Source organism: Rhynchophorus ferrugineus, unplaced genomic scaffold (genome assembly GCF_030347505.1).
Source record: "Rhynchophorus ferrugineus isolate W39M unplaced genomic scaffold, kcgeb_rfMv2 rfM9, whole genome shotgun sequence".
Classification (NCBI taxonomy): Eukaryota; Metazoa; Arthropoda; class Insecta; order Coleoptera; family Curculionidae; genus Rhynchophorus; species Rhynchophorus ferrugineus.
In genome coordinates this window covers 23124126-23412483 of record NW_027472588.1, presented here as the reverse complement: position 1 = coordinate 23412483, position 288358 = coordinate 23124126, and positions in this window count along the sequence as shown.

Here is a 288358-nt window from a genome sequence, read left to right as displayed (position 1 = left end):
AAATCGCTAATTCATAGGGCCATTTTACAGTTTTGGCACAAGTTAGAAGAAGAGCCAAATTGTAAAATTTCGATAGTTCATATCTCGAAAACTATAAGAGATAATGCAATTTGACAATCGGCAACGTAATTAGCATGCCGAATATTACTTGGAATGTGAATTGGAACGAAATCGGCAATACATAAGACCATTTTACAATTTTGGAACAAGTTAGAAGAAGAGCCAAATTGTAAAATTTCGATAGTCCATATCTCGTAAACTATAAGAGATAATTCAATTTGACAATCGGCAACGTAATTAGCATGCCGAATATTACTTGGAGTGTGAATTGGAGCGAAATCGGTAATTCACAAGATCAATTAACAATTTCACCCTAAGTTAGAAATAGAACCTAAAGCGTAAAGTTTCGATAGTCCATATGTGGGAAACTATAAGAGATAGTGCAATTCCGTAATCCATAACGTGATTTGCTTGCCGAATATTACTTGGAATGTGATTTGGAACGAAATCGCTACTTCATAAGACCATTTTACAATTATGGCCCAAGTTAGAAGCAGAGCCAATATTGTAAGATGTCGATAGTCCATATCTCGGAAACTATAAGAGATAATGATGCAATTTGGCAAACGGCAATGTAATTAGCATGCTGAATATTACTAGGAATGTGAATTGGAACGAAATCGCTAATTCATAAGACCATTTTACAATTTTGGACCAAGTTAGAAACAGAGTGTAAAGTGTAAAATTTCGATTGCCCATATCTCGGAAACTATAAGAGATAATGCAATTAGGCAATTGGCAGTGTAATTAGCATGCTGAATATTACTTGGAGTGTGAATTGGAACGAAATCGCTAATTCATAAGACCATTTTACAACTTTGGCACAAGTTGAAAGAAGAGCCAAATTGTAAAATTTCGATATTTCATATCTCGGAAACTATAAGAGATAATGCAATTTGGCAATCGGCAACGTAATTAGCATACCGTATATTACTAGGAATGTGAATTGGAACGAAATCGCTAATTCATAAGACCATTTTACAATTTTGGCCCAAGTTAGAAGCCGAGCCAATATTGTAAGATGTCGATAGTCCATATCTCGGAAACTATAAGAGATAATGATGCAATTTGGCAATCGGCAACGTAATTAGCATGCCGAATATTACTTGGAATGTGATTTGGAACGAAATCGCTAATTCATAAGACCATTTTACAATTTTGGCACAAGTTAGAAGCAGAGCCAATATTGTAAGATGTCGTAAGATGTCGATAGTCCATATCTCGGAAACTATAAGAGGTAATGATGCAATTTCGTAAACGGCAATGTAATTAGCATGCCGAATATTACTTGGAATGTGAGTTGGAACGAAATCGCTAATTCATAAGACCATTTTACAATTTTGGCCCAAGTTAGAAACAGAGTTTAAAGTGTAAAATTTCGATTGCCCATATCTCGGAAACTATAAGAGATAATGCAATTTGGCAATCGGCTATGTAATTAGCATGCCGAATATTACTTGGAATGTGAATTGTAACGAAATCGCTAATTCATAAGGCCATTTTACAATTTTGGCACAAGTTAGAAGAAGAGCCAATTGTAAAATTTCGATAGTCCATATCTCGGAAACTATAAGAGATAATGCAATTTGACAATCGGCAACGTAATTAGCATGCCGAATATTACTTGGAATGTGAATTGGAACGAAATCGCTAATTCATAGGGCCTTTATACAATTTTGGCCCAAGTTAGAAGCCGAGCCAATATTGTAAGATGTCGATAGTCCATGTCTCGGAAACTCTAAGAGATAATGATGTAATTTGGCAATCGGAAACGTAATTAGCATCCCGAATATTACTTGGAATGTGAATAGAAATCGCTAATTCATAGGGCCTTTATACAATTTTGGCCCAAGTTAGAAGAGCCAATTTGTAAAATTTCGATAGTCAATATCTCGGAAACTATAAGAGATAATGATGCAATTTGGCAATCGGCATCGTAATTAGCATGCCGAATATTACTTGGAATGTGAATTGGAACGAAATCGCTAATTCACAAGACCATTTAACAATTTTGGCCCAAGTTAGGAGCAGAGCCAATATTGTAAGATGTCGATAGTCCATGTCTCGGAAACTCTAAGAGATAATGATGTAATTTGGCAATCGGAAACGTAATTAGCATCCCGAATATTACTTGGAATGTGAATAGAAGAAGAGCTAAATTGTAAAATTTCGATAGTCCATATCTCGGAAGCTATAAGAGATAATGCAATTTGACTATCGGCAACGTAATAAGCATGCTGAATATTATATGGAATGTGAGTTGGAACGAAATCGCTAATTCATAAGGCTATTTTACAATTTTGGCACAAGTTAGAAGAAGAGCCAATTGTAAAATTTCGATAGTCCATATCTCGGAAACTATAAGAGATAATGCAATTTGACAATCGGCAACGTAATTAGCATGCCGAATATTACTTGGAATATGAATTGGAACGAAATCGGTAATACATAAGACTATTTTACAATTTTGGAACAAGTTAGAAGAAGAGCCAAATTGTAAAATTTCGATAGTCCATATCTCGGAAACTATAAGAGATAATTCAGTTTGGCAATCGGCAACGTAATTAGCATGCCGAGTATTACTTGGAATCTGAATTGGAACGAAGTCGTTAATTCATAAGACCATTTTACAATTTTGGCCCAGGTTAGAAACAGAGTCTAAAGTGTAAAATTTCGATTGCCCATATCTCGGAAACCATAAGGTATAATTCAATTTGGCAATCGGCAACGTAATTAGCATGCCTAATATTACAGGGAATGTGGATTGGAACGAAATCGCTAATTCATAAGACCATTTTACAATTTTGGAACAAGTTAGAAGAAGAGCCAAATTGTAAAATTTCGATAGTCCATATCTCGGAAACTATAAGAGATAATTCAATTTGGCAATCGGCAACGTAATTAGCACGCCGAATATTACTTGGAATATGAATTTGAACGAAATCGGTAATACATAAGACCATTTTACAATTTTGGAACAAGTTAGAAGAAGAGCCAAATTGTAAAATTTCGATAGTCCATATCTCGGAAACTATAAGAGATAATTCAATTTGGCAATCGGCAACGTAATTAGCACGCCGAATATTACTTGGAATCTGAATTGGAACGAAATCGTTAATTCATAAGACCATTTTACAATTTTGGCCCAAGTTAGAAACAGAGTCTAAAGTGTAAAATTTCGATTGCCCATATCTCGGAAACCATAAGGTATAATTCAATTTGGCAATCGGCAACGTAATTAGCATGCCGAATATTACATGGAATGTGGATTGGAACGAAATCGCTAATTCATAAGACCATTTTACAATTTTGGAACAAGTTAGAAGAAGAGCCAAATTGTAAAATTTCGATAGTCCATATCTCGGAAACTATAAGAGATAATTCAATTTGGCAATCGGCAACGTAATTAGCACGCCGAGTATTACTTGGAATCTGAATTGGAACGAAATCGTTAATTCATAAGACCATTTTACAATTTTGGCCCAAGTTAGAAACAGAGTCTAAAGTGTAAAATTTCGATTGCCCATATCTCGGAAGCTATAAGAAATAATGCGATTTGACAATCGGCAGCGTAATTAGCATGCCGAATATTACCTGGAATGTGAATTGGAAAGCCCAAGTTAGAAACAGAGACAAAATTGTAAAATTTCGATAGCCCATATCTCAGAGACTATAAGAGATAATGCAATTTGTTAATCGACAACATAATTAGCATGCCGAATATTACTTGGAGTGTGAATTGTAACGAAATCGCTAATTCATAGGGCCATTTTACAATTTTGGCACAAGTTAGAAGAAGAGCAAAATTGTAAAATTTCGATAGTTCATATCTCGAAAACTATAAGAGATAATGCAATTTGACAATCGGCAACGTAATTAGCATGCCGAATATTACTTGGAATGTGAATTGGAACGAAATCGGCAAAACATAAGACCATTTTCCAATTTTGGAACAAGTTAGAAGAAGAGCCAAATTGTAAAATTTCGATAGTCCATATCTCGTAAACTATAAGAGATAATTCAATTTGGCAATCGGCAACGTAATTAGCATGCCGAATATTACTTGGAATGTGAATTGGAACGAAATTGCTAATTCATAAATTACAATTTTGGAACAAGTTAGAAGAAGAGCCAAATTGAAAAATTTCGATAGTCAATATCTCGGAAACTATAAGAGATAACGCAATTTGGCAATCGGCTATGTAATTAGCATGCCGAATATTACTTGTAATGTGAATTGGAACGAAATCGCTAATTCATAAGGTCATTTTACGATTTTGGCACAAGTTAGGAGAAGAGCCAAATTGTAAAATTTCGATAGTCCATATCTCGGAAACTATAAGAGATAATGCAATTTGACAATCGGCAACGTAATTAACATGCCGAATATTACTTGGAATGTGAATTGGAACGTAATCGCTTATTCATAAGACCATTTTACAATTTTGGCCCAAGTTAGAAACAGAGTCTAAAGTGTAAAATTTCGATTGCCCATATCTCGGAAACTATAAGGGATAGTGAAATTTGACAATCGGCAACGTAATTAGCATGCCGAATATTACTTGGAATGTGAATTGTAACGAAATCGCTAATTCATAAGGCCATTTTACAATTTTGCCCAAGTTAGAAACAGAGACAAAATTATAAAATTTCGATAGCCCATATCTCAGAAACTATAAGAGATAATGCAATTTGGCAATCGGCAATGTAGTTAGCGTGCCGAATGTTACTTGGATTGTGAATTGGAACGAAATCGCTAATTCATAAGACCATTTTACAATTTTGGCCCAAGTTAGAAGCATAGCCAATATTGTAAGATGTCGATAGTTCATATATCGGAAACTATAAGAGATAATGCAATTTGGCAATCGGCAACGTAGTTAGCATGCCGAATATTACTTGGAATGTGAATTGTAACGAAATCGCTAATTCATAAGGCCATTTTACAATTTTGCCCAAGTTAGAAACAGAGACAAAATTGTAAAATTTCGATAGCCCATATCTCAGAAACTATAAGAGATAATGCAATTTATTAATCGACATCGTAATTAGCATGCCGAATATTACTTGGAATGTGAATTGGAACGAAATCGCTAATTCATAAGACCATTTTACAATTTTGGCACAAGTTAGAAGAAGAGCCAAATTGTAAAATTTCGTTAGTCAATATCTTGGAAACTATAAGAGATAATACAATTTGACAATCGGCAACGTAATTAGCATGCCGAATATTACTTGGAGTGTGAATTGGAGCGAAATCGGTAATTCACAAGATCAATTAACAATTTCACCCTAAGTTAGAAATAGAACCTAAAGCGTAAAGTTTCGATAGTCCATATGTGGGAAACTATAAGAGATAGTGCAATTCCGTAATCCATAACGTGATTAGCTTGCCGAATATTACTTGGAATGTGATTTGGAACGAAATCGCTACCTCATAAGACCATTTTACAATTTTGGCCCAAGTTAGAAGCAGAGCCAATATTGTAAGATGTCGATAGACCATATCTCGGAAATATAAGAGATAATGATGCAATTTCGCAAACGGCAATGTAATTAGCTTGCCGAATATTACTTGGAATGTGAATTGGAACGAAATCGCTAATTCATAAGACCATTTTACAATTTTGGCCCAAGTTAGAAACAGAGTCTAAAGTGTAAAATTTCGATTGCCCATATCTCGGAAACTATAAGAGATAATGCAATTAGGCAATTGGTAGTGTAATTAGCATGCTGAATATTACTTGGAATGTGAATTGGAACGAAATCGCTAATTCATAAGTCCATTTTACAATTTTGGCCCAAGTAGAAGCAGAGCCAATATTGTAAGATGCCGATAGTCCATATCTCGGAAACTATAAGAGATAATGCAATTTGGCAATCGGCAACGTAATTAGCATGCCGAATATTACTTGGAATGTGAATTGGAACGAAATCGCTAATTCATAAGACCATTTTACAATTTTGGCCCAAGTAGAAGCAGAGTCAATATTATAAGATGCCGGAAAACCATATCTCGGAAACTATAAGAGATAAGGCAATTTGGCAATCGGCAACGTAATTAGCATGCCGAATATTACTTGGAATGTGAATTGGAACGAAATCGCTAATTCATAAGGCCATTTTACAATTTTGGCACAAGTTAGAAGAAGAGCCAAATTGTAAAATTTCGATAGTCCATATCTCGGAAACTATAAGAGATAATGCAATTTGACAATCGGCAACGTAATTAGCATGCCGAATATTACTTGGAATGTGAATTGGAACGAAATCGCTAACTCATAAGACCATTTTACAATTTTGGCCCAAGTTAGAAGCCGAGCCAATATTGTAAGATGTCGATAGTCCATATCTCGGAAACTATAAGAGATAATGATGCAATTTGGCAATCGGCATCGTAATTAGCATGCCCAATATTACTTGGAATGTGAATTGGAACGAAATCGCTAATTCACAAGACCATTTAACAATTTTGGCCCAAGTTAGGAGCAGAGCCAATATTGTAAGATGTCGATAGTCCATGTCTCGGAAACTCTAAGAGATAATGATGCAATTTGGCAATCGGAACGTAATTAGCATCCCGAATATTACTTGGAATGTGAATAGAAGAAGAGCTAAATTGTAAAATTTCGATAGTCCATATGCCCATATCTCGGAAACTATAAGAGATAATGCAATTTGGCAACCGGCAACGTAATAAGCATGCTGAATATTATATGGAATGTGAGTTGGAACGAAATCGCTAATTCATAAGGCTATTTTACAATTTTGGCACAAGTTAGAAGAAGAGCCAATTGTAAAATTTCGATAGTCCATATCTCGGAAACTATAAGAGATAATGCAATTTGACAATCGGCAACGTAATTAGCATGCCGAATATTACTTGGAATGTGAATTGGAACGAAATCGGTAATACATAAGACTATTTTACAATTTTGGAACAAGTTAGAAGAAGAGCCAAATTGTAAAATTTCGATAGTCCATATCTCGGAAACTATAAGAGATAATTCAATTTGGCAATCGGCAACGTAATTAGCATGCCGAGTATTACTTGGAATCTGAATTGGAACGAAGTCGTTAATTCATAAGACCATTTTACAATTTTGGCCCAGGTTAGAAACAGAGTCTAAAGTGTAAAATTTCGATTGCCCATATCTCGGAAACCATAAGGTATAATTCAATTTGGCAATCGGCAACGTAATTAGCATGCCTAATATTACATGGAATGTGGATTGGAACGAAATCGCTAATTCATAAGACCATTTTACAATTTTGGAACAAGTTAGAAGAAGAGCCAAATTGTAAAATTTCGATAGTCCATATCTCGGAAACTATAAGAGATAATTCAATTTGGCAATCGGCAACGTAATTAGCACGCCGAATATTACTTGGAATATGAATTTGAACGAAATCGGTAATACATAAGACCATTTTACAATTTTGGAACAAGTTAGAAGAAGAGCCAAATTGTAAAATTTCGATAGTCCATATCTCGGAAACTATAAGAGATAATTCAATTTGGCAATCGGCAACGTAATTAGCACGCCGAATATTACTTGGAATCTGAATTGGAACGAAATCGTTAATTCATAAGACCATTTTACAATTTTGGCCCAAGTTAGAAACAGAGTCTAAAGTGTAAAATTTCGATTGCCCATATCTCGGAAACCATAAGGTATAATTCAATTTGGCAATCGGCAACGTAATTAGCATGCCGAATATTACATGGAATGTGGATTGGAACGAAATCGCTAATTCATAAGACCATTTTACAATTTTGGAACAAGTTAGAAGAAGGGCCAAATTGTAAAATTTCGATAGTCCATATCTCGGAAACTATAAGAGATAATTCAATTTGGCAATCGGCAACGTAATTAGCACGCCGAGTATTACTTGGAATCTGAATTGGAACGAAATCGTTAATTCATAAGACCATTTTACAATTTTGGCCCAAGTTAGAAACAGAGTCTAAAGTGTAAAATTTCGATTGCCCATATCTCGGAAGCTATAAGAAATAATGCGATTTGACAATCGGCAACGTAATTAGCATGCCGAATATTACCTGGAATGTGAATTGGAAAGCCCAAGTTAGAAACAGAGACAAAATTGTAAAATTTCGATAGCCCATATCTCAGAGACTATAAGAGATAATGCAATTTGTTAATCGACAACATAATTAGCATGCCGAATATTACTTGGAGTGTGAATTGTAACGAAATCGCTAATTCATAGGGCCATTTTACAATTTTGGCACAAGTTAGAAGAAGAGCAAAATTGTAAAATTTCGATAGTTCATATCTCGAAAACTATAAGAGATAATGCAATTTGACAATCGGCAACGTAATTAGCATGCCGAATATTACTTGGAATGTGAATTGGAACGAAATCGGCAAAACATAAGACCATTTTCCAATTTTGGAACAAGTTAGAAGAAGAGCCAAATTGTAAAATTTCGATAGTCCATATCTCGTAAACTATAAGAGATAATTCAATTTGGCAATCGGCAACGTAATTAGCATGCCGAATATTACTTGGAATGTGAATTGGAACGAAATTGCTAATTCATAAATTACAATTTTGGAACAAGTTAGAAGAAGAGCCAAATTGAAAAATTTCGATAGTCAATATCTCGGAAACTATAAGAGATAACGCAATTTGGCAATCGGCTATGTAATTAGCATGCCGAATATTACTTGGAATGTGAATTGGAACGAAATCGCTAATTCATAAGGTCATTTTACGATTTTGGCACAAGTTAGGAGAAGAGCCAAATTGTAAAATTTCGATAGTCCATATCTCGGAAACTATAAGAGATAATGCAATTTGACAATCGGCAACGTAATTAACATGCCGAATATTACTTGGAATGTGAATTGGAACGTAATCGCTAATTCATAAGACCATTTTACAATTTTGGCCCAAGTTAGAAACAGAGTCTAAAGTGTAAAATTTCGATTGCCCATATCTCGGAAACTATAAGGGATAATGCAATTTGACAATCGGCAACGTAATTAGCATGCCGAATATTACTTGGAATGTGAATTGGAACGAAATCGCTAATTCATAAGGCCATTTTACAATTTTGCCCAAGTTAGAAACAGAGACAAAATTATAAAATTTCGATAGCCCATATCTCAGAAACTATAAGAGATAATGCAATTTGGCAATCGGCAATGTAGTTAGCGTGCCGAATGTTACTTGGATTGTGAATTGGAACGAAATCGCTAATTCATAAGACCATTTTACAATTTTGGCCCAAGTTAGAAGCATAGCCAATATTGTAAGATGTCGATAGTTCATATATCGGAAACTATAAGAGATAATGCAATTTGGCAATCGGCAACGTAATTAGCATGCCGAATATTACTTGGAATGTGAATTGTAACGAAATCGCTAATTCATAAGGCCATTTTACAATTTTGCCCAAGTTAGAAACAGAGACAAAATTGTAAAATTTCGATAGCCCATATCTCAGAAACTATAAGAGATAATGCAATTTATTAATCGACATCGTAATTAGCATGCCGAATATTACTTGGAATGTGAATTGGAACGAAATCGCTAATTCATAAGACCATTTTACAATTTTGGCACAAGTTAGAAGAAGAGCCAAATTGTAAAATTTCGTTAGTCAATATCTTGGAAACTATAAGAGATAATACAATTTGACAATCGGCAACGTAATTAGCATGCCGAATATTACTTGGAGTGTGAATTGGAGCGAAATCGGTAATTCACAAGATCAATTAACAATTTCACCCTAAGTTAGAAATAGAACCTAAAGCGTAAAGATTCGATAGTCCATATGTGGGAAACTATAAGAGATAGTGCAATTCCGTAATCCATAACGTGATTAGCTTGCCGAATATTACTTGGAATGTGATTTGGAACGAAATCGCTACTTCATAAGACCATTTTACAATTTTGGCCCAAGTTAGAAGCAGAGCCAATATTGTAAGATGTCGATAGACCATATCTCGGAAATATAAGAGATAATGATGCAATTTCGCAAACGGCAATGTAATTAGCTTGCCGAATATTACTTGGAATGTGAATTGGAACGAAATCGCTAATTCATAAGACCATTTTACAATTTTGGCCCAAGTTAAAAACAGAGTCTAAAGTGTAAAATTTCGATTGCCCATATCTCGGAAACTATAAGATATAATGCAATTTGACAATCGGCAACGTAATTAGCATGCCGAATATTATTTGGAATGTGAATTGGAACGAAATCGCTAATTACTAAGACCATTTTACAATTTTGGCCCAAGTTAGAAGCAGAGCCAATATTGTAAGATGTCGATAGTCCATATCTCGGAAACTATAAGAGATAATGATGCAAATTGGCAAACGGCAATATAATTAGCATGCTGAATATTACTAGGAATGTGAATTGGAACGAAATCGCTAATTCATAAGACCATTTTACAATTTTGGCCCAAGTTAGAAACAGAGTCTAAAGTGTAAAATTTCGATTGCCCATATCTCGGAAACTATAAGAGATAATGCAATTAGGCAATCGGCAATGTAATTAGCATGCTGAATATTACTTGGAATGTGAATTGGAACGAAATCGCTAATTCATAAGACAGAGTCTAAGGTGTAAAATTTCGATTGCCCATATCTCGGAAACTATACGAGATAATGCAATTTGGCAATCGGCAATGTAATTAGCGTGCTGAATATTACTTGGAATGTGAATTGGAACGAAATCGCTAATTCATAAGACCATTTTACAATTTTGGCTCAAGTTAGAAGAAGAGCCAAATTGTAAAATTTCGATAGCCCATATCTCGGAAACTATAAGAGATAATTCAATTTGACAATCGGCAACGTAATTAGCATGCCGAATATTACTTGGAGTGTGAATTGTAACGAAATCGCTAATTCATAGGGCCATTTTACAATTTTGGCACAAGTTAGAAGAAGAGCCAAATTGTAAAATTTCGATAGTTCATATCTCGAAAACTATAAGAGATAATGCAATTTGACAATCGGCAACGTAATTAGCATGCCGAATATTACTTGGAATGTGAATTGGAACGAAATCGGCAAAACATAAGACCATTTTCCAATTTTGGAACAAGTTAGAAGAAGAGCCAAATTGTAAAATTTCGATAGTCCATATCTCGTAAACTATAAGAGATAATTCAATTTGGCAATCGGCAACGTAATTAGCATGCCGAATATTACTTGGAATGTGAATTGGAACGAAATTGCTAATTCATAAATTACAATTTTGGAACAAGTTAGAAGAAGAGCCAAATTGAAAAATTTCGATAGTCAATATCTCGGAAACTATAAGAGATAACGCAATTTGGCAATCGGCTATGTAATTAGCATGCCGAATATTACTTGGAATGTGAATTGGAACGAAATCGCTAATTCATAAGGTCATTTTACAATTTTGGCACAAGTTAGGAGAAGAGCCAAATTGTAAAATTTCGATAGTCCATATCTCGGAAACTATAAGAGATAATGCAATTTGACAATCGGCAACGTAATTAACATGCCGAATATTACTTGGAATGTGAATTGGAACGTAATCGCTAATTCATAAGACCATTTTACAATTTTGGCCCAAGTTAGAAACAGAGTCTAAAGTGTAAAATTTCGATTGCCCATATCTCGGAAACTATAAGGGATAGTGAAATTTGACAATTGGCAACGTAATTAGCATGCCGAATATTACTTGGAATGTGAATTGTAACGAAATCGCTAATTCATAAGGCCATTTTACAATTTTGCCCAAGTTAGAAACAGAGACAAAATTATAAAATTTCGATAGCCCATATCTCAGAAACTATAAGAGATAATGCAATTTGGCAATCGGCAACGTAGTTAGCGTGCCGAATATTACTTGGATTGTGAATTGGAACGAAATCGCTAATTCATAAGACCATTTTACAATTTTGGCCCAAGTTAGAAGCATAGCCAATATTGTAAGATGTCGATAGTTCATATATCGGAAACTATAAGAGATAATGCAATTTGGCAATCGGCAACGTAGTTAGCATGCCGAATATTACTTGGAATGTGAATTGTTAAAATGAATGTGAGAGTTAAAGCGTAAAGATTCGATAGTCCATATGTGGGAAACTATAAGAGATAGTGCAATTCCGTAATCCATAACGTGATTAGCTTGCCGAATATTACTTGGAATGTGATTTGGAACGAAATCGCTACTTCATAAGACCATTTTACAATTTTGGCCCAAGTTAGAAGCAGAGCCAATATTGTAAGATGTCGATAGACCATATCTCGGAAATATAAGAGATAATGATGCAATTTCGCAAACGGCAATGTAATTAGCATGCCGAATATTACTTGGAATGTGAATTGGAACGAAATCGCTAATTCATAAGACCATTTTACAATTTTGGCCCAAGTTAAAAACAGAGTCTAAAGTGTAAAATTTCGATTGCCCATATCTCGGAAACTATAAGATATAATGCAATTTGACAATCGGCAACGTAATTAGCATGCCGAATATTATTTGGAATGTGAATTGGAACGAAATCGCTAATTAGTAAGACCATTTTACAATTTTGGCCCAAGTTAGAAGCAGAGCCAATATTGTAAGATGTCGATAGTCCATATCTCGGAAACTATAAGAGATAATGATGCAATTTGGCAAACGGCAATGTAATTAGCATGCTGAATATTACTAGGAATGTGAATTGGAACGAAATCGCTAATTCATAAGACCATTTTACAATTTTGGCCCAAGTTAGAAACAGAGTCTAAAGTGTAAAATTTCGATTGCCCATATCTCGGAAACTATACGAGATAATGCAATTTGGCAATCGGCAATGTAATTAGCGTGCTGAATATTACTTGGAATGTGAATTGGAACGAAATCGCTAATTCATAAGACCAATTTACAATTTTGACACAAGTTAGAAGAAGAGCCAAATTGAAAAATTTCGATAGTCAATATCTCGGAAACTATAAGAGATAATGCAATTTGACAATCGGCAACGTAATTAGCATGCCGAATATTACTTATAGTGTGAATTGTAACGAAATCGCTAATTCATAGGGCCATTTTACAATTTTGGCACAAGTTAGAAGAAGAGCCAAATTGTAAAATTTCGATAGTTCATATCTCGAAAACTATAAGAGATAATGCAATTTGACAATCGGCAACGTAATTAGCATGCCGAATATTACTTGGAATGTGAATTGGAACGAAATCGGCAAAACATAAGACCATTTTCCAATTTTGGAACAAGTTAGAAGAAGAGCCAAATTGTAAAATTTCGATAGTCCATATCTCGTAAACTATAAGAGATAATTCAATTTGGCAATCGGCAACGTAATTAGCATGCCGAATATTACTTGGAATGTGAATTGGAACGAAATTGCTAATTCATAAATTACAATTTTGGAACAAGTTAGAAGAAGAGCCAAATTGAAAAATTTCGATAGTCAATATCTCGGAAACTATAAGAGATAACGCAATTTGGCAATCGGCTATGTAATTAGCATGCCGAATATTACTTGGAATGTGAATTGGAACGAAATCGCTAATTCATAAGGTCATTTTACAATTTTGGCACAAGTTAGGAGAAGAGCCAAATTGTAAAATTTCGATAGTCCATATCTCGGAAACTATAAGAGATAATGCAATTTGACAATCGGCAACGTAATTAACATGCCGAATATTACTTGGAATGTGAATTGGAACGTAATCGCTAATTCATAAGACCATTTTACAATTTTGGCCCAAGTTAGAAACAGAGTCTAAAGTGTAAAATTTCGATTGCCCATATCTCGGAAACTATAAGGGATAGTGAAATTTGACAATCGGCAACGTAATTAGCATGCCGAATATTACTTGGAATGTGAATTGGAACGAAATCGCTAATTCATAAGGCCATTTTACAATTTTGCCCAAGTTAGAAACAGAGACAAAATTATAAAATTTCGATAGCCCATATCTCAGAAACTATAAGAGATAATGCAATTTGGCAATCGGCAACGTAGTTAGCGTGCCGAATATTACTTGGATTGTGAATTGGAACGAAATCGCTAATTCATAAGACCATTTTACAATTTTGGCCCAAGTTAGAAGCATAGCCAATATTGTAAGATGTCGATAGTTCATATATCGGAAACTATAAGAGATAATGCAATTTGGCAATCGGCAACGTAATTAGCATGCCGAATATTACTTGGAATGTGAATTGTAACGAAATCGCTAATTCATAAGGCCATTTTACAATTTTGCCCAAGTTAGAAACAGAGACAAAATTGTAAAATTTCGATAGCCCATATCTCAGAAACTATAAGAGATAATGCAATTTATTAATCGACATCGTAATTAGCATGCCGAATATTACTTGGAATGTGAATTGGAACGAAATCGCTAATTCATAAGACCATTTTACAATTTTGGCACAAGTTAGAAGAAGAGCCAAATTGTAAAATTTCGTTAGTCAATATCTTGGAAACTATAAGAGATAATACAATTTGACAATCGGCAACGTAATTAGCATGCCGAATATTACTTGGAGTGTGAATTGGAGCGAAATCGGTAATTCACAAGATCAATTAACAATTTCACCCTAAGTTAGAAATAGAACCTAAAGCGTAAAGTTTCGATAGTCCATATGTGGGAAACTATAAGAGATAGTGCAATTCCGTAATCCATAACGTGATTAGCTTGCCGAATATTACTTGGAATGTGATTTGGAACGAAATCGCTACTTCATAAGACCATTTTACAATTTTGGCCCAAGTTAGAAGCAGAGCCAATATTGTAAGATGTCGATAGACCATATCTCGGAAATATAAGAGATAATGATGCAATTTCGCAAACGGCAATGTAATTAGCATGCCGAATATTACTTGGAATGTGAATTGGAACGAAATCGCTAATTCATAAGACCATTTTACAATTTTGGCCCAAGTTAAAAACAGAGTCTAAAGTGTAAAATTTCGATTGCCCATATCTCGGAAACTATAAGATATAATGCAATTTGACAATCGGCAACGTAATTAGCCTGCTGAATATTATTTGGAATGTGAATTGGAACGAAATCGATAATTACTAAGACCATTTTACAATTTTGGCCCAAGTTAGAAGCAGAGCCAATATTGTAAGATGTCGATAGTCCATATCTCGGAAACTATAAGAGATAATGATGCAATTTGGCAAACGGCAATGTAATTAGCATGCTGAATATTACTAGGAATGTGAATTGGAACGAAATCGCTAATTCATAAGACCATTTTACAATTTTGGCCCAAGTTAGAAACAGAGTCTAAAGTGTAAAATTTCGATTGCCCATATCTCGGAAACTATAAGAGATAATGCAATTAGGCAATCGGCAATGTAATTAGCATGCTGAATATTACTTGGAATGTGAATTGGAACGAAATCGCTAATTCATAAGACAGAGTCTAAGGTGTAAAATTTCGATTGCCCATATCTCGGAAACTATACGAGATAATGCAATTTGGCAATCGGCAATGTAATTAGCGTGCTGAATATTACTTGGAATGTGAATTGGAACGAAATCGCTAATTCATAAGACCATTTTACAATTTTGGCCCAAGTTAGAAACAGAGTCTAAAGTGTAAAATTTCGATTGCCCATATCTCGGAAACTATAAGAGATAATGCAATTTGGCAATCGGCTATGTAATTAGCATGCCGAATATTACTTGGAATGTGAAATGTAACGAAATCGCTAATTCATAAGGCCATTTTACAATTTTGCCCAAGTTAGAAACAGAGACAAAATTGTAAAATTTCGATAGCCCATATCTCAGAGACTATAAGAGATAATGCAATTTGTTAATCGACAACATAATTAGCATGCCGAATATTACTTGGAGTGTGAATTGTAACGAAATCGCTAATTCATAGGGCCATTTTACAACTTTGGCACAAGTTAGAAGAAGAGCCAAATTGTAAAATTTCGATAGTCCATATCTCGAAAACTATAAGAGATAATGCAATTTGACAATCGGCAACGTAATTAGCATGCCGAATATTACTTGGAATGTGAATTGGAACGAAATCGCTAATTCATAAGACCATTTTACAATTTTGGCACAAGTTAGAAGAAGAGCCAAATTGTAAAATTTCGTTAGTCAATATCTTGGAAACTATAAGAGATAATACAATTTGACAATCGGCAACGTAATTAGCATGCCGAATATTACTTGGAGTGTGAATTGGAGCGAAATCGGTAATTCACAAGATCAATTAACAATTTCACCCTAAGTTAGAAATAGAACCTAAAGCGTAAAGATTCGATAGTCCATATGTGGGAAACTATAAGAGATAGTGCAATTCCGTAATCCATAACGTGATTAGCTTGCCGAATATTACTTGGAATGTGATTTGGAACGAAATCGCTACTTCATAAGACCATTTTACAATTTTGGCCCAAGTTAGAAGCAGAGCCAATATTGTAAGATGTCGATAGACCATATCTCGGAAATATAAGAGATAATGATGCAATTTCGCAAACGGCAATGTAATTAGCATGCCGAATATTACTTGGAATGTGAATTGGAACGAAATCGCTAATTCATAAGACCATTTTACAATTTTGGCCCAAGTTAAAAACAGAGTCTAAAGTGTAAAATTTCGATTGCCCATATCTCGGAAACTATAAGATATAATGCAATTTGACAATCGGCAACGTAATTAGCCTGCTGAATATTATTTGGAATGTGAATTGGAACGAAATCGCTAATTACTAAGACCATTTTACAATTTTGGCCCAAGTTAGAAGCAGAGCCAATATTGTAAGATGTCGATAGTCCATATCTCGGAAACTAGAAGAGATAATGATGCAATTAGTCAAACGGCAATATAATTAGCATGCTGAATATTACTAGGAATGTGAATTGGAACGAAATCGCTAATTCATAAGACCATTTTACAATTTTGGCCCAAGTTAGAAACAGAGTCTAAAGTGTAAAATTTCGATTGCCCATATCTCGGAAACTATAAGAGATAATGCAATTAGGCAATCGGCAATGTAATTAGCATGCTGAATATTACTTGGAATGTGAATTGGAACGAAATCGCTAATTCATAAGACAGAGTCTAGGGTGTAAAATTTCGATTGCCCATATCTCGGAAACTATACGAGATAATGCAATTTGGCAATCGGCAATGTAATTAGCGTGCTGAATATTACTAGGAATGTGAATTGGAACGAAATCGCTAATTCATAAGACCATTTTACAATTTTGGCCCAAGTTAGAAGAAGAGCCAAATTGTAAAATTTCGATAGCCCATATCTCGGAAACTATAAGAGATAATGCAATTTGGCAATCGGCAACGTAATTAGCATACCGAATATTACTAGGAATGTGAATTGGAACGAAATCGCTAATTCATAAGACCATTTTACAATTTTGGCCCAAGTTAGAAGAAGAGCCAAATTGTAAAATTTCGATAGTCCATATCTCGGAAACTATAAGAGATAATTCAATTTGGCAATCGGCAACGTAATTAGCATGTCGAGTATTACTTGGAATATGAATTGGAACAAAATCGTTAATTCATAAGACCATTTTAAAATTTTGGCCCAAGTTAGAAACAGAGTCTAAAGTGTAAAATTTCGATTGCCCATATCTCGGAAACCATAAGGGATAATTCAATTTGGCAATCGGCAACGTAATTAGCATGCCGAATATTACCTGGAATGTGAATTGGAAAGCCCAAGTTAGAAACAGAGACAAAATTGTAAAATTTCGATAGCCCATATCTCAGAAACTATAAGAGATAATGCAATTTGATAATCGACAACATAATTAGCATGCCGAATATTACTTGGAGTGTGAATTGTAACGAAATCGCTAATTCATAGGGCCATTTTACAACTTTGGCACAAGTTAGAAGAAGAGCCAAATTGTAAAATTTCGATAGTCCATATCTCGAAAACTATAAGAGATAATTCAATTTGACGATCGGCAACGTAATTAGCATGCCGAATATTACTTGGAGTGTGAATTGGAGCGAAATCGGTAATTCACAAGATCAATTAACAATTTCACCCTAAGTTAGAAATAGAACCTAAAGCGTAAAGTTTCGATAGTCCATATGTGGGAAACTATAAGAGATAGTGCAATTCCGTAATCCATAACGTGATTAGCTTGCCGAATATTACTTGGAATGTGATTTGGAACGAAATCGCTACTTCATAAGACCATTTTACAATGTTGGCCCAAGTTAGAAGCAGAGCCAATATTGTAAGATGTCGATAGTCCATATCTCGGAAACTATAAGAGATAATGATGCAATTTGGCAAACGGCAATGTAATTAGCATGCTGAATATTACTAGGAATGTGAATTGGAACGAAATCGCTAATTTATAAGACCATTTTACAATTTTGGCCCAAGTTAGAAACAGAGTCTAAAGTGTAAAATTTCGATTGCCCATGTCTCGGAAACTATAAGAGATAATGCAATTAGGCAATTGGCAGTGTAATTAGCATGCTGAATATTACTTGGAGTGTGAATTGGAACGAAATCGCTAATTCATAAGACCATTTTACAACTTTGGCACAAGTTGAAAGAAGAGCCAAATTGTAAAATTTCGATATTCCATATCTCGAAAACTATAAGAGATAATGCAATTTGGCAATCGGCAACGTAATTAGCATACCGAATATTACTAGGAATGTGAATTGGAACGAAATCGCTAATTCATAAGACCAATTTACAATTTTGGCCCAAGTTAGAAGCCGAGCCAATATTGTAAGATGTCGATAGTCCATATCTCGGAAACTATAAGAGATAATGATGCAATTTGGCAATCGGAAATGTAATTAGCATGCCGAATATTACTTGGAATGTGAATTGGAGCGAAATCGCTAATTCATAAGACCATTTTACAATTTTGGCACAAGTTAGAAGCAGAGCCAATAGTGTAAGATGTCGATAGTCCATATCTCGGAAACTATAAGAGGTAATGATGCAATTTCGCAAACGGCAATGTAATTAGCATGCCGAATATTACTTGGAATGTGAGTTGGAACGAAATCGCTAATTCATAAGACCATTTTACAATTTTGGCCCAAGTTAGAAACAGAGTCTAAAGTGTAAAATTTCGATTGCCCATGTCTCGGAAACTATAAGAGATAATGCAATTAGGCAATTGGCAGTGTAATTAGCATGCTGAATATTACTTGGAGTGTGAATTGGAACGAAATCGCTAATTCATAAGACCATTTTACAACTTTGGCACAAGTTGAAAGAAGAGCCAAATTGTAAAATTTCGATATTCCATATCTCGGAAACTATAAGAGATAATGCAATTTGGCAATCGGCTATGTAATTAGCATGCCGAATATTACTTGGAATGTGAATTGTAACGAAATCGCTAATTCATAAAGCCATTTTACAATTTTGGCACAAGGTAGAAGAAGAGCCAAATTGTAAAATTTCGATAGTCCATATCTCGGAAACTATAAGAGATAAAGCAATTTGACAATCGGCAACGTAATTAGCATGCCGAATATTACTTGGATTGTGAATTGGAACGAAATCGCTAATTCATAAGACCATTTTACAATTTTGGCACAAGTTAGAAGAAGAGCCAAATTGTAAAATATCGAAGGTCCATATCGCGGAAACTATAAGAGATAATTCAATTTGGCAATCGGCAGCGTAATTAGCATGCCTAGTATTACTTGGAATGTGAATTGGAACAAAATCGTTAATTCATAAGACCATTTTACAATTTTGGCCCAAGTTAGAAACAGAGTCTAAAGCGTAAAATTTCGATTGCCCATACCTCGGAAACCATAAGGGATAATTCAATTTGGCAATCGGCAACGTAATTAGCATGCCGAATATTACTTGGAATGTGAATTGGAACGAAATCGCTAATTCATAAGACCATTTTACAATTATGGCACAAGTTAGAAGAAGAGCTAAATTGTAAAGTTTCGATAGTCCATATCTCGGAAGCTATAAGAGATAATGCGATTTGACAATCGGCAACGTAATTAGCATGCCGAATATTACCTGGAATGTAAATTGGAAAGCCCAAGTTAGAAACAGAGACAAAATTGTAAAATTTCGATAGCCCATATCTCAGAGACTATAAGAGGTAATGCAATTTGTTAATCGACAACATAATTAGCATGCCGAATATTACTTGGAATGTGAATTGAAACGAAATCGCTAATTCATAAGACCATTTTACAATTTTGGCACAAGTTAGAAGAAGAGCCAAATTGTAAAATTTCGTTAGTCAATATCCTGGAAACTATAAGAGTTAATACAATTTGACAATCGGCAACGTAATTAGCATGCCGAATATTACTTGGAGTGTGAATTGGAGCGAAATCGGTAATTCACAAGATCAATTAACAATTTCACCCTAAGTTAGAAATAGAACCTAAAGCGTAAAGTTTCGATAGTCCATATGTGGGAAACTATAAGAGATAGTGCAATTCCGTAATCCATAACGTGATTAGCTTGCCGAATATTACTTGGAATGTGATTTGGAACGAAATCGCTAATTAGTAAGACCATTTTACAATTTTGGCACAAGTTAGAAGCAGAGCCAATATTGTAAGATGTCGATAGTCCGTATCTCGGAAACTATAAGAGATAATGATGCAATTTGGCAAACGGCAATATAATTAGCATGCTGAATATTACTAGGAATGTGAATTGGAACGTAATCGCTAATTCATAAGACCATTTTACAATTTTGGCCCAAGTTAGAAACAGAGTCTAAAGTGTAAAATTTCGATTGCCCATATCTCGGAAACTCTAAGAGATAATGCAATTTGGCAATCGGCAATGTAATTAGCATGCTGAATATTACTTGGAATGTGAATTGGAACGAAATCGCTAATTCATAAGACAGAGTCTAAGGTGTAAAATTTCGATTGCCCATATCTCGGAAAATATACGAGATAATGCAATTTGGCAATCGGCAATGTAATTAGCGTGCTGAATATTACTTGGAATGTGAATTGGAACGAAATCGCTAATTCATAAGACCATTTTACAATTTTGGCACAAGTTAGAAACAGAGTCTAAAGTGTAAAATTTCGATTGCCCATACCTCGGAAACAATAAGAGATAATGCCATTAGGCAATCGGCAATGTAATTTGCATGCCGAATATTACTTGGAATGTGAATTGGAACGAAATCGCTAATTCATAAGACCAATTTACAATTTTGGCACAAGTTAGAAGAAGAGCCAAATTGAAAAATTTCGATAGTCAATATCTCGGAAACTATAAGAGATAATGCAATTTGGCAATCGGCAACGTAATTAGCATACTGAATATTACTAGGAATGTGAATTGGAACGAAATCGCTAATTCATAAGACCATTTTACAATTTTGGCCCAAGTTAGAAACAGAGTCTAAAGTGTAAAATTTCGATTGCCCATATCTCGGAAACTATAAGAGATAATGCCATTAGGCAATCGGCAATGTAATTTGCATGCCGAATATTACTTGGAATGTGAATTGGAACGAAATCGCTAATTCATAAGACCAATTTACAATTTTGGCACAAGTTAGAAGAAGAGCCAAATTGAAAAACTTCGATAGTCAATATCTCGAAAACTATAAGAGATAACGCAATTTGGCAATCGCCTATGTAATTAGCATGCCGAATATTACTTGGAATGTGAATTGGAACGAAATCGCTAATTCATAAGGTCATTTTACAATTTTGGCACAAGTTAGAAGAAGAGCCAAATTGTAAAATTTCGATAGTCCATATCTCGGAAACTATAAGAGATAATGCAATTTGACAATCGGCAACGTAATTAACATGCCGAATATTACTTGGAATGTGAATTGGAACGTAATCGCTAATTCATAAGACCATTTTACAATTTTGGCCCAAGTTAGAAACAGAGTCTAAAGTGTAAAATTTCGATTGCCCATATCTCGGAAACTATAAGGGATAGTGCAATTTGACAATCGGCAATGTAATTAGCATGCCGAATATTACTTGGAATGTGAATTGGAACGAAATCGCTAATTCATAAGTCCATTTTACAATTTTGGCACAAATTAGAAGAAGAGCCAATTTGTAAAATTTCGATAGTCAATATCTCGGAAACTATAAGAGATAACACAATTTGACAATCGGCAACGTAATTAGCATGCCGAATATTACTTGGAATGTGAATTGGAACGAAATCGCTAATTCATAGGGCCTTTATACAATTTTGGCCCAAGTTAGAAGCCGAGCCAATATTGTAAGATGTCGATAGTCCATATCTCGGAAACTATAAGAGATAATGATGCAATTTGGCAATCGGCAACATAATTAGCATGCCGAATATTACTTGGAATGTGAATTGGAACGAAATCGCTAATTCACAAGACCATTTAACAATTTTGGCCCAAGTTAGGAGCAGAGCCAATATTGTTAGATGTCGATTGCCCATACCTCGGAAACTATAAGAGATAATGCCATTAGGCAATCGGCAATGTAATTTGCATGCCGAATATTACTTGGAATGTGAATTGGAACGAAATCGCTAATTCATAAGACCAATTTACAATTTTGGCACAAGTTAGAAGAAGAGCCAAATTGAAAAATTTCGATAGTCAATATCTCGGAAACTATAAGAGATAATGCAATTTGGCAATCGGCAACGTAATTAGCATACCGAATATTACTAGGAATGTGAATTGGAACGAAATCGCTAATTCATAAGACCATTTTACAATTTTGGCCCAAGTTAGAAACAGAGTCTAAAGTGTAAAATTTCGATTGCCCATATCTCGGAAACTATAAGAGATAATGCCATTAGGCAATCGGCAATGTAATTTGCATGCCGAATATTACTTGGAATGTGAATTGGAACGAAATCGCTAATTCATAAGACCAATTTACAATTTTGGCACAAGTTAGAAGAAGAGCCAAATTGAAAAATTTCGATAGTCAATATCTCGGAAACTATAAGAGATAACGCAATTTGGCAATCGGCTATGTAATTAGCATGCCGAATATTACTAGGAATGTGAATTGGAACGAAATCGCTAATTCATAAGACCATTTTACAATTTTGGCCCAAGTTAGAAACAGAGTCTAAAGTGTAAAATTTCGATTGCCCATATCTCGGAAACTATAAGAGATAATGCCATTAGACAATCGGCAATGTAATTTGCATGCCGAATATTACTTGGAATGTGAATTGGAACGAAATCGCTAATTCATAAGACCAATTTACAATTTTGGCACAAGTTAGAAGAAGAGCCAAATTGAAAAATTTCGATAGTCAATATCTCGAAAACTATAAGAGATAACGCAATTTGGCAATCGCCTATGTAATTAGCATGCCGAATATTACTTGGAATGTGAATTGGAACGAAATCGCTAATTCATAAGGTCATTTTACACTTTTGGCACAAGTTAGAAGAAGAGCCAAATTGTAAAATTTCGATAGTCCATATCTCGGAAACTATAAGAGATAATGCAATTTGACAATCGGCAACGTAATTAACATGCCGAATATTACTTGGAATGTGAATTGGAACGAAATCGCTAATTCATAAGACCATTTTACAATTTTGGCACAAGTTAGAAGAAGAGCCAAATTGAAAAATTTCGATAGTCAATATCTCGAAAACTATAAGAGATAACGCAATTTGGCAATCGCCTATGTAATTAGCATGCCGAATATTACTTGGAATGTGAATTGGAACGAAATCGCTAATTCATAAGGTCATTTTACACTTTTGGCACAAGTTAGAAGAAGAGCCAAATTGTAAAATTTCGATTGCCCATATCTCGGAAACTATAAGGGATAGTGCAATTTGACAATCGGCAATGTAATTAGCATGCCGAATATTACTTGGAATGTGAATTGGAACGAAATCGCTAATTCATAAGTCCATTTTACAATTTTGGCCCAAGTTAGAAGAAGAGCCAATTTGTAAAATTTCGATAGTCAATATCTCATAAACTATAAGAGATAACACAATTTGACAATCGGCAACGTAATTAGCATGCCGAATATTACTTGGAATGTGAATTGGAACGAAATCGCTAATTCATAGGGCCTTTATACAATTTTGGCCCAAGTTAGAAGCCTATCCAATATTGTAAGATGTCGATAGTCCATATCTCGGAAACTATAAGAGATAATGATGCAATTTGGCAATCGGCATCGTAATTAGCATGCCGAATATTACTTGGAATGTGAATTGGAACGAAATCGCTAATTCACAAGACCATTTAACAATTTTGGCCCAAGTTAGGAGCAGAGCCAATATTGTAAGATGTCGATAGTCCATGTCTCGGAAACTCTAAGAGATAATGATGTAATTTGGCGATCGGAAACGTAATTAGCATCCCGAATATTACTTGGAATGTGAATAGAAGAAGAGCTAAATTGTAAAATTTCGATAGTCCATATCTCGGAAGCTATAAGAGATAATGCAATTTGACTATCGGCAACGTAATAAGCATGCTGAATATTATATGGAATGTGAGTTGGAACGAAATCGCTAATTCATAAGGCTATTTTACAATTTTGGCACAAGTTAGAAGAAGAGCCAATTGTAAAATTTCGATAGTCCATATCTCGGAAACTATAAGAGATAATGCAATTTGACAATCGGCAACGTAATTAGCATACCGAATATTACTTGGAATATGAATTGGAACGAAATCGGTAATACATAAGACTATTTTACAATTTTGGAACAAGTTAGAAGAAGAGCCAAATTGTAAAATTTCGATAGTCCATATCTCGGAAACTATAAGAGATAATTCAATTTGGCAATCGGCAACGTAATTAGCATGCCGAGTATTACTTGGAATCTGAATTGGAACGAAATCGTTAATTCATAAGACCATTTTACAATTTTGGCCCAAGTTAGAAACAGAGTCTAAAGTGTAAAATTTCGATTGCCCATATCTCGGAAACCATAAGGTATAATTCAATTTGGCAATCGGCAACGTAATTATCATGCCGAATATTACATGGAATGTGGATTGGAACGAAATCGCTAATTCATAAGACCATTTTACAATTTTGGAACAAGTTAGAAGAAGAGCCAAATTGTAAAATTTCGATAGTCCATATCTCGGAAACTATAAGAGATAATTCAATTTGGCAATCGGCAACGTAATTAGCACCCCGAATATTACTTGGAATGTGGATTGGAACGAAATCGCTAATTCATAAGACCATTTTACAATTTTGGAACAAGTTAGAAGAAGAGCCAAATTGTAAAATTTCGATAGTCCATATCTTGGAAACTATAAGAGATAATGCAATTTGACAACCGGCAACGTAATTAGCATGCCGAATATTACTTGGAATATGAATTGGAACAAAATCGGTAATACATAAGACTATTTTACAATTTTGGAACAAGTTAGAAGAAGAGCCAAATTGTAAAATTTCGATAGTCCATATCTCGGAAACTATAAGAGATAATTCAGTTTGGCAATCGGCAACGTAATTAGCATGCCGAGTATTACTTGGAATCTGAATTGGAACGAAATCGTTAATTCATAAGACCATTTTACAATTTTGGCCCAAGTTAGAAACAGAGTCTAAAGTGTAAAATTTCGATTGCCCATATCTCGGAAACCATAAGGTATAATTCAATTTGGCAATCGGCAACGTAATTAGCATGCCGAATATTACATGGAATGTGGATTGGAACGAAATCGCTAATTCATAAGACCATTTTACAATTTTGGAACAAGTTAGAAGAAGAGCCAAATTGTAAAATTTCGATAGTCCATATCTCGGAAACTATAAGAGACAATTCAATTTGGCAATCGGCAACGTAATTAGCACGCCGAGTATTACTTGGAATCTGAATTGGAACGATATCGTTAATTCATAAGACCATTTTACAATTTTGGCCCAAGTTAGAAACAGAGTCTAAAGTGTAAAATTTCGATTGCCCATATCTCGGAAGCTATAAGAAATAATGCGATTTGACAATCGGCAACGTAATTAGCATGCCGAATATTACCTGGAATGTGAATTGGAAAGCCCAAGTTAGAAACAGAGACAAAATTGTAAAATTTCGATAGCCCATATCTCAGAGACTATAAGAGATAATGCAATTTGTTAATCGACAACATAATTAGCATGCCGAATATTACTTGGAGTGTGAATTGTAACGAAATCGCTAATTCATAGGGCCATTTTACAATTTTGGCACAAGTTAGAAGAAGAGCCAAATTGTAAAATTTCGATAGTTCATATCTCGAAAACTATAAGAGATAATGCAATTTGACAATCGGCAACGTAATTAGCATGCCGAATATTACTTGGAATGTGAATTGGAACGAAATTGCTAATTCATAAATTACAATTTTGGAACAAGTTAGAAGAAGAGCCAAATTGAAAAATTTCGATAGTCAATATCTCGGAAACTATAAGAGATAACGCAATTTGGCAATCGGCTATGTAATTAGCATGCCGAATATTACTTGTAATGTGAATTGGAACGAAATCGCTAATTCATGAGGTCATTTTACAATTTTGGCACAAGTTAGGAGAAGAGCCAAATTGTAAAATTTCGATAGTCCATATCACGGAAACTATAAGAGATAAGGCAATTTGACAATCGGCAACGTAATTAGCATGCCGAATATTACTTGGAATGTGAATTGGAACGAAATCGCTAATTCATAAGACCATTTTACAATTTTGGCCCAAGTTAGAAGCAGAGCCAATATTGTAATATTTCGATTGCCCATATCTCGGAAACTATAAGAGATAATGCAATTTGGCAATCGGCAACGTAATTAGCATGCCGAATATTACTTGGAATGTGAATTGGAACGAAATCGCTAATTCATAAGACCATTTTACAATTTTGGCACAAGTTAGAAGCAGAGCCAATATTGTAAGATGTCGATAGTCCATATCTCGGAAACTATAAGAGATAATGATGCAATTTGGCAAACGGCAACGTAGTTAGCATGCCGAATATTACTTGGAATGTGAAATGTAACGAAATCGCTAATTCATAAGGCCATTTTACAATTTTGCCCAAGTTAGAAACAGAGACAAAATTGTAAAATTTCGATAGCCCATATCTCAGAAACTATAAGAGATAATGCAATTTATTAATCGACAACGTAATTAGCATGCCGAATATTACCTGGAATGTGAATTGGAACGAAATCGCTAATTCATAAGACCATTTTACAATTTTGGCACAAGTTAGAAGAAGAGCCAAATTGTAAAATTTCGTTAGTCAATATCTTGAAAACTATAAGAGATAATACAATTTGACAATCGGCAACGTAATTAGCATGCCGAATATTACTTGGAGTGTGAATTGGAGCGAAATCGGTAATTCACAAGATCAATTAACAATTTCACCCTAAGTCAGAAATAGAACCTAAAGCGTAAAGATTCGATAGTCCATATGTGGGAAACTATAAGAGATAGTGCAATTCCATAATCCATAACGTGATTAGCTTGCCGAATATTACTTGGAATGTGATTTGGAACGAAATCGCTACTTCATAAGACCATTTTACAATTTTGGCCCAAGTTAGAAGCAGAGCCAATATTGTAAGATGTCGATAGACCATATCTCGGAAATATAAGAGATAATGATGCAATTTCGCAAACGGCAATGTAATTAGCATGCCGAATATTACTTGGAATGTGAATTGGAACGAAATCGCTAATTCATAAGACCATTTTACAATTTAGGCCCAAGTTAAAAACAGAGTCTAAAGTGTAAAATTTCGATTGCCCATATCTCGGAAACTATAAGATATAATGCAATTTGACAATCGGCAACGTAATTAGCCCGCCGAATATTATTTGGAATGTGAATTGGAACGAAATCGCTAATTACTAAGACCATTTTACAATTTTGGCCCAAGTTAGAAGCAGAGCCAATATTGTAAGATGTCGATAGTCCATATCTCGGAAACTATAAGAGATAATGATGCAATTTGGCAATCGGCAACGTAATTAGCATACCGAATATTACTAGGAATGTGAATTGGAACGAAATCGCTAATTCATAAGACCATTTTACAATTTTGGCCCAAGTTAGAAGAAGAGCCAAATTGTAAAATTTCGATAGCCCATATCTCGGAAACTATAAGAGATAATTCAATTTGGCAATCGGCAACGTAATTAGCATGTCGAGTATTACTTGGAATATGAATTGGAACAAAATCGTTAATTCATAAGACCATTTTAAAATTTTGGCCCAAGTTAGAAACAGAGTCTAAAGTGTAAAATTTCGATTGCCCATATCTCGGAAACCATAAGGGATAATTCAATTTGGCAATCGGCAACGTAATTAGCATTCCGAATATTACCTGGAATGTGAATTGGAAAGCCCAAGTTAGAAACAGAGACAAAATTGTAAAATTTCGATAGCCCATATCTCAGAGACTATAAGAGATAATGCAATTTGTTAATCGACAACATAATTAGCATGCCGAATATTACTTGGAGTGTGAATTGTAACGAAATCGCTAATTCATAGGGCCATTTTACAACTTTGGCACAAGTTAGAAGAAGAGCCAAATTGTAAAATTTCGATAGTCCATATCTCGAAAACTATAAGAGATAATGCAATTTGACAATCGGCAACGTAATTAGCATTCCGAATATTACTTGGAATGTGAATTGGAACGAAATCGGCAATACATAAGACCATTTTACAATTTTGGAACAAGTTAGAAGAAGAGCCAAATTGTAAAATTTCGATAGTCCATATCTCGTAAACTATAAGAGATAATTCAATTTGACGATCGGCAACGTAATTAGCATGCCGAATATTACTTGGAGTGTGAATTGGAGCGAAATCGGTAATTCACAAGATCAATTAACAATTTCACCCTAAGTTAGAAATAGAACCTAAAGCGTAAAGTTTCGATAGTCCATATGTGGGAACCTATAAGAGATAGTGCAATTCCGTAATCCATAACGTGATTAGCTTGCCGAATATTACTTGGAATGTGATTTGGAACGAAATCGCTACTTCATAAGACCATTTTACAATTATGGCCCAAGTTAGAAGCAGAGCCAATATTGTAAGATGTCGATAGTCCATATCTCGGAAACTATAAGAGATAATGATGCAATTTGGCAAACGGCAATGTAATTAGCATGCTGAATATTACTAGGAATGTGAATTGGAACGAAATCGCTAATTCATAAGACCATTTTACAATTTTGGCCCAAGTTAGAAACAGAGTCTAAAGTGTAAAATTTCGATTGCCCATATCTCGGAAACTATAAGAGATAATGCAATTAGGCAATTGGCAATGTAATTAGCATGCTGAATATTACTTGGAATGTGAATTGGAACGAAATCGCTAATTCATAAGACAGAGTCTAGGGTGTAAAATTTCGATTGCCCATATCTCGGAAACTATACGAGATAATGCAATTTGGCAATCGGCAATGTAATTAGCGTGCTGAATATTACTTGGAGTGTGAATTGGAACGAAATCGCTAATTCATAAGACCATTTTACAACTTTGGCACAATTTGAAAGAAGAGCCAAATTGTAAAATTTCGATATTCCATATCTCGGAAACTATAAGAGATAATGCAATTTGGCAATCGGCAACGTAATTAGCATACCGAATATTACTAGGAATGTGAATTGGAACGAAATCGCTAATTCATAAGACCAATTTACAATTTTGGCCCAAGTTAGAAGCCGAGCCAATATTGTAAGATGTCGATAGTCCATATCTCGGAAACTATAAGAGATAATGATGCAATTTGGCAATCGGCAACGTAATTAGCATGCCGAATATTACTTGGAATGTGAATTGGAGCGAAATCGCTAATTCATAAGACCATTTTACAATTTTGGCACAAGTTTGAAGCAGAGCCAATAGTGTAAGATGTCGATAGTCCATATCTCGGAAACTATAAGAGGTAATGATGCAATTTCGCAAACCTCAATGTAATTAGCATGCCGAATATTACTTGGAATGTGAATTGGAACGAAATCGCTAATTCATAAGACCATTTTACAATTTTGGCACAAGTTAGAAGAAGAGCCAAATTGTAAAATTTCGTTAGTCAATATCCTGGAAACTATAAGAGATAATACAATTTGACAATCGGCAACGTAATTAGCATGCCGAATATTACTTGGAGTGTGAATTGGAGCGAAATCGGTAATTCACAAGATCAATTAACAATTTCACCCTAAGTCAGAAATAGAACCTAAAGCGTAAAGATTCGATAGTCCATATGTGGGAAACTATAAGAGATAGTGCAATTCCATAATCCATAACGTGATTAGCTTGCCGAATATTACTTGGAATGTGATTTGGAACGAAATCGCTACTTCATAAGACCATTTTACAATTTTGGCCCAAGTTAGAAGCAGAGCCAATATTGTAAGATGTCGATAGACCATATCTCGGAAATATAAGAGATAATGATGCAATTTCGCAAACGGCAATGTAATTAGCATGCCGAATATTACTTGGAATGTGAATTGGAACGAAATCGCTAATTCATAAGACCATTTTACAATTTAGGCCCAAGTTAAAAACAGAGTCTAAAGTGTAAAATTTCGATTGCCCATATCTCGGAAACTATAAGATATAATGCAATTTGACAATCGGCAACGTAATTAGCCCGCCGAATATTATTTGGAATGTGAATTGGAACGAAATCGCTAATTACTAAGACCATTTTACAATTTTGGCCCAAGTTAGAAGCAGAGCCAATATTGTAAGATGTCGATAGTCCATATCTCGGAAACTATAAGAGATAATGATGCAATTTGGCAATCGGCAACGTAATTAGCATACCGAATATTACTAGGAATGTGAATTGGAACGAAATCGCTAATTCATAAGACCATTTTACAATTTTGGCCCAAGTTAGAAGAAGAGCCAAATTGTAAAATTTCGATAGCCCATATCTCGGAAACTATAAGAGATAATTCAATTTGGCAATCGGCAACGTAATTAGCATGTCGAGTATTACTTGGAATATGAATTGGAACAAAATCGTTAATTCATAAGACCATTTTAAAATTTTGGCCCAAGTTAGAAACAGAGTCTAAAGTGTAAAATTTCGATTGCCCATATCTCGGAAACCATAAGGGATAATTCAATTTGGCAATCGGCAACGTAATTAGCATTCCGAATATTACCTGGAATGTGAATTGGAAAGCCCAAGTTAGAAACAGAGACAAAATTGTAAAATTTCGATAGCCCATATCTCAGAGACTATAAGAGATAATGCAATTTGTTAATCGACAACATAATTAGCATGCCGAATATTACTTGGAGTGTGAATTGTAACGAAATCGCTAATTCATAGGGCCATTTTACAACTTTGGCACAAGTTAGAAGAAGAGCCAAATTGTAAAATTTCGATAGTCCATATCTCGAAAACTATAAGAGATAATGCAATTTGACAATCGGCAACGTAATTAGCATTCCGAATATTACTTGGAATGTGAATTGGAACGAAATCGGCAATACATAAGACCATTTTACAATTTTGGAACAAGTTAGAAGAAGAGCCAAATTGTAAAATTTCGATAGTCCATATCTCGTAAACTATAAGAGATAATTCAATTTGACGATCGGCAACGTAATTAGCATGCCGAATATTACTTGGAGTGTGAATTGGAGCGAAATCGGTAATTCACAAGATCAATTAACAATTTCACCCTAAGTTAGAAATAGAACCTAAAGCGTAAAGTTTCGATAGTCCATATGTGGGAACCTATAAGAGATAGTGCAATTCCGTAATCCATAACGTGATTAGCTTGCCGAATATTACTTGGAATGTGATTTGGAACGAAATCGCTACTTCATAAGACCATTTTACAATTATGGCCCAAGTTAGAAGCAGAGCCAATATTGTAAGATGTCGATAGTCCATATCTCGGAAACTATAAGAGATAATGATGCAATTTGGCAAACGGCAATGTAATTAGCATGCTGAATATTACTAGGAATGTGAATTGGAACGAAATCGCTAATTCATAAGACCATTTTACAATTTTGGCCCAAGTTAGAAACAGAGTCTAAAGTGTAAAATTTCGATTGCCCATATCTCGGAAACTATAAGAGATAATGCAATTAGGCAATTGGCAGTGTAATTAGCATGCTGAATATTACTTGGAATGTGAATTGGAACGAAATCGCTAATTCATAAGACAGAGTCTAGGGTGTAAAATTTCGATTGCCCATATCTCGGAAACTATACGAGATAATGCAATTTGGCAATCGGCAATGTAATTAGCGTGCTGAATATTACTTGGAATGTGAATTGGAACGAAATCGCTAATTCATAAGACCATTTTACAACTTTGGCACAATTTGAAAGAAGAGCCAAATTGTAAAATTTCGATATTCCATATCTCGGAAACTATAAGAGATAATGCAATTTGGCAATCGGCAACGTAATTAGCATACCGAATATTACTAGGAATGTGAATTGGAACGAAATCGCTAATTCATAAGACCAATTTACAATTTTGGCCCAAGTTAGAAGCCGAGCCAATATTGTAAGATGTCGATAGTCCATATCTCGGAAACTATAAGAGATAATGATGCAATTTGGCAATCGGCAACGTAATTAGCATGCCGAATATTACTTGGAATGTGAATTGGAACGAAATCGCTAATTCATAAGACCATTTTACAATTTTGGCACAAGTTAGAAGCAGAGCCAATAGTGTAAGATGTCGATAGTCCATATCTCGGAAACTATAAGAGGTAATGATGCAATTTCGCAAACGGCAATGTAATTAGCATGCCGAATATTACTTGGAATGTGAATTGGAACGAAATCGCCAATAGATAAGACCATTTTACAATTTGGGCCCAAGTTAGAAGCAGAGCCTAAGGTGTAAATTATCGATAGTCCATATCTCGGAAACTATAAGAGATAATGCAATTTGGCAACCGGCAATGTAATTAGCATGCCGAATATTACTTGGAATGTGAATTGGAACGAAATCGCCAATAGATAAGACCATTTTACAATTTGGGCCCAAGTTAGAAGAAGAGCCAAATTGTAAAATTTCGTTAGTCAATATCTTGAAAACTATAAGAGATAATACAATTTGACAATCGGCAACGTAATTAGCATGCCGAATATTACTTGGAGTGTGAATTGGAGCGAAATCGGTAATTCACAAGATCAATTAACAATTTCACCCTAAGTTAGAAATAGAACCTAAAGCGTAAAGTTTCGATAGTCCATATGTGGGAAACTATAAGAGATAGTGCAATTCCGTAATCCATAACGTGATTAGCTTGCCGAATATTACTTGGAATGTGATTTGGAACGAAATCGCTACTTCATAAGACCATTTTACAATTTTGGCCCAAGTTAGAAGCAGAGCCAATATTGTAAGATGTCGATAGTCCATATCTCGGAAACTATAAGAGATAATGATGCAATTTCGCAAACGGCAATGTAATTAGCATGCTGAATATTACTAGGAATGTGAAATGGAACGAAATCGCTAATTCATAAGACCATTTTACAATTTTGGCCCAAGTTAGAAACAGAGTCTAAAGTGTAAAATTTCGATTGCCCATATCTCGGAAACTATAAGAGATAATGCAATTAGGCAATCGGCAATGTAATTAGCATGCTGAATATTACTTGGAATGTGAATTGGAACGAAATCGCTAATTACTAAGACCATTTTACAATTTTGGCCCAAGTTAGAAGCAGAGCCAATATTGTAAGATGTCGATAGTCCATATCTCGGAAACTATAAGAGATAATGATGCAATTTGGCAAACGGCAATATAATTAGCATGCTGAATATTACTAGGAATGTGAATTGGAACGAAATCGCTAATTCATAAGACCATTTTACAATTTTGGCCCAAGTTAGAAACAGAGTCTAAAGTGTAAAATTTCGATTGCCCATATCTCGGAAACTATAAGAGATAATGCAATTAGGCAATCGGCAATGTAATTAGCATGCTGAATATTACTTGGAATGTGAATTGGAACGAAATCGCTAATTCATAAGACAGAGTCTAAGGTGTAAAATTTCGATTGCCCATATCTCGGAAACTATACGAGATAATGCAATTTGGCAATCGGCAATGTAATTAGCGTGCTGAATATTACTTGGAATGTGAATTGGAACGAAATCGCTAATTCATAAGACCATTTTACAATTTTGGCACAAGTTAAAAGAAGAGCCAAATTGTAAAATTTCGATAGTCCATATCTCGGAAACTATAAGAGATAATGCAATTTGGCAATCGGCAACGTAATTAGCATACCGAATATTACTAGGAATGTGAATTGGAACGAAATCGCTAATTCATAAGACCATTTTACAATTTTGGCCCAAGTTAGAAGAAGAGCCAAATTGTAAAATTTCGATAGTCCATATCTCGGAAACTATAAGAGATAATTCAATTTGGCAATCGGCAACGTAATTAGCATGTCGAGTATTACTTGGAATATGAATTGGAACAAAATCGTTAATTCATAAGACCATTTTAAAATTTTGGCCCAAGTTAGAAACAGAGTCTAAAGTGTAAAATTTCGATTGCCCATATCTCGGAAACCATAAGGGATAATTCAATTTGGCAATCGGCAACGTAATTAGCATGCCGAATATTACCTGGAATGTGAATTGGAAAGCCCAAGTTAGAAACAGAGACAAAATTGTAAAATTTCGATAGCCCATATCTCAGAGACTATAAGAGATAATGCAATTTGTTAATCGACAACATAATTAGCATGCCGAATATTACTTGGAGTGTGAATTGTAACGAAATCGCTAATTCATAGGGCCATTTTACAACTTTGGCACAAGTTAGAAGAAGAGCCAAATTGTAAAATTTCGATAGTCCATATCTCGAAAACTATAAGAGATAATGCAATTTGACAATCGGCAACGTAATTAGCATTCAGAATATTACTTGGAATGTGAATTGTAACGAAATCGGCAATACATAAGACCATTTTACAATTTTGGAACAAGTTAGAAGAAGAGCCAAATTGTAAAATTTCGATAGTCCATATCTCGTAAACTATAAGAGATAATTCAATTTGACGATCGGCAACGTAATTAGCATGCCGAATATTACTTGGAGTGTGAATTGGAGCGAAATCGGTAATTCACAAGATCAATTAACAATTTCACCCTAAGTTAGAAATAGAACCTAAAGCGTAAAGTTTCGATAGTCCATATGTGGGAAACTATAAGAGATAGTGCAATTCCGTAATCCATAACGTGATTAGCTTGCCGAATATTACTTGGAATGTGATTTGGAACGAAATCGCTAATTAGTAAGACCATTTTACAATTTTGGCCCAAGTTAGAAGCAGAGCCAATATTGTAAGATGTCGATAGTCCATATCTCGGAAACTATAAGAGATAATGATGCAATTTGGCAAACGGCAATGTAATTAGCATGCTGAATATTACTAGGAATGTGAATTGGAACGAAATCGCTAATTCATAAGACCATTTTACAATTTTGGCCCAAGTTAGAAACAGAGTCTAAAGTGTAAAATTTCGATTGCCCATATCTCGGAAACTATAAGAGATAATGCAATTTGGCAATCGGCTATGTAATTAGCATGCCGAATATTACTTGGAATGTGAAATGTAACGAAATCGCTAATTCATAAGGCCATTTTACAATTTTGCCCAAGTTAGAAAGAGAGATAAAATTGTAAAATTTCGATAACCCATATCTCAGAAACTATAAGAGATAATGCAATTTATTAATCGACAACGTAATTAGCATGCCGAATATTACTTGGAGTGTGAATTGGAGCGAAATCGGTAATTCACAAGATCAATTAACAATTTCACCCTAAGTTAGAAATAGAACCTAAAGCGTAAAGTTTCGATAGTCCATATGTGGGAAACTATAAGAGATAGTGCAATTCCGTAATCCATAACGTGATTAGCTTGCCGAATATTACTTGGAATGTGATTTGGAACGAAATCGCTAATTAGTAAGACCATTTTACAATTTTGGCCCAAGTTAGAAGCAGAGCCAATATTGTAAGATGTCGATAGTCCATATCTCGGAAACTATAAGAGATAATGATGCAATTTGGCAAACGGCAATATAATTAGCATGCTGAATATTACTAGGAATGTGAATTGGAACGAAATCGCTAATTCATAAGACCATTTTACAATTTTGGCCCAAGTTAGAAACAGAGTCTAAAGTGTAAAATTTCGATTGCCCATATTTCGGAAACTCTAAGAGATAATGCAATTTGGCAATCGGCAATGTAATTAGCATGCTGAATATTACTTGGAATGTGAATTGGAACGAAATCGCTAATTCATAAGACAGAGTCCAAGGTGTAAAATTTCGATTGCCCATATCTCGGAAAGTATACGAGATAATGCCATTAGGCAATCGGCAATGTAATTTGCATGCCGAATATTACTTGGAATGTGAATTGGAACGAAATCGCTAATTCATAAGACCAATTTACAATTTTGGCACAAGTTAGAAGAAGAGCCAAATTGAAAAATTTCGATAGTCAATATCTCGGAAACTATAAGAGATAATGCAATTTGGCAATCGGCAACGTAATTAGCATACCGAATATTACTAGGAATGTGAATTGGAACGAAATCGCTAATTCATAAGACCATTTTACAATTTTGGCCCAAGTTAGAAACAGAGTCTAAAGTGTAAAATTTCGATTGCCCATATCTCGGAAACTATAAGAGATAATGCCATTAGGCAATCGGCAATGTAATTAGCATGCCGAATATTACTTGGAATGTGAATTGGAACGAAATCGCTAATTCATAAGACCAATTTACAATTTTGGCACAAGTTAGAAGAAGAGCCAAATTGAAAAATTTCGATAGTCAATATCTCGAAAACTATAAGAGATAACGCAATTTGGTAATCGGCTATGTAATTAGCATGCCGAATATTACTTGGAATGTGAATTGGAACGAAATCGCTAATTCATAAGGTCATTTTACAATTTTGGCACAAGTTAGAAGAAGAGCCAAATTGTAAAATTTCGATAGTCCATATCTCGGAAACTATAAGAGATAATGCAATTTGACAATCGGCAACGTAATTAACATGCCGAATATTACTTGGAATGTGAATTGGAACGTAATCGCTAATTCATAAGACCATTTTACAATTTTGGCCCAAGTTAGAAACAGAGTCTAAAGTGTAAAATTTCGAATGCCCATATCTCGGAAACTATAAGGGATAATGTAATTTGACAATCGGCAACGTAATTAGCATGCCGAATATTACTTGGAATGTGAATTGGAACGAAATCGCTAATTCATAGGGCCATTTTACAATTTTGGCCCAAGTTAGAAGCCGAGCCAATATTGTAAGATGTCGATAGTCCATATCTCGGAAACTATAAGAGATAATGATGCAATTTGGCAATCGGCATCGTAATTAGCATGCCGAATATTACTTGGAATGTGAATTGGAACGAAATCGCTAATTCACAAGACCATTTAACAATTTTGGCCCAAGTTAGGAGCAGAGCCAATATTGTAAGATGTCGATAGTCCATATCTCGGAAACTCTAAGAGATAATGATGCAATTTGGCAATCGGAAACGTAATTAGCATCCCGAATATTACTTGGAATGTGAATAGAAGAAGAGCTAAATTGTAAAATTTCGATAGTCCATATCTCGGAAGCTATAAGAGATAATGCAATTTGACTATCGGCAACGTAATAAGCATGCTGAATATTATATGGAATGTGAGTTGGAACGAAATCGCTAATTCATAAGGCTATTTTACAATTTTGACACAAGTTAGAAGAAGAGCCAATTGTAAAATTTCGATAGTCCATATCTCGGAAACTATAAGAGATAATGCAATTTGACAATCGGCAACGTAATTAGCATGCCGAATATTACTTGGAATATGAATTGGAACGAAATCGGTAATACATAAGACTATTTTACAATTTTGGAACAAGTTAGAAGAAGAGCCAAATTGTAAAATTTCGATAGCCCATATCTCGGAAACTATAAGAGATAATTCAATTTGGCAATCGGCAACGTAATTAGCATGTCGAGTATTACTTGGAATATGAATTGGAACAAAATCGATAATTCATAAGACCATTTTAAAATTTTGGCCCAAGTTAGAAACAGAGTCTAAAGTGTAAAATTTCGATTGCCCATACCTCGGAAACTATAAGAGATAATGCCATTAGGCAATCGGCAACGTAATTAGCATGCCGAATATTACCTGGAATGTGAATTGGAAAGCCCAAGATAGAAACAGAGACAAAATTGTAAAATTTCGATAGCCCATATCTCAGAGACTATAAGAGATAATGCAATTTGTTAATCGACAACATAATTAGCATGCCGAATATTACTGGGAGTGTGAATTGTAACGAAATCGCTAATTCATAGGGCCATTTTACAACTTCGGCACAAGTTAGAAGAAGAGCCAAATTGTAAAATTTCGATAGTCCATATCTCGAAAACTATAAGAGATAATGCATTTTGACAATCGGCAACGTAATTAGCATTCCGAATATTACTTGGAATGTGAATTGGAACGAAATCGGCAATACATAAGACCATTTTATAATTTTGGAACAAGTTAGAAGAAGAGCCAAATTGTAAAATTTCGATAGTCCATATCTCGTAAACTATAAGAGATAATTCAATTTGACGATCGGCAACGTAATTAGCATGCCGAATATTACTTGGAGTGTGAATTGGAGCGAAATCGGTAATTCACAAGATCAATTAACAATTTCACCCTAAGTTAGAAATAGAACCTAAAGCGTAAAGTTTCGATAGTCCATATGTGGGAAACTATAAGAGATAGTGCAATTCCGTAATCCATAACGTGATTAGCTTGCCGAATATTACTTGGAATGTGATTTGGAACGAAATCGCTACTTCATAAGACCATTTTACAATTTTGGCCCAAGTTAGAAGCAGAGTCAATATTGTAAGATGTCGATAGTTCATATCTCGGAAACTATAAGAGATAATGATGCAATTTCGCAAACGGAAATGTAATTAGCATGCCGAATATTACTTGGAATGTGAATTGGAACGAAATCGCTAATTCATAAGACCATTTTACAATTTTGGCCCAAGTTAAAAACAGAGTCTAAAGTGTAAAATTTCGATTGCCCATATCTCGGAAACTATAAGATATAATGCAATTTGACAATCGGCAACGTAATTAGCATGCCGAATATTATTTGGAATGTGAATTGGAACGAAATCGCTAATTAGTAAGACCATTTTACAATTTTGGCCCAAGTTAGAAGCAGAGCCAATATTGTAAGATGTCGATAGTCCATATCTCGGAAACTATAAGAGATAATGATGCAATTTGGCAAACGGCAATATAATTAGCATGCTGAATATTACTAGGAATGTGAATTGGAACGAAATCGCTAATTCATAAGACCATTTTACAATTTTGGCCCAAGTTAGAAACAGAGTCTAAAGTGTAAAATTTCGATTGCCCATATCTCGGAAACTATAAGAGATAATGCAATTAGGCAATCGGCAATGTAATTAGCATGCTGAATATTACTTGGAATGTGAATTGGAACGAAATCGCTAATTCATAAGACAGAGTCTAAGGTGTAAAATTTCGATTGCCCATATCTCGGAAACTATACGAGATAATGCAATTTGGCAATCGGCAATGTAATTAGCGTGCTGAATATTACTTGGAATGTGAATTGGAACGAAATCGCTAATTCATAAGACCATTTTACAATTTTGGCCCAAGTTAGAAGAAGAGCCAAATTGTAAAATTTCGATAGCCCATATCTCGGAAACTATAAGAGATAATGCAATTTGGCAATCGGCAACGTAATTAGCATACCGAATATTACTAGGAATGTGAATTGGAACGAAATCGCTAATTCATAAGACCATTTTACAATTTTGGCCCAAGTTAGAAGAAGAGCCAAATTGTAAAATTTCGATAGCCCATATCTCGGAAACTATAAGAGATAATTCAATTTGGCAATCGGCAACGTAATTAGCATGTCGAGTATTACTTGGAATATGAATTGGAACAAAATCGTTAATTCATAAGACCATTTTAAAATTTTGGCCCAAGTTAGAAACAGAGTCTAAAGTGTAAAATTTCGATTGCCCATATCTCGGAAACCATAAGGGATAATTCAATTTGGCAATCGGCAACGTAATTAGCATGCCGAATATTGCCTGGAATGTGAATTGGAAAGCCCAAGTTAGAAACAGAGACAAAATTGTAAAATTTCGATAGCCCATATCTCAGAGACTATAAGAGATAATGCAATTTGTTAATCGACAACATAATTAGCATGCCGAATATTACTTGGAGTGTGAATTGTAACGAAATCGCTAATTCATAGGGCCATTTTACAACTTTGGCACAAGTTAGAAGAAGAGCCAAATTGTAAAATTTCGATAGTCCATATCTCGAAAACTATAAGAGATAATGCAATTTGACAATCGGCAACGTAATTAGCATGCCGAATATTACTTGGAATGTGAATTGGAACGAAATCGGCAATACATAAGACCATTTTACAATTTTGGAACAAGTTAGAAGAAGAGCCAAATTGTAAAATTTCGATAGTCCATATCTCGTAAACTATAAGAGGCAATTCAATTTGACGATCGGCAACGTAATTAGCATGCCGAATATTACTTGGAGTGTGAATTGGAGCGAAATCGGTAATTCACAAGATCAATTAACAATTTCACCCTAAGTTAGAAATAGAACCTAAAGCGTAAAGTTTCGATAGTTCATATGTGGGAAACTATAAGAGATAGTGCAATTCCGTAAACCATAACGTGATTAGCTTGCCGAATATTACTTGGAATGTGATTTGGAACGAAATCGCTATTTAGTAAGACCATTTTACAATTTTGGCACAAGTTAGAAGCAGAGCCAATATTGTAAGATGTCGATAGTCCGTATCTCGGAAACTATAAGAGATAATGATGCAATTTGGCAAACGGCAATATAATTAGCATGCTGAATATTACTAGGAATGTGAATTGGAACGAAATCGCTAATTCATAAGACCATTTTACAATTTTGGCCCAAGTTAGAAACAGAGTCTAAAGTGTAAAATTTCGATTGCCCATATCTCGGAAACTCTAAGAGATAATGCAATTTGGCAATCGGCAATGTAATTAGCATGCTGAATATTACTTGGAATGTGAATTGGAACGAAATCGCTAATTCATAAGACAGAGTCTAAGGTGTAAAATTTCGATTGCCCATATCTCGGAAAATATACGAGATAATGCAATTTGGCAATCGGCAATGTAATTAGCGTGCTGAATATTACTTGGAATGTGAATTGGAACGAAATCGCTAATTCATAAGACCATTTTACAATTTTGGCAAAAGTTAGAAACAGAGTCTAAAGTGTAAAATTTCGATTGCCCATACCTCGGAAACTATAAGAGATAATGCCATTAGGCAATCGGCAATGTAATTTGCATGCCGAATATTACTTGGAATGTGAATTGGAACGAAATCGCTAATTCATAAGACCAATTTACAATTTTACCACAAGTTAGAAGAAGAGCCAAATTGAAAAATTTCGATAGTCAATATCTCGAAAACTATAAGAGATAACGCAATTTGGCAATCGCCTATGTAATTAGCATGCCGAATATTACTTGGAATGTGAATTGGAACGAAATCGCTAATTCATAAGGTCATTTTACACTTTTGGCACAAGTTAGAAGAAGAGCCAAATTGTAAAATTTCGATAGTCCATATCTCGGAAACTATAAGAGATAATGCAATTTGACAATCGGCAACGTAATTAACATGCCGAATATTACTTGGAATGTGAATTGGAACGTAATCGCTAATTCATAAGACCATTTTACAATTTTGGCCCAAGTTAGAAACAGAGTCTAAAGTGTAAAATTTCGATTGCCCATATCTCGGAAACTATAAGGGATAGTGCAATTTGACAATCGGCAATGTAATTAGCATGCCGAATATTACTTGGAATGTGAATTGGAACGAAATCGCTAATTCATAAGTCCATTTTACAATTTTGGCACAAGTTAGAAGAAGAGCCAATTTGTAAAATTTCGATAGTCAATATCTCGGAAACTATAAGAGATAACACAATTTGACAATCGGCAACGTAATTAGCATGCCGAATATTACTTGGAATGTGAATTGGAACGAAATCGCTAATTCATAGGGCCTTTATACAATTTTGGCCCAAGTTAGAAGCCGAGCCAATATTGTAAGATGTCGATAGTCCATATCTCGGAAACTATAAAAGATAATGATGCAATTTGGCAATCGGCATCGTAATTAGCATTCCGAATATTACTTGGAATGTGAATTGGAACGAAATCGCTAATTCACAAGACCATTTAACAATTTTGGCCCAAGTTAGGAGCAGAGCCAATATTGTAAGATGTCGATTGCCCATACCTCGGAAACTATAAGAGATAATGCCATTAGGCAATCGGCAATGTAATTTGCATGCCGAATATTACTTGGAATGTGAATTGGAACGAAATCGCTAATTCATAAGACCAATTTACAATTTTGGCACAAGTTAGAAGAAGGGCCAAATTGAAAAATTTCGATAGTCAATATCTCGGAAACTATAAGAGATAATGCAATTTGGCAATCGGCAACGTAATTAGCATACCGAATATTACTAGGAATGTGAATTGGAACGAAATCGCTAATTCATAAGACCATTTTACAATTTTGGCCCAAGTTAGAAACAGAGTCTAAAGTGTAAAATTTCGATTGCCCATATCTCAGAAACTATAAGAGATAATGCCATTAGGCAATCGGCAATGTAATTTGCATGCCGAATATTACTTGGAATGTGAATTGGAACGAAATCGCTAATTCATAAGACCAATTTACAATTTTGGCACAAGTTAGAAGAAGAGCAAAATTGAAAAATTTCGATAGTCAATATCTCGAAAACTATAAGAGATAACGCAATTTGGCAATCGCCTATGTAATTAGCATGCCGAATATTACTTGGAATGTGAATTGGAACGAAATCGCTAATTCATAAGGTCATTTTACACTTTTGGCACAAGTTAGAAGAAGAGCCAAATTGTAAAATTTCGATAGTCCATATCTCGGAAACTATAAGAGATAATGCAATTTGACAATCGGCAACGTAATTAACATGCCGAATATTACTTGGAATGTGAATTGGAACGTAATCGCTAATTCATAAGACCATTTTACAATTTTGGCCCAAGTTAGAAACAGAGTCTAAAGTGTAAAATTTCGATTGCCCATATCTCGGAAACTATAAGGGATAGTGCAATTTGACAATCGGCAATGTAATTAGCATGCCGAATATTACTTGGAAAGTGAATTGGAACGAAATCGCTAATTCATAAGTCCATTTTACAATTTAGGCCCAAGTTAGAAGAAGAGCCAATTTGTAAAATTTCGAGAGTCAATATCTCGGAAACTATAAGAGATAACACAATTTGACAATCGGCAACGTAATTAGCATGCCGAATATTACTTGGAATGTGAATTGGAACGAAATCGCTAATTCATAGGGCCTTTATACAATTTTGGCCCAAGTTAGAAGCCTATCCAATATTGTAAGATGTCGATAGTCCATATCTCGGAAACTATAAGAGATAATGATGCAATTTGGCAATCGGCATCGTAATTAGCATGCCGAATATTACTTGGAATGTGAATTGGAACGAAATCGCTAATTCACAAGACCATTTAACAATTTTGGCCCAAGTTAGAAGCAGAGCCAATATTGTAAGATTTCGATAGTCCATGTCTCGGAAACTCTAAGAGATAATGATGTAATTTGGCGATCGGAAACGTAATTAGCATCCCGAATATTACTTGGAATGTGAATAGAAGAAGAGCTAAATTGTAAAATTTCGATAGTCCATATCTCGGAAGCTATAAGAGATAATGCAATTTGACTATCGGCAACGTAATAAGCATGCTGAATATTATATGGAATGTGAGTTGGAACGAAATCGCTAATTCATAAGGCTATTTTACAATTTTGGCACAAGTTAGAAGAAGAGCCAATTGTAAAATTTCGATAGTCCATATCTCGGAAACTATAAGAGATAATGCAATTTGACAATCGGCAACGTAATTAGCATGCCGAATATTACTTGGAATGTGAATTGGAACGAAATCGGTAATACATAAGACTATTTTACAATTTTGGAAAAAGTTAGAAGAAGAGCCAAATTGTAAAATTTCGATAGTCCATATCTCGGAAACTATAAGAGATAATTCAATTTGGCAATCGGCAACGTAATTAGCATGCCGAGTATTACTTGGAATCTGAATTGGAACGAAATCGTTAATTCATAAGACCATTTTACAATTTTGGCCCAAGTTAGAAACAGAGTCTAAAGTGTAAAATTTCGATTGCCCATATCTCGGAAACCATAAGGTATAATTCAATTTGGCAATCGGCAACGTAATTAGCATGCCGAATATTACATGGAATGTGGATTGGAACGAAATCGCTAATTCATAAGACCATTTTACAATTTTGGAACAAGTTAGAAGAAGAGCCAAATTGTAAAATTTCGATAGTCCATATCTCGGAAACTATAAGAGATAATTCAATTTGGCAATCGGCAACGTAATTAGCACGCCGAATATTACTTGGAATATGAATTGGAACGAAATCGGTAATACATAAGACCATTTTACAATTTTGGAACAAGTTAGAAGAAGAGCCAAATTGTAAAATTTCGATAGTCCATATCTCGGAAACTATAAGAGATAATTCAATTTGGCAATCGGCAACGTAATTAGCACCCCGAATATTACTTGGAATGTGGATTGGAACGAAATCGCTAATTCATAAGACCATTTTACAATTTTGGAACAAGTTAGATGAAGAGCCAAATTGTAAAATTTCGATAGTCCATATCTCGGAAACTATAAGAGATAATGCAATTTGACAACCGGCAACGTAATTAGCATGCCGAATATTACTTGGAATATGAATTGGAACGAAATCGGTAATACATAAGACTATTTTACAATTTTGAAACAAGTTAGAAGAAGAGCCAAATTGTAAAATTTCGATAGTCCATATCTCGGAAACTATAAGAGATAATTCAGTTTGGCAATCGGCAACGTAATTAGCATGCCGAGTATTACTTGGAATCTGAATTGGAACGAAATCGTTAATTCATAAGACCATTTTACAATTTTGGCCCAAGTTAGAAACAGAGTCTAAAGTGTAAAATTTCGATTGCCCATATCTCGGAAACCATAAGGTATAATTCAATTTGGCAATCGGCAACGTAATTAGCATGCCGAATATTACATGGAATGTGGATTGGAACGAAATCGCTAATTCATAAGACCATTTTACAATTTTGGAACAAGTTAGAAGAAGAGCCAAATTGTAAAATTTCGATAGTCCATATCTCGGAAACTATAAGAGATAATTCAATTTGGCAATCGGCAACGTAATTAGCACGCCGAGTATTACTTGGAATCTGAATTGGAACGAAATCGTTAATTCATAAGACCATTTTACAATTTTGGCCCAAGTTAGAAACAGAGTCTAAAGTGTAAAATTTCGATTGCCCATATCTCGGAAGCTATAAGAACTAATGCGATTTGACAATCGGCAACGTAATTAGCATGCCGAATATTACCTGGAATGTGAATTGGAAAGCCCAAGTTAGAAACAGAGACAAAATAGTAAAATTTCGATAGCCCATATCTCAGAGACTATAAGAGATAATGCAATTTGTTAATCGACAACATAATTAGCATGCCGAATATTACTTGGAGTGTGAATTGGAACGAAATTGCTAATTCATAAATTACAATTTTGGAACAAGTTAGAAGAAGAGCCAAATTGTAAAATTTCGATAGTCCATATCTCGTAAACTATAAGAGATAATTCAATTTGGCAATCGGCAACGTAATTAGCATGCCGAATATTACTTGGAATGTGAATTGGAACGAAATTGCTAATTCATAAATTACAATTTTGGAACAAGTTAGAAGAAGAGCCAAATTGAAAAATTTCGATAGTCAATATCTCGAAAACTATAAGAGATAACGCAATTTGGCAATCGGCTATGTAATTAGCATGCCGAATATTACTTGTAATGTGAATTGGAACGAAATCGCTAATTCATAAGGTCATTTTACAATTTTGGCACAAGTTAGGAGAAGAGCCAAATTGTAAAATTTCGATAGTCCATATCTCGGAAACTATAAGAGATAATGCAATTTGACAATCGGCAACGTAATTAGCATGCCGAATATTACTTGGAATGTGAATTGGAACGAAATCGCTAATTCATAAGACCATTTTACAATTTTGGCCCAAGTTAGAAACAGAGTCTAAAGTGTAAAATTTCGATTGCCCATATCTCGGAAACTATAAGGGATAGTGAAATTTGACAATCGGCAATGTAATTAGCATGCCGAATATTACTTGGAATGTGAAATGTAACGAAATCGCTAATTCATAAGGCCATTTTACAATTTTGCCCAAGTTAGAAACAGAGACAAAATTGTAAAATTTCGATAGCCCATATCTCAGAAACTATAAGAGATAATGCAATTTGGCAATCGGCAACGTAGTTAGCGTGCCGAATATTACTTGGATTGTGAATTGGAACGAAATCGCTAATTCATAAGACCATTTTACAATTTTGGCCCAAGTTAGAAGCATAGCCAATATTGTAAGATGTCGATAGTTCATATATCGGAAACTATAAGAGATAATGCAATTTGGCAATCGGCAACGTAGTTAGCATGCCGAATATTACTTGGAATGTGAATTGTAACGAAATCGCTAATTCATAAGGCCATTTTACAATTTTGCCCAAGTTAGAAACAGAGACAAAATTGTAAAATTTCGATAGCCCATATCTCAGAAACTATAAGAGATAATGCAATTTATTAATCGACATCGTAATTAGCATGCCGAATATTACTTGGAATGTGAATTGGAACGAAATCGCTAATTCATAAGACCATTTTACAATTTTGGCACAAGTTAGAAGAAGAGCCAAATTGTAAAATTTCGTTAGTCAATATCTTGGAAACTATAAGAGATAATACAATTTGACAATCGGCAACGTAATTAGCATGCCGAATATTACTTGGAGTGTGAATTGGAGCGAAATCGGTAATTCACAAGATCAATTAACAATTTCACCCTAAGTCAGAAATAGAACCTAAAGCGTAAAGATTCGATAGTCCATATGTGGGAAACTATAAGAGATAGTGCAATTCCGTAATCCATAACGTGATTAGCTTGCCGAATATTACTTGGAATGTGATTTGGAACGAAATCGCTACTTCATAAGACCATTTTACAATTTTGGCCCAAGTTAGAAGCAGAGCCAATATTGTAAGATGTCGATAGACCATATCTCGGAAATATAAGAGATAATGATGCAATTTCGCAAACGGCAATGTAATTAGCATGCCGAATATTACTTGGAATGTGAATTGGAACGAAATCGCTAATTCATAAGACCATTTTACAATTTTGGCTCAAGTTAAAAACAGAGTCTAAAGTGTAAAATTTCGATTGCCCATATCTCGGAAACTATAAGATATAATGCAATTTGACAATCGGCAACGTAATTAGCCTGCCGAATATTATTTGGAATGTGAATTGGAACGAAATCGCTAATTACTAAGACCATTTTACAATTTTGGCCCAAGTTTGAAGCAGAGCCAATATTGTAAGATGTCGATAGTCCATATCTCGGAAACTATAAGAGATAATGATGCAATTTGGCAAACGGCAATATAATTAGCATGCTGAATATTACTAGGAATGTGAATTGGAACGAAATCGCTAATTCATAAGACCATTTTACAATTTTGGCCCAAGTTAGAAACAGAGTCTAAAGTGTAAAATTTCGATTGCCCATATCTCGGAAACTATAAGAGATAATGCAATTAGGCAATCGGCAATGTAATTAGCATGCTGAATATTACTTGGAATGTGAATTGGAACGAAATCGCTAATTCATAAGACCATTTTACAATTTTGGCACAAGTTAAAAGAAGAGCCAAATTGTAAAATTTCGATAGTCCATATCTCGGAAACTATAAGAGATAATGCAATTTGGCAATCGGCAACGTAATTAGCATACCGAATATTACTAGGAATGTGAATTGGAACGAAATCGCTAATTCATAAGACCATTTTACAATTTTGGCCCAAGTTAGAAGAAGAGCCAAATTGTAAAATTTCGATAGCCCATATCTCGGAAACTATAAGAGATAATTCAATTTGGCAATCGGCAACGTAATTAGCATGCCGAGTATTACTTGGAATATGAATTGGAACAAAATCGTTAATTCATAAGACCATTTTAAAATTTTGGCCCAAGTTAGAAACAGAGTCTAAAGTGTAAAATTTCGATTGCCCATATCTCGGAAACCATAAGGGATAATTCAATTTGGCAATCGGCAACGTAATTAGCATGCCGAATATTACCTGGAATGTGAATTGGAAAGCCCAAGTTAGAAACAGAGACAAAATTGTAAAATTTCGATAGTCCATATCTCAGAGACTATAAGAGATAATGCAATTTGTTAATCGACAACATAATTAGCATGCCGAATATTACTTGGAGTGTGAATTGTAACGAAATCGCTAATTCATAGGGCCATTTTACAACTTTGGCACAAGTTAGAAGAAGAGCCAAATTGTAAAATTTCGATAGTCCATATCTCGAAAACTATAAGAGATAATGCAATTTGACAATCGGCAACGTAATTAGCATTCCGAATATTACTTGGAATGTGAATTGGAACGAAATCGGCAATACATAAGACCATTTTACAATTTTGGAACAAGTTAGAAGAAGAGCCAAATTGTAAAATTTCGATAGTCCATATCTCGTAAACTATAAGAGATAATTCAATTTGACGATCGGCAACGTAATTAGCATGCCGAATATTACTTGGAGTGTGAATTGGAGCGAAATCGGTAATTCACAAGATCAATTAACAATTTCACCCTAAGTTAGAAATAGAACCTAAAGCGTAAAGTTTCGATAGTCCATATGTGGGAAACTATAAGAGATAGTGCAATTCCGTAATCCATAACGTGATTAGCTTGCCGAATATTACTTGGAATGTGATTTGGAACGAAATCGCTACTTCATAAGACCATTTTACAATTATGGCCCAAGTTAGAAGCAGAGCCAATATTGTAAGATGTCGATAGTCCATATCTCGGAAACTATAAGAGATAATGATGCAATTTGGCAAACGGCAATGTAATTAGCATGCTGAATATTACTAGGAATGTGAATTGGAACGAAATCGCTAATTCATAAGACCATTTTACAATTTTGGCCCAAGTTAGAAACAGAGTCTAAAGTGTAAAATTTCGATTGCCCATATCTCGGAAACTATAAGAGATAATGCAATTAGGCAATTGGCAGTGTAATTAGCATGCTGAATATTACTTGGAATGTGAATTGGAACGAAATCGCTAATTCATAAGACAGAGTCTAGGGTGTAAAATTTCGATTGCCCATATCTCGGAAACTATACGAGATAATGCAATTTGGCAATCGGCAATGTAATTAGCGTGCAGAATATTACTTGGAGTGTGAATTGGAACGAAATCGCTAATTCATAAGACCATTTTACAACTTTGGCACAATTTGAAAGAAGAGCCAAATTGTAAAATTTCGATATTCCATATCTCGGAAACTATAAGAGATAATGCAATTTGGCAATCGGCAACGTAATTAGCATACCGAATATTACTAGGAATGTGAATTGGAACGAAATCGCTAATTCATAAGACCAATTTACAATTTTGGCCCAAGTTAGAAGCCGAGCCAATATTGTAAGATGTCGATAGTCCATATTTCGGAAACTATAAGAGATAATGATGCAATTTGGCAATCGGCAACGTAATTAGCATGCCGAATATTACTTGGAATGTGAATTGGAGCGAAATCGCTAATTCATAAGACCATTTTACAATTTTGGCACAAGTTTGAAGCAGAGCCAATAGTGTAAGATGTCGATAGTCCATATCTCGGAAACTATAAGAGGTAATGATGCAATTTCGCAAACCTCAATGTAATTAGCATGCCGAATATTACTTGGAATGTGAATTGGAACGAAATCGCCAATAGATAAGACCATTTTACAATTTGGGCCCAAGTTAGAAGCAGAGCCTAAGGTGTAAATTATCGATAGTCCATATCTCGGAAACTATAAGAGATAATGCAATTTGGCAACCGGCAATGTAATTAGCATGCCGAATATTACTTGGAATGTGAATTGGAACGAAATCGCCAATAGATAAGACCATTTTACAATTTTGGCACAAGTTAGAAGAAGAGTCAAATTGTAAAATTTCGTTAGTCAATATCTTGGAAACTATAAGAGATAATACAATTTGACAATCGGCAACGTAATTAGCATGCCGAATATTACTTGGAGTGTGAATTGGAGCGAAATCGGTAATTCACAAGATCAATTAACAATTTCACCCTAAGTTAGAAATAGAACCTAAAGCGTAAAGTTTCGATAGTCCATATGTGGGAAACTATAAGAGATAGTGCAATTCCGTAATCCATAACGTGATTAGCTTGCCGAATATTACTTGGAATGTGATTTGGAACGAAATCGCTACTTCATAAGACCATTTTACAATTTTGGCCCAAGTTAGAAGCAGAGCCAATATTGTAAGATGTCGATAGTCCATATCTCGGAAACTATAAGAGATAATGATGCAATTTCGCAAACGGCAATGTAATTAGCATGCCGAATATTACTTGGAATGTGAATTGGAACGAAATCGCTAATTCATAAGACCATTTTACAATTTTGGCCCAAGTTAAAAACAGAGTCTAAAGTGTAAAATTTCGATTGCCCATATCTCGGAAACTATAAGATATAATGCAATTTGACAATCGGCAACGTAATTAGCATGCCGAATATTATTTGGAATGTGAATTGGAACGAAATCGCTAATTAGTAAGACCATTTTACAATTTTGGCCCAAGTTAGAAGCAGAGCCAGTATTGTAAGATGTCGATAGTCCATATCTCGGAAACTATAAGAGATAATGATGCAATTTGGCAAACGGCAATATAATTAGCATGCTGAATATTACTAGGAATGTGAATTGGAACGAAATCGCTAATTCATAAGACCATTTTACAATTTTGGCCCAAGTTAGAAACAGAGTCTAAAGTGTAAAATTTCGATTGCCCATATCTCGGAAACTATAAGAGATAATGCAATTAGGCAATCGGCAATGTAATTAGCATGCTGAATATTACTTGGAATGTGAATTGGAACGAAATCGCTAATTCATAAGACAGAGTCTAAGGTGTAAAATTTCGATTGCCCATATCTCGGAAACTATACGAGATAATGCAATTTGGCAATCGGCAATGTAATTAGCGTGCTGAATATTACTTGGAATGTGAATTGGAACGAAATCGCTAATTCATAAGACCATTTTACAATTTTGGCACAAGTTAAAAGAAGAGCCAAATTGTAAAATTTCGATAGTCCATATCTCGGAAACTATAAGAGATAATGCAATTTGGCAATCGGCAACGTAATTAGCATACCGAATATTACTAGGAATGTGAATTGGAACGAAATCGCTAATTCATAAGACCATTTTACAATTTTGGCCCAAGTTAGAAGAAGAGCCAAATTGTAAAATTTCGATAGTCCATATCTCGGAAACTATAAGAGATAATTCAATTTGGCAATCGGCAACGTAATTAGCATGTCGAGTATTACTTGGAATATGAATTGGAACAAAATCGTTAATTCATAAGACCATTTTAAAATTTTGGCCCAAGTTAGAAACAGAGTCTAAAGTGTAAAATTTCGATTGCCCATATCTCGGAAACCATAAGGGATAATTCAATTTGGCAATCGGCAACGTAATTAGCATGCCGAATATTACCTGGAATGTGAATTGGAAAGCCCAAGTTAGAAACAGAGACAAAATTGTAAAATTTCGATAGCCCATATCTCAGAGACTATAAGAGATAATGCAATTTGTTAATCGACAACATAATTAGCATGCCGAATATTACTTGGAGTGTGAATTGTAACGAAATCGCTAATTCATAGGGCCATTTTACAACTTTGGCACTAGTTAGAAGAAGAGCCAAATTGTAAAATTTCGATAGTCCATATCTCGAAAACTATAAGAGATAATGCAATTTGACAATCGGCAACGTAATTAGCATTCAGAATATTACTTGGAATGTGAATTGTAACGAAATCGGCAATACATAAGACCATTTTACAATTTTGGAACAAGTTAGAAGAAGAGCCAAATTGTAAAATTTCGATAGTCCATATCTCGTAAACTATAAGAGATAATTCAATTTGACGATCGGCAACGTAATTAGCATGCCGAATATTACTTGGAGTGTGAATTGGAGCGAAATCGGTAATTCACAAGATCAATTAACAATTTCACCCTAAGTTAGAAATAGAACCTAAAGCGTAAAGTTTCGATAGTCCATATGTGGGAAACTATAAGAGATAGTGCAATTCCGTAATCCATAACGTGATTAGCTTGCCGAATATTACTTGGAATGTGATTTGGAACGAAATCGCTACTTCATAAGACCATTTTACAATTATGGCCCAAGTTAGAAGCAGAGCCAATATTGTAAGATGTCGATAGTCCATATCTCGGAAACTATAAGAGATAATGATGCAATTTGGCAAACGGCAATGTAATTAGCATGCTGAATATTACTAGGAATGTGAATTGGAACGAAATCGCTAATTCATAAGACCATTTTACAATTTTGGCCCAAGTTAGAAACAGAGTCTAAAGTGTAAAATTTCGATTGCCCATATCTCGGAAACTATAAGAGATAATGCAATTAGGCAATTGGCAGTGTAATTAGCATGCTGAATATTACTTGGAGTGTGAATTGGAACGAAATCGCTAATTCATAAGACCATTTTACAACTTTGGCACAAGTTGAAAGAAGAGCCAAATTGTAAAATTTCGATATTCCATATCTCGGAAACTATAAGAGATAATGCAATTTGGCAATCGGCAACGTAATTAGCATACCAAATATTACTAGGAATGTGAATTGGAACGAAATCGCTAATTCATAAGACCATTTTACAATTTTGGCACAAGTTAGAAGCAGAGCCAATAGTGTAAGATATCGATAGTCCATATCTCGGAAACTATAAGAGGTAATGATGCAATTTCGCAATCGGCAACGTAATTAGCATGCCGAATATTACTTGGAATGTGAGTTGGAACGAAATCGCTAATTCATAAGACCATTTTACAATTTTGGCCCAAGTTAGAAACAGAGTTTAAAGTGTAAAATTTCGATTGCCCATATCTCGGAAACTATAAGAGATAATGCAATTTGGCAATCGGCTATGTAATTAGCATGCCGAATATTACTTGGAATGTGAATTGTAACGAAATCGCTAATTCATAAGGCCATTTTACAATTTTGGCACAAGTTAGAAGAAGAGCCAAATTGTAAAATTTCGATAGTCCATATCTCGGAAACTATAAGAGATAATGCAATTTGACAATCGGCAACGTAATTAGCATGCCGAATATTACTTGGAATGTCAATTGGAACGAAATCGGTAATACATAAAACTATTTTACAATTTTGGAACAAGTTAGAAGAAGAGCCAAATTGTAAAATTTCGATGGTCCATATCTCGGAAACTATACGAGATAATGCAATTTGGCAATCGGCAATGTAATTAGCATGCCGAGTATTACTTGGAATGTGAATTGGAACAAAATCGTTAATTCATAAGACCATTTTACAATTTTGGCCCAAGTTAGAAACAGAGTCTAAAGTGTAAAATTTCGATTGCCCATATCTCGGAAACCATAAGGGATAATTCAATTTGGCAATCGGCAACGTAATTAGCATGCCGAATATTACTTGGAATGTGAATTGGAACGAAATCGCTAATTCATAAGACCATTTTACAATTTTGGCACAAGTTAGAAGAAGAGCTAAATTGTAAAATTTCGATAGTCCATATCTCGGAAGCTATAAGAGATAATGCGATTTGACAATCGGCAACGTAATTAGCATGCCGAATATTACCTGGAATGTGAATTGGAAAGCCCAAGTTAGAAACAGAGACAAAATTGTAAAATTTCGATAGCCCATATCTCAGAGACTATAAGAGATAATGCAATTTGTTAATCGACAACATAATTAGCATGCCGAATATTACTTGGAATGTGAATTGGAACGAAATCGCTAATTCATAAGACCATTTTACAATTTTGGCACAAGTTAGAAGAAGAGCCAAATTGTAAAATTTCGTTAGTCAATATCCTGGAAACTATAAGAGATAATACAATTTGACAATCGGCAACGTAATTAGCATGCCGAATATTACTTGGAGTGTGAATTGGAGCGAAATCGGTAATTCACAAGATCAATTAACAATTTCACCCTAAGTTAGAAATAGAACCTAAAGCGTAAAGTTTCGATAGTCCATATGTGGGAAACTATAAGAGATAGTGCAATTCCGTAATCCATAACGTGATTAGCTTGCCGAATATTACTTGGAATGTGATTTGGAACGAAATCGCTAATTAGTAAGACCATTTTACAATTTTGGCCCAAGTTAGAAGCAGAGCCAATATTGTAAGATGTCGATAGTCCATATCTCGGAAACTATAAGAGATAATGATGCAATTTGGCAAACGGCAATATAATTAGCATGCTGAATATTACTAGGAATGTGAATTGGAACGAAATCGCTAATTCATAAGACCATTTTACAATTTTGGCCCAAGTTAGAAACAGAGTCTAAAGTGTAAAATTTCGATTGCCCATATCTCGGAAACTCTAAGAGATAATGCAATTTGGCAATCGGCAATGTAATTAGCATGCTGAATATTACTTGGAATGTGAATTGGAACGAAATCGCTAATTCATAAGACAGAGTCTAAGGTGTAAAATTTCGATTGCCCATATCTCGGAAACTATACGAGATAATGCCATTAGGCAATCGGCAATGTAATTTGCATGCCGAATATTACTTGGAATGTGAATTGGAACGAAATCGCTAATTCATAAGACCAATTTACAATTTTGGCACAAGTTAGAAGAAGAGCCAAATTGAAAAATTTCGATAGTCAATATCTCGGAAACTATAAGAGATAATGCAATTTGGCAATCGGCAACGTAATTAGCATACCGAATATTACTAGGAATGTGAATTGGAACGAAATCGCTAATTCATAAGACCATTTTACAATTTTGGCCCAAGTTAGAAACAGAGTCTAAAGTGTAAAATTTCGATTGCCCATATCTCCGAAACTATAAGAGATAATGCCATTAGGCAATCGGCAATGTAATTTGCATGCCGAATATTACTTGGAATGTGAATTGGAACGAAATCGCTAATTCATAAGACCAATTTACAATTTTGGCACAAGTTAGAAGAAGAGCCAAATTGAAAAATTTCGATAGTCAATATCTCGGAAACTATAAGAGATAACGCAATTTGGCAATCGGCTATGTAATTAGCATGCCGAATATTACTTGGAATGTGAATTGGAACGAAATCGCTAATTCATAAGGTCATTTTACACTTTTGGCACAAGTTAGAAGAAGAGCCAAATTGTAAAATTTCGATAGTCCATATCTCGGAAACTATAAGAGATAATGCAATTTGACAATCGGCAACGTAATTAACATGCCGAATATTACTTGGAATGTGAATTGGAACGTAATCGCTAATTCATAAGACCATTTTACAATTTTGGCCCAAGTTAGAAACAGAGTCTAAAGTGTAAAATTTCGATTGCCTATATCTCGGAAACTATAAGGGATAGTGCAATTTGACAATCGGCAACGTAATTAGCATGCCGAATATTACTTGGAATGTGAATTGGAACGAAATCGCTAATTCATAGGGCCTTTATACAATTTTGGCCCAAGTTAGAAGCCGAGCCAATATTGTAAGATGTCGATAGTCCATATCTCGGAAACTCTAAGAGATAATGATGTAATTTGGCAATCGGAAACGTAATTAGCATGCCGAATATTACTTGGAATGTGAATTGGAACGAAATCGCTAATTCACAAGACCATTTAACAATTTTGGCCCAAGTTAGGAGCAGAGCCAATATTGTAAGATGTCGATAGTCCATATCTCGGAAACTATAAGAGATAATGATGCAATTTGGCAATCGGAAACCTAATTAGCATCCCGAATATTACTTGGAATGTGAATAGAAGAAGAGCTAAATTGTAAAATTTCGATAGTCCATATCTCGGAAGCTATAAGAGATAATGCAATTTGACTATCGGCAACGTAATAAGCATGCTGAATATTATATGGAATGTGAGTTGGAACGAAATCGCTAATTCATAAGGCTATTTTACAATTTTGACACAAGTTAGAAGAAGAGCCAATTGTAAAATTTCGATAGTCCATATCTCGGAAACTATAAGAGATAATGCAATTTGACAATCGGCAACGTAATTAGCATGCCGAATATTACTTGGAATGTGAATTGGAACGAAATCGGTAATACATAAGACTATTTTACAATTTTGGAACAAGTTAGAAGAAGAGCCAAATTGTAAAATTTCGATAGTCCATATCTCGGAAACTATAAGAGATAATTCAGTTTGGCAATCGGCAACGTAATTAGCATGCCGAGTATTACTTGGAATCTGAATTGGAACGAAATCGTTCATTCATAAGACCATTTTACAATTTTGGCCCAAGTTAGAAGAAGAGCCAAATTGTAAAATTTCGATAGCCCATATCTCGGAAACTATAAGAGATAATTCAATTTGGCAATCGGCAACGTAATTAGCATGTCGAGTATTACTTGGAATATGAATTGGAACAAAATCGTTAATTCATAAGACCATTTTAAAATTTTGGCCCAAGTTAGAAACAGAGTCTAAAGTGTAAAATTTCGATTGCCCATACCTCGGAAACTATAAGAGATAATGCCATTAGGCAATCGGCAACGTAATTAGCATGCCGAATATTACCTGGAATGTGAATTGGAAAGCCCAAGATAGAAACAGAGACAAAATTGTAAAATTTCGATAGCCCATATCTCAGAGACTATAAGAGATAATGCAATTTGTTAATCGACAACATAATTAGCATGCCGAATATTACTTGGAGTGTGAATTGTAACGAAATCGCTAATTCATAGGGCCATTTTACAACTTCGGCACAAGTTAGAAGAAGAGCCAAATTGTAAAATTTCGATAGTCCATATCTCGAAAACTATAAGAGATAATGCAATTTGACAATCGGCAACGTAATTAGCATTCCGAATATTACTTGGAATGTGAATTGGAACGAAATCGGCAATACATAAGACCATTTTACAATTTTGGAACAAGTTAGAAGAAGAGCCAAATTGTAAAATTTCGATAGTCCATATCTCGTAAACTATAAGAGATAATTCAATTTGACGATCGGCAACGTAATTAGCATGCCGAATATTACTTGGAGTGTGAATTGGAGCGAAATCGGTAATTCACAAGATCAATTAACAATTTCACCCTAAGTTAGAAATAGAACCTAAAGCGTAAAGTTTTGATAGTCCATATGTGGGAAACTATAAGAGATAGTGCAATTCCGTAATCCATAACGTGATTAGCTTGCCGAATATTACTTGGAATGTGATTTGGATAGAAGCAGAGCCAATATTGTAAGATGTCGATAGTCCATATCTCGGAAACTATAAGAGATAATGATGCAATTTCGCAAACGGAAATGTAATTAGCATGCCGAATATTACTTGGAATGTGAATTGGAACGAAATCGCTAATTCATAAGACCATTTTACAATTTTGGCCCAAGTTAAAAACAGAGTCTAAAGTGTAAAATTTCGATTGCCCATATCTCGGAAACTATAAGATATAATGCAATTTGACAATCGGCAACGTAATTAGCCTGCCGAATATTATTTGGAATGTGAATTGGAACGAAATCGCTAATTACTAAGACCATTTTACAATTTTGGCCCAAGTTAGAAGCAGAGCCAATATTGTAAGATGTCGATAGTCCATATCTCGGAAACTATAAGAGATAATGATGCAATTTGGCAAACGGCAATATAATTAGCATACTGAATATTACTAGGAATGTGAATTGGAACGAAATCGCTAATTCATAAGACCATTTTACAATTATGGCCCAAGTTAGAAACAGAGTCTAAAGTGTAAAATTTCGATTGCCCATATCTCGGAAACTATAAGAGATAATGCAATTAGGCAATCGGCAATGTAATTAGCATGCTGAATATTACTTGGAATGTGAATTGGAACGAAATCGCTAATTCATAAGACAGAGTCTAAGGTGTAAAATTTCGATTGCCCATATCTCGGAAACTATACGAGATAATGCAATTTGGCAATCGGCAATGTAATTAGCGTGCTGAATATTACTTGGAATGTGAATTGGAACGAAATCGCTAATTCATAAGACCATTTTACAATTTTGGCCCAAGTTAGAAGAAGAGCCAAATTGTAAAATTTCGATAGCCCATATCTCGGAAACTATAAGAGATAATGCAATTTGGTAATCGGCAACGTAATTAGCATACCGAATATTACTAGGAATGTGAATTGGAACGAAATCGCTAATTCATAAGGCCATTTTACAATTTTGGCCCAAGTTAGAAGAAGAGCCAAATTGTAAAATTTCGATAGCCCATATCTCGGAAACTATAAGAGATAATTCAATTTGGCAATCGGCAACGTAATTAGCATGTCGAGTATTACTTGGAATATGAATTGGAACAAAATCGTTAATTCATAAGACCATTTTAAAATTTTGGCCCAAGTTAGAAACAGAGTCTAAAGTGTAAAATTTCGATTGCCCATATCTCGGAAACCATAAGGGATAATTCAATTTGGCAATCGGCAACGTAATTAGCATGCCGAATATTACCTGGATTGTGAATTGGAAAGCCCAAGTTAGAAACAGAGACAAAATTGTAAAATTTCGATAGCCCATATCTCAGAGACTATAAGAGATAATGCAATTTGTTAATCGACATAGGGCCATTTTACAACTTCGGCACAAGTTAGAAGAAGAGCCAAATTGTAAAATTTCGATAGTCCATATCTCGAAAACTATAAGAGATAATGCAATTTGACAATCGGCAACGTAATTAGCATGCCGAATATTACTCGGAATGTGAATTGGAACGAAATCGGCAATACATAAGACCATTTTACAATTTTGGAACAAGTTAGAAGAAGAGCCAAATTGTAAAATTTCGATAGTCCATATCTCGTAAACTATAAGAGATAATTCAATTTGACAATCGGCAACGTAATTAGCATGCCGAATATTACTTGGAGTGTGAATTGGAGCGAAATCGGTAATTCACAAGATCAATTAACAATTTCACCCTAAGTTAGAAATAGAACCTAAAGCGTAAAGTTTCGATAGTCCATATGTGGGAAACTATAAGAGATAGTGCAATTCCGTAATCCATAACGTGATTAGCTTGCCGAATATTACTTGGAATGTGATTTGGAACGAAATCGCTACTTCATAAGACCATTTTACAATTTTGGCCCAAGTTAGAAGCAGAGCCAATATTGTAAGATGTCGATAGTCCATATCTCGGAAACTATAAGAGATAATGATGCAATTTCGCAAACGGAAATGTAATTAGCATGCCGAATATTACTTGGAATGTGAATTGGAACGAAATCGCTAATTCATAAGACCATTTTACAATTTTGGCCCAAGTTAAAAACAGAGTCTAAAGTGTAAAATTTCGATTGCCCATATCTCGGAAACTATAAGATATAATGCAATTTGACAATCGGCAACGTAATTAGCCTGCCGAATATTATTTGGAATGTGAATTGGAACGAAATCGCTAATTACTAAGACCATTTTACAATTTTGGCCCAAGTTAGAAGCAGAGCCAATATTGTAAGATGTCGATAGTCCATATCTCGGAAACTATAAGAGATAATGATGCAATTTGGCAAACGGCAATATAATTAGCATGCTGAATATTACTAGGAATGTGAATTGGAACGAAATCGCTAATTCATAAGACCATTTTACAATTTTGGCCCAAGTTAGAAACAGAGTCTAAAGTGTAAAATTTCGATTGCCCATATCTCGGAAACTATAAGAGATAATGCAATTAGGCAATCGGCAATGTAATTAGCATGCCGAATATTACTTGGAATGTGAATTGGAACGAAATCGCTAATTCATAAGACCATTTTACAATTTTGGACCAAGTTAGAAACAGAGTCTAAAGTGTAAAATTTCGATTGCCCATATCTCGGAAACTATACGAGATAATGCAATTTGGCAATCGGCAATGTAATTAGCGTGCAGAATATTACTTGGAATGTGAATTGGAACGAAATCGCTAATTCATAAGACCATTTTACAATTTTGGCCCAAGTTAGAAGATGAGCCAAATTGTAAAATTTCGATAGCCCATATCTCGGAAACTATAAGAGATAATGCAATTTGGTAATCGGCAACGTAATTAGCATACCGAATATTACTAGGAATGTGAATTGGAACGAAATCGCTAATTCATAAGGCCATTTTACAATTTTGGCCCAAGTTAGAAGAAGAGCCAAATTGTAAAATTTCGATAGCCCATATCTCGGAAACTATAAGAGATAATTCAATTTGGCAATCGGCAACGTAATTAGCATGTCGAGTATTACTTGGAATATGAATTGGAACAAAATCGTTAATTCATAAGACCATTTTAAAATTTTGGCCCAAGTTAGAAACAGAGTCTAAAGTGTAAAATTTCGATTGCCCATATCTCGGAAACCATAAGGGATAATTCAATTTGGCAATCGGCAACGTAATTAGCATGCCGAATATTACCTGGATTGTGAATTGGAAAGCCCAAGTTAGAAACAGAGACAAAATTGTAAAATTTCGATAGCCCATATCTCAGAGACTATAAGAGATAATGCAATTTGTTAATCGACAACATAATTAGCATGCCGAATATTACTTGGAGTGTGAATTGTAACGAAATCGCTAATTCATAGGGCCATTTTACAGTTTTGGCACAAGTTAGAAGAAGAGCCAAATTGTAAAATTTCGATAGTTCATATCTCGAAAACTATAAGAGATAATGCAATTTGACAATCGGCAACGTAATTAGCATGCCGAATATTACTTGGAATGTGAATTGGAACGAAATCGGCAATACATAAGACCATTTTACAATTTTGGAACAAGTTAGAAGAAGAGCCAAATTGTAAAATTTCGATAGTCCATATCTCGTAAACTATAAGAGATAATTCAATTTGACAATCGGCAACGTAATTAGCATGCCGAATATTACTTGGAGTGTGAATTGGAGCGAAATCGGTAATTCACAAGATCAATTAACAATTTCACCCTAAGTTAGAAATAGAACCTAAAGCGTAAAGTTTCGATAGTCCATATATGGGAAACTATAAGAGATAGTGCAATTCCGTAATCCATAACGTGATTTGCTTGCCGAATATTACTTGGAATGTGATTTGGAACGAAATCGCTACTTCATAAGACCATTTTACAATTATGGCCCAAGTTAGAAGCAGAGCCAATATTGTAAGATGTCGATAGTCCATATCTCGGAAACTATAAGAGATAATGATGCAATTTGGCAAACGGCAATGTAATTAGCATGCTGAATATTACTAGGAATGTGAATTGGAACGAAATCGCTAATTCATAAGACCATTTTACAATTTTGGACCAAGTTAGAAACAGAGTGTAAAGTGTAAAATTTCGATTGCCCATATCTCGGAAACTATAAGAGATAATGCAATTAGGCAATTGGCAGTGTAATTAGCATGCTGAATATTACTTGGAGTGTGAATTGGAACGAAATCGCTAATTCATAAGACCATTTTACAACTTTGGCACAAGTTGAAAGAAGAGCCAAATTGTAAAATTTCGATATTCCATATCTCGGAAACTATAAGAGATAATGCAATTTGGCAATCGGCAACGTAATTAGCATACCGTATATTACTAGGAATGTGAATTGGAACGAAATCGCTAATTCATAAGACCAATTTACAATTTTGGCCCAAGTTAGAAGCCGAGCCAATATTGTAAGATGTCGATAGTCCATATCTCGGAAACTATAAGAGATAATGATGCAATTTGGCAATCGGCAACGTAATTAGCATGCCGAATATTACTTGGAATGTGAATTGGAGCGAAATCGCTAATTCATAAGACCATTTTACAATTTTGGCACAAGTTAGAAGCAGAGCCAATAGTGTAAGATGTCGATAGTCCATATCTCGGAAACTATAAGAGGTAATGATGCAATTTCGTAAACGGCAATGTAATTAGCATGCCGAATATTACTTGGAATGTGAGTTGGAACGAAATCGCTAATTCATAAGACCATTTTACAATTTTGGCCCAAGTTAGAAACAGAGTTTAAAGTGTAAAATTTCGATTGCCCATATCTCGGAAACTATAAGAGATAATGCAATTTGGCAATCGGCTATGTAATTAGCATGCCGAATATTACTTGGAATGTGAATTGTAACGAAATCGCTAATTCATAAGGCCATTTTACAATTTTGGCACAAGTTAGAAGAAGAGCCAAATTGTAAAATTTCGATAGTCCATATCTCGGAAACTATAAGAGATAATGCAATTTGACAATCGGCAACGTAATTAGCATGCCGAATATTACTTGGAATGTGAATTGGAACGAAATCGCTAATTCATAAGACCATTTTACAATTTTGGCCCAAGTTAGAAGCCGAGCCAATATTGTAAGATGTCGATAGTCCATATCTCGGAAACTATAAGAGATAATGATGCAATTTGGCAATCGGCATCGTAATTAGCATGCCGAATATTACTTGGAATGTGAATTGGAACGAAATCGCTAATTCACAAGACCATTTAACAATTTTGGCCCAAGTTAGGAGCAGAGCCAATATTGTAAGATGTCGATAGTCCATATCTCGGAAACTATAAGAGATAATGCAATTTGACAATCGGCAACGTAATTAGCATGCCGAATATTACTTGGAATGTGAATAGAAGAAGAGCTAAATTGTAAAATTTCGATAGTCCATATCTCGGAAGCTATAAGAGATAATGCAATTTGACTATCGGCAACGTAATAAGCATGCTGAATATTATATGGAATGTGAGTTGGAACGAAATCGCTAATTCATAAGGCTATTTTACAATTTTGGCACAAGTTAGAAGAAGAGCCAATTGTAAAATTTCGATAGTCCATATCTCGGAAACTATAAGAGATAATGCAATTTGACAATCGGCAACGTAATTAGCATACCGAATATTACTTGGAATATGAATTGGAACGAAATCGGTAATACATAAGACTATTTTACAATTTTGGAACAAGTTAGAAGAAGAGCCAAATTGTAAAATTTCGATAGTCCATATCTCGGAAACTATAAGAGATAATTCAGTTTGGCAATCGGCAACGTAATTAGCATGCCGAGTATTACTTGGAATCTGAATTGGAACGAAGTCGTTAATTCATAAGACCATTTTACAATTTTGGCCCAGGTTAGAAACAGAGTCTAAAGTGTAAAATTTCGATTGCCCATATCTCGGAAACCATAAGGTATAATTCAATTTGGCAATCGGCAACGTAATTAGCATGCCTAATATTACATGGAATGTGGATTGGAACGAAATCGCTAATTCATAAGACCATTTTACAATTTTGGAACAAGTTAGAAGAAGAGCCAAATTGTAAAATTTCGATAGTCCATATCTCGGAAACTATAAGAGATAATTCAATTTGGCAATCGGCAACGTAATTAGCACGCCGAATATTACTTGGAATATGAATTTGAACGAAATCGGTAATACATAAGACCATTTTACAATTTTGGAACAAGTTAGAAGAAGAGCCAAATTGTAAAATTTCGATAGTCCATATCTCGGAAACTATAAGAGATAATTCAATTTGGCAATCGGCAACGTAATTAGCACGCCGAATATTACTTGGAATCTGAATTGGAACGAAATCGTTAATTCATAAGACCATTTTACAATTTTGGCCCAAGTTAGAAACAGAGTCTAAAGTGTAAAATTTCGATTGCCCATATCTCGGAAACCATAAGGTATAATTCAATTTGGCAATCGGCAACGTAATTAGCATGCCCAATATTACATGGAATGTGGATTGGAACGAAATCGCTAATTCATAAGACCATTTTACAATTTTGGAACAAGTTAGAAGAAGAGCCAAATTGTAAAATTTCGATAGTCCATATCTCGGAAACTATAAGAGATAATTCAATTTGGCAATCGGCAACGTAATTAGCACGCCGAGTATTACTTGGAATCTGAATTGGAACGAAATCGTTAATTCATAAGACCATTTTACAATTTTGGCCCAAGTTAGAAACAGAGTCTAAAGTGTAAAATTTCGATTGCCCATATCTCGGAAGCTATAAGAAATAATGCGATTTGACAATCGGCAACGTAATTAGCATGCCGAATATTACCTGGAATGTGAATTGGAAAGCCCAAGTTAGAAACAGAGACAAAATTGTAAAATTTCGATAGCCCATATCTCAGAGACTATAAGAGATAATGCAATTTGTTAATCGACAACATAATTTGCATGCCGAATATTACTTGGAGTGTGAATTGTAACGAAATCGCTAATTCATAGGGCCATTTTACAATTTTGGCACATGTTAGAAGAAGAGCAAAATTGTAAAATTTCGATAGTTCATATCTCGAAAACTATAAGAGATAATGCAATTTGACAATCGGCAACGTAATTAGCATGCCGAATATTACTTGGAATGTGAATTGGAACGAAATCGGCAAAACATAAGACCATTTTCCAATTTTGGAACAAGTTAGAAGAAGAGCCAAATTGTAAAATTTCGATAGTCCATATCTCGGAAACTATAAGAGATAATTCAATTTGGCAATCGGCAACGTAATTAGCATGCCGAATATTACTTGGAATGTGAATTGGAACGAAATCGCTAATTCACAAGACCATTTAACAATTTTGGCCCAAGTTAGGAGCAGAGCCAATATTGTAAGATGTCGATAGTTCATATCTCGAAAACTATAAGAGATAATGATGTAATTTGTCAATCGGAAACGTAATTAGCATCCCGAATATTACTTGGAATGTGAATAGAAGAAGAGCTAAATTGTAAAATTTCGATAGTCCATATCTCGGAAGCTATAAGAGATAATGCAATTTGACTATCGGCAACGTAATAAGCATGCTGAATATTATATGGAATGTGAGTTGGAACGAAATCGCTAATTCATAAGGCTATTTTACAATTTTGGCACAAGTTAGAAGAAGAGCCAATTGTAAAATTTCGATAGTCCATATCTCGGAAACTATAAGAGATAATGCAATTTGACAATCGGCAACGTAATTAGCATACCGAATATTACTTGGAATATGAATTGGAACGAAATCGGTAATACATAAGACTATTTTACAATTTTGGAACAAGTTAGAAGAAGAGCCAAATTGTAAAATTTCGATAGTCCATATCTCGGAAACTATAAGAGATAATTCAGTTTGGCAATCGGCAACGTAATTAGCATGCCGAGTATTACTTGGAATCTGAATTGGAACGAAGTCGTTAATTCATAAGACCATTTTACAATTTTGGCCCAGGTTAGAAACAGAGTCTAAAGTGTAAAATTTCGATTGCCCATATCTCGGAAACCATAAGGTATAATTCAATTTGGCAATCGGCAACGTAATTAGCATGCCTAATATTACATGGAATGTGGATTGGAACGAAATCGCTAATTCATAAGACCATTTTACAATTTTGGAACAAGTTAGAAGAAGAGCCAAATTGTAAAATTTCGATAGTCCATATCTCGGAAACTATAAGAGATAATTCAATTTGGCAATCGGCAACGTAATTAGCACGCCGAATATTACTTGGAATATGAATTTGAACGAAATCGGTAATACATAAGACCATTTTACAATTTTGGAACAAGTTAGAAGAAGAGCCAAATTGTAAAATTTCGATAGTCCATATCTCGGAAACTATAAGAGATAATTCAATTTGGCAATCGGCAACGTAATTAGCACGCCGAATATTACTTGGAATCTGAATTGGAACGAAATCGTTAATTCATAAGACCATTTTACAATTTTGGCCCAAGTTAGAAACAGAGTCTAAAGTGTAAAATTTCGATTGCCCATATCTCGGAAACCATAAGGTATAATTCAATTTGGCAATCGGCAACGTAATTAGCATGCCCAATATTACATGGAATGTGGATTGGAACGAAATCGCTAATTCATAAGACCATTTTACAATTTTGGAACAAGTTAGAAGAAGAGCCAAATTGTAAAATTTCGATAGTCCATATCTCGGAAACTATAAGAGATAATTCAATTTGGCAATCGGCAACGTAATTAGCATGCCGAGTATTACTTGGAATCTGAATTGGAACGAAATCGTTAATTCATAAGACCATTTTACAATTTTGGCCCAAGTTAGAAACAGAGTCTAAAGTGTAAAATTTCGATTGCCCATATCTCGGAAACTATAAGATATAATGCAATTTGACAATCGGCAACGTAATTAGCATGCCGAATATTATTTGGAATGTGAATTGGAACGAAATCGCTAATTAGTAAGACCATTTTACAATTTTGGCCCAAGTTAGAAGCAGAGCCAATATTGTAAGATGTCGATAGTCCATATCTCGGAAACTATAAGAGATAATGATGCAATTTGGCAAACGGCAATATAATTAGCATGCTGAATATTACTAGGAATGTGAATTTTAACGAAATCGCTAATTCATAAGACCATTTTACAATTTTGGCCCAAGTTAGAAACAGAGTCTAATGTGTAAAATTTCGATTGCCCATATCTCGGAAACTATAAGAGATAATGCAATTAGGCAATCGGCAATGTAATTAGCATGCTGAATATTACTTGGAATGTGAATTGGAACGAAATCGCTAATTCATAAGACAGAGTCTAAGGTGTAAAATTTCGATTGCCCATATCTCGGAAACTATACGAGATAATGCAATTTGGCAATCGGCAATGTAATTAGCGTGCTGAATATTACTTGGAATGTGAATTGGAACGAAATCGCTAATTCATAAGACCATTTTACAATTTTGGCCCAAGTTAGAAGAAGAGCCAAATTGTAAAATTTCGATAGCCCATATCTCGGAAACTATAAGAGATAATGCAATTTGGTAATCGGCAACGTAATTAGCATACCGAATATTACTAGGAATGTGAATTGGAACGAAATCGCTAATTCATAAGGCCATTTTACAATTTTGGCCCAAGTTAGAAGAAGAGCCAAATTGTAAAATTTCGATAGCCCATATCTCGGAAACTATAAGAGATAATTCAATTTGGCAATCGGCAACGTAATTAGCATGTCGAGTATTACTTGGAATATGAATTGGAACAAAATCGTTAATTCATAAGACCATTTTAAAATTTTGGCCCAAGTTAGAAACAGAGTCTAAAGTGTAAAATTTCGATTGCCCATATCTCGGAAACCATAAGGGATAATTCAATTTGGCAATCGGCAACGTAATTAGCATGCCGAATATTACCTGGATTGTGAATTGGAAAGCCCAAGTTAGAAACAGAGACAAAATTGTAAAATTTCGATAGCCCATATCTCAGAGACTATAAGAGATAATGCAATTTGTTAATCGACATAGGGCCATTTTACAACTTCGGCACAAGTTAGAAGAAGAGCCAAATTGTAAAATTTCGATAGTCCATATCTCGAAAACTATAAGAGATAATGCAATTTGACAATCGGCAACGTAATTAGCATTCCGAATATTACTTGGAATGTGAATTGGAACGAAATCGGCAATACATAAGACCATTTTACAATTTTGGAACAAGTTAGAAGAAGAGCCAAATTGTAAAATTTCGATAGTCCATATCTCGTAAACTATAAGAGATAATTCAATTTGACGATCGGCAACGTAATTAGCATGCCGAATATTACTTGGAGTGTGAATTGGAGCGAAATCGGTAATTCACAAGATCAATTAACAATTTCACCCTAAGTTAGAAATAGAACCTAAAGCGTAAAGTTTCGATAGTCCATATGTGGGAAACTATAAGAGATAGTGCAATTCCGTAATCCATAACGTGATTAGCTTGCCGAATATTACTTGGAATGTGATTTGGAACGAAATCGCTACTTCATAAGACCATTTTACAATTTTGGCCCAAGTTAGAAGCAGAGCCAATATTGTAAGATGTCGATAGTCCATATCTCGGAAACTATAAGAGATAATGATGCAATTTCGCAAACGGAAATGTAATTAGCATGCCGAATATTACTTGGAATGTGAATTGGAACGAAATCGCTAATTCATAAGACCATTTTACAATTTTGGCCCAAGTTAAAAACAGAGTCTAAAGTGTAAAATTTCGATTGCCCATATCTCGGAAACTATAAGATATAATGCAATTTGACAATCGGCAACGTAATTAGCCTGCCGAATATTATTTGGAATGTGAATTGGAACGAAATCGCTAATTACTAAGACCATTTTACAATTTTGGCCCAAGTTAGAAGCAGAGCCAATATTGTAAGATGTCGATAGTCCATATCTCGGAAACTATAAGAGATAATGATGCAATTTGGCAAACGGCAATATAATTAGCATGCTGAATATTACTAGGAATGTGAATTGGAACGAAATCGCTAATTCATAAGACCATTTTACAATTTTGGCCCAAGTTAGAAACAGAGTCTAAAGTGTAAAATTTCGATTGCCCATATCTCGGAAACTATAAGAGATAATGCAATTAGGCAATCGGCAATGTAATTAGCATGCTGAATATTACTTGGAATGTGAATTGGAACGAAATCGCTAATTCATAAGACAGAGTCTAAGGTGTAAAATTTCGATTGCCCATATCTCGGAAACTATACGAGATAATGCAATTTGGCAATCGGCAATGTAATTAGCGTGCTGAATATTACTTGGAATGTGAATTGGAACGAAATCGCTAATTCATAAGACCATTTTACAATTTTGGCCCAAGTTAGAAGAAGAGCCAAATTGTAAAATTTCGATAGCCCATATCTCGGAAACTATAAGAGATAATGCAATTTGGTAATCGGCAACGTAATTAGCATACCGAATATTACTAGGAATGTGAATTGGAACGAAATCGCTAATTCATAAGGCCATTTTACAATTTTGGCCCAAGTTAGAAGAAGAGCCAAATTGTAAAATTTCGATAGCCCATATCTCGGAAACTATAAGAGATAATTCAATTTGGCAATCGGCAACGTAATTAGCATGTCGAGTATTACTTGGAATATGAATTGGAACAAAATCGTTAATTCATAAGACCATTTTACAATTTTGGCCCAAGTTAGAAACAGAGTCTAAAGTGTAAAATTTCGATTGCCCATATCTCGGAAACCATAAGCGATAATTCAATTTGGCAATCGGCAACGTAATTAGCATGCCGAATATTACCTGGATTGTGAATTGGAAAGCCCAAGTTAGAAACAGAGACAAAATTGTAAAATTTCGATAGCCCATATCTCAGAGACTATAAGAGATAATGCAATTTGTTAATCGACAACATAATTAGCATGCCGAATATTACTTGGAGTGTGAATTGTAACGAAATCGCTAATTCATAGTGCCATTTTACAGTTTTGGCACAAGTTAGAAGAAGAGCCAAATTGTAAAATTTCGATAGTCCATATCTCGAAAACTATAAGAGATAATGCAATTTGACAATCGGCAACGTAATTAGCATGCCGAATATTACTTGGAATGTGAATTGGAACGAAATCGGCAATACATAAGACCATTTTACAATTTTGGAACAAGTTAGAAGAAGAGCCAAATTGTAAAATTTCGATAGTCCATATCTCGTAAACTATAAGAGATAATTCAATTTGACGATCGGCAACGTAATTAGCATGCCGAATATTACTTGGAGTGTGAATTGGAGCGAAATCGGTAATTCACAAGATCAATTAACAATTTCACCCTAAGTTAGAAATAGAACCTAAAGCGTAAAGTTTCGATAGTCCATATATGGGAAACTATAAGAGATAGTGCAATTCCGTAATCCATAACGTGATTTGCTTGCCGAATATTACTTGGAATGTGATTTGGAACGAAATCGCTACTTCATAAGACCATTTTACAATTATGGCCCAAGTTAGAAGCAGAGCCAATATTGTAAGATGTCGATAGTCCATATCTCGGAAACTATAAGAGATAATGATGCAATTTGGCAAACGGCAATGTAATTAGCATGCTGAATATTACTAGGAATGTGAATTGGAACGAAATCGCTAATTCATAAGACCATTTTACAATTTTGGACCAAGTTAGAAACAGAGTGTAAAGTGTAAAATTTCGATTGCCCATATCTCGGAAACTATAAGAGATAATGCAATTAGGCAATTGGCAGTGTAATTAGCATGCTGAATATTACTTGGAGTGTGAATTGGAACGAAATCGCTAATTCATAAGACCATTTTACAACTTTGGCACAAGTTGAAAGAAGAGCCAAATTGTAAAATTTCGATATTCCATATCTCGGAAACTATAAGAGATAATGCAATTTGGCAATCGGCAACGTAATTAGCATACCGTATATTACTAGGAATGTGAATTGGAACGAAATCGCTAATTCATAAGACCAATTTACAATTTTGGCCCAAGTTAGAAGCCGAGCCAATATTGTAAGATGTCGATAGTCCATATCTCGGAAACTATAAGAGATAATGATGCAATTTGGCAATCGGCAACGTAATTAGCATGCCGAATATTACTTGGAATGTGAATTGGAGCGAAATCGCTAATTCATAAGACCATTTTACAATTTTGGCACAAGTTAGAAGCAGAGCCAATAGTGTAAGATGTCGATAGTCCATATCTCGGAAACTATAAGAGGTAATGATGCAATTTCGCAAACGGCAATGTAATTAGCATGCCGAATATTACTTGGAATGTGAGTTGGAACGAAATCGCTAATTCATAAGACCATTTTACAATTTTGGCCCAAGTTAGAAACAGAGTTTAAAGTGTAAAATTTCGATTGCCCATATCTCGGAAACTATAAGAGATAATGCAATTTGGCAATCGGCTATGTAATTAGCATGCCGAATATTACTTGGAATGTGAATTGTAACGAAATCGCTAATTCATAAGGCCATTTTACAATTTTGGCACAAGTTAGAAGAAGAGCCAAATTGTAAAATTTCGATAGTCCATATCTCGGAAACTATAAGAGATAATGCAATTTGACAATCGGCAACGTAATTAGCATGCCGAATATTACTTGGAATGTGAATTGGAACGAAATCGCTAATTCATAAGACCATTTTACAATTTTGGCCCAAGTTAGAAGCCGAGCCAATATTGTAAGATGTCGATAGTCCATATCTCGGAAACTATAAGAGATAATGATGCAATTTGGCAATCGGCATCGTAATTAGCATGCCGAATATTACTTGGAATGTGAATTGGAACGAAATCGCTAATTCACAAGACCATTTAACAATTTTGGCCCAAGTTAGAAGAAGAGCCAATATTGTAAGATGTCGATAGTCCATGTCTCGGAAACTCTAAGAGATAATGATGTAATTTGGCAATCGGAAACGTAATTAGCATCCCGAATATTACTTGGAATGTGAATTGGAACGAAATCGTTAATTCATAAGACCATTTTACAATTTTGGCCCAAGTTAGAAGAGCTAAATTGTAAAATTTCGATAGTCCATATCTCGGAAGCTATAAGAGATAATGCAATTTGACTATCGGCAACGTAATAAGCATGCTGAATATTATATGGAATGTGAGTTGGAAGGAAATCGCTAATTCATAAGGCTATTTTACAATTTTGGCACAAGTTAGAAGAAGAGCCAATTGTAAAATTTCGATAGTCCATATCTCGGAAACTATAAGAGATAATGCAATTTGACAATCGGCAACGTAATTAGCATACCGAATATTACTTGGAATATGAATTGGAACGAAATCGGTAATACATAAGACTATTTTACAATTTTGGAACAAGTTAGAAGAAGAGCCAAATTGTAAAATTTCGATAGTCCATATCTCGGAAACTATAAGAGATAATTCAGTTTGGCAATCGGCAACGTAATTAGCATGCCGAGTATTACTTGGAATCTGAATTGGAACGAGCCCAGGTTAGAAACAGAGTCTAAAGTGTAAAATTTCGATTGCCCATATCTCGGAAACCATAAGGTATAATTCAATTTGGCAATCGGCAACGTAATTAGCATGCCTAATATTACATGGAATGTGGATTGGAACGAAATCGCTAATTCATAAGACCATTTTACAATTTTGGAACAAGTTAGAAGAAGAGCCAAATTGTAAAATTTCGATAGTCCATATCTCGGAAACTATAAGAGATAATTCAATTTGGCAATCGGCAACGTAATTAGCACGCCGAATATTACTTGGAATATGAATTTGAACGAAATCGGTAATACATAAGACCATTTTACAATTTTGGAACAAGTTAGAAGAAGAGCCAAATTGTAAGATTTCGATAGTCCATATCTCGGAAACTATAAGAGATAATTCAATTTGGCAATCGGCAACGTAATTAGCACGCCGAATATTACTTGGAATCTGAATTGGAACGAGCCCAAGTTAGAAACAGAGTCTAAAGTGTAAAATTTCGATTGCCCATATCTCGGAAACCATAAGGTATAATTCAATTTGGCAATCGGCAACGTAATTAGCATGCCCAATATTACATGGAATGTGGATTGGAACGAAATCGCTAATTCATAAGACCATTTTACAATTTTGGAACAAGTTAGAAGAAGAGCCAAATTGTAAAATTTCGATAGTCCATATCTCGGAAACTATAAGAGATAATTCAATTTGGCAATCGGCAACGTAATTAGCACGCCGAGTATTACTTGGAATCTGAATTGGAACGAAATCGTTAATTCATAAGACCATTTTACAATTTTGGCCCAAGTTAGAAACAGAGTCTAAAGTGTAAAATTTCGATTGCCCATATCTCGGAAGCTATAAGAAATAATGCGATTTGACAATCGGCAACGTAATTAGCATGCCGAATATTACCTGGAATGTGAATTGGAAATCGCTAATTCATAAGGCCATTTTACAATTTTGCCCAAGTTAGAAACAGAGACAAAATTGTAAAATTTCGATAGCCCATATCTCAGAGACTATAAGAGATAATGCAATTTGTTAATCGACAACATAATTTGCATGCCGAATATTACTTGGAGTGTGAATTGTAACGAAATCGCTAATTCATAGGGCCATTTTACAATTTTGGCACATGTTAGAAGAAGAGCAAAATTGTAAAATTTCGATAGTTCATATCTCGAAAACTATAAGAGATAATGCAATTTGACAATCGGCAACGTAATTAGCATGCCGAATATTACTTGGAATGTGAATTGGAACGAAATCGGCAAAACATAAGACCATTTTCCAATTTTGGAACAAGTTAGAAGAAGAGCCAAATTGTAAAATTTCGATAGTCCATATCTCGTAAACTATAAGAGATAATTCAATTTGGCAATCGGCAACGTAATTAGCATGCCGAATATTACTTGGAATGTGAATTGGAACGAAATCGCTAATTCACAAGACCATTTAACAATTTTGGCCCAAGTTAGGAGCAGAGCCAATATTGTAAGATGTCGATAGTCCATGTCTCGGAAACTCTAAGAGATAATGATGTAATTTGGCAATCGGAAACGTAATTAGCATCCCGAATATTACTTGGAATGTGAATAGAAGAAGAGCTAAATTGTAAAATTTCGATAGTCCATATCTCGGAAGCTATAAGAGATAATGCAATTTGACTATCGGCAACGTAATAAGCATGCTGAATATTATATGGAATGTGAGTTGGAACGAAATCGCTAATTCATAAGGCTATTTTACAATTTTGGCACAAGTTAGAAGAAGAGCCAATTGTAAAATTTCGATAGTCCATATCTCGGAAACTATAAGAGATAATGCAATTTGACAATCGGCAACGTAATTAGCATACCGAATATTACTTGGAATATGAATTGGAACGAAATCGGTAATACATAAGACTATTTTACAATTTTGGAACAAGTTAGAAGAAGAGCCAAATTGTAAAATTTCGATAGTCCATATCTCGGAAACTATAAGAGATAATTCAGTTTGGCAATCGGCAACGTAATTAGCATGCCGAGTATTACTTGGAATCTGAATTGGAACGAAGTCGTTAATTCATAAGACCATTTTACAATTTTGGCCCAGGTTAGAAACAGAGTCTAAAGTGTAAAATTTCGATTGCCCATATCTCGGAAACCATAAGGTATAATTCAATTTGGCAATCGGCAACGTAATTAGCATGCCTAATATTACATGGAATGTGGATTGGAACGAAATCGCTAATTCATAAGACCATTTTACAATTTTGGAACAAGTTAGAAGAAGAGCCAAATTGTAAAATTTCGATAGTCCATATCTCGGAAACTATAAGAGATAATTCAATTTGGCAATCGGCAACGTAATTAGCACGCCGAATATTACTTGGAATATGAATTTGAACGAAATCGGTAATACATAAGACCATTTTACAATTTTGGAACAAGTTAGAAGAAGAGCCAAATTGTAAAATTTCGATAGTCCATATCTCGGAAACTATAAGAGATAATTCAATTTGGCAATCGGCAACGTAATTAGCACGCCGAATATTACTTGGAATCTGAATTGGAACGAAATCGTTAATTCATAAGACCATTTTACAATTTTGGCCCAAGTTAGAAACAGAGTCTAAAGTGTAAAATTTCGATTGCCCATATCTCGGAAACCATAAGGTATAATTCAATTTGGCAATCGGCAACGTAATTAGCATGCCCAATATTACATGGAATGTGGATTGGAACGAAATCGCTAATTCATAAGACCATTTTACAATTTTGGAACAAGTTAGAAGAAGAGCCAAATTGTAAAATTTCGATAGTCCATATCTCGGAAACTATAAGAGATAATTCAATTTGGCAATCGGCAACGTAATTAGCACGCCGAGTATTACTTGGAATCTGAATTGGAACGAAATCGTTAATTCATAAGACCATTTTACAATTTTGGCCCAAGTTAGAAACAGAGTCTAAAGTGTAAAATTTCGATTGCCCATATCTCGGAAGCTATAAGAAATAATGCGATTTGACAATCGGCAACGTAATTAGCATGCCGAATATTACCTGGAATGTGAATTGGAAAGCCCAAGTTAGAAACAGAGACAAAATTGTAAAATTTCGATAGCCCATATCTCAGAGACTATAAGAGATAATGCAATTTGTTAATCGACAACATAATTTGCATGCCGAATATTACTTGGAGTGTGAATTGTAACGAAATCGCTAATTCATAGGGCCATTTTACAATTTTGGCACATGTTAGAAGAAGAGCAAAATTGTAAAATTTCGATAGTTCATATCTCGAAAACTATAAGAGATAATGCAATTTGACAATCGGCAACGTAATTAGCATGCCGAATATTACTTGGAATGTGAATTGGAACGAAATCGGCAAAACATAAGACCATTTTCCAATTTTGGAACAAGTTAGAAGAAGTGCCAAATTGTAAAATTTCGATAGTTCATATCTCGAAAACTATAAGAGATAATTCAATTTGGCAATCGGCAACGTAATTAGCATGCCGAATATTACTTGGAATGTGAATTGGAACGAAATTGCTAATTCATAAATTACAATTTTGGAACAAGTTAGAAGAAGAGCCAAATTGAAAAATTTCGATAGTCAATATCTCGGAAACTATAAGAGATAACGCAATTTGGCAATCGGCTATGTAATTAGCATGCCGAATATTACTTGTAATGTGAATTGGAACGAAATCGCTAATTCATAAGGTCATTTTACGATTTTGGCACAAGTTAGGAGAAGAGCCAAATTGTAAAATTTCGATAGTCCATATCTCGGAAACTATAAGAGATAATGCAATTTGACAATCGGCAACGTAATTAACATGCCGAATATTACTTGGAATGTGAATTGGAACGTAATCGCTAATTCATAAGACCATTTTACAATTTTGGCCCAAGTTAGAAACAGAGTCTAAAGTGTAAAATTTCGATTGCCCATATCTCGGAAACTATAAGAGATAAGGCAATTTGACAATCGGCAACGTAATTAGCATGCCGAATATTACTTGGAATGTGAATTGGAACGAAATCGCTAATTCATAAGGCCATTTTACAATTTTGCCCAAGTTAGAAACAGAGACAAAATTATAAAATTTCGATAGCCCATATCTCAGAAACTATAAGAGATAATGCAATTTGGCAATCGGCAACGTAGTTAGCGTGCCGAATGTTACTTGGATTGTGAATTGGAACGAAATCGCTAATTCATAAGACCATTTTACAATTTTGGCCCAAGTTAGAAGCATAGCCAATATTGTAAGATGTCGATAGTTCATATATCGGAAACTATAAGAGATAATGCAATTTGGCAATCGGCAACGTAGTTAGCATGCCGAATATTACTTGGAATGTGAATTGTAACGAAATCGCTAATTCATAAGGCCATTTTACAAATTTGCCCAAGTTAGAAACAGAGACAAAATTGTAAAATTTCGATAGCCCATATCTCAGAAACTATAAGAGATAATGCAATTTATTAATCGACATCGTAATTAGCATGCCGAATATTACTTGGAATGTGAATTGGAACGAAATCGCTAATTCATAAGACCATTTTACAATTTTGGCACAAGTTAGAAGAAGAGCCAAATTGTAAAATTTCGTTAGTCAATATCTTGGAAACTATAAGAGATAATACAATTTGACAATCGGCAACGTAATTAGCATGCCGAATATTACTTGGAGTGTGAATTGGAGCGAAATCGGTAATTCACAAGATCAATTAACAATTTCACCCTAAGTTAGAAATAGAACCTAAAGCGTAAAGATTCGATAGTCCATATGTGGGAAACTATAAGAGATAGTGCAATTCCGTAATCCATAACGTGATTAGCTTGCCGAATATTACTTGGAATGTGATTTGGAACGAAATCGCTACTTCATAAGACCATTTTACAATTTTGGCCCAAGTTAGAAGCAGAGCCAATATTGTAAGATGTCGATAGACCATATCTCGGAAATATAAGAGATAATGATGCAATTTCGCAAACGGCAATGTAATTAGCTTGCCGAATATTACTTGGAATGTGATTTGGAACGAAATCGCTAATTCATAAGACCATTTTACAATTTTGGCCCAAGTTAAAAACAGAGTCTAAAGTGTAAAATTTCGATTGCCCATATCTCGGAAACTATAAGATATAATGCAATTTGACAATCGGCAACGTAATTAGCCTGCCGAATATTATTTGGAATGTGAATTGGAACGAAATCGCTAATTAGTAAGACCATTTTACAATTTTGGCCCAAGTTAGAAGCAGAGCCAATATTGTAAGATGTCGATAGTCCATATCTCGGAAACTATAAGAGATAATGATGCAAATTGGCAAACGGCAATATAATTAGCATGCTGAATATTACTAGGAATGTGAATTGGAACGAAATCGCTAATTCATAAGACCATTTTACAATTTTGGCCCAAGTTAGAAACAGAGTCTAAAGTGTAAAATTTCGATTGCCCATATCTCGGAAACTATAAGAGATAATGCAATTTGGCAATCGGCAACGTAATTAGCATGCTGAATATTACTTGGAATGTGAATTGGAACGAAATCGCTAATTCATAAGACAGAGTCTAAGGTGTAAAATTTCGATTGCCCATATCTCGGAAACTATACGAGATAATGCAATTTGGCAATCGGCAATGTAATTAGCGTGCTGAATATTACTTGGAATGTGAATTGGAACGAAATCGCTAATTCATAAGACCATTTTACAATTTTGGCTCAAGTTAGAAGAAGAGCCAAATTGTAAAATTTCGATAGCCCATATCTCGGAAACTATAAGAGATAATTCAATTTGGCAATCGGCAACGTAATTAGCATGCCGAATATTACTTGGAGTGTGAATTGTAACGAAATCGCTAATTCATAGGGCCATTTTACAATTTTGGCACAAGTTAGAAGAAGAGCCAAATTGTAAAATTTCGATAGTTCATATCTCGAAAACTATAAGAGATAATGCAATTTGACAATCGGCAACGTAATTAGCATGCCGAATATTACTTGGAATGTGAATTGGAACGAAATCGGCAAAACATAAGACCATTTTCCAATTTTGGAACAAGTTAGAAGAAGAGCCAAATTGTAAAATTTCGATAGTCCATATCTCGTAAACTATAAGAGATAATTCAATTTGGCAATCGGCAACGTAATTAGCATGCCGAATATTACTTGGAATGTGAATTGGAACGAAATTGCTAATTCATAAATTACAATTTTGGAACAAGTTAGAAGAAGAGCCAAATTGAAAAATTTCGATAGTCAATATCTCGGAAACTATAAGAGATAATGCAATTTGGCAATCGGCAACGTAATTAGCATACCGAATATTACTAGGAATGTGAATTGGAACGAAATCGCTAATTCATAAGGCCATTTTACAATTTTGGCCCAAGTTAGAAGAAGAGCCAAATTGTAAAATTTCGATAGTCCATATCTCGGAAACTATAAGAGATAATGCAATTTGGCAATCGGCAACGTAATTAGCATACCGAATATTACTAGGAATGTGAATTGGAACGAAATCGCTAATTCATAAGGCCATTTTACAATTTTGGCCCAAGTTAGAAGAAGAGCCAAATTGTAAAATTTCGATAGCCCATATCTCGGAAACTATAAGAGATAATGCAATTTGGCAATCGGCAACGTAATTAGCATACCGAATATTACTAGGAATGTGAATTGGAACGAAATCGCTAATTCATAAGACCATTTTACAATTTTGGCCCAAGTTAGAAGAAGAGCCAAATTGTAAAATTTCGATAGCCCATATCTCGGAAACTATAAGAGATAATTCAATTTGGCAATCGGCAACGTAATTAGCATGTCGAGTATTACTTGGAATATGAATTGGAACAAAATCGTTAATTCATAAGACCATTTTAAAATTTTGGCCCAAGTTAGAAACAGAGTCTAAAGTGTAAAATTTCGATTGCCCATATCTCGGAAACCATAAGGGATAATTCAATTTGGCAATCGGCAACCTAATTAGCATGCCGAATATTACCTGGAATGTGAATTGGAAAGCCCAAGTTAGAAACAGAGACAAAATTGTAAAATTTCGATAGCCCATATCTCAGAGACTATAAGAGATAATGCAATTTGATAATCGACAACATAATTAGCATGCCGAATATTACTTGGAGTGTGAATTGTAACGAAATCGCTAATTCATAGGGCCATTTTACAACTTTGGCACAAGTTAGAAGAAGAGCCAAATTGTAAAATTTCGATAGTCCATATCTCGAAAACTATAAGAGATAATTCAATTTGACGATCGGCAACGTAATTAGCATGCCGAATATTACTTGGAGTGTGAATTGGAGCGAAATCGGTAATTCACAAGATCAATTAACAATTTCACCCTAAGTTAGAAATAGAACCTAAAGCGTAAAGTTTCGATAGTCCATATGTGGGAAACTATAAGAGATAGTGCAATTCCGTAATCCATAACGTGATTAGCTTGCCGAATATTACTTGGAATGTGATTTGGAACGAAATCGCTACTTCATAAGACCATTTTACAATTATGGCCCAAGTTAGAAGCAGAGCCAATATTGTAAGATGTCGATAGTCCATATCTCGGAAACTATAAGAGATAATGATGCAATTTGGCAAACGGCAATGTAATTAGCATGCTGAATATTACTAGGAATGTGAATTGGAACGAAATCGCTAATTCATAAGACCATTTTACAATTTTGGCCCAAGTTAGAAACAGAGTCTAAAGTGTAAAATTTCGATTGCCCATGTCTCGGAAACTATAAGAGATAATGCAATTAGGCAATTGGCAGTGTAATTAGCATGCTGAATATTACTTGGAGTGTGAATTGGAACGAAATCGCTAATTCATAAGACCATTTTACAACTTTGGCACAAGTTGAAAGAAGAGCCAAATTGTAAAATTTCGATATTCCATATCTCGAAAACTATAAGAGATAATGCAATTTGGCAATCGGCAACGTAATTAGCATACCGAATATTACTAGGAATGTGAATTGGAACGATATCGCTAATTCATAAGACCAATTTACAATTTTGGCCCAAGTTAGAAGCCGAGCCAATATTGTAAGATGTCGATAGTCCATATCTCGGAAACTATAAGAGATAATGATGCAATTTGGCAATCGGAAATGTAATTAGCATGCCGAATATTACTTGGAATGTGAATTGGAGCGAAATCGCTAATTCATAAGACCATTTTACAATTTTGGCACAAGTTAGAAGCAGAGCCAATAGTGTAAGATGTCGATAGTCCATATCTCGGAAACTATAAGAGGTAATGATGCAATTTCGCAAACGGCAATGTAATTAGCATGCCGAATATTACTTGGAATGTGAGTTGGAACGAAATCGCTAATTCATAAGACCATTTTACAATTTTGGCCCAAGTTAGAAACAGAGTCTAAAGTGTAAAATTTCGATTGCCCATGTCTCGGAAACTATAAGAGATAATGCAATTAGGCAATTGGCAGTGTAATTAGCATGCTGAATATTACTTGGAGTGTGAATTGGAACGAAATCGCTAATTCATAAGACCATTTTACAACTTTGGCACAAGTTGAAAGAAGAGCCAAATTGTAAAATTTCGATATTCCATATCTCGGAAACTATAAGAGATAATGCAATTTGGCAATCGGCTATGTAATTAGCATGCCGAATATTACTTGGAATGTGAATTGTAACGAAATCGCTAATTCATAAAGCCATTTTACAATTTTGGCACAAGTTAGAAGAAGAGCCAAATTGTAAAATTTCGATAGTCCATATCTCGGAAACTATAAGAGATAATGATGCAATTTGACAATCGGCAACGTAATTAGCATGCCGAATATTACTTGGATTGTGAATTGGAACGAAATCGCTAATTCATAAGACCATTTTACAATTTTGGCACAAGTTAGAAGAAGAGCCAAATTGTAAAATATCGAAGGTCCATATCGCGGAAACTATAAGAGATAATTCAATTTGGCAATCGGCAGCGTAATTAGCATGCCGAATATTACTTGGAATGTGAATTGGAACGAAATCGCTAATTCATAAGACCATTTTACAATTATGGCACAAGTTAGAAGAAGAGCTAAATTGTAAAGTTTCGATAGTCCATATCTCGGAAGCTATAAGAAATAATGCGATTTGACAATCGGCAACGTAACTAGCATGCCGAGTATTACTTGGAATGTGAATTGGAACAAAATCGTTAATTCATAAGACCATTTTACAATTATGGCACAAGTTAGAAGAAGAGCTAAATTGTAAAGTTTCGATAGTCCATATCTCGGAAGCTATAAGAGATAATGCGATTTGACAATCGGCAACGTAATTAGCATGCCGAATATTACTTGGAATGTGAATTGGAACGAAATCGCTAATTCATAAGACCATTTTACAATTATGGCACAAGTTAGAAGAAGAGCTAAATTGTAAAGTTTCGATAGTCCATATCTCGGAAGCTATAAGAGATAATGCGATTTGACAATCGGCAACGTAATTAGCATGCCGAATATTACCTGGAATGTAAATTGGAAAGCCCAAGTTAGAAACAGAGTCTAAAGCGTAAAATTTCGATTGCCCATACCTCGGAAACCATAAGGGATAATTCAATTTGGCAATCGGCAACGTAATTAGCATGCCGAATATTACTTGGAATGTGAATTGGAACGAAATCGCTAATTCATAAGACCATTTTACAATTATGGCACAAGTTAGAAGAAGAGCTAAATTGTAAAGTTTCGATAGTCCATATCTCGGAAGCTATAAGAGATAATGCGATTTGACAATCGGCAACGTAATTAGCATGCCGAATATTACCTGGAATGTAAATTGGAAAGCCCAAGTTAGAAACAGAGACAAAATTGTAAAATTTCGATAGCCCATATCTCAGAGACTATAAGAGGTAATGCAATTTGTTAATCGACAACATAATTAGCATGCCGAATATTACTTGGAATGTGAATTGAAACGAAATCGCTAATTCATAAGACCATTTTACAATTTTGGCACAAGTTAGAAGAAGAGCCAAATTGTAAAATTTCGTTAGTCAATATCCTGGAAACTATAAGAGATAATACAATTTGACAATCGGCAACGTAATTAGCATGCCGAATATTACTTGGAGTGTGAATTGGAGCGAAATCGGTAATTCACAAGATCAATTAACAATTTCACCCTAAGTTAGAAATAGAACCTAAAGCGTAAAGTTTCGATAGTCCATATGTGGGAAACTATAAGAGATAGTGCAATTCCGTAATCCATAACGTGATTAGCTTGCCGAATATTACTTGGAATGTGATTTGGAACGAAATCGCTAATTAGTAAGACCATTTTACAATTTTGGCACAAGTTAGAAGCAGAGCCAATATTGTAAGATGTCGATAGTCCGTATCTCGGAAACTATAAGAAATAATGATGCAATTTGGCAAACGGCAATATAATTAGCATGCTGAATATTACTAGGAATGTGAATTGGAACGTAATCGCTAATTCATAAGACCATTTTGCAATTTTGGCCCAAGTTAGAAACAGAGTCTAAAGTGTAAAATTTGATTGCCCATATCTCGGAAACTCTAAGAGATAATGCAATTTGGCAATCGGCAATGTAATTAGCATGCTGAATATTACTTGGAATGTGAATTGGAACGAAATCGCTAATTCATAAGACAGAGTCTAAGGTGTAAAATTTCGATTGCCCATATCTCGGAAAATATACGAGATAATGCAATTTGGCAATCGGCAATGTAATTAGCGTGCTGAATATTACTTGGAATGTGAATTGGAACGAAATCGCTAATTCATAAGACCATTTTACAATTTTGGCACAAGTTAGAAACAGAGTCTAAAGTGTAAAATTTCGATTGCCCATACCTCGGAAACAATAAGAGATAATGCCATTAGGCAATCGGCAATGTAATTTGCATGCCGAATATTACTTGGAATGTGAATTGGAACGAAATCGCTAATTCATAAGACCAATTTACAATTTTGGCACAAGTTAGAAGAAGAGCCAAATTGAAAAATTTCGATAGTCAATATCTCGGAAACTATAAGAGATAATGCAATTTGGCAATCGGCAACGTAATTAGCATACTGAATATTACTAGGAATGTGAATTGGAACGAAATCGCTAATTCATAAGACCATTTTACAATTTTGGCCCAAGTTAGAAACAGAGTCTAAAGTGTAAAATTTCGATTGCCCATATCTCGGAAACTATAAGAGATAATGCCATTAGGCAATCGGCAATGTAATTTGCATGCCGAATATTACTTGGAATGTGAATTGGAACGAAATCGCTAATTCATAAGACCAATTTACAATTTTGGCACAAGTTAGAAGAAGAGCCAAATTGAAAAATTTCGATAGTCAATATCTCGAAAACTATAAGAGATAACGCAATTTGGCAATCGGCTATGTAATTAGCATGCCGAATATTACTTGGAATGTGAATTGGAACGAAATCGCTAATTCATAAGGTCATTTTACAATTTTGGCACAAGTTAGAAGAAGAGCCAAATTGTAAAATTTCGATAGTCCATATCTCGGAAACTATAAGAGATAATGCAATTTGACAATCGGCAACGTAATTAACATGCCGAATATTACTTGGAATGTGAATTGGAACGTAATCGCTAATTCATAAGACCATTTTACAATTTTGGCCCAAGTTAGAAACAGAGTCTAAAGTGTAAAATTTCGATTGCCCATATCTCGGAAACTATAAGGGATAGTGCAATTTGACAATCGGCAATGTAATTAGCATGCCGAATATTACTTGGAATGTGAATTGGAACGAAATCGCTAATTCATAAGTCCATTTTACAATTTTGGCACAAGTTAGAAGAAGAGCCAATTTGTAAAATTTCGATAGTCAATATCTCGGAAACTATAAGAGATAACACAATTTGACAATCGGCAACGTAATTAGCATGCCGAATATTACTTGGAATGTGAATTGGAACGAAATCGCTAATTCATAGGGCCATTTTACAATTTTGGCCCAAGTTAGAAGCCGAGCCAATATTGTAAGATGTCGATAGTCCATATCTCGGAAACTATAAGAGATAATGATGCAATTTGGCAATCGGCATCGTAATTAGCATGCCGAATATTACTTGGAATGTGAATTGGAACGAAATCGCTAATTCACAAGACCATTTAACAATTTTGGCCCAAGTTAGGAGCAGAGCCAATATTGTTAGATGTCGATTGCCCATACCTCGGAAACTATAAGAGATAATGCCATTAGGCAATCGGCAATGTAATTTGCATGCCGAATATTACTTGGAATGTGAATTGGAACGAAATCGCTAATTCATAAGACCAATTTACAATTTTGGCACAAGTTAGAAGAAGAGCCAAATTGAAAAATTTCGATAGTCAATATCTCGGAAACTATAAGAGATAATGCAATTTGGCAATCGGCAACGTAATTAGCATACCGAATATTACTAGGAATGTGAATTGGAACGAAATCGCTAATTCATAAGACCATTTTACAATTTTGGCCCAAGTTAGAAACAGAGTCTAAAGTGTAAAATTTCGATTGCCCATATCTCGGAAACTATAAGAGATAATGCCATTAGGCAATCGGCAATGTAATTTGCATGCCGAATATTACTTGGAATGTGAATTGGAACGAAATCGCTAATTCATAAGACCAATTTACAATTTTGGCACAAGTTAGAAGAAGAGCCAAATTGAAAAATTTCGATAGTCAATATCTCGGAAACTATAAGAGATAACGCAATTTGGCAATCGGCTATGTAATTAGCATGCCGAATATTACTTGGAATGTGAATTGGAACGAAATCGCTAATTCATAAGACCATTTTACAATTTTGGCCCAAGTTAGAAACAGAGTCTAAAGTGTAAAATTTCGATTGCCCATATCTCGGAAACTATAAGAGATAATGCCATTAGGCAATCGGCAATGTAATTTGCATGCCGAATATTACTTGGAATGTGAATTGGAACGAAATCGCTAATTCATAAGACCAATTTACAATTTTGGCACAAGTTAGAAGAAGAGCCAAATTGTAAAATTTCGATAGTCCATATCTCGGAAACTATAAGAGATAATGCAATTTGACAATCGGCAACGTAATTAACATGCCGAATATTACTTGGAATGTGAATTGGAACGAAATCGCTAATTCATAAGACCAATTTACAATTTTGGCACAAGTTAGAAGAAGAGCCAAATTGAAAAATTTCGATAGTCAATATCTCGGAAACTATAAGAGATAACGCAATTTGGCAATCGGCTATGTAATTAGCATGCCGAATATTACTTGGAATGTGAATTGGAACGAAATCGCTAATTCATAAGACCATTTTACACTTTTGGCACAAGTTAGAAGAAGAGCCAATTTGTAAAATTTCGATTGCCCATATCTCGGAAACTATAAGGGATAGTGCAATTTGACAATCGGCAATGTAATTAGCATGCCGAATATTACTTGGAATGTGAATTGGAACGAAATCGCTAATTCATAAGTCCATTTTACAATTTTGGCCCAAGTTAGAAGAAGAGCCAATTTGTAAAATTTCGATAGTCAATATCTCATAAACTATAAGAGATAACACAATTTGACAATCGGCAACGTAATTAGCATGCCGAATATTACTTGGAATGTGAATTGGAACGAAATCGCTAATTCATAGGGCCTTTATACAATTTTGGCCCAAGTTAGAAGCCTATCCAATATTGTAAGATGTCGATAGTCCATATCTCGGAAACTATAAGAGATAATGATGCAATTTGGCAATCGGCATCGTAATTAGCATGCCGAATATTACTTGGAATGTGAATTGGAACGAAATCGCTAATTCACAAGACCATTTAACAATTTTGGCCCAAGTTAGGAGCAGAGCCAATATTGTAAGATGTCGATAGTCCATGTCTCGGAAACTCTAAGAGATAATGATGTAATTTGGCGATCGGAAACGTAATTAGCATCCCGAATATTACTTGGAATGTGAATAGAAGAAGAGCTAAATTGTAAAATTTCGATAGTCCATATCTCGGAAGCTATAAGAGATAATGCAATTTGACTATCGGCAACGTAATAAGCATGCTGAATATTATATGGAATGTGAGTTGGAACGAAATCGCTAATTCATAAGGCTATTTTACAATTTTGGCACAAGTTAGAAGAAGAGCCAATTGTAAAATTTCGATAGTCCATATCTCGGAAACTATAAGAGATAATGCAATTTGACAATCGGCAACGTAATTAGCATGCCGAATATTACTTGGAATGTGAATTGGAACGAAATCGGTAATACATAAGACTATTTTACAATTTTGGAACAAGTTAGAAGAAGAGCCAAATTGTAAAATTTCGATAGTCCATATCTCGGAAACTATAAGAGATAATTCAATTTGGCAATCGGCAACGTAATTAGCATGCCGAGTATTACTTGGAATCTGAATTGGAACGAAATCGTTAATTCATAAGACCATTTTACAATTTTGGCCCAAGTTAGAAACAGAGTCTAAAGTGTAAAATTTCGATTGCCCATATCTCGGAAACCATAAGGTATAATTCAATTTGGCAATCGGCAACGTAATTAGCATGCCGAATATTACATGGAATGTGGATTGGAACGAAATCGCTAATTCATAAGACCATTTTACAATTTTGGAACAAGTTAGAAGAAGAGCCAAATTGTAAAATTTCGATAGTCCATATCTCGGAAACTATAAGAGATAATTCAATTTGGCAATCGGCAACGTAATTAGCACCCCGAATATTACTTGGAATGTGGATTGGAACGAAATCGCTAATTCATAAGACCATTTTACAATTTTGGAACAAGTTAGAAGAAGAGCCAAATTGTAAAATTTCGATAGTCCATATCTCGGAAACTATAAGAGATAATGCAATTTGACAATCGGCAACGTAATTAGCATGCCGAATATTACTTGGAATGTGAATTGGAACGAAATCGGTAATACATAAGACTATTTTACAATTTTGGAACAAGTTAGAAGAAGAGCCAAATTGTAAAATTTCGATAGTCCATATCTCGGAAACTATAAGAGATAATTCAATTTGGCAATCGGCAACGTAATTAGCATGCCGAGTATTACTTGGAATCTGAATTGGAACGAAATCGTTAATTCATAAGACCATTTTACAATTTTGGCCCAAGTTAGAAACAGAGTCTAAAGTGTAAAATTTCGATTGCCCATATCTCGGAAACCATAAGGTATAATTCAATTTGGCAATCGGCAACGTAATTAGCATGCCGAATATTACATGGAATGTGGATTGGAACGAAATCGCTAATTCATAAGACCATTTTACAATTTTGGAACAAGTTAGAAGAAGAGCCAAATTGTAAAATTTCGATAGTCCATATCTCGGAAACTATAAGAGACAATTCAATTTGGCAATCGGCAACGTAATTAGCACGCCGAGTATTACTTGGAATCTGAATTGGAACGATATCGTTAATTCATAAGACCATTTTACAATTTTGGCCCAAGTTAGAAACAGAGTCTAAAGTGTAAAATTTCGATTGCCCATATCTCGGAAGCTATAAGAAATAATGCGATTTGACAATCGGCAACGTAATTAGCATGCCGAATATTACCTGGAATGTGAATTGGAAAGCCCAAGTTAGAAACAGAGACAAAATAGTAAAATTTCGATAGCCCATATCTCAGAGACTATAAGAGATAATGCAATTTGTTAATCGACAACATAATTAGCATGCTGAATATTACTTGGAGTGTGAATTGTAACGAAATCGCTAATTCATAGGGCCATTTTACAATTTTGGCACAAGTTAGAAGAAGAGCCAAATTGTAAAATTTCGATAGTTCATATCTCGAAAACTATAAGAGATAATGCAATTTGACAATCGGCAACGTAATTAGCATGCCGAATATTACTTGGAATGTGAATTGGAACGAAATTGCTAATTCATAAATTACAATTTTGGAACAAGTTAGAAGAAGAGCCAAATTGAAAAATTTCGATAGTCAATATCTCGGAAACTATAAGAGATAACGCAATTTGGCAATCGGCTATGTAATTAGCATGCCGAATATTACTTGTAATGTGAATTGGAACGAAATCGCTAATTCATGAGGTCATTTTACAATTTTGGCACAAGTTAGGAGAAGAGCCAAATTGTAAAATTTCGATAGTCCATATCACGGAAACTATAAGAGATAAGGCAATTTGACAATCGGCAACTTAATTAGCATGCCGAATATTACTTGGAATGTGAATTGGAACGAAATCGCTAATTCATAAGACCATTTTACAATTTTGGCCCAAGTTAGAAGCAGAGCCAATATTGTAAGATGTCGATAGTTCATATATCGGAAACTATAAGAGATAATGCAATTTGGCAATCGGCAACGTAGTTAGCATGCCGAATATTACTTGGAATGTGAATTGGAACGAAATCGCTAATTCATAAGACCATTTTACAATTTTGGCACAAGTTAGAAGCAGAGCCAATATTGTAAGATGTCGATAGTCCATATCTCGGAAACTATAAGAGATAATGATGCAATTTGGCAAACGGCAACGTAGTTAGCATGCCGAATATTACTTGGAATGTGAAATGTAACGAAATCGCTAATTCATAAGGCCATTTTACAATTTTGCCCAAGTTAGAAACAGAGACAAAATTGTAAAATTTCGATAGCCCATATCTCAGAAACTATAAGAGATAATGCAATTTATTAATCGACAACGTAATTAGCATGCCGAATATTACCTGGAATGTGAATTGGAACGAAATCGCTAATTCATAAGACCATTTTACAATTTTGGCACAAGTTAGAAGAAGAGCCAAATTGTAAAATTTCGTTAGTCAATATCTTGAAAACTATAAGAGATAATACAATTTGACAATCGGCAACGTAATTAGCATGCCGAATATTACTTGGAGTGTGAATTGGAGCGAAATCGGTAATTCACAAGATCAATTAACAATTTCACCCTAAGTCAGAAATAGAACCTAAAGCGTAAAGATTCGATAGTCCATATGTGGGAAACTATAAGAGATAGTGCAATTCCATAATCCATAACGTGATTAGCTTGCCGAATATTACTTGGAATGTGATTTGGAACGAAATCGCTACTTCATAAGACCATTTTACAATTTTGGCCCAAGTTAGAAGCAGAGCCAATATTGTAAGATGTCGATAGACCATATCTCGGAAATATAAGAGATAATGATGCAATTTCGCAAACGGCAATGTAATTAGCATGCCGAATATTACTTGGAATGTGAATTGGAACGAAATCGCTAATTCATAAGACCATTTTACAATTTAGGCCCAAGTTAAAAACAGAGTCTAAAGTGTAAAATTTCGATTGCCCATATCTCGGAAACTATAAGATATAATGCAATTTGACAATCGGCAACGTAATTAGCCCGCCGAATATTATTTGGAATGTGAATTGGAACGAAATCGCTAATTACTAAGACCATTTTACAATTTTGGCCCAAGTTAGAAGCAGAGCCAATATTGTAAGATGTCGATAGTCCATATCTCGGAAACTATAAGAGATAATGATGCAATTTGGCAATCGGCAACGTAATTAGCATACCGAATATTACTAGGAATGTGAATTGGAACGAAATCGCTAATTCATAAGACCATTTTACAATTTTGGCCCAAGTTAGAAGAAGAGCCAAATTGTAAAATTTCGATAGCCCATATCTCGGAAACTATAAGAGATAATTCAATTTGGCAATCGGCAACGTAATTAGCATGTCGAGTATTACTTGGAATATGAATTGGAACAAAATCGTTAATTCATAAGACCATTTTAAAATTTTGGCCCAAGTTAGAAACAGAGTCTAAAGTGTAAAATTTCGATTGCCCATATCTCGGAAACCATAAGGGATAATTCAATTTGGCAATCGGCAACGTAATTAGCATTCCGAATATTACCTGGAATGTGAATTGGAAAGCCCAAGTTAGAAACAGAGACAAAATTGTAAAATTTCGATAGCCCATATCTCAGAGACTATAAGAGATAATGCAATTTGTTAATCGACAACATAATTAGCATGCCGAATATTACTTGGAGTGTGAATTGTAACGAAATCGCTAATTCATAGGGCCATTTTACAACTTTGGCACAAGTTAGAAGAAGAGCCAAATTGTAAAATTTCGATAGTCCATATCTCGAAAACTATAAGAGATAATGCAATTTGACAATCGGCAACGTAATTAGCATTCCGAATATTACTTGGAATGTGAATTGGAACGAAATCGGCAATACATAAGACCATTTTACAATTTTGGAACAAGTTAGAAGAAGAGCCAAATTGTAAAATTTCGATAGTCCATATCTCGTAAACTATAAGAGATAATTCAATTTGACGATCGGCAACGTAATTAGCATGCCGAATATTACTTGGAGTGTGAATTGGAGCGAAATCGGTAATTCACAAGATCAATTAACAATTTCACCCTAAGTTAGAAATAGAACCTAAAGCGTAAAGTTTCGATAGTCCATATGTGGGAACCTATAAGAGATAGTGCAATTCCGTAATCCATAACGTGATTAGCTTGCCGAATATTACTTGGAATGTGATTTGGAACGAAATCGCTACTTCATAAGACCATTTTACAATTATGGCCCAAGTTAGAAGCAGAGCCAATATTGTAAGATGTCGATAGTCCATATCTCGGAAACTATAAGAGATAATGATGCAATTTGGCAAACGGCAATGTAATTAGCATGCTGAATATTACTAGGAATGTGAATTGGAACGAAATCGCTAATTCATAAGACCATTTTACAATTTTGGCCCAAGTTAGAAACAGAGTCTAAAGTGTAAAATTTCGATTGCCCATATCTCGGAAACTATAAGAGATAATGCAATTAGGCAATTGGCAATGTAATTAGCATGCTGAATATTACTTGGAATGTGAATTGGAACGAAATCGCTAATTCATAAGACAGAGTCTAGGGTGTAAAATTTCGATTGCCCATATCTCGGAAACTATACGAGATAATGCAATTTGGCAATCGGCAATGTAATTAGCGTGCAGAATATTACTTGGAATGTGAATTGGAACGAAATCGCTAATTCATAAGACCATTTTACAACTTTGGCACAATTTGAAAGAAGAGCCAAATTGTAAAATTTCGATATTCCATATCTCGGAAACTATAAGAGATAATGCAATTTGGCAATCGGCAACGTAATTAGCATACCGAATATTACTAGGAATGTGAATTGGAACGAAATCGCTAATTCATAAGACCAATTTACAATTTTGGCCCAAGTTAGAAGCCGAGCCAATATTGTAAGATGTCGATAGTCCATATCTCGGAAACTATAAGAGATAATGATGCAATTTGGCAATCGGCAACGTAATTAGCATGCCGAATATTACTTGGAATGTGAATTGGAACGAAATCGCTAATTCATAAGACCATTTTACAATTTTGGCACAAGTTTGAAGCAGAGCCAATAGTGTAAGATGTCGATAGTCCATATCTCGGAAACTATAAGAGGTAATGATGCAATTTCGCAAACCTCAATGTAATTAGCATGCCGAATATTACTTGGAATGTGAATTGGAACGAAATCGCTAATTCATAAGACCATTTTACAATTTTGGCACAAGTTAGAAGAAGAGCCAAATTGTAAAATTTCGTTAGTCAATATCCTGGAAACTATAAGAGATAATACAATTTGACAATCGGCAACGTAATTAGCATGCCGAATATTACTTGGAGTGTGAATTGGAGCGAAATCGGTAATTCACAAGATCAATTAACAATTTCACCCTAAGTCAGAAATAGAACCTAAAGCGTAAAGATTCGATAGTCCATATGTGGGAAACTATAAGAGATAGTGCAATTCCATAATCCATAACGTGATTAGCTTGCCGAATATTACTTGGAATGTGATTTGGAACGAAATCGCTACTTCATAAGACCATTTTACAATTTTGGCCCAAGTTAGAAGCAGAGCCAATATTGTAAGATGTCGATAGACCATATCTCGGAAATATAAGAGATAATGATGCAATTTCGCAAACGGCAATGTAATTAGCATGCCGAATATTACTTGGAATGTGAATTGGAACGAAATCGCTAATTCATAAGACCATTTTACAATTTAGGCCCAAGTTAAAAACAGAGTCTAAAGTGTAAAATTTCGATTGCCCATATCTCGGAAACTATAAGATATAATGCAATTTGACAATCGGCAACGTAATTAGCCCGCCGAATATTATTTGGAATGTGAATTGGAACGAAATCGCTAATTACTAAGACCATTTTACAATTTTGGCCCAAGTTAGAAGCAGAGCCAATATTGTAAGATGTCGATAGTCCATATCTCGGAAACTATAAGAGATAATGATGCAATTTGGCAATCGGCAACGTAATTAGCATACCGAATATTACTAGGAATGTGAATTGGAACGAAATCGCTAATTCATAAGACCATTTTACAATTTTGGCCCAAGTTAGAAGAAGAGCCAAATTGTAAAATTTCGATAGCCCATATCTCGGAAACTATAAGAGATAATTCAATTTGGCAATCGGCAACGTAATTAGCATGTCGAGTATTACTTGGAATATGAATTGGAACAAAATCGTTAATTCATAAGACCATTTTAAAATTTTGGCCCAAGTTAGAAACAGAGTCTAAAGTGTAAAATTTCGATTGCCCATATCTCGGAAACCATAAGGGATAATTCAATTTGGCAATCGGCAACGTAATTAGCATTCCGAATATTACCTGGAATGTGAATTGGAAAGCCCAAGTTAGAAACAGAGACAAAATTGTAAAATTTCGATAGCCCATATCTCAGAGACTATAAGAGATAATGCAATTTGTTAATCGACAACATAATTAGCATGCCGAATATTACTTGGAGTGTGAATTGTAACGAAATCGCTAATTCATAGGGCCATTTTACAACTTTGGCACAAGTTAGAAGAAGAGCCAAATTGTAAAATTTCGATAGTCCATATCTCGAAAACTATAAGAGATAATGCAATTTGACAATCGGCAACGTAATTAGCATTCCGAATATTACTTGGAATGTGAATTGGAACGAAATCGGCAATACATAAGACCATTTTACAATTTTGGAACAAGTTAGAAGAAGAGCCAAATTGTAAAATTTCGATAGTCCATATCTCGTAAACTATAAGAGATAATTCAATTTGACGATCGGCAACGTAATTAGCATGCCGAATATTACTTGGAGTGTGAATTGGAGCGAAATCGGTAATTCACAAGATCAATTAACAATTTCACCCTAAGTTAGAAATAGAACCTAAAGCGTAAAGTTTCGATAGTCCATATGTGGGAACCTATAAGAGATAGTGCAATTCCGTAATCCATAACGTGATTAGCTTGCCGAATATTACTTGGAATGTGATTTGGAACGAAATCGCTACTTCATAAGACCATTTTACAATTATGGCCCAAGTTAGAAGCAGAGCCAATATTGTAAGATGTCGATAGTCCATATCTCGGAAACTATAAGAGATAATGATGCAATTTGGCAAACGGCAATGTAATTAGCATGCTGAATATTACTAGGAATGTGAATTGGAACGAAATCGCTAATTCATAAGACCATTTTACAATTTTGGCCCAAGTTAGAAACAGAGTCTAAAGTGTAAAATTTCGATTGCCCATATCTCGGAAACTATAAGAGATAATGCAATTAGGCAATTGGCAGTGTAATTAGCATGCTGAATATTACTTGGAATGTGAATTGGAACGAAATCGCTAATTCATAAGACAGAGTCTAGGGTGTAAAATTTCGATTGCCCATATCTCGGAAACTATACGAGATAATGCAATTTGGCAATCGGCAATGTAATTAGCGTGCTGAATATTACTTGGAGTGTGAATTGGAACGAAATCGCTAATTCATAAGACCATTTTACAACTTTGGCACAATTTGAAAGAAGAGCCAAATTGTAAAATTTCGATATTCCATATCTCGGAAACTATAAGAGATAATGCAATTTGGCAATCGGCAACGTAATTAGCATACCGAATATTACTAGGAATGTGAATTGGAACGAAATCGCTAATTCATAAGACCAATTTACAATTTTGGCCCAAGTTAGAAGCCGAGCCAATATTGTAAGATGTCGATAGTCCATATCTCGGAAACTATAAGAGATAATGATGCAATTTGGCAATCGGCAACGTAATTAGCATGCCGAATATTACTTGGAATGTGAATTGGAACGAAATCGCTAATTCATAAGACCATTTTACAATTTTGGCACAAGTTTGAAGCAGAGCCAATAGTGTAAGATGTCGATAGTCCATATCTCGGAAACTATAAGAGGTAATGATGCAATTTCGCAAACCTCAATGTAATTAGCATGCCGAATATTACTTGGAATGTGAATTGGAACGAAATCGCCAATAGATAAGACCATTTTACAATTTGGGCCCAAGTTAGAAGCAGAGCCTAAGGTGTAAATTATCGATAGTCCATATCTCGGAAACTATAAGAGATAATGCAATTTGGCAACCGGCAATGTAATTAGCATGCCGAATATTACTTGGAATGTGAATTGGAACGAAATCGCCAATAGATAAGACCATTTTACAATTTTGGCCCAAGTTAGAAGAAGAGCCAAATTGTAAAATTTCGTTAGTCAATATCTTGAAAACTATAAGAGATAATACAATTTGACAATCGGCAACGTAATTAGCATGCCGAATATTACTTGGAGTGTGAATTGGAGCGAAATCGGTAATTCACAAGATCAATTAACAATTTCACCCTAAGTTAGAAATAGAACCTAAAGCGTAAAGTTTCGATAGTCCATATGTGGGAAACTATAAGAGATAGTGCAATTCCGTAATCCATAACGTGATTAGCTTGCCGAATATTACTTGGAATGTGATTTGGAACGAAATCGCTACTTCATAAGACCATTTTACAATTTTGGCCCAAGTTAGAAGCAGAGCCAATATTGTAAGATGTCGATAGTCCATATCTCGGAAACTATAAGAGATAATGATGCAATTTCGCAAACGGCAATGTAATTAGCATGCTGAATATTACTAGGAATGTGAAATGGAACGAAATCGCTAATTCATAAGACCATTTTACAATTTTGGCCCAAGTTAGAAACAGAGTCTAAAGTGTAAAATTTCGATTGCCCATATCTCGGAAACTATAAGAGATAATGCAATTAGGCAATCGGCAATGTAATTAGCATGCTGAATATTACTTGGAATGTGAATTGGAACGAAATCGCTAATTACTAAGACCATTTTACAATTTTGGCCCAAGTTAGAAGCAGAGCCAATATTGTAAGATGTCGATAGTCCATATCTCGGAAACTATAAGAGATAATGATGCAATTTGGCAAACGGCAATATAATTAGCATGCTGAATATTACTAGGAATGTGAATTGGAACGAAATCGCTAATTCATAAGACCATTTTACAATTTTGGCCCAAGTTAGAAACAGAGTCTAAAGTGTAAAATTTCGATTGCCCATATCTCGGAAACTATAAGAGATAATGCAATTAGGCAATCGGCAATGTAATTAGCATGCCGAATATTACTTGGAATGTGAATTGGAACGAAATCGCTAATTCATAAGACAGAGTCTAAGGTGTAAAATTTCGATTGCCCATATCTCGGAAACTATACGAGATAATGCAATTTGGCAATCGGCAATGTAATTAGCGTGCTGAATATTACTTGGAATGTGAATTGGAACGAAATCGCTAATTCATAAGACCATTTTACAATTTTGGCACAAGTTAAAAGAAGAGCCAAATTGTAAAATTTCGATAGTCCATATCTCGGAAACTATAAGAGATAATGCAATTTGGCAATCGGCAACGTAATTAGCATACCGAATATTACTAGGAATGTGAATTGGAACGAAATCGCTAATTCATAAGACCATTTTACAATTTTGGCCCAAGTTAGAAGAAGAGCCAAATTGTAAAATTTCGATAGTCCATATCTCGGAAACTATAAGAGATAATTCAATTTGGCAATCGGCAACGTAATTAGCATGTCGAGTATTACTTGGAATATGAATTGGAACAAAATCGTTAATTCATAAGACCATTTTAAAATTTTGGCCCAAGTTAGAAACAGAGTCTAAAGTGTAAAATTTCGATTGCCCATATCTCGGAAACCATAAGGGATAATTCAATTTGGCAATCGGCAACGTAATTAGCATGCCGAATATTACCTGGAATGTGAATTGGAAAGCCCAAGTTAGAAACAGAGACAAAATTGTAAAATTTCGATAGCCCATATCTCAGAGACTATAAGAGATAATGCAATTTGTTAATCGACAACATAATTAGCATGCCGAATATTACTTGGAGTGTGAATTGTAACGAAATCGCTAATTCATAGGGCCATTTTACAACTTTGGCACAAGTTAGAAGAAGAGCCAAATTGTAAAATTTCGATAGTCCATATCTCGAAAACTATAAGAGATAATGCAATTTGACAATCGGCAACGTAATTAGCATTCAGAATATTACTTGGAATGTGAATTGTAACGAAATCGGCAATACATAAGACCATTTTACAATTTTGGAACAAGTTAGAAGAAGAGCCAAATTGTAAAATTTCGATAGTCCATATCTCGTAAACTATAAGAGATAATTCAATTTGACGATCGGCAACGTAATTAGCATGCCGAATATTACTTGGAGTGTGAATTGGAGCGAAATCGGTAATTCACAAGATCAATTAACAATTTCACCCTAAGTTAGAAATAGAACCTAAAGCGTAAAGTTTCGATAGTCCATATGTGGGAAACTATAAGAGATAGTGCAATTCCGTAATCCATAACGTGATTAGCTTGCCGAATATTACTTGGAATGTGATTTGGAACGAAATCGCTACTTCATAAGACCATTTTACAATTATGGCCCAAGTTAGAAGCAGAGCCAATATTGTAAGATGTCGATAGTCCATATCTCGGAAACTATAAGAGATAATGATGCAATTTGGCAAACGGCAATGTAATTAGCATGCTGAATATTACTAGGAATGTGAATTGGAACGAAATCGCTAATTCATAAGACCATTTTACAATTTTGGCCCAAGTTAGAAACAGAGTCTAAAGTGTAAAATTTCGATTGCCCATATCTCGGAAACTATAAGAGATAATGCAATTAGGCAATTGGCAGTGTAATTAGCATGCTGAATATTACTTGGAGTGTGAATTGGAACGAAATCGCTAATTCATAAGACCATTTTACAACTTTGGCACAAGTTGAAAGAAGAGCCAAATTGTAAAATTTCGATAGTCCATATCTCGGAAACTATAAGAGATAATGCAATTTGGCAATCGGCAACGTAATTAGCATACCGAATATTACTAGGAATGTGAATTGGAACGAAATCGCTAATTCATAAGACCAATTTACAAATTTGGCCCAAGTTAGAAGCCGAGCCAATATTGTAAGATGTCGATAGTCCATATCTCGGAAACTATAAGAGATAATGATGCAATTTGGCAATCGGCAACGTAATTAGCATGCCGAATATTACTTGGAATGTGAATTGGAGCGAAATCGCTAATTCATAAGACCACTTTACAATTTTGGCACAAGTTAGAAGCAGAGCCAATAGTGTAAGATATCGATAGTCCATATCTCGGAAACTATAAGAGGTAATGATGCAATTTCGCAAACGGCAATGTAATTAGCATGCCGAATATTACTTGGAATGTGAGTTGGAACGAAATCGCTAATTCATAAGACCATTTTACAATATTGGCCCAAGTTAGAAACAGAGTTTAAAGTGTAAAATTTCGATTGCCCATATCTCGGAAACTATAAGAGATAATGCAATTTGGCAATCGGCTATGTAATTAGCATGCCGAATATTACTTGGAATGTGAATTGTAACGAAATCGCTAATTCATAAGGCCATTTTACAATTTTGGCACAAGTTAGAAGAAGAGCCAAATTGTAAAATTTCGATAGTCCATATCTCGGAAACTATAAGAGATAATGCAATTTGACAATCGGCAACGTAATTAGCATGCCGAATATTACTTGGAATGTGAATTGGAACGAAATCGGTAATACATAAAACTATTTTACAATTTTGGAACAAGTTAGAAGAAGAGCCAAATTGTAAAATATCGATGGTCCATATCTCGGAAACTATAAGAGATAATTCAATTTGGCAATCGGCAACGTAATTAGCATGCCGAGTATTACTTGGAATGTGAATTGGAACAAAATCGTTAATTCATAAGACCATTTTACAATTTTGGCCCAAGTTAGAAACAGAGTCTAAAGTGTAAAATTTCGATTGCCCATATCTCGGAAACCATAAGCGATAATTCAATTTGGCAATCGGCAACGTAATTAGCATGCCGAATATTACTTGGAATGTGAATTGGAACGAAATCGCTAATTCATAAGACCATTTTACAATTTTGGCACAAGTTAGAAGAAGAGCCAAATTGTAAAATTTCGTTAGTCAATATCCTGGAAACTATAAGAGATAATACAATTTGACAATCGGCAACGTAATTAGCATGCCGAATATTACTTGGAGTGTGAATTGGAGCGAAATCGGTAATTCACAAGATCAATTAACAATTTCACCCTAAGTTAGAAATAGAACCTAAAGCGTAAAGTTTCGATAGTCCATATGTGGGAAACTATAAGAGATAGTGCAATTCCGTAATCCATAACGTGATTAGCTTGCCGAATATTACTTGGAATGTGATTTGGAACGAAATCGCTAATTAGTAAGACCATTTTACAATTTTGGCCCAAGTTAGAAGCAGAGCCAATATTGTAAGATGTCGATAGTCCATATCTCGGAAACTATAAGAGATAATGATGCAATTTGGCAAACGGCAATATAATTAGCATGCTGAATATTACTAGGAATGTGAATTGGAACGAAATCGCTAATTCATAAGACCATTTTACAATTTTGGCCCAAGTTAGAAACAGAGTCTAAAGTGTAAAATTTCGATTGCCCATATTTCGGAAACTCTAAGAGATAATGCAATTTGGCAATCGGCAATGTAATTAGCATGCTGAATATTACTTGGAATGTGAATTGGAACGAAATCGCTAATTCATAAGACAGAGTCCAAGGTGTAAAATTTCGATTGCCCATATCTCGGAAAATATACGAGATAATGCCATTAGGCAATCGGCAATGTAATTTGCATGCCGAATATTACTTGGAATGTGAATTGGAACGAAATCGCTAATTCATAAGACCAATTTACAATTTTGGCACAAGTTAGAAGAAGAGCCAAATTGAAAAATTTCGATAGTCAATATCTCGGAAACTATAAGAGATAATGCAATTTGGCAATCGGCAACGTAATTAGCATACCGAATATTACTAGGAATGTGAATTGGAACGAAATCGCTAATTCATAAGACCATTTTACAATTTTGGCCCAAGTTAGAAACAGAGTCTAAAGTGTAAAATTTCGATTGCCCATATCTCGGAAACTATAAGAGATAATGCCATTAGGCAATCGGCAATGTAATTTGCATGCCGAATATTACTTGGAATGTGAATTGGAACGAAATCGCTAATTCATAAGACCAATTTACAATTTTGGCACAAGTTAGAAGAAGAGCCAAATTGAAAAATTTCGATAGTCAATATCTCGGAAACTATAAGAGATAACGCAATTTGGCAATCGGCTATGTAATTAGCATGCCGAATATTACTTGGAATGTGAATTGGAACGAAATCGCTAATTCATAAGGTCATTTTACAATTTTGGCACAAGTTAGAAGAAGAGCCAAATTGTAAAATTTCGATAGTCCATATCTCGGAAACTATAAGAGATAATGCAATTTGACAATTGGCAACGTAATTAACATGCCGAATATTACTTGGAATGTGAATTGGAACGTAATCGCTAATTCATAAGACCATTTTACAATTTTGGCCCAAGTTAGAAACAGAGTCTAAAGTGTAAAATTTCGATTGCCCATATCTCGGAAACTATAAGGGATAATGCAATTTGACAATCGGCAACGTAATTAGCATGCCGAATATTACTTGGAATGTGAATTGGAACGAAATCGCTAATTCATAGGGCCATTTTACAATTTTGGCCCAAGTTAGAAGCCGAGCCAATATTGTAAGATGTCGATAGTCCATATCTCGGAAACTATAAGAGATAATGATGCAATTTGGCAATCGGCATCGTAATTAGCATGCCGAATATTACTTGGAATGTGAATTGGAACGAAATCGCTAATTCACAAGACCATTTAACAATTTTGGCCCAAGTTAGGAGCAGAGCCAATATTGTAAGATGTCGATAGTCCATATCTCGGAAACTCTAAGAGATAATGATGTAATTTGGCAATCGGAAACGTAATTAGCATCCCGAATATTACTTGGAATGTGAATTGGAACGAAATCGCTAATTCATAAGGTCATTTTACACTTTTGGCACAAGTTAGAAGAAGAGCTAAATTGTAAAATTTCGATAGTCCATATCTCGGAAGCTATAAGAGATAATGCAATTTGACTATCGGCAACGTAATAAGCATGCTGAATATTATATGGAATGTGAGTTGGAACGAAATCGCTAATTCATAAGGCTATTTTACAATTTTGACACAAGTTATAAGAAGAGCCAATTGTAAAATTTCGATAGTCCATATCTCGGAAACTATAAGAGATAATGCAATTTGACAATCGGCAACGTAATTAGCATGCCGAATATTACTTGGAATATGAATTGGAACGAAATCGGTAATACATAAGACTATTTTACAATTTTGGAACAAGTTAGAAGAAGAGCCAAATTGTAAAATTTCGATAGCCCATATCTCGGAAACTATAAGAGATAATTCAATTTGGCAATCGGCAACGTAATTAGCATGTCGAGTATTACTTGGAATATGAATTGGAACAAAATCGATAATTCATAAGACCATTTTAAAATTTTGGCCCAAGTTAGAAACAGAGTCTAAAGTGTAAAATTTCGATTGCCCATACCTCGGAAACTATAAGAGATAATGCCATTAGGCAATCGGCAACGTAATTAGCATGCCGAATATTACCTGGAATGTGAATTGGAAAAATCGCTAATTCACAAGACCATTTAACAATTTTGGCCCAAGATAGAAACAGAGACAAAATTGTAAAATTTCGATAGCCCATATCTCAGAGACTATAAGAGATAATGCAATTTGTTAATCGACAACATAATTAGCATGCCGAATATTACTGGGAGTGTGAATTGTAACGAAATCGCTAATTCATAGGGCCATTTTACAACTTCGGCACAAGTTAGAAGAAGAGCCAAATTGTAAAATTTCGATAGTCCATATCTCGAAAACTATAAGAGATAATGCATTTTGACAATCGGCAACGTAATTAGCATTCCGAATATTACTTGGAATGTGAATTGGAACGAAATCGGCAATACATAAGACCATTTTATAATTTTGGAACAAGTTAGAAGAAGAGCCAAATTGTAAAATTTCGATAGTCCATATCTCGTAAACTATAAGAGATAATTCAATTTGACGATCGGCAACGTAATTAGCATGCCGAATATTACTTGGAGTGTGAATTGGAGCGAAATCGGTAATTCACAAGATCAATTAACAATTTCACCCTAAGTTAGAAATAGAACCTAAAGCGTAAAGTTTCGATAGTCCATATGTGGGAAACTATAAGAGATAGTGCAATTCCGTAATCCATAACGTGATTAGCTTGCCGAATATTACTTGGAATGTGATTTGGAACGAAATCGCTACCTCATAAGACCATTTTACAATTTTGGCCCAAGTTAGAAGCAGAGTCAATATTGTAAGATGTCGATAGTTCATATCTCGGAAACTATAAGAGATAATGATGCAATTTCGCAAACGGAAATGTAATTAGCATGCCGAATATTACTTGGAATGTGAATTGGAACGAAATCGCTAATTCATAAGACCATTTTACAATTTTGGCCCAAGTTAAAAACAGAGTCTAAAGTGTAAAATTTCGATTGCCCATATCTCGGAAACTATAAGATATAATGCAATTTGACAATCGGCAACGTAATTAGCATGCCGAATATTATTTGGAATGTGAATTGGAACGAAATCGCTAATTAGTAAGACCATTTTACAATTTTGGCCCAAGTTAGAAGCAGAGCCAATATTGTAAGATGTCGATAGTCCATATCTCGGAAACTATAAGAGATAATGATGCAATTTGGCAAACGGCAATATAATTAGCATGCTGAATATTACTAGGAATGTGAATTGGAACGAAATCGCTAATTCATAAGACCATTTTACAATTTTGGCCCAAGTTAGAAACAGAGTCTAAAGTGTAAAATTTCGATTGCCCATATCTCGGAAACTATAAGAGATAATGCAATTAGGCAATCGGCAATGTAATTAGCATGCTGAATATTACTTGGAATGTGAATTGGAACGAAATCGCTAATTCATAAGACAGAGTCTAAGGTGTAAAATTTCGATTGCCCATATCTCGGAAACTATACGAGATAATGCAATTTGGCAATCGGCAATGTAATTAGCGTGCTGAATATTACTTGGAATGTGAATTGGAACGAAATCGCTAATTCATAAGACCATTTTACAATTTTGGCCCAAGTTAGAAGAAGAGCCAAATTGTAAAATTTCGATAGCCCATATCTCGGAAACTATAAGAGATAATGCAATTTGGCAATCGGCAACGTAATTAGCATACCGAATATTACTAGGAATGTGAATTGGAACGAAATCGCTAATTCATAAGACCATTTTACAATTTTGGCCCAAGTTAGAAGAAGAGCCAAATTGTAAAATTTCGATAGCCCATATCTCGGAAACTATAAGAGATAATTCAATTTGGCAATCGGCAACGTAATTAGCATGTCGAGTATTACTTGGAATATGAATTGGAACAAAATCGTTAATTCATAAGACCATTTTAAAATTTTGGCCCAAGTTAGAAACAGAGTCTAAAGTGTAAAATTTCGATTGCCCATATCTCGGAAACCATAAGGGATAATTCAATTTGGCAATCGGCAACGTAATTAGCATGCCGAATATTGCCTGGAATGTGAATTGGAAAGCCCAAGTTAGAAACAGAGACAAAATTGTAAAATTTCGATAGCCCATATCTCAGAGACTATAAGAGATAATGCAATTTGTTAATCGACAACATAATTAGCATGCCGAATATTACTTGGAGTGTGAATTGTAACGAAATCGCTAATTCATAGGGCCATTTTACAACTTTGGCACAAGTTAGAAGAAGAGCCAAATTGTAAAATTTCGATAGTCCATATCTCGAAAACTATAAGAGATAATGCAATTTGACAATCGGCAACGTAATTAGCATGCCGAATATTACTTGGAATGTGAATTGGAACGAAATCGGCAATACATAAGACCATTTTACAATTTTGGAACAAGTTAGAAGAAGAGCCAAATTGTAAAATTTCGATAGTCCATATCTCGTAAACTATAAGAGGCAATTCAATTTGACGATCGGCAACGTAATTAGCATGCCGAATATTACTTGGAGTGTGAATTGGAGCGAAATCGGTAATTAACAAGATCAATTAACAATTTCACCCTAAGTTAGAAATAGAACCTAAAGCGTAAAGTTTCGATAGTTCATATGTGGGAAACTATAAGAGATAGTGCAATTCCGTAAACCATAACGTGATTAGCTTGCCGAATATTACTTGGAATGTGATTTGGAACGAAATCGCTATTTAGTAAGACCATTTTACAATTTTGGCACAAGTTAGAAGCAGAGCCAATATTGTAAGATGTCGATAGTCCGTATCTCGGAAACTATAAGAGATAATGATGCAATTTGGCAAACGGCAATATAATTAGCATGCTGAATATTACTAGGAATGTGAATTGGAACGTAATCGCTAATTCATAAGACAGAGTCTAAAGTGTAAAATTTCGATTGCCCATATCTCGGAAACTCTAAGAGATAACGCAATTTGGCAATCGGCAATGTAATTAGCATGCTGAATGTTACTTGGAATGTGAATTGGAACGAAATCGCTAATTCATAAGGTCATTTTACAATTTTGGCAAAAGTTAGAAACAGAGTCTAAGGTGTAAAATTTCGATTGCCCATATCTCGGAAAATATACGAGATAATGCAATTTGGCAATCGGCAATGTAATTAGCGTGCTGAATATTACTTGGAGTGTGAATTGGAACGAAATCGCTAATTCATAAGACCATTTTACAATTTTGGCAAAAGTTAGAAACAGAGTCTAAAGTGTAAAATTTCGATTGCCCATACCTCGGAAACTATAAGAGATAATGCCATTAGGCAATCGGCAATGTAATTTGCATGCCGAATATTACTTGGAATGTGAATTGGAACGAAATCGCTAATTCATAAGACCAATTTACAATTTTACCACAAGTTAGAAGAAGAGCCAAATTGAAAAATTTCGATAGTCAATATCTCGAAAACTATAAGAGATAACGCAATTTGGCAATCGCCTATGTAATTAGCATGCCGAATATTACTTGGAATGTGAATTGGAACGAAATCGCTAATTCATAAGGTCATTTTACAATTTTGGCACAAGTTAGAAGAAGAGCCAAATTGTAAAATTCCGATAGTCCATATCTCGGAAACTATAAGAGATAATGCAATTTGACAATTGGCAACGTAATTAACATGCCGAATATTACTTGGAATGTGAATTGGAACGTAATCGCTAATTCATAAGACCATTTTACAATTTTGGCCCAAGTTAGAAACAGAGTCTAAAGTGTAAAATTTCGATTGCCCATATCTCGGAAACTATAAGGGATAGTGCAATTTGACAATCGGCAATGTAATTAGCATGCCGAATATTACTTGGAATGTGAATTGGAACGAAATCGCTAATTCATAAGTCCATTTTACAATTTTGGCACAAGTTAGAAGAAGAGCCAATTTGTAAAATTTCGATAGTCAATATCTCGGAAACTATAAGAGATAACACAATTTGACAATCGGCAACGTAATTAGCATGCCGAATATTACTTGGAATGTGAATTGGAACGAAATCGCTAATTCATAGGGCCTTTATACAATTTTGGCCCAAGTTAGAAGCCGAGCCAATATTGTAAGATGTCGATAGTCCATATCTCGGAAACTATAAAAGATAATGATGCAATTTGGCAATCGGCATCGTAATTAGCATTCCGAATATTACTTGGAATGTGAATTGGAACGAAATCGCTAATTCACAAGACCATTTAACAATTTTGGCCCAAGTTAGGAGCAGAGCCAATATTGTAAGATGTCGATTGCCCATACCTCGGAAACTATAAGAGATAATGCCATTAGGCAATCGGCAATGTAATTTGCATGCCGAATATTACTTGGAATGTGAATTGGAACGAAATCGCTAATTCATAAGACCAATTTACAATTTTGGCACAAGTTAGAAGAAGGGCCAAATTGAAAAATTTCGATAGTCAATATCTCGGAAACTATAAGAGATAATGCAATTTGGCAATCGGCAACGTAATTAGCATACCGAATATTACTAGGAATGTGAATTGGAACGAAATCGCTAATTCATAAGACCATTTTACAATTTTGGCCCAAGTTAGAAACAGAGTCTAAAGTGTAAAATTTCGATTGCCCATATCTCAGAAACTATAAGAGATAATGCCATTAGGCAATCGGCAATGTAATTTGCATGCCGAATATTACTTGGAATGTGAATTGGAACGAAATCGCTAATTCATAAGACCAATTTACAATTTTGGCACAAGTTAGAAGAAGAGCAAAATTGAAAAATTTCGATAGTCAATATCTCGAAAACTATAAGAGATAACGCAATTTGGCAATCGCCTATGTAATTAGCATGCCGAATATTACTTGGAATGTGAATTGGAACGAAATCGCTAATTCATAAGGTCATTTTACACTTTTGGCACAAGTTAGAAGAAGAGCCAAATTGTAAAATTTCGATAGTCCATATCTCGGAAACTATAAGAGATAATGCAATTTGACAATCGGCAACGTAATTAACATGCCGAATATTACTTGGAATGTGAATTGGAACGTAATCGCTAATTCATAAGACCATTTTACAATTTTGGCCCAAGTTAGAAACAGAGTCTAAAGTGTAAAATTTCGATTGCCCATATCTCGGAAACTATAAGGGATAGTGCAATTTGACAATCGGCAATGTAATTAGCATGCCGAATATTACTTGGAAAGTGAATTGGAACGAAATCGCTAATTCATAAGTCCATTTTACAATTTAGGCCCAAGTTAGAAGAAGAGCCAATTTGTAAAATTTCGATAGTCAATATCTCGGAAACTATAAGAGATAACACAATTTGACAATCGGCAACGTAATTAGCATGCCGAATATTACTTGGAATGTGAATTGGAACGAAATCGCTAATTCATAGGGCCTTTATACAATTTTGGCCCAAGTTAGAAGCCTATCCAATATTGTAAGATGTCGATAGTCCATATCTCGGAAACTATAAGAGATAATGATGCAATTTGGCAATCGGCATCGTAATTAGCATGCCGAATATTACTTGGAATGTGAATTGGAACGAAATCGCTGATTCACAAGACCATTTAACAATTTTGGCCCAAGTTAGGAGCAGAGCCAATATTGTAAGATTTCGATAGTCCATGTCTCGGAAACTCTAAGAGATAATGATGTAATTTGGCGATCGGAAACGTAATTAGCATCCCGAATATTACTTGGAATGTGAATAGAAGAAGAGCTAAATTGTAAAATTTCGATAGTCCATATCTCGGAAGCTATAAGAGATAATGCAATTTGACTATCGGCAACGTAATAAGCATGCTGAATATTATATGGAATGTGAGTTGGAACGAAATCGCTAATTCATAAGGCTATTTTACAATTTTGGCACAAGTTAGAAGAAGAGCCAATTGTAAAATTTCGATAGTCCATATCTCGGAAACTATAAGAGATAATGCAATTTGACAATCGGCAACGTAATTAGCATGCCGAATATTACTTGGAATGTGAATTGGAACGAAATCGGTAATACATAAGACTATTTTACAATTTTGGAACAAGTTAGAAGAAGAGCCAAATTGTAAAATTTCGATAGTCCATATCTCGGAAACTATAAGAGATAATTCAATTTGGCAATCGGCAACGTAATTAGCATGCCGAGTATTACTTGGAATCTGAATTGGAACGAAATCGTTAATTCATAAGACCATTTTACAATTTTGGCCCAAGTTAGAAACAGAGTCTAAAGTGTAAAATTTCGATTGCCCATATCTCGGAAACCATAAGGTATAATTCAATTTGGCAATCGGCAACGTAATTAGCATGCCGAATATTACATGGAATGTGGATTGGAACGAAATCGCTAATTCATAAGACCATTTTACAATTTTGGAACAAGTTAGAAGAAGAGCCAAATTGTAAAATTTCGATAGTCCATATCTCGGAAACTATAAGAGATAATTCAATTTGGCAATCGGCAACGTAATTAGCACGCCGAATATTACTTGGAATATGAATTGGAACGAAATCGGTAATACATAAGACCATTTTACAATTTTGGAACAAGTTAGAAGAAGAGCCAAATTGTAAAATTTCGATAGTCCATATCTCGGAAACTATAAGAGATAATTCAATTTGGCAATCGGCAACGTAATTAGCACCCCGAATATTACTTGGAATGTGGATTGGAACGAAATCGCTAATTCATAAGACCATTTTACAATTTTGGAACAAGTTAGATGAAGAGCCAAATTGTAAAATTTCGATAGTCCATATCGCGGAAACTATAAGAGATAATGCAATTTGACAACCGGCAACGTAATTAGCATGCCGAATATTACTTGGAATATGAATTGGAACGAAATCGGTAATACATAAGACTATTTTACAATTTTGAAACAAGTTAGAAGAAGAGCCAAATTGTAAAATTTCGATAGTCCATATCTCGGAAACTATAAGAGATAATTCAGTTTGGCAATCGGCAACGTAATTAGCATGCCGAGTATTACTTGGAATCTGAATTGGAACGAAATCGTTAATTCATAAGACCATTTTACAATTTTGGCCCAAGTTAGAAACAGAGTCTAAAGTGTAAAATTTCGATTGCCCATATCTCGGAAACCATAAGGTATAATTCAATTTGGCAATCGGCAACGTAATTAGCATGCCGAATATTACATGGAATGTGGATTGGAACGAAATCGCTAATTCATAAGACCATTTTACAATTTTGGAACAAGTTAGAAGAAGAGCCAAATTGTAAAATTTCGATAGTCCATATCTCGGAAACTATAAGAGATAATTCAATTTGGCAATCGGCAACGTAATTAGCACGCCGAGTATTACTTGGAATCTGAATTGGAACGAAATCGTTAATTCATAAGACCATTTTACAATTTTGGCCCAAGTTAGAAACAGAGTCTAAAGTGTAAAATTTCGATTGCCCATATCTCGGAAGCTATAAGAAATAATGCGATTTGACAATCGGCAACGTAATTAGCATGCCGAATATTACCTGGAATGTGAATTGGAAAGCCCAAGTTAGAAACAGAGACAAAATAGTAAAATTTCGATAGCCCATATCTCAGAGACTATAAGAGATAATGCAATTTGTTAATCGACAACATAATTAGCATGCCGAATATTACTTGGAGTGTGAATTGGAACGAAATTGCTAATTCATAAATTACAATTTTGGAACAAGTTAGAAGAAGAGCCAAATTGTAAAATTTCGATAGTCCATATCTCGTAAACTATAAGAGATAATTCAATTTGGCAATCGGCAACGTAATTAGCATGCCGAATATTACTTGGAATGTGAATTGGAACGAAATTGCTAATTCATAAATTACAATTTTGGAACAAGTTAGAAGAAGAGCCAAATTGAAAAATTTCGATAGTCAATATCTCGAAAACTATAAGAGATAACGCAATTTGGCAATCGGCTATGTAATTAGCATGCCGAATATTACTTGTAATGTGAATTGGAACGAAATCGCTAATTCATAAGGTCATTTTACAATTTTGGCACAAGTTAGGAGAAGAGCCAAATTGTAAAATTTCGATAGTCCATATCTCGGAAACTATAAGAGATAATGCAATTTGTCAATCGGCAACGTAATTAGCATGCCGAATATTACTTGGAATGTGAATTGGAACGAAATCGCTAATTCATAAGACCATTTTACAATTTTGGCCCAAGTTAGAAACAGAGTCTAAAGTGTAAAATTTCGATTGCCCATATCTCGGAAACTATAAGAGATAATGCAATTTGGCAATCGGCAATGTAATTAGCATGCCGAATATTACTTGGAATGTGAAATGTAACGAAATCGCTAATTCATAAGGCCATTTTACAATTTTGCCCAAGTTAGAAACAGAGACAAAATTGTAAAATTTCGATAGCCCATATCTCAGAAACTATAAGAGATAATGCAATTTGGCAATCGGCAACGTAGTTAGCGTGCCGAATATTACTTGGATTGTGAATTGGAACGAAATCGCTAATTCATAAGACCATTTTACAATTTTGGCCCAAGTTAGAAGCATAGCCAATATTGTAAGATGTCGATAGTTCATATATCGGAAACTATAAGAGATAATGCAATTTGGCAATCGGCAACGTAGTTAGCATGCCGAATATTACTTGGAATGTGAATTGTAACGAAATCGCTAATTCATAAGGCCATTTTACAATTTTGCCCAAGTTAGAAACAGAGACAAAATTGTAAAATTTCGATAGCCCATATCTCAGAAACTATAAGAGATAATGCAATTTATTAATCGACAACGTAATTAGCATGCCGAATATTACTTGGAATGTGAATTGGAACGAAATCGTTAATTCATAAGACCATTTTACAATTTTGGCACAAGTTAGAAGAAGAGCCAAATTGTAAAATTTCGATAGTCAATATCTCGGAAACTATAAGAGATAATACAATTTGGCAATCGGCAACGTAATTAGCATGCCGAATATTACTTGGAGTGTGAATTGGAGCGAAATCGGTAATTCACAAGATCAATTAACAATTTCACCCTAAGTCAGAAATAGAACCTAAAGCGTAAAGATTCGATAGTCCATATGTGGGAAACTATAACAGATAGTGCAATTCCGTAATCCATAACGTGATTAGCTTGCCGAATATTACTTGGAATGTGATTTGGAACGAAATCGCTACTTCATAAGACCATTTTACAATTTTGGCCCAAGTTAGAAGCAGAGCCAATATTGTAAGATGTCGATAGACCATATCTCGGAAATATAAGAGATAATGATGCAATTTCGCAAACGGCAATGTAATTAGCATGCCGAATATTACTTGGAATGTGAATTGGAACGAAATCGCTAATTCATAAGACCATTTTACAATTTTGGCTCAAGTTAAAAACAGAGTCTAAAGTGTAAAATTTCGATTGCCCATATCTCGGAAACTATAAGATATAATGCAATTTGACAATCGGCAACGTAATTAGCCTGCCGAATATTATTTGGAATGTGAATTGGAACGAAATCGCTAATTACTAAGACCATTTTACAATTTTGGCCCAAGTTAGAAGCAGAGCCAATATTGTAAGATGTCGATAGTCCATATCTCGGAAACTATAAGAGATAATGATGCAATTTGGCAAACGGCAATATAATTAGCATGCTGAATATTACTAGGAATGTGAATTGGAACGAAATCGCTAATTCATAAGACCATTTTACAATTTTGGCCCAAGTTAGAAACAGAGTCTAAAGTGTAAAATTTCGATTGCCCATATCTCGGAAACTATAAGAGATAATGCAATTAGGCAATCGGCAATGTAATTAGCATGCTGAATATTACTTGGAATGTGAATTGGAACGAAATCGCTAATTCATAAGACCATTTTACAATTTTGGCACAAGTTAAAAGAAGAGCCAAATTGTAAAATTTCGATAGTCCATATCTCGGAAACTATAAGAGATAATGCAATTTGGCAATCGGCAACGTAATTAGCATACCGAATATTACTAGGAATGTGAATTGGAACGAAATCGCTAATTCATAAGACCATTTTACAATTTTGGCCCAAGTTAGAAGAAGAGCCAAATTGTAAAATTTCGATAGCCCATATCTCGGAAACTATAAGAGATAATTCAATTTGGCAATCGGCAACGTAATTAGCATGTCGAGTATTACTTGGAATATGAATTGGAACAAAATCGTTAATTCATAAGACCATTTTAAAATTTTGGCCCAAGTTAGAAACAGAGTCTAAAGTGTAAAATTTCGATTGCCCATATCTCGGAAACCATAAGGGATAATTCAATTTGGCAATCGGCAACGTAATTAGCATGCCGAATATTACCTGGAATGTGAATTGGAAAGCCCAAGTTAGAAACAGAGACAAAATTGTAAAATTTCGATAGTCCATATCTCAGAGACTATAAGAGATAATGCAATTTGTTAATCGACAACATAATTAGCATGCCGAATATTACTTGGAGTGTGAATTGTAACGAAATCGCTAATTCATAGGGCCATTTTACAACTTTGGCACAAGTTAGAAGAAGAGCCAAATTGTAAAATTTCGATAGTCCATATCTCGAAAACTATAAGAGATAATGCAATTTGACAATCGGCAACGTAATTAGCATTCCGAATATTACTTGGAATGTGAATTGGAACGAAATCGGCAATACATAAGACCATTTTACAATTTTGGAACAAGTTAGAAGAAGAGCCAAATTGTAAAATTTCGATAGTCCATATCTCGTAAACTATAAGAGATAATTCAATTTGACGATCGGCAACGTAATTAGCATGCCGAATATTACTTGGAGTGTGAATTGGAGCGAAATCGGTAATTCACAAGATCAATTAACAATTTCACCCTAAGTTAGAAATAGAACCTAAAGCGTAAAGTTTCGATAGTCCATATGTGGGAAACTATAAGAGATAGTGCAATTCCGTAATCCATAACGTGATTAGCTTGCCGAATATTACTTGGAATGTGATTTGGAACGAAATCGCTACTTCATAAGACCATTTTACAATTATGGCCCAAGTTAGAAGCAGAGCCAATATTGTAAGATGTCGATAGTCCATATCTCGGAAACTATAAGAGATAATGATGCAATTTGGCAAACGGCAATGTAATTAGCATGCTGAATATTACTAGGAATGTGAATTGGAACGAAATCGCTAATTCATAAGACCATTTTACAATTTTGGCCCAAGTTAGAAACAGAGTCTAAAGTGTAAAATTTCGATTGCCCATATCTCGGAAACTATAAGAGATAATGCAATTAGGCAATTGGCAGTGTAATTAGCATGCTGAATATTACTTGGAATGTGAATTGGAACGAAATCGCTAATTCATAAGACAGAGTCTAGGGTGTAAAATTTCGATTGCCCATATCTCGGAAACTATACGAGATAATGCAATTTGGCAATCGGCAATGTAATTAGCGTGCTGAATATTACTTGGAGTGTTAATTGGAACGAAATCGCTAATTCATAAGACCATTTTACAACTTTGGCACAATTTGAAAGAAGAGCCAAATTGTAAAATTTCGATATTCCATATCTCGGAAACTATAAGAGATAATGCAATTTGGCAATCGGCAACGTAATTAGCATACCGAATATTACTAGGAATGTGAATTGGAACGAAATCGCTAATTCATAAGACCAATTTACAATTTTGGCCCAAGTTAGAAGCCGAGCCAATATTGTAAGATGTCGATAGTCCATATCTCGGAAACTATAAGAGATAATGATGCAATTTGGCAATCGGCAACGTAATTAGCATGCCGAATATTACTTGGAATGTGAATTGGAGCGAAATCGCTAATTCATAAGACCATTTTACAATTTTGGCACAAGTTTGAAGCAGAGCCAATAGTGTAAGATGTCGATAGTCCATATCTCGGAAACTATAAGAGGTAATGATGCAATTTCGCAAACCTCAATGTAATTAGCATGCCGAATATTACTTGGAATGTGAATTGGAACGAAATCGCCAATAGATAAGACCATTTTACAATTTGGGCCCAAGTTAGAAGCAGAGCCTAAGGTGTAAATTATCGATAGTCCATATCTCGGAAACTATAAGAGATAATGCAATTTGGCAACCGGCAATGTAATTAGCATGCCGAATATTACTTGGAATGTGAATTGGAACGAAATCGCCAATAGATAAGGCCATTTTACAATTTGGGCACAAGTTAGAAGAAGAGTCAAATTGTAAAATTTCGTTAGTCAATATCTTGAAAACTATAAGAGATAATACAATTTGACAATCGGCAACGTAATTAGCATGCCGAATATTACTTGGAGTGTGAATTGGAGCGAAATCGGTAATTCACAAGATCAATTAACAATTTCACCCTAAGTTAGAAATAGAACCTAAAGCGTAAAGATTCGATAGTCCATATGTGGGAAACTATAAGAGATAGTGCAATTCCGTAATCCATAACGTGATTAGCTTGCCGAATATTACTTGGAATGTGATTTGGAACGAAATCGCTACTTCATAAGACCATTTTACAATTTTGGCCCAAGTTAGAAGCAGAGCCAATATTGTAAGATGTCGATAGTCCATATCTCGGAAACTATAAGAGATAATGATGCAATTTCGCAAACGGCAATGTAATTAGCATGCCGAATATTACTTGGAATGTGAATTGGAACGAAATCGCTAATTCATAAGACCATTTTACAATTTTGGCCCAAGTTAAAAACAGAGTCTAAAGTGTAAAATTTCGATTGCCCATATCTCGGAAACTATAAGATATAATGCAATTTGACAATCGGCAACGTAATTAGCCTGCCGAATATTATTTGGAATGTGAATTGGAACGAAATCGCTAATTACTAAGACCATTTTACAATTTTGGCCCAAGTTAGAAGCAGAGCCAGTATTGTAAGATGTCGATAGTCCATATCTCGGAAACTATAAGAGATAATGATGCAATTTGGCAAACGGCAATATAATTAGCATGCTGAATATTACTAGGAATGTGAATTGGAACGAAATCGCTAATTCATAAGACCATTTTACAATTTTGGCCCAAGTTAGAAACAGAGTCTAAAGTGTAAAATTTCGATTGCCCATATCTCGGAAACTATAAGAGATAATGCAATTAGGCAATCGGCAATGTAATTAGCATGCTGAATATTACTTGGAATGTGAATTGGAACGAAATCGCTAATTCATAAGACAGAGTCTAAGGTGTAAAATTTCGATTGCCCATATCTCGGAAACTATACGAGATAATGCAATTTGGCAATCGGCAATGTAATTAGCGTGCTGAATATTACTTGGAATGTGAATTGGAACGAAATCGCTAATTCATAAGACCATTTTACAATTTTGGCACAAGTTAAAAGAAGAGCCAAATTGTAAAATTTCGATAGTCCATATCTCGGAAACTATAAGAGATAATGCAATTTGGCAATCGGCAACGTAATTAGCATACCGAATATTACTAGGAATGTGAATTGGAACGAAATCGCTAATTCATAAGACCATTTTACAATTTTGGCCCAAGTTAGAAGAAGAGCCAAATTGTAAAATTTCGATAGTCCATATCTCGGAAACTATAAGAGATAATTCAATTTGGCAATCGGCAACGTAATTAGCATGTCGAGTATTACTTGGAATATGAATTGGAACAAAATCGTTAATTCATAAGACCATTTTAAAATTTTGGCCCAAGTTAGAAACAGAGTCTAAAGTGTAAAATTTCGATTGCCCATATCTCGGAAACCATAAGGGATAATTCAATTTGGCAATCGGCAACGTAATTAGCATGCCGAATATTACCTGGAATGTGAATTGGAAAGCCCAAGTTAGAAACAGAGACAAAATTGTAAAATTTCGATAGCCCATATCTCAGAGACTATAAGAGATAATGCAATTTGTTAATCGACAACATAATTAGCATGCCGAATATTACTTGGAGTGTGAATTGTAACGAAATCGCTAATTCATAGGGCCATTTTACAACTTTGGCACTAGTTAGAAGAAGAGCCAAATTGTAAAATTTCGATAGTCCATATCTCGAAAACTATAAGAGATAATGCAATTTGACAATCGGCAACGTAATTAGCATTCAGAATATTACTTGGAATGTGAATTGTAACGAAATCGGCAATACATAAGACCATTTTACAATTTTGGAACAAGTTAGAAGAAGAGCCAAATTGTAAAATTTCGATAGTCCATATCTCGTAAACTATAAGAGATAATTCAATTTGACGATCGGCAACGTAATTAGCATGCCGAATATTACTTGGAGTGTGAATTGGAGCGAAATCGGTAATTCACAAGATCAATTAACAATTTCACCCTAAGTTAGAAATAGAACCTAAAGCGTAAAGTTTCGATAGTCCATATGTGGGAAACTATAAGAGATAGTGCAATTCCGTAATCCATAACGTGATTAGCTTGCCGAATATTACTTGGAATGTGATTTGGAACGAAATCGCTACTTCATAAGACCATTTTACAATTATGGCCCAAGTTAGAAGCAGAGCCAATATTGTAAGATGTCGATAGTCCATATCTCGGAAACTATAAGAGATAATGATGCAATTTGGCAAACGGCAATGTAATTAGCATGCTGAATATTACTAGGAATGTGAATTGGAACGAAATCGCTAATTCATAAGACCATTTTACAATTTTGGCCCAAGTTAGAAACAGAGTCTAAAGTGTAAAATTTCGATTGCCCATATCTCGGAAACTATAAGAGATAATGCAATTAGGCAATTAGCAACGTAATTAGCATGCTGAATATTACTTGGAATGTGAATTGGAACGAAATCGCTAATTCATAAGACCATTTTACAACTTTGGCACAAGTTGAAAGAAGAGCCAAATTGTAAAATTTCGATATTCCATATCTCGGAAACTATAAGAGATAATGCAATTTGGCAATCGGCAACGTAATTAGCATACCGAATATTACTAGGAATGTGAATTGGAACGAAATCGCTAATTCATAAGACCATTTTACAATTTTGGCACAAGTTAGAAGCAGAGCCAATAGTGTAAGATATCGATAGTCCATATCTCGGAAACTATAAGAGGTAATGATGCAATTTCGCAAACGGCAATGTAATTAGCATGCCGAATATTACTTGGAATGTGAGTTGGAACGAAATCGCTAATTCATAAGACCATTTTACAATTTTGGCCCAAGTTAGAAACAGAGTTTAAAGTGTAAAATTTCGATTGCCCATATCTCGGAAACTATAAGAGATAATGCAATTTGGCAATCGGCTATGTAATTAGCATGCCGAATATTACTTGGAATGTGAATTGTAACGAAATCGCTAATTCATAAGGCCATTTTACAATTTTGGCACAAGTTAGAAGAAGAGCCAAATTGTAAAATTTCGATAGTCCATATCTCGGAAACTATAAGAGATAATGCAATTTGACAATCGGCAACGTAATTAGCATGCCGAATATTACTTGGAATGTTAATTGGAACGAAATCGGTAATACATAAAACTATTTTACAATTTTGGAACAAGTTAGAAGAAGAGCCAAATTGTAAAATATCGATGGTCCATATCTCGGAAACTATAAGAGATAATTCAATTTGGCAATCGGCAACGTAATTAGCATGCCGAGTATTACTTGGAATGTGAATTGGAACAAAATCGTTAATTCATAAGACCATTTTACAATTTTGGCCCAAGTTAGAAACAGAGTCTAAAGTGTAAAATTTCGATTGCCCATATCTCGGAAACCATAAGGGATAATTCAATTTGGCAATCGGCAACGTAATTAGCATGCCGAATATTACTTGGAATGTGAATTGGAACGAAATCGCTAATTCATAAGACCATTTTACAATTTTGGCACAAGTTAGAAGAAGAGCTAAATTGTAAAATTTCGATAGTCCATATCTCGGAAGCTATAAGAGATAATGCGATTTGACAATCGGCAACGTAATTAGCATGCCGAATATTACCTGGAATGTGAATTGGAAAGCCCAAGTTAGAAACAGAGACAAAATTGTAAAATTTCGATAGCCCATATCTCAGAGACTATAAGAGGTAATGCAATTTGTTAATCGACAACATAATTAGCATGCCGAATATTACTTGGAATGTGAATTGGAACGAAATCGCTAATTCATAAGACCATTTTACAATTTTGGCACAAGTTAGAAGAAGAGCCAAATTGTAAAATTTCGTTAGTCAATATCCTGGAAACTATAAGAGATAATACAATTTGACAATCGGCAACGTAATTAGCATGCCGAATATTACTTGGAGTGTGAATTGGAGCGAAATCGGTAATTCACAAGATCAATTAACAATTTCACCCTAAGTTAGAAATAGAACCTAAAGCGTAAAGTTTCGATAGTCCATATGTGGGAAACTATAAGAGATAGTGCAATTCCGTAATCCATAACGTGATTAGCTTGCCGAATATTACTTGGAATGTGATTTGGAACGAAATCGCTAATTAGTAAGACCATTTTACAATTTTGGCCCAAGTTAGAAGCAGAGCCAATATTGTAAGATGTCGATAGTCCATATCTCGGAAACTATAAGAGATAATGATGCAATTTGGCAAACGGCAATATAATTAGCATGCTGAATATTACTAGGAATGTGAATTGGAACGAAATCGCTAATTCATAAGACCATTTTACAATTTTGGCCCAAGTTAGAAACAGAGTCTAAAGTGTAAAATTTCGATTGCCCATATCTCGGAAACTCTAAGAGATAATGCAATTTGGCAATCGGCAATGTAATTAGCATGCTGAATATTACTTGGAATGTGAATTGGAACGAAATCGCTAATTCATAAGACAGAGTCTAAGGTGTAAAATTTCGATTGCCCATATCTCGGAAACTATACGAGATAATGCCATTAGGCAATCGGCAATGTAATTTGCATGCCGAATATTACTTGGAATGTGAATTGGAACGAAATCGCTAATTCATAAGACCAATTTACAATTTTGGCACAAGTTAGAAGAAGAGCCAAATTGAAAAATTTCGATAGTCAATATCTCGGAAACTATAAGAGATAATGCAATTTGGCAATCGGCAATGTAATTAGCATGCCGAATATTACTAGGAATGTGAATTGGAACGAAATCGCTAATTCATAAGACCATTTTACAATTTTGGCCCAAGTTAGAAACAGAGTCTAAAGTGTAAAATTTCGATTGCCCATATCTCCGAAACTATAAGAGATAATGCCATTAGGCAATCGGCAATGTAATTTGCATGCCGAATATTACTTGGAATGTGAATTGGAACGAAATCGCTAATTCATAAGACCAATTTACAATTTTGGCACAAGTTAGAAGAAGAGCCAAATTGAAAAATTTCGATAGTCAATATCTCGAAAACTATAAGAGATAACGCAATTTGGCAATCGCCTATGTAATTAGCATGCCGAATATTACTTGGAATGTGAATTGGAACGAAATCGCTAATTCATAAGGTCATTTTACACTTTTGGCACAAGTTAGAAGAAGAGCCAAATTGTAAAATTTCGATAGTCCATATCTCGGAAACTATAAGAGATAATGCAATTTGACAATCGGCAACGTAATTAACATGCCGAATATTACTTGGAATGTGAATTGGAACGTAATCGCTAATTCATAAGACCATTTTACAATTTTGGCCCAAGTTAGAAACAGAGTCTAAAGTGTAAAATTTCGATTGCCTATATCTCGGAAACTATAAGGGATAGTGCAATTTGACAATCGGCAACGTAATTAGCATGCCGAATATTACTTGGAATGTGAATTGGAACGAAATCGCTAATTCATAGGGCCTTTATACAATTTTGGCCCAAGTTAGAAGCCGAGCCAATATTGTAAGATGTCGATAGTCCATATCTCGGAAACTCTAAGAGATAATGATGTAATTTGGCAATCGGCAACGTAATTAGCATGCCGAATATTACTTGGAATGTGAATTGGAACGAAATCGCTAATTCACAAGACCATTTAACAATTTTGGCCCAAGTTAGGAGCAGAGCCAATATTGTAAGATGTCGATAGTCCATATCTCGGAAACTCTAAGAGATAATGATGTAATTTGGCAATCGGAAACGTAATTAGCATCCCGAATATTACTTGGAATGTGAATAGAAGAAGAGCTAAATTGTAAAATTTCGATAGTCCATATCTCGGAAGCTATAAGAGATAATGCAATTTGACTATCGGCAACGCAATAAGCATGCTGAATATTATATGGAATGTGAGTTGGAACGAAATCGCTAATTCATAAGGCTATTTTACAATTTTGACACAAGTTAGAAGAAGAGCCAATTGTAAAATTTCGATAGTCCATATCTCGGAAACTATAAGAGATAATGCAATTTGACAATCGGCAACGTAATTAGCATGCCGAATATTACTTGGAATATGAATTGGAACGAAATCGGTAATACATAAGACTATTTTACAATTTTGGAACAAGTTAGAAGAAGAGCCAAATTGTAAAATTTCGATAGTCCATATCTCGGAAACTATAAGAGATAATTCAGTTTGGCAATCGGCAACGTAATTAGCATGCCGAGTATTACTTGGAATCTGAATTGGAACGAAATCGTTCATTCATAAGACCATTTTACAATTTTGGCCCAAGTTAGAAGAAGAGCCAAATTGTAAAATTTCGATAGCCCATATCTCGGAAACTATAAGAGATAATTCAATTTGGCAATCGGCAACGTAATTAGCATGTCGAGTATTACTTGGAATATGAATTGGAACAAAATCGTTAATTCATAAGACCATTTTAAAATTTTGGCCCAAGTTAGAAACAGAGTCTAAAGTGTAAAATTTCGATTGCCCATACCTCGGAAACTATAAGAGATAATGCCATTAGACAATCGGCAACGTAATTAGCATGCCGAATATTACCTGGAATGTGAATTGGAAAGCCCAAGATAGAAACAGAGACAAAATTGTAAAATTTCGATAGCCCATATCTCAGAGACTATAAGAGATAATGCAATTTGTTAATCGACAACATAATTAGCATGCCGAATATTACTTGGAGTGTGAATTGTAACGAAATCGCTAATTCATAGGGCCATTTTACAACTTCGGCACAAGTTAGAAGAAGAGCCAAATTGTAAAATTTCGATAGTCCATATCTCGAAAACTATAAGAGATAATGCAATTTGACAATCGGCAACGTAATTAGCATGCCGAATATTACTTGGAATGTGAATTGGAACGAAATCGGCAATACATAAGACCATTTTACAATTTTGGAACAAGTTAGAAGAAGAGCCAAATTGTAAAATTTCGATAGTCCATATCTCGTAAACTATAAGAGATAATTCAATTTGACGATCGGCAACGTAATTAGCATGCCGAATATTACTTGGAGTGTGAATTGGAGCGAAATCGGTAATTCACAAGATCAATTAACAATTTCACCCTAAGTTAGAAATAGAACCTAAAGCGTAAAGTTTCGATAGTCCATATGTGGGAAACTATAAGAGATAGTGCAATTCCGTAATCCATAACGTGATTAGCTTGCCGAATATTACTTGGAATGTGATTTGGAACGAAATCGCTACTTCATAAGACCATTTTACAATTTTGGCCCAAGTTAGAAGCAGAGCCAATATTGTAAGATGTCGATAGTCCATATCTCGGAAACTATAAGAGATAATGATGCAATTTCGCAAACGGAAATGTAATTAGCATGCCGAATATTACTTGGAATGTGAATTGGAACGAAATCGCTAATTCATAAGACCATTTTACAATTTTGGCCCAAGTTAAAAACAGAGTCTAAAGTGTAAAATTTCGATTGCCCATATCTCGGAAACTATAAGATATAATGCAATTTGACAATCGGCAACGTAATTAGCCTGCCGAATATTATTTGGAATGTGAATTGGAACGAAATCGCTAATTACTAAGACCATTTTACAATTTTGGCCCAAGTTAGAAGCAGAGCCAATATTGTAAGATGTCGATAGTCCATATCTCGGAAACTATAAGAGATAATGATGCAATTTGGCAAACGGCAATATAATTAGCATGCTGAATATTACTAGGAATGTGAATTGGAACGAAATCGCTAATTCATAAGACCATTTTACAATTATGGCCCAAGTTAGAAACAGAGTCTAAAGTGTAAAATTTCGATTGCCCATATCTCGGAAACTATAAGAGATAATGCAATTAGGCAATCGGCAATGTAATTAGCATGCTGAATATTACTTGGAATGTGAATTGGAACGAAATCGCTAATTCATAAGACAGAGTCTAAGGTGTAAAATTTCGATTGCCCATATCTCGGAAACTATACGAGATAATGCAATTTGGCAATCGGCAATGTAATTAGCGTGCTGAATATTACTTGGAATGTGAATTGGAACGAAATCGCTAATTCATAAGACCATTTTACAATTTTGGCCCAAGTTAGAAGAAGAGCCAAATTGTAAAATTTCGATAGCCCATATCTCGGAAACTATAAGAGATAATGCAATTTGGTAATCGGCAACGTAATTAGCATACCGAATATTACTAGGAATGTGAATTGGAACGAAATCGCTAATTCATAAGGCCATTTTACAATTTTGGCCCAAGTTAGAAGAAGAGCCAAATTGTAAAATTTCGATAGCCCATATCTCGGAAACTATAAGAGATAATTCAATTTGGCAATCGGCAACGTAATTAGCATGTCGAGTATTACTTGGAATATGAATTGGAACAAAATCGTTAATTCATAAGACCATTTTAAAATTTTGGCCCAAGTTAGAAACAGAGTCTAAAGTGTAAAATTTCGATTGCCCATATCTCGGAAACCATAAGGGATAATTCAATTTGGCAATCGGCAACGTAATTAGCATGCCGAATATTACCTGGATTGTGAATTGGAAAGCCCAAGTTAGAAACAGAGACAAAATTGTAAAATTTCGATAGCCCATATCTCAGAGACTATAAGAGATAATGCAATTTGTTAATCGACATAGGGCCATTTTACAACTTCGGCACAAGTTAGAAGAAGAGCCAAATTGTAAAATTTCGATAGTCCATATCTCGAAAACTATAAGAGATAATGCAATTTGACAATCGGCAACGTAATTAGCATTCCGAATATTACTTGGAATGTGAATTGGAACGAAATCGGCAATACATAAGACCATTTTACAATTTTGGAACAAGTTAGAAGAAGAGCCAAATTGTAAAATTTCGATAGTCCATATCTCGTAAACTATAAGAGATAATTCAATTTGACGATCGGCAACGTAATTAGCATGCCGAATATTACTTGGAGTGTGAATTGGAGCGAAATCGGTAATTCACAAGATCAATTAACAATTTCACCCTAAGTTAGAAATAGAACCTAAAGCGTAAAGTTTCGATAGTCCATATGTGGGAAACTATAAGAGATAGTGCAATTCCGTAATCCATAACGTGATTAGCTTGCCGAATATTACTTGGAATGTGATTTGGAACGAAATCGCTACTTCATAAGACCATTTTACAATTTTGGCCCAAGTTAGAAGCAGAGCCAATATTGTAAGATGTCGATAGTCCATATCTCGGAAACTATAAGAGATAATGATGCAATTTCGCAAACGGAAATGTAATTAGCATGCCGAATATTACTTGGAATGTGAATTGGAACGAAATCGCTAATTCATAAGACCATTTTACAATTTTGGCCCAAGTTAAAAACAGAGTCTAAAGTGTAAAATTTCGATTGCCCATATCTCGGAAACTATAAGATATAATGCAATTTGACAATCGGCAACGTAATTAGCCTGCCGAATATTATTTGGAATGTGAATTGGAACGAAATCGCTAATTACTAAGACCATTTTACAATTTTGGCCCAAGTTAGAAGCAGAGCCAATATTGTAAGATGTCGATAGTCCATATCTCGGAAACTATAAGAGATAATGATGCAATTTGGCAAACGGCAATATAATTAGCATGCTGAATATTACTAGGAATGTGAATTGGAACGAAATCGCTAATTCATAAGACCATTTTACAATTTTGGCCCAAGTTAGAAACAGAGTCTAAAGTGTAAAATTTCGATTGCCCATATCTCGGAAACTATAAGAGATAATGCAATTAGGCAATCGGCAATGTAATTAGCATGCTGAATATTACTTGGAATGTGAATTGGAACGAAATCGCTAATTCATAAGACAGAGTCTAAGGTGTAAAATTTCGATTGCCCATATCTCGGAAACTATACGAGATAATGCAATTTGGCAATCGGCAATGTAATTAGCGTGCTGAATATTACTTGGAATGTGAATTGGAACGAAATCGCTAATTCATAAGACCATTTTACAATTTTGGCCCAAGTTAGAAGAAGAGCCAAATTGTAAAATTTCGATAGCCCATATCTCGGAAACTATAAGAGATAATGCAATTTGGTAATCGGCAACGTAATTAGCATACCGAATATTACTAGGAATGTGAATTGGAACGAAATCGCTAATTCATAAGGCCATTTTACAATTTTGGCCCAAGTTAGAAGAAGAGCCAAATTGTAAAATTTCGATAGCCCATATCTCGGAAACTATAAGAGATAATTCAATTTGGCAATCGGCAACGTAATTAGCATGTCGAGTATTACTTGGAATATGAATTGGAACAAAATCGTTAATTCATAAGACCATTTTACAATTTTGGCCCAAGTTAGAAACAGAGTCTAAAGTGTAAAATTTCGATTGCCCATATCTCGGAAACCATAAGGGATAATTCAATTTGGCAATCGGCAACGTAATTAGCATGCCGAATATTACCTGGATTGTGAATTGGAAAGCCCAAGTTAGAAACAGAGACAAAATTGTAAAATTTCGATAGCCCATATCTCAGAGACTATAAGAGATAATGCAATTTGTTAATCGACAACATAATTAGCATGCCGAATATTACTTGGAGTGTGAATTGTAACGAAATCGCTAATTCATAGGGCCATTTTACAATTTTGGCACAAGTTAGAAGAAGAGCCAAATTGTAAAATTTCGATAGTTCATATCTCGAAAACTATAAGAGATAATGCAATTTGACAATCGGCAACGTAATTAGCATGCCGAATATTACTTGGAATGTGAATTGGAACGAAATCGGCAATACATAAGACCATTTTACAATTTTGGAACAAGTTAGAAGAAGAGCCAAATTGTAAAATTTCGATAGTCCATATCTCGTAAACTATAAGAGATAATTCAATTTGACGATCGGCAACGTAATTAGCATGCCGAATATTACTTGGAGTGTGAATTGGAGCGAAATCGGTAATTCACAAGATCAATTAACAATTTCACCCTAAGTTAGAAATAGAACCTAAAGCGTAAAGTTTCGATAGTCCATATATGGGAAACTATAAGAGATAGTGCAATTCCGTAATCCATAACGTGATTTGCTTGCCGAATATTACTTGGAATGTGATTTGGAACGAAATCGCTACTTCATAAGACCATTTTACAATTTTGGCACAAGTTAGAAGCAGAGCCAATATTGTAAGATGTCGATAGTCCATATCTCGGAAACTATAAGAGATAATGATGCAATTTGGCAAACGGCAATGTAATTAGCATGCTGAATATTACTAGGAATGTGAATTGGAACGAAATCGCTAATTCATAAGACCATTTTACAATTTTGGACCAAGTTAGAAACAGAGTGTAAAGTGTAAAATTTCGATTGCCCATATCTCGGAAACTATAAGAGATAATGCAATTAGGCAATTGGCAGTGTAATTAGCATGCTGAATATTACTTGGAGTGTGAATTGGAACGAAATCGCTAATTCATAAGACCATTTTACAACTTTGGCACAAGTTGAAAGAAGAGCCAAATTGTAAAATTTCGATATTCCATATCTCGGAAACTATAAGAGATAATGCAATTTGGCAATCGGCAACGTAATTAGCATACCGTATATTACTAGGAATGTGAATTGGAACGAAATCGCTAATTCATAAGACCAATTTACAATTTTGGCCCAAGTTAGAAGCCGAGCCAATATTGTAAGATGTCGATAGTCCATATCTCGGAAACTATAAGAGATAATGATGCAATTTGGCAATCGGCAACGTAATTAGCATGCCGAATATTACTTGGAATGTGAATTGGAACGAAATCGCTAATTCATAAGACCATTTTACAATTTTGGCACAAGTTAGAAGCAGAGCCAATAGTGTAAGATGTCGATAGTCCATATCTCGGAAACTATAAGAGGTAATGATGCAATTTCGCAAACGGCAATGTAATTAGCATGCCGAATATTACTTGGAATGTGAGTTGGAACGAAATCGCTAATTCATAAGACCATTTTACAATTTTGGCCCAAGTTAGAAACAGAGTTTAAAGTGTAAAATTTCGATTGCCCATATCTCGGAAACTATAAGAGATAATGCAATTTGGCAATCGGCTATGTAATTAGCATGCCGAATATTACTTGGAATGTGAATTGTAACGAAATCGCTAATTCATAAGGCCATTTTACAATTTTGGCACAAGTTAGAAGAAGAGCCAAATTGTAAAATTTCGATAGTCCATATCTCGGAAACTATAAGAGATAATGCAATTTGACAATCGGCAACGTAATTAGCATGCCGAATATTACTTGGAATGTGAATTGGAACGAAATCGCTAATTCATAAGACCATTTTACAATTTTGGCCCAAGTTAGAAGCCGAGCCAATATTGTAAGATGTCGATAGTCCATATCTCGGAAACTATAAGAGATAATGATGCAATTTGGCAATCGGCATCGTAATTAGCATGCCGAATATTACTTGGAATGTGAATTGGAACGAAATCGCTAATTCACAAGACCATTTAACAATTTTGGCCCAAGTTAGGAGCAGAGCCAATATTGTAAGATGTCGATAGTCCATGTCTCGGAAACTCTAAGAGATAATGATGTAATTTGGCAATCGGAAACGTAATTAGCATCCCGAATATTACTTGGAATGTGAATAGAAGAAGAGCTAAATTGTAAAATTTCGATAGTCCATATCTCGGAAGCTATAAGAGATAATGCAATTTGACTATCGGCAACGTAATAAGCATGCTGAATATTATTTGGAATGTGAGTTGGAACGAAATCGCTAATTCATAAGGCCATTTTACAATTTTGGCACAAGTTAGAAGAAGAGCCAATTGTAAAATTTCGATAGTCCATATCTCGGAAACTATAAGAGGTAATGCAATTTGACAATCGGCTACGTAATTAGCATACCGAATATTACTTGGAATATGAATTGGAACGAAATCGGTAATACATAAGACTATTTTACAATTTTGGAACAAGTTAGAAGAAGAGCCAAATTGTAAAATTTCGATAGTCCATATCTCGGAAACTATAAGAGATAATTCAATTTGGCAATCGGCAACGTAATTAGCATGCCGAATATTACTTGGAATGTGAATTGGAACGAAATCGGCAAAACATAAGACCATTTTCCAATTTTGGAACAAGTTAGAAGAAGAGCCAAATTGTAAAATTTCGATAGTCCATATCTCGTAAACTATAAGAGATAATTCAATTTGGCAATCGGCAACGTAATTAGCATGCCGAATATTACTTGGAATGTGAGTTGGAACGAAATCGCTAATTCACAAGACCATTTAACAATTTTAGCCCAAGTTAGGAGCAGAGCCAATATTGTAAGATGTCGATAGTCCATGTCTCGGAAACTCTAAGAGATAATGATGTAATTTGACAATCGGCAACGTAATTAGCATGCCGAATATTACTTGGAATGTGAATAGAAGAAGAGCTAAATTGTAAAATTTCGATAGTCCATATCTCGGAAGCTATAAGAGATAATGCAATTTGACTATCGGCAACGTAATAAGCATGCTGAATATTATATGGAATGTGAGTTGGAACGAAATCGCTAATTCATAAGGCTATTTTACAATTTTGGCACAAGTTAGAAGAAGAGCCAATTGTAAAATTTCGATAGTCCATATCTCGGAAACTATAAGAGATAATGCAATTTGACAATCGGCAACGTAATTAGCATACCGAATATTACTTGGAATATGAATTGGAACGAAATCGGTAATACATAAGACTATTTTACAATTTTGGAACAAGTTAGAAGAAGAGCCAAATTGTAAAATTTCGATAGTCCATATCTCGGAAACTATAAGAGATAATTCAGTTTGGCAATCGGCAACGTAATTAGCATGCCGAGTATTACTTGGAATCTGAATTGGAACGAAGTCGTTAATTCATAAGACCATTTTACAATTTTGGCCCAGGTTAGAAACAGAGTCTAAAGTGTAAAATTTCGATTGCCCATATCTCGGAAACCATAAGGTATAATTCAATTTGGCAATCGGCAACGTAATTAGCATGCCTAATATTACATGGAATGTGGATTGGAACGAAATCGCTAATTCATAAGACCATTTTACAATTTTGGAACAAGTTAGAAGAAGAGCCAAATTGTAAAATTTCGATAGTCCATATCTCGGAAACTATAAGAGATAATTCAATTTGGCAATCGGCAACGTAATTAGCACGCCGAATATTACTTGGAATATGAATTTGAACGAAATCGGTAATACATAAGACCATTTTACAATTTTGGAACAAGTTAGAAGAAGAGCCAAATTGTAAAATTTCGATAGTCCATATCTCGGAAACTATAAGAGATAATTCAATTTGGCAATCGGCAACGTAATTAGCACGCCGAATATTACTTGGAATCTGAATTGGAACGAAATCGTTAATTCATAAGACCATTTTACAATTTTGGCCCAAGTTAGAAACAGAGTCTAAAGTGTAAAATTTCGATTGCCCATATCTCGGAAACCATAAGGTATAATTCAATTTGGCAATCGGCAACGTAATTAGCATGCCCAATATTACATGGAATGTGGATTGGAACGAAATCGCTAATTCATAAGACCATTTTACAATTTTGGAACAAGTTAGAAGAAGAGCCAAATTGTAAAATTTCGATAGTCCATATCTCGGAAACTATAAGAGATAATTCAATTTGGCAATCGGCAACGTAATTAGCACGCCGAGTATTACTTGGAATCTGAATTGGAACGAAATCGTTAATTCATAAGACCATTTTACAATTTTGGCCCAAGTTAGAAACAGAGTCTAAAGTGTAAAATTTCGATTGCCCATATCTCGGAAGCTATAAGAAATAATGCGATTTGACAATCGGCAACGTAATTAGCATGCCGAATATTACCTGGAATGTGAATTGGAAAGCCCAAGTTAGAAACAGAGACAAAATTGTAAAATTTCGATAGCCCATATCTCAGAGACTATAAGAGATAATGCAATTTGTTAATCGACAACATAATTTGCATGCCGAATATTACTTGGAGTGTGAATTGTAACGAAATCGCTAATTCATAGGGCCATTTTACAATTTTGGCACATGTTAGAAGAAGAGCAAAATTGTAAAATTTCGATAGTTCATATCTCGAAAACTATAAGAGATAATGCAATTTGACAATCGGCAACGTAATTAGCATGCCGAATATTACTTGGAATGTGAATTGGAACGAAATCGGCAAAACATAAGACCATTTTCCAATTTTGGAACAAGTTAGAAGAAGTGCCAAATTGTAAAATTTCGATAGTTCATATCTCGAAAACTATAAGAGATAATGCAATTTGGCAATCGGCAACGTAATTAGCATGCCGAATATTACTTGGAATGTGAATTGGAACGAAATTGCTAATTCATAAATTACAATTTTGGAACAAGTTAGAAGAAGAGCCAAATTGAAAAATTTCGATAGTCAATATCTCGGAAACTATAAGAGATAACGCAATTTGGCAATCGGCTATGTAATTAGCATGCCGAATATTACTTGTAATGTGAATTGGAACGAAATCGCTAATTCATAAGGTCATTTTACGATTTTGGCACAAGTTAGGAGAAGAGCCAAATTGTAAAATTTCGATAGTCCATATCTCGGAAACTATAAGAGATAATGCAATTTGACAATCGGCAACGTAATTAACATGCCGAATATTACTTGGAATGTGAATTGGAACGTAATCGCTAATTCATAAGACCATTTTACAATTTTGGCCCAAGTTAGAAACAGAGTCTAAAGTGTAAAATTTCGATTGCCCATATCTCGGAAACTATAAGGGATAGTGAAATTTGACAATCGGCAACGTAATTAGCATGCCGAATATTACTTGGAATGTGAATTGTAACGAAATCGCTAATTCATAAGGCCATTTTACAATTTTGCCCAAGTTAGAAACAGAGACAAAATTATAAAATTTCGATAGCCCATATCTCAGAAACTATAAGAGATAATGCAATTTGGCAATCGGCAACGTAGTTAGCGTGCCGAATGTTACTTGGATTGTGAATTGGAACGAAATCGCTAATTCATAAGACCATTTTACAATTTTGGCCCAAGTTAGAAGCATAGCCAATATTGTAAGATGTCGATAGTTCATATATCGGAAACTATAAGAGATAATGCAATTTGGCAATCGGCAACGTAGTTAGCATGCCGAATATTACTTGGAATGTGAATTGTAACGAAATCGCTAATTCATAAGGCCATTTTACAATTTTGCCCAAGTTAGAAACAGAGACAAAATTGTAAAATTTCGATAGCCCATATCTCAGAAACTATAAGAGATAATGCAATTTATTAATCGACATCGTAATTAGCATGCCGAATATTACTTGGAATGTGAATTGGAACGAAATCGCTAATTCATAAGACCATTTTACAATTTTGGCACAAGTTAGAAGAAGAGCCAAATTGTAAAATTTCGTTAGTCAATATCTTGGAAACTATAAGAGATAATACAATTTGACAATCGGCAACGTAATTAGCATGCCGAATATTACTTGGAGTGTGAATTGGAGCGAAATCGGTAATTCACAAGATCAATTAACAATTTCACCCTAAGTTAGAAATAGAACCTAAAGCGTAAAGATTCGATAGTCCATATGTGGGAAACTATAAGAGATAGTGCAATTCCGTAATCCATAACGTGATTAGCTTGCCGAATATTACTTGGAATGTGATTTGGAACGAAATCGCTACTTCATAAGACCATTTTACAATTTTGGCCCAAGTTAGAAGCAGAGCCAATATTGTAAGATGTCGATAGACCATATCTCGGAAATATAAGAGATAATGATGCAATTTCGCAAACGGCAATGTAATTAGCTTGCCGAATATTACTTGGAATGTGAATTGGAACGAAATCGCTAATTCATAAGACCATTTTACAATTTTGGCCCAAGTTAAAAACAGAGTCTAAAGTGTAAAATTTCGATTGCCCATATCTCGGAAACTATAAGATATAATGCAATTTGACAATCGGCAACGTAATTAGCATGCCGAATATTATTTGGAATGTGAATTGGAACGAAATCGCTAATTAGTAAGACCATTTTACAATTTTGGCCCAAGTTAGAAGCAGAGCCAATATTGTAAGATGTCGATAGTCCATATCTCGGAAACTATAAGAGATAATGATGCAAATTGGCAAACGGCAATATAATTAGCATGCTGAATATTACTAGGAATGTGAATTGGAACGAAATCGCTAATTCATAAGACCATTTTACAATTTTGGCCCAAGTTAGAAACAGAGTCTAAAGTGTAAAATTTCGATTGCCCATATCTCGGAAACTATAAGAGATAATGCAATTAGGCAATCGGCAATGTAATTAGCATGCTGAATATTACTTGGAATGTGAATTGGAACGAAATCGCTAATTCATAAGACAGAGTCTAAGGTGTAAAATTTCGATTGCCCATATCTCGGAAACTATACGAGATAATGCAATTTGGCAATCGGCAATGTAATTAGCGTGCTGAATATTACTTGGAATGTGAATTGGAACGAAATCGCTAATTCATAAGACCATTTTACAATTTTGGCTCAAGTTAGAAGAAGAGCCAAATTGTAAAATTTCGATAGCCCATATCTCGGAAACTATAAGAGATAATTCAATTTGGCAATCGGCAACGTAATTAGCATGCCGAATATTACTTGGAGTGTGAATTGTAACGAAATCGCTAATTCATAGGGCCATTTTACAATTTTGGCACAAGTTAGAAGAAGAGCCAAATTGTAAAATTTCGATAGTTCATATCTCGAAAACTATAAGAGATAATGCAATTTGACAATCGGCAACGTAATTAGCATGCCGAATATTACTTGGAATGTGAATTGGAACGAAATCGGCAAAACATAAGACCATTTTCCAATTTTGGAACAAGTTAGAAGAAGAGCCAAATTGTAAAATTTCGATAGTCCATATCTCGTAAACTATAAGAGATAATTCAATTTGGCAATCGGCAACGTAATTAGCATGCCGAATATTACTTGGAATGTGAATTGGAACGAAATTGCTAATTCATAAATTACAATTTTGGAACAAGTTAGAAGAAGAGCCAAATTGAAAAATTTCGATAGTCAATATCTCGGAAACTATAAGAGATAACGCAATTTGGCAATCGGCTATGTAATTAGCATGCCGAATATTACTTGGAATGTGAATTGGAACGAAATCGCTAATTCATAAGGTCATTTTACAATTTTGGCACAAGTTAGGAGAAGAGCCAAATTGTAAAATTTCGATAGTCCATATCTCGGAAACTATAAGAGATAATGCAATTTGACAATCGGCAACGTAATTAACATGCCGAATATTACTTGGAATGTGAATTGGAACGTAATCGCTAATTCATAAGACCATTTTACAATTTTGGCCCAAGTTAGAAACAGAGTCTAAAGTGTAAAATTTCGATTGCCCATATCTCGGAAACTATAAGGGATAGTGCAATTTGACAATCGGCAACGTAATTAGCATGCCGAATATTACTTGGAATGTGAATTGGAACGAAATCGCTAATTCATAAGGCCATTTTACAATTTTGCCCAAGTTAGAAACAGAGACAAAATTATAAAATTTCGATAGCCCATATCTCAGAAACTATAAGAGATAATGCAATTTGGCAATCGGCAACGTAGTTAGCGTGCCGAATATTACTTGGATTGTGAATTGGAACGAAATCGCTAATTCATAAGACCATTTTACAATTTTGGCCCAAGTTAGAAGCATAGCCAATATTGTAAGATGTCGATAGTTCATATATCGGAAACTATAAGAGATAATGCAATTTGGCAATCGGCAACGTAGTTAGCATGCCGAATATTACTTGGAATGTGAATTGTAACGAAATCGCTAATTCATAAGGCCATTTTACAATTTTGCCCAAGTTAGAAACAGAGACAAAATTGTAAAATTTCGATAGCCCATATCTCAGAAACTATAAGAGATAATGCAATTTATTAATCGACATCGTAATTAGCATGCCGAATATTACTTGGAATGTGAATTGGAACGAAATCGCTACTTCATAAGACCATTTTACAATTTTGGCACAAGTTAGAAGAAGAGCCAAATTGTAAAATTTCGTTAGTCAATATCCTGGAAACTATAAGAGATAATACAATTTGACAATCGGCAACGTAATTAGCATGCCGAATATTACTTGGAGTGTGAATTGGAGCGAAATCGGTAATTCACAAGATCAATTAACAATTTCACCCTAAGTTAGAAATAGAACCTAAAGCGTAAAGTTTCGATAGTCCATATGTGGGAAACTATAAGAGATAGTGCAATTCCGTAATCCATAACGTGATTAGCTTGCCGAATATTACTTGGAATGTGATTTGGAACGAAATCGCTACTTCATAAGACCATTTTACAATTTTGGCCCAAGTTAGAAGCAGAGCCAATATTGTAAGATGTCGATAGTCCATATCTCGGAAACTATAAGAGATAATGATGCAATTTCGCAAACGGCAATGTAATTAGCATGCCGAATATTACTTGGAATGTGAATTGGAACGAAATCGCTAATTCATAAGACAGAGTCTAAGGTGTAAAATTTCGATTGCCCATATCTCGGAAACTATACGAGATAATGCAATTTGGCAATCGGCAATGTAATTAGCGTGCTGAATATTACTTGGAATGTGAATTGGAACGAAATCGCTAATTCATAAGACCATTTTACAATTTTGGCCCAAGTTAGAAGAAGAGCCAAATTGTAAAATTTCGATAGCCCATATCTCGGAAACTATAAGAGATAATGCAATTTGGCAATCGGCAACGTAATTAGCATACCGAATATTACTAGGAATGTGAATTGGAACGAAATCGCTAATTCATAAGACCATTTTACAATTTTGGCCCAAGTTAGAAGAAGAGCCAAATTGCAAATTTCGATAGCCCATATCTCGGAAACTATAAGAGATAATTCAATTTGGCAATCGGCAACGTAATTAGCATGTCGAGTATTACTTGGAATATGAATTGGAACAAAATCGTTAATTCATAAGACCATTTTAAAATTTTGGCCCAAGTTAGAAACAGAGTCTAAAGTGTAAAATTTCGATTGCCCATATCTCGGAAACCATAAGGGATAATTCAATTTGGCAATCGGCAACGTAATTAGCATGCCGAATATTACCTGGAATGTGAATTGGAAAGCCCAAGTTAGAAACACAGACAAAATTGTAAAATTTCGATAGCCCATATCTCAGAGACTATAAGAGATAATGCAATTTGATAATCGACAACATAATTAGCATGCCGAATATTACTTGGAGTGTGAATTGTAACGAAATCGCTAATTCATAGGGCCATTTTACAACTTTGGCACAAGTTAGAAGAAGAGCCAAATTGTAAAATTTCGATAGTCCATATCTCGAAAACTATAAGAGATAATTCAATTTGACGATCGGCAACGTAATTAGCATGCCGAATATTACTTGGAGTGTGAATTGGAGCGAAATCGGTAATTCACAAGATCAATTAACAATTTCACCCTAAGTTAGAAATAGAACCTAAAGCGTAAAGTTTCGATAGTCCATATGTGGGAAACTATAAGAGATAGTGCAATTCCGTAATCCATAACGTGATTAGCTTGCCGAATATTACTTGGAATGTGATTTGGAACGAAATCGCTACTTCATAAGACCATTTTACAATTTTGGCCCAAGTTAGAAGCAGAGCCAATATTGTAAGATGTCGATAGTCCATATCTCGGAAACTATAAGAGATAATGATGCAATTTGGCAAACGGCAATGTAATTAGCATGCTGAATATTACTAGGAATGTGAATTGGAACGAAATCGCTAATTCATAAGACCATTTTACAATTTTGGCCCAAGTTAGAAACAGAGTCTAAAGTGTAAAATTTCGATTGCCCATGTCTCGGAAACTATAAGAGATAATGCAATTAGGCAATTGGCAGTGTAATTAGCATGCTGAATATTACTTGGAGTGTGAATTGGAACGAAATCGCTAATTCATAAGACCATTTTACAACTTTGGCACAAGTTAGAAACAGAGTCTAAAGTGTAAAATTTCGATTGCCCATGTCTCGGAAACTATAAGAGATAATGCAATTAGGCAATTGGCAGTGTAATTAGCATGCTGAATATTACTAGGAATGTGAATTGGAACGAAATCGCTAATTCATAAGACCATTTTACAATTTTGGCCCAAGTTAGAAACAGAGTCTAAAGTGTAAAATTTCGATTGCCCATGTCTCGGAAACTATAAGAGATAATGCAATTAGGCAATTGGCAGTGTAATTAGCATGCTGAATATTACTTGGAGTGTGAATTGGAACGAAATCGCTAATTCATAAGACCATTTTACAACTTTGGCACAAGTTGAAAGAAGAGCCAAATTGTAAAATTTCGATATTCCATATCTCGAAAACTATAAGAGATAATGCAATTTGGCAATCGGCAACGTAATTAGCATACCGAATATTACTAGGAATGTGAATTGGAACGAAATCGCTAATTCATAAGACCAATTTACAATTTTGGCCCAAGTTAGAAGCCGAGCCAATATTGTAAGATGTCGATAGTCCATATCTCGGAAACTATAAGAGATAATGATGCAATTTGGCAATCGGAAATGTAATTAGCATGCCGAATATTACTTGGAATGTGAATTGGAGCGAAATCGCTAATTCATAAGACCATTTTACAATTTTGGCACAAGTTAGAAGCAGAGCCAATAGTGTAAGATGTCGATAGTCCATATCTCGGTAACTATAAGAGGTAATGATGCAATTTCGCAAACGGCAATGTAATTAGCATGCCGAATATTACTTGGAATGTGAGTTGGAACGAAATCGCTAATTCATAAGACCATTTTACAATTTTGGCCCAAGTTAGAAACAGAGTCTAAAGTGTAAAATTTCGATTGCCCATGTCTCGGAAACTATAAGAGATAATGCAATTAGGCAATTGGCAGTGTAATTAGCATGCTGAATATTACTTGGAGTGTGAATTGGAACGAAATCGCTAATTCATAAGACCATTTTACAACTTTGGCACAAGTTGAAAGAAGAGCTAAATTGTAAAATTTCGATAGTCCATATCTCGGAAACTATAAGAGATAATGCAATTTGGCAATCGGCTATGTAATTAGCATGCGGAATATTACTTGGAATGTGAATTGTAACGAAATCGCTAATTCATAAAGCCATTTTACAATTTTGGCACAAGGTAGAAGAAGAGCCAAATTGTAAAATTTCGATAGTCCATATCTCGGAAACTATAAGAGATAAAGCAATTTGACAATCGGCAACGTAATTAGCATGCCGAATATTACTTGGATTGTGAATTGGAACGAAATCGCTAATTCATAAGACCATTTTACAATTTTGGCACAAGTTAGAAGAAGAGCCAAATTGTAAAATATCGATGGTCCATATCTCGGAAACTATAAGAGATAATTCAATTTGGCAATCGGCAACGTAATTAGCATGCCGAGTATTACTTGGAATGTGAATTGGAACAAAATCGTTAATTCATAAGACCATTTTACAATTTTGGCCCAAGTTAGAAACAGAGTCTAAAGCGTAAAATTTCGATTGCCCATACCTCGGAAACCATAAGGGATAATTCAATTTGGCAATCGGCAACGTAATTAGCATGCCGAATATTACTTGGAATGTGAATTGGAACGAAATCGCTAATTCATAAGACCATTTTACAATTATGGCACAAGTTAGAAGAAGAGCTAAATTGTAAAGTTTCGATAGTCCATATCTCGGAAGCTATAAGAGATAATGCGATTTGACAATCGGCAACGTAATTAGCATGCCGAATATTACCTGGAATGTAAATTGGAAAGCCCAAGTTAGAAACAGAGACAAAATTGTAAAATTTCGATAGCCCATATCTCAGAGACTATAAGAGGTAATGCAATTTGTTAATCGACAACATAATTAGCATGCCGAATATTACTTGGAATGTGAATTGAAACGAAATCGCTAATTCATAAGACCATTTTACAATTCTGGCACAAGTTAGAAGAAGAGCCAAATTGTAAAATTTCGTTAGTCAATATCCTGGAAACTATAAGAGATAATACAATTTGACAATCGGCAACGTAATTAGCATGCCGAATATTACTTGGAGTGTGAATTGGAGCGAAATCGGTAATTCACAAGATCAATTAACAATTTCACCCTAAGTTAGAAATAGAACCTAAAGCGTAAAGTTTCGATAGTCCATATGTGGGAAACTATAAGAGATAGTGCAATTCCGTAATCCATAACGTGATTAGCTTGCCGAATATTACTTGGAATGTGATTTGGAACGAAATCGCTAATTAGTAAGACCATTTTACAATTTTGGCACAAGTTAGAAGCAGAGCCAATATTGTAAGATGTCGATAGTCCGTATCTCGGAAACTATAAGAGATAATGATGCAATTTGGCAAACGGCAATATAATTAGCATGCTGAATATTACTAGGAATGTGAATTGGAACGTAATCGCTAATTCATAAGACCATTTTGCAATTTTGGCCCAAGTTAGAAACAGAGTCTAAAGTGTAAAATTTCGATTGCCTATATCTCGGAAACTCTAAGAGATAATGCAATTTGGCAATCGGCAATGTAATTAGCATGCTGAATATTACTTGGAATGTGAATTGGAACGAAATCGCTAATTCATAAGACAGAGTCTAAGGTGTAAAATTTCGATTGCCCATATCTCGGAAAATATACGAGATAATGCAATTTGGCAATCGGCAATGTAATTAGCGTGCTGAATATTACTTGGAATGTGAATTGGAACGAAATCGCTAATTCATAAGACCATTTTACAATTTTGGCACAAGTTAGAAACAGAGTCTAAAGTGTAAAATTTCGATTGCCCATACCTCGGAAACAATAAGAGATAATGCCATTAGGCAATCGGCAATGTAATTTGCATGCCGAATATTACTTGGAATGTGAATTGGAACGAAATCGCTAATTCATAAGACCAATTTACAATTTTGGCACAAGTTAGAAGAAGAGCCAAATTGAAAAATTTCGATAGTCAATATCTCGGAAACTATAAGAGATAATGCAATTTGGCAATCGGCAACGTAATTAGCATACCGAATATTACTAGGAATGTGAATTGGAACGAAATCGCTAATTCATAAGACCATTTTACAATTTTGGCCCAAGTTAGGAACAGAGTCTAAAGTGTAAAATTTCGATTGCCCATATCTCGGAAACTATAAGAGATAATGCCATTAGGCAATCGGCAATGTAATTTGCATGCCGAATATTAGTTGGAATGTGAATTGGAACGAAATCGCTAATTCATAAGACCAATTTACAATTTTGGCACAAGTTAGAAGAAGAGCCAAATTGAAAAATTTCGATAGTCAATATCTCGAAAACTATAAGAGATAACGCAATTTGGCAATCGCCTATGTAATTAGCATGCCGAATATTACTTGGAATGTGAATTGGAACGAAATCGCTAATTCATAAGGTCATTTTACACTTTTGGCACAAGTTAGAAGAAGAGCCAAATTGTAAAATTTCGATAGTCCATATCTCGGAAACTATAAGAGATAATGCAATTTGACAATCGGCAACGTAATTAACATGCCGAATATTACTTGGAATGTGAATTGGAACGTAATCGCTAATTCATAAGACCATTTTACAATTTTGGCCCAAGTTAGAAACAGAGTCTAAAGTGTAAAATTTCGATTGCCCATATCTCGGAAACTATAAGGGATAGTGCAATTTGACAATCGGCAATGTAATTAGCATGCCGAATATTACTTGGAATTTGAATTGGAACGAAATCGCTAATTCATAAGTCCATTTTACAATTTTGGCACAAGTTAGAAGAAGAGCCAATTTGTAAAATTTCGATAGTCAATATCTCGGAAACTATAAGAGATAACACAATTTGACAATCGGCAACGTAATTAGCATGCCGAATATTACTTGGAATGTGAATTGGAACGAAATCGCTAATTCATAGGGCCATTTTACAATTTTGGCCCAAGTTAGAAGCCGAGCCAATATTGTAAGATGTCGATAGTCCATATCTCGGAAACTATAAGAGATAATGATGCAATTTGGCAATCGGCATCGTAATTAGCATGCCGAATATTACTTGGAATGTGAATTGGAACGAAATCGCTAATTCACAAGACCATTTAACAATTTTGGCCCAAGTTAGGAGCAGAGCCAATATTGTAAGATGTCGATTGCCCATACCTCGGAAACTATAAGAGATAATGCCATTAGGCAATCGGCAATGTAATTTGCATGCCGAATATTACTTGGAATGTGAATTGGAACGAAATCGCTAATTCATAAGACCAATTTACAATTTTGGCACAAGTTAGAAGAAGAGCCAAATTGAAAAATTTCGATAGTCAATATCTCGGAAACTATAAGAGATAATGCAATTTGGCAATCGGCAACGTAATTAGCATACCGAATATTACTAGGAATGTGAATTGGAACGAAATCGCTAATTCATAAGACCATTTTACAATTTTGGCCCAAGTTAGAAACAGAGTCTAAAGTGTAAAATTTCGATTGCCCATATCTCGGAAACTATAAGAGATAATGCCATTAGGCAATCGGCAATGTAATTTGCATGCCGAATATTACTTGGAATGTGAATTGGAACGAAATCGCTAATTCATAAGACCAATTTACAATTTTGGCACAAGTTAGAAGAAGAGCCAAATTGAAAAATTTCGATAGTCAATATCTCGGAAACTATAAGAGATAACGCAATTTGGCAATCGGCTATGTAATTAGCATGCCGAATATTACTTGGAATGTGAATTGGAACGAAATCGCTAATTCATAAGACCATTTTACAATTTTGGCCCAAGTTAGAAACAGAGTCTAAAGTGTAAAATTTCGATTGCCCATATCTCGGAAACTATAAGAGATAATGCCATTAGGCAATCGGCAATGTAATTTGCATGCCGAATATTACTTGGAATGTGAATTGGAACGAAATCGCTAATTCATAAGACCAATTTACAATTTTGGCACAAGTTAGAAGAAGAGCCAAATTGAAAAATTTCGATAGTCAATATCTCGGAAACTATAAGAGATAACGCAATTTGGCAATCGCCTATGTAATTAGCATGCCGAATATTACTTGGAATGTGAATTGGAACGAAATCGCTAATTCATAAGGTCATTTTACAATTTTGGCACAAGTTAGAAGAAGAGCCAAATTGTAAAATTTCGATAGTCCATATCTCGGAAACTATAAGAGATAATGCAATTTGACAATCGGCAACGTAATTAACATGCCGAATATTACTTGGAATGTGAATTGGAACGAAATCGCTAATTCATAAGACCAATTTACAATTTTGGCACAAGTTAGAAGAAGAGCCAAATTGAAAAATTTCGATAGTCAATATCTCGGAAACTATAAGAGATAACACAATTTGGCAATCGGCTATGTAATTAGCATGCCGAATATTACTTGGAATGTGAATTGGAACGAAATCGCTAATTCATAAGGTCATTTTACACTTTTGGCACAAGTTAGAAGAAGAGCCAAATTGTAAAATTTCGATTGCCCATATCTCGGAAACTATAAGGGATAGTGCAATTTGACAATCGGCAATGTAATTAGCATGCCGAATATTACTTGGAATGTGAATTGGAACGAAATCGCTAATTCATAAGTCCATTTTACAATTTTGGCCCAAGTTAGAAGAAGAGCCAATTTGTAAAATTTCGATAGTCAATATCTCATAAACTATAAGAGATAACACAATTTGACAATCGGCAACGTAATTAGCATGCCGAATATTACTTGGAATGTGAATTGGAACGAAATCGCTAATTCATAGGGCCTTTATACAATTTTGGCCCAAGTTAGAAGCCTATCCAATATTGTAAGATGTCGATAGTCCATATATCGGAAACTATAAGAGATAATGCAATTTGGCAATCGGCAACGTAGTTAGCATGCCGAATATTACTTGGAATGTGAATTGTAACGAAATCGCTAATTCATAAGGCCATTTTACAATTTTGCCCAAGTTAGAAACAGAGACAAAATTGTAAAATTTCGATAGCCCATATCTCAGAAACTATAAGAGATAATGCAATTTATTAATCGACATCGTAATTAGCATGCCGAATATTACTTGGAATGTGAATTGGAACGAAATCGCTAATTCATAAGACCATTTTACAATTTTGGCACAAGTTAGAAGAAGAGCCAAATTGTAAAATTTCGTTAGTCAATATCTTGGAAACTATAAGAGATAATACAATTTGACAATCGGCAACGTAATTAGCATGCCGAATATTACTTGGAGTGTGAATTGGAGCGAAATCGGTAATTCACAAGATCAATTAACAATTTCACCCTAAGTTAGAAATAGAACCTAAAGCGTAAAGTTTCGATAGTCCATATGTGGGAAACTATAAGAGATAGTGCAATTCCGTAATCCATAACGTGATTAGCTTGCCGAATATTACTTGGAATGTGATTTGGAACGAAATCGCTACTTCATAAGACCATTTTACAATTTTGGCCCAAGTTAGAAGCAGAGCCAATATTGTAAGATGTCGATAGACCATATCTCGGAAATATAAGAGATAATGATGCAATTTCGCAAACGGCAATGTAATTAGCATGCCGAATATTACTTGGAATGTGAATTGGAACGAAATCGCTAATTCATAAGACCATTTTACAATTTTGGCCCAAGTTAAAAACAGAGTCTAAAGTGTAAAATTTCGATTGCCCATATCTCGGAAACTATAAGATATAATGCAATTTGACAATCGGCAACGTAATTAGCATGCTGAATATTACTTGGAATGTGAATTGGAACGAAATCGCTAATTACTAAGACCATTTTACAATTTTGGCCCAAGTTAGAAGCAGAGCCAGTATTGTAAGATGTCGATAGTCCATATCTCGAAAACTATAAGAGATAATGATGCAATTTGGCAAACGGCAATATAATTAGCATGCTGAATATTACTAGGAATGTGAATTGGAACGAAATCGCTAATTCATAAGACCATTTTACAATTTTGGCCCAAGTTAGAAACAGAGTCTAAAGTGTAAAATTTCGATTGCCCATATCTCGGAAACTATAAGAGATAATGCAATTAGGCAATCGGCAATGTAATTAGCATGCTGAATATTACTTGGAATGTGAATTGGAACGAAATCGCTAATTCATAAGACAGAGTCTAAGGTGTAAAATTTCGATTGCCCATATCTCGGAAACTATACGAGATAATGCAATTTGGCAATCGGCAATGTAATTAGCGTGCTGAATATTACTTGGAATGTGAATTGGAACGAAATCGCTAATTCATAAGACCATTTTACAATTTTGGCCCAAGTTAGAAGAAGAGCCAAATTGTAAAATTTCGATAGTCCATATCTCGGAAACTATAAGAGATAATGCAATTTGGCAATCGGCAACGTAATTAGCATACCGAATATTACTAGGAATGTGAATTGGAACGAAATCGCTAATTCATAAGACCATTTTACAATTTTGGCCCAAGTTAGAAGAAGAGCCAAATTGTAAAATTTCGATAGTCCATATCTCGGAAACTATAAGAGATAATTCAATTTGGCAATCGGCAACGTAATTAGCATGTCGAGTATTACTTGGAATATGAATTGGAACAAAATCGTTAATTCATAAGACCATTTTAAAATTTTGGCCCAAGTTAGAAACAGAGTCTAAAGTGTAAAATTTCGATTGCCCATATCTCGGAAACTATAAGAGATAATTCAATTTGGCAATCGGCAACGTAATTAGCATGCCGAATATTACCTGGAATGTGAATTGGAAAGCCCAAGTTAGAAACACAGACAAAATTGTAAAATTTCGATAGCCCATATCTCAGAGACTATAAGAGATAATGCAATTTGATAATCGACAACATAATTAGCATGCCGAATATTACTTGGAGTGTGAATTGTAACGAAATCGCTAATTCATAGGGCCATTTTACAACTTTGGCACAAGTTAGAAGAAGAGCCAAATTGTAAAATTTCGATAGTCCATATCTCGAAAACTATAAGAGATAATTCAATTTGACGATCGGCAACGTAATTAGCATGCCGAATATTACTTGGAGTGTGAATTGGAGCGAAATCGGTAATTCACAAGATCAATTAACAATTTCACCCTAAGTTAGAAATAGAACCTAAAGCGTAAAGTTTCGATAGTCCATATGTGGGAAACTATAAGAGATAGTGCAATTCCGTAATCCATAACGTGATTAGCTTGCCGAATATTACTTGGAATGTGATTTGGAACGAAATCGCTACTTCATAAGACCATTTTACAATTTTGGCCCAAGTTAGAAGCAGAGCCAATATTGTAAGATGTCGATAGTCCATATCTCGGAAACTATAAGAGATAATGATGCAATTTGGCAAACGGCAATGTAATTAGCATGCTGAATATTACTAGGAATGTGAATTGGAACGAAATCGCTAATTCATAAGACCATTTTACAATTTTGGCCCAAGTTAGAAACAGAGTCTAAAGTGTAAAATTTCGATTGCCCATGTCTCGGAAACTATAAGAGATAATGCAATTAGGCAATTGGCAGTGTAATTAGCATGCTGAATATTACTTGGAGTGTGAATTGGAACGAAATCGCTAATTCATAAGACCATTTTACAACTTTGGCACAAGTTAGAAACAGAGTCTAAAGTGTAAAATTTCGATTGCCCATGTCTCGGAAACTATAAGAGATAATGCAATTAGGCAATTGGCAGTGTAATTAGCATGCTGAATATTACTAGGAATGTGAATTGGAACGAAATCGCTAATTCATAAGACCATTTTACAATTTTGGCCCAAGTTAGAAACAGAGTCTAAAGTGTAAAATTTCGATTGCCCATGTCTCGGAAACTATAAGAGATAATGCAATTAGGCAATTGGCAGTGTAATTAGCATGCTGAATATTACTTGGAGTGTGAATTGGAACGAAATCGCTAATTCATAAGACCATTTTACAACTTTGGCACAAGTTGAAAGAAGAGCCAAATTCTAAAATTTCGATATTCCATATCTCGAAAACTATAAGAGATAATGCAATTTGGCAATCGGCAACGTAATTAGCATACCGAATATTACTAGGAATGTGAATTGGAACGAAATCGCTAATTCATAAGACCAATTTACAATTTTGGCCCAAGTTAGAAGCCGAGCCAATATTGTAAGATGTCGATAGTCCATATCTCGGAAACTATAAGAGATAATGATGCAATTTGGCAATCGGAAATGTAATTAGCATGCCGAATATTACTTGGAATGTGAATTGGAGCGAAATCGCTAATTCATAAGACCATTTTACAATTTTGGCACAAGTTAGAAGCAGAGCCAATAGTGTAAGATGTCGATAGTCCATATCTCGGAAACTATAAGAGGTAATGATGCAATTTCGCAAACGGCAATATAATTAGCATGCCGAATATTACTTGGAATGTGAGTTGGAACGAAATCGCTAATTCATAAGACCATTTTACAATTTTGGCCCAAGTTAGAAACAGAGTCTAAAGTGTAAAATTTCGATTGCCCATGTCTCGGAAACTATAAGAGATAATGCAATTAGGCAATTGGCAGTGTAATTAGCATGCTGAATATTACTTGGAGTGTGAATTGGAACGAAATCGCTAATTCATAAGACCATTTTACAACTTTGGCACAAGTTGAAAGAAGAGCCAAATTGTAAAATTTCGATATTCCATATCTCGGAAACTATAAGAGATAATGCAATTTGGCAATCGGCTATGTAATTAGCATGCCGAATATTACTTGGAATGTGAATTGTAACGAAATCGCTAATTCATAAGGCCATTTTACAATTTTGGCACAAGGTAGAAGAAGAGCCAAATTGTAAAATTTCGATAGTCCATATCTCGGAAACTATAAGAGATAAAGCAATTTGACAATCGGCAACGTAATTAGCATGCCGAATATTACTAGGATTGTGAATTGGAACGAAATCGCTAATTCATAAGACCATTTTACAATTTTGGCACAAGTTAGAAGAAGAGCCAAATTGTAAAATATCGAAGGTCCATATCTCGGAAACTATAAGAGATAATTCAATTTGGCAATCGGCAGCGTAATTAGCATGCCTAGTATTACTTGGAATGTGAATTGGAACAAAATCGTTAATTCATAAGACCATTTTACAATTTTGGCCCAAGTTAGAAACAGAGTCTAAAGCGTAAAATTTCGATTGCCCATACCTCGGAAACCATAAGGGATAATTCAATTTGGCAATCGGCAACGTAATTAGCATGCCGAATATTACTTGGAATGTGAATTGGAACGAAATCGCTAATTCATAAGACCATTTTACAATTATGGCACAAGTTAGAAGAAGAGCTAAATTGTAAAGTTTCGATAGTCCATATCTCGGAAGCTATAAGAGATAATGCGATTTGACAATCGGCAACGTAATTAGCATGCCGAATATTACCTGGAATGTAAATTGGAAAGCCCAAGTTAAAAACAGAGACAAAATTGTAAAATTTCGATAGCCCATATCTCAGAGACTATAAGAGGTAATGCAATTTGTTAATCGACAACATAATTAGCATGCCGAATATTACTTGGAATGTGAATTGAAACGAAATCGCTAATTCATAAGACCATTTTACAATTCTGGCACAAGTTAGAAGAAGAGCCAAATTGTAAAATTTCGTTAGTCAATATCCTGGAAACTATAAGAGATAATACAATTTGACAATCGGCAACGTAATTAGCATGCCGAATATTACTTGGAGTGTGAATTGGAGCGAAATCGGTAATTCACAAGATCAATTAACAATTTCACCCTAAGTTAGAAATAGAACCTAAAGCGTAAAGTTTCGATAGTCCATATGTGGGAAACTATAAGAGATAGTGCAATTCCGTAATCCATAACGTGATTAGCTTGCCGAATATTACTTGGAATGTGATTTGGAACGAAATCGCTAATTAGTAAGACCATTTTACAATTTTGGCACAAGTTAGAAGCAGAGCCAATATTGTAAGATGTCGATAGTCCGTATCTCGGAAACTATAAGAGATAATGATGCAATTTGGCAAACGGCAATATAATTAGCATGCTGAATATTACTAGGAATGTGAATTGGAACGTAATCGCTAATTCATAAGACCATTTTGCAATTTTGGCCCAAGTTAGAAACAGAGTCTAAAGTGTAAAATTTCGATTGCCTATATCTCGGAAACTCTAAGAGATAATGCAATTTGGCAATCGGCAATGTAATTAGCATGCTGAATATTACTTGGAATGTGAATTGGAACGAAATCGCTAATTCATAAGACAGAGTCTAAGGTGTAAAATTTCGATTGCCCATATCTCGGAAAATATACGAGATAATGCAATTTGGCAATCGGCAATGTAATTAGCGTGCTGAATATTACTTGGAATGTGAATTGGAACGAAATCGCTAATTCATAAGACCATTTTACAATTTTGGCACAAGTTAGAAACAGAGTCTAAAGTGTAAAATTTCGATTGCCCATACCTCGGAAACAATAAGAGATAATGCCATTAGGCAATCGGCAATGTAATTTGCATGCCGAATATTACTTGGAATGTGAATTGGAACGAAATCGCTAATTCATAAGACCAATTTACAATTTTGGCACAAGTTAGAAGAAGAGCCAAATTGAAAAATTTCGATAGTCAATATCTCGGAAACTATAAGAGATAATGCAATTTGGCAATCGGCAACGTAATTAGCATACCGAATATTACTAGGAATGTGAATTGGAACGAAATCGCTAATTCATAAGACCATTTTACAATTTTGGCCCAAGTTAGGAACAGAGTCTAAAGTGTAAAATTTCGATTGCCCATATCTCGGAAACTATAAGAGATAATGCCATTAGGCAATCGGCAATGTAATTTGCATGCCGAATATTAGTTGGAATGTGAATTGGAACGAAATCGCTAATTCATAAGACCAATTTACAATTTTGGCACAAGTTAGAGGAAGAGCCAAATTGAAAAATTTCGATAGTCAATATCTCGGAAACTATAAGAGATAACGCAATTTGGCAATCGGCTATGTAATTAGCATGCCGAATATTACTTGGAATGTGAATTGGAACGAAATCGCTAATTCATAAGGTCATTTTACACTTTTGGCACAAGTTAGAAGAAGAGCCAAATTGTAAAATTTCGATAGTCCATATCTCGGAAACTATAAGAGATAATGCAATTTGACAATCGGCAACGTAATTAACATGCCGAATATTACTTGGAATGTGAATTGGAACGTAATCGCTAATTCATAAGACCATTTTACAATTTTGGCCCAAGTTAGAAACAGAGTCTAAAGTGTAAAATTTCGATTGCCCATATCTCGGAAACTATAAGGGATAGTGCAATTTGACAATCGGCAATGTAATTAGCATGCCGAATATTACTTGGAATGTGAATTGGAATGAAATCGCTAATTCATAAGTCCATTTTACAATTTTGGCCCAAGTTAGAAGAAGAGCCAATTTGTAAAATTTCGATAGTCAATATCTCGGAAACTATAAGAGATAACACAATTTGACAATCGGCAACGTAATTAGCATGCCGAATATTACTTGGAATGTGAATTGGAACGAAATCGCTAATTCATAGGGCCATTTTACAATTTTGGCCCAAGTTAGAAGCCGAGCCAATATTGTAAGATGTCGATAGTCCATATCTCGGAAACTATAAGAGATAATGATGCAATTTGGCAATCGGCATCGTAATTAGCATTCCGAATATTACTTGGAATGTGAATTGGAACGAAATCGCTAATTCACAAGACCATTTAACAATTTTGGCCCAAGTTAGGAGCAGAGCCAATATTGTAAGATGTCGATTGCCCATACCTCGGAAACTATAAGAGATAATGCCATTAGGCAATCGGCAATGTAATTTGCATGCCGAATATTACTTGGAATGTGAATTGGAACGAAATCGCTAATTCATAAGACCAATTTACAATTTTGGCACAAGTTAGAAGAAGAGCCAAATTGAAAAATTTCGATAGTCAATATCTCGGAAACTATAAGAGATAATGCAATTTGGCAATCGGCAACGTAATTAGCATACCGAATATTACTAGGAATGTGAATTGGAACGAAATCGCTAATTCATAAGACCATTTTACAATTTTGGCCCAAGTTAGAAACAGAGTCTAAAGTGTAAAATTTCGATTGCCCATATCTCGGAAACTATAAGAGATAATGCCATTAGGCAATCGGCAATGTAATTTGCATGCCGAATATTACTTGGAATGTGAATTGGAACGAAATCGCTAATTCATAAGACCAATTTACAATTTAGGCACAAGTTAGAAGAAGAGCCAAATTGAAAAATTTCGATAGTCAATATCTCGAAAACTATAAGAGATAACGCAATTTGGCAATCGCCTATGTAATTAGCATGCCGAATATTACTAGGAATGTGAATTGGAACGAAATCGCTAATTGATAAGACCATTTTACAATTTTGGCCCAAGTTAGAAACAGAGTCTAAAGTGTAAAATTTCGATTGCCCATATCTCGGAAACTATAAGAGATAATGCCATTAGGCAATCGGCAATGTAATTTGCATGCCGAATATTACTTGGAATGTGAATTGGAACGAAATCGCTAATTCATAAGACCAATTTACAATTTTGGCACAAGTTAGAAGAAGAGCCAAATTGAAAAATTTCGATAGTCAATATCTCGGAAACTATAAGAGATAACGCAATTTGGCAATCGCCTATGTAATTAGCATGCCGAATATTACTTGGAATGTGAATTGGAACGAAATCGCTAATTCATAAGGTCATTTTACACTTTTGGCACAAGTTAGAAGAAGAGCCAAATTGTAAAATTTCGATAGTCCATATCTCGGAAACTATAAGAGATAATGCAATTTGACAATCGGCAACGTAATTAACATGCCGAATATTACTTGGAATGTGAATTGGAACGAAATCGCTAATTCATAAGACCATTTTACAATTTTGGCACAAGTTAGAAGAAGAGCCAAATTGAAAAATTTCGATAGTCAATATCTCGAAAACTATAAGAGATAACGCAATTTGGCAATCGCCTATGTAATTAGCATGCCGAATATTACTTGGAATGTGAATTGGAACGAAATCGCTAATTCATAAGGTCATTTTACACTTTTGGCACAAGTTAGAAGAAGAGCCAAATTGTAAAATTTCGATTGCCCATATCTCGGAAACTATAAGGGATAGTGCAATTTGACAATCGGCAATGTAATTAGCATGCCGAATATTACTTGGAATGTGAATTGGAACGAAATCGCTAATTCATAAGTCCATTTTACAATTTTGGCCCAAGTTAGAAGAAGAGCCAATTTGTAAAATTTCGATAGTCAATATCTCATAAACTATAAGAGATAACACAATTTGACAATCGGCAACGTAATTAGCATGCCGAATATTACTTGGAATGTGAATTGGAACGAAATCGCTAATTCATAGGGCCTTTATACAATTTTGGCCCAAGTTAGAAGCCTATCCAATATTGTAAGATGTCGATAGTCCATATCTCGGAAACTATAAGAGATAATGATGCAATTTGGCAATCGGCATCGTAATTAGCATGCCGAATATTACTTGGAATGTGAATTGGAACGAAATCGCTAATTCACAAGACCATTTAACAATTTTGGCCCAAGTTAGGAGCAGAGCCAATATTGTAAGATGTCGATAGTCCATGTCTCGGAAACTCTAAGAGATAATGATGTAATTTGGCGATCGGAAACGTAATTAGCATCCCGAATATTACTTGGAATGTGAATAGAAGAAGAGCTAAATTGTAAAATTTCGATAGTCCATATCTCGGAAGCTATAAGAGATAATGCAATTTGACTATCGGCAACGTAATAAGCATGCTGAATATTATATGGAATGTGAGTTGGAACGAAATCGCTAATTCATAAGGCTATTTTACAATTTTGGCACAAGTTAGAAGAAGAGCCAATTGTAAAATTTCGATAGTCCATATCTCGGAAACTATAAGAGATAATGCAATTTGACAATCGGCAACGTAATTAGCATGCCGAATATTACTTGGAATGTGAATTGGAACGAAATCGGTAATACATAAGACTATTTTACAATTTTGGAACAAGTTAGAAGAAGAGCCAAATTGTAAAATTTCGATAGTCCATATCTCGGAAACTATAAGAGATAATTCAATTTGGCAATCGGCAACGTAATTAGCATGCCGAGTATTACTTGGAATCTGAATTGGAACGAAATCGTTAATTCATAAGACCATTTTACAATTTTGGCCCAAGTTAGAAACAGAGTCTAAAGTGTAAAATTTCGATTGCCCATATCTCGGAAACCATAAGGTATAATTCAATTTGGCAATCGGCAACGTAATTAGTGTGCCGAATATTACTTGGATTGTGAATTGGAACGAAATCGCTAATTCATAAGACCATTTTACAATTTTGGCCCAAGTTAGAACAAGAGCCAAATTGTAAAATTTCGATAGTCCATATCTCGGAAACTATAAGAGATAATTCAATTTGGCAATCGGCAACGTAATTAGCACCCCGAATATTACTTGGAATGTGGATTGGAACGAAATCGCTAATTCATAAGACCATTTTACAATTTTGGCCCAAGTTAGAACAAGAGCCAATTGTAAAATTTCGATAGTCCATATCTCGGAAACTATAAGAGATAATGCAATTTGACAATCGGCAACGTAATTAGCATGCCGAATATTACTTGGAATGTGAATTGGAACGAAATCGGTAATACATAAGACTATTTTACAATTTTGGAACAAGTTAGAAGAAGAGCCAATATTGTAAGATGTCGATAGTCCATATCTCGGAAACTCTAAGAGATAATGATGTAATTTGGCAATCGGCAACGTAATTAGCATGCCGAATATTACTTGGAATGTGAATTGGAGCGAAATCGCTAATTCATAAGACCATTTTACAATTTGGGCACAAGTTAGAAGCAGAGCCAATAGTGTAAGATGTCGATAGTCCATATCTCGGAAACTATAAGAGGTAATGATGCAATTTCGCAAACGGCAATGTAATTAGCATGCCGAATATTACTTGGAATGTGAGTTGGAACGAAATCGCTAATTCATAAGACCATTTTACAATTTTGGCCCAAGTTAGAAACAGAGTCTAAAGTGTAAAATTTCGATTGCCCATGTCTCGGAAACTATAAGAGATAATGCAATTAGGCAATTGGCAGTGTAATTAGCATGCTGAATATTACTTGGAGTGTGAATTGGAACGAAATCGCTAATTCATAAGACCATTTTACAACTTTGGCACAAGTTGAAAGAAGAGCTAAATTGTAAAATTTCGATAGTCCATATCTCGGAAACTATAAGAGATAATGCAATTTGGCAATCGGCTATGTAATTAGCATGCGGAATATTACTTGGAATGTGAATTGTAACGAAATCGCTAATTCATAAGGCCATTTTACAATTTTGGCACAAGGTAGAAGAAGAGCCAAATTGTAAAATTTCGATAGTCCATATCTCGGAAACTATAAGAGATAAAGCAATTTGACAATCGGCAACGTAATTAGCATGCCGAATATTACTAGGATTGTGAATTGGAACGAAATCGCTAATTCATAAGACCATTTTACAATTTTGGCACAAGTTAGAAGAAGAGCCAAATTGTAAAATATCGATGGTCCATATCTCGGAAACTATAAGAGATAATTCAATTTGGCAATCGGCAACGTAATTAGCATGCCGAGTATTACTTGGAATGTGAATTGGAACAAAATCGTTAATTCATAAGACCATTTTACAATTTTGGCCCAAGTTAGAAACAGAGTCTAAAGCGTAAAATTTCGATTGCCCATACCTCGGAAACCATAAGGGATAATTCAATTTGGCAATCGGCAACGTAATTAGCATGCCGAATATTACTTGGAATGTGAATTGGAACGAAATCGCTAATTCATAAGACCATTTTACAATTATGGCACAAGTTAGAAGAAGAGCTAAATTGTAAAGTTTCGATAGTCCATATCTCGGAAGCTATAAGAGATAATGCGATTTGACAATCGGCAACGTAATTAGCATGCCGAATATTACCTGGAATGTAAATTGGAAAGCCCAAGTTAAAAACAGAGACAAAATTGTAAAATTTCGATAGCCCATATCTCAGAGACTATAAGAGGTAATGCAATTTGTTAATCGACAACATAATTAGCATGCCGAATATTACTTGGAATGTGAATTGAAACGAAATCGCTAATTCATAAGACCATTTTACAATTCTGGCACAAGTTAGAAGAAGAGCCAAATTGTAAAATTTCGTTAGTCAATATCCTGGAAACTATAAGAGATAATACAATTTGACAATCGGCAACGTAATTAGCATGCCGAATATTACTTGGAGTGTGAATTGGAGCGAAATCGGTAATTCACAAGATCAATTAACAATTTCACCCTAAGTTAGAAATAGAACCTAAAGCGTAAAGTTTCGATAGTCCATATGTGGGAAACTATAAGAGATAGTGCAATTCCGTAATCCATAACGTGATTAGCTTGCCGAATATTACTTGGAATGTGATTTGGAACGAAATCGCTAATTAGTAAGACCATTTTACAATTTTGGCACAAGTTAGAAGCAGAGCCAATATTGTAAGATGTCGATAGTCCGTATCTCGGAAACTATAAGAGATAATGATGCAATTTGGCAAACGGCAATATAATTAGCATGCTGAATATTACTAGGAATGTGAATTGGAACGTAATCGCTAATTCATAAGACCATTTTGCAATTTTGGCCCAAGTTAGAAACAGAGTCTAAAGTGTAAAATTTCGATTGCCTATATCTCGGAAACTCTAAGAGATAATGCAATTTGGCAATCGGCAATGTAATTAGCATGCTGAATATTACTTGGAATGTGAATTGGAACGAAATCGCTAATTCATAAGACAGAGTCTAAGGTGTAAAATTTCGATTGCCCATATCTCGGAAAATATACGAGATAATGCAATTTGGCAATCGGCAATGTAATTAGCGTGCTGAATATTACTTGGAATGTGAATTGGAACGAAATCGCTAATTCATAAGACCATTTTACAATTTTGGCACAAGTTAGAAACAGAGTCTAAAGTGTAAAATTTCGATTGCCCATACCTCGGAAACAATAAGAGATAATGCCATTAGGCAATCGGCAATGTAATTTGCATGCCGAATATTACTTGGAATGTGAATTGGAACGAAATCGCTAATTCATAAGACCAATTTACAATTTTGGCACAAGTTAGAAGAAGAGCCAAATTGAAAAATTTCGATAGTCAATATCTCGGAAACTATAAGAGATAATGCAATTTGGCAATCGGCAACGTAATTAGCATACCGAATATTACTAGGAATGTGAATTGGAACGAAATCGCTAATTCATAAGACCATTTTACAATTTTGGCCCAAGTTAGGAACAGAGTCTAAAGTGTAAAATTTCGATTGCCCATATCTCGGAAACTATAAGAGATAATGCCATTAGGCAATCGGCAATGTAATTTGCATGCCGAATATTAGTTGGAATGTGAATTGGAACGAAATCGCTAATTCATAAGACCAATTTACAATTTTGGCACAAGTTAGAAGAAGAGCCAAATTGAAAAATTTCGATAGTCAATATCTCGGAAACTATAAGAGATAACGCAATTTGGCAATCGGCTATGTAATTAGCATGCCGAATATTACTTGGAATGTGAATTGGAACGAAATCGCTAATTCATAAGGTCATTTTACAATTTTGGCACAAGTTAGAAGAAGAGCCAAATTGTAAAATTTCGATAGTCCATATCTCGGAAACTATAAGAGATAATGCAATTTGACAATCGGCAACGTAATTAACATGCCGAATATTACTTGGAATGTGAATTGGAACGTAATCGCTAATTCATAAGACAGAGTCTAAAGTGTAAAATTTCGATTGCCCATATCTCGGAAACTATAAGGGATAGTGCAATTTGACAATCGGCAATGTAATTAGCATGCCGAATATTACTTGGAATGTGAATTGGAATGAAATCGCTAATTCATAAGTCCATTTTACAATTTTGGCCCAAGTTAGAAGAAGAGCCAATTTGTAAAATTTCGATAGTCAATATCTCGGAAACTATAAGAGATAACACAATTTGACAATCGGCAACGTAATTAGCATGCCGAATATTACTTGGAATGTGAATTGGAACGAAATCGCTAATTCATAGGGCCTTTATACAATTTTGGCCCAAGTTAGAAGCCGAGCCAATATTGTAAGATGTCGATAGTCCATATCTCGGAAACTATAAGAGATAATGATGCAATTTGGCAATCGGCATCGTAATTAGCATTCCGAATATTACTTGGAATGTGAATTGGAACGAAATCGCTAATTCACAAGACCATTTAACAATTTTGGCCCAAGTTAGGAGCAGAGCCAATATTGTAAGATGTCGATTGCCCATACCTCGGAAACTATAAGAGATAATGCCATTAGGCAATCGGCAATGTAATTTGCATGCCGAATATTACTTGGAATGTGAATTGGAACGAAATCGCTAATTCATAAGACCAATTTACAATTTTGGCACAAGTTAGAAGAAGAGCCAAATTGAAAAATTTCGATAGTCAATATCTCGGAAACTATAAGAGATAATGCAATTTGGCAATCGGCAACGTAATTAGCATACCGAATATTACTAGGAATGTGAATTGGAACGAAATCGCTAATTCATAAGACCATTTTACAATTTTGGCCCAAGTTAGAAACAGAGTCTAAAGTGTAAAATTTCGATTGCCCATATCTCGGAAACTATAAGAGATAATGCCATTAGGCAATCGGCAATGTAATTTGCATGCCGAATATTACTTGGAATGTGAATTGGAACGAAATCGCTAATTCATAAGACCAATTTACAATTTTGGCACAAGTTAGAAGAAGAGCCAAATTGAAAAATTTCGATAGTCAATATCTCGGAAACTATAAGAGATAACGCAATTTGGCAATCGGCTATGTAATTAGCATGCCGAATATTACTAGGAATGTGAATTGGAACGAAATCGCTAATTCATAAGACCATTTTACAATTTTGGCCCAAGTTAGAAACAGAGTCTAAAGTGTAAAATTTCGATTGCCCATATCTCGGAAACTATAAGAGATAATGCCATTAGGCAATCGGCAATGTAATTTGCATGCCGAATATTACTTGGAATGTGAATTGGAACGAAATCGCTAATTCATAAGACCAATTTACAATTTTGGCACAAGTTAGAAGAAGAGCCAAATTGAAAAATTTCGATAGTCAATATCTCGAAAACTATAAGAGATAACGCAATTTGGCAATCGCCTATGTAATTAGCATGCCGAATATTACTTGGAATGTGAATTGGAACGAAATCGCTAATTCATAAGGTCATTTTACACTTTTGGCACAAGTTAGAAGAAGAGCCAAATTGTAAAATTTCGATAGTCCATATCTCGGAAACTATAAGAGATAATGCAATTTGACAATCGGCAACGTAATTAGCATGCCGAATATTACTTGGAATGTGAATTGGAACGAAATCGCTAATTCATAAGACCAATTTACAATTTTGGCACAAGTTAGAAGAAGAGCCAAATTGAAAAATTTCGATGGTGAATATCTCGGAAACTATAAGAGATAACACAATTTGGCAATCGGCTATGTAATTAGCATGCCGAATATTACTTGGAATGTGAATTGGAACGAAATCGCTAATTCATAAGATCATTTTACACTTTTGGCACAAGTTAGAAGAAGAGCCAAATTGTAAAATTTCGATAGTCCATATCTCGGAAACTATAAGGGATAGTGCAATTTGACAATCGGCAATGTAATTAGCATGCCGAATATTACTTGGAATGTGAATTGGAACGAAATCGCTAATTCATAAGACCATTTTACAATTTTGGCCCAAGTTAGAAGCCGAGCCAATATTGTAAGATGTCGATAGTCCATATCTCGGAAACTATAAGAGATAATGATGCAATTTGGCAATCGGCATCGTAATTAGCATGCCGAATATTACTTGGAATGTGAATTGGAACGAAATCGCTAATTCACAAGACCATTTAACAATTTTGGCCCAAGTTAGGAGCAGAGCCATTATTGTAAGATGTCGATAGTCCATATCTCGGAAACTATAAGAGATAATGATGTAATTTGGCGATCGGAAACGTAATTAGCATCCCGAATATTACTTGGAATGTGAATAGAAGAAGAGCTAAATTGTAAAATTTCGATAGTCCATATCTCGGAAGCTATAAGAGATAATGCAATTTGACTATCGGCAACGTAATTAGCATGCTGAATATTATATGGAATGTGAGTTGGAACGAAATCGCTAATTCATAAGGCCATTTTACAATTTTGGCACAAGTTAGAAGAAGAGCCAATTGTAAAATTTCGATAGTCCATATCTCGGAAACTATAAGAGATAATGCAATTTGACAATCGGCAACGTAATTAGCATGCCGAATATTACTTGGAATGTGAATTGGAACGAAATCGGTAATACATAAGACTATTTTACAATTTTGGAACAAGTTAGAAGAAGAGCCAAATTGTAAAATTTCGATAGTCCATATCTCGGAAACTATAAGAGATAATTCAATTTGGCAATCGGCAACGTAATTAGCATGCCGAGTATTACTTGGAATCTGAATTGGAACGAAATCGTTAATTCATAAGACCATTTTACAATTTTGGCCCAAGTTAGAAACAGAGTCTAAAGTGTAAAATTTCGATTGCCCATATCTCGGAAACCATAAGGTATAATTCAATTTGGCAATCGGCAACGTAATTAGCATGCCGAATATTACATGGAATGTGGATTGGAACGAAATCGCTAATTCATAAGACCATTTTACAATTTTGGAACAAGTTAGAAGAAGAGCCAAATTGTAAAATTTCGATAGTCCATATCTCGGAAACTATAAGAGATAATTCAATTTGGCAATCGGCAACGTAATTAGCACCCCGAATATTACTTGGAATGTGGATTGGAACGAAATCGCTAATTCATAAGACCATTTTACAATTTTGGAACAAGTTAGAAGAAGAGCCAAATTGTAAAATTTCGATAGTCCATATCTCGGAAACTATAAGAGATAATGCAATTTGACAATCGGCAACGTAATTAGCATGCCGAATATTACTTGGAATGTGAATTGGAACGAAATCGGTAATACATAAGACTATTTTACAATTTTGGAACAAGTTAGAAGAAGAGCCAAATTGTAAAATTTCGATAGTCCATATCTCGGAAACTATAAGAGATAATTCAATTTGGCAATCGGCAACGTAATTAGCATGCCGAGTATTACTTGGAATCTGAATTGGAACGAAATCGTTAATTCATAAGACCATTTTACAATTTTGGCCCAAGTTAGAAACAGAGTCTAAAGTGTAAAATTTCGATTGCCCATATCTCGGAAACCATAAGGTATAATTCAATTTGGCAATCGGCAACGTAATTAGCATGCCGAATATTACATGGAATGTGGATTGGAACGAAATCGCTAATTCATAAGACCATTTTACAATTTTGGAACAAGTTAGAAGAAGAGCCAAATTGTAAAATTTCGATAGTCCATATCTCGGAAACTATAAGAGACAATTCAATTTGGCAATCGGCAACGTAATTAGCACGCCGAGTATTACTTGGAATCTGAATTGGAACGAGCCCAAGTTAGAAACAGAGTCTAAAGTGTAAAATTTCGATTGCCCATATCTCGGAAGCTATAAGAAATAATGCGATTTGACAATAGGCAACGTAATTAGCATGCCGAATATTACCTGGAATGTGAATTGGAAAGCCCAAGTTAGAAACAGAGACAAAATAGTAAAATTTCGATAGCCCATATCTCAGAGACTATAAGAGATAATGCAATTTGTTAATCGACAACATAATTAGCATGCCGAATATTACTTGGAGTGTGAATTGTAACGAAATCGCTAATTCATAGGGCCATTTTACAATTTTGGCACAAGTTAGAAGAAGAGCCAAATTGTAAAATTTCGATAGTTCATATCTCGAAAACTATAAGAGATAATGCAATTTAACAATCGGCAACGTAATTAGCATGCCGAATATTACTTGGAATGTGAATTGGAACGAAATCGGCAAAACATAAGACCATTTTCCAATTTTGGAACAAGTTAGAAGAAGAGCCAAATTGTAAAATTTCGATAGTCCATATCTCGTAAACTATAAGAGATAATTCAATTTGGCAATCGGCAACGTAATTAGCATGCCGAATATTACTTGGAATGTGAATTGGAACGAAATTGCTAATTCATAAATTACAATTTTGGAACAAGTTAGAAGAAGAGCCAAATTGTAAAATTTCGATAGTCCATATCTCGTAAACTATAAGAGATAATTCAATTTGGCAATCGGCAACGTAATTAGCATGCCGAATATTACTTGGAATGTGAATTGGAACGAAATTGCTAATTCATAAATTACAATTTTGGAACAAGTTAGAAGAAGAGCCAAATTGAAAAATTTCGATAGTCAATATCTCGGAAACTATAAGAGATAATGCAATTAGGCAATCGTCAATGTTATTAGCATGCCGAATATTACTTGTAATGTGAATTGGAACGAAATCGCTAATTCATGAGGTCATTTTACAATTTTGGCACAAGTTAGGAGAAGAGCCAAATTGTAAAATTTCGATAGTCCATATCACGGAAACTATAAGAGATAATGCAATTTGACAATCGGCAACGTAATTAGCATGCCGAATATTACTTGGAATGTGAATTGGAACGAAATCGCTAATTCATAAGACCATTTTACAATTTTGGCACAAGTTAGAAGCCAAGCCAATATTGTAAGATGTCGATAGTTCATATATTGGAAACTATAAGAGATAATGCAATTTGGCAATCGGCAACGTAATTAGCATGCCGAATATTACTTGGAATGTGAATTGTAACGAAATCGCTAATTCATAAGACCATTTTACAATTTTGGCACAAGTTAGAAGCAGAGCCAATATTGTAAGATGTCGATAGTCCATATCTCGGAAACTATAAGAGATAATGATGCAATTTGGCAAACGGCAACGTAGTTAGCATGCCGAATATTACTTGGAATGTGAATTGTAACGAAATCGCTAATTCATAAGGCCATTTTACAATTTTGCCCAAGTTAGAAACAGAGACAAAATTGTAAAATTTCGATAGCCCATATCTCAGAAACTATAAGAGATAATGCAATTTATTAATCGACATCGTAATTAGCATGCCGAATATTACTTGGAATGTGAATTGGAACGAAATCGCTAATTCATAAGACCATTTTACAATTTTGGCACAAGTTAGAAGAAGAGCCAAATTGTAAGATGTCGATAGTCCATATCTCGGAAACTATAAGAGATAATGATGCAATTTGGCAATCGGCAATGTAATTAGCATACCGAATATTACTAGGAATGTGAATTGGAACGAAATCGCTAATTCATAAGACCATTTTACAATTTTGGCCCAAGTTAGAAGAAGAGCCAAATTGTAAAATTTCGATAGTCCATATCTCGGAAACTATAAGAGATAATGCAATTTGACAATCGGCAACGTAATTAGCATGCCGAATATTACTTGGAATGTGAATTGGAACGAAATCGGCAATACATAAGACCATTTTACAATTTTGGAACAAGTTAGAAGAAGAGCCAAATTGTAAAATTTCGATAGTCCATATCTCGTAAACTATAAGAGATAATTCAATTTGACGATCGGCAACGTAATTAGCATGCCGAATATTACTTGGAGTGTGAATTGGAGCGAAATCGGTAATTCACAAGATCAATTAACAATTTCACCCTAAGTTAGAAATAGAACCTAAAGCGTAAAGTTTCGATAGTCCATATGTAGGAAACTATAAGAGATAGTGCAATTCCGTAATCCATAACGTGATTAGCTTGCCGAATATTACTTGGAATGTGATTTGGAACGAAATCGCTACCTCATAAGACCATTTTACAATTTTGGCCCAAGTTAGAAGCAGAGCCAATATTGTAAGATGTCGATAGTCCATATCTCGGAAACTATAAGAGATAATGATGCAATTTGGCAAACGGCAATGTAATTAGCATGCTGAATATTACTAGGAATGTGAATTGGAACGAAATCGCTAATTCATAAGACCATTTTACAATTTTGGCCCAAGTTAGAAACAGAGTCTAAAGTGTAAAATTTCGATTGCCCATATCTCGGAAACTATAAGAGATAATGCAATTAGGCAATTGGCAGTGTAATTAGCATGCTGAATATTACTTGGAATGTGAATTGGAACGAAATCGCTAATTCATAAGACAGAGTCTAGGGTGTAAAATTTCGATTGCCCATATCTCGGAAACTATACGAGATAATGCAATTTGGCAATCGGCAATGTAATTAGCGTGCAGAATATTACTTGGAATGTGAATTGGAACGAAATCGCTAATTCATAAGACCATTTTACAACTTTGGCACAATTTGAAAGAAGAGCCAAATTGTAAAATTTCGATATTCCATATCTCGGAAACTATAAGAGATAATGCAATTTGGCAATCGGCAACGTAATTAGCATACCGAATATTACTTGGAATGTGAATTGGAACGAAATCGCTAATTCATAAGACCAATTTACAATTTTGGCCCAAGTTAGAAGCCGAGCCAATATTGTAAGATGTCGATAGTCCATATCTCGGAAACTATAAGAGATAATGATGCAATTTGGCAATCGGCAACGTAATTAGCATGCCGAATATTACTTGGAATGTGAATTGGAACGAAATCGCTAATTCATAAGACCATTTTACAATTTTGGCACAAGTTAGAAGCAGAGCCAATAGTGTAAGATGTCGATAGTCCATATCTCGGAAACTATAAGAGGTAATGATGCAATTTCGCAAACGTCAATGTAATTAGCATGCCGAATATTACTTGGAATGTGAATTGGAACGAAATCGCCAATAGATAAGACCATTTTACAATTTGGGCCCAAGTTAGAAGCAGAGCCTAAGGTGTAAATTATCGATAGTCCATATCTCGGAAACTATAAGAGATAATGCAATTTGGCAACCGGCAATGTAATTAGCATGCCGAATATTACTTGGAATGTGAATTGGAACGAAATCGCCAATAGATAAGGCCATTTTACAATTTTGGCACAAGTTAGAAGAAGAGCCAAATTGTAAAATTTCGTTAGTCAATATCTTGAAAACTATAAGAGATAATACAATTTGACAATCGGCAACGTAATTAGCATGCCGAATATTACTTGGAGTGTGAATTGGAGCGAAATCGGTAATTCACAAGATCAATTAACAATTTCACCCTAAGTTAGAAATAGAACCTAAAGCGTAAAGTTTCGATAGTCCATATGTGGGAAACTATAAGAGATAGTGCAATTCCGTAATCCATAACGTGATTAGCTTGCCGAATATTACTTGGAATGTGATTTGGAACGAAATCGCTACTTCATAAGACCATTTTACAATTTTCGCCCAAGTTAGAAGCAGAGCCAATATTGTAAGATGTCGATAGTCCATATCTCGGAAACTATAAGAGATAATGATGCAATTTCGCAAACGGCAATGTAATTAGCATGCCGAATATTACTTGGAATGTGAATTGGAACGAAATCGCTAATTCATAAGACCATTTTACAATTTTGGCCCAAGTTAAAAACAGAGTCTAAAGTGTAAAATTTCGATTGCCCATATCTCGGAAACTATAAGATATAATGCAATTTGACAATCGGCAACGTAATTAGCCTGCCGAATATTATTTGGAATGTGAATTGGAACGAAATCGCTAATTAGTAAGACCATTTTACAATTTTGGCCCAAGTTAGAAGCAGAGCCAGTATTGTAAGATGTCGATAGTCCATATCTCGGAAACTATAAGAGATAATGATGCAATTTGGCAAACGGCAATGTAATTAGCATGCTGAATATTACTAGGAATGTGAATTGGAACGAAATCGCTAATTCATAAGACAGAGTCTAAAGTGTAAAATTTCGATTGCCCATATCTCGGAAACTATAAGAGATAATGCAATTAGGCAATCGGCAATGTAATTAGCATGCTGAATATTACTTGGAATGTGAATTGGAACGAAATCGCTAATTCATAAGACAGAGTCTAAGGTGTAAAATTTCGATTGCCCATATCTCGGAAACTATATGAGATAATGCAATTTGGCAATCGGCAATGTAATTAGCGTGCTGAATATTACTTGGAATGTGAATTGGAACGAAATCGCTAATTCATAAGACCATTTTACAATTTTGGCACAAGTTAAAAGAAGAGCCAAATTGTAAAATTTCGATAGTCCATATCTCGGAAACTATAAGAGATAATGCAATTTGGCAATCGGCAACGTAATTAGCATACCGAATATTACTAGGAATGTGAATTGGAACGAAATCGCTAATTCATAAGACCATTTTACAATTTTGGCCCAAGTTAGAAGAAGAGCCAAATTGTAAAATTTCGATAGCCCATATCTCGGAAACTATAAGAGATAATTCAATTTGGCAATCGGCAACGTAATTAGCATGTCGAGTATTACTTGGAATATGAATTGGAACAGCCCAAGTTAGAAACAGAGTCTAAAGTGTAAAATTTCGATTGCCCATATCTCGGAAACCATAAGGGATAATTCAATTTGGCAATCGGCAACGTAATTAGCATGCCGAATATTACCTGGAATGTGAATTGGAAAGCCCAAGTTAGAAACAGAGACAAAATTGTAAAATTTCGATAGCCCATATCTCAGAGACTATAAGAGATAATGCAATTTGTTAATTGACAACATAATTAGCATGCCGAATATTACTTGGAGTGTGAATTGTAACGAAATCGGCAATACATAAGAACATTTTACAATTTTGGAACAAGTTAGAAGAAGAACCAAATTGTAAAATTTCGATAGTCCATATCTCGTAAACTATAAGAGATAATTCAATTTGACAATCGGCAACGTAATTAGCATGCCGAATATTACTTGGAGTGTGAATTGGAGCGAAATCGGTAATTCACAAGATGAATTAACAATTTCACCCTAAGTTAGAAATAGAACCTAAAGCGTAAAGTTTCGATAGTCCATATGTGGGAAACTATAAGAGATAGTGCAATTCCGTAATCCATAACGTGATTAGCTTGCCGAATATTACTTGGAATGTGATTTGGAACGAAATCGCTACTTCATAAGACCATTTTACAATTTTGGCCCAAGTTAGAAGCAGAGCCAATATTGTAAGATGTCGATAGTCCATATCTCGGAAACTATAAGAGATAATGATGCAATTTGGCAAACGGCAATGTAATTAGCATGCTGAATATTACTAGGAATGTGAATTGGAACGAAATCGCTAATTCATAAGACCATTTTACAATTTTGGCCCAAGTTAGAAACAGAGTCTAAAGTGTAAAATTTCGATTGCCCATATCTCGGAAACTATAAGAGATAATGCAATTAGGCAATTGGCAGTGTAATTAGCATGCTGAATATTACTTGGAGTGTGAATTGGAACGAAATCGCTAATTCATAAGACCATTTTACAACTTTGGCACAAGTTGAAAGAAGAGCCAAATTGTAAAATTTCGATATTCCATATCTCGGAAACTATAAGAGATAATGCAATTTGGCAATCGGCAACGTAATTAGCATACCGAATATTACTAGGAATGTGAATTGGAACGAAATCGCTAATTCATAAGACCAATTTACAAATTTGGCCCAAGTTAGAAGCCGAGCCAATATTGTAAGATGTCGATAGTCCATATCTCGGAAACTATAACAGGTAATGATGCAATTTGGCAATCGGCAACGTAATTAGCATGCCGAATATTACTTGGAATGTGAATTGGAGCGAAATCGCTAATTCATAAGACCATTTTACAATTTTGGCACAAGTTAGAAGCAGAGCCAATAGTGTAAGATATCGATAGTCCATATCTCGGAAACTATAAGAGGTAATGATGCAATTTGGCAATCGGCAACGTAATTAGCATGCCGAATATTACTTGGAATGTGAGTTGGAACGAAATCGCTAATTCATAAGACCATTTTACAATTTTGGCCCAAGTTAGAAACAGAGTTTAAAGTGTAAAATTTCGATTGCCCATATCTCGGAAACTATAAGAGATAATGCAATTTGGCAATCGGCTATGTAATTAGCATGCCGAATATTACTTGGAATGTGAATTGTAACGAAATCGCTAATTCATAAGGCCATTTTACAATTTGGGCACAAGTTAGAAGAAGAGCCAAATTGTAAAATTTCGATAGTCCATATCTCGGAAACTATAAGAGATAATGCAATTTGACAATCGGCAACGTAATTAGCATGCCGAATATTACTTGGAATGTGAATTGGAACGAAATCGGTAATACATAAAACTATTTTACAATTTTGGAACAAGTTAGAAGAAGAGCCAAATTGTAAAATATCGATGGTCCATATCTCGGAAACTATAAGAGATAATTCAATTTGGCAATCGGCAACGTAATTAGCATGCCGAGTATTACTTGGAATGTGAATTGGAACAAAATCGTTAATTCATAAGACCATTTTACAATTTTGGCCCAAGTTAGAAACAGAGTCTAAAGTGTAAAATTTCGATTGCCCATATCTCGGAAACCATAAGGGATAATTCAATTTGGCAATCGGCAACGTAATTAGCATGCCGAATATTACCTGGAATGTGAATTGGAACGAAATCGCTAATTCATAAGACCATTTTACAATTTTGGCACAAGTTAGAAGAAGAGCTAAATTGTAAAATTTCGATAGTCCATATCTCGGAAGCTATAAGAGATAATGCGATTTGACAATCGGCAACGTAATTAGCATGCCGAATATTACCTGGAATGTGAATTGGAAAGCCCAAGTTAGAAACAGAGACAAAATTGTAAAATTTCGATAGCCCATATCTCAGAAACTATAAGAGATAATGCAATTTATTAATCGACAACGTAATTAGCATGCCGAATATTACTTGGAGTGTGAATTGGAGCGAAATCGGTAATTCACAAGATCAATTAACAATTTCACCCTAAGTTAGAAATAGAACCTAAAGCGTAAAGTTTCGATAGTCCATATGTGGGAAACTATAAGAGATAGTGCAATTCCGTAATCCATAACGTGATTAGCTTGCCGAATATTACTTGGAATGTGATTTGGAACGAAATCGCTAATTAGTAAGACCATTTTACAATTTTGGCCCAAGTTAGAAGCAGAGCCAATATTGTAAGATGTCGATAGTCCATATCTCGGAAACTATAAGAGATAATGATGCAATTTGGCAAACGGCAATATAATTAGCATGCTGAATATTACTAGGAATGTGAATTGGAACGTAATCGCTAATTCATAAGACCATTTTACAATTTTGGACCAAGTTAGAAACAGAGTCTAAAGTGTAAAATTTCGATTGCCCATATCTCGGAAACTCTAAGAGATAATGCAATTTGGCAATCGGCAATGTAATTAGCATGCTGAATATTACTTGGAATGTGAATTGGAACGAAATCGCTAATTCATAAGACAGAGTCTAAGGTGTAAAATTTCGATTGCCCATATCTCGGAAAATATACGAGATAATGCCATTAGGCAATCGGCAATGTAATTTGCATGCCGAATATTACTTGGAATGTGAATTGGAACGAAATCGCTAATTCATAAGACCAATTTACAATTTTGGCACAAGTTAGAAGAAGAGCCAAATTGAAAAATTTCGATAGTCAATATCTCTTAAACTATAAGAGATAATGCAATTTGGCAATCGGCAACGTAATTAGCATACCGAATATTACTAGGAATGTGAATTGGAACGAAATCACTAATTCATAAGACCATTTTACAATTTGGGCCCAAGTTAGAAACAGAGTCTAAAGTGTAAAATTTCGATTGCCCATATCTCGGAAACTATAAGAGATAATGCCATTAGGCAATCGGCAATGTAATTTGCATGCCGAATATTACTTGGAATGTGAATTGGAACGAAATCGCTAATTCATAAGACCAATTTACAATTTTGGCACAAGTTAGAAGAAGAGCCAAATTGAAAAATTTCGATAGTCAATATCTCGGAAACTATAAGAGATAACGCAATTTGGCAATCGCCTATGTAATTAGCATGCCGAATATTACTTGGAATGTGAATTGGAACGAAATCGCTAATTCATAAGGTCATTTTACAATTTTGGCACAAGTTAGAAGAAGAGCCAAATTGTAAAATTTCGATAGTCCATATCTCGGAAACTATAAGAGATAATGCAATTTGACAATCGGCAACGTAATTAACATGCCGAATATTACTTGGAATGTGAATTGGAACGTAATCGCTAATTCATAAGACCATTTTACAATTTTGGCCCAAGTTAGAAACAGAGTCTAAAGTGTAAAATTTCGATTGCCCATATCTCGGAAACTATAAGGGATAGTGCAATTTGACAATCGGCAACGTAATTAGCATGCCGAATATTACTTGGAATGTGAATTGGAACGAAATCGCTAATTCATAGGGCCATTTTACAATTTTGGCCCAAGTTAGAAGCCGAGCCAATATTGTAAGATGTCGATAGTCCATATCTCGGAAACTATAAGAGATAATGATGCAATTTGGCAATCGGCATCGTAATTAGCATGCCGAATATTACTTGGAATGTGAATTGGAACGAAATCGCTAATTCACAAGACCATTTAACAATTTTGGCCCAAGTTAGGAGCAGAGCCAATATTGTAAGATGTCGATAGTCCATATCTCGGAAACTATAAGAGATAATGATGCAATTTGGCAATCGGAAACGTAATTAGCATCCCGAATATTACTTGGAATGTGAATAGAAGAAGAGCTAAATTGTAAAATTTCGATAGTCCATATCTCGGAAGCTATAAGAGATAATGCAATTTGACTATCGGCAACGTAATAAGCATGCTGAATATTACCTGGAATATGAATTGGAACGAAATCGCTAATTCATAAGACCATTTTACAATTTTGGCCCAAGTTAGAAGCAGAGCCAATATTGTAAGATGTCGATAGTCCATATCTCGGAAACTATAAGAGATAATGATGCAATTTGGCAAACGGCAATATAATTAGCATGCTGAATATTACTAGGAATGTGAATTGGAACGAAATCGCTAATTCATAAGACCATTTTACAATTTTGGCCCAAGTTAGAAGAAGAGCCAAATTGTAAAATTTCGATAGCCCATATCTCGGAAACTATAAGAGATAATTCAATTTGGCAATCGGCAACGTAATTAGCATGTCGAGTATTACTTGGAATATGAATTGGAACAAAATCGTTAATTCATAAGACCATTTTAAAATTTTGGCCCAAGTTAGAAACAGAGTCTAAAGTGTAAAATTTCGATTGCCCATATCTCGGAAACCATAAGGGATAATTCAATTTGGCAATCGGCAACGTAATTAGCATGCCGAATATTGCCTGGAATGTGAATTGGAAAGCCCAAGTTAGAAACAGAGACAAAATTGTAAAATTTCGATAGCCCATATCTCAGAGACTATAAGAGATAATGCAATTTGTTAATCGACAACATAATTAGCATGCCGAATATTACTTGGAGTGTGAATTGTAACGAAATCGCTAATTCATAGGGCCATTTTACAACTTTGGCACAAGTTAGAAGAAGAGCCAAATTGTAAAATTTCGATAGTCCATATCTCGAAAACTATAAGAGATAATGCAATTTGACAATCGGCAACGTAATTAGCATTCCGAATATTACTTGGAATGTGAATTGGAACGAAATCGGCAATACATAAGACCATTTTACAATTTTGGGACAAGTTAGAAGAAGAGCCAAATTGTAAAATTTCGATAGTCCATATCTCGTAAACTATAAGAGGCAATTCAATTTGACGATCGGCAACGTAATTAGCATGCCGAATATTACTTGGAGTGTGAATTGGAGCGAAATCGGTAATTCACAAGATCAATTAACAATTTCACCCTAAGTTAGAAATAGAACCTAAAGCGTAAAGTTTCGATAGTCCATATGTGGGAAACTATAAGAGATAGTGCAATTCCGTAAACCATAACGTGATTAGCTTGCCGAATATTACTTGGAATGTGATTTGGAACGAAATCGCTATTTAGTAAGACCATTTTACAATTTTGGCACAAGTTAGAAGCAGAGCCAATATTGTAAGATGTCGATAGTCCGTATCTCGGAAACTATAAGAGATAATGATGCAATTTGGCAAACGGCAATATAATTAGCATGCTGAATATTACTAGGAATGTGAATTGGAACGAAATCGCTAATTCATAAGACCATTTTACAATTTTGGCCCAAGTTAGAAACAGAGTCTAAAGTGTAAAATTTCGATTGCCCATATCTCGGAAACTCTAAGAGATAATGCAATTTGGCAATCGGCAATGTAATTAGCATGCTGAATATTACTTGGAATGTGAATTGGAACGAAATCGCTAATTCATAAGACAGAGTCTAAGGTGTAAAATTTCGATTGCCCATATCTCGGAAAATATACGAGATAATGCAATTTGGCAATCGGCAATGTAATTAGCGTGCTGAATATTACTTGGAATGTGAATTGGAACGAAATCGCTAATTCATAAGACCATTTTACAATTTTGGCAAAAGTTAGAAACAGAGTCTAAAGTGTAAAATTTCGATTGCCCATACCTCGGAAACTATAAGAGATAATGCCATTAGGCAATCGGCAATGTAATTTGCATGCCGAATATTACTTGGAATGTGAATTGGAACGAAATCGCTAATTCATAAGACCAATTTACAATTTTACCACAAGTTAGAAGAAGAGCCAAATTGAAAAATTTCGATAGTCAATATCTCGAAAACTATAAGAGATAACGCAATTTGGCAATCGCCTATGTAATTAGCATGCCGAATATTACTTGGAATGTGAATTGGAACGAAATCGCTAATTCATAAGGTCATTTTACACTTTTGGCACAAGTTAGAAGAAGAGCCAAATTGTAAAATTTCGATAGTCCATATCTCGGAAACTATAAGAGATAATGCAATTTGACAATCGGCAACGTAATTAACATGCCGAATATTACTTGGAATGTGAATTGGAACGTAATCGCTAATTCATAAGACCATTTTACAATTTTGGCCCAAGTTAGAAACAGAGTCTAAAGTGTAAAATTTCGATTGCCCATATCTCGGAAACTATAAGGGATAGTGCAATTTGACAATCGGCAATGTAATTAGCATGCCGAATATTACTTGGAATGTGAATTGGAACGAAATCGCTAATTCATAGGGCCTTTTTACAATTTTGGCCCAAGTTAGAAGCCGAGCCAATATTGTAAGATGTCGATAGTCCATATCTCGGAAACTATAAGAGATAATGATGCAATTTGGCAATCGGCATCGTAATTAGCATTCCGAATATTACTTGGAATGTGAATTGGAACGAAATCGCTAATTCACAAGACCATTTAACAATTTTGGCCCAAGTTAGAAGAAGAGCCAATTTGTAAAATTTCGATAGTCAATATCTCGGAAACCATAAGAGATAACACAATTTGACAATCGGCAACGTAATTAGCATGCCGAATATTACTTGGAATGCGAATTGGAACGAAATCGCTAATTCATAGGGCCATTTTACAATTTTGGCCCAAGTTAGTAGCCGAGCCAATATTGTAAGATGTCGATAGTCCATATCTCGGAAACTATAAGAGATAATGATGCAATTTGGCAATCGGCATCGTAATTAGCATGCCGAATATTACTTGGAATGTGAATTGGAACGAAATCGCTAATTCATAAGGCCATTTTACAATTTTGGCACAAGTTAGAAGAAGAGCCAATTGTAAAATTTCGATAGTCCATATCTCGGAAACTATAAGAGATAACACAATTTGACAATCGGCAACGTAATTAGCATGCCGAATATTACTTGGAATGTGAATTGGAACGAAATCGCTAATTCATAGGGCCTTTATACAATTTTGGCCCAAGTTAGAAGCCGAGCCAATATTGTAAGATGTCGATAGTCCATATCTCGGAAACTATAAGAGATAATGATGCAATTTGGCAATCGGCATCGTAATTAGCATTCCGAATATTACTTGGAATGTGAATTGGAACGAAATCGCTAATTCACAAGACCATTTAACAATTTTGGCCCAAGTTAGGAGCAGAGCCAATATTGTAAGATGTCGATTGCCCATACCTCGGAAACTATAAGAGATAATGCCATTAGGCAATCGGCAATGTAATTTGCATGCCGAATATTACTTGGAATGTGAATTGGAACGAAATCGCTAATTCATAAGACCAATTTACAATTTTGGCACAAGTTAGAAGAAGGGCCAAATTGAAAAATTTCGATAGTCAATATCTCGGAAACTATAAGAGATAATGCAATTTGGCAATCGGCAACGTAATTAGCATACCGAATATTACTAGGAATGTGAATTGGAACGAAATCGCTAATTCATAAGACCATTTTACAATTTTGGCCCAAGTTAGAAACAGAGTCTAAAGTGTAAAATTTCGATTGCCCATATCTCAGAAACTATAAGAGATAATGCCATTAGGCAATCGGCAATGTAATTTGCATGCCGAATATTACTTGGAATGTGAATTGGAACGAAATCGCTAATTCATAAGACCAATTTACAATTTTGGCACAAGTTAGAAGAAGAGCCAAATTGAAAAATTTCGATAGTCAATATCTCGGAAACTATAAGAGATAACGCAATTTGGCAATCGGCTATGTAATTAGCATGCCGAATATTACTTGGAATGTGAATTGGAACGAAATCGCTAATTCATAAGGTCATTTTACACTTTTGGCACAAGTTAGAAGAAGAGCCAAATTGTAAAATTTCGATAGTCCATATCTCGGAAACTATAAGAGATAATGCAATTTGACAATCGGCAACGTAATTAACATGCCGAATATTACTTGGAATGTGAATTGGAACGTAATCGCTAATTCATAAGACCATTTTACAATTTTGGCCCAAGTTAGAAACAGAGTCTAAAGTGTAAAATTTCGATTGCCCATATCTCGGAAACTATAAGGGATAGTGCAATTTGACTATCGGCAATGTAATTAGCATGCCGAATATTACTTGGAAAGTGAATTGGAACGAAATCGCTAATTCATAAGTCCATTTTACAATTTAGGCCCAAGTTAGAAGAAGAGCCAATTTGTAAAATTTCGATAGTCAATATCTCGGAAACTATAAGAGATAACACAATTTGACAATCGGCAACGTAATTAGCATGCCGAATATTACTTGGAATGTGAATTGGAACGAAATCGCTAATTCATAGGGCCTTTATACAATTTTGGCCCAAGTTAGAAGCCTATCCAATATTGTAAGATGTCGATAGTCCATATCTCGGAAACTATAAGAGATAATGATGCAATTTGGCAATCGGCATCGTAATTAGCATGCCGAATAATACTTGGAATGTGAATTGGAACGAAATCGCTAATTCACAAGACCATTTAACAATTTTGGCCCAAGTTAGGAGCAGAGCCAATATTGTAAGATTTCGATAGTCCATGTCTCGGAAACTCTAAGAGATAATGATGTAATTTGGCGATCGGAAACGTAATTAGCATCCCGAATATTACTTGGAATGTGAATAGAAGAAGAGCTAAATTGTAAAATTTCGATAGTCCATATCTCGGAAGCTATAAGAGATAATGCAATTTGACTATCGGCAACGTAATAAGCATGCTGAATATTATATGGAATGTGAGTTGGAACGAAATCGCTAATTCATAAGGCTATTTTACAATTTTGGCACAAGTTAGAAGAAGAGCCAATTGTAAAATTTCGATAGTCCATATCTCGGAAACTATAAGAGATAATGCAATTTGACAATCGGCAACGTAATTAGCATGCCGAATATTACTTGGAATGTGAATTGGAACGAAATCGGTAATACATAAGACTATTTTACAATTTTGGAACAAGTTAGAAGAAGAGCCAAATTGTAAAATTTCGATAGTCCATATCTCGGAAACTATAAGAGATAATTCAATTTGGCAATCGGCAACGTAATTAGCATGCCGAGTATTACTTGGAATCTGAATTGGAACGAAATCGTTAATTCATAAGACCATTTTACAATTTTGGCCCAAGTTAGAAACAGAGTCTAAAGTGTAAAATTTCGATTGCCCATATCTCGGAAACCATAAGGTATAATTCAATTTGGCAATCGGCAACGAAATTAGCATGCCGAATATTACATGGAATGTGGATTGGAACGAAATCGCTAATTCACAAGACCATTTTACAATTTTGGAACAAGTTAGAAGAAGAGCCAAATTGTAAAATTTCGATAGTCCATATCTCGGAAACTATAAGAGATAATTCAATTTGGCAATCGGCAACGTAATTAGCACGCCGAATATTACTTGGAATATGAATTGGAACGAAATCGGTAATACATAAGACCATTTTACAATTTTGGAACAAGTTAGAAGAAGAGCCAAATTGTAAAATTTCGATAGTCCATATCTCGGAAACTATAAGAGATAATTCAATTTGGCAATCGGCAACGTAATTAGCACCCCGAATATTACTTGGAATATGAATTGGAACGAAATCGGTAATACATAAGACTATTTTACAATTTTGAAACAAGTTAGAAGAAGAGCCAAATTGTAAAATTTCGATAGTCCATATCTCGGAAACTATAAGAGATAATTCAGTTTGGCAATCGGCAACGTAATTAGCATGCCGAGTATTACTTGGAATCTGAATTGGAACGAAATCGTTAATTCATAAGACCATTTTACAATTTTGGCCCAAGTTAGAAACAGAGTCTAAAGTGTAAAATTTCGATTGCCCATATCTCGGAAACCATAAGGTATAATTCAATTTGGCAATCGGCAACGTAATTAGCATGCCGAATATTACATGGAATGTGAATTGGAACGAAATCGCAAATTCATAAGACCATTTTACAATTTTGGAACAAGTTAGAAGAAGAGCCAAATTGTAAAATTTCGATAGTCCATATCTCGGAAACTATAAGAGATAATTCAATTTGGCAATCGGCAACGTAATTAGCACGCCGAGTATTACTTGGAATCTGAATTGGAACGAAATCGTTAATTCATAAGACCATTTTACAATTTTGGCCCAAGTTAGAAACAGAGTCTAAAGTGTAAAATTTCGATTGCCCATATCTCGGAAGCTATAAGAAATAATGCGATTTGACAATCGGCAACGTAATTAGCATGCCGAATATTACCTGGAATGTGAATTGGAAAGCCCAAGTTAGAAACAGAGACAAAATTGTAAAATTTCGATAGCCCATATCTCAGAGACTATAAGAGATAATGCAATTTGTTAATCGACAACATAATTAGCATGCCGAATATTACTTGGAGTGTGAATTGGAACGAAATTGCTAATTCATAAATTACAATTTTGGAACAAGTTAGAAGAAGAGCCAAATTGAAAAATTTCGATAGTCAATATCTCGAAAACTATAAGAGATAACGCAATTTGGCAATCGGCTATGTAATTAGCATGCCGAATATTACTTGGAATGTGAATTGGAACGAAATCGCTAATTCATAAGACCATTTTACAATTTTGGCACAAGTTAGGAGAAGAGCCAAATTGTAAAATTTCGATAGTCCATATCTCGGAAACTATAAGAGATAATGCAATTTGACAATCGGCAACGTAATTAGCATGCCGAATATTACTTGGAATGTGAATTGGAACGTAATCGCTAATTCATAAGACCATTTTACAATTTTGGCCCAAGTTAGAAACAGAGTCTAAAGTGTAAAATTTCGATTGCCCATATCTCGGAAACTATAAGAGATAGTGAAATTTGACAATCGGCTATGTAATTAGCATGCCGAATATTACTTGGAATGTGAAATGTAACGAAATCGCTAATTCATAAGGCCATTTTACAATTTTGCCCAAGTTAGAAAGAGAGATAAAATTGTAAAATTTCGATAACCCATATCTCAGAAACTATAAGAGATAATGCAATTTGGCAATCGGCAACGTAGTTAGCGTGCCGAATATTACTTGGATTGTGAATTGGAACGAAATCGCTAATTCATAAGACCATTTTACAATTTTGGCCCAAGTTAGAAGCATAGCCAATATTGTAAGATGTCGATAGTTCATATATCGGAAACTATAAGAGATAATGCAATTTGGCAATCGGCAACGTAGTTAGCATGCCGAATATTACTTGGAATGTGAATTGTAACGAAATCGCTAATTCATAAGGCCATTTTACAATTTTGCCCAAGTTAGAAACAGAGACAAAATTGTAAAATTTCGATAGCCCATATCTCAGAAACTATAAGAGATAATGCAATTTATTAATCGACATCGTAATTAGCATGCCGAATATTACTTGGAATGTGAATTGGAACGAAATCGCTAATTCATAAGACCATTTTACAATTTTGGCACAAGTTAGAAGAAGAGCCAAATTGTAAAATTTCGTTAGTCAATATCTTGGAAACTATAAGAGATAATACAATTTGACAATCGGCAACGTAATTAGCATGCCGAATATTACTTGGAGTGTGAATTGGAGCGAAATCGGTAATTCACAAGATCAATTAACAATTTCACCCTAAGTCAGAAATAGAACCTAAAGCGTAAAGATTCGATAGTCCATATGTGGGAAACTATAAGAGATAGTGCAATTCCGTAATACATAACGTGATTAGCTTGCCGAATATTACTTGGAATGTGATTTGGAACGAAATCGCTACTTCATAAGACCATTTTACAATTTTGGCCCAAGTTAGAAGCAGAGCCAATATTGTAAGATGTCGATAGACCATATCTCGGAAATATAAGAGATAATGATGCAATTTCGCAAACGGCAATGTAATTAGCATGCCGAATATTACTTGGAATGTGAATTGGAACGAAATCGCTAATTCATAAGACCATTTTACAATTTTGGCTCAAGTTAAAAACAGAGTCTAAAGTGTAAAATTTCGATTGCCCATATCTCGGAAACTATAAGATATAATGCAATTTGACAATCGGCAACGTAATTAGCATGCCGAATATTATTTGGAATGTGAATTGGAACGAAATCGCTAATTACTAAGACCATTTTACAATTTTGGCCCAAGTTAGAAGCAGAGCCAATATTGTAAGATGTCGATAGTCCATATCTCGGAAACTATAAGAGATAATGATGCAATTTGGCAAACGGCAATATAATTAGCATGCTGAATATTACTAGGAATGTGAATTGGAACGAAATCGCTAATTCATAAGACCATTTTACAATTTTGGCCCAAGTTAGAAACAGAGTCTAAAGTGTAAAATTTCGATTGCCCATATCTCGGAAACTATAAGAGATAATGCAATTAGGCAATCGGCAATGTAATTAGCATGCTGAATATTACTTGGAATGTGAATTGGAACGAAATCGCTAATTCATAAGACCATTTTACAATTTTGGCACAAGTTAAAAGAAGAGCCAAATTGTAAAATTTCGATAGTCCATATCTCGGAAACTATAAGAGATAATGCAATTTGGCAATCGGCAACGTAATTAGCATACCGAATATTACTAGGAATGTGAATTGGAACGAAATCGCTAATTCATAAGACCATTTTACAATTTTGGCCCAAGTTAGAAGAAGAGCCAAATTGTAAAATTTCGATAGCCCATATCTCGGAAACTATAAGAGATAATTCAATTTGGCAATCGGCAACGTAATTAGCATGTCGAGTATTACTTGGAATATGAATTGGAACAAAATCGTTAATTCATAAGACCATTTTAAAATTTTGGCCCAAGTTAGAAACAGAGTCTAAAGTGTAAAATTTCGATTGCCCATATCTCGGAAACCATAAGGGATAATTCAATTTGGCAATCGGCAACGTAATTAGCATGCCGAATATTACCTGGAATGTGAATTGGAAAAAATCGTTAATTCATAAGACCATTTTAAAATTTTGGCCCAAGTTAGAAACAGAGACAAAATTGTAAAATTTCGATAGTCCATATCTCAGAGACTATAAGAGATAATGCAATTTGTTAATCGACAACATAATTAGCATGCCGAATATTACTTGGAGTGTGAATTGTAACGAAATCGCTAATTCATAGGGCCATTTTACAACTTTGGCACAAGTTAGAAGAAGAGCCAAATTGTAAAATTTCGATAGTCCATATCTCGAAAACTATAAGAGATAATGCAATTTGACAATCGGCAACGTAATTAGCATTCCGAATATTACTTGGAATGTGAATTGGAACGAAATCGGCAATACATAAGACCATTTTACAATTTTGGAACAAGTTAGAAGAAGAGCCAAATTGTAAAATTTCGATAGTCCATATCTCGGAAACTATAAGAGATAATGCAATTTGGCAATCGGCAACGTAATTAGCATACCGAATATTACTAGGAATGTGAATTGGAACGAAATCGCTAATTCATAAGACCATTTTACAATTTTGGCACAAGTTAGAAGAAGAGCCAAATTGTAAAATTTCGTTAGTCAATATCCTGGAAACTATAAGAGATAATACAATTTGACAATCGGCAACGTAATTAGCATGCCGAATATTACTTGGAGTGTGAATTGGAGCGAAATCGGTAATTCACAAGATCAATTAACAATTTCACCCTAAGTTAGAAATAGAACCTAAAGCGTAAAGTTTCGATAGTCCATATGTGGGAAACTATAAGAGATAGTGCAATTCCGTAATCCATAACGTGATTAGCTTGCCGAATATTACTTGGAATGTGATTTGGAACGAAATCGCTACTTCATAAGACCATTTTACAATTTTGGCCCAAGTTAGAAGCAGAGCCAATATTGTAAGATGTCGACAGTCCATATCTCGGAAACTATAAGAGATAATGATGCAATTTCGCAAACGGCAATGTAATTAGCATGCCGAATATTACTTGGAATGTGAATTGGAACGAAATCGCTAATTCATAAGACCATTTTACAATTTTGGCCCAAGTTAAAAACAGAGTCTAAAGTGTAAAATTTCGATTGCCCATATCTCGGAAACTATAAGATATAATGCAATTTGACAATCGGCAACGTAATTAGCATGCCGAATATTATTTGGAATGTGAATTGGAACGAAATCGCTAATTACTAAGACCATTTTACAATTTTGGCCCAAGTTAGAAGCAGAGCCAGTATTGTAAGATGTCGATAGTCCATATCTCGGAAACTATAAGAGATAATGATGCAATTTGGCAAACGGCAATATAATTAGCATGCTGAATATTACTAGGAATGTGAAATGGAACGAAATCGCTAATTCATAAGACCATTTTACAATTTTGGCCCAAGTTAGAAACAGAGTCTAAAGTGTAAAATTTCGATTGCCCATATCTCGGAAACTATAAGAGATAATGCAATTAGGCAATCGGCAATGTAATTAGCATGCTGAATATTACTTGGAATGTGAATTGGAACGAAATCGCTAATTCATAAGACAGAGTCTAAGGTGTAAAATTTCGATTGCCCATATCTCGGAAACTATACGAGATAATGCAATTTGGCAATCGGCAATGTAATTAGCGTGCTGAATATTACTTGGAATGTGAATTGGAACGAAATCGCTAATTCATAAGACCATTTTACAATTTTGGCACAAGTTAAAAGAAGAGCCAAATTGTAAAATTTCGATAGTCCATATCTCGGAAACTATAAGAGATAATGCAATTTGGCAATCGGCAACGTAATTAGCATACCGAATATTACTAGGAATGTGAATTGGAACGAAATCGCTAATTCATAAGACCATTTTACAATTTTGGCCCAAGTTAGAAGAAGAGCCAAATTGTAAAATTTCGATAGTCCATATCTCGGAAACTATAAGAGATAATTCAATTTGGCAATCGGCAACGTAATTAGCATGTCGAGTATTACTTGGAATATGAATTGGAACAAAATCGTTAATTCATAAGACCATTTTAAAATTTTGGCCCAAGTTAGAAACAGAGTCTAAAGTGTAAAATTTCGATTGCCCATATCTCGGAAACCATAAGGGATAATTCAATTTGGCAATCGGCAACGTAATTAGCATGCCGAATATTACCTGGAATGTGAATTGGAAAGCCCAAGTTAGAAACAGAGACAAAATTGTAAAATTTCGATAGCCCATATCTCAGAGACTATAAGAGATAATGCAATTTGTTAATCGACAACATAATTAGCATGCCGAATATTACTTGGAGTGTGAATTGTAACGAAATCGCTAATTCATAGGGCCATTTTACAACTTTGGCACTAGTTAGAAGAAGAGCCAAATTGTAAAATTTCGATAGTCCATATCTCGAAAACTATAAGAGATAATGCAATTTGACAATCGGCAACGTAATTAGCATTCAGAATATTACTTGGAATGTGAATTGTAACGAAATCGGCAATACATAAGACCATTTTACAATTTTGGAACAAGTTAGAAGAAGAGCCAAATTGTAAAATTTCGATAGTCCATATCTCGTAAACTATAAGAGATAATTCAATTTGACGATCGGCAACGTAATTAGCATGCCGAATATTACTTGGAGTGTGAATTGGAGCGAAATCGGTAATTCACAAGATCAATTAACAATTTCACCCTAAGTTAGAAATAGAACCTAAAGCGTAAAGTTTCGATAGTCCATATGTGGGAAACTATAAGAGATAGTGCAATTCCGTAATCCATAACGTGATTAGCTTGCCGAATATTACTTGGAATGTGATTTGGAACGAAATCGCTACTTCATAAGACCATTTTACAATTATGGCCCAAGTTAGAAGCAGAGCCAATATTGTAAGATGTCGATAGTCCATATCTCGGAAACTATAAGAGATAATGATGCAATTTGGCAAACGGCAATGTAATTAGCATGCTGAACATTACTAGGAATGTGAATTGGAACGAAATCGCTAATTCATAAGACCATTTTACAATTTTGGCCCAAGTTAGAAACAGAGTCTAAAGTGTAAAATTTCGATTGCCCATATCTCGGAAACTATAAGAGATAATGCAATTAGGCAATTGGCAGTGTAATTAGCATGCTGAATATTACTTGGAGTGTGAATTGGAACGAAATCGCTAATTCATAAGACCATTTTACAACTTTGGCACAAGTTGAAAGAAGAGCCAAATTGTAAAATTTCGATAGTCCATATCTCGGAAACTATAAGAGATAATGCAATTTGGCAATCGGCAACGTAATTAGCATACCGAATATTACTTGGAATGTGAATTGGAACGAAATCGCTAATTCATAAGACCATTTTACAATTTTGGCACAAGTTAGAAGCAGAGCCAATAGTGTAAGATATCGATAGTCCATATCTCGGAAACTATAAGAGGTAATGATGCAATTTCGCAAACGGCAATGTAATTAGCATGCCGAATATTACTTGGAATGTGAGTTGGAACGAAATCGCTAATTCATAAGACCATTTTACAATTTTGGCCCAAGTTAGAAACAGAGTTTAAAGTGTAAAATTTCGATTGCCCATATCTCGGAAACTATAAGAGATAATGCAATTTGGCAATCGGCTATGTAATTAGCATGCCGAATATTACTTGGAATGTGAATTGTAACGAAATCGCTAATTCATAAGGCCATTTTACAATTTTGGCACAAGTTAGAAGAAGAGCCAAATTGTAAAATTTCGATAGTCCATATCTCGGAAACTATAAGAGATAATGCAATTTGACAATCGGCAACGTAATTAGCATGCCGAATATTACTTGGAATGTGAATTGGAACGAAATCGGTAATACATAAAACTATTTTACAATTTTGGAACAAGTTAGAAGAAGAGCCAAATTGTAAAATATCGATGGTCCATATCTCGGAAACTATAAGAGATAATTCAATTTGGCAATCGGCAACGTAATTAGCATGCCGAGTATTACTTGGAATGTGAATTGGAACAAAATCGTTAATTCATAAGACCATTTTACAATTTTGGCCCAAGTTAGAAACAGAGTCTAAAGTGTAAAATTTCGATTGCCCATATCTCGGAAACCATAAGGGATAATTCAATTTGGCAATCGGCAACGTAATTAGCATGCCGAATATTACTTGGAATGTGAATTGGAACGAAATCGCTAATTCATAAGACCATTTTACAATTTTGGCACAAGTTAGAAGAAGAGCTAAATTGTAAAATTTCGATAGTCCATATCTCGGAAGCTATAAGAGATAATGCGATTTGACAATCGGCAACGTAATTAGCATGCCGAATATTACCTGGAATGTGAATTGGAAAGCCCAAGTTAGAAACAGAGACAAAATTGTAAAATTTCGATAGCCCATATCTCAGAGACTATAAGAGGTAATGCAATTTGTTAATCGACAACATAATTAGCATGCCGAATATTACTTGGAATGTGAATTGGAACGAAATCGCTAATTCATAAGACCATTTTACAATTTTGGCACAAGTTAGAAGAAGAGCCAAATTGTAAAATTTCGTTAGTCAATATCCTGGAAACTATAAGAGATAATACAATTTGACAATCGGCAACGTAATTAGCATGCCGAATATTACTTGGAGTGTGAATTGGAGCGAAATCGGTAATTCACAAGATCAATTAACAATTTCACCCTAAGTTAGAAATAGAACCTAAAGCGTAAAGTTTCGATAGTCCATATGTGGGAAACTATAAGAGATAGTGCAATTCCGTAATCCATAACGTGATTAGCTTGCCGAATATTACTTGGAATGTGATTTGGAACGAAATCGCTAATTAGTAAGACCATTTTACAATTTTGGCCCAAGTTAGAAGCAGAGCCAATATTGTAAGATGTCGATAGTCCATATCTCGGAAACTATAAGAGATAATGATGCAATTTGGCAAACGGCAATATAATTAGCATGCTGAATATTACTAGGAATGTGAATTGGAACGAAATCGCTAATTCATAAGACCATTTTACAATTTTGGCCCAAGTTAGAAACAGAGTCTAAAGTGTAAAATTTCGATTGCCCATATCTCGGAGACTCTAAGAGATAATGCAATTTGGCAATCGGCAATGTAATTAGCATGCTGAATATTACTTGGAATGTGAATTGGAACGAAATCGCTAATTCATAAGACAGAGTCTAAGGTGTAAAATTTCGATTGCCCATATCTCGGAAACTATACGAGATAATGCCATTAGGCAATCGGCAATGTAATTTGCATGCCGAATATTACTTGGAATGTGAATTGGAACGAAATCGCTAATTCATAAGACCAATTTACAATTTTGGCACAAGTTAGAAGAAGAGCCAAATTGAAAAATTTCGATAGTCAATATCTCGGAAACTATAAGAGATAATGCAATTTGGCAATCGGCAACGTAATTAGCATACCGAATATTACTAGGAATGTGAATTGGAACGAAATCGCTAATTCATAAGACCATTTTACAATTTTGGCCCAAGTTAGAAACAGAGTCTAAAGTGTAAAATTTCGATTGCCCATATCTCCGAAACTATAAGAGATAATGCCATTAGGCAATCGGCAATGTAATTTGCATGCCGAATATTACTTGGAATGTGAATTGGAACGAAATCGCTAATTCATAAGACCAATTTACAATTTTGGCACAAGTTAGAAGAAGAGCCAAATTGAAAAATTTCGATAGTCAATATCTCGAAAACTATAAGAGATAACGCAATTTGGCAATCGGCTATGTAATTAGCATGCCGAATATTACTTGGAATGTGAATTGGAACGAAATCGCTAATTCATAAGGTCATTTTACACTTTTGGCACAAGTTAGAAGAAGAGCCAAATTGTAAAATTTCGATAGTCCATATCTCGGAAACTATAAGAGATAATGCAATTTGACAATCGGCAACGTAATTAACATGCCGAATATTACTTGGAATGTGAATTGGAACGTAATCGCTAATTCATAAGACCATTTTACAATTTTGGCCCAAGTTAGAAACAGAGTCTAAAGTGTAAAATTTCGATTGCCCATATCTCGGAAACTATAAGGGATAGTGCAATTTGACAATCGGCAACGTAATTAGCATGCCGAATATTACTTGGAATGTGAATTGGAACGAAATCGCTAATTCATAGGGCCTTTATACAATTTTGGCCCAAGTTAGAAGCCGAGCCAATATTGTAAGATGTCGATAGTCCATATCTCGGAAACTCTAAGAGATAATGATGTAATTTGGCAATCGGAAACGTAATTAGCATGCCGAATATTACTTGGAATGTGAATTGGAACGAAATCGCTAATTCACAAGACCATTTAACAATTTTGGCCCAAGTTAGGAGCAGAGCCAATATTGTAAGATGTCGATAGTCCATATCTCGGAAACTCTAAGAGATAATGATGTAATTTGGCAATCGGAAACGTAATTAGCATCCCGAATATTACTTGGAATGTGAATAGAAGAAGAGCTAAATTGTAAAATTTCGATAGTCCATATCTCGGAAGCTATAAGAGATAATGCAATTTGACTATCGGCAACGTAATAAGCATGCTGAATATTATATGGAATGTGAGTTGGAACGAAATCGCTAATTCATAAGGCTATTTTACAATTTTGACACAAGTTAGAAGAAGAGCCAATTGTAAAATTTCGATAGTCCATATCTCGGAAACTATAAGAGATAATGCAATTTGACAATCGGCAACGTAATTAGCATGCCGAATATTACTTGGAATATGAATTGGAACGAAATCGGTAATACATAAGACTATTTTACAATTTTGGAACAAGTTAGAAGAAGAGCCAAATTGTAAAATTTCGATAGTCCATATCTCGGAAACTATAAGAGATAATTCAGTTTGGCAATCGGCAACGTAATTAGCATGCCGAGTATTACTTGGAATCTGAATTGGAACGAAATCGTTCATTCATAAGACCATTTTACAATTTTGGCCCAAGTTAGAAGAAGAGCCAAATTGTAAAATTTCGATAGCCCATATCTCGGAAACTATAAGAGATAATTCAATTTGGCAATCGGCAACGTAATTAGCATGTCGAGTATTACTTGGAATATGAATTGGAACAAAATCGTTAATTCATAAGACCATTTTAAAATTTTGGCCCAAGTTAGAAACAGAGTCTAAAGTGTAAAATTTCGATTGCCCATACCTCGGAAACTATAAGAGATAATGCCATTAGGCAATCGGCAACGTAATTAGCATGCCGAATATTACCTGGAATGTGAATTGGAAAGCCCAAGATAGAAACAGAGACAAAATTGTAAAATTTCGATAGCCCATATCTCAGAGACTATAAGAGATAATGCAATTTGTTAATCGACAACATAATTAGCATGCCGAATATTACTTGGAGTGTGAATTGTAACGAAATCGCTAATTCATAGGGCCATTTTACAACTTCGGCACAAGTTAGAAGAAGAGCCAAATTGTAAAATTTCGATAGTCCATATCTCGAAAACTATAAGAGATAATGCAATTTGACAATCGGCAACGTAATTAGCATGCCGAATATTACTTGGAATGTGAATTGGAACGAAATCGGCAATACATAAGACCATTTTACAATTTTGGAACAAGTTAGAAGAAGAGCCAAATTGTAAAATTTCGATAGTCCATATCTCGTAAACTATAAGAGATAATTCAATTTGACGATCGGCAACGTAATTAGCATGCCGAATATTACTTGGAGTGTGAATTGGAGCGAAATCGGTAATTCACAAGATCAATTAACAATTTCACCCTAAGTTAGAAATAGAACCTAAAGCGTAAAGTTTCGATAGTCCATATGTGGGAAACTATAAGAGATAGTGCAATTCCGTAATCCATAACGTGATTAGCTTGCCGAATATTACTTGGAATGTGATTTGGAACGAAATCGCTACTTCATAAGACCATTTTACAATTTTGGCCCAAGTTAGAAGCAGAGCCAATATTGTAAGATGTCGATAGTCCATATCTCGGAAACTATAAGAGATAATGATGCAATTTCGCAAACGGAAATGTAATTAGCATGCCGAATATTACTTGGAATGTGAATTGGAACGAAATCGCTAATTCATAAGACCATTTTACAATTTTGGCCCAAGTTAAAAACAGAGTCTAAAGTGTAAAATTTCGATTGCCCATATCTCGGAAACTATAAGATATAATGCAATTTGACAATCGGCAACGTAATTAGCCTGCCGAATATTATTTGGAATGTGAATTGGAACGAAATCGCTAATTAGTAAGACCATTTTACAATTTTGGCCCAAGTTAGAAGCAGAGCCAATATTGTAAGATGTCGATAGTCCATATCTCGGAAACTATAAGAGATAATGATGCAGTTTGGCAAACGGCAATATAATTAGCATGCTGAATATTACTAGGAATGTGAATTGGAACGAAATCGCTAATTCATAAGACCATTTTACAATTTTGGCCCAAGTTAGAAACAGAGTCTAAAGTGTAAAATTTCGATTGCCCATATCTCGGAAACTATAAGAGATAATGCAATTAGGCAATCGCAATGTAATTAGCATGCTGAATATTACTTGGAATGTGAATTGGAACGAAATCGCTAATTCATAAGACAGAGTCTAAGGTGTAAAATTTCGATTGCCCATATCTCGGAAACTATACGAGATAATGCAATTTGGCAATCGGCAATGTAATTAGCGTGCTGAATATTACTTGGAATGTGAATTGGAACGAAATCGCTAATTCATAAGACCATTTTACAATTTTGGCCCAAGTTAGAAGAAGAGCCAAATTGTAAAATTTCGATAGCCCATATCTCGGAAACTATAAGAGATAATGCAATTTGGTAATCGGCAACGTAATTAGCATACCGAATATTACTAGGAATGTGAATTGGAACGAAATCGCTAATTCATAAGGCCATTTTACAATTTTGGCCCAAGTTAGAAGAAGAGCCAAATTGTAAAATTTCGATAGTCCATATCTCGGAAACTATAAGAGATAATTCAATTTGGCAATCGGCAACGTAATTAGCATGTCGAGTATTACTTGGAATATGAATTGGAACAAAATCGTTAATTCATAAGACCATTTTAAAATTTTGGCCCAAGTTAGAAACAGAGTCTAAAGTGTAAAATTTCGATTGCCCATATCTCGGAAACCATAAGGGATAATTCAATTTGGCAATCGGCAACGTAATTAGCATGCCGAATATTACCTGGAATGTGAATTGGAAAGCCCAAGTTAGAAACAGAGACAAAATTGTAAAATTTCGATAGCCCATATCTCAGAGACTATAAGAGATAATGCAATTTGTTAATCGACAACATAATTAGCATGCCGAATATTACTTGGAGTGTGAATTGTAACGAAATCGCTAATTCATAGGGCCATTTTACAACTTTGGCACAAGTTAGAAGAAGAGCCAAATTGTAAAATTTCGATAGTCCATATCTCGAAAACTATAAGAGATAATGCAATTTGACAATCGGCAACGTAATTAGCATTCCGAATATTACTTGGAATGTGAATTGGAACGAAATCGGCAATACATAAGACCATTTTACAATTTTGGAACAAGTTAGAAGAAGAGCCAAATTGTAAAATTTCGATAGTCCATATCTCGTAAACTATAAGAGACAATTCAATTTGACGATCGGCAACGTAATTAGCATGCCGAATATTACTTGGAGTGTGAATTGGAGCGAAATCGGTAATTCACAAGATCAATTAACAATTTCACCCTAAGTTAGAAATAGAACCTAAAGCGTAAAGTTTCGATAGTCCATATGTGGGAAACTATAAGAGATAGTGCAATTCCGTAATCCATAACGTGATTAGCTTGCCGAATATTACTTGGAATGTGATTTGGAACGAAATCGCTACTTCATAAGACCATTTTACAATTATGGCCCAAGTTAGAAGCAGAGCCAATATTGTAAGATGTCGATAGTCCATATCTCGGAAACTATAAGAGATAATGATGCAATTTGGCAAACGGCAATGTAATTAGCATGCTGAATATTACTAGGAATGTGAATTGGAACGAAATCGCTAATTCATAAGACCATTTTACAATTTCGGCCCAAGTTAGAAACAGAGTCTAAAGTGTAAAATTTCGATTGCCCATGTCTCGGAAACTATAAGAGATAATGCAATTAGGCAATTGGCAGTGTAATTAGCATGCTGAATATTACTTGGAGTGTGAATTGGAACGAAATCGCTAATTCATAAGACCATTTTACAACTTTGGCACAAGTTGAAAGAAGAGCCAAATTGTAAAATTTCGATATTCCATATCTCGGAAACTATAAGAGATAATGCAATTTGGCAATCGGCAACGTAATTAGCATACCGAATATTACTAGGAATGTGAATTGGAACGAAATCGCTAATTCATAAGACCAATTTACAATTTTGGCCCAAGTTAGAAGCCGAGCCAATATTGTAAGATGTCGATAGTCCATATCTCGGAAACTATAAGAGATAATGATGCAATTTGGCAATCGGTAATGTAATTAGCATGCCGAATATTACTTGGAATGTGAATTGGAGCGAAATCGCTAATTCATAAGACCATTTTACAATTTTGGCACAAGTTAGAAGCAGAGCCAATAGTGTAAGATGTCGATAGTCCATATCTCGGTAACTATAAGAGGTAATGATGCAATTTCGCAAACGGCAATGTAATTAGCATGCCGAATATTACTTGGAATGTGAGTTGGAACGAAATCGCTAATTCATAAGACCATTTTACAATTTTGGCCCAAGTTAGAAACAGAGTTTAAAGTGTAAAATTTCGATTGAACATATCTCGGAAACTATAAGAGATAATGCAATTTGGCAATCGGCTATGTAATTAGCATGCCGAATATTACTTGGAATGTGAATTGTAACGAAATCGCTAATTCATAAAGCCATTTTACAATTTTGGCACAAGGTAGAAGAAGAGCCAAATTGTAAAATTTCGATAGTCCATATCTCGGAAACTATAAGAGATAAAGCAATTTGACAATCGGCAACGTAATTAGCATGCCGAATATTACTTGGAATGTGAATTGGAACGAAATCGCTAATTCATAAGACCATTTTACAATTTTGGCACAAGTTAGAAGAAGAGCCAAATTGTAAAATATCGAAGGTCCATATCTCGGAAACTATAAGAGATAATTCAATTTGGCAATCGGCAACGTAATTAGCATGCCGAGTATTACTTGGAATGTGAATTGGAACAAAATCGTTAATTCATAAGACCATTTTACAATTTTGGCCCAAGTTAGAAACAGAGTCTAAAGCGTAAAATTTCTATTGCCCATATCTCGGAAACCATAAGGGATAATTCAATTTGGCAATCGGCAACGTAATTAGCATGCCGAATATTACTTGGAATGTGAATTGGAACGAAATCGCTAATTCATAAGACCATTTTACAATTATGGCACAAGTTAGAAGAAGAGCTAAATTGTAAAATTTCGATAGTCCATATCTCGGAAGCTATAAGAGATAATGCGATTTGTCAATCGGCAACGTAATTAGCATGCCGAATATTACCTGGAATGTAAATTGGAAAAATCGCTAATTCATAGGGCCTTTATACAATTTTGGCCCAAGTTAGAAACAGAGACAAAATTGTAAAATTTCGATAGCCCATATCTCAGAGACTATAAGAGGTAATGCAATTTGTTAATCGACAACATAATTAGCATGCCGAATATTACTTGGAATGTGAATTGAAACGAAATCGCTAATTCATAAGACCATTTTACAATTTTGGCACAAGTTAGAAGAAGAGCCAAATTGTAAAATTTCGTTAGTCAATATCCTGGAAACTATAAGAGATAATACAATTTGACAATCGGCAACGTAATTAGCATGCCGAATATTACTTGGAGTGTGAATTGGAGCGAAATCGGTAATTCACAAGATCAATTAACAATTTCACCCTAAGTTAGAAATAGAACCTAAAGCGTAAAGTTTCGATAGTCCATATGTGGGAAACTATAAGAGATAGTGCAATTCCGTAATCCATAACGTGATTAGCTTGCCGAATATTACTTGGAATGTGATTTGGAACGAAATCGCTACTTCATAAGACCATTTTACAATTTTGGCCCAAGTTAGAAGCAGAGTCTAAAGTGTAAAATTTCGATTGCCCATATCTCGGAAACTATAAGAGATAATGCAATTAGGCAATCGGCAATGTAATTAGCATGCTGAATATTACTTGGAATGTGAATTGGAACGAAATCGCTAATTCATAAGACAGAGTCTAGGGTGTAAAATTTCGATTGCCCATATCTCGGAAACTATACGAGATAATGCAATTTGGCAATCGGCAATGTAATTAGCGTGCTGAATATTACTAGGAATGTGAATTGGAACGAAATCGCTAATTCATAAGACCATTTTACAACTTTGGCACAATTTGAAAGAAGAGCCAAATTGTAAAATTTCGATATTCCATATCTCGGAAACTATAAGAGATAATGCAATTTGGCAATCGGCAACGTAATTAGCATACCGAATATTACTAGGAATGTGAATTGGAACGAAATCGCTAATTCATAAGACCAATTTACAATTTTGGCCCAAGTTAGAAGCCGAGCCAATATTGTAAGATGTCGATAGTCCATATCTCGGAAACTATAAGAGATAATGATGCAATTTGGCAATCGGCAACGTAATTAGCATGCCGAATATTACTTGGAATGTGAATTGGAACGAAATCGCTAATTCATAAGACCATTTTACAATTTTGGCACAAGTTTGAAGCAGAGCCAATAGTGTAAGATGTCGATAGTCCATATCTCGGAAACTATAAGAGGTAATGATGCAATTTCGCAAACCTCAATGTAATTAGCATGCCGAATATTACTTGGAATGTGAATTGGAACGAAATCGCCAATAGATAAGACCATTTTACAATTTGGGCCCAAGTTAGAAGCAGAGCCTAAGGTGTAAATTATCGATAGTCCATATCTCGGAAACTATAAGAGATAATGCAATTTGGCAACCGGCAATGTAATTAGCATGCCGAATATTACTTGGAATGTGAATTGGAACGAAATCGCCAATAGATAAGGCCATTTTACAATTTTGGCACAAGTTAGAAGAAGAGTCAAATTGTAAAATTTCGTTAGTCAATATCTTGAAAACTATAAGAGATAATGCAATTTGGCAATCGGCAACGTAATTAGCATACCGAATATTACTAGGAATGTGAATTGGAACGAAATCGCTAATTCATAAGACCAATTTACAATTTTGGCCCAAGTTAGAAGCCGAGCCAATATTGTAAGATGTCGATAGTCCATATCTCGGAAACTATAAGAGATAATGATGCAATTTGGCAATCGGCAACGTAATTAGCATGCCGAATATTACTTGGAATGTGAATTGGAGCGAAATCGCTAATTCATAAGACCATTTTACAATTTTGGCACAAGTTTGAAGCAGAGCCAATAGTGTAAGATGTCGATAGTCCATATCTCGGAAACTATAAGAGGTAATGATGCAATTTCGCAAACCTCAATGTAATTAGCATGCCGAATATTACTTGGAATGTGAATTGGAACGAAATCGCCAATAGATAAGACCATTTTACAATTTGGGCCCAAGTTAGAAGCAGAGCCTAAGGTGTAAATTATCGATAGTCCATATCTCGGAAACTATAAGAGATAATGCAATTTGGCAACCGGCAATGTAATTAGCATGCCGAATATTACTTGGAATGTGAATTGGAACGAAATCGCCAATAGATAAGGCCATTTTACAATTTTGGCACAAGTTAGAAGAAGAGTCAAATTGTAAAATTTCGTTAGTCAATATCTTGAAAACTATAAGAGATAATACAATTTGACAATCGGCAACGTAATTAGCATGCCGAATATTACTTGGAGTGTGAATTGTAACGAAATCGCTAATTCATAGGGCCATTTTACAACTTCGGCACAAGTTAGAAGAAAAGCCAAATTGTAAAATTTCGATAGTCCATATCTCGAAAACTATAAGAGATAATGCAATTTGACAATCGGCAACGTAATTAGCATGCCGAATATTACTTGGAATGTGAATTGGAACGAAATCGGCAATACATTAGACCATTTTACAATTTTGGAACAAGTTAGAAGAAGAGCCAAATTGTAAAATTTCGATAGTCCATATCTCGTAAACTATAAGAGATAATTCAATTTGACGATCGGCAACGTAATTAGCATGCCGAATATTACTTGGAGTGTGAATTGGAGCGAAATCGGTAATTCACAAGGTCAATTAACAATTTCACCCTAAGTTAGAAATAGAACCTAAAGCGTAAAGTTTCGATAGTCCATATGTGGGAAACTATAAGAGATAGTGCAATTCCGTAATCCATAACGTGATTAGCTTGCCGAATATTACTTGGAATGTGATTTGGAACGAAATCGCTACTTCATAAGACCATTTTACAATTTTGGCCCAAGTTAGAAGCAGAGCCAGTATTGTAAGATGTCGATGGTCCATATCTCGGAAACTATAAGAGATAATGCAATTTGGCAATCGGCAACGTAATTAGCATGCCGAGTATTACTTGGAATGTGAATTGGAACAAAATCGTTAATTCATAAGACCATTTTACAATTTTGGCCCAAGTTAGAAACAGAGTCTAAAGTGTAAAATTTCGATTGCCCATATCTCGGAAACCATAAGCGATAATTCAATTTGGCAATCGGCAACGTAATTAGCATGCCGAATATTACTTGGAATGTGAATTGGAACGAAATCGCTAATTCATAAGACCATTTTACAATTTTGGCACAAGTTAGAAGAAGAGCCAAATTGTAAAATTTCGATAGTCCATATCTCGGAAACTATAAGAGATAATGCAATTTGACAATCGGCAACGTAATTAGCATGCCGAATATTACTTGGAATGTGAATTGGAACGAAATCGCTAATTCATAAGACCATTTTACAATTTTGGCACAAGTTAGAAGAAGAGCCAAATTGTAAAATTTCGATGGTCCATATCTCGGAAACTATAAGAGATAATTCAATTTGGCAATCGGCAACGTAATTAGCATGCCGAGTATTACTTGGAATGTGAATTGGAACAAAATCGTTAATTCATAAGACCATTTTACAATTTTGGCCCAAGTTAGAAACAGAGTCTAAAGCGTAAAATTTCTATTGCCCATATCTCGGAAACCATAAGGGATAATTCAATTTGGCAATCGGCAACGTAATTAGCATGCCGAATATTACTTGGAATGTGAATTGGAACGAAATCGCTAATTCATAAGACCATTTTACAATTATGGCACAAGTTAGAAGAAGAGCTAAATTGTAAAATTTCGATAGTCCATATCTCGGAAGCTATAAGAGATAATGCGATTTGTCAATCGGCAACGTAATTAGCATGCCGAATATTACCTGGAATGTAAATTGGAAAGCCCAAGTTAGAAACAGAGACAAAATTGTAAAATTTCGATAGCCCATATCTCAGAGACTATAAGAGGTAATGCAATTTGTTAATCGACAACATAATTAGCATGCCGAATATTACTTGGAATGTGAATTGAAACGAAATCGCTAATTCATAAGACCATTTTACAATTTTGGCACAAGTTAGAAGAAGAGCCAAATTGTAAAATTTCGTTAGTCAATATCCTGGAAACTATAAGAGATAATACAATTTGACAATCGGCAACGTAATTAGCATGCCGAATATTACTTGGAGTGTGAATTGGAGCGAAATCGGTAATTCACAAGATCAATTAACAATTTCACCCTAAGTTAGAAATAGAACCTAAAGCGTAAAGTTTCGATAGTCCATATGTGGGAAACTATAAGAGATAGTGCAATTCCGTAATCCATAACGTGATTAGCTTGCCGAATATTACTAGGAATGTGAATTGGAACAAAATCGCTAATTCATAAGACCATTTTACAATTTTGGCCCAAGTTAGAAACAGAGTCTAAAGTGTAAAATTTCGATTGCCCATATCTCGGAAACTATAAGAGATAATGCAATTAGGCAATTGGCAGTGTAATTAGCATGCTGAATATTACTTGGAATGTGAATTGGAACGAAATCGCTAATTCATAAGACAGAGTCTAGGGTGTAAAATTTCGATTGCCCATATCTCGGAAACTATACGAGATAATGCAATTTGGCAATCGGCAATGTAATTAGCGTGCTGAATATTACTTGGAATGTGAATTGGAACGAAATCGCTAATTCATAAGACCATTTTACAACTTTGGCACAATTTGAAAGAAGAGCCAAATTGTAAAATTTCGATATTCCATATCTCGGAAACTATAAGAGATAATGCAATTTGGCAATCGGCAACGTAATTAGCATACCGAATATTACTAGGAATGTGAATTGGAACGAAATCGCTAATTCATAAGACCAATTTACAATTTTGGCCCAAGTTAGAAGCCGAGCCAATATTGTAAGATGTCGATAGTCCATATCTCGGAAACTATAAGAGATAATGATGCAATTTGGCAATCGGCAACGTAATTAGCATGCCGAATATTACTTGGAATGTGAATTGGAACGAAATCGCTAATTCATAAGACCATTTTACAATTTTGGCACAAGTTAGAAGCAGAGCCAATAGTGTAAGATGTCGATAGTCCATATCTCGGAAACTATAAGAGGTAATGATGCAATTTCGCAAACGGCAATGTAATTAGCATGCCGAATATTACTTGGAATGTGAATTGGAACGAAATCGCCAATAGATAAGACCATTTTACAATTTGGGCCCAAGTTAGAAGCAGAGCCTAAGGTGTAAATTATCGATAGTCCATATCTCGGAAACTATAAGAGATAATGCAATTTGGCAACCGGCAATGTAATTAGCATGCCGAATATTACTTGGAATGTGAATTGGAACGAAATCGCCAATAGATAAGGCCATTTTACAATTTTGGCACAAGTTAGAAGAAGAGTCAAATTGTAAAATTTCGTTAGTCAATATCTTGAAAACTATAAGAGATAATACAATTTGACAATCGGCAACGTAATTAGCATGCCGAATATTACTTGGAGTGTGAATTGGAGCGAAATCGGTAATTCACAAGATCAATTAACAATTTCACCCTAAGTTAGAAATAGAACCTAAAGCGTAAAGTTTCGATAGTCCATATGTGGGAAACTATAAGAGATAGTGCAATTCCGTAATCCATAACGTGATTAGCTTGCCGAATATTACTTGGAATGTGATTTGGAACGAAATCGCTACTTCATAAGACCATTTTACAATTTTGGCCCAAGTTAGAAGCAGAGCCAATATTGTAAGATGTCGATAGTCCATATCTCGGAAACTATAAGAGATAATGATGCAATTTCGCAAACGGCAATGTAATTAGCATGCCGAATATTACTTGGAATGTGAATTGGAACGAAATCGCTAATTCATAAGACCATTTTACAATTTTGGCCCAAGTTAAAAACAGAGTCTAAAGTGTAAAATTTGGATTGCCCATATCTCGGAAACTATAAGATATAATGCAATTTGACAATCGGCAACGTAATTAGCCTGCCGAATATTATTTGGAATGTGAATTGGAACGAAATCGCTAATTACTAAGACCATTTTACAATTTTGGCCCAAGTTAGAAGCAGAGCCAGTATTGTAAGATGTCGATAGTCCATATCTCGGAAACTATAAGAGATAATGATGCAATTTGGCAAACGGCAATATAATTAGCATGCTGAATATTACTAGGAATGTGAATTGGAACGAAATCGCTAATTCATAAGACCATTTTACAATTTTGGCCCAAGTTAGAAACAGAGTCTAAAGTGTAAAATTTCGATTGCCCATATCTCGGAAACTATAAGAGATAATGCAATTAGGCAATCGGCAATGTAATTAGCATGCTGAATATTACTTGGAATGTGAATTGGAACGAAATCGCTAATTCATAAGACAGAGTCTAAGGTGTAAAATTTCGATTGCCCATATCTCGGAAACTATACGAGATAATGCAATTTGGCAATCGGCAATGTAATTAGCGTGCTGAATATTACTTGGAATGTGAATTGGAACGAAATCGCTAATTCATAAGACCATTTTACAATTTTGGCACAAGTTAAAAGAAGAGCCAAATTGTAAAATTTCGATAGTCCATATCTCGGAAACTATAAGAGATAATGCAATTTGGCAATCGGCAACGTAATTAGCATACCGCATATTACTAGGAATGTGAATTGGAACGAAATCGCTAATTCATAAGACCATTTTACAATTTTGGCCCAAGTTAGAAGAAGAGCCAAATTGTAAAATTTCGATAGTCCATATCTCGGAAACTATAAGAGATAATTCAATTTGGCAATCGGCAACGTAATTAGCATGTCGAGTATTACTTGGAATATGAATTGGAACAAAATCGTTAATTCATAAGACCATTTTAAAATTTTGGCCCAAGTTAGAAACAGAGTCTAAAGTGTAAAATTTCGATTGCCCATATCTCGGAAACCATAAGGGATAATTCAATTTGGCAATCGGCAACGTAATTAGCATGCCGAATATTACCTGGAATGTGAATTGGAAAGCCCAAGTTAGAAACAGAGACAAAATTGTAAAATTTCGATAGCCCATATCTCAGAGACTATAAGAGATAATGCAATTTGTTAATCGACAACATAATTAGCATGCCGAATATTACTTGGAGTGTGAATTGTAACGAAATCGCTAATTCATAGGGCCATTTTACAACTTTGGCACTAGTTAGAAGAAGAGCCAAATTGTAAAATTTCGATAGTCCATATCTCGAAAACTATAAGAGATAATGCAATTTGACAATCGGCAACGTAATTAGCATTCAGAATATTACTTGGAATGTGAATTGTAACGAAATCGGCAATACATAAGACCATTTTACAATTTTGGAACAAGTTAGAAGAAGAGCCAAATTGTAAAATTTCGATAGTCCATATCTCGTAAACTATAAGAGATAATTCAATTTGACGATCGGCAACGTAATTAGCATGCCGAATATTACTTGGAGTGTGAATTGGAGCGAAATCGGTAATTCACAAGATCAATTAACAATTTCACCCTAAGTTAGAAATAGAACCTAAAGCGTAAAGTTTCGATAGTCCATATGTGGGAAACTATAAGAGATAGTGCAATTCCGTAATCCATAACGTGATTAGCTTGCCGAATATTACTTGGAATGTGATTTGGAACGAAATCGCTACTTCATAAGACCATTTTACAATTATGGCCCAAGTTAGAAGCAGAGCCAATATTGTAAGATGTCGATAGTCCATATCTCGGAAACTATAAGAGATAATGATGCAATTTGGCAAACGGCAATGTAATTAGCATGCTGAATATTACTAGGAATGTGAATTGGAACGAAATCGCTAATTCATAAGACCATTTTACAATTTTGGCCCAAGTTAGAAACAGAGTCTAAAGTGTAAAATTTCGATTGCCCATATCTCGGAAACTATAAGAGATAATGCAATTAGGCAATTGGCAGTGTAATTAGCATGCTGAATATTACTTGGAGTGTGAATTGGAACGAAATCGCTAATTCATAAGACCATTTTACAACTTTGGCACAAGTTGAAAGAAGAGCCAAATTGTAAAATTTCGATATTCCATATCTCGGAAACTATAAGAGATAATGCAATTTGGCAATCGGCAACGTAATTAGCATACCGAATATTACTTGGAATGTGAATTGGAACGAAATCGCTAATTCATAAGACCATTTTACAATTTTGGCACAAGTTAGAAGCAGAGCCAATAGTGTAAGATATCGATAGTCCATATCTCGGAAACTATAAGAGGTAATGATGCAATTTCGCAAACGGCAATGTAATTAGCATGCCGAATATTACTTGGAATGTGAGTTGGAACGAAATCGCTAATTCATAAGACCATTTTACAATTTTGGCCCAAGTTAGAAACAGAGTTTAAAGTGTAAAATTTCGATTGCCCATATCTCGGAAACTATAAGAGATAATGCAATTTGGCAATCGGCTATGTAATTAGCATGCGGAATATTACTTGGAATGTGAATTGTAACGAAATCGCTAATTCATAAGGCCATTTTACAATTTTGGCACAAGTTAGAAGAAGAGCCAAATTGTAAAATTTCGATAATCCATATCTCGGAAACTATAAGAGATAATGCAATTTGACAATCGGCAACGTAATTAGCATGCCGAATATTACTTGGAATGTCAATTGGAACGAAATCGGTAATACATAAAGCTATTTTACAATTTTGGAACAAGTTAGAAGAAGAGCCAAATTGTAAAATATCGATGGTCCATATCTCGGAAACTATAAGAGATAATTCAATTTGGCAATCGATCGATGGACGAACCTGGCAACGTAATTAGCATGCCGAGTATTACTTGGAATGTGAATTGGAACAAAATCGTTAATTCATAAGACCATTTTACAATTTTGGCCCAAGTTAGAAACAGAGTCTAAAGTGTAAAATTTCGATTGCCCATATCTCGGAAACCATAAGGGATAATTCAATTTGGCAATCGGCAACGTAATTAGCATGCCGAATATTACTTGGAATGTGAATTGGAACGAAATCGCTAATTCATAAGACCATTTTACAATTTTGGCACAAGTTAGAAGAAGAGCTAAATTGTAAAATTTCGATAGTCCATATCTCGGAAGCTATAAGAGATAATGCGATTTGACAATCGGCAACGTAATTAGCATGCCGAATATTACCTGGAATGTGAATTGGAAAGCCCAAGTTAGAAACAGAGACAAAATTGTAAAATTTCGATAGCCCATATCTCAGAGACTATAAGAGGTAATGCAATTTGTTAATCGACAACATAATTAGCATGCCGAATATTACTTGGAATGTGAATTGGAACGAAATCGCTAATTCATAAGACCATTTTACAATTTTGGCACAAGTTAGAAGAAGAGCCAAATTGTAAAATTTCGTTAGTCAATATCCTGGAAACTATAAGAGATAATACAATTTGACAATCGGCAACGTAATTAGCATGCCGAATATTACTTGGAGTGTGAATTGGAGCGAAATCGGTAATTCACAAGATCAATTAACAATTTCACCCTAAGTTAGAAATAGAACCTAAAGCGTAAAGTTTCGATAGTCCATATGTGGGAAACTATAAGAGATAGTGCAATTCCGTAATCCATAACGTGATTAGCTTGCCGAATATTACTTGGAATGTGATTTGGAACGAAATCGCTAATTAGTAAGACCATTTTACAATTTTGGCCCAAGTTAGAAGCAGAGCCAATATTGTAAGATGTCGATAGTCCATATCTCGGAAACTATAAGAGATAATGATGCAATTTGGCAAACGGCAATATAATTAGCATGCTGAATATTACTAGGAATGTGAATTGGAACGAAATCGCTAATTCATAAGACCATTTTACAATTTTGGCCCAAGTTAGAAACAGAGTCTAAAGTGTAAAATTTCGATTGCCCATATCTCGGAAACTCTAAGAGATAATGCAATTTGGCAATCGGCAATGTAATTAGCATGCTGAATATTACTTGGAATGTGAATTGGAACGAAATCGCTAATTCATAAGACAGAGTCTAAGGTGTAAAATTTCGATTGCCCATATCTCGGAAACTATAAGAGATAATGCCATTAGGCAATCGGCAATGTAATTTGCATGCCGAATATTACTTGGAATGTGAATTGGAACGAAATCGCTAATTCATAAGACCAATTTACAATTTTGGCCCAAGTTAGAAGAAGAGCCAAATTGAAAAATTTCGATAGTCAATATCTCGGAAACTATAAGAGATAATGCAATTTGGCAATCGGCAGCGTAATTAGCATACCGAATATTACTAGGAATGTGAATTGGAACGAAATCGCTAATTCATAAGACCATTTTACAATTTTGGCCCAAGTTAGAAACAGAGTCTAAAGTGTAAAATTTCGATTGCCCATATCTCCGAAACTATAAGAGATAATGCCATTAGGCAATCGGCAATGTAATTTGCATGCCGAATATTACTTGGAATGTGAATTGGAACGAAATCGCTAATTCATAAGACCAATTTACAATTTTGGCACAAGTTAGAAGAAGAGCCAAATTGAAAAATTTCGATAGTCAATATCTCGAAAACTATAAGAGATAACGCAATTTGGCAATCGCCTATGTAATTAGCATGCCGAATATTACTTGGAATGTGAATTGGAACGAAATCGCTAATTCATAAGGTCATTTTACAATTTTGGCACAAGTTAGAAGAAGAGCCAAATTGTAAAATTTCGATAGTCCATATCTCGGAAACTATAAGAGATAATGCAATTTGACAATCGGCAACGTAATTAACATGCCGAATATTACTTGGAATGTGAATTGGAACGTAATCGCTAATTCATAAGACCATTTTACAATTTTGGCCCAAGTTAGAAACAGAGTCTAAAGTGTAAAATTTCGATTGCCCATATCTCGGAAACTATAAGGGATAGTGCAATTTGACAATCGGCAACGTAATTAGCATGCCGAATATAACTTGGAATGTGAATTGGAACGAAATCGCTAATTCATAGGGCCTTTATACAATTTTGGCCCAAGTTAGAAGCCGAGCCAATATTGTAAGATGTCGATAGTCCATATCTCGGAAACTCTAAGAGATAATGATGTAATTTGGCAATCGGAAACGTAATTAGCATGCCGAATATTACTTGGAATGTGAATTGGAACGAAATCGCTAATTCACAAGACCATTTAACAATTTTGGCCCAAGTTAGGAGCAGAGCCAATATTGTAAGATGTCGATAGTCCATATCTCGGAAACTCTAAGAGATAATGATGTAATTTGGCAATCGGAAACGTAATTAGCATCCCGAATATTACTTGGAATGTGAATAGAAGAAGAGCTAAATTGTAAAATTTCGATAGTCCATATCTCGGAAGCTATAAGAGATAATGCAATTTGACTATCGGCAACGTAATAAGCATGCTGAATATTATATGGAATGTGAGTTGGAACGAAATCGCTAATTCATAAGGCTATTTTACAATTTTGACACAAGTTAGAAGAAGAGCCAATTGTAAAATTTCGATAGTCCATATCTCGGAAACTATAAGAGATAATGCAATTTGACAATCGGCAACGTAATTAGCATGCCGAATATTACTTGGAATGTGAATTGGAACGAAATCGGTAATACATAAGACTATTTTACAATTTTGGAACAAGTTAGAAGAAGAGCCAAATTGTAAAATTTCGATAGTCCATATCTCGGAAACTATAAGAGATAATTCAGTTTGGCAATCGGCAACGTAATTAGCATGCCGAGTATTACTTGGAATCTGAATTGGAACGAAATCGTTCATTCATAAGACCATTTTACAATTTTGGCCCAAGTTAGAAGAAGAGCCAAATTGTAAAATTTCGATAGCCCATATCTCGGAAACTATAAGAGATAATTCAATTTGGCAATCGGCAACGTAATTAGCATGTCGAGTATTACTTGGAATATGAATTGGAACAAAATCGTTAATTCATAAGACCATTTTAAAATTTTGGCCCAAGTTAGAAACAGAGTCTAAAGTGTAAAATTTCGATTGCCCATACCTCGGAAACTATAAGAGATAATGCCATTAGGCAATCGGCAACGTAATTAGCATGCCGAATATTACCTGGAATGTGAATTGGAAAGCCCAAGATAGAAACAGAGACAAAATTGTAAAATTTCGATAGCCCATATCTCAGAGACTATAAGAGATAATGCAATTTGTTAATCGACAACATAATTAGCATGCCGAATATTACTTGGAGTGTGAATTGTAACGAAATCGCTAATTCATAGGGCCATTTTACAACTTCGGCACAAGTTAGAAGAAGAGCCAAATTGTAAAATTTCGATAGTCCATATCTCGAAAACTATAAGAGATAATGCAATTTGACAATCGGCAACGTAATTAGCATTCCGAATATTACTTGGAATGTGAATTGGAACGAAATCGGCAATACATAAGACCATTTTACAATTTTGGAACAAGTTAGAAGAAGAGCCAAATTGTAAAATTTCGATAGTCCATATCTCGTAAACTATAAGAGATAATTCAATTTGACGATCGGCAACGTAATTAGCATGCCGAATATTACTTGGAGTGTGAATTGGAGCGAAATCGGTAATTCACAAGATCAATTAACAATTTCACCCTAAGTTAGAAATAGAACCTAAAGCGTAAAGTTTCGATAGTCCATATGTGGGAAACTATAAGAGATAGTGCAATTCCGTAATACATAACGTGATTAGCTTGCCGAATATTACTTGGAATGTGATTTGGAACGAAATCGCTACTTCATAAGACCATTTTACAATTTTGGCCCAAGTTAGAAGCAGAGCCAATATTGTAAGATGTCGATAGTCCATATCTCGGAAACTATAAGAGATAATGATGCAATTTCGCAAACGGAAATGTAATTAGCATGCCGAATATTACTTGGAATGTGAATTGGAACGAAATCGTTAATTCATAAGACCATTTTACAATTTTGGCCCAAGTTAAAAACAGAGTCTAAAGTGTAAAATTTCGATTGCCCATATCTCGGAAACTATAAGATATAATGCAATTTGACAATCGGCAACGTAATTAGCATGCCGAATATTATTTGGAATGTGAATTGGAACGAAATCGCTAATTACTAAGACCATTTTACAATTTTGGCCCAAGTTAGAAGCAGAGCCAATATTGTAAGATGTCGATAGTCCATATCTCGGAAACTATAAGAGATAATGATGCAATTTGGCAAACGGCAATATAATTAGCATGCTGAATATTACTAGGAATGTGAATTGGAACGAAATCGCTAATTCATAAGACCATTTTACAATTTTGGCCCAAGTTAGAAACAGAGTCTAAAGTGTAAAATTTCGATTGCCCATATCTCGGAAACTATAAGAGATAATGCAACTAGGCAATCGGCAATGTAATTAGCATGCTGAATATTACTTGGAATGTGAATTGGAACGAAATCGCTAATTCATAAGACAGAGTCTAAGGTGTAAAATTTCGATTGCCCATATCTCGGAAACTATACGAGATAATGCAATTTGGCAATCGGCAATGTAATTAGCGTGCTGAATATTACTTGGAATGTGAATTGGAACGAAATCGCTAATTCATAAGACCATTTTACAATTTTGGCCCAAGTTAGAAGAAGAGCCAAATTGTAAAATTTCGATAGCCCATATCTCGGAAACTATAAGAGATAATGCAATTTGGTAATCGGCAACGTAATTAGCATACCGAATATTACTAGGAATGTGAATTGGAACGAAATCGCTAATTCATAAGGCCATTTTACAATTTTGGCCCAAGTTAGAAGAAGAGCCAAATTGTAAAATTTCGATAGCCCATATCTCGGAAACTATAAGAGATAATTCAATTTGGCAATCGGCAACGTAATTAGCATGTCGAGTATTACTTGGAATATGAATTGGAACAAAATCGTTAATTCATAAGACCATTTTAAAATTTTGGCCCAAGTTAGAAACAGAGTCTAAAGTGTAAAATTTCGATTGCCCATATCTCGGAAACCATAAGGGATAATTCAATTTGGCAATCGGCAACGTAATTAGCATGCCGAATATTACCTGGAATGTGAATTGGAAAGCCCAAGTTAGAAACAGAGACAAAATTGTAAAATTTCGATAGCCCATATCTCAGAGACTATAAGAGATAATGCAATTTGTTAATCGACAACATAATTAGCATGCCGAATATTACTTGGAGTGTGAATTGTAACGAAATCGCTAATTCATAGGGCCATTTTACAACTTTGGCACAAGTTAGAAGAAGAGCCAAATTGTAAAATTTCGATAGTCCATATCTCGAAAACTATAAGAGATAATGCAATTTGACAATCGGCAACGTAATTAGCATTCCGAATATTACTTGGAATGTGAATTGGAACGAAATCGGCAATACATAAGACCATTTTACAATTTTGGAACAAGTTAGAAGAAGAGCCAAATTGTAAAATTTCGATAGTCCATATCTCGTAAACTATAAGAGACAATTCAATTTGACGATCGGCAACGTAATTAGCATGCCGAATATTACTTGGAGTGTGAATTGGAGCGAAATCGGTAATTCACAAGATCAATTAACAATTTCACCCTAAGTTAGAAATAGAACCTAAAGCGTAAAGTTTCGATAGTCCATATGTGGGAAACTATAAGAGATAGTGCAATTCCGTAATCCATATCGTGATTAGCTTGCCGAATATTACTTGGAATGTGATTTGGAACGAAATCGCTACTTCATAAGACCATTTTACAATTATGGCCCAAGTTAGAAGCAGAGCCAATATTGTAAGATGTCGATAGTCCATATCTCGGAAACTATAAGAGATAATGATGCAATTTGGCAAACGGCAATGTAATTAGCATGCTGAATATTACTAGGAATGTGAATTGGAACGAAATCGCTAATTCATAAGACCATTTTACAATTTCGGCCCAAGTTAGAAACAGAGTCTAAAGTGTAAAATTTCGATTGCCCATGTCTCGGAAACTATAAGAGATAATGCAATTAGGCAATTGGCAGTGTAATTAGCATGCTGAATATTACTTGGAGTGTGAATTGGAACGAAATCGCTAATTCATAAGACCATTTTACAACTTTGGCACAAGTTGAAAGAAGAGCCAAATTGTAAAATTTCGATATTCCATATCTCGGAAACTATAAGAGATAATGCAATTTGGCAATCGGCAACGTAATTAGCATACCGAATATTACTAGGAATGTGAATTGGAACGAAATCGCTAATTCATAAGACCAATTTACAATTTTGGCCCAAGTTAGAAGCCGAGCCAATATTGTAAGATGTCGATAGTCCATATCTCGGAAACTATAAGAGATAATGATGCAATTTGGCAATCGGTAATGTAATTAGCATGCCGAATATTACTTGGAATGTGAATTGGAGCGAAATCGCTAATTCATAAGACCATTTTACAATTTTGGCACAAGTTAGAAGCAGAGCCAATAGTGTAAGATGTCGATAGTCCATATCTCGGTAACTATAAGAGGTAATGATGCAATTTGGCAATCGGCAACGTAATTAGCATGCCGAATATTACTTGGAATGTGAGTTGGAACGAAATCGCTAATTCATAAGACCATTTTACAATTTTGGCCCAAGTTAGAAACAGAGGTTAAAGTGTAAAATTTCGATTGAACATATCTCGGAAACTATAAGAGATAATGCAATTTGGCAATCGGCTATGTAATTAGCATGCCGAATATTACTTGGAATGTGAATTGTAACGAAATCGCTAATTCATAAAGCCATTTTACAATTTTGGCACAAGTTAGAAGAAGAGCCAAATTGTAAAATTTCGATAGTCCATATCTCGGAAACTATAAGAGATAAAGCAATTTGACAATCGGCAACGTAATTAGCATGCCGAATATTACTTGGAATGTGAATTGGAACGAAATCGCTAATTCATAAGACCATTTTACAATTTTGGCACAAGTTAGAAGAAGAGCCAAATTGTAAAATATCGATGGTCCATATCTCGGAAACTATAAGAGATAATTCAATTTGGCAATCGGCAACGTAATTAGCATGCCGAGTATTACTTGGAATGTGAATTGGAACAAAATCGTTAATTCATAAGACCATTTTACAATTTTGGCCCAAGTTAGAAACAGAGTCTAAAGCGTAAAATTTCTATTGCCCATATCTCGGAAACCATAAGGGATAATTCAATTTGGCAATCGGCAACGTAATTAGCATGCCGAATATTACTTGGAATGTGAATTGGAACGAAATCGCTAATTCATAAGACCATTTTACAATTATGGCACAAGTTAGAAGAAGAGCTAAATTGTAAAATTTCGATAGTCCATATCTCGGAAGCTATAAGAGATAATGCGATTTGTCAATCGGCAACGTAATTAGCATGCCGAATATTACCTGGAATGTAAATTGGAAAGCCCAAGTTAGAAACAGAGACAAAATTGTAAAATTTCGATAGCCCATATCTCAGAGACTATAAGAGGTAATGCAATTTGTTAATCGACAACATAATTAGCATGCCGAATATTACTTGGAATGTGAATTGAAACGAAATCGCTAATTCATAAGACCATTTTACAATTTTGGCACAAGTTAGAAGAAGAGCCAAATTGTAAAATTTCGTTAGTCAATATCCTGGAAACTAGAAGAGATAATACAATTTGACAATCGGCAACGTAATTAGCATGCCGAATATTACTTGGAGTGTGAATTGGAGCGAAATCGGTAATTCACAAGATCAATTAACAATTTCACCCTAAGTTAGAAATAGAACCTAAAGCGTAAAGTTTCGATAGTCCATATGTGGGAAACTATAAGAGATAGTGCAATTCCGTAATCCATAACGTGATTAGCTTGCCGAATATTACTAGGAATGTGATTTGGAACGAAATCGCTAATTAGTAAGACCATTTTACAATTTTGGCCCAAGTTAGAAGCAGAGCCAATATTGTAAGATGTCGATAGTCCGTATCTCGGAAACTATAAGAGATAATGATGCAATTTGGCAAACGGCAATATAATTAGCATGCTGAATATTACTAGGAATGTGAATTGGAACGTAATCGCTAATTCATAAGACCATTTTACAATTTTGGCCCAAGTTAGAAACAGAGTCTAAAGTGTAAAATTTCGATTGCCCATATCTCGGAAACTCTAAGAGATAATGCAATTTGGCAATCGGCAATGTAATTAGCATGCTGAATATTACTTGGAATGTGAATTGGAACGAAATCGCTAATTCATAAGACAGAGTCTAAGGTGTAAAATTTCGATTGCCCATATCTCGGAAAATATACGAGATAATGCAATTTGGCAATCGGCAATGTAATTAGCGTGCTGAATATTACTTGGAATGTGAATTGGAACGAAATCGCTAATTCATAAGACCATTTTACAATTTTGGCCCAAGTTAGAAGAAGAGCCAAATTGTAAAATTTCGATAGCCCATATCTCGGAAACTATAAGAGATAATGCAATTTGGCAATCGGCAACGTAATTAGCATACCGAATATTACTAGGAATGTGAATTGGAACGATGGACGAACCTGAAATCGCTAATTCATAAGACCATTTTACAATTTTGGCCCAAGTTAGAAACAGAGTCTAAAGTGTAAAATTTCGATTGCCCATATCTCGGAAACTATAAGAGATAATGCAATTTGGCAATCGGCTATGTAATTAGCATGCCGAATATTACTTGGAATGTGAATTGTAACGAAATCGCTAATTCATAAGGCCATTTTACAATTTTGGCACAAGTTAGAAGAAGAGCCAAATTGTAAAATTTCGATAGTCCATATCTCGGAAACTATAAGAGATAATGCAATTTGACAATCGGCAACGTAATTAGCATGCCGAATATTACTTGGAATGTGAATTGGAACGAAATCGCTAATTCATAAGACCATTTTACAATTTTGGCACAAGTTAGAAGAAGAGCCAAATTGTAAAATTTCGATGGTCCATATCTCGGAAACTATAAGAGATAATTCAATTTGGCAATCGGCAATGTAATTAGCATGCCGAGTATTACTTGGAATGTGAATTGGAACAAAATCGTTAATTCATAAGACCATTTTACAATTTTGGCCCAAGTTAGAAACAGAGTCTAAAGTGTAAAATTTCGATTGCCCATATCTCGGAAACCATAAGGGATAATTCAATTTGACAATCGGCAACGTAATTAGCATGCCGAATATTACTTGGAATGTGAATTGGAACGAAATCGCTAATTCATAAGACCATTTTACAATTTTGGCACAAGTTAGAAGAAGAGCTAAATTGTAAAATTTCGATAGTCCATATCTCGGAAGCTATAAGAGATAATGCGATTTGTCAATCGGCAACGTAATTAGCATGCCGAATATTACCTGGAATGTAAATTGGAACGAAATCGCTAATTCATAAGCCATTTTACAATTATGGCACAAGTTAGAAACAGAGACAAAATTGTAAAATTTCGATAGCCCATATCTCAGAGACTATAAGAGGTAATGCAATTTGTTAATCGACAACATAATTAGCATGCCGAATATTACTTGGAATGTGAATTGAAACGAAATCGCTAATACCAAGTTAGAAGAAGAGCCAAATTGTAAAATTTCGATAGTCCATATCTCGTAAACTATAAGGGACAATTCAATTTGACGATCGGCAACGTAATTAGCATGCCGAATATTACTTGGAGTGTGAATTGGAGCGAAATCGGTAATTCACAAGATCAATTAACAATTTCACCCTAAGTTAGAAATAGAACCTAAAGCGTAAAGTTTCGATAGTCCATATGTGGGAAACTATAAGAGATAGTGCAATTCCGTAATCCATAACGTGATTAGCTTGCCGAATATTACTTGGAATGTGATTTGGAACGAAATCGCTACTTCATAAGACCATTTTACAATTATGGCCCAAGTTAGAAGCAGAGCCAATATTGTAAGATGTCGATAGTCCATATCTCGGAAACTATAAGAGATAATGATGCAATTTGGCAAACGGCAATGTAATTAGCATGCTGAATATTACTAGGAATGTGAATTGGAACGAAATCGCTAATTCATAAGACCATTTTACAATTTCGGCCCAAGTTAGAAACAGAGTCTAAAGTGTAAAATTTCGATTGCCCATGTCTCGGAAACTATAAGAGATAATGCAATTAGGCAATTGGCAGTGTAATTAGCATGCTGAATATTACTTGGAGTGTGAATTGGAACGAAATCGCTAATTCATAAGACCATTTTACAACTTTGGCACAAGTTGAAAGAAGAGCCAAATTGTAAAATTTCGATATTCCATATCTCGGAAACTATAAGAGATAATGCAATTTGGCAATCGGCAACGTAATTAGCATACCGAATATTACTAGGAATGTGAATTGGAACGAAATCGCTAATTCATAAGACCAATTTACAATTTTGGCCCAAGTTAGAAGCCGAGCCAATATTGTAAGATGTCGATAGTCCATATCTCGGAAACTATAAGAGATAATGATGCAATTTGGCAATCGGTAATGTAATTAGCATGCCGAATATTACTTGGAATGTGAATTGGAGCGAAATCGCTAATTCATAAGACCATTTTACAATTTTGGCACAAGTTAGAAGCAGAGCCAATAGTGTAAGATGTCGATAGTCCATATCTCGGTAACTATAAGAGGTAATGATGCAATTTCGCAAACGGCAATGTAATTAGCATGCCGAATATTACTTGGAATGTGAGTTGGAACGAAATCGCTAATTCATAAGACCATTTTACAATTTTGGCCCAAGTTAGAAACAGAGTTTAAAGTGTAAAATTTCGATTGAACATATCTCGGAAACTATAAGAGATAATGCAATTTGGCAATCGGCTATGTAATTAGCATGCCGAATATTACTTGGAATGTGAATTGTAACGAAATCGCTAATTCATAAAGCCATTTTACAATTTTGGCACAAGTTAGAAGAAGAGCCAAATTGTAAAATTTCGATAGTCCATATCTCGGAAACTATAAGAGATAATGCAATTTGACAATCGGCAACGTAATTAGCATGCCGAATATTACTTGGAATGTGAATTGGAACGAAATCGCTAATTCATAAGACCATTTTACAATTTTGGCACAAGTTAGAAGAAGAGCCAAATTGTAAAATATCGATGGTCCATATCTCGGAAACTATAAGAGATAATTCAATTTGGCAATCGGCAACGTAATTAGCATGCCGAGTATTACTTGGAATGTGAATTGGAACAAAATCGTTAATTCATAAGACCATTTTACAATTTTGGCCCAAGTTAGAAACAGAGTCTAAAGCGTAAAATTTCTATTGCCCATATCTCGGAAACCATAAGGGATAATTCAATTTGGCAATCGGCAACGTAATTAGCATGCCGAATATTACTTGGAATGTGAATTGGAACGAAATCGCTAATTCATAAGACCATTTTACAATTATGGCACAAGTTAGAAGAAGAGCTAAATTGTAAAATTTCGATAGTCCATATCTCGGAAGCTATAAGAGATAATGCGATTTGTCAATCGGCAACGTAATTAGCATGCCGAATATTACCTGGAATGTAAATTGGAACGAAATCGCTAATTCATAAGCCATTTTACAATTATGGCACAAGTTAGAAACAGAGACAAAATTGTAAAATTTCGATAGCCCATATCTCAGAGACTATAAGAGGTAATGCAATTTGTTAATCGACAACATAATTAGCATGCCGAATATTACTTGGAATGTGAATTGAAACGAAATCGCTAATTCCAAGTTAGAAGAAGAGCCAAATTGTAAAATTTCGTTAGTCAATATCCTGGAAACTAGAAGAGATAATACAATTTGACAATCGGCAACGTAATTAGCATGCCGAATATTACTTGGAGTGTGAATTGGAGCGAAATCGGTAATTCACAAGATCAATTAACAATTTCACCCTAAGTTAGAAATAAAACCTAAAGCGTAAAGTTTCGATAGTCCATATGTGGGAAACTATAAGAGATAATGCAATTCCGTAATCCATAACGTGATTAGCTTGCCGAATATTACTAGGAATGTGATTTGGAACGAAATCGCTAATTAGTAAGACCATTTTACAATTTTGGCCCAAGTTAGAAGCAGAGCCAATATTGTAAGATGTCGATAGACCATATCTCGGAAACTATAAGAGATAATGATGCAATTTGGCAAACGGCAATATAATTAGCATGCTGAATATTACTAGGAATGTGAATTGGAACGTAATCGCTAATTCATAAGACCATTTTACAATTTTGGCCCAAGTTAGAAACAGAGTCTAAAGTGTAAAATTTCGATTGCCCATATCTCGGAAACTCTAAGAGATAATGCAATTTGGCAATCGGCAATGTAATTAGCATGCTGAATATTACTTGGAATGTGAATTGGAACGAAATCGCTAATTCATAAGACCATTTTACAATTTTGGCCCAAGTTAGAAACAGAGTCTAAGGTGTCCAATTTCGATTGCCCATATCTCGGAAAATATACGAGATAATGCAATTTGGCAATCGGCAATGTAATTAGCGTGCTGAATATTACTTGGAATGTGTATTGGAACGAAATCGCTAATTCATAAGACCATTTTACAATTTTGGCCCAAGTTAGAAGAAGAGCCAAATTGTAAAATTTCGATAGCCCATATCTCGGAAACTATAAGAGATAATGCAATTTGGCAATCGGCAACGTAATTAGCATACCGAATATTACTAGGAATGTGAATTGGAACGAAATCGCTAATTCATAAGACCATTTTACAATTTTGGCCCAAGTTAGAAGAAGAGCCAAATTGTAAAATTTCGATAGCCCATATCTCGGAAACTATAAGAGATAATTCAATTTGGCAATCGGCAACGTAATTAGCATGTCGAGTTTTACTTGGAATATGAATTGGAACAAAATCGTTAATTCATAAGACCATTTTAAAATTTTGGCCCAAGTTAGAAACAGAGTCTAAAGTGTAAAATTTCGATTGCCCATATCTCGGAAACCATAAGGGATAATTCAATTTGGCAATCGGCAACGTAATTAGCATGCCGAATATTACCTGGAATGTGAATTGGAAAAAATCGTTAATTCATAAGACCATTTTAAAATTTTGGCCCAAGTTAGAAACAGAGACAAAATTGTAAAATTTCGATAGCCCATATCTCAGAGACTATAAGAGATAATGCAATTTGTTAATCGACAACATAATTAGCATGCCGAATATTACTTGGAGTGTGAATTGTAACGAAATCGCTAATTCATAGGGCCATTTTACAACTTTGGCACAAGTTAGAAGAAGAGCCAAATTGTAAAATTTCGGTAGTCCATATCTCGAAAACTATAAGAGATAATGCAATTTGACAATCGGCAACGTAATTAGCATTCCGAATATTACTTGGAATGTGAATTGGAACGAAATCGGCAATACATAAGACCATTTTACAATTTTGGAACAAGTTAGAAGAAGAGCCAAATTGTAAAATTTCGATAGTCCATATCTCGTAAACTATAAGAGATAATTCAATTTGACGATCGGCAACGTAATTAGCATGCCGAATATTACTTGGAGTGTGAATTGGAGCGAAATCGGTAATTCACAATATCAATTAACAATTTCACCCTAAGTTAGAAATAGAACCTAAAGCGTAAAGTTTCGATAGTCCATATGTGGGAAACTATAAGAGATAGTGCAATTCCGTAATCCATAACGTGATTAGCTTGCCGAATATTACTTGGAATGTGATTTGTAACGAAATCGCTACTTCATTAGACCATTTTACAATTATGGCCCAAGTTAGAAGCAGAGCCAATATTGTAAGATGTCGATAGTCCATATCTCGGAAACTATAAGAGATAATGATGCAATTTGGCAAACGGCAATGTAATTAGCATGCTGAATATTACTAGGAATGTGAATTGGAACGAAATCGCTAATTCATAAGACCATTTTACAATTTCGGCCCAAGTTAGAAACAGAGTCTAAAGTGTAAAATTTCGATTGCCCATGTCTCGGAAACTATAAGAGATAATGCAATTAGGCAATTGGCAGTGTAATTAGCATGCTGAATATTACTTGGAGTGTGAATTGGAACGAAATCGCTAATTCATAAGACCATTTTACAACTTTGGCACAAGTTGAAAGAAGAGCCAAATTGTAAAATTTCGATATTCCATATCTCGGAAACTATAAGAGATAATGCAATTTGGCAATCGGCAACGTAATTAGCATACCGAATATTACTAGGAATGTGAATTGGAACGAAATCGCTAATTCATAAGACCAATTTACAATTTTGGCCCAAGTTAGAAGCCGAGCCAATATTTTAAGATGTCGATAGTCCATATCTCGGAAACTATAAGAGATAATGATGCAATTTGGCAATCGGCAATGTAATTAGCATGCCGAATATTACTTGGAATGTGAATTGGAGCGAAATCGCTAATTCATAAGACCATTTTACAATTTTGGCACAAGTTAGAAGCAGAGCCAATAGTGTAAGATGTCGATAGTCCATATCTCGGAAACTATAAGAGGTAATGATGCAATTTCGCAAACGGCAATGTAATTAGCATACCGAATATTATTTGGAATGTGAGTTGGAACGAAATCGCTAATTCATAAGACCATTTTACAATTTTGGCCCAAGTTAGAAACAGAGTTTAAAGTGTAAAATTTCGATTGCCCATATCTCGGAAACTATAAGAGATAATGCAATTTGGCAATCGGCTATGTAATTAGCATGCCGAATATTACTTGGAATGTGAATTGTAACGAAATCGCTAATTCATAAGGCCATTTTACAATTTTGGCACAAGTTAGAAGAAGAGCCAAATTGTAAAATTTCGATAGTCCATATCTCGGAAACTATAAGAGATAATGCAATTTGACAATCGGCAACGTAATTAGCATGCCGAATATTACTTGGAATGTGAATTGGAACGAAATCGCTAATTCATAAGACCATTTTACAATTTTGGCCCAAGTTAGAAACAGAGTCTAAAGTGTAAAATTTCGATTGCCCATATCTCGGAAACCATAAGGGATAATTCAATTTGGCAATCGGCAACGTAATTAGCATGCCGAATATTACTTGGAATGTGAATTGGAACGAAATCGCTAATTCATAAGACCATTTTACAATTTTGGCACAAGTTAGAAGAAGAGCCAAATTGTAAAATTTCGATGGTCCATATCTCGGAAACTATAAGAGATAATTCAATTTGGCGATCGGCAACGTAATTAGCATGCCGAGTATTACTTGGAATGTGAATTGGAACAAAATCGTTAATTCATAAGACCATTTTACAATTTTGGCCCAAGTTAGAAACAGAGTCTAAAGTGTAAAATTTCGATTGCCCATATCTCGGAAACCATAAGGGATAATTCAATTTGGCAATCGGCAACGTAATTAGCATGCCGAATATTACTTGGAATGTGAATTGGAACGAAATCGCTAATTCATAAGACCATTTTACAATTTTGGCACAAGTTAGAAGAAGAGCTAAATTGTAAAATTTCGATAGTCCATATCTCGGAAGCTATAAGAGATAATGCGATTTGTCAATCGGCAACGTAATTAGCATGCCGAATATTACCTGGAATGTAAATTGGAAAGCCCAAGTTAGAAACAGAGACAAAATTGTAAAATTTCGATAGCCCATATCTCAGAGACTATAAGAGGTAATGCAATTTGTTAATCGACAACATAATTAGCATGCCGAATATTACTTGGAATGTGAATTGAAACGAAATCGCTAATTCATAAGACCATTTTACAATTTTGGCACAAGTTAGAAGAAGAGCCAAATTGTAAAATTTCGTTAGTCAATATCCTGGAAACTATAAGAGATAATACAATTTGACAATCGGCAACGTAATTAGCATGCCGAATATTACTTGGAGTGTGAATTGGAGCGAAATCGGTAATTCACAAGATCAATTAACAATTTCACCCTAAGTTAGAAATAGAACCTAAAGCGTAAAGTTTCGATAGTCCATATGTGGGAAACTATAAGAGATAGTGCAATTCCGTAATCCATAACGTGATTAGCTTGCCGAATATTACTTGGAATGTGATTTGGAACGAAATCGCTAATTAGTAAGACCATTTTACAATTTTGGCCCAAGTTAGAAGCAGAGCCAATATTGTAAGATGTCGATAGTCCATATCTCGGAAACTATAAGAGATAATGATGCAATTTGGCAAACGGCAATATAATTAGCATGCTGAATATTACTAGGAATGTGAATTGGAACGTAATCGCTAATTCATAAGACCATTTTACAATTTTGGCCCAAGTTAGAAACAGAGTCTAAAGTGTAAAATTTCGATTGCCCATATCTCGGAAACTCTAAGAGATAATGCAATTTGGCAATCGGCAATGTAATTAGCATGCTGAATATTACTTGGAATGTGAATTGGAACGAAATCGCTAATTCATAAGACAGAGTCTAAGGTGTAAAATTTCGATTGCCCATATCTCGGAAACTATACGAGATAATGCAATTTGGCAATCGGCAATGTAATTAGCGTGCTGAATATTACTTGGAATGTGAATTGGAACGAAATCGCTAATTCATAAGACCATTTTACAATTTTGGCACAAGTTAGAAACAGAGTCTAAAGTGTAAAATTTCGATTGCCCATATCTCGGAAACTATAAGAGATAATGCCATTAGGCAATCGGCGATGTAATTTGCATGCCGAATATTACTTAGAATGTGAATTGGAACGAAATCGCTAATTCATAAGACCAATTTACAATTTTGGCACAAGTTAGAAGAAGAGCCAAATTGAAAAATTTCGATAGTCAATATCTCGGAAACTATAAGAGATAATGCAATTTGGCAATCGGCAACGTAATTAGCATACCGAATATTACTAGGAATGTGAATTGGAACGAAATCGCTAATTCATAAGACCATTTTACAATTTTGGCCCAAGTTAGAAACAGAGTCTAAAGTGTAAAATTTCGATTGCCCATATCTCGGAAACTATAAGAGATAATGCCATTAGGCAATCGGCAATGTAATTTGCATGCCGAATATTACTTGGAATGTGAATTGGAACGAAATCGCTAATTCATAAGACCAATTTACAATTTTGGCACAAGTTAGAAGAAGAGCCAAATTGAAAAATTTCGATAGTCAATATCTCGGAAACTATAAGAGATAACGCAATTTGGCAATCGGCTATGTAATTAGCATGCCGAATATTACTTGGAATGTGAATTGGAACGAAATCGCTAATTCATAAGGCCATTTTACAATTTTGGCACAAGTTAGAAGAAGAGCCAAATTGTAAAATTTCGATAGTCCATATCTCGGAAACTATAAGAGATAATGCAATTTGACAATCGGCAACGTAATTAACATGCCGAATATTACTTGGAATGTGAATTGGAACGTAATCGCTAATTCATAAGACCATTTTACAATTTTGGCCCAAGTTAGAAACAGAGTCTAAAGTGTAAAATTTCGATTGCCCATATCTCGGAAACTATAAGGGATAGTGCAATTTGACAATCGGCAATGTAATTAGCATGCCGAATATTACTTGGAATGTGAATTGGAACGAAATCGCTAATTCATAAGTCCATTTTACAATTTTGGCCCAAGTTAGAAGAAGAGCCAATTTGTAAAATTTCGATAGTCAATATCTCGGAAACTATAAGAGATAACACAATTTGACAATCGGCAACGTAATTAGCATGCCGAATATTACTTGGAATGTGAATTGGAACGAAATCGCTAATTCACAAGACCATTTAACAATTTTGGCCCAAGTTAGAAGCCGAGCCAATATTGTAAGATGTCGATAGTCCATATCTCGGAAACTATAAGAGATAATGATGCAATTTGGCAATCGGCATCGTAATTAGCATGCCGAATATTACTTGGAATGTGAATTGGAACGAAATCGCTAATTCACAAGACCATTTAACAATTTTGGCCCAAGTTAGGAGCAGAGCCAATATTGTAAGATGTCGATAGCCCATATCTCGGAAACTCTAAGAGATAATGATGTAATTTGGCAATCGGAAACGTAATTAGCATCACGAATATTACTTGGAATGTGAATAGAAGAAGAGCTAAATTGTAAAATTTCGATAGTCCATATCTCGGAAGCTATAAGAGATAATGCAATTTGACTATCGGCAACGTAATAAGCATGCTGAATATTATATGGAATGTGAGTTGGAACGAAATCGCTAATTCATAAGGCTATTTTACAATTTTGGCACAAGTTAGAAGAAGAGCCAATTGTAAAATTTCGATAGTCCATATCTCGGAAACTATAAGAGATAATGCAATTTGACAATCGGCAACGTAATTAGCATGCCGAATATTACTTGGAATAATAATTGGAACGAAATCGGTAATACATAAGACTATTTTACAATTTTGGAACAAGTTAGAAGAAGAGCCAAATTGTAAAATTTCGATAGTCCATATCTCGGAAACTATAAGAGATAATTCAATTTGGCAATCGGCAACGTAATTAGCATGCCGAGTATTACTTGGAATCTGAATTGGAACGAAATCGTTAATTCATAAGACCATTTTACAATTTTGGCCCAAGTTAGAAACAGAGTCTAAAGTGTAAAATTTCGATTGCCCATATCTCGGAAACCATAAGGTATAATTCAATTTGGCAATCGGCAACGTAATTAGCATGCCGAATATTACATGGAATGTGGATTGGAACGAAATCGCTAATTCATAAGACCATTTTACAATTTTGGAACAAGTTAGAAGAAGAGCCAAATTGTAAAATTTCGATAGTCCATATCTCGGAAACTATAAGAGATAATTCAATTTGGCAATCGGCAACGTAATTAGCACGCCGAATATTACTTGGAATATGAATTGGAACGAAATCGGTAATACATAAGACCATTTTACAATTTTGGAACAAGTTAGAAGAAGAGCCAAATTGTAAAATTTCGATAGTCCATATCTCGGAAACTATAAGAGATAATGCAATTAGGCAATTAGCAACGTAATTAGCATGCCGAGTATTACTTGGAATCTGAATTGGAACGAAATCGTTAATTCATAAGACCATTTTACAATTTTGGAACAAGTTAGAAGAAGAGCCAAATTGTAAAATTTCGATAGTCCATATCTCGGAAACTATAAGAGATAATGCAATTTGACAACTGGCAACGTAATTAGCATGCCGAATATTACTTGGAATATGAATTGGAACGAAATCGGTAATACATAAGACTATTTTACAATTTTGGAACAAGTTAGAAGAAGAGCCAAATTGTAAAATTTCGATAGTCCATATCTCGGAAACTATAAGAGATAATTCAATTTGGCAATCGGCAATGTAATTAGCATGCCGAATATTACTTGGAATGTGAATTGGAACGAAATCGTTAATTCATAAGACCATTTTACAATTTTGGCCCAAGTTAGAAACAGAGTCTAAAGTGTAAAATTTCGATTGCCCATATCTCGGAAACCATAAGGTATAATTCAATTTGGCAATCGGCAACGTAATTAGCATGCCGAATATTACATGGAATGTGGATTGGAACGAAATCGCTAATTCATAAGACCATTTTACAATTTTGGAACAAGTTAGAAGAAGAGCCAAATTGTAAAATTTCGATAGTCCATATCTCGGAAACTATAAGAGATAATTCAATTTGGCAATCGGCAACGTAATTAGCACGCCGAGTATTACTTGGAATCTGAATTGGAACGAAATCGTTAATTCATAAGACCATTTTACAATTTTGGCCCAAGTTAGAAACAGAGTCTAAAGTGTAAAATGTCGATTGCCCATATCTCGGAAGCTATAAGAAATAATGCGATTTGACAATCGGCAACGTAATTAGCATGCCGAATATTACCTGGAATGTGAATTGGAAAGCCCAAGTTAGAAACAGAGACAAAATTGTAAAATTTCGATAGATCATATCTCGGAAACTATAAGAGATAATGCAATTTGACAATCGGCAACGTAATTAGCATGCCGAATATTACTTGGAATGTGAATTGGAACGAAATCGGCAAAACATAAGACCATTTTCCAATTTTGGAACAAGTTAGAAGAAGAGCCAAATTGTAAAATTTCGATAGTCCATATCTCGTAAACTATAAGAGATAATTCAATTTGGCAATCGGCAACGTAATTAGCATGCCGAATATTACTTGGAATGTGAATTGGAACGAAATTGCTAATTCATAAATTACAATTTTGGAACAAGTTAGAAGAAGAGCCAAATTGTAAAATTTCGATAGTCCATATCTCGTAAACTATAAGAGATAATTCAATTTGGCAATCGGCAACGTAATTAGCATGCCGAATATTACTTGGAATGTGAATTGGAACGAAATTGCTAATTCATAAATTACAATTTTGGAACAAGTTAGAAGAAGAGCCAAATTGAAAAATTTCGATAGTCAATATCTCGGAAACTATAAGAGATAACGCAATTTGGCAATCGGCTATGTAATTAGCATGCCGAATATTACTTGTAATGTGAATTGGAACGAAATCGCTAATTCATAAGGTCATTTTACAATTTTGGCACAAGTTAGAAGAAGAGCCAAATTGTAAAATTTCGATAGTCCATATCTCGGAAACTATAAGAGATAATGCAATTTGACAATCGGCAACGTAATTAGCATGCCGAATATTACTTGGAATGTGAATTGGAACGTAATCGCTAATTCATAAGGCCATTTTACAATTTTGCCCAAGTTAGAAACAGAGACAAAATTATAAAATTTCGATAGCCCATATCTCAGAAACTATAAGAGATAATGCAATTTGGCAATCGGCAACGTAGTTAGCGTGCCGAATATTACTTGGATTGTGAATTGGAACGAAATCGCTAATTCATAAGACCATTTTACAATTTTGGCCCAAGTTAGAAGCATAGCCAATATTGTAAGATGTCGATAGTTCATATATCGGAAACTATAAGAGATAATGCAATTTGGCAATCGGCAACGTAGTTAGCATGCCGAATATTACTTGGAATGTGATTTGTAACGAAATCGCTAATTCATAAGGCCATTTTACAATTTTGCCCAAGTTAGAAACAGAGACAAAATTGTAAAATTTCGATAGCCCATATCTCAGAAACTATAAGAGATAATGCAATTTATTAATCGACAACGTAATTAGCATGCCGAATATTACTTGGAATGTGAATTGGAACGAAATCGCTAATTCATAAGACCATTTTACAATTTTGGCACAAGTTAGAAGAAGAGCCAAATTGTAAAATTTCGTTAGTCAATATCTTGAAAACTATAAGAGATAATACAATTTGACAATCGGCAACGTAATTAGCATGCCGAATATTACTTGGAGTGTGAATTGGAGCGAAATCGGTAATTCACAAGATCAATTAACAATTTCACCCTAAGTTAGAAATAGAACCTAAAGCGTAAAGATTCGATAGTCCATATGTGGGAAACTATAAGAGATAGTGCAATTCCGTAATCCGTAACGTGATTAGCTTGCCGAATATTACTTGGAATGTGATTTGGAACGAAATCGCTACTTCATAAGACCATTTTACAATTTTGGCCCAAGTTAGAAGCAGAGCCAATATTGTAAGATGTCGATAGACCATATCTCGGAAATATAAGAGATAATGATGCAATTTCGCAAGCGGCAATGTAATTAGCATGCCGAATATTACTTGGAATGTGAATTGGAACGAAATCGCTAATTCATAAGACCATTTTACAATCTTGGCCCAAGTTAAAAACAGAGTCTAAAGTGTAAAATTTCGATTGCCCATATCTCGGAAACTATAAGATATAATGCAATTTGACAATCGGCAACGTAATTAGCCTGCCGAATAATATTTGGAATGTGAATTGGAACGAAATCGCTAATTACTAAGACCATTTTACAATTTTGGCCCAAGTTAGAAGCAGAGCCAATATTGTAAGATGTCGATAGTCCATATCTCGGAAACTATAAGAGATAATGATGCAATTTGGCAAACGGCAATATAATTAGCATGCTGAATATTACTAGGAATGTGAATTGGAACGAAATCGCTAATTCATAAGACCATTTTACAATTTTGGCCCAAGTTAAAAACAGAGTCTAAAGTGTAAAATTTCGATTGCCCATATCTCGGAAACTATAAGATATAATGCAATTTGACAATCGGCAACGTAATTAGCCTGCCGAATATTATTTGGAATGTGAATTGGAACGAAATCGCTAATTACTAAGACCATTTTACAATTTTGGCCCAAGTTAGAAGCAGAGCCAATATTGTAAGATGTCGATAGTCCATATCTCGGAAACTATAAGAGATAATGCAATTAGGCAATCGGCAATGTAATTAGCATGCTGAATATTACTTGGAATGTGAATTGGAACGAAATCGCTAATTCATAAGACAGAGTCTAAAGTGTAAAATTTCGATTGCCCATATCTCGGAAACTATACGAGATAATGCAATTTGGCAATCGGCAATGTAATTAGCGTGCTGATTATTACTTGGAATGTGAATTGGAACGAAATCGCTAATTCATAAGACCATTTTACAATTTTGGCACAAGTTAAAAGAAGAGCCAAATTGTAAAATTTCGATAGTCCATATCTCGGAAACTATAAGAGATAATGCAATTTGGCAATCGGCAACGTAATTAGCATACCGAATATTACTAGGAATGTGAATTGGAACGAAATCGCTAATTCATAAGACCATTTTACAATTTTGGCCCAAGTTAGAAGGAGAGCCAAATTGTAAAATTTCGATAGCCCATATCTCGGAAACTATAAGAGATAATTCAATTTGGCAATCGGCAACGTAATTAGCATGTCGAGTATTACTTGGAATATGAATTGGAACAAAATCGTTAATTCATAAGACCATTTTAAAATTTTGGCCCAAGTTAGAAACAGAGTCTAAAGTGTAAAATTTCGATTGCCCATATCTCGGAAACCATAAGGGATAATTCAATTTGGCAATCGGCAACGTAATTAGCATGCCGAATATTACCTGGAATGTGAATTGGAAAGCCCAAGTTAGAAACAGAGACAAAATTGTAAAATTTCGATAGCCCATATCTCAGAGACTATAAGAGATAATGCAATTTGTTAATCGACAACATAATTAGCATGCCGAATATTACTTGGAGTGTGAATTGTAACGAAATCGCTAATTCATAGGGCCATTTTACAACTTTGGCACAAGTTAGAAGAAGAGCCAAATTGTAAAATTTCGATAGTCCATATCTCGAAAACTATAAGAGATAATGCAATTTGACAATCGGCAACGTAATTAGCATTCCGAATATTACTTGGAATGTGAATTGGAACGAAATCGGCAATACATAAGACCATTTTACAATTTTGGAACAAGTTAGAAGAAGAGCCAAATTGTAAAATTTCGATAGTCCATATCTCGTAAACTATAAGAGATAATTCAATTTGACGATCGGCAACGTAATTAGCATGCCGAATATTACTTGGAGTGTGAATAGGAGCGAAATCGGTAATTCACAAGATCAATTAACAATTTCACCCTAAGTTAGAAATAGAACCTAAAGCGTAAAGTTTCGATAGTCCATATGTGGGAAACTATAAGAGATAGTGCAATTCCGTAATCCATAACGTGATTAGCTTGCCGAATATTACTTGGAATGTGATTTGGAACGAAATCGCTACTTCATAAGACCATTTTACAATTATGGCCCAAGTTAGAAGCAGAGCCAATATTGTAAGATGTCGATAGTCCATATCTCGGAAACTATAAGAGATAATGATGCAATTTGGCAAACGGCAATGTAATTAGCATGCTGAATATTACTAGGAATGTGAATTGGAACGAAATCGCAGATTCATAAGACCATTTTACAATTTTGGCCCAAGTTAGAAACAGAGTCTAAAGTGTAAAATTTCGATTGCCCATATCTCGGAAACTATAAGAGATAATGCAATTTGGCAATCGGCAACGTAATTAGCATACCGAATATTACTAGGAATGTGAATTGGAACGAAATCGCTAATTCATAAGACCATTTTACAATTTTGGCCCAAGTTAGAAGCCGAGCCAATATTGTAAGATGTCGATAGTCCATATCTCGGAAACTATAAGAGATAATGATGCAATTTGGCAATCGGCAACGTAATTAGCATGCCGAATATTACTTGGAATGTGAATTGGATCGAAATCGCTAATTCATAAGACCATTTTACAATTTTGGCACAAGTTTGAAGCAGAGCCAATAGTGTAAGATGTCGATAGTCCATATCTCGGAAACTATAAGAGGTAATGATGCAATTTCGCAAACCTCAATGTAATTAGCATGCCGAATATTACTTGGAATGTGAATTGGAACGAAATCGCCAATAGATAAGACCATTTTACAATTTGGGCCCAAGTTAGAAGCAGAGCCTAAGGTGTAAATTATCGATAGTCCATATCTCGGAAACTATAAGAGATAATGCAATTTGGCAACCGGCAATGTAATTAGCATGCCGAATATTACTTGGAATGTGAATTGGAACGAAATCGCCACTAGATAAGGCCATTTTACAATTTTTGGCACAAGTTAGAAGAAGAGCCAAATTGTAAAATTTCGTTAGTCAATATCTTGGAAACTATAAGAGATAATACAATTTGACAATCGGCAACGTAATTAGCATGCCGAATATTACTTGGAGTGTGAATTGGAGCGAAATCGGTAATTCACAAGATCAATTAACAATTTCACCCTAAGTTAGAAACAGAACCTAAAGCGTAAAGTTTTGATAGTCCATATGTGGGAAACTATAAGAGATAGTGCAATTCCGTAATCCATAACGTGATTAGCTTGCCGAATATTACTTGGAATGTGATTTGGAACGAAATCGCTACTTCATAAGACCATTTTACAATTTTGGCCCAAGTTAGAAGCAGAGCCAATATTGTAAGATGTCGATAGTCCATATCTCGGAAACTATAAGAGATAATGATGCAATTTCGCAAACGGCAATGTAATTAGCATGCCGAATATTACTTGGAATGTGAATTGGAACGAAATCGCTAATTCATAAGACCATTTTACAATTTTGGCCCAAGTTAAAAACAGAGTCTAAAGTGTAAAATTTCGATTGCCCATATCTCGGAAACTATAAGATATAATGCAATTTGACAATCGGCAACGTAATTAGCCTGCCGAATATTATTTGGAATGTGAATTGGAACGAAATCGCTAATTAGTAAGACCATTTTACAATTTTGGCCCAAGTTAGAAGCAGAGCCAATATTGTAAGATGTCGATAGTCCATATCTCGGAAACTATAAGAGATAATGATGCAATTTGGCAAACGGCAATATAATTAGCATGCTGAATATTACTAGGAATGTGAAATGGAACGAAATCGCTAATTCATAAGACCATTTTACAATTTTGGCCCAAGTTAGAAACAGAGTCTAAAGTGTAAAATTTCGATTGCCCATATCTCGGAAACTATAAGAGATAATGCAATTAGGCAATCGGCAATGTAATTAGCATGCTGAATATTACTTGGAATGTGAATTGGAACGAAATCGCTAATTCATAAGACAGAGTCTAAGGTGTAAAATTTCGATTGCCCATATCTCGGAAACTATACGAGATAATGCAATTTGGCAATCGGCAATGTAATTAGCGTGCTGAATATTACTTGGAATGTGAATTGGAACGAAATCGCTAATTCATAAGACCATTTTACAATTTTGGCACAAGTTAAAAGAAGAGCCAAATTGTAAAATTTCGATAGTCCATATCTCGGAAACTATAAGAGATAATGCTATTTGGCAATCGGCAACGCAATTAGCATACCGAATATTACTAGGAATGTGAATTGGAACGAAATCGCTAATTCATAAGACCATTTTACAATTTTGGCCCAAGTTAGAAGAAGAGCCAAATTGTAAAATTTCGATAGTCCATATCTCGGAAACTATAAGAGATAATTCAATTTGGCAATCGGCAACGTAATTAGCATGTCGAGTATTACTTGGAATATGAATTGGAACAAAATCGTTAATTCATAAGACCATTTTAAAATTTTGGCCCAAGTTAGAAACAGAGTCTAAAGTGTAAAATTTCGATTGCCCATATCTCGGAAATCATAAGGGATAATTCAATTTGGCAATCGGCAACGTAATTAGCATGCCGAATATTACCTGGAATGTGAATTGGAAAGCCCAAGTTAGAAACAGAGACAAAATTGTAAAATTTCGATAGCCCATATCTCAGAGACTATAAGAGATAATGCAATTTGTTAATCGACAACATAATTAGCATGCCGAATATTACTTGGAGTGTGAATTGTAACGAAATCGCTAATTCATAGGGCCATTTTACAACTTTGGCACAAGTTAGAAGAAGAGCCAAATTGTAAAATTTCGATAGTCCATATCTCGAAAACTATAAGAGATAATGCAATTTGACAATCGGCAACGTAATTAGCATGCCGAATATTACTTGGAGTGTGAATTGGAACGAAATCGGCAATACATAAGACCATTTTACAATTTTGGAACAAGTTAGAAGAAGAGCCAAATTGTAAAATTTCGATAGTCCATATCTCGTAAACTATAAGAGATAATTCAATTTGACAATCGGCAACGTAATTAGCATGCCGAATATTACTTGGAGTGTGAATTGGAGCGAAATCGGTAATTCACAAGATCAAATAACAATTTCACACTAAGTTAGAAATAGAACCTAAAGCGTAAAGTTTCGATGGTCCATATGTGGGAAACTATAAGAGATAGTGCAATTCCGTAATCCATAACGTGATTAGCTTGCCGAATATTACTTGGAATGTGATTTGGAACGAAATCGCTACTTCATAAGACCATTTTACAATTATGGCCCAAGTTAGAAGCAGAGCCAATATTGTAAGATGTCGATAGTCCACATCTCGGAAACTATAAGAGATAATGATGCAATTTGGCAAACGGCAATATAATTAGCATGCTGAATATTACTAGGAATGTGAATTGGAACGTAATCGCTAATTCATAAGACCATTTTACAATTTTGGCCCAAGTTAGAAACAGAGTCTAAAGTGTAAAATTTCGATTGCCCATATCTCGGAAACTCTAAGAGATAATGCAATTTGGCAATCGGCAATGTAATTAGCATGCTGAATATTACTTGGAATGTGAATTGGAACGAAATCGCTAATTCATAAGACAGAGTCTAAGGTGTAAAATTTCGATTGCCCATATCTCGGAAACTATACGAGATAATGCAATTTGGCAATCGGCAATGTAATTAGCATGCTGAATATTACTAGGAATGTGAATTGGAACGAAATCGCTAATTCATAAGACCATTTTACAATTTTGGCCCAAGTTAGAAACAGAGTCTAAAGTGTAAAATTTCGATTGCCCATATCTCGGAAACTATAAGAGATAATGCAATTTGGCAATCGGCTATGTAATTAGCATGCCGAATATTACTTGGAATGTGAAATGTAACGAAATCGCTAATTCATAAGGCCATTTTACAATTTTGCCCAAGTTAGAAACAGAGACAAAATTGTAAAATTTCGATAGCCCATATCTCAGAAACTATAAGAGGTAATGCAATTTATTAATCGACAACGTAATTAGCATGCCGAATATTACTTGGAGTGTGAATTGGAGCGAAATCGGTAATTCACAAGATCAATTAACAATTTCACCCTAAGTTAGAAATAGAACCTAAAGCGTAAAGTTTCGATAGTCCATATGTGGGAAACTATAAGAGATAGTGCAATTCCGTAATCCATAACGTGATTAGCTTGCCGAATATTACTTGGAATGTGATTTGGAACGAAATCGCTAATTAGTAAGACCATTTTACAATTTTGGCCCAAGTTAGAAGCAGAGCCAATATTGTAAGATGTCGATAGTCCATATCTCGGAAACTATAAGAGATAATGATGCAATTTGGCAAACGGCAATATAATTAGCATGCTGAATATTACTAGGAATGTGAATTGGAACGAAATCGCTAATTCATAAGACCATTTTACAATTTTGGCCCAAGTTAGAAACAGAGTCTAAAGTGTAAAATTTCGATTGCCCATATCTCGGAAACTCTAAGAGATAATGCAATTTGGCAATCGGCAATGTAATTAGCATGCTGAATATTACTTGGAATGTGAATTGGAACGAAATCGCTAATTCATAAGACAGAGTCTAAGGTGTAAAATTTCGATTGCCCATATCTCGGAAACTATACGAGATAATGCAATTTGGCAATCGGCAATGTAATTAGCATGCTGAATATTACTAGGAATGTGAATTGGAACGAAATCGCTAATTCATAAGACCATTTTACAATTTTGGCCCAAGTTAGAAACAGAGTCTAAAGTGTAAAATTTCGATTGCCCATATCTCGGAAACTATAAGAGATAATGCAATTAGGCAATTGGCAGTGTAATTAGCATGCTGAATATTACTTGGAGTGTGAATTGGAACGAAATCGCTAATTCATAAGACCATTTTACAACTTTGGCACAAGTTGAAAGAAGAGCCAAATTGTAAAATTTCGATATTCCATATCTCGGAAACTATAAGAGATAATGCAATTTGGCAATCGGCAACGTAATTAGCATACCGAATATTACTAGGAATGTGAATTGGAACGAAATCGCTAATTCATAAGACCAATTTACAATTTTGGCCCAAGTTAGAAGCCGAGCCAATATTGTAAGATGTCGATAGTCCATATCTCGGAAACTATAAGAGATAATGATGCAATTTGGCAATCGGCAACGTAATTAGCATGCCGAATATTACTTGGAATGTGAATTGGAACGAAATCGCTAATTCATAAGACCATTTTACAATTTTGGCACAAGTTAGAAGCAGAGCCAATAGTGTAAGATATCGATAGTCCATATCTCGGAAACTATAAGAGGTAATGATGCAATTTCGCAAACGGCAATGTAATTAGCATGCCGAATATTACTTGGAATGTGAGTTGGAACGAAATCGCTAATTCATAAGACCATTTTATAATTTTGGCCCAAGTTAGAAACAGAGTTTAAAGTGTAAAATTTCGATTGCCCATATCTCGGAAACTATAAGAGATAATGCAATTTGGCAATCGGCTATGTAATTAGCATGCCGAATATTACTTGGAATGTGAATTGTAACGAAATCGCTAATTCATAAGGCCATTTTACAATTTTGGCACAAGTTAGAAGAAGAGCCAAATTGTAAAATTTCGATAGTCCATATCTCGGAAACTATAAGAGATAATGATGCAATTTGACAATCGGCAACGTAATTAGCATGCCGAATATTACTTGGAATGTGAATTGGAATGAAATCGGTATTACATAAAACTATTTTACAATTTTGGAACAAGTTAGAAGAAGAGCCAAATTGTAAAATATCGATGGTCCATATCTCGGAAACTATAAGAGATAATTCAATTTGGCAATCGGCAACGTAATTAGCATGCCGAGTATTACTTGGAATGTGAATTGGAACAAAATCGTTAATTCATAAGACCATTTTACAATTTTGGCCCAAGTTAGAAACAGAGTCTAAAGTGTAAAATTTCGATTGCCCATATCTCGGAAACCATAAGGGATAATTCAATTTGTCAATCGGCAACGTAATTAGCATGCCGAATATTACTTGGAATGTGAATTGGAACGAAATCGCTAATTCATAAGACCATTTTACAATTTTGGCACAAGTTAGAAGAAGAGCTAAATTGTAAAATTTCGATAGTCCATATCTCGGAAGCTATAAGAGATAATGCGATTTGACAATCGGCAACGTAATTAGCATGCCGAATATTACCTGGAATGTGAATTGGAAAGCCCAAGTTAGAAACAGAGACAAAATTGTAAAATTTCGATAGCCCATATCTCAGAGACTATAAGAGGTAATGCAATTTGTTAATCGACAACATAATTAGCATGCCGAATACTACTTGGAATGTGAATTGGAACGAAATCGCTAATTCATAAGACCATTTTACAATTTTGGCACAAGTTAGAAGAAGAGCCAAATTGTAAAATTTCGTTAGTCAATATCTCGGAAGCTATAAGAGATAATGCGATTTGACAATCGGCAACGTAATTAGCATGCCGAATATTACCTGGAATGTGAATTGGAAAGCCCAAGTTAGAAACAGAGACAAAATTGTAAAATTTCGATAGCCCATATCTCGGAAACTATAAGAGATAATGCAATTTGACAATCGGCAACGTAATTAGCATGCCGAATATTACTTGGAGTGTGAATTGGAGCGAAATCGGTAATTCACAAGATCAATTAACAATTTCACCCTAAGTTAGAAATAGAACCTAAAGCGTAAAGTTTCGATAGTCCATATGTGGGAAACTATAAGAGATAGTGCAATTCCGTAATCCATAACGTGATTAGCTTGCCGAATATTACTTGGAATGTGATTTGGAACGAAATCGCTACTTCATAAGACCATTTTACAATTTTGGCCCAAGTTAGAAGCAGAGCCAATATTGTAAGATGTCGATAGTCCATATCTCGGAAACTATAAGAGATAATGATGCAATTTGGCAAACGGCAATATAATTAGCATGCTGAATATTACTAGGAATGTGAATTGGAACGAAATCGCTAATTCATAAGACCATTTTACAATTTTGGCCCAAGTTAGAAACAGAGTCTAAAGTGTAAAATTTCGATTGCCCATATCTCGGAAACTCTAAGAGATAATGCAATTTGGCAATCGGCAATGTAATTAGCATGCTGAATATTACTTGGAATGTGAATTGGAACGAAATCGCTAATTCATAAGACAGAGTCTAAGGTGTAAAATTTCGATTGCCCATATCTCGGAAACTATACGAGATAATGCAATTTGGCAATCGGCAATGTAATTAGCGTGCTGAATATTACTTGGAATGTGAATTGGAACGAAATCGCTAATTCATAAGACCATTTTACAATTTTGGCACAAGTTAGAAACAGAGTCTAAAGTGTAAAATTTCGATTGCCCATATCTCGGAAACTATAAGAGATAATGCCATTAGGCAATCGGCAATGTAATTTGCATGCCGAATATTACTTGGAATGTGAATTGGAACGAAATCGCTAATTCATAAGACCAATTTACAATTTTGGCACAAGTTAGAAGAAGAGCCAAATTGAAAAATTTCGATAGTAAATATCTCGGAAACTATAAGAGATAATGCAATTTGGCAATCGGCAACGTAATTAGCATACCGAATATTACTAGGAATGTGAATTGGAACGAAATCGCTAATTCATAAGACCATTTTACAATTTTGGCCCAAGTTAGAAACAGAGTCTAAAGTGTAAAATTTCGATTGCCCATATCTCGGAAACTATAAGAGATAATGCCATTAGGCAATCGGCAATGTAATTTGCATGCCGAATATTACTTGGAATGTGAATTGGAACGAAATCGCTAATTCATAAGACCAATTTACAATTTTGGCACAAGTTAGAAGAAGAGCCAAATTGAAAAATTTCGATAGTCAATATCTCGGAAACTATAAGAGATAACGCAATTTGGCAATCGGCTATGTAATTAGCATGCCGAATATTACTTGGAATGTGAATTGGAACGAAATCGCTAATTCATAAGGTCATTTTACAATTTTGGCACAAGTTAGAAGAAGAGCCAAATTGTAAAATTTCGATAGTCCATATCTCGGAAACTATAAGAGATAATGCAATTTGACAATCGGCAACGTAATTAACATGCCGAATATTACTTGGAATGTGAATTGGAACGTAATCGCTAATTCATAAGACCATTTTACAATTTTGGCCCAAGTTAGAAACAGAGTCTAAAGTGTAAAATTTCGATTGCCCATATCTCGGAAACTATAAGGGATAGTGCAATTTGACAATCGGCAATGTAATTAGCATGCCGAATATTACTTGGAATGTGAATTGGAACGAAATCGCTAATTCATAAGTCCATTTTACAATTTTGGCACAAGTTAGAAGAAGAGCCAATTTGTAAAATTTCGATAGTCAATATCTCGGAAACTATAAGAGATAACACAATTTGACAATCGGCAACGTAATTAGCATGCCGAATATTACTTGGAATGTGAATTGGAACGAAATCGCTAATTCATAAGACAGAGTCTAAGGTGTAAAATTTCGATTGCCCATATCTCGGAAAATATACGAGATAATGCAATTTGGCAATCGGCAATGTAATTAGCGTGCTGAATATTACTTGGAATGTGAATTGGAACGAAATCGCTAATTCATAAGACCATTTTACAATTTTGGCACAAGTTAGAAACAGAGTCTAAAGTGTAAAATTTCGATTGCCCATATCTCGGAAACTATAAGAGATAATGCCATTAGGCAATCGGTAATGTAATTTGCATGCCGAATATTACTTGGAATGTGAATTGGAACGAAATCGCTAATTCATAAGACCAATTTACAATTTTGGCACAAGTTAGAAGAAGAGCCAAATTGAAAAATTTCGATAGTCAATATCTCGGAAACTATAAGAGATAATGCAATTTGGCAATCGGCAACGTAATTAGCATACCGAATATTACTAGGAATGTGAATTGGAACGAAATCGCTAATTCATAAGACCATTTTACAATTTTGGCCCAAGTTAGAAACAGAGTCTAAAGTGTAAAATTTCGATTGCCCATATCTCGGAAACTATAAGAGATAATGCCATTAGGCAATCGGCAATGTAATTTGCATGCCGAATATTACTTGGAATGTGAATTGGAACGAAATCGCTAATTCATAAGACCAATTTACAATTTTGGCACAAGTTAGAAGAAGAGCCAAATTGAAAAATTTCGATAGTCAATATCTCGGAAACTATAAGAGATAACGCAATTTGGCAATCGGCTATGTAATTAGCATGCCGAATATTACTTGGAATGTGAATTGGAACGAAATCGCTAATTCATAAGGTCATTTTACACTTTTGGCACAAGTTAGAAGAAGAGCCAAATTGTAAAATTTCGATAGTCCATATCTCGGAAACTATAAGAGATAATGCAATTTGACAATCGGCAACGTAATTAACATGCCGAATATTACTTGGAATGTGAATTGGAACGTAATCGCTAATTCATAAGACCATTTTACAATTTTGGCCCAAGTTAGAAACAGAGTCTAAAGTGTAAAATTTCGATTGCCCATATCTTGGAAACTATAAGGGATAGTGCAATTTGACAATCGGCAATGTAATTAGCATGCCGAATATTACTTGGAATGTGAATTGGAACGAAATCGCTAATTCATAAGTCCATTTTACAATTTTGGCACAAGTTAGAAGAAGAGCCAATTTGTAAAATTTCGATAGTCAATATCTCGGAAACTATAAGAGATAACACAATTTGACAATCGGCAACGTAATTAGCATGCCGAATATTACTTGGAATGTGAATTGGAACGAAATCGCTAATTCATAGGGCCTTTATACAATTCTGGCCCAAGTTAGAAGCCGAGCCAATATTGTAAGATGTCGATAGTCCATATCTCGGAAACTATAAGAGATAATGATGCAATTTGGCAATCGGCATCGTAATTAGCATGCCGAATATTACTTGGAATGTGAATTGGAACGAAATCGCTAATTCACAAGACCATTTAACAATTTTGGCCCAAGTTAGGAGCAGAGCCAATATTGTAAGATGTCGATAGTCCATATCTCGGAAACTCTAAGAGATAATGATGTAATTTGGCAATCGGAAACGTAATTAGCATCCCGAATATTACTTGGAATGTGAATAGAAGAAGAGCTAAATTGTAAAATTTCGATAGTCCATATCTCGGAAGCTATAAGAGATAATGCAATTTGACTATCGGCAACGTAATAAGCATGCTGAATATTATATGGAATGTGAGTTGGAACGAAATCGCTAATTCATAAGGCTATTTTACAATTTTGACACAAGTTAGAAGAAGAGCCAATTGTAAAATTTCGATAGTCCATATCTCGGAAACTATAAGAGATAATGCAATTTGACAATCGGCAACGTAATTAGCATGCCGAATATTACTTGGAATGTGAATTGGAACGAAATCGGTTATACATAAGACTATTTTACAATTTTGGAACAAGTTAGAAGAAGAGCCAAATTGTAAAATTTCGATAGTCCATATCTCGGAAACTATAAGAGATAATTCAATTTGGCAATCGGCAACGTAATTAGCATGCCGAGTATTACTTGGAATCTGAATTGGAACGAAATCGCTAATTCATAAGACCATTTTACAATTTTGGCCCAAGTTAGAAGAAGAGCCAAATTGTAAAATTTCGATAGCCCATATCTCGGAAACTATAAGAGATAATTCAATTTGGCAATCGGCAACGTAATTAGCATGTCGAGTATTACTTGGAATATGAATTGGAACAAAATCGTTAATTCATAAGACCATTTTAAAATTTTGGCCCAAGTTAGAAACAGAGTCTAAAGTGTAAAATTTCGATTGCCCATATCTCGGAAACCATAGGGGATAATTCAATTTGGCAATCGGCAACGTAATTAGCATGCCGAATATTACCTGGAATGTGAATTGGAAAGCCCAAGATAGAAACAGAGACAAAATTGTAAAATTTCGATAGCCCATATCTCGGAAACTATAAGAGATAATGCAATTTGTTAATCGACAACATAATTAGCATGCCGAATATTACTTGGAATGTGAATTGGAACGAAATCGGCAATACATAAGACCATTTTACAATTTTGGAACAAGTTAGAAGAAGAGTCAAATTGTAAAATTTCGATAGTCAATATCTCGGAAACTATAAGAGATAATGCAATTTGGCAATCGGCAACGTAATTAGCATTCCGAATATTACTTGGAATGTGAATTGGAACGAAATCGGCAATACATAAGACCATTTTACAATTTTGGAACAAGTTAGAAGAAGAGCCAAATTGTAAAATTTCGATAGTCCATATCTCGTAAACTATAAGAGATAATTCAATTTGACAATCGGCAACGTAATTAGCATGCCGAATATTACTTGGAGTGTGAATTGGAGCGAAATCGGTAATTCACAAGATCAATTAACAATTTCACCCTAAGTTAGAAATAGAACCTAAAGCGTAAAGTTTCGATAGTCCATATGTGGGAAACTGTAAGAGATAGTGCAATTCCGTAATCCATAACGTGATTAGCTTGCCGAATATTACTTGGAATGTGATTTGGAACGAAATCGCTACTTCATAAGACCATTTTACAATTTTGGCCCAAGTTAGAAGCAGAGCCAATATTGTAAGATGTCGATAGTCCATATCTCGGAAACTATAAGAGATAATGATGCAATTTCGCAAACGGCAATGTAATTAGCATGCCGAATATTACTTGGAATGTGAATTGGAACGAAATCGCTAATTCATAAGACCATTTTACAATTTTGGCCCAAGTTAAAAACAGAGTCTAAAGTGTAAAATTTCGATTGCCCATATCTCGGAAACTATAAGATATAAGGCAATTTGACAATCGGCAACGTAATTAGCCTGCCGAATATTATTTGGAATGTGAATTGGAACGAAATCGCTAATTACTAAGACCATTTTACAATTTTGGCCCAAGTTAGAAGCAGAGCCAATATTGTAAGATGTCGATAGTCCATATCTCGGAAACTATAAGAGATAATGATGCAATTTGGCAAACGGCAATATAATTAGCATGCTGAATATTACTAGGAATGTGAATTGGAACGAAATCGCTAATTCATAAGACCATTTTACAATTTTGGCCCAAGTTAGAAACAGAGTCTAAAATGTAAAATTTCGATTGCCCATATCTCGGAAACTATAAGAGATAATGCAATTAGGCAATCGGCAATGTAATTAGCATGCTGAATATTACTTGGAATGTGAATTGGAACGAAATCGCTAATTCATAAGACAGAGTCTAAGGTGTAAAATTTCGATTGCCCATATCTCGGAAACTATACGAGATAATGCAATTTGGCAATCGGCAATGTAATTAGCGTGCTGAATATTACTTGGAATGTGAATTGGAACGAAATCGCTAATTCATAAGACCATTTTACAATTTTGGCACAAGTTAGAAGAAGAGCCAAATTGTAAAATTTCGATAGTCCATATCTCGGAAACTATAAGAGATAATGCAATTTGGCAATCGGCAACGTAATTAGCATACCGAATATTACTAGGAATGTGAATTGGAACGAAATCGCTAATTCATAAGACCATTTTACAATTTTGGCCCAAGTTAGAAACAGAGTCTAAAGTGTAAAATTTCGATTGCCCATATCTCGGAAACTATAAGAGATAATGCAATTAGGCAATCGGCAATGTAATTAGCATGCCGAATATTACTTGGAATGTGAATTGGAACGAAATCGCTAATTCATAAGACCATTTTACAATTTTGGCCCAAGTTAGAAGCAGAGCCAATATTGTAAGATGTCGATAGTCCATATCTCGGAAACTATAAGAGATAATGATGCAATTTGGCAAACGGCAATATAATTAGCATGCTGAATATTACTAGGAATGTGAATTGGAACGAAATCGCTAATTCATAAGACCATTTTACAATTTTGGCCCAAGTTAGAAACAGAGTCTAAAGTGTAAAATTTCGATTGCCCATATCTCGGAAACTATAAGAGATAATGCAATTAGGCAATCGGCAATGTAATTAGCATGCCGAATATTACTTGGAATGTGAATTGGAACGAAATCGCTAATTCATAAGACCATTTTACAATTTTGGCCCAAGTTAGAAGCAGAGCCAATATTGTAAGATGCCGATAGTCCATATCTCGGAAACTATAAGAGGTAATGCAATTTGGCAATTGGCAGCGTAATTAGCATGCCGAATATTACTTGGAATGTGAATTGGAACGAAATCGCTAATGCATAAGACCATTTTACAATTTTGGCCCAAGTAGAAGCAGAGCCAATATTGTAAGATGTCGATAGTCCATATCTCGGAAACTATAAGAGATAATGCAATTTGGCAATCGGCAACGTAATTAGCATGCCGAATATTACTTGGAATGGGAATTGGAACGAAATTGCTAATTCATAAGACCATTTTACAATTTTGGCCCAAGTAGAAGCAGAGCCAATATTGTAAGATGTCGATAGTCCATATCTCAGAAACTATAGGAGATAATGCAATTTGGCAATCGGCAACGTAATTAGCATGCCGAATATTACTAGGAATGTGAATTGGAACGAAATCGCTAATTCATAAGTCCATTTTACAATTTTGGCCCAAGTAGAAGCAGAGCCAATATTGTAAGATGCCGATAGTCCATATCTCGGAAACTATAAGAGATAATGCAATTTGGCAATTGGCAACGTAATTAGCATGCCGAATATTACTTGGAATGTGAATTGGAACGAAATCGCTAATTCATAAGTCCATTTTACAATTTTGGCCCAACTAGAAGCAGAGCCAATATTGTAAGATTCCTATAGTCCATATCTCGGAAAATATAAGAGATAATGCAATTTGGCAATTGTCAACGTAATTAGCATGCCGAATATTACTTGGATTGTGAATTGAAACGAAACCGCTAATTCATAAGACCATTTTACAATTTTGGGCCCAAGTAGAAGCAGAGCCAATATTGTAAGATGTCGATAGTCCATATCTCGGAAACTATACGATATAATGCAATTTGGCAATCCGCAACGTAATTAGCATGCCGAATATTACTTGGATTGTGAATTGAAACGAAATCGCTAATTCATAAGACCATTTTACAATTTTGGGCCCAAGTAGAAGCAGAGCCAATATTGTAAGATGTCGATAGTCCATATCTCGGAAACTATACGATATAATGCAATTTGGCAATCCGCAACGTAATTAGCATGCCAAATATTACTTGGAATGTGAATTGGAGCGAAATCGCTAATTCATAAGATCATTTTATAATTTTGGCCCAAGTAAAAACAGAGCCAATATTGTAAGATGTCGATAGTCCATATCTCGGAAACTATAAGAGATAATGCAATTTGGCCATCGGCAACGTAATTAGCATGCCGAATATTACTTGGAATGTGAATTGGAACGAAATCGCTAATTCGTAAGACCATTTTACAATTTTGGCCCAAGTTAGAAGTAGAGCCAATATTGTAAGATGCCGATAGTCCATATCTCGGAAACTATAAGAGATAATGCAATTTGGCAATTGGCAACGTAATTAGCATGCCGAATATTACTTGGAATGTGAATTGGAACGAAATCGCTAATTCATAAGACCATTTTACAATTTTGGCCCAAGTTAGAAGCAGAGCCAATATTGTAAGATGCCGATAGTCCATATCTCGGAAACTATACGAGATAATGCAATTTGGCAATCCGCAACGTAATTAGCATGCCAAATATTACCTGGAATGTGAATTGGAACGAAATCGCTAATTCATAAGACCATTTTACAATTTTGGCCCAAGTAGGAGCAGAGCCAATATTGTAAGATGCCGATAGTCCATATCTCGGAAACTAAAAGAGATAATGCAATTTGGCAATCGGCAACGTAATTAGCATGCCGAATATTACATGGAATGTGAATTGGAACGAAATCGCTAATTCATAAAACCATTTTACAATTTTGGCCCAAGTAGAAGCAGAGCCAATATTGTAAGATGCCGGTAGTCCATATCTCGGAAACTATAAGAAATAAGGCAATTTGGCAATCGGCAACGTAATTAGCATGCCGAATATTACTTGGAATGTGAATTGGAACGTAATCGCTAATTCATAAGACCATTTTACAATTTTGGCCCAAGTTAGAAACAGAGTCTAAAGTGTAAAATTTCGATTGCCCATATCTCGGAAACTATAAGGGATAGTGCAATTTGACAATCGGCAATGTAATTAGCATGCCGAATATTACTTGGAATGTGAATTGGAACGAAATCGCTAATTCATAAGTCCATTTTACAATTTTGGCACAAGTTAGAAGAAGAGCCAATTTGTAAAATTTCGATAGTCAATATCTCGGAAACTATAAGAGATAACACAATTTGACAATCGGCAACGTAATTAGCATGCCGAATATTACTTGGAATGTGAATTGGAACGAAATCGCTAATTCATAGGGCCATTTTACAATTTTGGCCCAAGTTAGAAGCCGAGCCAATATTGTAAGATGTCGATAGTCCATATCTCGGAAACTATAAGAGATAATGATGCAATTTGGCAATCGGCATCGTAATTAGCATGCCGAATATTACTTGGAATGTGAATTGGAACGAAATCGCTAATTCACAAGACCATTTAACAATTTTGGCCCAAGTTAGGAGCAGAGCCAATATTGTAAGATGTCGATAGTCCATATCTCGGAAACTATAAGAGATAATGATGCAATTTGGCAATCGGAAACGTAATTAGCATCCCGAATATTACTTGGAATGTGAATAGAAGAAGAGCTAAATTGTAAAATTTCGATAGTCCATATCTCGGAAGCTATAAGAGATAATGCAATTTGACTATCGGCAACGTAATAAGCATGCTGAATATTATATGGAATGTGAGTTGGAACGAAATCGCTAATTCATAAGGCTATTTTACAATTTTGACACAAGTTAGAAGAAGAGCCAATTGTAAAATTTCGATAGTCCATATCTCGGAAACTATAAGAGATAATGCAATTTGACAATCGGCAACGTAATTAGCATGCCGAATATTACTTGGAATGTGAATTGGAACGAAATCGGTAATACATAAGACTATTTTACAATTTTGGAACAAGTTAGAAGAAGAGCCAAATTGTAAAATTTCGATAGTCCATATCTCGGAAACTATAAGAGATAATTCAATTTGGCAATCGGCAACGTAATTAGCATGCCGAGTATTACTTGGAATCTGAATTGGAACGAAATCGCTAATTCATAAGACCATTTTACAATTTTGGCCCAAGTTAGAAGAAGAGCCAAATTGTAAAATTTCGATAGCCCATATCTCGGAAACCATAAGAGATAATTCAATTTGGCAATCGGCAACGTAATTAGCATGTCGAGTATTACTTGGAATATGAATTGGAACAAAATCGTTAATTCATAAGACCATTTTAAAATTTTGGCCCAAGTTAGAAACAGAGTCTAAAGTGTAAAATTTCGATTGCCCATATCTCGGAAACCATAAGGGATAATTCTATTTGGCAATCGGCAACGTAATTAGCATGCCGAATATTACCTGGAATGTGAATTGGAAAGCCCAAGATAGAAACAGAGACAAAATTGTAAAATTTCGATAGCCCATATCTCAGAGACTATAAGAGATAATGCAATTTGTTAATCGACAACATAATTAGCATGCCGAATATTACTTGGAGTGTGAATTGTAACGAAATCGCTAATTCATAGGGCCATTTTACAACTTTGGCACAAGTTAGAAGAAGAGCCAAATTGTAAAATTTCGATAGTCCATATCTCGAAAACTATAAGAGATAATGCAATTTGACAATCGGCAACGTAATTAGCATTCCGAATATTACTTGGAATGTGAATTGGAACGAAATCGGCAATATATAAGACCATTTTACAATTTTGGAACAAGTTAGAAGAAGAGTCAAATTGTAAAATTTCGATAGTCCATATCTCGTAAACTATAAGAGATAATTCAATTTGACGATCGGCAACGTAATTAGCATGCCGAATATTACTTGGAGTGTGAATTGGAGCGAAATCGGTAATTCACAAGATCAATTAACAATTTCACCCTAAGTTAGAAATAGAACCTAAAGCGTAAAGTTTCGATAGTCCATATGTGGGAAACTATAAGAGATAGTGCAATTCCGTAATCCATAACGTGATTAGCTTGCCGAATATTACTTGGAATGTGATTTGGAACGAAATCGCTACTTCATAAGACCATTTTACAATTTTGGCCCAAGTTAGAAGCAGAGCCAATATTGTAAGATGTCGATAGTCCATATCTCGGAAACTATAAGAGATAATGATGCAATTTTGCAAACGGCAATGTAATTAGCATGCCGAATATTACTTGGAATGTGAATTGGAACGAAATCGCTAATTCATAAGACCATTTTACAATTTTGGCCCAAGTTAAAAACAGAGTCTAAAGTGTAAAATTTCGATTGCCCATATCTCGGAAACTATAAGATATAAGGCAATTTGACAATCGGCAACGTAATTAGCCTGCCGAATATTATTTGGTATGTGAATTGGAACGAAATCGCTAATTACTAAGACCATTTTACAATTTTGGCCCAAGTTAGAAGCAGAGCCAATATTGTAAGATGTCGATAGTCCATATCTCGGAAACTATAAGAGATAATGATGCAATTTGGCAAACGGCAATATAATTAGCATGCTGAATATTACTAGGAATGTGAATTGGAACGAAATCGCTAATTCATAAGACCATTTTACAATTTTGGCCCAAGTTAGAAACAGAGTCTAAAGTGTAAAATTTCGATTGCCCATATCTCGGAAACTATAAGAGATAATGCAATTAGGCAATCGGCAATGTAATTAGCATGCTGAATATTACTTGGAATGTGAATTGGAACGAAATCGCTAATTCATAAGACCATTTTACAATTTTGGCCCAAGTTAAAAACAGAGTCTAAGGTGTAAAATTTCGATTGCCCATATCTCGGAAACTATACGAGATAATGCAATTTGGCAATCGGCAATGTAATTAGCGTGCAGAATATTACTTGGAATGTGAATTGGAACGAAATCGCTAATTCATAAGACCATTTTACAATTTTGGCCCAAGTTAGAAGAAGAGCCAAATTGTAAAATTTCGATAGCCCATATCTCGGAAACTATAAGAGATAATGCAATTTGGCAATCGGCAACGTAATTAGCATACCGAATATTACTAGGAATGTGAATTGGAACGAAATCGCTAATTCATAAGACCATTTTACAATTTTGGCCCAAGTTAAAAACAGAGTCTAAAGTGTAAAATTTCGATTGCCCATATCTCAGAAACTATAAGATATAATGCAATTTGACAATCGGCAACGTAATTAGCCTGCCGAATATTATTTGGAATGTGAATTGGAACGAAATCGCTAATTACTAAGACCATTTTACAATTTTGGCTCCAGTTAGAAGCAGAGCCAATATTGTAAGATGTCGATAGTCCATATCTCGGAAACTATAAGAGATAATGATGCAATTTGGCAAACGGCAATATAATTAGCATGCTGAATATTACTAGGAATGTGAATTGGAACGAAATCGCTAATTCATAAGACCATTTTACAATTTTGGCCCAAGTTAGAAACAGAGTCTAAAGTGTAAAATTTCGATTGCCCATATCTCGGAAACTATAAGAGATAATGATGCAATTTGGCAATCGGCAATATAATTAGCATGCTGAATATTACTAGGAATGTGAATTGGAACGAAATCGCTAATTCATAAGACCATTTTACAATTTTGGCCCAAGTTAGAAGCAGAGCCAATATTGTAAGATGCCGATAGTCCATATCTCGGAAACTATAAGAGGTAATGCAATTTGGCAATTGGCAGCGTAATTAGCATGCCGAATATTACTTGGAATGTGAATTGGAACGAAATCGCTAATGCATAAGACCATTTTACAATTTTGGCCCAAGTAGAAGCAGAGCCAATATTGTAAGATGTCGATAGTCCATATCTCGGAAACTATAAGAGATAATGCAATTTGGCAATCGGCAACGTAATTAGCATGCCGAATATTACTTGGAATGGGAATTGGAACGAAATTGCTAATTCATAAGACCATTTTACAATTTTGGCCCAAGTAGAAGCAGAGCCAATATTGTAAGATGTCGATAGTCCATATCTCAGAAACTATAAGAGATAATGCAATTTGGCAATCGGCAACGTAATTAGCATGCCGAATATTACTTGGAATGTGAATTGGAACGAAATCGCTAATTCATAAGTCCATTTTACAATTTTGGCCCAAGTAGAAGCAGAGCCAATATTGTAAGATGCCGATAGTCCATATCTCGGAAACTATAAGAGATAATGCAATTTGGCAATTGGCAACGTAATTAGCATGCCGAATATTACTTGGAATGTGAATTGGAACGAAATCGCTAATTCATAAGTCCATTTTACAATTTTGGCCCAACTAGAAGCAGAGCCAATATTGTAAGATTCCGATAGTCCATATCTCGGAAAATATAAGAGATAATGCAATTTGGCAATTGTCAACGTAATTAGCATGCCGAATATTACTTGGATTGTGAATTGAAACGAAATCGCTAATTCATAAGACCATTTTACAATTTTGGGCCCAAGTAGAAGCAGAGCCAATATTGTAAGATGTCGATAGTCCATATCTCGGAAACTATACGATATAATGCAATTTGGCAATCCGCAACGTAATTAGCATGCCGAATATTACTTGGATTGTGAATTGAAACGAAATCGCTAATTCATAAGACCATTTTACAATTTTGGGCCCAAGTAGAAGCAGAGCCAATATTGTAAGATGTCGATAGTCCATATCTCGGAAACTATACGATATAATGCAATTTGGCAATCCGCAACGTAATTAGCATGCCAAATATTACTTGGAATGTGAATTGGAACGAAATCGCTAATTCATAAGATCATTTTATAATTTTGGCCCAAGTAAAAGCAGAGCCAATATTGTAAGATGTCGATAGTCCATATCTCGGAAACTATAAGAGATAATGCAATTTGGCCATCGGCAACGTAATTAGCATGCCGAATATTACTTGGAATGTGAATTGGAACGAAATCGCTAATTCGTAAGACCATTTTACAATTTTGGCCCAAGTTAGAAGTAGAGCCAATATTGTAAGATGCCGATAGTCCATATCTCGGAAACTATAAGAGATAATGCAATTTGGCAATTGGCAACGTAAATAGCATGCCGAATATTACTTGGAATGTGAATTGGAACGAAATCGCTAATTCATAAGACCATTTTACAATTTTGGCCCAAGTTAGAAGCAGAGCCAATATTGTAAGATGCCGATAGTCCATATCTCGGAAACTATACGAGATAATGCAATTTGGCAATCCGCAACGTAATTAGCATGCCAAATATTACCTGGAATGTGAATTGGAACGAAATCGCTAATTCATAAGACCATTTTACAATTTTGGCCCAAGTAGAAGCAGAGCCAATATTGTAAGATGCCGATAGTCCATATCTCGGAAACTAAAAGAGATAATGCAATTTGGCAATCGGCAACGTAATTAGCATGCCGAATATTACATGGAATGTGAATTGGAACGAAATCGCTAATTCATAAAACCATTTTACAATTTTGGCCCAAGTAGAAGCAGAGCCAATATTGTAAGATGCCGGTAGTCCATATCTCGGAAACTATAAGAAATAAGGCAATTTGGCAATCGGCAACGTAATTAGCATGCCGAATATTAGTTGGAATGTGAATTGGAACGAAATCGCTAATTCATAAGACCATTTTACAATTTTGGCCCAAGTTAGAAGCAGAGCCAATATTGTAAGATGCCGATAGTCCATATCTCGGAAACTATACGAGATAATGCAATTTGGCAATCCGCAACGTAATTAGCATGCCAAATATTACCTGGAATGTGAATTGGAACGAAATCGCTAATTCATAAGACCATTTTACAATTTTGGCCCAAGTAGAAGCAGAGCCAATATTGTAAGATGCCGATAGTCCATATCTCGGAAACTAAAAGAGATAATGCAATTTGGCAATCGGCAACCTAATTAGCATGCCGAATATTACATGGAATGTGAATTGGAACGAAATCGCTAATTCATAAAACCATTTTACAATTTTGGCCCAAGTAGAAGCAGAGCCAATATTGTAAGATGCCGGTAGTCCATATCTCGGAAACTATAAGAGATAAGGCAATTTGGCAATCGGCAACGTAATTAGCATGCCGAATATTACTTGGAATGTGAATTGGAACGAAATCGCTAATTCATAAGACCAGTTTACAATTTTGGGCGAAGAAGAAGCAGAGCCAATATTGTAAGATGTCGATAGTCCATATCTCGGAAACTATACGACATAATGCAATTTGGCAATCCGCAACGTATTTAGCATGCCAAATATTACTTGGAATGTGAATTGGAACGAAATCGCTAATTCATAAGACCATTTTACAATTTTGGCCCATGTTAGAAGCAGGGCCAATATTGTAAGATGCCGATAGTCCATATCTCGGAAACTATACGACATAATGCAATTTGGCAATCCGCAACGTAATTAGCATGCCAAATATTACTTGGAATGTGAATTGGAACGAAATCGCTAATTCATAAGACCATTTTACAATTTCGGCCCAAGTAGAAGCAGAGCCAATATTGTAAGATGCCGATAGTCCATATCTCGGAAACTAAAAGACATAATGCAATTTGGCAATCGGCAACGTAATTAGCATGCCGAATATTACTTGGAATGTGAATTGGAACGAAATCGCTAATTCATAAGACCATTTTACAATTTTGGCCCAAGTAAAAGCAGAGCCAATATTGTAAGATGTCGATAGTCCATATCTCGGAAACTATAAGAGATAATGCAATTTGGCAATCGGCAACGTAATTAGCATGCCGAATATTACTTGGAATGTGAATTGGAACGAAATCGCTAATTCATAAGACCATTTTACAATTTTGGCCCAAGTTAGAAGCAGGGCCAATATTGTAAGATGCCGATAGTCCATATCTCGGAAACTATAAGAGATAATGCAATTTTGCAATTGGCAACGTAATTAGCATGCCGAATATTACTCGGAATGTGAATTGGAACGAAATCGCTAATTCATAAGACCATTTTACAATTTTGGCCCAAGTTAGAAGCAGAGCCAATATTGTAAGATGCCGATAGTCCATATCTCGGAAACTATAAGAGATAATGCAATTTGGCAATCGGCAACGTAATTAGCCTGCCGAATATTACTTGGAATGTGAATTGGAACGAAATCGCTAATTCATAAGACCATTTTACAATTTTGGCCCAAGTAGAAGCAGAGCCAATATTGTAAGATGCCGATAGTCCATATCTCGGAAACTAAAAGAGATAATGCAATTTGGCAATCGGCAACGTAATTAGCATGCCGAATATTACTTGGAATGTGAATTGGAACGAAATCGCTAATTCATAAGACCATTTTACAATTTTGGCCCAAGTAGAAGCAAAGCCAATATTGTAAGATATCGATTTTCCATATCTTGGAAACTATAAGAGATAATGCAATTTGGCAATCGGCAACGTAATTAGCATGCCGAATATTACTTGGATTGTGAATTGAAACGAAATCGCTAATTCATAAGACCATTTTACAATTTTGGGCCCAAGTAGATGCAGAGCCAATATTGTAAGATGTCGATAGTCCATATCTCGGAAACTATACGAGATAATGCAATTTGGTAATCGGCAACGTAATTAGCATGCCGAATATTACTTGGAATGTGAATTGGAACGAAATCACTAATTCATAAGACCATTTTACAATTTTGGCCCATGTAGAAGCAGAGCCAATATTGTAAGATGCCGGTAGTCCATATCTCGGAAACTATAAGAGATAATGCAATTTGGCAATCGGCAACGTAATTAGCATGCCGAATATTACTTGGAATGTGAATTGGAACGAAATCGCTAATTCATAAGACCATTTTACAATTTTCGCCCAAGTTAGAAGCAGAGCCAATATTGTAAGATGCCGATAGTCCATATCTCGGAAACTATACGAGATAATGCAATTTGGCAATCGGCAACGTAATTAGCATGCCAAATATTACTTGGAATGTGAATTGGAGCGAAATCGCTAATTCATAAGACCATTTTACAATTTTCGCCCAAGTTAGAAGCAGAGCCAATATTGTAAGATGCCGATAGTCCATATCTCGGAAACTATAAGAGATAATGCAATTTGGCAATCGGCAACGTAATTAGCATGCCGAATATTACTTGGAATGTGAATTGGAACGAAATCGCTAATTCATAAGACCATTTTACAATTTTGGGCGAAGTAGAAGCAGAGCCAATATTGTAAGATGTCGATAGTCCATATCTCGGAAACTATACGACATAATGCAATTTGGCAATCCGCAACGTAATTAGCATGCCAAATATTACTTGGAATGTGAATTGGAACGAGCCCATGTTAGAAGCAGAGCCAATATTGTAAGATGCCGATAGTCCATATCTCGGAAACTAAACGAGATAATGCAATTTGGCAATCCGCAACGTAATTAGCATGCCAAATATTACTTGGAATGTGAATTGGAACGAAATCGCTAATTCATAAGACCATTTTACAATTTTGGCCCAAGTAGAAGCAGAGCCAATATTGTAAGATGCCGATAGTCCATATCTCGGAAACTAAAAGACATAATGCAATTTGGCAATAGGCAACGTAATTAGCATGCCGAATATTACTTGGAATGTGAATTGGAACGAAATCGCTAATTCATAAGACCATTTTACAATTTTGGCCAAAGTAAAAGCAGAGCCAATATTGTAAGATGTCGATAGTCCATATGTCGGAAACTATAAGAGATAATGCAATTTGGCAATCGGCAACGTAATTAGCATGCCGAATATTACTTGGAATGTGAATTGGAACGAAATCGCTAATTCATAAGACCATTTTACAATTTTGGCCCAAGTTAGAAGCAGGGCCAATATTGTAAGATGCCGATAGTCCATATCTCGGAAACTATAAGAGATAATGCAATTTTGCAATTGGCAACGTAATTAGCATGCCGAATATTACTCGGAATGTGAATTGGAACGAAATCGCTAATTCATAAGACCATTTTACAATTTTGGCCCAAGTTAGAAGCAGAGCCAATATTGTAAGATGCCGATAGTCCATATCTCGGAAACTATAAGAGATAATGCAATTTGGCAATCGGCAACGTAATTAGCATGCCGAATATTACTTGGAATGTGAATTGGAACGAAATCGCTAATTCATAAGACCATTTTACAATTTTGGCCCAAGTAGAAGCAGAGCCAATATTGTAAGATGCCGATAGTCCATATCTCGGAAACTAAAAGAGATAATGCAATTTGGCAATCGGCAACGTAATTAGCATGCCGAATATTACTTGGAATGTGAATTGGAACGAAATCGCTAATTCATAAGACCATTTTACAATTTTGGCCCAAGTTAGAAGCAGGGCCAATATTGTAAGATGCCGATAGTCCATATCTCCGAAACTATAAGAGATAATGCAATTTGGCAATTGGCAACGTAATTAGCATGCCGAATATTACTCGGAATGTGAATTGGAACGAAATCGCTAATTCATAAGACCATTTTACAATTTTGGCCCAAATTAGAAGCAGAGCCAATATTGTAAGATGCCGATAGTCCATATCTCGGAAACTATAAGAGATAATGCAATTTGGCAATCGGCAACGTAATTAGCATGCCGAATATTACTTGGATTGTGAATTGAAACGAAATCGCTAATTCATAAGACCGTTTTACAATTTTGGCCCAAGTAGAAGCAGAGCCAATATTGTAAGATGCCGATAGTCCATATCTCGGAAACTATAAGAGATAAGGCAATTTGGCAATCGGCAACGTAATTAGCATGCCGAATATTACTTGGAATGTGAATTGGAACGAAATCGCTAATTCATAAGACCATTTTACAATTTTCGCCCAAGTTAGAAGCAGGGCCAATATTGTAAGATGCCGATAGTCCATATCTCGGAAACTATAAGAGATAATGCAATTTTGCAATTGGCAACGTAATTAGCATGCCGAATATTACTTGGAATGTGAATTGGAACGAAATCGCTAATTCATAAGACCATTTTACAATTTTGGCCCAAGTAGAAGCAGAGCCAATATTGTAAGATGTCGATAGTCCATATCTCGGAAACTATAAGAGGTAATGCAATTTGGCAATTGGCAGCGTAATTAGCATGCCGAATATTACTTGGAATGTGAATTGGAACGAAATCGCTAATGCATAAGACCATTTTACAATTTTGGCCCAAGTAGAAGCAGAGCCAATATTGTAAGATGTCGATTGTCCATATCTCGGAAACTATAAGAGATAATGCAATTTGGCAATCGGCAACGTAATTAGCATGCCGAATATTACTTGGAATGGGAATTGGAACGAAATTGCTAATTCATAAGACCATTTTACAATTTTGGCCCAAGTAGAAGCAGAGCCAATATTGTAAGATGTCGATAGTCCATATCTCAGAAACTATAAGAGATAATGCAATTTGGCAATCGGCAACGTAATTAGCATGCCGAATATTACTTGGAATGTGAATTGGAACGAAATCGCTAATTCATAAGTCCATTTTACAATTTTGGCCCAAGTAGAAGCAGAGCCAATATTGTAAGATGCCGATAGTCCATATCTCGGAAACTATAAGAGATAATGCAATTTGGCAATTGGCAACGTAATTAGCATGCCGAATATTACTTGGAATGTGAATTGGAAAGAAAACGCTAATTCATAAGTCCATTTTACAATTTTGGCCCAACTAAAAGCAGAGCCAATATTGTAAGATTCCGATAGTCCATATCTCGGAAAATATAAGAGATAATTCAATTTGGCAATTGTCAACCTAATTAGCATGCCGACTATTACTTGGAATGTGAATTGGAACGAAATCGCTAATTCATAAGACCATTTTAAAATTTTGGCCCAAGTAGTAGCAGAGCCAATATTGAAAGATATCGATAGTCCATATCTCGGAAACTATAAGAGCTAATGCAATTTGGCAATCGGCAACGTAATTAGCATGCCGAATATTACTTGGAATGTGAATTGGAACGAAATCGCTAATTCATAAGACCATTTTACAATTTTGGCCCAAGTAGAAGCCGAGCCAATATTATAAGATGCCGATAGTCCATATCTCGGAAACTATAAGAGATAATGCAATTTGGGAATCGGCAACGTAATTAGCATGCCGAATATTACTTGGAATGTGAATTGGAACGAAATCGCTAATTCATAAGACCATTTTACAATTTTGGCCCAAGTAGAAGCAGAGCCAATATTGTAAGATATCGATAGTCCATATCTCGGAAACTATAAGAGGTAATGCAATTTGGCAATCGGCAACGTAATTAGCATGCCGAATATTACTTGGAATGTGAATTGGAACGAAATCGCTAATTCATAAGACCATTTTACAATTTTGGCCCAAGTAGAAGCAGAGCCAATATTGTAAGATGTCGATAGTCCATATCTCGGAATCTATAAGAGATAATGCAATTTGGCAATCGGCAACGTAATTAGCATGCCGAATATTACTTGGAATGTGAATTGGAACGGAATCGCTAATTCATAAGACCATTTTACAATTTTGGCCCAAGTAGAAGCAGAGTCAATATTATAAGATGCCGGTAAACCACATCTCGGAAACTATAAGAGATAAGGCAATTTGGAAATCGGCAACGTAATTAGCATGCCGAATATTACTTGGAATGTGAATTGGAACGAAATAGCTAATTCATAAGACCATTTTACAATTTCGGCCCAAGTAAAAGCAGAGCCAATATTGTAAGATGTCGATAGTCCATATCTCGGAAACTAAAAGAGATAATGCAATTTGGCAATCGGCAACGTAATTAGCATGCCGAATATTACTTGGAATGTGAATTGGAACGAAATCGCTAATTCATAAGACCATTTTACAATTTTGGCCCAAGTTAGAAGCAGAGCCAATATTGTAAGATGCCGATAGTCCATATCTCGGAAACTATAAGAGATAATGCAATTTGGCAATTGGCAACGTAATTAGCATGCCGAATATTACTTGGAATGTGAATTGGAACGAAATCGCTAATTCATAAGACCATTTTACAATTTCGGCCAAAGTTAGAAGCAGAGCCAATATTGTAAGATGCCGATAGTCCATATCTCGGAAACTAAAAGAGATATTGCAATTTGGTAATTGGCAACGTAATTAGCATGCCGAATATTACTTGGAATGTGAATTGGAACGAAATCGCTAATTCATAAGACCATTTTACAATTTTGGCCCAAGTAGAAGCAGAGCCAATATTGTAAGATGCCGATAGTCCATATCTCGGAAACTATAAGAGATAATGCAATTTGGTAATTGGCAACGTAATTAGCATGCCGAATATTACTTGGAATGTGAATTGGAACGAAATCGCTAATTCATAAGACCATTTTACAATTTTGGCCCAAGTAGAAGCAGAGCCAATATTGTAAGATGCCGGTAGTCCATATCTCGGAAAATATAAGAGATAAGGCAATTTGGCAATCGGCAACGTAATTGGCATGCCGAATATTACTTGGAATGTGAATAGGAACGAAATCGCTAATTTATAAGACCATTTTACAATTTTGGCACAAGTAGAAGCAGAGCCAATATTGTAAGATGTCGATAGTCCATATTTCGGAAACTAAAAGAGATAATGCAATTTGGCAATCGGCAACGTAATTAGCATGCCGAATATTACTTGGAATGTGAATTGGAACGAAATCGCTAATTCATAAGACCATTTTACAATTTTGGCCCAAGTAGAAGCAAAGCCAATATTGTAAGATATCGATAGTCCATATCTCGGAAACTATAAGAGATAATGCAATTTGGCAATCGGCAACGTAATTAGCATGCCGAATATTACTTGGAATGTGAATTGGAACGAAATCGCTAATTCATAAGACCATTTTACAATTTTGGCCCAAGTTAGAAGCAGAGCCAATATTGTAAGATGCCGATAGTCCATATCTCGGAAACTATAAGAGGTAATGCAATTTGGCAATTAGCAGCGTAATTAGCATGCCGACTATTACTTGGAATGTGAATTGGAACGAAATCGCTAATTCATAAGACCATTTTACAATTTTGGCCCAAGTAGAAGCAGAGCCAATATTGTAAGATGCCGATAGCCCATATCTCGGAAACTATAAGAGATAATGCAATTTGGCAATCGGCAACGTAATTAGCATGCCGAATATTACTTGGAATGTGAATTGGAACGAAATCGCTAATTCATAAGACCATTTTACAATTTTGGCCCAAGTTAGAAGCAGAGCCAATATTGTAAGATGCCGATAGTCCATATCTCGGAAAGTATAAGAGGTAATGCAATTTGGCAATTGGCAGCGTAATTAGCATGCCGAATATTACTTGGAATGTGAATTGGAACGAAATCGCTAATTCATAAGACCATTTTACAATTTTGGCCCAAGTTAGAAGCAGAGCCAATATTGTAAGATGCCGATAGTCCATATCTCGGAAACTATAAGAGGTAATGCAATTTGGCAATTGGCAGCGTAATTAGCATGCCGACTATTACTTGGAATGTGAATTGGAACGAAATCGCTAATGCATAAGACCATTTTACAATTTTGGCCCAAGTAGAAGCAGAGCCAATATTGTAAGATGTCGATAGTCCATATCTCGGAAACTAAAAGAGATAATGCAATTTGGCAATCGGCAACGTAATTAGCATGCCGAATATTACTTGGATTGTGAATTGAAACGAAATCGCTAATTCATAAGACTATTTTACAATTTTGGCCCAAGTAAAAGCAGAGCCAATATTGTAAGATGTCGTTAACCCATATCTCGGAAACTATACGAGATAATGCAATTTGGCAATCCGCAACGTAATTAGCATGCCAAATATTACTTGGAATGTGAATTGGAACGAAATCGCTAATTCATAAGACCATTTTACAATTTTGGCCCAAGTAGAAGCAGAGCCAATATTGTAAGATGCCGATAGCCCATATCTCGGAAACTATAAGAGATAATGCAATTTGGCAATCGGCAACGTAATTAGCATGCCGAATATTACTTGGAATGTGAATTGGAACGAAATCGCTAATTCATAAGACCATTTTACAATTTTGGCCCAAGTTAGAAGCAGAGCCAATATTGTAAGATGCCGATAGTCCATATCTCGGAAAGTATAAGAGGTAATGCAATTTGGCAATTGGCAGCGTAATTAGCATGCCGAATATTACTTGGAATGTGAATTGGAACGAAATCGCTAATGCATAAGACCATTTTACAATTTTGGCCCAAGTAGAAGCAGAGCCAATATTGTAAGATGTCGATAGTCCATATCTCGGAAACTATAAGAGATAATGCAATTTGGCAATCGGCAACGTAATTAGCATACCGAATATTACTTGGAATGGGAATTGGAACGAAATTGCTAATTCATAAGACCATTTTACAATTTTGGCCCAAGTAGAAGCAGAGCCAATATTGTAAGATGTCGATAGTCCATATCTCAGAAACTATAAGAGATAATGCAATTTGGCAATCGGCAACGTAATTAGCATGCCGAATATTACTTGGAATGTGAATTGGAACGAAATCGCTAATTCATAAGTCCATTTTACAATTTTGGCCCAAGTAGAAGCAGAGCCAATATTGTAAGATGCCGATAGTCCATATCTCGGAAACTATAAGAGATAATGCAATTTGGCAATTGGCAACGTAATTAGCATGCCGAATATTACTTGGAATGTGAATTGGAACGAAATCGCTAATTCATAAGTCCATTTTACAATTTTGGCCCAACTAGAAGCAGAGCCAATATTGTAAGATTCCGATAGTCCATATCTCGGAAACTATAAGAGATAATGCAATTTGGCAATCGGCAACGTAATTAGCATGCCGAATATTACTTGGAATGTGAATTGGAACGAAATCGCTAATTCATAAGTCCATTTTACAATTTTGGCCCAAGTAGAAGCAGAGCCAATATTGTAAGATGCCGATAGTCCATATCTCGGAAACTATAAGAGATAATGCAATTTGGGAATCGGCAACGTAATTAGCATGCCGAATATTACTTGGAATGTGAATTGGAACGAAATCGCTAATTCATAAGACCATTTTACAATTTTGGCCCAAGTAGAAGCAAAGCCAATATTGTAAGATATCGATAGTCCATATCTCGGAAACTATAAGAGATAATGCAATTTGGCAATCGGCAACGTAATTAGCATGCCGAATATTACTTGGAATGTGAATTGGAACGAAATCGCTAATTCATTAGACCATTTTACAATTTTGGCCCAAGTAGAAGCAGAGCCAATATTGTAAGATGCCGATAGTCCATATCTCGGAATCTATAAGAGATAATGCAATTTGGCAATCGGCAACGTAATTAGCATGCCGAATATTACTTGGAATGTGAATTGGAACGAAATCGCTAATTCATAAGACCATTTTACAATTTTGGCCCAAGTTAGAAGCAGAGCCAATATTGTAAGATGCCGATAGTCCATATCTCGGAAACTATAAGAGGTAATGCAATTTGGCAATTGGCAGCGTAATTAGCATGCCGAATATTACTTGGAATGTGAATTGGAACGAAATCGCTAATGCATAAGACCATTTTACAATTTTGGCCCAAGTAGAAGCAGAGCCAATATTGTAAGATGTCGATAGTCCATATCTCGGAAACTATAAGAGATAATGCAATTTGGCAATCGGCAACGTAATTAGCATACCGAATATTACTTGGAATGGGAATTGGAACGAAATTGCTAATTCATAAGACCATTTTACAATTTTGGCCCAAGTAGAAGCAGAGCCAATATTGTAAGATGTCGATAGTCCATATCTCAGAAACTATAAGAGATAATGCAATTTGGCAATCGGCAACGTAATTAGCATGCCGAATATTACTTGGAATGTGAATTGGAACGAAATCGCTAATTCATAAGTCCATTTTACAATTTTGGCCCAAGTAGAAGCAGAGCCAATATTGTAAGATGCCGATAGTCCATATCTCGGAAACTATAAGAGATAATGCAATTTGGCAATTGGCAACGTAATTAGCATGCCGAATATTACTTGGAATGTGAATTGGAACGAAATCGCTAATTCATAAGTCCATTTTACAATTTTGGCCCAACTAGAAGCAGAGCCAATATTGTAAGATTCCGATAGTCCATATCTCGGAAACTATAAGAGCTAATGCAATTTGGCAATCGGCAACGTAATTAGCATGCCGAATATTACTTGGAATGTGAATTGGAACGAAATCGCTAATTCATAAGACCATTTTACAATTTTGGCCCAAGTAGAAGCCGAGCCAATATTATAAGATGCCGATAGTCCATATCTCGGAAACTATAAGAGATAATGCAATTTGGGAATCGGCAACGTAATTAGCATGCCGAATATTACTTGGAATGTGAATTGGAACGAAATCGCTAATTCATAAGACCATTTTACAATTTTGGCCCAAGTAGAAGCAAAGCCAATATTGTAAGATATCGATAGTCCATATCTCGGAAACTATAAGAGATAATGCAATTTGGCAATCGGCAACGTAATTAGCATGCCGAATATTACTTGGAATGTGAATTGGAACGAAATCGCTAATTCATAAGACCATTTTACAATTTTGGCCCAAGTAGAAGCAGAGCCAATATTGTAAGATGTCGATAGTCCATATCTCGGAATCTATAAGAGATAATGCAATTTGGCAATCGGCAACGTAATTAGCATGCCGAATATTACTTGGAATGTGAATTGGAACGAAATCGCTAATTCATAAGACCATTTTACAATTTTGGCCCAAGTAGAAGCAGAGTCAATATTATAAGATGCCGGTAAACCACATCTCGGAAACTATAAGAGATAATGCAATTTGGGAATCGGCAACGTAATTAGCATGCCGAATATTACTTGGAATGTGAATTGGAACGAAATCGCTAATTCATAAGACCATTTTACAATTTTGGCCCAAGTAGAAGCAAAGCCAATATTGTAAGATATCGATAGTCCATATCTCGGAAACTATAAGAGATAATGCAATTTGGCAATCGGCAACGTAATTAGCATGCCGAATATTACTTGGAATGTGAATTGGAACGAAATCGCTAATTCATAAGACCATTTTACAATTTTGGCCCAAGTAGAAGCAGAGCCAATATTGTAAGATGTCGATAGTCCATATCTCGGAATCTATAAGAGATAATGCAATTTGGCAATCGGCAACGTAATTAGCATGCCGAATATTACTTGGAATGTGAATTGGAACGAAATCGCTAATTCATAAGTCCATTTTACAATTTTGGCCCAACTAGAAGCAGAGCCAATATTGTAAGATTCCGATAGTCCATATCTCGGAAACTATAAGAGATAATGCAATTTGGCAATCGGCAACGTAATTAGCATGCCGAATATTACTTGGAATGTGAATTGGAACGAAATCGCTAATTCATAAGTCCATTTTACAATTTTGGCCCAAGTAGAAGCAGAGCCAATATTGTAAGATGCCGATAGTCCATATCTCGGAAACTATAAGAGATAATGCAATTTGGGAATCGGCAACGTAATTAGCATGCCGAATATTACTTGGAATGTGAATTGGAACGAAATCGCTAATTCATAAGACCATTTTACAATTTTGGCCCAAGTAGAAGCAAAGCCAATATTGTAAGATATCGATAGTCCATATCTCGGAAACTATAAGAGATAATGCAATTTGGCAATCGGCAACGTAATTAGCATGCCGAATATTACTTGGAATGTGAATTGGAACGAAATCGCTAATTCATTAGACCATTTTACAATTTTGGCCCAAGTAGAAGCAGAGCCAATATTGTAAGATGCCGATAGTCCATATCTCGGAATCTATAAGAGATAATGCAATTTGGCAATCGGCAACGTAATTAGCATGCCGAATATTACTTGGAATGTGAATTGGAACGAAATCGCTAATTCATAAGACCATTTTACAATTTTGGCCCAAGTTAGAAGCAGAGCCAATATTGTAAGATGCCGATAGTCCATATCTCGGAAACTATAAGAGGTAATGCAATTTGGCAATTGGCAGCGTAATTAGCATGCCGAATATTACTTGGAATGTGAATTGGAACGAAATCGCTAATGCATAAGACCATTTTACAATTTTGGCCCAAGTAGAAGCAGAGCCAATATTGTAAGATGTCGATAGTCCATATCTCGGAAACTATAAGAGATAATGCAATTTGGCAATCGGCAACGTAATTAGCATACCGAATATTACTTGGAATGGGAATTGGAACGAAATTGCTAATTCATAAGACCATTTTACAATTTTGGCCCAAGTAGAAGCAGAGCCAATATTGTAAGATGTCGATAGTCCATATCTCAGAAACTATAAGAGATAATGCAATTTGGCAATCGGCAACGTAATTAGCATGCCGAATATTACTTGGAATGTGAATTGGAACGAAATCGCTAATTTATAAGTCCATTTTACAATTTTGGCCCAAGTAGAAGCAGAGCCAATATTGTAAGATGCCGATAGTCCATATCTCGGAAACTATAAGAGATAATGCAATTTGGCAATTGGCAACGTAATTAGCATGCCGAATATTACTTGGAATGTGAATTGGAACGAAATCGCTAATTCATAAGTCCATTTTACAATTTTGGCCCAACTAGAAGCAGAGCCAATATTGTAAGATTCCGATAGTCCATATCTCGGAAACTATAAGAGCTAATGCAATTTTGCAATCGGCGACGTAATTAGCATGCCGAATATTACTTGGAATGTGAATTGGAACGAAATCAGGTTCGTCCATCGATCGCTAATTCATAAGAATATTTTACAATTTTGGCCCAAGTAGAAGCAGAGCCAATATTATAAGATGCCGATAGTCCATATCTCGGAAACTATAAGAGATAATGCAATTTGGCAATCGGCAACGTAATTAGCATGCCGAATATTACTTGGAATGTGAATTGGAACGAAATCGCTAATTCATTAGACCATTTTACAATTTTGGCCCAAGTAGAAGCAGAGCCAATATTGTAAGATGCCGATAGTCCATATCTCGGAATCTATAAGAGATAATGCAATTTGGCAATCGGCAACGTAATTAGCATGCCGAATATTACTTGGAATGTGAATTGGAACGAAATCGCTAATGCATAAGACCATTTTACAATTTTGGCCCAAGTAGAAGCAGAGCCAATATTGTAAGATGCCGATAGTCCATATCTCGGAATCTATAAGAGATAATGCAATTTGGCAATCGGCAACGTAATTAGCATGCCGAATATTACTTGGAATGTGAATTGGAACGAAATCGCTAATTCATAAGACCATTTTACAATTTTGGCCCAAGTTAGAAGCAGAGCCAATATTGTAAGATGCCGATAGTCCATATCTCGGAAACTATAAGAGGTAATGCAATTTGGCAATTGGCAGCGTAATTAGCATGCCGAATATTACTTGGAATGTGAATTGGAACGAAATCGCTAATGCATAAGACCATTTTACAATTTTGGCCCAAGTAGAAGCAGAGCCAATATTGTAAGATGTCGATAGTCCATATCTCGGAAACTATAAGAGATAATGCAATTTGGCAATCGGCAACGTAATTAGCATACCGAATATTACTTGGAATGGGAATTGGAACGAAATTGCTAATTCATAAGACCATTTTACAATTTTGGCCCAAGTAGAAGCAGAGCCAATATTGTAAGATGTCGATAGTCCATATCTCAGAAACTATAAGAGATAATGCAATTTGGCAATCGGCAACGTAATTAGCATGCCGAATATTACTTGGAATGTGAATTGGAACGAAATCGCTAATTCATAAGTCCATTTTACAATTTTGGCCCAAGTAGAAGCAGAGCCAATATTGTAAGATGCCGATAGTCCATATCTCGGAAACTATAAGAGATAATGCAATTTGGCAATTGGCAACGTAATTAGCATGCCGAATATTACTTGGAATGTGAATTGGAACGAAATCGCTAATTCATAAGTCCATTTTACAATTTTGGCCCAACTAGAAGCAGAGCCAATATTGTAAGATTCCGATAGTCCATATCTCGGAAACTATAAGAGCTAATGCAATTTGGCAATCGGCAACGTAATTAGCATGCCGAATATTACTTGGAATGTGAATTGGAACGAAATCGCTAATTCATAAGACCATTTTACAATTTTGGCCCAAGTAGAAGCCGAGCCAATATTATAAGATGCCGATAGTCCATATCTCGGAAACTATAAGAGATAATGCAATTTGGGAATCGGCAACGTAATTAGCATGCCGAATATTACTTGGAATGTGAATTGGAACGAAATCGCTAATTCATAAGACCATTTTACAATTTTGGCCCAAGTAGAAGCAAAGCCAATATTGTAAGATATCGATAGTCCATATCTCGGAAACTATAAGAGATAATGCAATTTGGCAATCGGCAACGTAATTAGCATGCCGAATATTACTTGGAATGTGAATTGGAACGAAATCGCTAATTCATAAGTCCATTTTACAATTTTGGCCCAACTAGAAGCAGAGCCAATATTGTAAGATTCCGATAGTCCATATCTCGGAAACTATAAGAGCTAATGCAATTTGGCAATCGGCAACGTAATTAGCATGCCGAATATTACTTGGAATGTGAATTGGAACGAAATCGCTAATTCATAAGACCATTTTACAATTTTGGCCCAAGTAGAAGCCGAGCCAATATTATAAGATGCCGATAGTCCATATCTCGGAAACTATAAGAGATAATGCAATTTGGGAATCGGCAACGTAATTAGCATGCCGAATATTACTTGGAATGTGAATTGGAACGAAATCGCTAATTCATAAGACCATTTTACAATTTTGGCCCAAGTAGAAGCAAAGCCAATATTGTAAGATATCGATAGTCCATATCTCGGAAACTATAAGAGATAATGCAATTTGGCAATCGGCAACGTAATTAGCATGCCGAATATTACTTGGAATGTGAATTGGAACGAAATCGCTAATTCATAAGTCCATTTTACAATTTTGGCCCAACTAGAAGCAGAGCCAATATTGTAAGATTCCGATAGTCCATATCTCGGAAACTATAAGAGATAATGCAATTTGGCAATCGGCAACGTAATTAGCATGCCGAATATTACTTGGAATGTGAATTGGAACGAAATCGCTAATTCATAAGTCCATTTTACAATTTTGGCCCAAGTAGAAGCAGAGCCAATATTGTAAGATGCCGATAGTCCATATCTCGGAAACTATAAGAGATAATGCAATTTGGGAATCGGCAACGTAATTAGCATGCCGAATATTACTTGGAATGTGAATTGGAACGAAATCGCTAATTCATAAGACCATTTTACAATTTTGGCCCAAGTAGAAGCAAAGCCAATATTGTAAGATATCGATAGTCCATATCTCGGAAACTATAAGAGATAATGCAATTTGGCAATCGGCAACGTAATTAGCATGCCGAATATTACTTGGAATGTGAATTGGAACGAAATCGCTAATTCATTAGACCATTTTACAATTTTGGCCCAAGTAGAAGCAGAGCCAATATTGTAAGATGCCGATAGTCCATATCTCGGAATCTATAAGAGATAATGCAATTTGGCAATCGGCAACGTAATTAGCATGCCGAATATTACTTGGAATGTGAATTGGAACGAAATCGCTAATTCATAAGACCATTTTACAATTTTGGCCCAAGTTAGAAGCAGAGCCAATATTGTAAGATGCCGATAGTCCATATCTCGGAAACTATAAGAGGTAATGCAATTTGGCAATTGGCAGCGTAATTAGCATGCCGAATATTACTTGGAATGTGAATTGGAACGAAATCGCTAATGCATAAGACCATTTTACAATTTTGGCCCAAGTAGAAGCAGAGCCAATATTGTAAGATGTCGATAGTCCATATCTCGGAAACTATAAGAGATAATGCAATTTGGCAATCGGCAACGTAATTAGCATACCGAATATTACTTGGAATGGGAATTGGAACGAAATTGCTAATTCATAAGACCATTTTACAATTTTGGCCCAAGTAGAAGCAGAGCCAATATTGTAAGATGTCGATAGTCCATATCTCAGAAACTATAAGAGATAATGCAATTTGGCAATCGGCAACGTAATTAGCATGCCGAATATTACTTGGAATGTGAATTGGAACGAAATCGCTAATTCATAAGTCCATTTTACAATTTTGGCCCAAGTAGAAGCAGAGCCAATATTGTAAGATGCCGATAGTCCATATCTCGGAAACTATAAGAGATAATGCAATTTGGCAATTGGCAACGTAATTAGCATGCCGAATATTACTTGGAATGTGAATTGGAACGAAATCGCTAATTCATAAGTCCATTTTACAATTTTGGCCCAACTAGAAGCAGAGCCAATATTGTAAGATTCCGATAGTCCATATCTCGGAAACTATAAGAGCTAATGCAATTTGGCAATCGGCAACGTAATTAGCATGCCGAATATTACTTGGAATGTGAATTGGAACGAAATCGCTAATTCATAAGACCATTTTACAATTTTGGCCCAAGTAGAAGCCGAGCCAATATTATAAGATGCCGATAGTCCATATCTCGGAAACTATAAGAGATAATGCAATTTGGGAATCGGCAACGTAATTAGCATGCCGAATATTACTTGGAATGTGAATTGGAACGAAATCGCTAATTCATAAGACCATTTTACAATTTTGGCCCAAGTAGAAGCAAAGCCAATATTGTAAGATATCGATAGTCCATATCTCGGAAACTATAAGAGATAATGCAATTTGGCAATCGGCAACGTAATTAGCATGCCGAATATTACTTGGAATGTGAATTGGAACGAAATCGCTAATTCATAAGACCATTTTACAATTTTGGCCCAAGTTAGAAGCAGAGCCAATATTGTAAGATGCCGATAGTCCATATCTCGGAAACTAAAAGGGATAATGCAATTTGGCAATCGCCAACGTAATTAGCATGCCGAATATTACTTGGAATGTGAATTGGAACGAAATCGCTAATTCATAAGACCATTTTACAATTTTGGCCCAAGTAGAAGCAGAGCCAATATTGTAAGATGCCGGTAGTCCATATCTCGGAAACTATGAGAGATAAGGCAATTTGGCAATCGGCAACGTAATTGGCATGCCGAATATTACTTGGAATGTGAATAGGAACGAAATCGCTAATTTATAAGACCATTTTACAATTTTGGCACAAGTAGAAGCAGAGCCAATATTGTAAGATGTCGATAGTCCATATCTCGGAAACTAAAAGAGATAATGCAATTTGGCAATCGGCAACGTAATTAGCATGCCGAATATTACTTGGAATGTGAATTGGAACGAAATCGCTAATTCATAAGACCATTTTACAATTTTGGCCCAAGTAGAAGCAAAGCCAATATTGTAAGATATCGATAGTCCATATCTCGGAAACTATAAGAGATAATGCAATTTGGCAATCGGCAACGTAATTAGCATGCCGAATATTACTTGGAATGTGAATTGGAATGAAATCGCTAATTCATAAGACCATTTTACAATTTTGGCCCAAGTAAAAGCAGAGCCAATATTGTAAGATGTCGATAGTCCATATCTCGGAATCTATAAGAGATAATGCAATTTGGCAATCGGCAACGTAATTAGCATGATGAATATTACTTGGAATGTGAATTGGAACGAAATCGCTAATTCATAAGACCATTTTACAATTTTGGCCCAAGTAGAAGCAGAGTCAATATTATAAGATGCCGGTAAACCATATCTCGGAAACTATAAGAGATAAGGCAATTTGGCAATCGGCAACGTAATTAGCATGCCGAATATTACTTGGAATGTGAATTGGAACGAAATAGCTAATTCATAAGACCATTTTACAATTTCGGCCCAAGTAAAAGCAGAGCCAATATTGTAAGATGTCGATAGTCCATATCTCGGAAACTATAAGAGATAATGCAATTTGGCAATCGGCAACGTAATTAGCATGCCGAATATTACTTGGAATGTGAATTGGAACGAAATCGCTAATTCATAAGACCATTTTACAATTTTGGCCCAAGTTAGAAGCAGAGCCAATATTGTAAGATGCCGATAGTCCATATCTCGGAAACTATAAGAGATAATGCAATTTGGTAATTGGCAACGTAATTAGCATTCCGAATATTACTTGGAATGTGAATTGGAACGAAATCGCTAATTCATAAGACCATTTTACAATTTTGGCCCAAGTTAGAAGCAGAGCCAATATTGTAAGATGCCGATAGTCCATATCTCGGAAACTAAAAGAGATAATGCAATTTGGCAATCGGCAACGTAATTAGCATGCCGAATATTACTTGGAATGTGAATTGGAACGAAATCGCTAATTCATAAGACCATTTTACAATTTTGGCCCAAGTAGAAGCAGAGCCAATATTGTAAGATGCCGGTAGTCCATATCTCGGAAACTATAAGAGATAAGGCCATTTGGCAATCGGCAACGTAATTGGCATGCCGAATATTACTTGGAATGTGAATAGGAACGAAATCGCTAATTTATAAGACCATTTTACAATTTTGGCCCAAGTAGAAGCAGAGCCAATATTGTAAGATGTCGATAGTCCATATCTCGGAAACTAAAAGAGATAATGCAATTTGGCAATCGGCAACGTAATTAGCATGCCGAATATTACTTGGAATGTGAATTGGAACGAAATCGCTAATTCATAAGACCATTTTACAATTTTTACCCAAGTAGAAGCAGAGCCAATATTGTAAGATGCAGGTAGTCCATATCTCGGAAACTATAAGAGATAAGGCAATTTGGCAATCGGCAACGTAATTAGCATGCCGAATATTACTTGGAATGTGAATTGGAACGAAATCGCCAATATATAAGACCATTTTACAATTTTGGCCCAAGTTAGAAGCAGAGCCAATATTGTAAGATGTCGATAGTCCATATCTCGGAAACTATAAGAGATAATGCAATTTGGCAATCGGCAACGTAATTAGCATGCCGAATATTACTTGGAATGTGAATTGGAACGAAATCGCTAATTCATAAGACCATTTTACAATTTTGGCCCAAGTTAGAAGCAGAGCCAATATTGTAAGATGCCGATAGTCCATATCTCGGAAACTAAAAGGGATAATGCAATTTGGCAATCGCCAACGTAATTAGCATGCCGAATATTACTTGGAATGTGAATTGGAACGAAATCGCTAATTCATAAGACCATTTTACAATTTCGGCCCAAGTAGAAGCAGAGCCAATATTGTAAGATGCCGGTAGTCCATATCTCGGAAACTATAAGAGATAAGGCAATTTGGCAATCGGCAACGTAATTGGCATGCCGAATATTACTTGGAATGTGAATAGGAACGAAATCGCTAATTTATAAGACCATTTTACAATTTTGGCACAAGTAGAAGCAGAGCCAATATTGTAAGATGTCGATAGTCCATATCTCGGAAACTAAAAGAGATAATGCAATTTGGCAATCGGCAACGTAATTAGCATGCCGAATATTACTTGGAATGTGAATTGGAACGAAATCGCTAATTCATAAGACCATTTTACAATTTTGGCCCAAGTAGAAGCAAAGCCAATATTGTAAGATATCGATAGTCCATATCTCGGAAACTATAAGAGATAATGCAATTTGGCAATCGGCAACGTAATTAGCATGCCGAATATTACTTGGAATGTGAATTGGAATGAAATCGCTAATTCATAAGACCATTTTACAATTTTGGCCCAAGTAGAAGCAGAGCCAATATTGTAAGATGTCGATAGTCCATATCTCGGAATCTATAAGAGATAATGCAATTTGGCAATCGGCAACGTAATTAGCATGATGAATATTACTTGGAATGTGAATTGGAACGAAATCGCTAATTCATAAGACCATTTTACAATTTTGGCCCAAGTAGAAGCAGAGTCAATATTATAAGATGCCGGTAAACCATATCTCGGAAACTATAAGAGATAAGGCAATTTGGCAATCGGCAACGTAATTAGCATGCCGAATATTACTTGGAATGTGAATTGGAACGAAATAGCTAATTCATAAGACCATTTTACAATTTCGGCCCAAGTAAAAGCAGAGCCAATATTGTAAGATGTCGATAGTCCATATCTCGGAAACTATAAGAGATAATGCAATTTGGCAATCGGCAACGTAATTAGCATGCCGAATATTACTTGGAATGTGAATTGGAACGAAATCGCTAATTCATAAGACCATTTTACAATTTTGGCCCAAGTTAGAAGCAGAGCCAATATTGTAAGATGCCGATAGTCCATATCTCGGAAACTATAAGAGATAATGCAATTTGGTAATTGGCAACGTAATTAGCATGCCGAATATTACTTGGAATGTGAATTGGAACGAAATCGCTAATTCATAAGACCATTTTACAATTTTGGCCCAAGTTAGAAGCAGAGCCAATATTGTAAGATGCCGATAGTCCATATCTCGGAAACTAAAAGAGATATTGCAATTTGGCAATCGGCAACGTAATTAGCATGCCGAATATTACTTGGAATGTGAATTGGAACGAAATCGCTAATTCATAAGACCATTTTACAATTTTGGCCCAAGTAGAAGCAGAGCCAATATTGTAAGATGCCGGTAGTCCATATCTCGGAAACTATAAGAGATAAGGCCATTTGGCAATCGGCAACGTAATTGGCATGCCGAATATTACTTGGAATGTGAATAGGAACGAAATCGCTAATTTATAAGACCATTTTACAATTTTGGCCCAAGTAGAAGCAGAGCCAATATTGTAAGATGTCGATAGTCCATATCTCGGAAACTATAAGAGATAATGCAATTTGGCAATCGGCAACGTAATTAGCATGCCGAATATTACTTGGAATGTGAATTGGAACGAAATCGCTAATTCATAAGACCATTTTACAATTTTTGCCCAAGTAGAAGCAGAGCCAATATTGTAAGATGCAGGTAGTCCATATCTCGGAAACTATAAGAGATAAGGCAATTTGGCAATCGGCAACGTAATTAGCATGCCGAATATTACTTGGACTGTGAATTGGAACGAAATCGCTAATATATAAGACCATTTTACAATTTTGGCCCAAGTTAGAAGCAGAGCCAATATTGTAAGATGCCGATAGTCCATATCTCGTAAATTAAAAGAGATAATGCAATTTGGCAATCGGCAACGTAATTAGCATGCGGAATATTACTTGGAATGTGAATTGGAACGAAATCGCTAATTCATAAGTCCATTTAACAATTTTGGCCCAAGTAGAAGCAGAGTCAATATTATAAGATGCCGGTAGACCATATCTCGGAAACTATAAGAGATAAGGCAATTTGGCAATCGGCAACGTAATTAGCATGCCGAATATTACTTGGAATGTGAATTGGAACGAAATCGCTAATTCATAAGACCATTTTACAATTTTGGCCCAAGTAGAAGCAAATCCAATATTGTAAGATGCCGGTAGTCCATATCTCGGAAACTATACGAGATAATGCAATTTGGCAATCCGCAACGTAATTAGCATGCCAAATATTACTTGGAATGTGAATTGGAACGAAATCGCTAATTCATAAGACCATTTTACAATTTTGGCCCAAGTAGAAGCAGAGCCAATATTGTAAGATGCCGATAGCCCATATCTCGGAAACTATAAGAGATAATGCAATTTGGCAATCGGCAACGTAATTAGCATGCCGAATATTACTTGGAATGTGAATTGGAACGAAATCGCTAATTCATAAGACCATTTTACAATTTTGGCCCAAGTTAGAAGCAGAGCCAATATTGTAAGATGCCGATAGTCCATATCTCGGAAACTATAAGAGGTAATGCAATTTGGCAATTGGCAGCGTAATTAGCATGCCGAATATTACTTGGAATGTGAATTGGAACGAAATCGCTAATGCATAAGACCATTTTACAATTTTGGCCCAAGTAGAAGCAGAGCCAATATTGTAAGATGTCGATAGTCCATATCTCGGAAACTATAAGAGATAATGCAATTTGACAATCGGCAACGTAATTAGCATGCCGAATATTACTTGGAATGTGAATTGGAACGAAATCGTTAATTCATAAGTCCATTTTACAATTTTGGCCCAAGTAGAAGCAGAGCCAATATTGTAAGATGCCGATAGTCCATATCTCGGAAACTATAAGAGATAATGCAATTTGGCGATTGGCAACGTAATTAGCATGCCGAATATTACTTGGAATGTGAATTGGAACGAAATCGCTAATTCATAAGTCCATTTTACAATTTTGGCCCAACTAGAAACAGAGCCAATATTATAAGATGCCGATAGTCCATATCTCGGAAACTATAAGAGATAATGCAATTTGGCAATTGTCAACGTAATTAGCATGCCGACTATTACTTGGAATGTGAATTGGAACGAAATTGCTAATTCATAAGACCATTTTAAAATTTTGGCCCAAGTAGAAGCAGAGCCAATATTGAAAGATGTCGATAGTCCATATCACGGAAACTATAAGAGCTAATGCAATTTGGCAATCGGCAACGTAATTAGCATGCCGAATATTACTTGGAATGTGAATTGGAACGAAATCGCTAATTCATAAGACCATTTTACAATTTTAGCCCAAGTAGAAGCAGAGCCAATATTATAAGATGCCGATAGTCCATATCTCTGAAACTATAAGAGATAATGCAATTTGGCAATCGGCAACGTAATTAGCATGCCGAATATTACTTGGAATGTGAATTGGAACGAAATCGCTAATTCATAAGACCATTTTACAATTTTGGCCCAAGTAGAAGCCGAGCCAATATTATAAGATGCAGATAGTCCATATCTCGGAAACTATAAGAGATAATGCAATTTGGGAATCGGCAACGTAATTAGCATGCCGAATATTAGTTGGAATGTGAATTGGAACGAAATCGCTAATTCATAAGACCATTTTACAATTTTGGCCCAAGTAGAAGCAGAGCCAATATTGTAAGATGTCGATAGTCCATATCTCGGAAACTATACGAGATAATTCAATTTGGCAATCGGCAACGTAATTAGCATGCCGAATATTACTTGGAATGTGAATTGGAACGAAATCGCTAATTCATAAGACCATTTTACAATTTTGGCACAAGTAGAAGCAGAGCCAATATTGTAAGATGCAGGTAGTCCATCTCTCGGAAACTATAAGAGATAAGGCAATTTGGCAATCGGCAACGTAATTAGCATGCCGAATATTACTTGGACTGTGAATTGGAACGAAATCGCTAATTCATAAGACCATTTTACAATTTTGGCCCAAGTTAGAAGCAGAGCCAATATTGTAAGATGCCGATTGTCCATATCTCGGAAACTAAAAGAGATAATGCAATTTGGCAATCGGCAACGTAATTAGCATGCCGAATATTACTTGGAATGTGAATTGGAACGAAATCGCTAATTCATAAGGCCATTTTACAATTTTGGCCCAAGTAGAAGCAGAGCCAATATTGTAAGATGCCGATAGTCCATATCTCGGAAACTAAAAGAGATAATGCAATTTGGCAATCGGCAACGTAATTAGCATGGCGAATATTACTTGGAATGTGAATTGGAACGAAATCGCTAATTCATAAGACCATTTTACAATTTTGGCCCAAGTAGAAGCAAAGCCAATATTGTAAGATATCGATAGTCCATATATTGGAAACTATAAGAGATAATGCGATTTGGCAATCGGCAACGTAATTAGCATGCCGAATATTACTTGGATTGTGAATTGAAACGAAATCGCTAATTCATAAGACCATTTTACAATTTTGGCCCAAGTAGAAGCAGAGCCAATATTGTAAGATGCCGGTAGTCCATATCTCGGAAACGATAAGAGATAAGGCAATTTGGCAATCGGCAACGTAATTAGCATGCCGAATATTACTTGGAATGTGAATTGGAACGAAATCGCTAATTCATAAGTCCATTTTACAATTTTGGCCCAAGTAGAAGCAGAGCCAATATTGTAAGATGCCGATAGTCCATATCTCAGAAACTATAGGAGATAATGCAATTTGGCAATCGGCAACGTAATTAGCATGCCGAATATTACTTGGAATGTGAATTAAAACGAAATCGCTAATTCATAAGTCCATTTTACAATTTTGGCCCAAGTAGAAGCAGAGCCAATATTGTAAGATGCCGATAGTCCATATCTCGGAAACTATAAGAGATAATGCAATTTGGCAATTGGCAACGTAATTAGCATGCCGAATATTACTTGGAATGTGAATTGGAACGAAATCGCTAATTCATAAGTCCATTTTACAATTTTGGCCCAACTAGAAGCAGAGCCAATATTGTAAGATTCCGATAGTCCATATCTCGGAAAATATAAGAGATAATGCAATTTGGCAATTGTCAACGTAATTAGCATGCCGAATATTACTTGGATTGTGAATTGAAACGAAATCGCTAATTCATAAGACCATTTTACAATTTTGGGCCCAAGTAGAAGCAGAGCCAATATTGTAAGATGTCGATAGTCCATATCTCGGAAACTATACGATATAATGCAATTTGGCAATCCGCAACGTAATTAGCATGCCGAATATTACTTGGAATGTGAATTGAAACGAAATCGCTAATTCATAAGACCATTTTACAATTTTGGGCCCAAGTAGAAGCAGAGCCAATATTGTAAGATGTCGATAGTCCATATCTCGGAAACTATACGATATAATGCAATTTGGCAATCCGCAACGTAATTAGCATGCCAAATATTACTTGGAATGTGAATTGGAGCGAAATCGCTAATTCGTAAGACCATTTTACAATTTTGGCCCAAGTTAGAAGTAGAGCCAATATTGTAAGATGCCGATAGTCCATATCTCGGAAACTATAAGAGATAATGCAATTTGGCAATTGGCAACGTAATTAGCATGCCGAATATTACTTGGAATGTGAATTGGAACGAAATCGCTAATTCATAAGACCATTTTACAATTTTGGGCCCAAGTAGAAGCAGAGCCAATATTGTAAGATGTCGATAGTCCATATCTCGGAAACTATACGATATAATGCAATTTGGCAATCCGCAACGTAATTAGCATGCCGAATATTACTTGGAATGTGAATTGAAACGAAATCGCTAATTCATAAGGCCATTTTACAATTTTGGGCCCAAGTAGAAGCAGAGCCAATATTGTAAGATGTCGATAGTCCATATCTCGGAAACTATAAGAGATAATGCAATTTGGCAATCGGCAACGTAATTAGCATGCCGAATATTACTTGGAATGTGAATTGGAACGAAATCGCTAATTCGTAAGACCATTTTACAATTTTGGCCCAAGTTAGAAGTAGAGCCAATATTGTAAGATGCCGATAGTCCATATCTCGGAAACTATAAGAGATAATGCAATTTGGCAATTGGCAACGTAATTAGCATGCCGAATATTACTTGGAATGTGAATTGGAACGAAATCGCTAATTCATAAGACCATTTTACAATTTTGGCCCAAGTTAGAAGCAGAGCCAATATTGTAAGATGCCGATAGTCCATATCTCGGAAACTATACGAGATAATGCAATTTGGCAATCCGCAACGTAATTAGCATGCCAAATATTACTTGGAATGTGAATTGGAACGAAATCGCTAATTCATAAGACCATTTTACAATTTTGGCCCAAGTAGAAGCAGAGCCAATATTGTAAGATGCCGATAGTCCATATCTCGGAAACTAAAAGAGATAATGCAATTTGGCAATCGGCAACGTAATTAGCATGCCGAATATTACATGGAATGTGAATTGGAACGAAATCGCTAATTCATAAAACCATTTTACAATTTTGGCCCAAGTAGAAGCAGAGCCAATATTGTAAGATGCCGGTAGTCCATATCTCGGAAACTATAAGAAATAAGGCAATTTGGCAATCGGCAACGTAATTAACATGCCGAATATTACTTGGAATGTGAATTGGAACGTAATCGCTAATTCATAAGATCATTTTACAATTTTGGCCCAAGTTAGAAACAGAGTCTAAAGTGTAAAATTTCGATTGCCCATATCTCGGAAACTATAAGGGATAGTGCAATTTGACAATCGGCAATGTAATTAGCATGCCGAATATTACTTGGAATGTGAATTGGAACGAAATCGCTAATTCATAAGTCCATTTTACAATTTTGGCCCAAGTTAGAAGAAGAGCCAATTTGTAAAATTTCGATAGTCAATATCCCGGAAACTATAAGAGATAACACAATTTGACAATCGGCAACGTAATTAGCATGCCGAATATTACTTGGAATGTGAATTGGAACGAAATCGCTAATTCATAGGGCCATTTTACAATTTTGGCCCAAGTTAGAAGCCGAGCCAATATTGTAAGATGTCGATAGTCCATATCTCGGAAACTATAAGAGATAATGATGCAATTTGGCAATCGGCATCGTAATTAGCATGCCGAATATTACTTGGAATGTGAATTGGAACGAAATCGCTAATTCACAAGACCATTTAACAATTTTGGCCCAAGTTAGGAGCAGAGCCAATATTGTAAGATGTCGATAGTCCATATCTCGGAAACTCTAAGAGATAATGATGTAATTTGGCAATCGGAAACGTAATTAGCATCCCGAATATTACTTGGAATGTGAATAGAAGAAGAGCTAAATTGTAAAATTTCGATAGTCCATATCTCGGAAGCTATAAGAGATAATGCAATTTGACTATCGGCAACGTAATAAGCATGCTGAATATTATATGGAATGTGAGTTGGAACGAAATCGCTAATTCATAAGGCTATTTTACAATTTTGACACAAGTTAGAAGAAGAGCCAATTGTAAAATTTCGATAGTCCATATCTCGGAAACTATAAGAGATAATGCAATTTGACAATCGGCAACGTAATTAGCATGCCGAATATTACTTGGAATGTGAATTGGAACGAAATCGGTAATACATAAGACTATTTTACAATTTTGGAACAAGTTAGAAGAAGAGCCAAATTGTAAAATTTCGATAGTCCATATCTCGGAAACTATAAGAGATAATTCAATTTGGCAATCGGCAACGTAATTAGCATGCCGAGTATTACTTGGAATCTGAATTGGAACGAAATCGCTAATTCATAAGACCATTTTACAATTTTGGCCCAAGTTAGAAGAAGAGCCAAATTGTAAAATTTCGATAGCCCATATCTCGGAAACTATAAGAGATAATTCAATTTGGCAATCGGCAACGTAATTAGCATGTCGAATATTACTTGGAATATGAATTGGAACAAAATCGTTAATTCATAAGACCATTTTAAAATTTTGGCCCAAGTTAGAAACAGAGTCTAAAGTGTAAAATTTCGATTGCCCATATCTCGGAAACCATAAGGGATAATTCTATTTGGCAATCGGCAACGTAATTAGCATGCCGAATATTACCTGGAATGTGAATTGGATAGCCCAAGATAGAAACAGAGACAAAATTGTAAAATTTCGATAGCCCATATCTCAGAGACTATAAGAGATAATGCAATTTGTTAATCGACAACATAATTAGCATGCCGAATATTAGTTGGAATGTGAATTGTAACGAAATCGCTAATTCATAGGGCCATTTTACAACTTTGGCACAAGTTAGAAGAAGAGCCAAATTGTAAAATTTCGATAGTCCATATCTCGAAAACTATAAGAGATAATGCAATTTGACAATCGGCAACGTAATTAGCATTCCGAATATTACTTGGAATGTGAATTGGAACGAAATCGGCAATACATAAGACCATTTTACAATTTTGGAACAAGTTAGAAGAAGAGTCAAATTGTAAAATTTCGATAGTCCATATCTCGAAAACTATAAGAGATAATGCAATTTGGCAATCGGCAACGTAATTAGCATGCCGAATATTACTTGGAGTGTGAATTGGAGCGAAATCGGTAATTCACAAGATCAATTAACAATTTCACCCTAAGTTAGAAATAGAACCTAAAGCGTAAAGTTTCGATAGTCCATATGTGGGAAACTATAAGAGATAGTGCAATTCCGTAATCCATAACGTGATTAGCTTGCCGAATATTACTTGGAATGTGATTTGGAACGAAATCGCTACTTCATAAGACCATTTTACAATTTTGGCCCAAGTTAGAAGCAGAGCCAATATTGTAAGATGTCGATAGTCCATATCTCGGAAACTATAAGAGATAATGATGCAATTTCGCAAACGGCAATGTAATTAGCATGCCGAATATTACTTGGAATGTGAATTGGAACGAAATCGCTAATTCATAAGACCATTTTACAATTTTGGCCCAAGTTAGAAACAGAGTCTAAAGTGTAAAATTTCGATTGACCATATCTCGGAAACTATAAGATATAAGGCAATTTGACAATCGGCAACGTAATTAGCCTGCCGAATATTATTTGGTATGTGAATTGGAACGAAATCGCTAATTACTAAGACCATTTTACAATTTTGGCCCAAGTTAGAAGCAGAGCCAATATTGTAAGATGTCGATAGTCCATATCTCGGAAACTATAAGAGATAATGATGCAATTTGGCAAACGGCAATATAATTAGCATGCTGAATAATACTAGGAATGTGAATTGGAACGAAATCGCTAATTCATAAGACCATTTTACAATTTTGGCCCAAGTTAGAAACAGAGTCTAAAGTGTAAAATTTCGATTGCCCATATCTCGGAAACTATAAGAGATAATGCAATTGGGCAATTGGCAATGTAATTAGCATGCTGAATATTACTTGGAATGTGAATTGGAACGAAATCGCTAATTCATAAGACAGAGTCTAAGGTGTAAAATTTCGATTGCCCATATCTCGGAAACTATACGAGATAATGCAATTTGGCAATCGGCAATGTAATTAGCGTGCTGAATATTACTTGGAATGTGAATTGGAACGAAATCGCTAATTCATAAGACCATTTTACAATTTTGACCCAAGTTAGAAGAAGAGCCAAATTGTAAAATTTCGATAGTCCATATCTCGGAAACTATAAGAGATAATGCAATTTGGCAATCGGCAACGTAATTAGCATACCGAATATTACTAGGAATGTGAATTGGAACGAAATCGCTAATTCATAAGACCATTTTACAATTTTGGCCCAAGTTAAAAACAGAGTCTAAAGTGTAAAATTTCGATTGCCCATATCTCGGAAACTATAAGATATAATGCAATTTGACAATCGGCAACGTAATTAGCCTGCCGAATATTATTTGGAATGTGAATTGGAACGAAATCGCTAATTACTAAGACCATTTTACAATTTTGGCCCAAGTTAGAAGCAGAGCCAATATTGTAAGATGTCGATAGTCCATATCTCGGAAACTATAAGAGATAATGATGCAATTTGGCAAACGGCAATATAATTAGCATGCTGAATATTACTAGGAATGTGAATTGGAACGAAATCGCTAATTCATAAGACCATTTTACAATTTTGGCCCAAGTTAGAAACAGAGTCTAAAGTGTAAAATTTCGATTGCCCATATCTCGGAAACTATAAGAGATAATGCAATTAGGCAATCGGCAATGTAATTAGCATGCCGAATATTACTTGGAATGTGAATTGGAACGAAATCGCTAATTCATAAGACCATTTTACAATTTTGGCCCAAGTTAGAAGCAGAGCCAATATTGTAAGATGCCGATAGTCCATATCTCGGAAACTATAAGAGGTAATGCAATTTGGCAATTGGCAGCGTAATTAGCATGCCGAATATTACTTGGAATGTGAATTGGAACGAAATCGCTAATGCATAAGACCATTTTACAATTTTGGCCCAAGTAGAAGCAGAGCCAATATTGTAAGATGTCGATAGTCCATATCTCGGAAACTATAAGAGATAATGCAATTTGGCAATCGGCAACGTAATTAGCATGCCGAATATTACTTGGAATGGGAATTGGAACGAAATTGCTAATTCATAAGACCATTTTACAATTTTGGCCCAAGTAGAAGCAGAGCCAATATTGTAAGATGTCGATAGTCCATATCTCAGAAACTATAAGAGATAATGCAATTTGGCAATCGGCAACGTAATTAGCATGCCGAATATTACTTGGAATGTGAATTGGAACGAAATCGCTAATTCATAAGTCCATTTTACAATTTTGGCCCAAGTAGAAGCAGAGCCAATATTGTAAGATGCCGATAGTCCATATCTCGGAAACTATAAGAGATAATGCAATTTGGCAATTGGCAACGTAATTAGCATGCCGAATATTACTTGGAATGTGAATTGGAACGAAATCGCTAATTCATATGTCCATTTTACAATTTTGGCCCAAGTAGAAGCAAAGCCAATATTGTAAGATATCGATAGTCCATATCTCGGAAACTATAAGAGATAATGCAATTTGGCAATCGGCAATGTAATTAGCATGCCGAATATTACTTGGAATGTGAATTGGAACGAAATCGCTAATTCATAAGACCATTTTACATTTTTGGCCCAAGTAGAAGCAGAGCCAATATTGTAAGATGTCGATAGTCCATATCTCGGAAACTATAAGAGATAATGCAATTTGGCAATCGGCAACGTAATTAGCATGCCGAATATTAGTTGGAATGTGAATTGGAACGAAATCGCTAATTCATAAGACCATTTTACAATTTTGGCCCAAGTAGAAGCAGAGCCAATATTTTAAGATGTCGATAGTCCATATCTCGGAAACTATACGAGATAATGCAATTTGGCAATCGGCAACGTAATTAGCATGCCGAATATTACTTGGAATGTGAATTGGAACGAAATCGCTAATTCATAAGACCATTTTACAATTTTGGCACAAGTAGAAGCAGAGCCAATATTGTAAGATGCAGGTAGTCCATCTCTCGGAAACTATAAGAGATAAGGCAATTTGGCAATCGGCAACGTAATTAGCATGCCGAATATTACTTGGACTGTGAATTGGAACGAAATCGCTAATTCATAAGACCATTTTACAATTTTGGCCCAAGTTAGAAGCAGAGCCAATATTGTAAGATGCCGATTGTCCATATCTCGGAAACTAAAAGAGATAATGCAATTTGGCAATCGGCAACGTAATTAGCATGCCGAATATTACTTGGAATGTGAATTGGAACGAAATCGCTAATTCATAAGACCATTTTACAATTTTGGCCCAAGTAGAAGCAGAGCCAATATTGTAAGATGCCGATAGTCCATATCTCGGAAACTAAAAGAGATAATGCAATTTGGCAATCGGCAACGTAATTAGCATGGCGAATATTACTTGGAATGTGAATTGGAACGAAATCGCTAATTCATAAGACCATTTTACAATTTTGGCCCAAGTAGAAGCAAAGCCAATATTGTAAGATATCGATAGTCCATATATTGGAAACTATAAGAGATAATGCAATTTGGCAATCGGCAACGTAATTAGCATGCCGAATATTACTTGGATTGTGAATTGAAACGAAATCGCTAATTCATAAGACCATTTTACAATTTTGGCCCAAGTAGAAGCAGAGCCAATATTGTAAGATGCCGGTAGTCCATATCTCGGAAACGATAAGAGATAAGGCAATTTGGCAATCGGCAACGTAATTAGCATGCCGAATATTACTTGGAATGTGAATTGGAACGAAATCGCTAATTCATAAGTCCATTTTACAATTTTGGCCCAAGTAGAAGCAGAGCCAATATTGTAAGATGCCGATAGTCCATATCTCAGAAACTATAGGAGATAATGCAATTTGGCAATCGGCAACGTAATTAGCATGCCGAATATTACTTGGAATGTGAATTGGAACGAAATCGCTAATTCATAAGTCCATTTTACAATTTTGGCCCAAGTAGAAGCAGAGCCAATATTGTAAGATGCCGATAGTCCATATCTCGGAAACTATAAGAGATAATGCAATTTGGCAATTGGCAACGTAATTAGCATGCCGAATATTACTTGGAATGTGAATTGGAACGAAATCGCTAATTCATAAGTCCATTTTACAATTTTGGCCCAACTAGAAGCAGAGCCAATATTGTAAGATTCCGATAGTCCATATCTCGGAAAATATAAGAGATAATGCAATTTGGCAATTGTCAACGTAATTAGCATGCCGAATATTACTTGGATTGTGAATTGAAACGAAATCGCTAATTCATAAGACCATTTTACAATTTTGGGCCCAAGTAGAAGCAGAGCCAATATTGTAAGATGTCGATAGTCCATATCTCGGAAACTATACGATATAATGCAATTTGGCAATCCGCAACGTAATTAGCATGCCGAATATTACTTGGAATGTGAATTGAAACGAAATCGCTAATTCATAAGACCATTTTACAATTTTGGGCCCAAGTAGAAGCAGAGCCAATATTGTAAGATGTCGATAGTCCATATCTCGGAAACTATACGATATAATGCAATTTGGCAATCCGCAACGTAATTAGCATGCCAAATATTACTTGGAATGTGAATTGGAGCGAAATCGCTAATTCGTAAGACCATTTTACAATTTTGGCCCAAGTTAGAAATAGAGCCAATATTGTAAGATGCCGATAGTCCATATCTCGGAAACTATAAGAGATAATGCAATTTGGCAATCGGCAACGTAATTAGCATGCCGAATATTACTTGGAATGTGAATTGGAACGAAATCGCTAATTCATAAGACCATTTTACAATTTTGGGCCCAAGTAGAAGCAGAGCCAATATTGTAAGATGTCGATAGTCCATATCTCGGAAACTATACGATATAATGCAATTTGGCAATCCGCAACGTAATTAGCATGCCGAATATTACTTGGAATGTGAATTGAAACGAAATCGCTAATTCATAAGGCCATTTTACAATTTTGGGCCCAAGTAGAAGCAGAGCCAATATTGTAAGATGTCGATAGTCCATATCTCGGAAACTATAAGAGATAATGCAATTTGGCCATCGGCAACGTAATTAGCATGCCGAATATTACTTGGAATGTGAATTGGAACGAAATCGCTAATTCGTAAGACCATTTTACAATTTTGGCCCAAGTTAGAAGTAGAGCCAATATTGTAAGATGCCGATAGTCCATATCTCGGAAACTATAAGAGATAATGCAATTTGGCAATTGGCAACGTAATTAGCATGCCGAATATTACTTGGAATGTGAATTGGAACGAAATCGCTAATTCATAAGACCATTTTACAATTTTTGCCCAAGTTAGAAGCAGAGCCAATATTGTAAGATGCCGATAGTCCATATCTCGGAAACTATACGAGATAATGCAATTTGGCAATCCGCAACGTAATTAGCATGCCAAATATTACATGGAATGTGAATTGGAACGAAATCGCTAATTCATAAGACCATTTTACAATTTTGGCCCAAGTAGAAGCAGAGCCAATATTGTAAGATGCCGATAGTCCATATCTCGGAAACTAAAAGAGATAATGCAATTTGGCAATCGGCAACGTAATTAGCATGCCGAATATTACATGGAATGTGAATTGGAACGAAATCGCTAATTCATAAAACCATTTTACAATTTTGGCCCAAGTAGAAGCAGAGCCAATATTGTAAGATGCCGGTAGTCCATATCTCGGAAACTATAAGAGATAAGGCAATTTGGCAATCGGCAACGTAATTAACATGCCGAATATTACTTGGAATGTGAATTGGAACGAAATCGCTAATTCATAAGATCATTTTACAATTTTGGCCCAAGTTAGAAACAGAGTCTAAAGTGTAAAATTTCGATTGCCCATATCTCGGAAACTATAAGGGATAGTGCAATTTGACAATCGGCAATGTAATTAGCATGCCGAATATTACTTGGAATGTGAATTGGAACGAAATCGCTAATTCATAAGTCCATTTTACAATTTTGGCACAAGTTAGAAGAAGAGCCAATTTGTAAAATTTCGATAGTCAATATCTCGGAAACTATAAGAGATAACACAATTTGACAATCGGCAACGTAATTAGCATGCCGAATATTACTTGGAATGTGAATTGGAACGAAATCGCTAATTCATAGGGCCTTTTTACAATTTTGGCCCAAGTTAGAAGCCGAGCCAATATTGTAAGATGTCGATAGTCCATATCTCGGAAACTATAAGAGATAATGATGCAATTTGGCAATCGGCATCGTAATTAGCATGCCGAATATTACTTGGAATGTGAATTGGAACGAAATCGCTAATTCACAAGACCATTTAACAATTTTGGCCCAAGTTAGGAGCAGAGCCAATATTGTAAGATGTCGATAGTCCATATCTCGGAAACTCTAAGAGATAATGATGTAATTTGGCAATCGGAAACGTAATTAGCATCCCGAATATTACTTGGAGTGTGAATTGGAACGAAATCGCTAATTCATAAGAAGAAGAGCTAAATTGTAAAATTTCGATACTCCATATCTCGGAAGCTATAAGAGATAATGCAATTTGACTATCGGCAACGTAATAAGCATGCTGAATATTATATGGAATGTGAGTTGGAACGAAATCGCTAATTCATAAGGCTATTTTACAATTTTGACACAAGTTAGAAGAAGAGCCAATTGTAAAATTTCGATAATCCATATCTCGGAAACTATAAGAGATAATGCAATTTGACAATCGGCAACGTAATTAGCATGCCGAATATTACTTGGAATATGAATTGGAACGAAATCGGTAATACATAAGACTATTTTGCAATTTTGGAACAAGTTAGAAGAAGAGCCAAATTGTAAAATTTCGATAGTCCATATCTCGGAAACTATAAGAGATAATTCAGTTTGGCAATCGGCAACGTAATTAGCATGCCGAGTATTACTTGGAATCTGAATTGGAACGAAATCGTTAATTCATAAGACCATTTTACAATTTTGGCCCAAGTTAGAAGAAGAGCCAAATTGTAAAATTTCGATAGCCCATATCTCGGAAACTATAAGAGATAATTCAATTTGGCAATCGGCAACGTAATTAGCATGTCGAATATTACTTGGAATATGAATTGGAACAAAATCGTTAATTCATAAGACCATTTTAAAATTTTGGCCCAAGTTAGAAACAGAGTCTAAAGTGTAAAATTTCGATTGCCCATATCTCGGAAACCATAAGGGATAATTCTATTTGGCAATCGGCAACGTAATTAGCATGCCGAATATTACCTGGAATGTGAATTGGAAATCGCTAATTCATAAGACCATTTTACAATTTTGGGCCCAAGATAGAAACAGAGACAAAATTGTAAAATTTCGATTGCCCATATCTCAGAGACTATAAGAGATAATGCAATTTGTTAATCGACAACATAATTAGCATGCCGAATATTACTTGGAGTGTGAATTGTAACGAAATCGCTAATTCATAAAGCCATTTTACAATTTTGGCACAAGGTAGAAGAAGAGCCAAATTGTAAAATTTCGATAGTCCATATCTCGGAAACTATAAGAGATAAAGCAATTTGACAATCGGCAACGTAATTAGCATGCCGAATATTACTTGGAATGTGAATTGGAACGAAATCGCTAATTCATAAGACCATTTTACAATTTTGGCACAAGTTAGAAGAAGAGCCAAATTGTAAAATATCGAAGGTCCATATCTCGGAAACTATAAGAGATAATTCAATTTGGCAATCGGCAACGTAATTAGCATGCCTAGTATTACTTGGAATGTGAATTGGAACAAAATCGTTAATTCATAAGACCATTTTACAATTTTGGCCCAAGTTAGAAACAGAGTCTAAAGCGTAAAATTTCGATTGCCCATATCTCGGAAACCATAAGGGATAATTCAATTTGGCAATCGGCAACGTAATTAGCATGCCGAATATTACTTGGAATGTGAATTGGAACGAAATCGCTAATTCATAAGACCATTTTACAATTATGGCACAAGTTAGAAGAAGAGCTAAATTGTAAAATTTCGATAGTCCATATCTCGGAAGCTATAAGAGATAATGCGATTTGACAATCGGCAACGTAATTAGCATGCCGAATATTACCTGGAATGTAAATTGGAAAAATCGCTAATTCGTAAGACCATTTTACAATTTTGGCCCAAGTTAGAAACAGAGACAAAATTGTAAAATTTCGATAGCCCATATCTCAGAGACTATAAGAGGTAATGCAATTTGTTAATCGACAACATAATTAGCATGCCGAATATTACTTGGAATGTGAATTGGAACGAAATCGCTAATTCATAAGACCATTTTACAATTTTGGCACAAGTTAGAAGAAGAGCCAAATTGTAAAATTTCGTTAGTCAATATCCTGGAAACTATAAGAGATAATACAATTTGACAATCGGCAACGTAATTAGCATGCCGAATATTACTTGGAGTGTGAATTGGAGCGAAATCGGTAATTCACAAGATCAATTAACAATTTCACCCTAAGTTAGAAATAGAACCTAAAGCGTAAAGTTTCGATAGTCCATATGTGGGAAACTATAAGAGATAGTGCAATTCCGTAATCCATAACGTGATTAGCTTGCCGAATATTACTTGGAATGTGATTTGGAACGAAATCGCTAATTCATAAGACCATTTTACAATTTTGGCCCAAGTTAGAAACAGAGTCTAAAGTGTAAAATTTCGATTGCCCATATCTCGGAAACTATAAGAGATAATGCAATTAGGCAATTGGCAGTGTAATTAGCATGCTGAATATTACTTGGAATGTGAATTGGAACGAAATCGCTAATTCATAAGATCATTTTACAATTTTGGCCCAAGTTAGAAACAGAGTCTAGGGTGTAAAATTTCGATTGCCCATATCTCGGAAACTATACGAGATAATGCAATTTGGCAATCGGCAATGTAATTAGCGTGCTGAATATTACTTGGAGTGTGAATTGGAACGAAATCGCTAATTCATAAGACCATTTTACAACTTTGGCACAATTTGAAAGAAGAGCCAAATTGTAAAATTTCGATATTCCATATCTCGGAAACTATAAGAGATAATGCAATTTGGCAATCGGCAACGTAATTAGCATACCGAATATTACTAGGAATGTGAATTGGAACGAAATCGCTAATTCATAAGACCAATTTACAATTTTGGCCCAAGTTAGAAGCCGAGCCAATATTGTAAGATGTCGATAGTCCATATCTCGGAAACTATAAGAGATAATGATGCAATTTGGCAATCGGCAACATAATTAGCATGCCGAATATTACTTGGAATGTGAATTGGAACGAAATCGCTAATTCATAAGACCATTTTACAATTTTGGCACAAGTTTGAAGCAGAGCCAATAGTGTAAGATGTCGATAGTCCATATCTCGGAAACTATAAGAGGTAATGATGCAATTTCGCAAACCTCAATGTAATTAGCATGCCGAATATTACTTGGAATGTGAATTGGAACGAAATCGCCAATAGATAAGACCATTTTACAATTTGGGCCCAAGTTAGAAGCAGAGCCTAAGGTGTAAATTATCGATAGTCCATATCTCGGAAACTATAAGAGATAATGCAATTTGGCAACCGGCAATGTAATTAGCATGCCGAATATTACTTGGAATGTGAATTGGAACGAAATCGCCAATAGATAAGGCCATTTTACAATTTTGGCACAAGTTAGAAGAAGAGTCAAATTGTAAAATTTCGTTAGTCAATATCTTGAAAACTATAAGAGATAATGCAATTTGGCAATCGGCAACGTAATTAGCATACCGAATATTACTAGGAATGTGAATTGGAACGAAATCGCTAATTCATAAGACCAATTTACAATTTTGGCCCAAGTTAGAAGCCGAGCCAATATTGTAAGATGTCGATAGTCCATATCTCGGAAACTATAAGAGATAATGATGCAATTTGGCAATCGGCAACGTAATTAGCATGCCGAATATTACTTGGAATGTGAATTGGAGCGAAATCGCTAATTCATAAGACCATTTTACAATTTTGGCACAAGTTTGAAGCAGAGCCAATAGTGTAAGATGTCGATAGTCCATATCTCGGAAACTATAAGAGGTAATGATGCAATTTCGCAAACCTCAATGTAATTAGCATGCCGAATATTACTTGGAATGTGAATTGGAACGAAATCGCCAATAGATAAGACCATTTTACAATTTGGGCCCAAGTTAGAAGCAGAGCCTAAGGTGTAAATTATCGATAGTCCATATCTCGGAAACTATAAGAGATAATGCAATTTGGCAACCGGCAATGTAATTAGCATGCCGAATATTACTTGGAATGTGAATTGGAACGAAATCGCCAATAGATAAGGCCATTTTACAATTTTGGCACAAGTTAGAAGAAGAGTCAAATTGTAAAATTTCGTTAGTCAATATCTTGAAAACTATAAGAGATAATACAATTTGACAATCGGCAACGTAATTAGCATGCCGAATATTACTTGGAGTGTGAATTGTAACGAAATCGCTAATTCATAGGGCCATTTTACAACTTTGGCACAAGTTAGAAGAAGAGCCAAATTGTAAAATTTCGATAGTCCATATCTCGAAAACTATAAGAGATAATGCAATTTGAAAATCGGCAACGTAATTAGCATTCCGAATATTACTTGGAATGTGAATTGGAACGAAATCGGCAATACATAAGACCATTTTACAATTTTGGAACAAGTTAGAAGAAGAGTCAAATTGTAAAATTTCGATAGTCCATATCTCGTAAACTATAAGAGATAATTCAATTTGACGATCGGCAACGTAATTAGCATGCCGAATATTACTTGGAGTGTGAATTGGAGCGAAATCGGTAATTCACAAGATCAATTAACAATTTCACCCTAAGTTAGAAATAGAACCTAAAGCGTAAAGTTTCGATAGTCCATATGTGGGAAACTATAAGAGATAGTGCAATTCCGTAATCCATAACGTGATTAGCTTGCCGAATATTACTTGGAATGTGATTTGGAACGAAATCGCTACTTCATAAGACCATTTTACAATTTTGGCCCAAGTTAGAAGCAGAGCCAATATTGTAAGATGTCGATAGTCCATATCTCGGAAACTATAAGAGATAATGATGCAATTTCGCAAACGGCAATGTAATTAGCATGCCGAATATTACTTGGAATGTGAATTGGAACGAAATCGCTAATTCATAAGACCATTTTACAATTTTGGCCCAAGTTAAAAACAGAGTCTAAAGTGTAAAATTTCGATTGCCCATATCTCGGAAACTATAAGATATAAGGCAATTTGACAATCGGCAACGTAATTAGCCTGCCGAATATTATTTGGTATGTGAATTGGAACGAAATCGCTAATTAGTAAGACCATTTTACAATTTTGGCCCAAGTTAGAAGCAGAGCCAATATTGTAAGATGTCGATAGTCCATATCTCGGAAACTATAAGAGATAATGATGCAATTTGGCAAACGGCAATATAATTAGCATGCTGAATATTACTAGGAATGTGAATTGGAACGAAATCGCTAATTCATAAGACCATTTTACAATTTTGGCCCAAGTTAGAAACAGAGTCTAAAGTGTAAAATTTCGATTGCCCATATCTCGGAAACTATAAGAGATAATGCAATTAGGCAATCGGCAATGTAATTAGCATGCTGAATATTACTTGGAATGTGAATTGGAACGAAATCGCTAATTCATAAGACAGAGTCTAAGGTGTAAAATTTCGATTGCCCATATCTCGGAAACTATACGAGATAATGCAATTTGGCAATCGGCAATGTAATTAGCGTGCTGAATATTACTTGGAATGTGAATTGGAACGAAATCGCTAATTCATAAGACCATTTTACAATTTTGGCCCAAGTTAAAAGAAGAGCCAAATTGTAAAATTTCGATAGTCCATATCTCGGAAACTATAAGAGATAATGCAATTTGGCAATCGGCAACGTAATTAGCATACCGAATATTACTAGGAATGTGAATTGGAACGAAATCGCTAATTCATAAGACCATTTTACAATTTTGGCCCAAGTTAAAAACAGAGTCTAAAGTGTAAAATTTCGATTGCCCATATCTCGGAAACTATAAGATATAATGCAATTTGACAATCGGCAACGTAATTAGCCTGCCGAATATTATTTGGAATGTGAATTGGAACGAAATCGCTAATTACTAAGACCATTTTACAATTTTGGCCCAAGTTAGAAGCAGAGCCAATATTGTAAGATGTCGATAGTCCATATCTCGGAAACTATAAGAGATAATGATGCAATTTGGCAAACGGCAATATAATTAGCATGCTGAATATTACTAGGAATGTGAATTGGAACGAAATCGCTAATTCATAAGACCATTTTACAATTTTGGCCCAAGTTAGAAGCAGAGCCAATATTGTAAGATGCCGATAGTCCATATCTCGGAAACTATAAGAGGTAATGCAATTTGGCAATTGGCAGCGTAATTAGCATGCCGAATATTACTGGGAATGTGAATTGGAACGAAATCGCTAATGCATAAGACCATTTTACAATTTTGGCCCAAGTAGAAGCAGAGCCAATATTGTAAGATGTCGATAGTCCATATCTCGGAAACTATAAGAGATAATGCAATTTGGCAATCGGCAACGTAATTAGCATGCCGAATATTACTTGGAATGGGAATTGGAACGAAATTGCTAATTCATAAGACCATTTTACAATTTTGGCCCAAGTAGAAGCAGAGCCAATATTGTAAGATGTCGATAGTCCATATCTCAGAAACTATAAGAGATAATGCAATTTGGCAATCGGCAACGTAATTAGCATGCCGAATATTACTTGGAATGTGAATTGGAACGAAATCGCTAATTCATAAGTCCATTTTACAATTTTGGCCCAAGTAGAAGCAGAGCCAATATTGTAAGATGCCGATAGTCCATATCTCGGAAACTATAAGAGATAATACAATTTGGCAATTGGCAACGTAATTAGCATGCCGAATATTACTTGGAATGTGAATTGGAACGAAATCGCTAATTCATAAGTCCATTTTACAATTTTGGCCCAACTAGAAGCAGAGCCAATATTGTAAGATTCCGATAGTCCATATCTCGGAAAATATAAGAGATAATGCAATTTGGCAATTGTCAACGTAATTAGCATGCCGAATATTACTTGGATTGTGAATTGAAACGAAATCGCTAATTCATAAGACCATTTTACAATTTTGGGCCCAAGTAGAAGCAGAGCCAATATTGTAAGATGTCGATAGTCCATATCTCGGAAACTATACGAGATAATGCAATTTGGCAATCCGCAACGTAATTAGCATGCCGAATATTACTTGGATTGTGAATTGAAACGAAATCGCTAATTCATAAGACCATTTTACAATTTTGGGCCCAAGTAGAAGCAGAGCCAATATTGTAAGATGTCGATAGTCCATATCTCGGAAACTATACGATATAATGCAATTTGGCAATCCGCAACGTAATTAGCATGCCAAATATTACTTGGAATGTGAATTGGAACGAAATCGCTAATTCATAAGATCATTTTATAATTTTGGCCCAAGTAAAAACAGAGCCAATATTGTAAGATGTCGATAGTCCATATCTCGGAAACTATAAGAGATAATGCAATTTGGCCATCGGCAACGTAATTAGCATGCCGAATATTACTTGGAATGTGAATTGGAACGAAATCGCTAATTCGTAAGACCATTTTACAATTTTGGCCCAAGTTAGAAGTAGAGCCAATATTGTAAGATGCCGATAGTCCATATCTCGGAAACTATAAGAGATAATGCAATTTGGCAATTGGCAACGTAATTAGCATGCCGAATATTACTTGGAATGTGAATTGGAACGAAATCGCTAATTCATAAGACCATTTTACAATTTTGGCCCAAGTTAGAAGCAGAGCCAGTATTGTAAGATGCCGATAGTCCATATCTCGGAAACTATACGAGATAATGCAATTTGGCAATCCGCAACGTAATTAGCATGCCAAATATTACCTGGAATGTGAATTGGAACGAAATCGCTAATTCATAAGACCATTTTACAATTTTGGCCCAAGTAGAAGCAGAGCCAATATTGTAAGATGCCGATAGTCCATATCTCGGAAACTAAAAGAGATAATGCAATTTGGCAATCGGCAACGTAATTAGCATGCCGAATATTACATGGAATGTGAATTGGAACGAAATCGCTAATTCATAAAACCATTTTACAATTTTGGCCCAAGTAGAAGCAGAGCCAATATTGTAAGATGCCGGTAGTCCATATCTCGGAAACTATAAGAAATAAGGCAATTTGGCAATCGGCAACGTAATTAGCATGCCGAATATTAGTTGGAATGTGAATTGGAACGAAATCGCTAATTCATAAGACCATTTTACAATTTTGGCCCAAGTTAGAAGCAGAGCCAATATTGTAAGATGCCGATAGTCCATATCTCGGAAACTATACGAGATAATGCAATTTGGCAATCCGCAACGTAATTAGCATGCCAAATATTACCTGGAATGTGAATTGGAACGAAATCGCTAATTCATAAGACCATTTTACAATTTTGGCCCAAGTAGAAGCAGAGCCAATATTGTAAGATGCCGATAGTCCATATCTCGGAAACTAAAAGAGATAATGCAATTTGGCAATCGGCAACCTAATTAGCATGCCGAATATTACATGGAAAGTGAATTGGAACGAAATCGCTAATTCATAAAACCATTTTACAATTTTGGCCCAAGTAGAAGCAGAGCCAATATTGTAAGATGCCGGTAGTCCATATCTCGGAAACTATACGAGATAATGCAATTTGGCAATCCGCAACGTAAATAGCATGCCAAATATTACTTGGAATGTGAATTGGAACGAAATCGCTAATTCATAAGACCATTTTACAATTTTGGCCCAAGTAGAAGCAGAGCCAATATTGTAAGATGCCGATAGTCCATATCTCGGAAACTAAAAAACATAATGCAATTTGGCAATAGGCAACGTAATTAGCATGCCGAATATTACTTGGAATGTGAATTGGAACGAAATCGCTAATTCATAAGACCATTTTACAATTTTGGCCAAAGTAAAAGCAGAGCCAATATTGTAAGATGTCGATAGTCCATATCTCGGAAACTATAAGAGATAATGCAATTTGGCAATCGGCAACGTAATTAGCATGCCGAATATTACTTGGAATGTGAATTGGAACGAAATCGCTAATTCATAAGACCATTTTACAATTTTGGCCCAAGTTAGAAGCAGGGCCAATATTGTAAGATGCCGATAGTCCATATCTCGGAAACTATAAGAGATAATGCAATTTTGCAATTGGCAACGTAATTAGCCTGCCGAATATTACTTGGAATGTGAATTGGAACGAAATCGCTAATTCATAAGACCATTTTACAATTTTGGCCCAAGTAGAAGCAGAGCCAATATTGTAAGATGTCGATAGTCCATATCTCGGAAACTATAAGAGATAATGCAATTTGGCAATCGGCAACGTAATTAGCATGCCGAATATTACTCGGAATGTGAATTGGAACGAAATCGCTAATTCATAAGACCATTTTACAATTTTGGCCCAAGTTAGAAGCAGAGCCAATATTGTAAGATGCCGATAGTCCATATCTCGGAAACTATAAGAGATAATGCAATTTGGCAATCGGCAACGTAATTAGCCTGCCGAATATTACTTGGAATGTGAATTGGAACGAAATCGCTAATTCATAAGACCATTTTACAATTTTGGCCCAAGTAGAAGCAGAGCCAATATTGTAAGATGCCGATAGTCCATATCTCGGAAACTAAAAGAGATAATGCAATTTGGCAATCGGCAACGTAATTAGCATGCCGAATATTACTTGGAATGTGAATTGGAACGAAATCGCTAATTCATAAGACCATTTTACAATTTTGGCCCAAGTTAGAAGCAGTGCCAATATTGTAAGATGCCGATAGTCCATATCTCGGAAACTATAAGAGATAATGCAATTTTGCAATTGGCAACGTAATTAGCATGCCGAATATTACTCGGAATGTGAATTGGAACGAAATCGCTAATTCATAAGACCATTTTACAATTTTGGCCCAAGTTAGAAGCAGAGCCAATATTGTAAGATGCCGATAGTCCATATCTCGGAAACTATAAGAGATAATGCAATTTGGCAATCGGCAACGTAATTAGCCTGCCGAATATTACTTGGAATGTGAATTGGAACGAAATCGCTAATTCATAAGACCATTTTACAATTTTGGCCCAAGTAGAAGCAGAGCCAATATTGTAAGATGCCGATAGTCCATATCTCGGAAACTAAAAGAGATAATGCAATTTGGCAATCGGCAACGTAATTAGCATGCCGAATATTACTTGGAATGTGAATTGGAACGAAATCGCTAATTCATAAGACCATTTTACAATTTTGGCCCAAGTAGAAGCAAAGCCAATATTGTAAGATATCGATTTTCCATATCTTGGAAACTATAAGAGATAATGCAATTTGGCAATCGGCAACGTAATTAGCATGCCGAATATTACTTGGATTGTGAATTGAAACGAAATCGCTAATTCATAAGACCATTTTACAATTTTGGGCCCAAGTAGATGCAGAGCCAATATTGTAAGATGTCGATAGTCCATATCTCGGAAACTATAAGAGATAATGCAATTTGGTAATCGGCAACGTAATTAGCATGCCGAATATTACTTGGAATGTGAATTGGAACGAAATCGCTAATTCATAAGACCGTTTTACAAGTTTGGCCCAAGTAGAAGCAGAGCCAATATTGTAAGATGCCGGTAGTCCATATCTCGGAAACTAAAAGAGATAATGCAATTTGGCAATCGGCAACGTAATTAGCATGCCGAATATTACTTGGAATGTGAATTGGAACGAAATCGCTAATTCATAAGACCATTTTACAATTTTGGCCCAAGTAGAAGCAAAGCCAATATTGTAAGATATCGATTTTCCATATCTTGGAAACTATAAGAGATAATGCAATTTGGCAATCGGCAACGTAATTAGCATGCCGAATATTACTTGGATTGTGAATTGAAACGAAATCGCTAATTCATAAGACCATTTTACAATTTTGGGCCCAAGTAGATGCAGAGCCAATATTGTAAGATGTCGATAGTCCATATCTCGGAAACTATAAGAGATAATGCAATTTGGTAATCGGCAACGTAATTAGCATGCCGAATATTACTTGGAATGTGAATTGGAACGAAATCGCTAATTCATAAGACCATTTTACAATTTTGGCTCAAGTAGAAGCAGAGCCAATATTGTAAGATGCCGGTAGTCCATATCTCGGAAACTATAAGAGATAAGGCAATTTGGCAATCGGCAACGTAATTAGCATGCCGAATATTACTTGGAATGTGAATTGGAACGAAATCGCTAATTCATAAGACCATTTTACAATTTTGGCCCAAGTTAGAAGCAGAGCCAATATTGTAAGATGCCGATAGTCCATATCTCGGAAACTAAACGAGATAATGCAATTTGGCAATCCGCAACGTAATTAGCATGCCAAATATTACTTGGAATGTGAATTGGAACGAAATCGCTAATTCATAAGACCATTTTACAATTTTCGCCCAAGTTAGAAGCAGGGCCAATATTGTAAGATGCCGATAGTCCATATCTCGGAAACTATAAGAGATAATGCAATTTTGCAATTGGCAACGTAATTAGCATGCCGAATATTACTTGGAATGTGAATTGGAACGAAATCGCTAATTCATAAGACCATTTTACAATTTTGGGCGAAGTAGAAGCAGAGCCAATATTGTAAGATGTCGATAGTCCATATCTCGGAAACTATACGACATAATGCAATTTGGCAATCCGCAACGTAATTAGCATGCCAAATATTACTTGGAATGTGAATTGGAACGAAATCGCTAATTCATAAGACCATTTTACAATTTTGGCCCAAGTTAGAAGCAGAGCCAATATTGTAAGATGCCGATAGTCCATATCTCGGAAACTATACGAGATAATGCAATTTGGCAATCCGCAACGTAAATAGCATGCCGAATATTACTTGGAATGTGAATTGGAACGAAATCGCTAATTCATAAGACCAGTTTACAATTTTGGGCGAAGAAGAAGCAGAGCCAATATTGTAAGATGTCGATAGTCCATATCTCGGAAACTATACGACATAATGCAATTTGGCAATCCGCAACGTAATTAGCATGCCAAATATTACTTGGAATGTGAATTGGAACGAAATCGCTAATTCATAAGACCATTTTACAATTTTGGCCCAAGTAGAAGCAGAGCCAATATTGTAAGATGCCGATAGTCCATATCTCGGAAACTAAAAGACATAATGCAATTTGGCAATAGGCAACGTAATTAGCATGCCGAATATTACTTGGAATGTGAATTGGAACGAAATCGCTAATTCATAAGACCATTTTACAATTTTGGCCCAAGTAAAAGCAGAGCCAATATTGTAAGATGTCGATAGTCCATATCTCGGAAACTATAAGAGATAATGCAATTTGGCAATCGGCAACGTAATTAGCATGCCGAATATTACTTGGAATGTGAATTGGAACGAAATCGCTAATTCATAAGACCATTTTACAATTTTGGCCCAAGTTAGAAGCAGAGCCAATATTGTAAGATGCCGATAGTCCATATCTCGGAAACTATAAGAGATAATGCAATTTTGCAATTGGCAACGTAATTAGCATGCCGAATATTACTTGGAATGTGAATTGGAACGAAATCGCTAATTCATAAGACCATTTTACAATTTTGGCCCAAGTTAGAAGCAGAGCCAATATTGTAAGATGCCGATAGTCCATATCTCGGAAACTATAAGAGATAATGCAATTTGGCAATCGGCAACGTAATTAGCCTGCCGAATATTACTTGGAATGTGAATTGGATGAAATCGCTAATTCATAAGACCATTTTACAATTTTGGCCCAAGTAGAAGCAGAGCCAATATTGTAAGATGCCGATAGTCTATATCTCGGAAACTAAAAGAGATAATGCAATTTGGCAATCGGCAACGTAATTAGCATGCCGAATATTACTTGGAATGTGAATTGGAACGAAATCGCTAATTCATAAGACCATTTTACAATTTTGGCCCAAGTTAGAAGCAGGGCCAATATTGTAAGATGCCGATAGTCCATATCTCCGAAACTATAAGAGATAATGCAATTTTGCAATTGGCAACGTAATTAGCATGCCGAATATTACTCGGAATGTGAATTGGAACGAAATCGCTAATTCATAAGACCATTTTACAATTTTGGCCCAAATTAGAAGCAGAGCCAATATTGTAAGATGCCGATAGTCCATATCTCGGAAACTATAAGAGATAATGCAATTTGGCAATCGGCAACGTAATTAGCATGCCGAATATTACTTGGATTGTGAATTGAAACGAAATCGCTAATTCATAAGACCATTTTACAATTTTGGGCCCAAGTAGAAGCAGAGCCAATATTGTAAGATGTCGATAGTCCATATCTCGGAAACTATAAGAGATAATGCAATTTGGCAATCGGCAACGTAATTAGCATGCCGAATATTACTTGGAATGTGAATTGGAACGAAATCGCTAATTCATAAGACCGTTTTACAATTTTGGCCCAAGTAGAAGCAGAGCCAATATTGTAAGATGCCGGTAGTCCATATCTCGGAAACGATAAGAGATAAGGCAATTTGGCAATCGGCAACGTAATTAGCATGCCGAATATTACTTGGAATGTGAATTGGATCGAAATCGCTAATTCATAAGACCATTTTACAATTTTCGCCCAAGTTAGAAGCAGGGCCAATATTGTAAGATGCCGATAGTCCATATCTCGGAAACTATAAGAGATAATGCAATTTTGCAATTGGCAACGTAATTAGCATGCCGAATATTACTTGGATTGTGAATTGGAACGAAATCGCTAATTCATAAGGCCATTTTACAATTTTGGCC